We start from the raw sequence: 288,358 nt of genomic DNA on the forward strand, positions 1-288,358 counted from the left end.
GGGCTATGCGCCTATCATACAATAAATATAAACTTCAATAACAGAATACCGTACATAAACACAATAAAGAAAAAGTAACAAAATACGCCGTATTTTATTTAAAATGATAACCTCTTAACATTTTGTACAATGTTTTTTTCTAGGAACTTCCTGGAATTCTGGATACTTCGTACGAAAATCGTTCACGCAGGCTGTGACATTGTATTGATATTGTCCTTGCACCAGGACCAAATTTCGGAAGTAGCATTCCACTATACAAATCAAATGCTCCGTGTCCATGTTGACCGTCGAAGTTAATGTCAACAACTACGTAAGTAATCGTCTTGACCCTCTCTCCAAATTCCGACAGTAAGAAAAAAACTCACCTCAGTACGTGTTTCCAAACAGTTCACATTCCTGCCACTACTGGCGTTACCGTACGTATCGGTAAGTACTCTTCAGAATGAACGCCGTACTTGCTAGGCAATTTTTCTGGCACATGGGTAATACGCATCTGCGGAAGTGTAGGAAGATTGAATTCTCTAGGCTCATCGGCTAGCCTCATGACGACATACAGCGAGCCATGACGCACTTTGAACTAAACACCCAGTATAAGATATAATAACATGCACATCATCGCTCGGTAAAGAGGAACTGAGAGCATTACAAATGTTATCTTTTGCTGTGCTCTTTCCAAAGATTGTGATACTAAGTCAAAATAAAATCCTTATGATTCAGACAAATCAGAGAACCTTATGCCTTGTAGTTGTTCGACTTCGGTACTGAAGTCCACCATATTGTCAGGACAGCTGCCACCTCTCTCATTCTTCTTAGTGAGTTTCATATGAAATTCAAAATAGCGGTGTGATGGGTAAAATCGACAATTTAAGCATACATCCATTCAGGTATTACTGTTTTATAAATAGATTTTTGTTTGAGTTGTAAATATGCCCCTTACATTTATTCTATTATTCTTAGATTTTATTAGCTCGCTGTTATTTAAGCTCCTAACCGAGTTTCCCCAGGTCGATATCTAGCTAAATGGCCTTGTCGATTTCGAAAAGGATAGATTCGCCCTATTTAATCAAAAGAGGACGTGTTGGGAACCGAAATACAGAGCGCCTGAGAGGAAGATCAGCAGAGTGGTATCACGACGGTAAATAGACTCTACCATCTACACAAACAGTATGGTGTTCGTAGATTAGAAAATATCAATAGAAATCATCTCAGCTGACATTCCCACTTTTTATGATGTAACTGAAAAGAGTAATTTCGTATTTTATAAAGTACATAAAATAACAGATGTAAATCTATTCCATTTATTCGAATATTATAAATGCAAACATATATGTCTATTTGAGGGGAAAGGGAACAAACTACACCACCCCATTGTCTCCTGGCTTACTTGCCTTATTCGTGTCACTTTTATGGTTCCAACGTGTCTTCAGACAGATGGCTAAACAGCAATATAAATCTGTTTAAAAGCAAAATATAGCACCAAAACACAAATTAACTACATACATGGACAAAATCATAAGAAACAACACACAATTCGAAAAACAGGCATGAATAAAAAACAATATAGACCAAGTGAATAAAATAAAATACAAAAATATCTCACACAATACAACATTAGCAACCTTTGACATAACCAACCTATACACTACAGATAATAGAACAGATGTTCAAAAATAACAACACATAACAAGAACACAATGAAGAAATCATTCACATTACAGACAACATCACAAAACAAACTACTTCACATATAACAATAAATATTACAGTCAAAGCAAAGATTTACCCATGGGATCACCCATTTCCAGCAAACTAGCAGAAATGTCCTTACACAACATTGAACAGACATGCATACTAAAGGAAGAAAACAACAAATACGCAGACAACATATATTGGCATACCTACACCCACCGGAGTGGCTCAGTCAGTTAAAGCGCATGCATGCCGGTCTAAAGTTGCGCTCGGGCGCGGGTTCGGCTCCCGCTTGGGCTGATTACCTGGTTAGGTTTTTCCGAGGTTTTCCCCAACCGTAAGGTGAATGTCAGGTGATATGGTGAATCCTCGGCCTCATCTCGCCAAATATAATTTCGCTATCACCAATCTCATCGACGCTAAATAACCTAGTAGTTGATATAGCGTCGTTAAATAACCAACTAAAAATGCTATATTGGCACAGATGCGTAGATGACATACTAATACTATACAAAAGAAACAAAAGACAGATTCAAAACCTACATCAACACAAACAAAATAATCTGAAAGCTACATTCCACATTATATATTGAAAGCAAAAAAACATAAAATTCCTAGACATTACAATAACAAAAATTGACAAGATATACACATTCAAAATCTACAGAAATCTAACAACAACAACAACAACAGACATACACAACACATCCAATCACCCAAAACAACACAAACAAGCTGCATTCCGAGCAATGGTATACAGACTACTCAGCATACCAATGTGCCAACAAGACTACAAAGAAGAGTTAAACACAATCAAATACATGGCACAAGAAAACAGAGACAACCCCAACATAATAGGCAACGAAATAAAAAAGGCAAAACATAATTACAAAAAACATGGGAATACAACACAAGAAAAAAAAAATACGTCACACTAATATAAGAAAACGAAAATACATATACAAGATTGCAACCTCATTCAAGAAATTAAATTACAAAATTGCATAAAGACCATACAAAAGCATATAAAAAACAACACAAACAAGTACAACCACACAGGTGTATACAAACTCAAATACAATACATCCAAAAACTTCTACATAGGACAGATACATAAATCACTTAGAACACGTTCAATGAACACATTACAGCAATAACCAAATCACAAAATTCTTCTACATACGCAGAACACATCAAAAATACCAACCACATCGACAGCAAAATAAGAAGAAATGTAAATTCCATATATTCAAGCGAAAAATGAGAAACTAAACACACTAGAACAACATGAAATATACAGGCACAAAAGAACACACTCCCATCAAATCCTCAACACAACTCAATTTCAGAACACACACCCTTTTTGACTCCACATTACACTACAAAACACAACGCCACAGTAAACGCAATCAGAAGACGCGAAGTTCTGATGATGGCCCACTGCCTGAAATTAATCAACGAGGTAACATAGTTAATCAACACTTGAAAACATATATACTGAGCGTTTCAAACCTCCTGTATCAGGCTGTTTTCTCGAAAACTCTATGGTACTGTTGTTCATAAAAAATGTTGATAACCAAAGCATATATAAAGAATCGATTGATGGTAGTACCATCGTAACACACCGGAAATAGGGGTACCTATAATCAACTTAGAAATTTTAAATGAGAACACGAGTCATTGAAGGTACCATTGGAAGCTACTTTTAAGAGGAAACAACTTTTATTCAAACTTTATTTTCTAACTTTTATTGTTTACTCACAAAGCAACAAAAATTGTATCTTCTCAGAAATGCTGTATGATGTTTACGTACATACTATAACGGTAGTAGGTACAACTTACGTAATTGTAACACTGCAGGTCTTGAAACCAAGCCACTTTCCACTGCCTTCTACAGGGACATCATTTTATTTTTACTTCAATTTTTATTGTACCTGCGTTTCTAAATGTACTTAACTCCCACCCCTTTCACTAATGTCCTTGCTAACGTCAGTCACACAAACTTACGGCCGATGTTGCTAGCAGTGAAATAAACAGTACAGACTGCAGTGTGTTTCAGAAATATGTTGCATTTTCTATAGAAGAAAAAACTTATATTATTGAAGTTTATTTTCACACAGGTATGGTGGGTAGCATAACTGAATTTATCTGTGTGGACTGAGCACAAGTGAAGATTAGAGTTACCGAAAGTACGGTACTCTATAATATGGTACGGTACTTAACAGCATTATTTAAACAAGAGTTTTGTTTTACTGTTTGTAGGTATGAAGGACGATGATGGAAACTGGAATTACAATATAACCGAATGTGAACAACATTTTTTTTCACAATTTCCTGATTATACCATTATGTAATATTTTCGTAGAAATGTCATTAATCTGGTAGATAAATGTAGAGCAACAGAGTGTACAGAAAGGAAGAAAAGTGTAAGATGGCCAACAAAGGTGACAGAAGATGCTGTAGAAGATGCTAGAGAAAGGATGCAGCGAGGTCGTAATAAGTCGGTCAAGAAGTTAGCTGTAGAAATTGTGGTTTCTTACGGAAGTGCTCACAAAATTCTCAGGAATAAATTAGGTTAGTAATATGCTGAATATAGTAGACATTATATAATGTATATAAACGCCTGAAGACTTGAGTTTGTGAAAAAAAATTGTTACTATTCTACTGTTTTTTTTATAAAATACTGTAAAGTAATGACCAAACTGAAAATCGTAATACTATATTTCCCTGTAACATAAATGGATACACTACTTTTTACTCCTCCTATAGCTAGTAAAATGATTTATTTACATATTGCACTAGCAACTCCAAACTCCTGTAATGGAAGGGGAGTAACAGTGCTTCCGAGTACAGCCAGGTTAATGTTAAAAATGTTAGTAAAAATAAAGTGATGTCCCTGTATATTGTATAGCAAAAGTGAATTTTGTTTATTCGTCCATATCACGACGTCTCCTTGTGAGTTTGCTATTTGGAAAAAGCAATTCTAAAATGAAAAAGCATTCGACATGTTGATAATACTTGGAGAATACCATCGGAATAGCAGAGAAGCAACACATGTTTACGCAGAGAGATATTCATTATGCGCCCATCATTTTCAGCGTCTTGCAAAGCGTGTACGTACTCGTACAAACGAGGTGGTGCAATCGAAACACAAGAAGGGTGAGCGTATCAGACGACATGTGAGGGGTGAGAAAGAAGTTGCCGATGTTCTCATTGCGGTGATAGTTAATCCTCACGACTCCACAAGAAGGATTGCCCGTGAATCAGAATTGCGCCATAATATAGTGTTTAGAATTCTCAAAGACAACAAATTTCATCCATACCATATTCATCTACATCAGGAATTTGGGGGACAAGACTTCTAGATTCGCGTTGATTTCTGAAACTAGTTTCTAGACACGGACCGTGATTTCGAGCTCAGAATTCTGTGGGCAGTTGAGGCAATTTTCAAAAGTAATTGTCAGGTGAATCTCTAGAATGCCCATTACTGATGTCCGGTTAAGCCACACTATCCACATGAGCGTCAACACATGGTGTGGTCTCCTCGGACTCCCATTCATAGGACCATACTTTTTTTTTTTTTAGGAAAACTTGAGTGGTAGAACGTATGCACGCTTTCTCTGAAACAATTTGCACCAGTTGATTTATGATGTTCCCCTTGCGCTTCGGTTAATGATGTGCCTTCAGCAGGACGGCCGTCCTCTCACTATTCACGTAGGGGTCGGCGAGTTATTAACCAGTTATTTCCCCTACGGTGGTTTGGATGAGGAGAACGAGTAGCTTGGCTGGCCCGATCTCCTGACTTCGTTCCAAATGATTTCTCCTTGTGGGGGAGGATTAAAACATGGTCTATCATGTGCGTCCAACAACTACAGAAGACATAAAACAAAGAATCGGAGAAGACTGTGGGTCTCTCAGTTGTGCTGAAGTGCTCCGTATAATCACGGATGTTAGGAGGAGATCAAAAGTTGGTTAGCACAGGCTGACAGACATTTTGAACAATTACTATGAAGAGTGCCCGGACATTAACAACATATATCTGTTCTCGGAAGATACCATTTTTGTTGCTTTGTGAGTAGTCAATGAAAGTTAGAAAAAAAGTTTCAGTAAATATTGTTTGTTTTCAAAAGTAATCTCCAATCGCATATTCAAAGACCCAGGTTCACATTTTAAATTTAGAAGTTAACTTCCGGTGTGTTACGATGGTACTACCATCAATCGATTCTTGATATAGGCTTTGGTTATCAAAAATTTTTTGAACAACCAGTATCATATAATTTTCGAGAAAAAAAGGCGATATAGGTGGTCTGAAACACCCGCTATACTATATATATTTTAAGTCACACATATTTTCAGTATTTAGATATACTTCTGTTATTTTATACGTTAGAAAATACGTAGGAATAACTTATTTCAAAGTATTATGTCCGCTAAGACGACACCTATGTACAACAATAATTGTATTTTATAAACTCGAACGCTTTATAGGTGACGTAAAGCTATAATAGATTTGAGTGAAAATATTGTGAAATATTAGGTATTTGAAGGCACTTAATAGGGGAATAACGTCTTGTATTTACAATGGCAAGAAAAACAAATCTTGAATGAGAATAAAATGTAGTCCAGTACTCATTTAATGACCCACAGATGTCGCAACATATGAAGTCGATAGATTTTTTTTTTTGACAATGGGGATAGAATCCGTTATGCGCACTGTACTGTCGTCAACAGAATTTTTTTCATATATTTCAGCGTATTGTATAAAAACTACTTGTCCTAGTATGTGTCACGTGGTAGTGCTGTTACATTATTTGCAGTTTATTTCGTCTGCGTAGTAGCACTATTTTATTCAGCGACTCTTTGCATAGCTTATTCAATGTCGAAATTGAATGTGGTAGAGGAACAGTAGACAAATTTTGAAAATTTCTCCTAAAAGAAACAGAATTAATGTGCCGTAAATATACGACACGGAACCGACAGCCAGAACAAGAACCGCAGTAGTACCGAGGAAGATTACTTCGTCTAATATAAGTAATACAAGTGATTTATCCTTCTTAAGAAATTAAAAACACCCACTCGAATGGAAGATGTAAGGTACTTACACAAAATTGAAAATATCCTGTATCGAACATATTTTATTGAGACCGACGTAATTTGAATTCCAACGGCTAGTACTTCATATACATATTCGTGGCATATTATAGGCCAAGTCAATCTAGTTGAATAAATCTAATTGTGTAATGTACTTGTATTTTCACCTAACTAGTCTAACCTCGTATAACGATTTATTTTTAAATTATACTTGGCAAAAACGGCAATTTGAAGTACTGAAACTCACGAGAAAGTTCTTGTATAACACAAATCAGTTCAATTAAAAACCCAATTATGTATTCCAACGTTGTTATAACTAAAAAAAAAAGTTTAAAGTCGTATAACGACTGTTGTATGAAATTGTGAGACTTACGAGAAAATTTTGTTATAAAACCAACGAGCCTAATTAAAGCTCTAACATTATCCTAACCAACTTGTTTATAATCTAAAGTAGTTTAAAGTCGTATAACTACTGATTATGGAATTGTGTGATTTACGAGAAAATTCTGTTACAACACAAACCAGTCTAATTAAAGAAACCCAATTATGTGTTATAACTTTTTTATAACATAAGCTAGTTTTATGTCGTATAACGACTGATTTATGGAAGCGTGCGACTTAACGACAAAATTCTATTATAAAACTAACGAGTCTGATTTAAAAAATTATGTATTTTATAACATTGTCAAAACCAAAATTTTCATAATGCAAACTATTTAAGGTCGTATAACGACTGATTTATTGAATTGTGCGATTTACTAGAAACTTATGTTATAAAACAAACCTGTATAATTACTAACAATCAATTATGTGTTCTAACTTTGTTATAATCTAGACTGGTTTAAAGTCTCATAACCAGGCTTCCAGAATTCAGACCCGATACAATAAGTTTACTATGCATGTACTATAGGTTGTTGACTCGCTGCAGGTAGTGAAAGGTAGAGATGTGTTGAGGTAACAACGTTGCTATTTAGAATAGAGTACGGTAGTATGGGGAAAAACACTCATATGTATGTTCTGACAGTAAATATACATTACACAATGACAATGTCAAAAGAATGTGAAAAACATTTATTCTCCTGTCTTTTATAAGCATTTTCATTTAATTATACACAGTGTTAATGGTGGAAATAAACATGTAACAATTTTAATTTCTTCATTTAGCCTATTGGTCGTCTTTAGGAAGTGCAGTTTCAGTACCGAATTGCAATGTACTACAAGATACATTCTCAGTGTCTCAAACGTAAATCTTTTTCGGTTATCTGCCAAACACAGTTTGTACTGTGAAAAGCTGCGCTCTACGTCGCATTACGTGATAGGAGCAAAACGAAAAAACCTAACATCACTGCAGTCTCTAAGAGACAGTCATTTATTCTCGGGTGACTCTATGTCCACTAATTTGCTGTTTATATTACACAATGTTCCATATCCTTCATTTTTACATAAAATTGATTTTCACTTCTGTTTTGCACGTTCATTAACCGGTGTACTTGGTGTCTCATTTAATTCTCTGTGTTTCCCCAACTAATTTGAGGGCTTCCGGCATCTCTTGCTCTGACTTTCTAACCGTGAAATACAGTAGTTTCAGACACAGTTAAGAATGGGTTTGTATAAAAACCAAATTATTCGACAGAATCTTTAAATCCAGAGCGTTTTCCTTTGCGTATGTTGGCATTCACTTTGCAGTACCTCCACCCACTGTACGCTTTACCACTATACTCAATACGCTGTTATGCGGATTTCCCACTGAACTGCTCTATTGGGTCCGAAGTCTCGAAGCCTGCTCATAACGATTGATTTATGGAATTGTGCGATTTATAAAAAAATTCTGTTAAAAGAAAAGAGTCTAATTAAAGAAAATTATATATAATATAGCAATGTCATAACCAATTTGTTTCTAACCTAAACTAGTTTAAAGTCGTATAACGAATGATTTATGGAATTGTGTAATTTACGAGGAAATTCTGTTATAACATAAACCAGTCTAATTAAAGAAATTCAACAATATAATCTAATATCGTATTGGCCCGAGTGTAAGCCGCGCCCGAGTATAGGCTGCATCCTTAATTTTAGGGGGAAAGGAGAAAAAAAAAAAAGAAAAATTGAGTGCAGAATGAGAAAAAAAGGAAAATTGAGTGCAGTGAAATTTACCTGTCACATTGTCCAGTTACAAAACTGTTTACACTATTTAAACACTTTTTCTTCAATTACGGTATTACGTGGGTAAATCACCAAAAATGCCGGTACAACTAATCACCGTCTTCTCCAATGTCACTGCTGACTTCACTACTACCGGTACCGGTATTTGTTTCATCACTGTCACTTTGTTCATCACTCTCCGCCCAAAGTACGTCGTCCTCACTGCCATCCAGAGCATTAGACACGCAGCATTTCTTGAAGCCTTTGATGATTGAATCTGGTGATATCGTGTGCCATGAAGAGAGAATCCACTCACACATAAGGCTGACAGATGGCTTCTTGATCTTCCCAGATGGAGTGAATGCATGGCCCCCTTCTAGAAGCCAATCCGAATACTGTTTTCAGAGATGGTCTTTAAAAGGCTTGTTCACGACAACATCAAGCACCTGCAATTTTGATGCCATACCTCCAGGTATGACGACTAGGTCTGCCTTCAATGCAGTAATTTTCTTCTTTACTTTGGGTGTGAGGTGACCTTTAAAGGCATCCAATACTAACATAGCCCTCTTACAGAGCAGCGCACCTGGTCTGCGATTCCAAACCGTAGCTAGCCAGTCCACCATTAGTTCGGTTGTCATCCATCCTTTCTCTTGGCAACGAATCACTAATCCCTTAGGTAAATTCTCCTTGGGCATAGTTTTACGCTTCAGAATAACGTACGGAGGCAGTTTTCCTCCATCTGCCGTAACCGCCAGCAATACAGTGATTCTTTGTTTTTCATTTCCAGTTGTTCCCAATGATATGCTTTTCGCCCCTTTATTGTCAACTGTCATATTGCTCGGCATGTCCCAAAATACGGGCGTCTCGTCGGCATTGCCGATCTGGTGTAATGGGTAACAGTGGCGCTGACGCAATTCAATGACGTGCCTTTGGAATTTGATGAGATTCTCAGTAAAATCCTCTGGCAGTCTCTGTGCTAATGAAGTGCTTCGTCGGAGAACAAGGCCACTTCTACTCATAAACCCGCGGCACCAACCTATACTCCCATGGAATTCTGTCTGTGGAATGTTTAGGGTCTTCGCTATTTCCAACGATTTTACCTGGAATACTTGTCGAGAGATAGGCATCCCTTCTTTCCTTTTTTCTTGTACAAAGGAAAGGACCCTACGTTCTAGTTCAGGGTATTTCCCAGCCTTGGGTCCTCTGAAAGATTTTCTGGTTGTATTGGCATTTTTCAGTTTATCCTCCGAGGCGATCCAGCGCCGCACATTAGACTCATCCACACTAAACTTTTTGCCGGCTTCTCTATTAGACGTACTCCTAGCATGACGAATAACTGCAAGTTTGAAACTAGCGTCATAACTGCGCCGAATTCCCAAGCTTGTTGAAGCTTTTCTTTCTACGTTTCCGCTCATGGCTGAACCCGTAGCTACGTACAAACTGTTTTAATCTGTCCTATCATACAAAAGAGTACGATCACTGTAATATGAAGACTGGTACATTGTTGCGTCATATACCATACGACTGCTGACAATTTCAAACACGAGCGCGTGGCATTGTTGCTCCATTTCAAAATGATAAAATTACCGGTAGCAACATGTGCCACATTTCAAGTTTAAATTTATCGGCCGCGCAAATAAGCCGCACCCCAACTTTTCGAGTTTGAAATTTGAATAAAAAGTGCGGCTTATATTCGGACCAATACGGTATTTGTTACAAACTAATCTAACTAGTTCAATCTCGTATTACGACTGATTCGTGGATTTGTAAGAGGTGAAAAGGTCAAATGAATGAATTGCAGCTTGCCAAGAAATTCTAACTGCCGTTCAATATTACCTTAAAATTATTGATTACAATAAATATATTAAGTTGCACAATAGGAAAAGATGTACGGAACAGATGCTGTATGTATGTTATAGACGTATATTCTTTTCTCTTTTTAAGACCTACCACTACAGTCAGAAAAGAGCGTGGACTTGAATACAAGCTAAGTGAATAAATAAACTTCACACGTCAGTACATCCATTTGTTCACAATATGTGGATAATTGCGGTTTCGTTCTTTGTTGTTTGCATTGCTGCCGTAATTTATGTCACATTGAGAAATAATCGTAAGATTCATCTGATATCTACGTTACCTGGACCATCTTTATTTTCCGCTCTAAAAATCGCTTCCATCATTGGATTCTGTGACTACAGCCAAGTTTTTAAAATCGTTAAAGACTTATTTGATACCTACGGATCCATTGTAAGTGGATGGTATGGACCGATACCGCTGATACTACTCAAAGATCCTCAACGTATTGAAAAGTTATGCAAACGAGATAAAAACTGGAGGAGATTACCAGACATAATAGAGAAAAAAGTCTTTGAACCAATATTCAAGAGCGGAGTACTAGCAATTGAAGGTGAAGAATGGAAAAGGCACAGGCGTATTCTCAACAGTGCATTCCACAAAAACATTCTGGAGAAATTTGTAAATAACTTGGATAAAAACAGCAATATCCTGGCGAATAGAATAAGAGAGTATGCGAATGGTAGTTTTCATGCACTACATGTTCTTTTTACTCAGTGTACAACTGACGTTGTTGAAAATGTATTTGGATATACGCTTGATATTCAAAAGAGGAATTATATTACATTGGTAGAAAACGTGGAAGGATCATTAGAGATATTTGCAAGAAAATTATTTAAGCCGTGGATGTTCGTTGAAATAATGTTCAACATGTCAGAATTGAGTCGGGTACAAGCATATATTGCCTCCTTCCTTCATGGTGTGGTGAACAAAGGAATTGACTACTTTTTAACTCCGTTTGAAGCAATGACACAGAATGGAGAAGACATCGAGGAATACGTGAAGACAAATGGAAGATTGATCGATATTCTCTTAAATACTTCAGTACTGAGTAGGGATGATATTATTGGAGAAATAACTTCAGTTACAGGTGCAGGAGCGGAGACCAGTTCAACTACGTGTTGTTTTGCATTGGCACTACTTTCTGAAAATCAAGATATCCAAGAAAGAGTTGTGAAAGAACAAATAAAAATATTTAATAAAAATATGCACGGTCCAATTGAAAATGAACATCTCATTCAAATGACATATCTCGAACAGGTACGTTCATATAGAATGTAAGTATCTTGTATGTGCATGTATTTATCTTGTACTGGGAGTAAATTTGTTTTATGATTGTTGAAAATTAAACAGGCCTGCCATGATTTTTCGGCACGGAATATGTTACATCATAATGGTGAAAATGTATAAACTGATTTCGAAAATAATAATAGTTTTGGCGTGTCACGTACAGATTTTGCATTATTCTGTATTTAACACAAAATTGAAAGTTCGCCATTCTAGTGTTACAATCTCTGCATATCCGACTTACAGCATGGTTAATTAAAATGTGTATACTTGCTAAATCATTTGACAGCATGTCTAATCTCTGTCAATCTCTCTTTATAGGGCAATTTTTTTTAAAATTGAAAATAGGTTCTTCAGTCGAATCTATCTCATATCTGTTTCGGGCACTAGGGATGCCTTATTCCAACCAATAAAGATAATGCAAAGGCCATAACAAGGATTTTCTAATACAACAACAGGAACCTATCTCACAAATCCTCAGTACAGTTTAAACTTCTTCTCAGTGTGTCTGTTTTAAATGTGTGTTGTGTTGCGAATTTTATGTTTGGAAAAGATGGCAAGTTCGAGTGGTACATCTAGAAAAGGATGTGTGAACAATCCGAACAATTATTGTTATGTATGTGGGTGTTTTGTAATAAAGCAGGAGAAAAGTCGCATTTGACGAATTTATCATGAGTTTGTATCTGGCCTATTTTAAAATTAAACTAGGAGATCAAGACAAGAGTTTCGCTCCACATATTATGTGTATATAGTGTGTAGAAAATCGAAAACAGTGGCACAAAGGAATTCGTTCATCTATGCCCTTTGATGTCCCTGTGGTGTGGCGTGAGCAACAAAATCATTACGGTAAGTGTTAATTTTGTCTGTGTGTAATATCTGGATTCAATAAGAAAATCAAGGCGGCCATTATATATATCCACACTTGCCATCAGCAATGAGGCCTGTGCCACATGGACCTGATGATCCAATTCCATCACCACGTACGGTATTACCAAAGAGTAGTACTACTACCTCATACACTTCAAGTGCAGAATATGATTTAAATTTGTCCCCAGACTCAGAAAATGACAATCCACATCCTTTGATTTGGTCAAAATTGAATAATCTGGTACATGATTTGGGTCTTACCAAAGGAAAGAGTGAACCTTTAAGTTGAAGGCTGAAAGAGAACAATCTTTTAGAACCTAGAACAACTTTCTACTGGTAGTGAAGAATAGTGCAAAAAAAATTTGTAAAGGAAGGGGAATAGTATATTGTTGTGATATTCCTAACTTGATTGGTCGAATAGGAACAGTTTACAAATTAAAGAAATTGGCGTCTATTTATTGATTCAAGCAAGAGAAGTCTGAAAGGTGCACAATGGAAATATTTTTGCTTCAGTTTAGCTCAGTCTACATCCTTTAAAGAAACATAGCAGAATTTGTATACTCTTCTAGAAAAAATTTAATATAATGAACACAAATGGTACGTGTGGTGTGGTCTTAAAGTGTGCGGTATTTTATTGGGGCAATAAGCAGGGTACACGAAATTCCTATGATTTTTGTGTGAATGTGACCCTAGAGCCAAATAAAGACACTCGGCTGTTACTGATTGACCGAAAAGAAAACATTTAGTGCCAGGGACAAAAAAAACGTCATAAATCACGCGCTGATTGTCTCACGAAGTGTTTTGGTATCCCCTTTGCATATCAAATTAGGGATAATGAAGCAATTTTTCAAAGATTTTGGAGAAAAGTGGTTCATGTTTCCAATATCTTATTAAAAAATTGCCAATGTTATCCGAATCAAAAGTGAAAGAGGGCATTTTTGACAGTCCACAGATTCACCAACTCTTTCCGAAGGTCCATTTAGATATATCATGACTTGCTTAGAGCTTCAGACGAGGGACTCATTCAAGGATGTTATAAATATGTTTTTGGGTGATGTTAAAGATGACCAATATGAGCATATTGTGAAAACCATGCTCGAAACGTTAAAGGCACTCGGATACAATATGAGCTTGAAGTTATATGTTCTGTATTCGCATATTCAATATTTCCCGGAAAACTTGGGTACACTAAGTGAAGAACAGGGAGGGCGATTCCACCAAGACATATAGGAGATGGAAACGAGGTACCAGGGTCGATGGGACGTCTCCATGATGGCAGACTACTGTTGGTGTTTTGTAAGAGCTAACCCTCGTAAGGACTAAAAACTTTAGTCAACTCAGCATTCGTTTTCAACAAAACTGGGGAGAAAATAATTTTCATAAGGTACGTTTGAAGTTACGTAGTTCATTAAAACTGTTTCATCTGTAGAATTGAGATTTTATCATGGTTTGCATGTTTTCACGCATTTTAAATTGCACTTAATAATTAGAAATGGCTTAAATATTAAATATTTGTTTTCTGCATGGAAACAAAACGGTATGTGATACGAGAAAATGGAAAGGAGATTTGAATTCAGCATACCAAAATTAGGTTTAGAGACCTGTTTAACCGCGTGCCCTAAAAAAAAATTAAATTCGCAGGCCCGTGTTATCTTTCAAGACGAATGTTTTCGAATTCGAATACTGCGAACTACGATTATATTTTTTTGCAAATAAACTTTGTTGGCGTGACTACTAGAAATTGAGTCGCAACATTATATGTAGTCTTAAACAAAAAAAATGATCGACTGCCATACGCTAAGTACCCTTTGAAAGACTTGGGTTGTTTCCATGATAGCTTAGGTATACACGTTAACGAATTTCTTATGCTCTTTTCTTTTCTGTCTGTTTGCAGATCAAATGTTACAAATAATTCATAACAAAGATATATGGACTTAGACAAATTCATGTTGCAGGACATCGGTCATTTTTGTGTCTAAGGCTGTAAATAACTGCACGGAAAATCCAGCAACCTAACACCTCACAAAGAGGCATTGGTGACTCGTCAGTTCCTTCTTCTCCATCCGATTCTCCTTCAGACTTTCTCCTACCATCATTGACTGCACGGTTACCACGTCTTCCTGTCACACAACTTGTTACTAAATTTCAATGACATTAGGCCTACAGCCAAATTTCCAATTTTACATGCAACAAACCAATAAGGTACATATGTGTTGATACATTCCCTACAAAATCACCGAACATCACCTCTTCAACGTCTCCTCTTTTCCTGGAATACCATTCGAAAACACAACTAAAGATGCTACTTTTCTCAAACCCCATTCAAAGAAGACCATTAAAATATTAGAATTTTAATTTTTAACTCATTCAACTTTCAAAAGGACCCAATTTAGTCCCCTTTCATGCTGCATAAACAACGTAAGAGTCATCTTGGTGGTTGAGCGCAGATTATTTTATTTCTGTACTTGCAAATACTTTGAAGAGGATTCTTTCACCTGTACTATTATATTGTTTCTGCATTTACTTTTTTCAGGTAGTGAAAGAAACTCTGAGACTCTATCCGATTATTCCACATGTATATAAGAATACAGTGGATGAAGTCGACCTCGGAAGTGGAGAAATTATTCCGGAAGGAAGCCTCGTGCTTATCAGCGCTTACTTCACCCATCGCCACAAGGATTACTTTCCCAATCCTGATAAATTTGATCCTGATAGGTTTACACCTGAGAATTCCGTGGGCAGACATGTTTATTCATACATACCCTTCGGATTAGGTCGTAGAATGTGCGTAGGGCATAAATTTGCTATGATGGAAATAAAGACAATCCTGTCTACAGTCATCACAAGATATCACTTTATAGCAGTGGAAGGTGGTATGGAGAGAATCGACGAAAGCTTGCAGTTTGGAATTGTAATGAAACCACTAAGTGATTTCAAATTTAAATTTGTACCCAGGAAATTGTTTAATGTTGAATAGGAGATGTGTTACTTGGTATTTTGAAATGTGATGTAAAATATTGGTCGAATTTACGGAAAGCATTAGTTATTCTTGTATATGTTAAACAATGGGAAATTAAAAACAATCTCTCCTCGATTATGTTTAAATGTAAATTTGGCGATGATTTCGTCTGAATATATTTGATTTTAATCTGTTATTTAGCGACATTGTGTAGCGTTGATGAATTGGTGCTTTCAAGGTAATGTCTTTACGAGTTGGATTCGGGGACTTTGCATGTAATTAGCCTACATTAATGTTACAGTTATGGAATAACTGCTACACGTACCATGTTACATGATCGCTGAGCGCTGATGTCGCCACTGTCGTTGAATAAAAGACATCTTAGGCCAGGGCCGGGCATGAGAGCGGCTCCATTTAGTCGGCCAGAGCTGCTCTCGCTCCAAAAGGCACTTCGATTCCAAGCCAGAGCAGAACGCTCACGCAGTGGCGGACTCGCATTACAGCTACCTTCCCTGAATTAATATAACAAGAGCCACGGTTGTTCTAGTCATTCAGTCTGTCAGTACATAATAGTTTATAAGAATATTACATCAATCCATTGTACAGTACAAACTTTATAACACTCTTATTAATTTAATGGAATAAACTTCGCTCTATGTACACACACATCATTAGGCTTATTTACATAACTCATACGCACAAACCGCAATCTCCTCACCACGGTTTTACGAGACAGGCGTATGGCTTCCACCTCCCCTACTTGCTGTGCAAAGAGTTCATCTACCAATATAATTAAACATCGCTTGATGAATTCACCTTCGTTGAATGTTTTCAATTCCTTTGCAATTTCGTGGCAAATTTTGTAGCTAATTCTCATAGCCGATTCATTAAGTGCATTATTGTCATCCTGTTAATATATAATATAATATAATATAATATAATATAATATAATATAATATAATATAATATAATATAATATAATTTATGATATGATATGATATGATATGATATGATATGATATGATATGATATGATATGATATGATATGATATGATATGATATGATATGATATGATATGATATGATATGATATATGATATGATATGACCATAAATTAATACAACTTAAAGAAAATGTTTCTCAGGTACATTATATTAGAGTATTTATTCGATATTTATATTGCATTATAAGTTATAGTACATTTAGTAATATATAATTTTAAGTTATACAAATATTATGATATATCATAATACTTGTATAATTTAAAATTATATATTACTAAATGTATAATAACTTATAATGCAATATAAATATGAAATAGTTATTCTAAAATAATGTACCTGAGAAACATTTTCTTTGAGATTTTGTATTAATTTATGGCGTTTATTACCAACATATTTGCCATATTCAGTAACATGTTGTAAAGAATAATGTCGATGGATATTGAACTTCTTAATCAGTTGGAGTGTTTTATGCCAAATTAAACACTTTGCTAATCCACTGCTGTCTACCAAAAAGAACTCCTCCTCCCATGATACATTAAAAGCATTGGGAATAGCGGGACACTTTTGTGTATGAACGGAAGCTCCGTCTTCAAAGTTCGCCATAACACTGCAGAGTCACCACTGCACCGACACTGAATGACGTACAGTATGCATACGTCACAGCGCTCGCAAGACACGCTCTTTAAAGCACACAGCGCTCATTTCTCAGAATCACGTAATGTGCCCAGCCCTGACTTGCGATTAAGGAACGCGGAACATTGAGGGGATCAAAGCATTCGTGGAGAGGGTGGTTGCACACTCTGCTAGTTCGTGGAAACAACACCAACATTTTTACAAGGGACGGATAGTAGTAAATGAATAAGAAACAGATAATGAATACAAGCGGAGAATGGTACTCACGCCTGAGTGCAGTCTATAATTCTAGGTTTACACGGCGACAGTTTAGAGCCAGAGAAGGTCTAAAGTATCAGGAGAGCTATCTAGCCGGGAATTTCCATCATGAAAGAATATAGCTTCTCTAAACCCATTAGAGACCTCTCATTAGAATTATATAATTCTCAAATCTAATGTTCCTCTACGGACTGTTTACATGGTGTAGACAGTTTAGAGTGAGAGTGAGCATTTAGAGAAGAACTGTGAGTTCGGACAGACTCCCTACTTAAATGATATTTCCCGGTCCTTTAAATATATATCATGTCATAGCTCCTACGGTAGTCAATCAATCGCGCTGTAATATTTTGAATTGATAGCTCTATGTCTAAGGAAAGCATAGAAAAGAAAATCGAAATGAAAATCGTTTTTGAAAACTGAGAAAAAATATTAACTTCGACATGATTAATCTGTTTAGAATAGACAATTTACACCTTCAATTTTGCTAATCGACAAACTTTTTTGTTTTTCACGTTAGATGAGGGTCAAAGCGAGAGAAATATTGAGACAATATAAATTAGTTTTAAAAGTGATTGCCACTCAAACTATTTACTGGTTCTCGAATAAAACCAAAGGAGTTATTGGCGAAGGACTCAAGACTCAAACGTTTGTTCCGTAAAATTTGTATAGAATCCTCCAACACATTAAAACCCGTTATTGCATCGATGGTATTAAGTGGTATTTTAATATAGTTTAAAATGAGGCTGTACAGGCCAAGTTGGTTTACACCTTACAATAATTAGACTATCTTTTATAGCAACTAAATAAGAAAGAGCTTGTAAGAGAGTGATACGAAACATAAAAATATGAACTATAGTGAAGTACACTTTGTATTAGTGTGTAAGTTATAAATTGTTACAGTACAATCCTTATTGTATTGTAGCCATGTTACAATATAAAATCATAGGACTATAACGATTTACAATAATTTGGCTATATTTTTTAGAAAAGAGAATAAATTAAGAATTAATAAAGTTTCTAATACGATATACTTAATGATACAATAAAATAATAATGAATAATAACCATCATAATAATCATAATGATAATGATAACAGTAATAGGCCTACTACTAATAATGATTATAATGATAATAATGATAAAATGATAATAATAATAATAGTAATAATAATAATACTCGACCATTGTGGGGTAACGCTTAATATGCTTGAGTATGAAACGAGCGAGTCCTTGGTTCGAATCCTGGTTGGGTCATGTTATATGGTTGAGGTTTTTTCCGGGCTTTTCCCTCAACCCATTGAGAGGCTGTTTGCCCGCCTCTGGCATTTACAACCATATCAGAAACATAATGTATTGCGGCAGCTGTAATTATTGCAATTCTTCTGAAGAGAAGAAGGTAGAAACGAAATAGAACTGTCTGGGGGAAAAACCTTGGATATCACATTGGAACACGCATAGAGTTTACGCGTGCCTTGTCAATGATTTATGGATGGAAGATCCAATTCAATTAAGAAACTTTCTTAGGAAGTCATCATCAGAAATCGAGGACACACTAACTGTGATCGGACCTGAAATTGGCAAAAAAGACACAAATATGAGGATTGCCATTAGTTGGGTACAGGAAACACTTTTGCTCACATTACGTGTCCTAGCAAAATGTTTCTACCCTAAAGGCATTATTTTATTATTCTTAATGCAAGAAAATTAAAAAAAAACACATACATACATATATAGCGCTCTGCCAAATGGCAGATCTTTCATTGCAAACGCAGCATTTTGAAATCTTTCCTATTTTCTGCCTTCTTCTTTGTCTCCGCATATGACTCATATATATTATATTATATTATTATATTATATTATATTAGGTATAATAATAATAATAATAATAATAATAATAATAATAATGGTAATAACAATAATAATAAGCAATTGATGCAAAACGTAGTATATTACATAGGCGTGATAAATATGTCATGGTTTTTATCGTATTATTCCATTGCGCGATCTCTCCACTGCTCGTTATTATTGTATTATTATTATTATTATTATTATTATTATTATTATTATTATTATTATTATTATTATTATTATTGCAAAATATAGGACAAATTGGAGAAAGCTAGGTTTGCAGTGAAAGACTTACCCATGAGTAGAACACGTATGTATGTATGTATGTATGTATGTATGTATGTATGTATGTATGTATGTATGTATGTATGTATTATTATTATTATTATTATTATTATTATTATTATTATTATTGCAAAATATAGGACAAATTGGAGAAAGCTAGGTTTGCAGTGAAAGACTTACCCATGAGTAGAACACGTATGTATGTATGTATGTATGTATGTATGTATGTATGTATGTATGTATGTATGTATGTATGTATGTATTATTATTATTATTATTATTATTATTATTATTATTATTATTATTATTATTATTATTATTATTATTGCAAAATATAGGACAAATTGGAGAAAGCTAGGTTTGCAGTGAAAGACTTACCCATGAGTAGAACACGTATGTATGTATGTATGTATGTATGTATGTATGTATGTATGTATGTATGTATGTATGTATGTATGTATGTATGTATGTATGTATGTATGTATGTATGTATGTATGTATGTATGTATTTATTATTATTATTATTATTATTATTATTATTATTATTATTATTATTATTATTATTATTCGTTCTTTCTTTACAATCTTCTATATAGAATTCCACTATAAGAATATAGCATTGAACATATGGAGGCTGTTCCAGCAACTCTTTATAAGTATTTTTCTTGAGAACTGGGAATTAATTAGTTTCGTTGAATTCATAGAACATAATTTCATTGAGAACTAGATCGATTCCGTATGCTAAAATTGTATTACACCTCTAAAATTACCATATATTTACGAATAACGGGGTAACAGCTAAATTGATGGAATAGTCTTCCGCTCTCTTGCCAAATATCTCCACTGGAAAACATAACGGACAAGTAGGGGTGGTACAGTTAAGGCTAAGATTTCACACTGTTAAAACACGCTTATTTGAAAAACTACACAAAATTTAACTGTCAGCAAAAGAACAAAGGCATTAGGTATGTATCTTAGGTTTTTTGTTTGATTATACAGTAGTGTGATGTTAATAATGGAAAAAGTGTGCTGTACATAATCCTAAATTTGTACAAAGCACTTTTTAACATTTTCAATAACGGAAAACGTGTGCTGTACATAATCTTAATTTCGTATTATAAGCGCCCCGTAACATTTAATAACGGGACATGTGTGGTGCAAATAATCTGAAATTTGTATTATAAGCGCTTCTTAACATTTTTAATAACGGAAAAATTGCGCTCCATATAATCTTAATTTGGTATTATAAGCGCCCCGTAACTTTTAGTAACGGAAAATGTGTGCTGCAAATATTCTTAAATTTGTAGTATAAGAGCTTCTTAACATTTAATAAAGGTAAACGTGTGCTGCACATAATATTAAGTCTGTATTATAAGCACTTCGTAACCCTATAAAATAACAGTTTTATTATTATTATTATTATTATTATTATTATTATCATTATTATCATCATCATCATCATCATTCCAATACTTGGGATGTACTATAAGCAGTAACATGAGCTGCTGTCAAGAAGTCAAAAGGAGAATAGCAATGACAAAGGACGCTTTTAATAGAAAAAGGACTTCTGGAGAAAGAATTAAGGAAGAGACTAGTGAAGTGCTTTGTGTGGAGTGTAGGATTGTATGGGGGCAGAAACATGGACATTATGACGAAATGAAGAGAAGCGAATAGAAGCATTTGAAATGTGGATATGGACAGACAGAGTAAGAAAGGAAGCTGTGTTGGGAAAAGTGCATGAAGAAAGAATGATGCTGAAACTGATCAGAAAGAGGAAAAGAAATTGGCTGGGTCACTGGTCGAGAAGAAAGTTCCTTCTGAAAGATGCGCTGCAAGGAATGGTGAACTGGAGAAGACTTCGGGACAGAAGAAGGTATCAGATGATAGACGACATTAAGATATATGGATCATATGTGGAGACAAAGAGGAAGGCAGAAAATAAAGGGTGCGGCAAAACATCCTCCCTAATTTAAAGTTTAATTAAAAAAAAAACAAATTGATCAAAATAAGGAAATTGTATTAATATGAATAGTATCTAAACACTGGGAAATTTAGGTTTACATACGTTGCCATAGCGATATCAAATGACATGCGCAAAACAACAGAATTGAATAGGACATTGAATACACGAAATTGACATTCAATTAGTGCAAGTTGTAATCAGTAACAAATTCCAACTATGCCGTGGACAGGTGAAGAACGTGCTTACGCTGTGGTATCGTTTCTGGTAAGTGGTAATTTCGTTGCTGCTGCGGTACACTTTTATGATCAACAAATTTTTGGCACCAAGACTCAATGCGCTACAGATTGACCAGGTATGGTTTCAGCAGGACGGAGCCACATCTCACAAAGCTCAGATTTCCCTCCAAGACCTGAGACATGTTTCCCGGACGCTTAATTCCTTCACGTGGCGACGTCCCCTGGCCAGCACGATCACCAGACCTTGCACCCTGCGATTTTTTTCTATGGGGCTATCTTAAGGCTGAGGTGTTCAAACATCGGCCGAGGACTTTGCCAGACCTAAGAAATGCAATACAGGAAGAAATTGGTCTTATTCCTCAAGAAATGCTAGTTAGAGCGATGCAGAATTTCCTAAGTCGCATTCAACAATGCATTGATAGTGAAGATCACCACTTGAGAGACACGTTATTCAAAAAATGAAAAATTCCCACTGTTAAGAAACCATTCATCTTAATTCCTTATTTCGATCCATCTGCTTTTTATTTAAACTTTAAGGATGTTTTGCCGCACCCTTTAGAAGGCTGGTGAATGCTGGGTTTGCAGTGAAATACTTGCCCTTGGGCAGAACACTATAAATGAATTATTATTATTATTATTATTATTATTATTATTATTATTATTATTAGTAGTAGTAGTAGTAGTAGTAGTAGTAGTAGTAGTAGTAGTAGTAGTAGCAGTAGTAGTAGCAGTAGTAGTAGTAGTAGTAGTAGTTTTTGTAATTGCAGTGACGTTTTAGGTCCCTAAAACTGTATTTTAACGCGTACTTTCGATCATTATGGAGCCTAGTTGAAGTATGTGCTATCTCAACCAGATTATACCAACTGAAGAAAAGAGACATCGTCATAATTTAACAGACTCCCCTGCCTGTAAAAGTGTGGGTGGTTAGACGCACTGAAACATCGTGTCACAAATTGTGGTGCTGCGAAAACCATATGGGAAGGAGCAAAAGCTTTCCTAGTCAAAATTAGGCCAGATTCGTAACTACATGATTGTTTCCAAACATTACTGGTATTAGACTCACCAGCAAAACAAAACAAATTTGTAACTGTTTGGCTTGCTTCAGGATTCCTGCACTACCAGTTGACAAAGCCCCTACACAAAATGGAAGAATTCTTACATATGTTGAAAGAAGAGGCTGCCAGACTGGAAACGAAGAACGATAAGTCATCCCAGATCCTAACAGAACTCAAACTATTACAATTGAATAGATAATAAGTGGAAAGGAAATTCATTTGTATAATTAGCAAATATCATGTCCTACAATTAGAGTGCTTTGGTTGTATTAACTCTTAATTTTCTATACAGCATAACATTTTTAACAACTGTGACAGGAGACTGGTTTAATGGACTGTGCACTACTCAATTTCATATAGGAGCATCTCTCTTTCATTTAGCTTATTATAATGTAAATATTGTGAAAATATAGGGATAATCATGTGTATTAAGAGAGTCTTAAAAAATGATACAATTGAATGTGGTGTAATTAGGTGCATATGAGGTTATGTGATATATTTTTGTTAATATGATGTGACAGGAAATATAGAAGGTGATAAATGTGATATATTAGGATATAGTGAGGTGAGATATTGTAAAATATTAATAATAATAGATATTGGCAATTTTTGTGCTAGTATTTAAGATTATGTGCTGTACTTAGTTCAATATGATATGAATTATGGTGTATATTTAGTATTTAGATTAATAGAAGTTGACTTGATTTGTAGGCTATGACTTAATGTACGGCAAGTAGAGTTGAAATAGGATAAGAGTGATTGTGTTATATTAATAGCATGTTGTGTGATCAGAAAGAGGATCAACCATAGTAAAACTGGAGGGATGATTGTGATGTCATTAGGGTAATGATGATGACTAAGTGTCATGTAAAGAATTTGTTTAATGAGATGTTATAAGATAATAATTTATAATTAATTAAGTTCTCTCTATTTCGATGTAACATAATGTGAGGTTCTTTTAGTTTTAACATTCTGTAATGAAGTGAGAGGCAGCTAAAATAATGAGAATGAGATAGTATGGCTGCATTTAGATTTATATGAGATATTGCACTTAAAAATATTTAGATTAATATTGTGTTGTTAAATATTGTGTCCGATTGAGATAATGCATTGTGAGTGTAATGTTATGTGTATATGTTAACGCAGTAGACTAATGATGAATTGTGATGTATTATTTACCAAGCTAAGTGTGCGGTAATTCGAGGTAATTAGGTGAAGTGAAATACTGCAGTGCATATAAGTCAGCATGAAGTGATTTACGAATTATATAAGCTATATATATGGTATGATACAAGGTGCTACATCACGTAATGTTACATTTTATATTCATGTTTTCTGTTCATATGGTTTCTTGTTATGTGTTGATTTACTTTCATGTTCATATGGTATGATGTTCTAGGAGGTGGAATAGAGTTATATTAATATATTTTATATAAATATGTAGTGTACAAATGTAAAGCAGTACATGATTGTGTAATTTAAAAAAATGGAAAAAGGAGCATCTCCTGAGAAAAATATATTGTGAGAACAGAAAAAAATGTATGAAAGTTGGTTAATGACCTAAATATCCGAAGTCTAGTTATAATGTATATAAAATATAATGTATGGTTTTGCAGGCATCATTGTGGCATTAAGAGGTTTTTTATCTTTTCAAAGGAGTCAACGTATCTATGTTGTGCGATAAACATGCTTGAACACTGTACTTATTAGGAAGAGAGTGAGATAGATATACTATACCTCACTCGTTCTACTAACGGAGGTATCTTGCGGCAACAGTGTACTAGCCAAGACCCGTAAGACCAATGCTTTTTTCTTAAGTTGGAATATTCTATAGAGCTATTTGAATCGTATGCATACCAAGAATATATTAATATTACAATTCATTTGGTAAAAAGGAACGGCAAATGATTTAATGATTACATTTACTAATTATTTACATTCTATCAATAAATTTAAACAATTCAGTGCGCTTTTCCGCTCTGTTAAGATGATGAGTATTTTCTATCTTCATATTCACCCTTGAATCCTTTCTGCGTTCGTCCTTCACTTGCCTCTGTACATACAATTTCTAGCAGTTTCGATCCATATAGTAGATGGCAGCACAATCCCCAATTCATACTGCTGCCATCTAACATGGGATTATAATATCATTTCAACTGAGCGCAACACTGAACTTTATTGGGGACACGGGTTTGATGTCTAATCCCCTACAAATGGCGCAAATTAGCAAATTAGGCATACACGGGAATAAATCAAATCAATTACTCCACTTAACTTCACCCACACACCTACCGGCACTGATGCCGGAAATATTTTCATATGAGTGTAAGACTTAGCATGAGCAATGTGTTATAACTGGAACTTGGAAAATTCAGGTGGTCCAAATGTTGATTATGGGTCTGTACAATGACTGGACAGGGCGTCCTGCATATGTAATGGCGTCTGGATCAAAATCGGAAATGTCACTAAGTAACAATAACAACAACAACGCATCATTATATGTGGAATGTTCCGTTATAGGTTCACTGAAGAATCCATGAATTTCTTATAGCTACAGAGTTATGGTAATTACTGGTATTAATTTTTACAGTTTATTGTGATTTTAGTGTTACTATTTTTGTTGAGTTTTTATGTATTAAATCATAATCAATTTTAAAGTAGGTTTAACAGATTTTCAGTCTAACTAATTTAAGTTTAATCCTTAATCAATCATCCTATGAATGATTCAAGGAAGTACAAAATGAAAAATTAAATAATAGACTAAATTAAGAACCATTCCCAAATGCCTCCCATAGTTCGCTATGTACTTGTTACAGACTACGTATTAAATCACGCAAGGGATCCAAGTACCAATTCCGAAAGTGACTTCATCCTACCTAAGATGCAGTCTTACAACAATTGAGGCGGTTGCCGGAAAAGGGACCCATATCTCTATAGGCCTTTTCCGGGAGAATAGTTAATTTGATTCTCCGTTTTAAAATCTACTTGCCTATGTAGTTTCGTTTCAGTATATTGTAAACAGAGGGTAGGGTAGCTAATTGAATGAACCAATGCACCCTTTCGTAGTTGTGGAACACAGCATACATCAACACAGTGAGCTTGAGGCAGACACTGCAAGCTGTATAATTGTGTCGTGTGTAGCAGTCGTGATCTGTGTGCGATCTGATTTGTTTCAGAATCGAAACAAATGAATGTACACGAAAAAAAGACCATAGAAATGAACTTAAAACGAGGAGACAGATAAATGAAAATACAATGTGGTATTACGTATGTAACTTGGAAAGGTGCTATTTTTGAATGTAAGACTTTCGGACTCGTTACCTCCTGTTGCAGAAGAAATGTTTGTCCAATTACAATCCTGATGAACAGGAAGATCTCTACGAAATATTTTGCAGTGGACAAACAAAGTTACTGCAGGATGCTACAGTGGCAGGCTGGTTATCAGGAAAAAATTCTACCAGTCGTAAAGTAACAGAAACTCCAAAAGTATGTAGTGAAGATATATGGACATATTCTCTGCGGCGAAGTGGTGTTCAGAAAGTGGTGTGTCGTCAAATGATTTTCGAACTGTTCATAATTTCTGCCAAAGACTGAGAATATTTTTATTTGTTATTTAACGACACTGTGTCAACTACGAGGTTATTTAGGGTCGATGAGTGTGGTGATAGCGAGTTGGTACTTGGTGGGATGATGCCGAGGATTCGACATAGATAACCTGGGATTCTCCTTACGTTTGGGGAAAGCTTCGGAAAAAAACCCAATCAGGAATCAGCCCAAGCGGGGACCGAAACCTCGCCAAGACTGAGAATAATAGAAACGAAAATATTACAAGGTGAAGCATTTGAAAAAAAGGGGAGGGTTCTCATGAAAACAGACCAAATAAACTGAACAACAATATATGGGATTTAATGCAGTCACACCTACAATCGATTTATCATAGCAAGAATCACTACTGCCGACATGAGTCTAATTTTCAATATTTTGATAACCCAGACCTAAATATCAAGATTCTCTTAGAGTTATTCTGTGATTATTACAAAGAAAAGACTGGTAATAAACTGAACATGAAGTACAAAACATATTTCAAATATTTAGAAACAGAACTGCAATTTCCATTCTCCATTATCATAAACCTACAACCGATGTCTGTGATTTTTGCACGTCTTGTGATCAGAAAATGGCAGAAAATCCTAATGATCCTTGCCAAGTATTTTGCTCTGAAAGTTAAAATTATTACAAAGTTAAAATCAGTTCCATTCAGTGGCAGTGCGTCAATAAGAGCACAAGAGCACGTGAACACCTTGTTTCCATTAATGCACGACTAGTTTTATTATTTAATACCGTACTGGCGTAGTGGGGATGTATAATATCAGGATCGAGTATTTTAAACTTCCCGCATCTTGCATAAACCTCTTATGTAAACTTGGCAACATCCGTTCACGTACAAGCCGTGCTCTTTTCAAGAAGGTTACAGAAATTTCACGCATGCGCGGGAGAAAATTGTCTTTCGCTGGCCGCTTATGACTCTTCAAGAGCACAAAGCATTAAGTGAACAGTGAATCTATCCTACAGATGGCAGGTGCATCGATGCCTATCGTTTACGTGCTATATATCGAGGAGAAAAGTCTGTATTTTAGCCTGCAGGTGTCAGCATCTTACTGTCGGAACGTTTACTTTATGTCGATGTGTGTACAGTGCTGCTACGAGAGTGTAATTTGTGAATTACTATACTTCAGTTTCGGAATATAGCATAGTTTGGCTTTCAAACACGCGCTGGCTGAATGTGATGGTTGTATGAATTTAAATATCTGTATGGTGATGTATATTATTTAAGAATAATATTTACTGGCATGTATTTATAGTAATCAATCTATGCGAATGGGATTACAGTACTGGTATAGGCTATAGTGTGTCAGTGTGTTGTGAATCAAAATACAATATATTACTGAACACACGCTTTTGTAAATTGTTTTATGTATTAATTTTTAACAGACGTAAACAATGAACTCTGTTCAAGTAATTTTGAAGAGTAAATAACTGGGTAAACTGGCTTTCCAGGAAAAATTGGAAATAAAAAGACTAGGTTTCATTATTATTATTATTATTATTATTATTATTATTATTATTATTATTATTATTATTATTATTATTATTATTATTATTATATGTTGCTTTGAATTTATATACGGTTTTTTCGACAGTGAAACATTGGAATCATGACATTTCATATTAGGCTAAAAACGTACGATTTCAAATTCTCTTCGATTTTGGAACACAAAATTGTGAACACACATAATATTTTATCACGAGCCGCCACTAGTTCCATTATGAATTGTTATCGAATTTTATTATGTGCAGAATTTTCCTATTACTTCTATAAGCGCTTTCTATGATTTTTCGTGTTTAACATCGATATATATAATGATGGGTCATCATTTTTTTGTGGTTTCATGGAGACTCAAGCAAAGAAAGATCCGAATTCTGTAGCATCCTTGTTCACAACTGCGTCCTAAAGAATGTTGTTTTGTTCTCCGATACTTATGGAGGGAAAAACAAAAATATGGTTATAATTTTCTTTTGTATGTGGTTAGAACAAGTAATACATGTTGACATCCGGCACATATTTCCAGTTCCTGGCCACTCATTCGCCAGTGTGACCACAATTTGGGACTTATTATCAACCCAGATATACCTACTGTCCTATTACAAGGACAGTGGTCAATGTTTCAATTACCTCTCTACAGTTAACGCATTTGCTTTTTCACAGATGTTAGTCTCGACGCTGTTATTTCCGGCGTGACTCCGCCTCTTTGCTTACGTCTTAGAAAGTGAAGGCTCTATAAAGTCTAGGTAGGTAGTATCGTTCGCCATTTTTGTTCTTACGTTGCCGAGCTACCATACGAGGAATCTATTTGCCACACCGTTAAGCATTATCATGTCGTAGATCCTATGATAATAAATCAAACGCAGTGTAATTCAGCAAATAATTGAGCGGCAAATAACGTCTTCGTGTGCTTTCTGCGAACCCCAACGAAAGAGCTAAAATGGCGGGCGATTATATTAAGTATTTATCGAGCCTTAAGAAATGAATCAGCGAATCACAAGACGCACACGTTTAAATGTAGCCGACCTGCAACGCGATTGGCTGCCGGAAATTAGAGCGACGGGACTTTACTGGTCTTAATTAGAGGCTTGCTAGGTGTGGTAAGACTGGTAATGAGAGTTCTAGTCACCGTTGAGTTTGAGATGTGGACGTGAGAATTGTTCGTTTATTTCAGCTATGGCATCCGAGACGCAAATCAGATTTGAAAGTTAAATATTGTTTCAGTACGAAATTATTTTACATTTTGTTGTAGATCAAATGACTTCTAATAAACACAAATTTTACGTGAAACCACAATGCGTTCGAAATATCTATTCATTGCGACATTACAATGACGAGAACTTGTGTGTCCTTTTAGAAGGACAGTAGGCATATTCCCATATATTTTGAAATTGTTTCGCTTTTTCAAGTTTTAGTGCACTAAAGAGTAAACTGCACTCTGAAGTTAAACTTTGAAGTGAGTGTGAATCCATTCTACATTAATACTAATAACCTGAAATCTGTATTGTGTACCCAACACATATTCTTTATTTTCACGTATATTGTACAATTTATGACGTAACTATGATATATATGTAAGAAATATAATTTCACTGAAATGATTATGAACTTACAAACTTCTGTCATGTGCGCTGTTCAATGCTGATGTTTAATTTCAACTAAAATATAATCATATTGAAAGTATTTTGATAACATAAACTTGTTCTATTGAAAAAAGGACCTATAAAATTCTTCACTAATTATATTTTTATTAACACTATTAAAGACGGAATGCATTATTTAACAAAACCTTGTAGCCAAATATTATTGTCACAGTGTGAAAATTATTATTGTGTTATAAGTGCATTCAAAGCGCAATGACATACAAGTACATATTTTAATCATTGTTTTCTCGAAACATGGCTTTTGCTTATGGGCCCTTTTTCCGGTTACCGCCTGAATTTAAGAAAGAATTGCGAAGTTTATCTGTCTGTAAAGTCATGATTTTCAGTACAAAAGATGTAAAATTCCTAACATTTAATGGTTTCTACCATAATGTAGAAACACTCCAAGATCAGTGACGTTAGCGTTAGCGAGTGATTTGTCCGAAGGCAGGTATGTCCCTTAATCACAATTCACACAAAGAAGACGCGGCTCGGTCATCAGGCGGAGACATGATTTTTCGGGTCTCTCCCATGTGAGCAAATGTAATAATGCATACAGAAATGACGGAGTGAGGGCACGCCACTCCGAAGCCAGCGCCGCTTCTCTTTCCAGTCTCGAGTGGCCCTACAAAGCAACACGTGGCGTCTGACTATAAAAGAATACGCGACGATTTTGAATTTAATATTCAATTTTGTGAAGGGGTTTGTAATATGGTAAAGAAACATTGGTGGGTCTTTCTCTTACATTCTGGAAATGGTTCGGATACATGTTCAGTTCCTTTCATCACATCGAATATCACATAATTTCTTCCCATTTTCAACCACAAAGTGTGCACCCAAAATCTTCTCTGTTTTTCAATATTAGCGAGTTGTGCGAAAGCCAGGACATCCTCATTGTCTGAAGACATTGTGAAAGCTGTGCGACGAAGAAGTGTGCTTTGCTCATGTCATGTCCGCGTCATGTCTCAGCCCGACGTCTGACCCATATCCTGTCTACTTCTTCTCTGAATGAATTGCACCTTAGGCTAGGTCGTGTATATGCGAACCACGACCATCTCCAAGGTGACTTTACGGTGTATTGCCTATTGCTTTAATCACAGGAGTAGTCAACAATTAAAATCTAACCACCAAACTCCATTCTCCCAAGTAAAGAGAGGTTTTATAGAATTGGTACACTTGAAATGTGAATCTTTGGTATAGTACAGAATTTAGAGACAATCCAGCACCTAGCCTATAGGGAAGAGACCTACAAATTTTCATGAAGTATTAACATTTTATATAAAATCTAAGGGTCGTATTCATAGATATTTTTAGCGCGGGCTTTCGGTGGATTATCAGCATTTTTCGTATTCATAAACCAGTGTTAGCGATAGGATATGATTTGAATTCTGTACAAGTAACCAGTGGATAGCCGGGGCTAGCTTAGTACGCTCGTAGCGCGTGCTGCGAAATGTCTATGAATAGCACCCTTAGAGTCTTGCAATATATTATGAGCTGTGATAATGATAACTTAAATGAGACTACTATATTAACTACAATTGTTTTCAGAATTTCTTTAATTTGCAGTAATTTTTAAAATATTTATGAATTTTCTTTGTGAGATATTTCACTCATGTGAAAATTACTTTGAGTTCTGATTGTTCGCTTTTATTTCCCTTTCTGCTTTATTACTCCTATTCCGAACTTATTTTCGTGAACTTCGTTTGTTTTTAATTCATTAGGTCCCTCATTTTTCCGGACGTGTCTCAACCTTAGACATACTGTGCTACCTATGTTGCTTTAATATCATTTTATTCACCCTGTTTCTTTATATTAATGTATAAAGTCTAGTAAACTTTATTTAATATTGATAGGTATTTAGCGTTGCCATATTTACCGAAAACTTACGAATATCCCTGATATTAGTGATAGAAGAAATATCTGTCTGATTGGGTAACAATTCCAGATCCGAATGTTTTAATGTTAAATAGTTACAAAAAAAAACATAGAATTTTTCAAAAATTGCATTTTCAAAAAAATATATTTTATGCTCGACCATGCCAAATGTAGTAATTATGCACATGGTAGCAGTCCTTTAATGCATGTCATTAAAGTACACCTACTCATTAAAATACAGGTCTTCAGCCAATGACAACTCAGCTTACAGATGTTCAGCCAATGACAAGTCAGCTTTGTACCGTTATAAAACCGCAAGTATCGATTTTTCTCGGATATGCAATCGAAAGAGAATTTGCGAAAAGTCACGGAGGCTGAAAATCCAATACTGTCGCAGAAGGTTATGTTCTGTTACTATAATAATTACCGTTAATTGTAAATAATATTCAAATAAATTCAATTTTTCATCTCGTTTTTCAATGTCGAACTCAATAATCAAGGTTATATCAAGTTTAACGGGATTACATCAAGGTCAATGACATTATTGTTCCTCGGAAAAAATCAATACTTTCGCGTCTGCGCACATCTCACAATTCACGACCTAGAACAAGGTCACTTCCGATCTTGTCAGATACAAATAAAATGTATACATCTGAATAATTTCAAGTTAGAAATATGGTCGAGCATAAAAAGTCGTATGAAACTTGCCTATAATGGTAATTAACACGCTCGTATGAATATTATGAAACTCGCTTGCGCTCGTTTCATAAATAACCATACTTGCGTCTTAATTACTATCATTATAGGCTCGTTTCATAATGTACTATTAAACTTCTCCATTTAATCCAATTTATTTTTCATTTCCAGATCATAATTTCTGCAACGAGTATTTATTATAGTTAGTGAATACCTAGTGGATTATAATAGTATGTTATGAAACACGTTTATAATGTTTTACTTCATGGCATGAGACAATTTTTAGGGAACGAGAGAAGCGAGTTTCCTAATTTTGAAGATTGGAATAACTATATAACATAATAAATGTGTTTCATACGTTATTTTTATACGAAGGCATTATAAAGCAACTAATAAAGAAAAAAATATCAGAATTTATAATGCCGGGTAGTTTGATATCATGGTCTATGAAGAAAGAAGTTGCTATGATGTATTAAATGTTATAGCATGACAAATCGTGCATAATTTTAACTTCATTGCACAAGTTATGCCGTGATAATAGAAGTCATGACGTTGTAGTTGGCATGATAATATTTTACGACTCTGAAGCAATGTTGTGTAATATTATGCTGGATTTTCACTAAGGATAAAGAGTATTTATAATACTGGTGTACAAAAATATTAATAAACTCTGGTATGTATCAGTACAATTCTTGACATAGAAATTAATATTGTATTCACTAAGTAACTTTCCAAGAATTCATAAAAAAAAAGAATTAAGTGAAAGTAGGCAAAGAGCGTGTGAATGTCAGACAGATTATGTTCCAAAATAAAGTTGATATTTTGTAGTTGTAGTGTACATTTTAACTGTAGTAATGTATTTCCATGGCTTGTAGATGAGGCAATACAATTCGGTCATATTTGGACTTCGTCCTGATTCTGTGGAAATGCTTCTAGATGAGCCAACACAAGTCAATCATATTTGGACTTCGTCCTGATCTCTGGAGAGCTTGAATTTGAACCTGTCACGGAGCACATCTTATTCGTTGTTAATTTTTATGTAGGCCTTTAGAAGGAAACCGATCTAATATTTTAAATTCAGCTGCAATTAATCTACATGCTCGTATATATATTGTTAAACAAATATTTAAGGAAAGTGTAAAATTAAAGACATAAAAAAATGGTTCCTAGGTAATTTATTTATTTATTTATCTATCTATTTATGTCCATAACAGGGCAAAGCCCTAATTATAATAGACAGTACAGATAAAAAAAAAACATATTGCATACAACACGAAAAAAGAGGTAAAACAGATACAAGTGTAATTACAAATTAAAAATGGAAAAGGGAAGGAAAAAAAAAAAGCAAATAGATACCACCTAAATAAAAAAGACAGGTACAGATATAAATGAAAAACATCAAATAAAAACAAATCAAAAAGAGCCAAGTACAGACATCACAGCCAAAAATGTAAAATGTAGGCGTAGCTATAATTGGCAAACTGCAGAGCAAATACAACACCATGTTAATAAATTCAATATACAGCACTACACAGCAGGCCCAAAAGGCTCAATTCATTTATTAAAAAAACTCACCAACACAGAACATGTGTTTCAAGTAATGTTTTACATATCTTTTTCTTGTACATATTGTACGATAACGAAAAATCTAAATCCTGTTTATTTGATAGATGGTTGTAAGTTCGAAGCATTAATAAAAGTGGAGACATTTTATGAGATAGTGTTTTTGTTGTCTGTAAATAAAAGAGAGATCGCGTTTTCAAATTTGATTTACCAACATTGAAACTAATTTGCTGTAGAAGATCAGGGTTGTCTATTAAGCCATTTATGGTTTTGAACAAATACATTTGTTGTGCTCTTATCCTGCGACTACTGAGAGATGGTACATTAAATTCAACCAGCATGGATTCATAAGATTGGAATATGTTGTAACATGAATGTTTTTTCATATATAGCAGTTTTAGGATGTTATTCTGTACTCTCTCTAGAATGACCGAGTGCGAGTGATAGTGAGGGTTCAAAACTATAGATGCGTACTCTAATTTACTTTGTATTAAACTATTATATATTTTAAGACAGTTTCAACATTCCTGAAATCTTTTGAGTTCCTGTAGATGAAACCTACCAGTTTGAAGGCTCTATTCGCAATTGCTTTTATATGTGTTAAAAAGGATAGGTCATGAGAGATTACCACTCCTAAATCATTTACTGAAGTGACCCTTTCTAATTTTGTGTTATTTATGCTATACGTGTAATCCAGAGAGTTAGTATTACGAGTGAAGGTAATGTGTGAGCATTTTTTAATATTAAAGTTGAGTTTGTTAACAATGTTCCACCTAAAAATACTATTAATATCTTTTGTAGCTCAGCTGAGTCAGATTGATTTGTAATTTCTTTAAATAATTTAACATCATCTGCGTATAATAAGCAATTAGAATGTTGTATATGTTTTGGTAGATCATTGATGAATAGTAAGAAGAAGAGAGGACCTAAATTAGACCCCTGTGGGACACCCTAGTTTACATTAAATTGTTTTGAATTGACCTGTCCGAATGAAACATATTGTTCTCTGTTTGATAGGTATAAACAGGTAAGTTTTAGCAGATGGTTAGAGAAGCCAAATTCTGATAGTTTATCCAGTAATATGTCATGATCTAGATTGTCGAAAGCTTTTGAAAAGTCTATATAGATTGCATCAACTTGAGTTCTGCTATCCAGGCTGTTTGAAATCAACTGCACAAAATTAAGTAGATTTGTTGTAGTCAACCTATTCGGTATAAATCCATGTTGGAGATTAGATAAATAACTTTTAACAAGATTGAAGATTTTAACGTACACTATTTGCTCGAAAATTTTAGCGGGAGCTGATACTACTGCTACAGGCCTGTAGTTTTCGATTTTTTAATGTCACCAGATTTAAAAATAGAACATATTTTGGTTACTTTCCAGAATTTAGGGAATTCACCAGTTTTAATGATAAGATTATATAATATTTTTAGTAGATATTTTAGTGCTTCATAAGAAACTTTTATTATATATGCAGGTATCCCATCCGGACCACTGCTCTTTTTTTTGGTTTTAGGTGTCTAATGGCTTTCGTTACTTTCTCCTCTGAAATTTATCAAAGTATAGTGTGGAGGAGGTAATACAATTTACAGTTTCAGGAATCGCATAAGATGATGGCATATCAGAATAAACACACTTAAAATATTTAGCAAAACTTTCAGCAATTGCACTTTCATTATTTATAATAATGTCATTTAGGCTTAATATATTATTTTTTGATTTTAGACTATTTTTCTTACATCTAATAAAATTCCAAAAAGTTTTTGGATTTTCGTTTATTGCATCTTCTGAATTGGCAATATATATTATAGGCTTTGGTGATTAATTCCTTTGTACGTTTTCGTAATTCTTTGAATGTAATCTCATATTCATTCGAAAAAGATTTTCTTTTATGAAAATATGATTTTAATTTTAAATTGTTAATAATTTCATTCGTGAACCATAACGGGTAATTGTTATTCTTTTTTATTACTTTACTAGGTACCGTATCCATTATGACTTCGTTCACGTGAGAGTAAAAGTATTCCAAAGCATGGCTAATGTCTGAATTATTACTCAAAATATCCCAATCTATATTATTAAGTTTTCTGTACATTGCTTCGAAATTAGCTTTTCTGAAATTAGGGACGATGAGTTTTTTTTTTTTTTTTTTTTTTTTTTTTTTTTTTTTTTTTTTTTTTTACAAGGAAAAGATTTGGCCTCAATAGAAATGTGAATGTTTAAAGCTGGATGATGCTTATCCTCTTTGACAAGAGGATAGTGCTCTCTGGAGGTTGTGCATGAGTTAGGTGTATTTGTTAAAATTAAATCTAGTGTTCTATTACTGTGATTTAATGTGTTATTGATTGAATATAAATGAAGCAAAGCTAAAAAATTCCTCAAGGCTACATCGGAAGGGCTTCCTGATAGAAGATCATAATCTGGAGTAAGATTCGGTAAATTAAAATCCCCAACTATCAAAATATTACTATTATAAATATTTTTTCAAACTGGATATCCATTCGAAAAAGAAAGATATGATTCTAGTTTACTACTGGGTGGCATATATATGTTAACCATAATGTATTTCCTATTTTGATATATGATTGATACAGCTAGAATCTGAAACACGGCATTCTCAATATCACATTTAATTACGTCACTCTTAATGTCATTGCTTGTTGCAATTATCACACCACCTCCTTTTTTTACCGATTCTATCATTTCTGTAAACTGTATAGTTATCACTAAATAGCACGGAATCATAAACAGAGTCCGTGAGCCAAGTTTCTGTCAACAATATGATAAGTATGATAACTTTCACTTATAGTATTACAATAAAATTTTGTACATTTTGAGTTTAGTCCTCTAACATTTTGATAATATATTCTTAGTGTAGATTTACATATTTTTATATCATTATTGAGATTATTTTCATTCTTATCACCTCTGAGATTTTGAGATTGACCCGACTCATGCCTCTGTATATAATCGGTTAAGCCATTTAGTTTCCCTGCCATGAAAGTGCAATTGGTACCTGACTGGTCTGGATGTTGACTTCTCTACTAATAACTTCACTAATTAAGTTGCTTAATCTAATTTTTCCTCTGTTATTTAAATGAAACCCGTGCTTCGTGTACAGTTGTCTATCAAAGCTATTGACATCAATCACTTTTACATTTTTGAAATGTTTACAAATACTGGCAATTCTTTTGTTCACTCTGTTAACCTCATTGTTGACACAAGACCAATGTTGCAAATCATGCCTGTGTAGAATATTAGTTATGAAAATTTTAGAGGCAAGTTTACGTTTAAGTTCCGTCTCTACTCTGTTCCCATTATTGTTGGCTACATTATTGGCACCCCCGATTATTACCACATAGTCACTCTCTACCGATTCTGGGCTACATCCTTGTAACTAGAGATGGGTAAAAAATAACACAACAGTTATTTTGGAACTGTTCCGGTCTCGGAACTGTTGCAAAAATGAACAGTAGGTCGGAACCTCCTGTTCCGAAATAACAGTGTTCCGACTCCGAGCTGCTCACTTGCCAACTGTTGCGGGCTCGCAGTACCGCGTGGCACAAGGTATGTTCCGACTCCCTCGGAACTGTTGCAAAAATGAACAGTAGGTCGGAACCTCCTGTTCCGAAATAACAGTGTTCCGACTCCGAGCTGCTCACTTGCCCAGCTGTTGCGGGCTCGCAGTACCGCGTTGCATAAGGTATGTTCCGACTCCGAGATAACAGTCGGAACGTCGGTGCTTGTTCCGATGAACCAACGACAGCTGCAGTTACACTGTACTTGAAACTCTCACGTGGTCGGAGGGGGGCGCATGGACATTGAAATCCTTGCGGTGGCGCGAACTTTAATATCAACATTTGTAAGACTGGCCAATCATCTGTAATGTTATAGTAAGTATTCAATAATCTGTAATATTGATTCCCGCTTTATGGTTTATTTCACCATTAGTTGACTAATTCTGTTTTATAAACATTCTACAAAGTCATAAAGTACGCATACTATTATTAATTCATTGATCAGCTGATTCTATACAAAGGTTAAAGTCGTAAATGGTAATGAGTGGTTTAGTTACAATGTCTGTATGTCGTTTGTTGAGGTTAAGTCTGACAAGCACAAGTTTTTGTGCTATCTTCTCTGTTATCAAAGAACGACAAAAATGTTGTAGCATTATTTGTTGGAAACAACCCACATAAGTACTGATTTGGAGAGCGAGGTTTAATGCGAAGTTTAAATTACACTTTGGTAAAGATGCGATTCCAACATTTTACTAACCCACTGCGGGGTTTCCAGGTTTCAGTACTGCCAATATATATCTGTTTTATTTATGAAATTGTAATATTTATTATTATTATTATTATTATTATTATTATTATTATTATTATTATTATTATTATTATTATTATTATTATTATTATAACTGTGCATTAAGAAAAGTAAAAATAAAAATTAATGATTTGTTTTTTTTTTTATTATGTAATAGAGAGAACAGAAATTACATACCATATGTTTTAAATGTTATGTTATTTTTTTTTAGTTGGCTACCATGTCTTTATAACTTTATGTACGAAAACAAAGTGTTGTATTCTGTCCTTGTAGTCAACAGCTGTGTAATTACTAACATTAAGCTTTTGAGTTCTGTCCGCATGCACAGCAATTTTCCAAAATCGATTCGAATGTGCATTGCAGTGCCATCTCTAGATAAGAATGTGTACTATGTCATGCCTATGAGTGCTCCAGTATGAGCTGCATGGTGTTATTTGTCTATGGTGAAGAGGGAAGGTACTGTACCGTTCGTTTGAACGACTCAACGACTCCGACTCTTCACCACTGGTGACTGTTATTTCGGAACTGTTATTTGGAACATAGTATTTTTTCGGAACCGGAACCGTCGGAACTGTTCCGGGAAAAGAACAACTTCGCCCATCACTACTTGTAACACTGATTCAATCTGTGCTCCAGGTTTTACTATACCACAGACTTCTACATCGCTGAGAGACGAGTTGATGTTTGCTGACATCTGTCGACCATGACTGTCACTAAACAGATGTATTCTCAACCGTTTCTTTTTTGAAACGGAAGGCGGAGTTACTTTATGTTCAAATTGTTCTGTTCCTTTATTATTTTCAATATCACTTTCATTAGCCTCCAAATTGACCAGTACATTAAATCTGTTTTTTGATTCAAATAAACGCATGTCTGAAGATGCGGCCAACTTGCTTTTGCGGATGTTATTTCCATTCCTAACCACTGTTGACCATTGATTTTTTGAATCGCACCACTATTATTATTATTTCCATCTGTGATTTGAGGCTGATGATTAATTATGTTTTGAAGACTGATCTTCAAATGTTCGTTTTCACATTTTAAAGATTCCAAGTCCCGCTGCAACACACTTATAATTTATTGTCATTAGGCTATTCACGTCCGTTACATCTTCACGTGACGGTTCCTCAAGGACATTCTTCCGAGCTCCATACTACCTACAACCGACACATAACCAAGAATCACAATTCGGGGAATCTTTATCATTCACTGACCCACCACCACAACGAATATGAAATCATCTATCACACAAGTCACACAAGTTTCCATTCTTCACAACCTTATTACATTTACCACAGCTAACGTTGCACATAGTTCGAACTTGTGCTGAGAGTGTCGAGCTGCTATGAAAAGTATAAGTAAAATCAATTATCTGGATGTTGTACTAGATTCACAGGGTAAACTACGTAAGTCAACCTAAAATGATGGACATGCATTGTTAGCAATAAAATATGTACATAACTAAAACATCAAACATCAGGATAAAAACTCTTAGTAACATCTAGTTCATCGATACAATTAAGAATGTTCTATGACATGAAGATATGGGGATAATTATATTGCCCTTAGAGTACTTAATTAGTTGAAATGATACTTACCAAGTCGTAAGAAAACTGCATTTCGTTATTAATGCCTTCCTCTCTTCGCCGATAATATGAGCGTGGTTATGAGAATGTTTAACTTCAAAGTGACACTTAATGTTGTATCTTTTTGCCCTTACATTGGTATTGCATATTAAACATTGGACATTGTTATCGTCAGATTAGACAAGACACAAGGCTTCCCTAGAGCGGTTAAATCCTGAACCGAGTGTTTACGCACTTCTCTTCATTCTTATTCAAAACAGTTAAGCACAAACGATAGTACACTATATGAATGAATGAATTACTTATGGGACGCATAATCCAGCAATGCCTGCAGAATATCATCGAACAGACGAGAAGCATGCATTCGTACACCACCACAGCCGCAGCGACAGAGAGGAGTGGGGGTCCGCCCAGGGCAGACACAGGGCAGCGTCCGGGCGCCTTGCCCTCAAACGCTGTGTTGGAATGGTGTGGTCTAAGGCATCCTGCTTAGGACTCGCGTTACGGAATGCGCGTTGGTTCGAGCCCTCATGGAAGAAGAAATTTTCTCATAAAAATTTCGGCCAGTGTATGGGACCGGTGCCCACCCAACATCGTGATGCACTTGGGGAGCTACGATAGATAGCGAAAATCCGGTTTCGAAAAACCAGATATAACGGCTGGAGGGATCATAGTGCTAACAACACGATACCTCCATTCTTGTTGGATGATCGTCCACCTCTGCTTCGGCATGTGGAGGTGAGGCCAGCAGGCGGCTGCGGTCTTGGCCCTTCATGGGCTATAGTGCTACGTATTTACTTTACTTGCTTTACGAATCTCTATATTACAACGAGTAACTGTAAGTATTTTAAGTTTTTCAAAAGGAAAATTTCTCCTTTCTGGCAAAATACGTTTTCTTATTTCCTAATGAAATGCTCGCTACCAAATTCTTCTGTTGGAGCTTTGTTTTGATTTGACATAGGCTACATAGTTCGCTAAACATCAGACCTGAAGTGAGTACGCTGCGCTATCCTCTGTACATCTTACATATCGTGCGTTGCTCGGAGGGTTAAGGTAACCAAATGCAGGACTCTGCTAATGACTAATAATTTTCAACACAAAAGTAACCTTTACCATCGTAATAACACTAATGTCTTCATTGTCTTCATCTTAACCGTTACCGTCACAACTACTACCATTCTCGTCGTGGCAACAAAATCTTCGTTACAATGATCACTCCCTTAACGCTTTTACAACCACCATATTATTGTGACCATAAGGTTAAGCTTACCCGTATTATCATATTATCGCCAAGGTTACTAATTTCATTCATAGCTAAACTGGTTGACTTGTGAAAAAAAAATCTTCTGGAAGCCATAACCTAAAATCCCTAACTTCTTAATATAATCAAAACAATATTGTCCTACATTCTTCCCACGAAATTTACAAATGTTGGGTAAATTGTGCAATGTGTTCATTAAGTATGGAATGACACTCCTAAATATTTAATAAATTAGTTTCATTACAGGGTTCTTAAAAAATATTGGTTCAGATATACGGGTGTGACAAAAATCTTTCTTATTTGGCACCCTGTAATAATTTTTACATATTTAAAATTTTCATTCATTATTACATACAGATACTTGAAAACTTCAGTAACGCCATTGAAAATTGTGTCTTATATACTCTTAGTACTGTCATTATTATTGCCATTGTTATTATTATCATTATTTTTTTTCAAAGACAGGTTTGTGTATTCAAGTAGAACATAAAATTAATAAGACTCTGACATAAATAAACAATTATTCCTGAGTTGAAAATCGTTCATTATTGCATTGCTTGGAATGGAATGGAATTTTCGAGAGGGTGGACACTGTGACCTAGCACTGCGACCTTTCATACAGGTATCCCACTACCCTTCAGGCTATGCGCATTCCCAAACCCACACGACTGACTACACTAAAGTTCACTGCGTACCCAGGTTTCGAGCAAGCCACCACATTCGTCTCTAGGCCAGCCTTCTCCGTCCGAAGAATGCTATGAAATAATGACGAAATGGAGAAATATTAACGAAATAATATCAGGAGAACCCGAGAAGAATCCTAACTGAGGAACAAAGTTCACTATGAATTTTTCGGTGAAAAACCCAAGGTTTCGACAAGACTCGAATCCGGACCGTCTAAGGTCTGATCACGCAACCATCACAGGGGTACGGTAATGCTTACAGAGAAAAAGTATATAAATCCTAATGATGGTTAGTCATGGCAGTAGAAAGGGAAATGAACATGAGGTATGTAATTTCTTTAATGTGGTAGGCTATATATTTTCTTTGGTTGCACTAGAAGGAACGGTGAACGGGAGAAGAGTTCAGGACAGAAGAAGATGTCAGATGATAGGCGACATTAAGATATATGGATCATACGTGGAGATTAAATGGAAGGCAGAAAATAACGGGAGATGAGTTCAGGGCAGAAGAAGATATCAGATGATAGGCGACATTAAGATATAGCCTATGGATCATACGTGGAGAGTAAAAGGAAGGCAGAAAATATGAAATATTGGAGAATGCTAGGTTTGCAGCGATAGACCTGTCATTTGGCAGAACACTGTATGTATGTATGTATGTATGTATGTATGTATGTATGTATGTACGTATGTGCGTATATATGCATGTATGTATGTATGTTTATTTTCGTTTTCAGTAAGCAATCCATCAATGAAAGACTTACAGCTCTGGAGTGAAAAGGAGTCACTGTTGAAGTAGCACAATAGGTCTATATGGTGGCCTAAAAGTGCGCAGATTTTTCCTCATCCTCCAAACTGTGGAATTCAGTCCAATATAATATATCAATCATAATTATCACCAGTTTTACACTACCTCAACATTAACATGGTATCATCTCTACCACCATTGTTAACACCACTGAAATGTCCACAATATTCATAAGCGTTATATTCATCACGGTGACCTCTATGTAATTGCAGCATAACCGTTAATGCTTTAGAACAGGACTGCAATTCTCACGTCACTAATATCACTTATATAGTCTATCACCATTATAATTGTCGTATCATTGTCATTACTGCAACGTTAACGAATATGTTTCCAAATTTTTTTTCTGCTATGTACACTGCTCAATAAATGAAAAAAAAAAAATGAAGTTAATGTTGGAATATAGCTACGTTGTTTCGTTAGAAACGAGAAACAGTGCACTGCAGGCTAAGGAAGTAGTATGCAAATTACAATAATGCATTCATCTCACACGTTGCCGTTGCAATTACTTGTTATCTTCTGCGTGCATATGCATGCTGCTGTTATATGCATATTTGTGAAGAAGAATGCATTTGCATAAATGCATCGTTAATAGAGTGCAACACGTTGATATTATAAATAAATGCATAACAATTACTTTAATTACAACTATTTCTGTTACATTATATTGACAACAATCCAATATTAAAAAAAGTAGTAATTAAATTATCCGCTACTATGGAACAGAGGATAGTGCATGAACATCCCTATTAATCGGTCCTTGGTTCGATTCCCGATATGAGCAGAGTTTTATCTCCATTTCACAGGACTGAACGTTGATCTCTAATTTACTACTGTGATGTATCTGCTGTGGCCCTATATCGTGCTGACCACACGGTCAATGAGGTAGTGTAGTAATGGTAAAATACATATTTCATCTACACCGCATATGAGTGTAAATCTGTGAAATAGTAGGAGGTTAAAAATGGTTAAGAAAGAGAAGAAAGGATAACATATTAACGAAGAAATATGTGTAGTTACGTGTGTTTCCATTTTTTTAAAAAATACCTAACTTCGTATTTCTGGAACTTATCAAAATAATAATTAAAAAAAAAACTACTAGCCCCAGTGACATATATTAAATACTCGTATCTAGCTGAGATTCATACCGAAAATACTTTCCACATTTTAATCATGGATTTTCCCGCCTCCTTCACGCGCACAGTTTCTAATTTTAATAAGCAGTACTAGGGATTACACAACGTACTTGAGTAGGGAGGCTGTGGAAATTTGTTGTATTGGAGATTTTTTGCAAAGCCTATTACAGTCTCTGAAAGAAATGTAAACAGTAACTTATGTCATTTAATTTAGGAGGTTATTCTTTGAGATATTTCAAAGAAAAAAGTTTAATACAATTATGCTCCATTTTACTTCATTTTCGAGATTAAAAAAATGTTTACACTGAAAAAAGCAAACGAAAATTCTCACATTGGCTGCGTTCAGCTCCGGTTAGAATATAACACAAGGAAGTTTTCTATATTTTCTAGCACAACATTACATGCTTTGGTAGTGAATATTATTTTATACTATAAAAGGAAACCATTAAGTGCTAAGAGAGCAGAAATTAAGTAGATAGGAAAATTAACGGTTGAAATTCTTATATTAATATCATGTCCATGTCATTAACGTCCATACACATTTATGTTCACCTTGATTTTTATGCACATTTATTTATATCAATATTGTGACCTATGTCCAGAGCAATTTATGTCTATGTTTATTTATGCCCATTTTCGTTTAGGTCCATTTTTGTTTATGTCTACTTTTCATATTATGTCCACTTTGTGTATATGAACTCTCGCAGAATGTGAAATGCATGCGTGTGTATTTACTTATTTAGGAAGGCAAAAGTGCACAATGTAGTGTCTAGAGCATTACTACAATTACTCTTAGAAATATTGACAGAGAGAAAAAGTCCTGCAAAGTAGGAAAAATGTATAAAGATTCTTATGAAAAATAGAAGTTTTATCAAAATTGTATGAATTATCACTGTAATTTCGGTGTCAATTGCATTTTACGAGTACATATCGCGAAACTTGAAAATCCTTGTTTCCGTATTGTCGTGCAACAGGGAGAGATAGAGAGCATACTCGCTAGCAGCTATGGAATGCACCTTATTGCACTGCGTTTTCCGCGGGTAACAGAGACTAGCCCCAGCGTGCTCTGTGCTGACGACCCCTGGTTTAGAATATGAAATTTCATATTTTGCCTATCACTACTGATAAGTTCCTTTTTAAAACTATTTTGACATTCGTTGCATGGAAAATTCTGCTCTACCCTAAAGATATCAGTCCATTAGGAATTAAAAATGAGTTTTTGAATAAGAGGATCTATTTGTATATACAAATTTTGGTTATACGGACTAAAGGAGGAAAATACTTGTATGTTTATATGTTTCTGAACGCTTTTGATAACATTTGAACAACCTTTTCTTAAGGTACCTCCAAGTTCTAGGATTAGGTAACACAGACCTAATAATTGTTCACAATTTATATTGATATAAAACTGCAGATCTACACGGATGCAAATTAGTGTTTCTGTCTTGGGAACGTGTCGTTCAACTAACGATTGACCTTTGTGTCTTAACTAAGCAGGAAACGGAGCCATTTTATTTCCTGTGATTGCAATGTAAACTCTTAGGAGGAAAAATAGCCGATTGATTATATTTTAATTTATAAATTACAATATAAACACTCCTGTAAGCTGTATCTAAGAATGATAATTTTTCGATAATAGTCTAACTGTTGAGCAGTGTTGGATAGATTGCGAAGAAGGAAACGTAAGTAAGAACAGAGTAGCAGGAAGGCCGACCATCGTCGGTAAATTGGGACTAAAAGCATAAACATTTTCTATTTTGTCATGCTAGTTGCAATGATTGTGATAGTAAGTCAAACTCATAAAGATTATTAATGCAAGACTAATCAGACACAAAATAATTAGTAATCAACATCGGAACAAAGATGAGTGATCACATTTTTTCTTCATTAGGCCTATAGTAAGAACTTGTGATACAATTTATTTTTAATTTTCTGAATATAAGAAAAAAACCTAATGATGATAAATAATAAAATGCATATCATCCATCGGTAAAGCGGAACTCAGAGCATTACAAATGTTATATCTTGCTGTGCTATTTCCAAAGATTGTGACACTAATTCAGTATAAAATCTATAAGATTCCGACGAATCAAGAACATTATGCCTTGTAGTTGTTCGGCTTCGGTACTGAAGTCCACCATATTGTAGGACAGCTGCCACCTCTCTCATTCTTCATAGTGAGTTTCATATAAAATTAAAATAGCGGTGTGATGGGTACAATCGACAATTTAAGCATACATTCATTCAGTTATTACTGCTTTATTAGTAGCATTTTGTCTGCCTCTTAGATTTATTTTATCACTAGCCGTACCCGTGCGCTCCGCTGCATCCGTTTGAAATAAATATAAAGTAATTATATAATTAAAATAGAACGTTTGATCCAGGGAACATTCGTGTTTGATAGAAAGATAAATCGTTTAATATGTTACTTAATTTAAATTGCATTCAAATAATTAAAATGCGATCATTTTGGTCCAGAGACACTCATTTGGTGCAATGACAATTGCTTTAACCTGTTTCTTAATTTTTATTACATGCAACCATAGTTTAATGAAGATTGACATCATTTAGATTTAATGTGTATATTTTATTTTACTTGTTATAGGTTTCCATTGAATTATGGTAATAACTCAATTTTAACCCTTGTTTTCTACGTATTCAGTAAATGGCGCTTGGCCCACTATGGTTGTGAACCCTTCAAATAACTTAAATTTTATTATATTATATTATATTATATTATATTATATTATATTATATTATATTACATTATATCATATCAGAAGTTACTGCAATAACATTATAGCATTATGTCCATCTAGAGAAACTACACTTTGCAATGAAATAAAAATTAATTATACAAATCGGTTAATTTAGCTTCCGTTATAACTTCATACAAACACAGAAACATTCCCTGTAGGCTATCTTTCATAGTTTTCGATTGTTATTGTCCAAGGCCCCTTATAGACGAAGTAATTTATTTTTTTAATTCATTACACGGCCTTAGATGGCAGTTATTTTAATTTTAAAACTCATTTATCTCATTAAATATCAGTCCTATCAAAATTTTTCACGGAGTAAAACTTATCGGAAATGATGTTTGAAGAAACGTTTGTTATGTAACATTTTTCACAAAAATCAATAATAAGCGAGATATTTCGATTTATTTAATACAGATCCCCTTATAACCCCCCTTTTAAATAATGTATTTTGAATGTCATATAGCCTAAAATCTAAGTTACAACGAACTTAATTTATATTCCAATTTTCATGGAAATCCTTTCAGCCATTATCGCGTGAAAAGGTAACAAACATACAGGCAGACAGACAGACAGACAGACAGACATAAAAACAAAAATTTCAAAAAAGCGATTTTCGGTTTCAGGGTGGTTAATTATACAGTATATGTTAGGACCAATTATTTTTGGAAAATCGAAAATTACCAGAAAAATTTCGGCTACAGATTTATTATTAGTATAGATTCGTAGATTATTAGTTCGCAGTTGTTTAAGCTCCTAAACGAGTTTTCCCAGATCGATATCTAGCTAAATCCCATTGTCGCATTCCAAAAAGATAGATTCGCCCCATTTAATCTAAAGACGAGGAGGTGGTAACCGAAATCCAGAGCGCCTGAGAGGAAGACCAGCAGATTGGTATCGCGACGGCTACAGCAAGCATGTCAACTGATGCCCAATCGGGCAAGCGTGCGCTCTAGAGTTCAGGAGAGTTTGAGCACTTTACAGCGGAAAGGGAAGAGACACAAGAGGGAGTTAGTATATGCCACTTGGTCGAGCTATATACAGGGATGGCCAGCATTGATTCAATGAATAAAGGGAAGAGAACTTATTAAAACTATATCCATGTTAATTTGTAGATTTGTCTGAAGAGTATATGTGCATTAAAGAATTTGTTTGAATTTCAATGCTAATTTTTGACGATTTACCTTTTTATTTAAAAGCAGTATTTTCTAAACTTTTTATAAAAGGTGACATTTTCAGATATTTATGTTTATTTAGTAGCCTTACAGGTACTGAAACAATGTTTTCGTAAATCAAATATATCGTAAATAATATGTTGTCCTTTTGTCTTGTTAAATAAGTATGTATATCTTTATTAAACTGAAATATAATATTACTATTTATGTATTACTAATGATACGCATTGAAAATTTTTGAAAATATTCGCATGGAAAATATTTGTAAGAAAATGAATTAACAAGAAACTACTGTTACATCATAAACAACGATACGTGACCATGTAGGCTATTATAAAAATGTCAGCTCTATAGTTTCAGCAGATTTCGAGAAAATTATTAAATATTCTGATGATAGAAAGTTGCGCACCAATATCACCTTAAAAGCATAATGCGATTAGAGTTTTTTTTATGTAATATTAGTTACAGTTAAAACATATACCTAGGTAACATTGCTTTGTACTGTAATATTGCTTTGATTACTTTATTGATTACATTTGTAAGGCTAAAGATACCATCAATATCAATTCCAACTTATCATGTCATACTTAATCTCTTTCTTTTGGATATGACTTTCTTTATGAATGATGTTTCATTCACTTAGTATAGTATAATTTTACTCTTATGAAATTTATGTGAATATTTCTTCTTACTCTTTATTATGTTATTAAATACAATATTAAGAAACTGGTGTTAACAGTTTTACAGACAATATAGATAATATCAAACAGGAAATAGCCATATAAAAAAACGACATAAAATTTCACGTTCTGTTTGAAGTTTTTGTACACCACTGTTTTTTTAATACAATAGGCTCCTTATTCATATACACAATTCTTCCTTCCATACCTAGCGCTTGATACCCGCGCACGACGTCGAGGGCAGAAAAATGCGCTTGTTTTGACATCACCGGCATACAGCCTCTACCATCTACACATACAGTATGGCATTCTAAGATTATAAAATACTAATAGGCATCTTCTCAGCTAATATCCCCTGTTTATAATATTACTGAAAGAAGTAATTTACGTATTTTATAATGTAGGCCTATATAAAATAACAGATGTAAATCTATTCCATTTATTCGATTATTAGAAATACAAATAAACATCCTGGCTTACTTGCCTTAGTGGTGTCACTTTAGTGGTTTCAACCTGCCTTCGGTCAGATGACTAAACAACAACATAAATCTATTTATAAACAATATAAAGCACAAACACACAAAGTAGCAACATACCTACATGGACAAAAATCATAAGAAACAACATAAAATTCGATACAGGGACAACAATAAAAAGTAACGGACCAAATGAATAAAATAAAATACAAACATATCCCACACAATACAACATTAGCAAATTTTTGACATTACAAACCTAGGCCTATACAAAAACATACTCATAAAGGATACGCTACAGATACTAGAACAGATGTTCAAAAGCAACTACACATCACAAGAACACATTGAAGATATCATTCACATTACAGACATCATCACAAAACAAACTACTTCACATACAACAACAAATATTACACTCACACCGAAGGCTTACCCATGGGATCGCCCATTTCCAGAAATGTCCTATCACAACATAGAAGATACATTTATACTAAAGAAAGACAACAACAATGCGCAGAAAACATATGTTGGCACAGATGCTTAGACGACATACTAATACTGTACAAAGGAAAGAAAAGACAGATTCAAAATCTACATAAATAAAATACGCCCAAAAGTACATTACACATTAGATATTGAAAGCAATTCCTGGACATTAAAGCAACAAAAGTTGACAACATACACACATTCAAAATCTACAGAAAACCACCACCACCACCACCACCACCACCACCACCACCACCACCACCAACGCATCCAATCAGCCAACACAATACAAACAAGCTGCATTCCGAGCAATGGTACACAGACTACTCAACATACCAATGTGCTAACAACAAGACTACAAAGAAGAGTTAAAGACAATCAAATAAATAGCACAAGAAAACAGATACAACACTAAAATAATAGACAACATAATAAAAAAGACAAAACAGAATTATAAAAAGTATAGGAATACAACACAAGAACACAAAAAATACATCACACTAACATACGAAAACGAAAACACACACAAGATTGCAACCTCATTCAAGAAATTATATTACAAAATGGCATTCAGACCACAAAACACTCCACAACACCATCTCAAAAACAAACAAAACAAACAAGTACACTACAAAACACACCTCTACAGGAAAGGCAGTCGGATGGCGCGAATGTCTGATGATGGCCCACTGAGTGAAATTAAGCAACAAGGTAAGATAGTTAATCAACACATGAAGGCATATATACGGCATGTTTCAGGACACCTGTATCAGGCTTTTTTCTTGAAAACTATCTGGTATTGGTTATTCATAAAAAATTTTGATAACCAAAACCTATGTAAAGAGTCGATTGGTGGTAGTACCATTCCCCGTAACAAACCGGAAGTAGAGGTACCTGTGATCAACTTAGAAATTTCAAATGAGAACATGTGTCATTGAAGGTACTATTGGAAACTACATTTAAAAAGAAACAACTTTTACTTGAACTTTTTTTTAACTTTTATTGCTTACTCACAAAGCAACAAAAATTTGTATCTTTTGAGAAATACTTTGTGTTGTTTACGTACGTATTGTAGCGGTAGTAGGTACAGCATAATTGTAACACTGCAGGTCTTGAAACCAAGTCACTTTCCACTGTCTTTTATTTTGCATACCGAAGTGAATTTTGTTTATTCGTTCATATCACGACATCTCACTGTGGGCTTGCGTCCATCTTTCGTACAATGTTTTCCAGCGTCTTGCAAAGCGTGTGCGCACAAACGATGTGGTGCAATCGAAACACAACAAGGGTGAGCGTATCAGATGTACTGTGAGGGATGAGAAACAAGCTGCTGATGTCCTCGATGCGGTGATAGTTAATTCTCATGACTCCACAAGAAGGATTGCCCGTGACTCAGGATTTCACCCTAGTATAGTGTTTAGCATTCTCAGAGACAGCAAATTTCATCTATAACGTATTAATCTCTATCAGGAATTTGGGGTGACATGACTTCCAGGCTTGCGTTTATTTCAGAAACTGGTTTGAAAACACGGAATGTGACTTGAGCTCAGAATTCTGAGGGCTGATGAGGGAATTTTCAAAAGTAATTGGCAGGTGAATCTCTACAGTGCCCAATACTGGTCTCCGGTTAGTCCACACTAGCTACGTGAAGTGGATTACCAGCACTTATGGAGCCTCCACACATAGTGTGGCCTCCTCGGACACCGAGCAATAGAATCATACATTTTTTTTCGGAAAACTTGAGTGGTAGAACTTGCACTCGCTTTCTCCGGAAGATTTTGCACCAGTTGATTTATGATGTTCCCCTTGCGCTTCTGTTAATGATGTGGTTTCACCAGGACGGATTTCTGGCTCACTTTTCACGTAGCGCTCTGCGAGTTATTATGGTGGATTGGACGAGGAGGACGTATAGCTTGGCTGGCCCGATCTCCAGACTTCGTGCCAAATTTCTTCTCCCTGTGGGTGAGAATTAAAGACATGGTCTATCAGGTGCGTCCAACAAGTTGAGAAGATATGAAACAAAGAATTGGAGAAGCCTGTGGTTCTCTCAGGTGTGCTGAAATCCTCCGTATAATCACGGATGTTAGGAGGAGATCAGAACGTTGTTTAGCACAGGCTGACGGACATTTTGAAGAATTACTATGAAGAATGCCCGTACAGTAACAACATTATATATTTTCTCAGAAGATTTTTGTTGCTTTGTGAGTAAACAATAAAAGTTAGAAAAAAAAGTTGTAGTATAAAATTGTACTTTTTGAAAGTAGTTTTCAATCGCACCTTCAATGACAATGTTGACATATGATATTTAGAAGTTGACCACACGTACCCCTACTTCTGTGTTGATACGATGGTACTACTGGTTGAGTGTCAGAGAAGGCCGTATGGCCTTAACTCTGCCAGATTAAATAAATCATTATGATTATTATTATTACCATCAATCGATTCTTAAATAAGTTTGGTTATCAATTTTTTTATGAACAACCAGTATCATATAGTTTTCGAGAAAAAAGGCTGATACGGGTGGTCTGAAACGCCCGGCATACTTTATATTTCGAACCAATATCAAACGTTTATACATTTTAAGCAACACATATTTTCAATATTCACATTTACTTCTGTTATTTTATACGTTAGAAAATACGTAGGAATAACTTATTTCAAAGTATTACAAGAAGGAGGAATGTCCGATAATACGAAACCTATGTACACAATTGCGTTTTCTAAACTCTATCGCTTTATAGGTGACGTAAGACAATAACAGATTTGAGATGAAATTATGTAAAAAAGGTATGTATTTGCAGTCACTTAATTGGGGAATAACGTGTTATATTCACAATTGCAATAAAAATCTATTTTGAATGAGAAAAAATGTAGTCCAGTACTCATTAAATGACCCACAGATGTCGCAACATATGAAGTCGATAGATTTTTTGGACAATAGGGATAGAATCCGTCATGCGCACTGTACTGTCGTCAACAGAATTTGTTTCATAAACTTCGACGTATTGTATAAAAAGAACGTCTTCTGGTATGTGTCACGTGGTAGCTCTGTTACATCATCTGCAGTTTATTTCGTCTACGTAGTAGCACTATTTTATTCAGCGACTCTTTGCATAGCTTATTCTATGTAGAAATTCAATGTGGTAGAAGAACGGTACACAAATTTTCAAAATATTCTCCTAAAAGAAACAGAATTATTTCATGGGCTGTAACCCACAGCCAGAACAGAAACCGCAGTAGTACCGAGGAAGAATAGTTCGTCTAACGTAAGTAATACAAGTGATTTATCCTGATTAAGAAATTCAAAACACCCACCCGAATGGAAGACGTAAGGTACTTACTAACACTAAAAATGAAAATATCCTGTAACGAACACATTTTATTGAGACCAACGCAATTTAAGTTCCAACGGCTAGTACTTCATAGGCATATTCCTGGCATAATATAGTCCAAATCAATCTAGTTGAATAAATCTGATTGTGTAATGTAATTGTATTTTGACCTAACTAGCCTAACCTGTATAACGATATATTTTTAAATCATAATTGGCAAAAACGGCAAGTTGATGGTCTGAAGCTCACGAGAAAGTTCTTGTATAACAGAAAACAGTTCAATTTAAAACCCAATTATGCATTCCAACGTTTTTATAATCCAAACTAGTTTAAAGTCGTATAACCACTGTTTTATGAAATTTGAGGCTTACGGGAAAATTCTGTTATAAAACCAACGAGCCTAATTAAAGAAAATTATTTATTACATAACATTATCCTAACCAACTTGTTTATAACCTAAACTACTTTAAAGTCGTATATCGACTAATTATGGAAGCGAGTAATTTACGAGAAAATTCTGTTACAACAAAAACTAGGTTAATTAAAAAACAATTATGTATTCCAACTATTTTATAACATAATCTAGTTTAATGCTATATAACGGCTGATTTATGAAGGCGTGCGACTTAACGACAAAATTCTGTTCTGAAACAAACGAGTCTAATGAAAGAAAATTATGTAGGGTAAACATTGGTAATTTCGTGGCAGTGGTTATTTCGTGATACTTTTTCTTTGCTCTTTTGTGAACTAACCAATGGAGTTACGAGATCCAAATTTCCGCCAAGGGATTGCATATGTTGTCCAGTTTCCAGAAACATACAGCTAAGCTTTGTGTGAGCTTTTATGTTTGGAGAGAGCAAGTTTGCGTCGACTTCTCAGGCATACAAATTTTGTGGATGTTTGTAATTACATTACAGGCTTATAACTAAAGGTAAGCATATGATATTTGGTACAAAGATTTATTGTATCTTCATGAAATTTTAGGAAATGTTTTTGGAATTTTAGATACATCTGTAGTCGCCATATAGGCTTAGCTTTACTGATAGAAATCTTAGCTGTTTGAGGCGAAATTTTTTTGAGCATTAAGTCTTACAATTTTTAAAATTAGTATAACATGTATTACAATACGAATTTTAGAAATCTGAAGACAAGATGTGATAACAAAAAAGAAAACGGAGACGCAATGGGTTCAGTGTAGCTTCTGTTTGATTTGTTATTATCAGGGAAAGGATTTATATGTAAATACATATTTACTTATAAAGCTAATATAATTTATATTTTGCATTATCTTTATGTTTCACAATGTGTAGGGTTGAAAAATCCTACTTTTATTTTCCATATTTTTCCATATTTTAGAGTTTAGTACATATTTTCGTTAATTTCCATATATTTTCCATATTTCATATAAAACAGTCCATATTATATTAGGTTTAACAATAAAACAAAACAAAATTCCATTAACTTTTAAAAATACATTTCAACAATAGAGATTTAAACACATGTTCAGTAATCCCTTTAACATCAGAGTTATTTGAAAATTAGCAGTCCTATCAACAATGGGAAAGTAAGTTACAAAACTGTATTAATTTAATTTAAAATTTTTAACAGACTTCAGTTGTGCAGCTCAACAGTTAAATGCCAGTCAGAGTACACATAGGTTCAGTTTTGTAAATCATACTATAAAGACGGTAAATATGCCAAAAGTACGTCATTCAGTCAATTTAAAATCAAAACTAACAAGTTACATTTCAGAATTTAAAGAAGATGGTTTATCAACTGACAATAAAATATTATTGTGTAATTTGTGTCAGTGTGCAGTATCATCTACACAAAAGTTCCTGGTGCAACAACACATTACAACTAGTAAACATCAGGCCAACAAACAACTAAATTCCAAGCAGAGACAATTGTTTTTAACACAACCAACAACATCGAATGTAAGATCTGAGTTTAACATCGACCTGTGCCGTTCTCTCATCTCTGCTGATATTCCTCTCTACAAACTAAAGAATAAGGTCTTCAGGGAATTCCTTGAAAAATATACTCAACATACAATCCCGGATGAGTCAACACTTAGGAAGACGTATGCTCCATCCATCTACGATGAGACAATACAGAAGATAAGAGATGAAATTAAAGATAGTTCAATTTGGGTTTCCATTGATGAGACTCCCGACAAAGAAGGTAGACTTGTTGGTAATGTAGTTATCGGTTTGTTAAGTGAACAATATTCTGAACGAATTCTTTTACATTGTGATGTTCTAGAAAAGTGCAATAACAAAACTATAGTTAAACTGTTCAACGAAGCTATGGGTATCCTGTGGCCAAAGGGTATTATGTACGATAATGTGTTATTCTTTATTAGCGATGCTGCCCCTTATATGGTCAAAGCTGGACAAGCATTATCTGTTGTATATCCTAAATTGACTCATTTTACTTGTGTGGCGCATGCATTTCATCGTGTGGCAGAAGTGATCAGAGACAATTTCCCTAAAGTAGATTTGTTGATTTCATCAGTGAAAAAAGTATTTCTCAAAGCTCCCAGTAGAGTTAACGTGTTGAAAGAAATGTACCCTGAAATTCCATTGCCACCAAAGCCAATTTTAACTAGATGGGGTACATGGCTAGAAGCAGTTGAATATTATGCCGAACATATAGACTCTATTAACAATGTTCTCCTTGCATTGGACTCTGAAGATGCAGTCTCAATTGATACTGCGAAAACAGTTACCTGTGACATAAGTGTGAAGAATGACTTAGCTCACATTCAGCATACATTTTCATGCATCATAAAAACGCTCAAAAGTCTCCAAAATAGGCACCTTTCACTATCTGAAAGTTTTGAAATTATAAATAGTACTGTGGAACAACTGAATCGTGGTAGAGGTAAAGTTGCAGATGCAGTAAGAGCTAAGGTGGACACTGTACTTTCAAAAAACCCTGGATATGAAGAACTACAAAAGGTTGTTGCTGTGATGAGTGGTGAATCAACAGTGAAGATTAACTTGGACTTATCCCCAGCAGACATTGTGAAATTGAATTATGTACCAGTTACTTCTTGTGACGTCGAACGCTCTTTTAGTCAGTATAAATCTATCCTCAGAGACAATAGAAGAAGATTCACTTTTCAGCACTTGAAAGAAATGTTTGTAACCTATTGTTATGGTAACAGACAATAAAAATTGTGTTTTGTTGAAACTACATTGGAAGATAAGGTACGTCCATTATATTTTTTGTTTAGTTTGATTAAAATGTACCAATATTTAACGTACATAGTCATTTTTTTATAATTTTAAGTCCATATTTAATTCCATATTTTGGTAAAAATCCATATTTAATTCCATATTTTGGTAAAAATAACTACATATATATTTACATATTTCATATATTTTTAGTCCATATAAATCCGTTCCCTGGTTATTATGCTAAGTGTCAATGATAAGTGCTAGATGACTTGCAAGAATTGTGACAGAAGATGGAACATGGCTCCAGCATTTTGGACCGGAGACAGAGGCAGACAATGAAGTGGCATCATGCAAATTCACCAAAGAAATAGAAATTCAAAAGTACACCTTCGGCAGGAAACGTTATGGCTACTGTGTTCTTCGATTCAGAAGAACTCTTGCTTGTGGACATCATGCCACACGGAGCCAACATTAATTCTGACGGGTATGTTGCAACTCTCAAGAAACTTCAAGTTCGACTGAGTCGTGTTCGACGACATCGGGAGAAGCAGGATGTTCTGCTATTGCACGACAACGCACAGCCATATGTCAGTCACAAGACCACAGACGAGATCATAAAATTCGGATAGACAACACTGAAACACCCGCCTTACAGTCCTGAACTGGCACCGTGCGATTACCATCTCTTTGGTAAACTGAACGATCCCTTCGCGGAACGAGGTTAGAAGATGACTCCCTTGTGCACGCTGCTAAAGAGTGGCTCAGACGTGTTGGTCCAGACTTTTACCGTGCTGGTCTACAGGCCCTCGTTCCTAGGTTACGTAAGGCAGTTGAAAGGGACAGGGATTATGTGGAAAGTGAAATTTTGTTCCTTAAGGATGCATCTACATTCTGTGAAAATAGCAAAGCTGTAGGATAACAATATAATTTTTAAACAAACGTTATGCATTACTTTTGGAGTTACCCTAGTAATATAGGCTATAGTAAAGTCCGTAATAATAGTGTTCACCCTTTCAGGACAAAGAAGATCCCTTTTCAATTTCAATTTTTACTTTGATTTCATTCTTATTATGTGTTGATATGTATTTCTATATTTTCTTGCTATGAATATTAGAAGGAATTACTATGTTTGAAGTCTTGTAACAATAAATGGAATTTCGTTTGATTTTAATGAATTTTTCCACAATTCTTCTACCTCTCACGAAATTATCAATGCAATATCACGAAATTACCAAGGTTATCACGAAATAACCAACTTTTCAGCTTAAATTGTAAAAGTGGTTTTTGGCACATATTCAAGAAAGTATCCAATCTTTTACGTGTCAAGATTTGTACAGCAAGTTATCGCCTTTTAAATGAAAACATCGGAATAAGGATATATTTACACATTTGCATTTTAAATTAGTTTTCATGGAATTATCACGAAATTACCAATGTTTACCCTACTTTATAACACTGTCAAAACCAAAATTTTCATAATGTAAACTATTTTAAGGTCGCATAACAACTGATTTATTGTATTGTGCGATTTACTAGAAAATTATGATATAAAACAAACCTGTATAATTATTGACAGTCAATAATGTGTTCTAACTTTGTTACAATCTAAAGTGGATTTAAGTCTCATAACAATTGATTTATGGATTTGTGCGATTTACCAAAAAATTATGTTAAAATGAATCTAATTAAAGAAAATTACATACAATATAACATTGTCATAACCAATTTTTTTTTCTAACCAAACCTAGTTTAAAGTCTTATAACGAATGATTTATGGAAGTGTGTAATTTACGAGAAAATTCTGTTATAACATAAACCAATCTAATTAAACAAATTTAACTATATAATCTATTATTTGTTACAATCGAATCTAACTAGTTTCATCTCGTGGATTTGTAAGAGGTGAAAAGGTCAAATGAATGAATTGCTGCTTGCCAAAAAATTCTAACTGCATTACAAAATTACCTTAAAATTATTGGTTATAACAGATATATAAAGTTGCACAATAGGAGAGGATGTACGGACCAATGCTCTATGTATGTTATGGACGGATATTGTTTTCTATTTTTCAGACCTACCACTACAGTCAGAAAAGAGCGTGGACTTGAATACAAGCTAGGTGACTAAATAAAATTCACACTTCAGTACATCCATTTGATCACAATATGTGGATAATTGCTGTTTCGTTCTTTGTCGTTTGCATTGCTGCTGTCATTTATATCACTTTGAGAAATAATCGTAAGATTCATTTGATATCTACGTTACCTGGACCATCTTTATTTTCCGCTCTAAAAATCGCTTTCATCATTGGATTTTGTGACTACAGTCAAGTTTTTAAAATCGTTAAAGACTTATTTCACACGTATGGATCCATCGTGAGTGGATGGTATGGACCGATACCGCTGATACTACTCAAAGATCCTCAACGTATTGAAAAGTTATGTAAACAAGATAAAGTTTGGAGGAGATTTCCAGACATAATAGATAAAAAAGTTATGGAACCAATATTCAAGGGCGGAATACTAGCAATTGAAGGTGAAGAATGGAAAAGACATAGACGTATTCTGAACAATGCATTCCACAACAACATTCTAGGGAAATTTGTAAATAACTTGGATAAAAACAGCAATATCCTGGCGAATAGAATAGAAGAGTATGCGAATGGCAGTTTTCAAGCACTACAAGTTCTTTTTACTCAGTGTACAATTGACATTGTTGTTGAAAATCTATTTGGATATACGCTGGATACTCAAAAGAGGAATGATGTTGCATTAGTAGAAAACCTTGAAGGTGCAGTAGATATATTTTCAAGAAAAATATTTAAGCCCTGGATGTTCATTCAAATAATGTTCAACATGTCAGAAGCAAGTCGGAAGCAAGCATCTATTGTCTCCTTCCTTCACGGTATGATCAAAAATGTAATTGACTACTTTTTGACTCAGTATGAAACAATGACACAGAATGGAGAAAACATCGAGGAATACATGAAGACAAAGGGAAGATTGATGGATTTCCTATTAAATTCTTCAGAACTCAGTAGGGACGATGTTATTGGAGAAATAACTTCCGTTACAGGTGCAGGAGCGGAGACCAGTTCAACTGCGTGTTGTTTTGCATTGGCATTACTTTGTGAAAACCAAGATATCCAAGAAAGAGTTATGAAAGAACAAATAAATATATTTAATAAAAATATGCACTGTCCAGTTGCAAATGAACATCTCATTCAAATGACATATCTCGAACAGGTAAGTTCATATAACTTGTATCTTGTATGTGCATGCATTTACCTTGTAGTCGCAGTAAATGTGTTGCATGGTTATTGTAAATTATCTTTCAAGCCCTATATTCTCGAATTCGAATACGGAAAACTAGGTTTTATTTTTTACAAAAAAAAACGTGGTTAACGTAACTTCATTCATCCATATATTATAGATAAACAGTGAAGGAAAGACACTGTGTTTGAATGGAAAGCTATCTAGGAGGAAGTCATGAAATCTAACATAAATTTGACTTTATGAATTAATTTGAAGTGAAAGATTTATGATCATGTGTAATATCTGAAAAGGTTTACCAGCACTTATAATTATAAAGGCAACGGTAACAATCTGGTAACCATCAATTTTTAAGGTGTTAGTTGGACAAATTAATGGTGAAGCACAATAGTCTAGTTTTTCTGAACCATTAATACACTACAATGGATGAAATTTGAGAGATATAGTTTCAATTCCAAATGTTTCGGAATATGTAAAGAGTAAATTCTGAATATTCTAATGTCAAGTGTCAATTTTAGTAATGATAGTTGTTTATTTTGTTATAGTATTGCTTAATTACTTAAAATAATAGTGTTTGATTTAATATTACTAGCTACTGATGCGTGTGCCTCAAAACGTTCTTCAAGCATAGACACAGTTCAACTGGGTGATTCTCCTGAAAATTAATCCGGTTGTACTGGTTTGGAACGTTACACAAGTGAATACAATTTGCATAAATTGGTTGATTGGATGGAAACTGTGTGTAGTTATGAAAATACTAATAATTTTGGGAATATATTCTGTAAACATTACTTTGGTGCCCAGTAACAAACAAAAGAAGATCAAGAAAACAATATTTATGCATCTATCTAAAAAGGCATTGAAAACTCTGCTTGCTGAGATGTTAGGTTGATTCATCTTGGAAGTAAAAACGATGAATGCTACAAACAAGAATTACTTGTTCATTACCTAATCTCAATTCACCTCTTTCTAATATGCAAATGAGTAAGCGTATTTGCATAACCTGAAATACAGAAATAGTACAGAATATGACGTGTTACGTCAATATTCCCAATTGAAAGAGATTAAAACCCTTAGCTACCATAGTTTGGAGCAGTGGTCCTCAACTCAGAGCACTGTGTCGTTATTAAGCCTTGCCCGCTCGCTCGCTGGGCTAGGGAAAGTCGTAACAGGGCAGGTAAGACGTTCAGCGTTGGGACCACAATATGAATTTACTGCATAGGTTTATGATTGTTTTCTGATGATAAAAGATACGGGCTAAATAGAAATAACTAAACTATCTTAAGCAATTAAAAAAAAAAAACATTGTAGCCTATTTTCAACAAAGTTTGAAGTTAATAAATTTATAATTACTTTCAGAAATGTAATACACATTCCATGTTAATTATTCGGGCAATACATGCCAATTACTGTAAATGTATAAACTGCTTCTCTTAAAGAAAATGTTGAACAAAACATATATAAACCCTAGGAATAGTAATGTAGAAATTAACTCCATTCAGTTCACTCAACACTGGCATTAGCATTCATTTTTCAGGATTTGTTTCATTCTCTTTTCCCTCAGCAATTTCTCAACGTTTGGAACTATTGTTTGTATAGTGCATAATGTGACAGCACACTTTAAGTTGTGATCCGATACTTGGCTTGTGTATCTTTATCATAAGAAATAATTACTGTTCGCACAGATATGTGAATCCAAAAATGCATGTCTGTATAATCGGGAAATCTAATACATGGAAAGTTCATATAAAAGTCAGGTAACTTCTTTTATTTCGATATTTGCCCTTCAATTCACTATCGTAAAGTAAATCAATAAGTTTCAATTACAAATAATAATCGAAAATCAAATTGAAAATTTTCCTAGTCCTTCAATCGCATGATGTGTAATATATTCTTCGAAATCCAAAGTCTTAAGAAACTAGTATGCCTATAACGTTGTTAATTTTGAAAAAAATGTGCTGTAACTTATCCTTTTAATTAAGTTAACATTCCACAATTAGATGTTATTTCATATTAAACGCCTTCACTCCGTCATATAACTGTATAATAATCTTGTTCTTACTTTGTCGAAAACAATTTAAAGCATTCAGATAATTCCATTAAGAAGGCAAATTCACAAATCCATTTTTTCATTTTTCACTTATGATACAGGCTTTCCTTTTTTCTCTGTGAACAATGCCAAGTTGCCAAGGATATAAGTTTATTCCAAGGAAGTCCAAAATAATTTCTACAACCTCTACATGAAAGAGCGGAACCAGTAGTAGTATCCTTTATGAGAACAATATGTAAGAGCTCTCCTTAATCTTAAGGATTTCAATAATGTCTCTTACAAAAATCACCAGTTGGGGATTATCGCTTACATAAGTATTTTCATCTACTATCAAAGAATAACAAATGAAAGACTGACAAATAATTACTAGTTGCACCTGAACATCCTCGGCTAGACCTCGGATGGGACGCATCACGGTGGAAGGAGACAAGCTGATAGATTCAATCTCCTACACTTGTTGTGAGAAGTTCTTTAGTTGTAATTAAACATTCTTCAAATTTTCAATCTTCAAAAGGTTTCTAATATCTTACTATTACAAGCGAAATTTTATAACTGAGTCGCATAGCCGATTCACTAGTATTATTTATTATCTTAAACAACTTCTAGCTCATTTTCCTTCAATTGTTGAATTAATGCTGCATGCTCTTCACCTTCGTATCTGCCATATTCGTTAATGTGAGTTGTATAATGTATCTGTAAGTTGTATTCCTTCAGTGTGGCCTACGTTTTGAAGTGTTTTCTGCTCCTCACATCTCTTGTTTGAATGGATGGCAAGAACCGCCTCTGTTCACTACGACACAACATCACAAATCGGTCCTCTGCCCGGTACAGTAAGCAAGCGTCAGCCAAGCATTGCCCGCGTCCATTCAAACGCGAGTTGATGATCACTGGTTTAGAAGAACCTTCTAAAGGCCTCCCCACACCTATGCGAAATATTCGCAGTGGGGTGGCGAATGTTTCGCTTCGAAAAGTTGCCACTGTCTCAGTGTACATTGCGGTATATGAGTGTGCCCACACCGACGCGAATGTATCGCCGGACGTCCGCGAATCTGCAGCGTTGAAATTTAGATTCGCCGCCTGCGCGGTTTTTTTCGCTACCGCCGCGAATTTTATGATGGCGCTCTGTGAGAAATTGTAAGGAAACATCCAGTATTATACGATTTATTTTAGAGAACTACAAGTAAGTAAGGAAAAAGGGCAATATGAGATGCAATCCAATTGGAATTTAATGAAAGTGGTAAGTTATTCACATCTTTAACATATATTAAGAGAAAAATTCTAGCCACATACGGCCTGTCTATAAGGAATAATTTATATTCGCATCTTTGTTGACTTTTATCAGTCCTTCAGTATATCATAGCGTTGCTTAGTACAGAAATATATTTCTAGAGAACCTACCTATATGAACTTTGCGTCATTTAACTCTTACTAAGGATTAATAGTTCAAAGTTAATAATTTTCTTAGTTCAGGAAAGGTTTCATTCTTAAAAGCAAACATATAAGCCTATATTAAATAGCAATTTTTGTCAAAAATAATCTCATTCATATTTTATTCCTATGAAATACTCTAGGAACTTTTGTATTAGCTAGTACAGAAGAGTTGTTTCAATAAACATAAATAGGAATAATAATTGTTTTCATTAAACCTTACGGATTCGCACTGTATCGCCTAACATTAGTACTCGCGTTTGGTATCATTACAGCTCAATCAATCAATCAATAATAATAATAATAATAATAATAATAATAATAATAATAATAATAATAATAATAATAATCAATGTTTTGGACTTAAGCTAATATTTTTATTTTATTATGCGATATTTGTCTACATAATGTTAAAATAACCGACTTGCAATTAATTTTTAAATATTAAATACAATATTATAGGATTGTTGTTTAGTCAAATTTCCGAAGAAAAGTCTGAACCTCACAAATGATACCAAGAAGACACCACTTATGAGGAAACTAGGCTAGAAGATAATGGATCGCCGAAAAAATTAGAAAAAATCTACACCTAGCAGATATTGCTTCACACTTACACTTACACATAAACAGGATAATTTTATTAATTCTACGCGAATATCACTACTTGTGGGACAAATCCCTCCCAGATTTTAGTTTTGGCATCATTTCTTGTCTTCCTTCTCTTAAAGGACGCATTATAACAGAATCAAAGAAAAGTAGAAAAGACGAGACGAAGTAGAGTCTCTTCTGTTTTCGAGATTTTGTTACGCACTTAACACACGTGTATTGTAAACTATTTTTGCACGATCATATATTTAGAACAGCAGATTCTGTTTGAATTTTATGATACCTTCTGCGTTGAGCGCGCATTTTAGTGAATGTAGACATTGTACATTCAAGGGAGTATTAGTTTGCTAAAAAGTTTAATCAAAGTCAGTATGGTTTTCTTTTTATATCTAATGATGAAAAAAAAAAACATAAAAAATATGTTATTGAGGGGGTTAAACGTATTATATTACATTATAATAGAAACGCGGACAATTAAAGTATAATAATTGTTTCCAAATGTGAACGTATTGATTTCACGGCACTAAAGTGATTTATATCGTGCTACGAGGTTGTTGAACGTACTCTCATCAATTTCTAGAAAATTGCTAAACGATCGAGAATCTTCCAATGTCATCTCTCTGAGTAGAAATAAAAAAATATATTACCAATAAAGGATCTTTTATTTCATTTCACTATTTTCAATTATTTATATTTCCTGGGATGGTAATTCATGTTATGAGGGATTCTCTGAATATTAGTTTCATAGGTAATTTATCTTTTCAGATTTCTTTAACTTCTTGTTTCTGGTGCACTTCTGATTTTTCTACGTGGAATTCACTTTCTCACCCGCACTCCCTTTTTTTCTATGTGTTCTCTCCTCGAGAGCTTTAAGTTCTTTGACAACGTTGCAACCGCAAGCACAACACCTAAGACTGAATACTAGGTATCATCGTTCGCCATTTTGATTCTTTTCTTTTAATAATTTAATTAAATTTATTCTAATATTTCAGTTACATTTATTTTAATATTGCAACTACATTTATTTTAATATTGTGATAACATTTTAATTGCATTATTTATATTCTAATTACATTTATTTTAATATTTATTATTACATTCCAAAACGTATGCGAGGAATTAAAACAATTTAAGCGATGGAAGTATTCTCTAAGCAGATTTGAAAACATAGCAAAGATTTCTGTATTAGCAGACAAGAGGTTGTCTTGAGTTGTTCGCCAAGTAAAAAATACTCTTTTCTTTAACTCGCCGTAACTTGAAAACCAGTAAAGATTTTGAATAGCGGCAACTTTTAAAAGTAATTTCCATTCTTTCTCAACATTTCATTCGCTTTGACCCCCCATCTAAAGTGAAAAATAAAAAAGTTTACCGCTAACCACTTCTGAAGGGTAAATGTCTATTTTAAACATCACTTTCAAATCAGTATCTCCCCCCCACGCGTTTTAAAAACAATTTTGATTTCAAGATTTGTTCCATGCTTTCCTTAGACATTGACCTGCCAATCATAAAAATAACAGTGCCATTGATTGACTATCATAGGAGCTTCGACATGATATTCCTCTGTATACGCGAAATTTGGTCATCGTCAGCGCTGCGAATATTTCGCGTCGGTGTGGGGTAAAGTGCGAATTTCGTTGTGCTGTATATGCGAAATATTCGTCGCCGCCACGGCTGTGAATATTTCGCCTTGATGTGGGGAGGACTTAATGCTTCTACCCTTCAAAAGGAAAAAAAAATCCACCTCTCTGTTTAGAGAACATTAAGAACTCTTACTGCAAAGCATACAGAATGATGTACAATCAGAATTCCTTACACAGTTGAAATTGTTCAATCATAAAAGTATAGGCATCAACATCCCAAGATTTTAGATCAGTTACTACTTACTTTGTTTTAATTCGTCAGCAATATTATAACTTAGTTACAAAAATCTGACTGAAAATAAATTTTCTACTGTTATTCGAAATGTACCATACTCTTTTGTTGATCAATAGAGAAAAGTCGGTCTTGAAGAAATTAACTATCCAGTTCATAAAGTAACGACACTCGTAGGAAAGAATACATAGCCTACTCCTCTTTGCGCAATAAAACTAGGCAACAACGACGAAGGTAAATCAATCTTACTCGCTGACTGGAGAGTGTAATTAAAATCAATGTCAGACGCCAATTCAATGATATTCTCAGTGTAAAACGTGCCAAAATGTTGGACATACAAAGAATCACTGTAAACTCGAAACACAGTGTTTACGATTTCTAGAGGCTCATCATTCCTCTCAACGCACTAATCATAAAACGACACCGCGTAAATGCGTGAACTTTCAAAAACATCCAGCTAGTCCAGCTATGAATACTATTTGCAGTTAAAGGAAAAATTCTCACATGGTGTTCAGTTAAGTCAAGGACAACGGACTGATATTCCCGAATCTTCGCAGTTATTATTTCAACCGAAAGTAGATTCTCAACATAAAGTAAATCCGTTAATGTCTCTAGCATTTACTTCAATATTTTACGCAAATTCTCAATCTGGCAAGTACGCAAATGTAGTGAAAGGATTCTTTGATCAGATTCACCGCCTCCCTGTAAATAAATATGATCCATAGCTTTCCTCTTCTTCACTCTAACTGATCTACTCTCTAAGGTTATCTCTCACATTGTCACTCTTTCGACTTCATTCTTGTCAAAAATTGAAGATTACATTATCTCTTCTCTATGACCATACTTTCAGAACGGCAGTAAATAGTCAAATTTATATCCATCAGCTCATTATAATCAATTGTAATACTGATGTTATTAGAATGAAACGATTTTCTTTGATTATCATTTTATCAACACATGATTTTGCCATAGCATGTATCAAAGAAACTGACATTCTGCCAAATGAACTCTTCACTCTTCCAGGATATGAAATATATAGAAATGATAGGAATGCTACATCTGGATCTGGTGGTGTTTTCATTTTAATTGAACGTAATATTGCACATCATTTTATTCTTCTTCCTTATACGTGTAATATAGAAATAGTCGGAATCAAAATGTATTATGTGTCAAAGTAGCAATCATTTTGTGCTTAAGCTCCCAATATATTTGCTAAGTACTACATTCCTTGCTCTTTTATTTTCCTCAGTCGGTTCAACACTTCTTGTAGGTGATCTAAACTCAAGCCACAGATCATGGGCCTGCAGGGTAACGAATCCAAATGGTCGTCGTGTTTACGACTGTATTAACAACTTTGGTCTGCATATTCCCTCACCGACTGAAGCAACATGCTATCTATCCATATAATCAAGCTAAGCTCCCTGATATTCTGGATGTTGGAATTCAAAAGAATATTCATTTAGAAACTTAATAACAGCACTTGAAACAGATCATTGCCCAGTGTTGATTTCTTTCCACTTGTCAGCATCTCATGTGCAACCCCTTACTAATGGTTTTGTTGACTGGGATAAATGAAATGTCACTGAACCAAGACACGATATTAATCACAGCCTATCACCCACTAACAGTAACATATATTGATAATATTTAAAATGTTACGGACACAATATGTTCATGTGTAAAATATTGTGCAATGTGCTCCAAGATGCCATTGACACGCTACTACCTACCATCTTCCATACTCCAATTAATTAATAGAAAACATCAAATTCGTAGATAATGACAACAAGAGAGGCAACTATAGGAGCGGAAGAAGCGGAATTATCCCTTACGACTAGTGAAGACAAATCTTGAACAGCATCGTCTGCAGTCACATTAGTCTTCCTTGTTATCTCTATCTGATGATAATAATAGGGCCTACTCTTTGGTACGCTACAAAGCCTATCCTGCACGAGTCGACAGCCATCCCGACGCTTCGTGTTGTTTCTCAAATAGCAACAGACAGAGAATCGAAATGTAATTTTCTTGCATCTCATTATCAACATGTATTCACTCCAAACGAGAGTGTAAATGAACAGACTACATCTGAAATTGAAAAAAATAAGTTAAGAAAATATTAATAAACCGGATGTGCCAGAGAGAATATAATATTCTACTCCACAAGAACTGTCTCATTTTATTCAAAGGCTATCAAATAAAAAATTCCTAGGTTATGGTCTTATACCCAACACTGTATTAAAGAAGCTTACCAAAAAACCTGTGATATATTTGAAGTGATTTTCAATGTTGCTCTCTTAGTTGAGTATTTTCCTAGAAGTTGGAGCCTTGCTGAAATCGTTGTTTGTTACAGAAAGTTATTTATCATTGCATTTGCAAATTTACGTTCCAAAACAAGATTAGATATGATATTCAGTTTGGCTTTCGGCCAAAAGTTTCTACCATACATCAATTTGCAAAGAGTCACTGAATGGATTATAAAAGGCTTTGAAAGAAAACAGTATTACTGCCGCCGTGTTTCTGGAAATTGTCCAAGCATTTGATGCTGATAGACATGATGTTTTAATACTAAAATTTTATAGATTTGGTAATCCTGACTATCTCACACGCATAATGAAAAAGCTTTTTTTTATCTGAGCGTCCGTTCCCACGTATAGATGGAATTAAATCAAAGCTATGTCCAATATTAACCACCAGTACCAAAAGAATCTATGCTGTCACCATTTATCTTCAATCTCTTTATATATTATGATATTCCATATAAATACAATCGTCATACATAGCTATGTATGCTGATGATAGAGTTCGCTTTTATTCTCACTGTAACGTAAGTACTGAATTTAGTACTCTTGAAACATCCTAACATGCGCTGTCTAACTGGTTCTTTGATTGGCGATTACTACTTAACATTACCAAGACAGAAGCCAAAGTTTTCTCTTTAAGATCTATTCATAATCCATCTCCTTTAGTTCTTCTCTAAATCAACAAGTTACACGGCTCTCTAATGAAGAAGCTGTAAAATATCTGGGCATACGAAACTTACATGGAATGCCCATATACTGTAACTCGCATTGTTAGGCTAGCCTCTTCTAGAATGCGAAAATTATGCCTTTTGGTTAATAAACGTTCTGAAATTGGATTGAATTGTTCAATGTTACTCTACATCTCGCCTGTAGGATCTCTTTTATGCAGCGCAAATATGGAGGACAAAATAAGACTCACATCCATCGCCTACAAGATCTTCAAAAAAAGTCCCTGCGAACAGCAATAAATGCCCTGTGGTTTGTGAGATATCAGCAGCTGTATCAAAATATGGGAATTATTCCAATACAACAGTACATTCATTCAATATCAATATCTTCCTCCAACATAATTGTTGGCGTTCCTGGAACTGTAACTTGTAACATTGGAGCAAGATCTTATCAGCCGACTACATTTGAAAGGAAACTACCTGATGACATCTTTCTCGGAGAGACAGATGATTCTTCAATAATTTCAATGACGACAGCACAGAAACTTCAGTATCACATTTTGATCAGATATGTATTCCTCAGATTTCACATCAATTACTTTTAATTAATTATTTTAAAATAAATGTAATTAGAGGAGCCTTTACATCCAACCTCATCATGCTTCTGTATATGAGATATGACATAACAATGGTTTGTAGGGCCTATAGCAGTTTGCTAGGCGACTAATAAATAAATTTTGATATATATTCCGTGAGTTTGAAAACGGAAGGTTATCAGAATGTAATGCTGCCTTTCTTTCCAAATTTTCTATCTCTGTTTCACAAAGCGTAATAACTAATAATTAAGACTGTATTAAACCTAGAGATGGCTTTATGGACTAGAGTACCTGACAGTCACGCATATGGCACGTGGTCATAATTGGACAAGGTCGGATTTAGGATTTCTCTCGGGGTACACATCAAATAAGTTATAATTTCTTAACTCTAGCAATACCAACCCATGATATGTAACGTGCCATGCTAAAGGGACGGGGGGCTCTCAGGTCCAGAAACAATTTTTTTTTTCAAATAATGCTATTTTGTTTTTATATCCATTAATTAAGACTTTAAATGTTATTTATTTGCTATAATTCAAGAAACATTACATACAAGATTATAATAAAATTATGAGGACTATGAATGTAATACTTGGGAAAGAGCTCATTAGGTTTGGAAATAATTTCCTTAGTGGTGCAAACTTGTCATTCTGGTGGCGCAATTACCTTATGTTCTTGTGGTTAAATCTAAGAATTCTTGTTAGTTCAAAGAACCGAATTCGAGTCATTACTCCGCAATAGATTTATCGAACTTGCAGGAAAGATCACAGATCTTGGATTGGTACAGCCGTGTCGTTGTTTGCGCCCATTATCAGCAACAAACTAATGTAACAAAACTTCATCAGTGTGTGCTATAGGTAGACAAGAAGAGTGGACTTTTATCTGGTTCATGAGATGTGGTATAAGGAAAAGGTGTACTGCTTCCGTCACAGAATTTACTTTCCTCTGTTTACGAAGTTCACGCACAATAGTCTGCACAGGTTGGCGTGAGGATTGTGTTGATGATTGTGTAACATGCACAAGTCCAGATTTTGATGTATAGATTTCTCCACTAACTGACACATTCTCAGAATCAGACAATCCAACTCCTACAAAGTTGTCCTGAATTTCACTTGTTTCTGTATCTGATTCGTCTAAAACATCATTTACTACCCTCTCCGTGAAGGTTTCACGAAATGCACACGCCGACATAAGTAGCTATCTGACTATTTATTTATTTGTATATATATATATATATATATATTTATTATGTGTGTAAATAATAATGAAAGATTTGTGGATTTTACACCTCAAGTAATAGCAGAAAAACCTTTAATTAAAAAGAATAACTGTATGTAAGTAATAAGGTGTTACTCTCTCTTTCAATTATTGCAATATGATATACAAAAGCATATAAAATATCATTCTTAACTCAGCATTTTGTAACTCGAAATATGTTATAAAGTTTGTAATATTGTTCCATTTCACCTTGTCTGATTAGTTCATCAATAAATGTATTACAGATCCTTTATTTATTTGTTTGTTTGTTTGTCTGTTTGTCTGTTTGTATATTATATTATATTATATTATATTATATTATATTATATTATATTATATTATATTATATTATATTATATTATATTACATCATTTTAAAAGTGTGTTGATAACGAATGTACTCCGAAAATGAAATTTTAAGTTTGAGGACTTGAAAAGTCTAATTTATTGTTTAATTATTGTTATTTTTTATCACACAGTAATGCAGCATTATAAAGCAAATATGTGACAAAATATTATTTTGATTTTATGAATTACAACAATGCAAAACTGCAAACAGACTAGTTCGCCATCTTTCATAAACGGGAAGAACGAACAATGTAACAATTTCATTGATTATTTGTTGGGAATAGAATCAGGCATATTATTTTCAAACAAAGTAGTACGTTTGAATGATTTCAAGGAAAAATTGTTCCGGAGCCGGGTATCGATCCCGGGACTCTTCGCTAGCGCACGAATGCTCTACCGACTCGGCTCCGGAACAATTTGTCCTTGAAATTATTCAAACTTGCTTTACAGGGAGCTACTACCTGAAAGCCAGATTTTCATAATGTAGCACATTTTTACTTTCCTGTAGCGTATTCCTGTTAAAAGTTATAAATATTGTTGACCCATCATAAATATTGTTACGTATTGCACAATCAAGCGACTGGTTCGGGCCGGGTTTTTCTCGCCCAAATTTAAATCTCCTTTTCCCTATCAACAATTTCTTCCGGTCGTTGTTGACTCCGATTGTAAAATGTTGGAATATCGCTGCCCATGTCACGGACCAGCTCTCAGGCAGCGAAGAATAACCGTGCACAGGGTACTATCTTACCTGAAATCTTTTTTCCTACAAACGTTGAACGTCACGCGAGTTGCATTTCGTCTTTCAAGAAATTGAAATCATGTCCAGATATTCTGAATTAGAAAATCTCGGAATTTTTGCCCTACACTAAGTTGAATGGCAGTACAAATTTCACTTAAGATCGCAAGATTCAAACATTCACTTCCGCTGAATATTCAAGTGATATTAGCACAAGCCTACCTTGACTGTCAACATTTATCCCCTACCTCTATCGAAAGAAAGTTTAGAACAGCTGATCAGTGTTGCTACGCCTAGTCTTGTTAGTCGGCAACAAATTTGCAATACTTCTTATTCAACTTACAGGCCAGTTACTTTATGGTGACAGCTCTGGCCTGGCGACACAGTGGTTTGGGCGAGTTCACTGTTTGTTCGAAGGGGTGTTCCTTTTTGTCTTCCCCTGGCTGCATTAGCGGTCACATCTCGGGAACGTTAGTGTGGCCGTACAGTCGCGCTAAGGACGTACTACACCACCACTGTCTTATATATTGCAATTTAGTGTGTTCGTTACGTGCATTTGATTTAGTTACTTAAATAGTTGTAGTGCTTCTGTTTTGAATTGTTTAGTATGTAGTATTTATTGTCTAGATTCACTACTGTTTTCTGTTTGTGAAAATGCTGTCTGTTACAAGCAAACTGAAAGGTCGGGTATTGCATTCGCAGTCGCGAGAAGTCGTGAGCAACGTGTAGCACTTTATGAACATAGCGTCGGGAGAAAAAACGTAACAAATGTTGGAAAACTTGTAGCAGAGTTTACCGCTGTGTCTGAGAGCTGTGTTAGCCAAATAATAAGGGAGACTAAAGACATTGATAATCGGCGCCAAAATCAACTGTGGAAAACTTTAATGAAGCTGTCATAAGACGAACTAAAACACGAGTTCTATATTTCACAGAAATAGCAGCCCACACTAAAAAAATATATATTATTGAAATTGAAAGACTATCGACATTCAGGGAGATATCTCGTCTTTGAGGAAAGTTATTTTAAAATTAGGATTTCATTAGAAAAAAAACACAAAATAATCGCCAAATTCTAATGGATCATCACAGCATTAGGGCCAAAAGTTTGCAGTATTTGAGGAAAATAAAGAAGTAGAGAGAAGAAGGCCGCTCCATCATTTACATGGATGATGATGATGATGATGATGATGATGATGATGATGATGATGATGATGGGAAAGGTAACAGTGAATTACTGATGAACATTACCGGTATTTCCGCATGAGTACAGGTCATTGTTAATTAGTGATTAACTGTTAAGTATAGTGATTCGATTGCTGCTCATTGTATTTCCACATTAGTTTACTTATTTAGTGTTTATTATTGTTCCGAACTCCTGCTCATTACTTTTCCATTAGTTTAGTACTTTAGTGTTTATTAGTGACTATTGTTCCGAACTGTAGCTCATTGTATTTCCATGTTAGTTTACTTCTTTGGTGTTTATTATTCGTTCCGAACTCCTGCTCATTATTTTTCCATTAGTTTACTACTTTAGTGTTTATTAGTGACTATTGTTCCGGAGTATGAAGTGAACAAAGTGACAGGAGCTCAAAATTATGCAGACGCCGCATTGTGCGGGAGAGCAACGTGAGACTTCATTTCTAAAATGACTGTATTTCCCTCCCTCCATTCGCTTCGTCTCGGATCGGTCTTCCTCCCACAGTCGAACCTTCTCCTCTCTCGCGTCGACGAGCTGTCACCATAAAGTAACTGGGCTGTACACGAAAACCGTCCATTCTATTGAACTACGACAAAGGAAAAAAATTATTCTTTATTACATTCTCCATTAGCTTTGACAGAAATGAAGATCCTATGCATAATGATTATCCACAACAACGACGTTAATATTTTCGAAAAAAAAAAGTTATCTTTTCTAAAACTGCAAACTTCCCACTGATATGGCATTAGACCTTTTTTATACTCAATATGACCAATTTGTTCTGCAAATCTGCAGGGTTATTTCACTTCACGCTGGATATAAACGGGAAGGAAGGGAACTGGATACGTTCCTTTTGAGAGCTGAATCAGGCAGGGGAGTTAATGATAAGAATCTAATGTCATTGGGTCGTTTGTGAACAGATTTCGAGATACTCGTACAAATTAATAAAAGCTAGCAGATGGCAGCATTGCATTACGTGACAGTAGCAGTTCAGTCGCAAAATTATGTACAGTCTTAAATAAAACAAACGACCGGCTGCCATACATTAAGTCCCCTTCGGAACATTTCGGTTGATTCCGTGAGGCCTTAGGTTTACAGTTTGACGTATTTTTCATGCTCTTTTTTTGTCTGTTACAGATCAAATGTTATAAATAATCCATAACAATGATATATTCAAGGGCTAAATTGGTTGCAAAAATATCCTTTCATTAGTCGTGTGAACCAGACGCTGCCCGAAGTGGATTTAGACAAATAGATCGGTCTTTTTTGTGTCAAAGGCTGTACATAACTCCACGGGAAATCTAGCAACCTAACGCCTCACAAAGAGGTATTGTTGACTCTGCAGTTCCTCCTTCTCGATCCGATTCTCCTTCCGACTTTCTCCTACCATTATTGACTGCACGGTTCCTTATCTTCCTTTTACACATTTTGGCCGTAGGCCTAATTTCATTGAAAGTCAGTAACAAACTACCAATGTTACGCGAAACAAATCAATAAGGTACACATTTGTTGGTACTTTCACTGCAAAATCACCCAACATCACCTCTCCAACATCTCCCCATTTCCTGGAATAAGCATTAGAAAATCCTAGTAAAAAATGCTACTTTTCTCAAACCCCTTTCAAAGAAGACCGTAAAAATATTAGACTTGTATATTTAACTCACTGTCCTGATTCTTCTTTCAAATGGACCCAATTTAGTCTTCTTTAATGCTGTGAAAACAGAGTAAGGGTCATCTTGGTGGTAGAGCGCAGTGGTATTTAATATCTGTACTTGCGGCTCTTTTGAAGAGGTTCCTTAGACCTGTATTATTATATTATTTTTTAATTTACTTTTTTCAGGTAGTGAAAGAAACTCTGAGACTCTATCCGACTCTTCCACATATATATAAGAATACAGTGGATGAAGTCGACCTCGGAAATGGAGAAATAATACCGGAAGGAAGCCTCGTGGTTATCAGCGCTTACGTTATCCATCGCGACAAGGACTACTTTCCCAATCCTGATAAATTTGATCCTGATAGGTTTACACCTGAGAACTCTGTGGGCAGACATCTTTATTCATACATACCCTTCGGATTAGGTCGCAGAATGTGCGTAGGGCATAAATTCGCTATGATGGAAATAAAGACCATCCTGTCTACAGTCATCAGAAGATATCACTTTATAGCAGTAGACGGTGGTATGGAGAGAATCAACGAAAGCTTGCAGTTAGGAATTGTAATGAAACCCCCGAGTGATTTTAAATTTAAATTTGTACCCAGGAAATTGTATAATGTTGAATAGGGAGTATGTTATTTGATATTTTGAAATGTGATGTAAAATATTGGTCGAATTTACGGAAAACATTATTATTGTTGTAATATTTTAAACAAAGGGAAAGTAAAGAAAAACCTGTCCTCATTTATATTTAATTGTGACAATAAATTTTGTGACGATTTCGTTTGAATAAATTTTATTTTAACCCATTATTTAACGACAATGTATAGTGTTGATGAATTGGTGATATCGAGATAACGTCTTTACGAGACGATTTCAGAGACTTGCCATGTAATTCACCGACATTAATGTTACAGTTATAGAATAACTGCTACATGTACCATGTTACGTGACTGCTGAGCGCTGATGTCGCCACTTTCTTTGCATACAAGACATCTTATTGTTAGGAGATTACAGAGCACGGGACATTGAGGGGATCAAAGCATTCGTGGAGAGACGCAATCAGGTAGTTCGTGGAATCAACACCGATCAATTTACAAGGAACGGGTAGTAGTAAATGAATAAGAAACAGGTGATCAACACAAGCGGGGAACGGCACTCACGCCTCAGCGGAGTCAATAAGAGTATGCTTACTACACCAAGACCACACCGCTAGCGTCAATGAAACACTATTGCAACGCTCGAAGGAACCAATGGGTGAACGTATTGCTTCCAGAAACAACATTATCACTGATACTGCTGTGGGCTCGTGATTGCGTCTTCCCTCCCGAAACTAGCGGGCCGGGGTTTGATTTCCCGCTTGGGATGGGTTGCCTGGGTGAGGTTTTTTTCGGGAATTTTCCCTCACTCCTATGGATGAATATCATGTAACTCTATCAGGCGTATGGAACCCCACTCATTCTCGCCACTTCCTTTCCTCGCTCACCATCCTTTCCTTATCATTCTGGTGTTTTACTTGGTTTTCAGATCGCGCATGCGACGGCCCTCCGAAGCCGCTGACTCTCGGCCGGCCTCCATGGATATGTCAAGCTATGGTAACTGGGGCGCTGGTTCGAGTCCTCATGGGGGAAGAAATTTTATCATGAAATTTCGGCCAGTGTATGGGACCGGTGTCCACCCAGCATCGTGATGCTCTTGGGATGCTATGATAGGTAGCGAAATACGGTTGCGAATACCAGCTATAACGGCTGGGAGGATCATCGTGCTAACCACACGATAACTCCATTCTGGTTGGATGATCGTCCACCTCTGCTTCAGCATGTGGGCGTGAGGCCAGCAGCCGACTGGTCGGTCTAGGCCCTTCGCAGGCTGTAGCGCCACGGATTATTATATTATTATGGTAACTGGTGGCCAGCAGAGGAACGCACTCCCCTCCCGACGGGAGTGGCGGCTTACACCTCAGGCCGTTTGAGGGAAGAATATGGGGGGGGAACTGTTGACGTGAAATGGTACACGGATTTGGAAGGATGGATGGCGGGAAATGTCGTCAGTGTGTTAGCGGTTAGCTCGGTTCGGCATAGTGCAGTCGGTGGGCTTACAACTTATCCCAGGGTCTCACAATAGAATGTTATGTTTTATTTAACGACGCTCGCAACTGCAGAGGTTATATCAGTGTCGCCGGATGTGCCGGAATTTTGTCCTCCAGGAGTTCTTTTACATGCCAGTAAATATACTGACATGAGCCTGTCGCATTTAAGCACACTTAAATGCATCAACCTGGCCCGGGAACGAACCCGCACCTTGGGCATAGAAGGCCAGCGCTATACCAACTCGCCAACCAGCTCGACCTCACAATAGATATTAGGTCGCTGTGCGCAGGAATGTTCCCCCCCCCCCGACTTATAGAGAGAAAAAAAATCATTGATACTTTCTTCTACAGGGCATTATAAATGACAGTGAATGCAATTCATCATTAAAATTATAATGCGGAAACAATAGGTATTTTACTCCGAGAGGTGAAAGTTGCCATATAAACCTTAAGAAAAGAAAAACGAAACTAAAAGTAATTGCTGGAAATATCTGCCAAGATCTAGTTTCCAAGGATCAGAATACTGCAGGGGGATTTACTGATGTAGGTACTCCCTTTTAACTCCTTCATTCTATTAACATTCTTCACTTTCCCTCATTTCGACTATCATCTGCAAGTAGTAGTGGCTGTGGTTTTGGTTGTTGCACTCTTCACTCTATCAATTAAGAAAAAAATATGTTTTCCTCTTTTTCCGAATGTTTTTAGCTACCATCTCATGGTTGTGAAACTTAGACTCTCACTTAGAGAGAGAAACAGAGATTAAGGGTCTTTAAGAATAATGCTCTTAGGAAAATATTTGGGGCTAAGAGGGACGAAGTTACAGGAGAATGCAGAAAGTTACATAATGCAGAACTCCACGTATTGTATTCTTCACCTGACATAATTAGGAACATTAAATCCAGACGTTTGAGATGGACAGGGCATGTATCACGTATGGGCGAACTCAGAAATGCATATAGAATGTTAGTTGGGAGACCGGAGGGAAAAAGACCTTTGGGGAGACAGAGACGTATATGTGAGGATAATATTAAGATGGATTTGAGGGAGGTAGGATATTATGATAGAGACTGGATTAATCTTGCACATGATAGGGGCTATTGACGGGCTTATGTGAGGGCGGCAATGAACCCGGGGGTTCCTTAAAAGCTATTTGTAAGTAAGTAAGTAAGTAAGGCTGTATCATCTCAATCTTTTTTTTTCGACTCTCGCAATTATTATATCGGCCTCAGCCCTACTGTTTAGTTCCTCATTCGGCACTGACCTTTATTGTTAGAACATAACTTTGCCAGTGATCCATTCCCATGTTATCAATTTCTTTGCATTCGTCTCCGTTATTTTCCACAATTCAGAACCATACTCGTATACGGTGATGTCGCAATACATAACCGTCATAGAACCAACAATCGTAGTGGGGGCTTCCATAACCGATTCCAAGTGTTTGTTGGAAAAGGACACTCGACTTTCTATTACGCCATACAAGAACTGCAGAAGGAGCAAGGAGACACGGAAACCATGGTTAGGGAGTTCCAAGTGGGGCGGCCTGTGTGAACTTAACCAAAGAAGAAGTGGCTTCGCCTACATAAATCCACTCGGAACATCGTCCTACAATATCCCAGTTACAAGGAAGAAGTTCGCCTCTTGGAATATCTGCGACCTTTAGGGCATCAGTTTAATCTATGAATTACTTGTTAGAATATAGCATCATAATGAAATGTACTATTATAACAATTTCGGAAAAATAAGTCCTTCGGAATCTTTGTTTTCGAAAATACTGCTATTTCTGAAACAACGCATTCGGAATGAAGATCATTTAGAATAGTCTGATTTCGGAAATAAGACAGTTCGAAAGGATGGTTTCGAAAACACGTCCGGGAATGAGTCACACCATAACTTTCGTCTATCTATCTATCTATCTATCTATCTATCTATCTATCTATCTATCTATCTATCTATCTATCTATCTATCTATCTATCTATCTATCTATCTATCTATCTATCTATCTATCTATCTATCTATCTATCTATCTATCTATCTATCTATCTATCTATCTATCTATCTATCTATCTATCTATCTATCTATCTATCTATCTATCTATCTATCTATCTATCTATCTATCTATCTATCTATCTATCTATCTATCTATCTATCTATCTATCTATCTATCTATCTATCTATCTATCTATCTATCTATCTATCTATCTATCTATCTATCTATCTATCTATCTATCTATCTATCTATCTATCTATCTATCTATCTATCTATCTATCTATCTATCTATCTATCTATCTATCTATCTATCTATCTATCTATCTATCTATCTATCTATCTATCTATCTATCTATCTATCTATCTATCTATCTATCTATCTATCTATCTATCTATCTATCTATCTATCTATCTATCTATCTATCTATCTATCTATCTATCTATCTATCTATCTATCTATCTATCTATCTATCTATCTATCTATCTATCTATCTATCTATCTATCTATCTATCTATCTATCTATCTATCTATCTATCTATCTATCTATCTATCTATCTATCTATCTATCTATCTATCTATCTATCTATCTATCTATCTATCTATCTATCTATCTATCTATCTATCTATCTATCTATCTATCTATCTATCTATCTATCTATCTATCTATCTATCTATCTATCTATCTATCTATCTATCTATCTATCTATCTATCTATCTATCTATCTATCTATCTATCTATCTATCTATCTATCTATCTATCTATCTATCTATCTATCTATCTATCTATCTATCTATCTATCTATCTATCTATCTATCTATCTATCTATCTATCTATCTATCTATCTATCTATCTATCTATCTATCTATCTATCTATCTATCTATCTATCTATCTATCTATCTATCTATCTATCTATCTATCTATCTATCTATCTATCTATCTATCTATCTATCTATCTATCTATCTATCTATCTATCTATCTATCTATCTATCTATCTATCTATCTATCTATCTATCTATCTATCTATCTATCTATCTATCTATCTATCTATCTATCTATCTATCTATCTATCTATCTATCTATCTATCTATCTATCTATCTATCTATCTATCTATCTATCTATCTATCTATCTATCTATCTATCTATCTATCTATCTATCTATCTATCTATCTATCTATCTATCTATCTATCTATCTATCTATCTATCTATCTATCTATCTATCTATCTATCTATCTATCTATCTATCTATCTATCTATCTATCTATCTATCTATCTATCTATCTATCTATCTATCTATCTATCTATCTATCTATCTATCTATCTATCTATCTATCTATCTATCTATCTATCTATCTATCTATCTATCTATCTATCTATCTATCTATCTATCTATCTATCTATCTATCTATCTATCTATCTATCTATCTATCTATCTATCTATCTATCTATCTATCTATCTATCTATCTATCTATCTACCTACCTACCTACCTACCTACCTACCTACCTACCTACCTACCTACCTACCTACCTACCTACCTACCTACCTACCTACCTACCTACCTACCTACCTACCTACCTACCTACCTACCTACCTACCTATCTACCTATCTATCTATCTATCTATCTATCTATCTATCTATCTATCTATCTATCTATCTATCTATCTATCTATCTATCTATCTGTCTCTCTGTCTCTCTGTCTGTCTGTCTGTCTATCTATCTCTGTCTGTCTGTCTGTCTGTCTGTCTGTCCGTCCGTCCGTCCGTCCGTATGTCTGTCTGTCTGTCTGTCCGTACGTCCGTACATCTCTATCTATCTACCTACCTACCTACCTACCTATTTATTTATTTATTTATTTATTTATTTATTTATTTATTTATTTATTTATTTATTTATTTATGTCTACAAAAGTGAAAATCCCCTATTACAGTAGACAGTACAGATATTTGTTTAAAACATAGAATTGCAGATAACATGAAAAAGGGATAAACAGATACAAAATCAAGATAAAAGTGTAAATACAAATTAAAAATAAAAAATGAAGAAAAAACTAGACAAATAAATACTACCTAAATGAAAGACACAGATATAGATATAAATTAAAAATACAAAATAAACATAAATGAAAAATAGGCAAGTATAGGTATCATAGCCAAAAATGTAAAATGTAGCTATAATTGGCAAATTACAGAGTAACAAACAGATAGCAATATTATTTAAAATCATCTACCTTCAGAATATTAATAAGAAAATATTTATATTTCATGTAAGAAATGCTGAAATCTAGATGCCAATTTTTTTCATATTTCATTGAAATTTGAATACATCTTTAACACTGGTGAATTTTTATGTGCTGAAGTTTTTGTTTTTTATAATGTAACAAGTGACGACTTCTTAAATGTGATGTTCAAGCGTTAACCTGGATTTGTGACAATTTTTCGCTATTATACAGTAGACCATTGAATATTTTATAGAATAAAAGTTGGTCAGCAAGTAATCTACGACTTCTAAGATACATTAAATTAAATTCATTAAGTAGATTGTTGTACGAAATTTTGTTATGGAGGGCCGAATAGTGATATTTTCTAAAATACAGATATCTTGAGAATCGTTTTTTAATTCTTTTCAGTTTGATTACTATATGATTTGAAAGTGGGTGACCAAATTACTGAGGCGTATTCCAATTTAGCGCGAATACGACAATTAAAAAGGAGTGTCAAAGTCGGACTGTTTTGTAAAGTTTTTTAATTTCTAATAATAAAACCCAGATTTTTAAAAGCATTATTTGTTATATTAAATATGTGATTATGAAAATTCAAATTATAATTAATAGTTACAAGAGATCTTTTACACAATATATTCGTTGTAATGGTTCATCATTCATTGTATAATTACCTCTTAAATAAGATGTAGTGCTTGTATAAATCATATAACAACATTTTTTTGTACACCCAGATAAACCTACTGACCTATATGTAGGACAGCATATATTTTCTCAATTTAAATCTATCTTTAACTCACACATGTAAGGTCAATTAAACAGTGTTCATGGGTTAGATAATAAACATACAATATATATATATATATATATATATATATATATATATATAACATAGTTGTATGAACACTTTACAAATAATGATAATTAAGATTGGTAAATTTCAGACATGTTTCGGAGGGTGCCCCTCCATCTTCAGAGACATTACCACGACGCTGGTACAGGTGTTCGACCGCGATGTATCGTGGCTTAAAGCGTTTATAATAGGCTAAACTGAAGCGACCTATATGTATGACGGTAGGATGTTCCGCGTACATTTCTGTTAAAATAATTTTGTCTTTTTAATATTTAAAATTCTGTAATCCATCAATATATATGTTACATAGTGAATAAAAGAGCAGATTTTCAAGAGCACCATGGCTGCAAACAATTTATCAAGAATAAACCCATCACCCTGATGCAGCCTATCACTTTTTCTTCGACAACTTTTTCACCAGTATTCCTCTATTTGTGGAGCTAGGAAAGCGAAAAATCAGAGCTACTGCTACAATTCGAGACAACAGGAAGTCAAACTGCCCCTTGGTGACTACTCTTGAGATGAAGAAAAGATAGAGAGGATCTTATGACTTCCAAACAGCTGAAGCAAAAGTTGTCGTTTGCAAGTGGAACGATAATAGTGTCATTACTGTAGCATAAAATACCGTGCCTGTGAACCCACTGCAAAGTGTCTCTAGATATTCAAGACTTGAGAAAAAGAAAATTCAAATTTCTCAGCCCAGAAATATATCTATCTACAACAAACACATGGGTGGAGTTGATTGTGCAAATCAGAATATATCATTGTATAGAACTGTCATTCGTGGTAAAAAATGGTACTTTCCCATAATCATGCAATGTATTGATATGGCTGAGCAAAATGCATGGCTTCTCCACAAAAATAATGACGGAAAGCTGGATCATCTGGCATTAAGACGACAAATAAGCGCTCAACAAAAAGAGGCCCAGGCAAGGCATCGCGAATTGAACTTGCAGGTTCGAGGTACGACAGGCTCGAACATTTGGTGATCTAACAGAACTGTTAAACCAGGTGCAGAGTGTGTCATCAGAAGACTTCCTGTAGGAAGGAAGTGTGGCATTGGCTTAAGTGTCAAGTGTTTTCTTGTATATCATACTAATGTGTAGTAAATATTCAGAACTTCGCATGTATGTGACAGTTTATTTATGTCATCACTGCGATTAGTTAATTTTCATTTTCAAGTTACAATATTGCACAATTTACCGCTGAATTATATATGTGGATTTATTTTGAGGCAATTTACAGTAATGAACACTGAATGTTCATATTATTACTTTGCTCACGTCAGGAATATATAAGAGAAAACCATTTGTGTTTATAGTTTATAATATATTATCACAAGAATGAGCTAAATTATTCAGTATAAAATTACATTGTTACACTATATTATTGTAGTTTTGATTTACATTGAGATCACATCTCGTTTTATCTGCATTCGCTCCTACATTTCGGACAACTAATGCATATTGCCCATATGTTCTCCCTATATCCTACCGACCTATAGTAGGTTATTTTAGGACGCTTTATCAACAGCTTAGGTTATTTAGCGTCTGAATGAGATGAAGGTGATAATGCCGGTGAAATGACTCCGGGGTCCAACACCGAAAGTTACTCAGCATTTGCTCATATTGGGTTGAGGGAAAACCCCGGAAAAAACCTCAACCAGGTAACTTGCCCCGACCGGGAATCGAACCCGGGCCACCTGGTTTCGCGGCTAGACGTGCTAACCGTTACTCCACAGATGTGGACACCGACCTATATGTAGGACGCCACTTATTATAAAAAAAAACCAATGCCATGATTACACAGTAGTTGTTAAAAAAAAACTTTATAAACGAATATTTTAAGTACATTTTAGAAGGATATGATGAAATTCATAGTAAAAAAAAAGTTTCAGACTTACCTGGGTTAACCCATTATTTAAAAACCATTGATAAATATTCTTGATATCAATGTGTAGAAATTCTATGTCGGACATATTTTGTATTCATTTAAATTTATTTAGATCATCTGCATAAAGTAAACATTTTGAATATTTAATTACTTTAGGCAAATCATTAATATAAATCAAGAATAACAGTGGGCCAAGATTTGACACTTGAGGTACTCCGGAACTAACAATGTAAATATATGACTCGGATTGATGATATTTAAAATATTGCTGTCTATTTCTTAATTAAGATCTCATTAATTGTAACATTTGTTGTGAGAATCCAAGAAAATTGTGATTCATCTTGTCATATGCTTTAGTCAGGTCTGTATAAATAGTATCAAGTTGCAATTTACAATCGAAACTATTTGATAAAGACTGCACAAAGTTATGTTAATAGCTGATTATTTGTCCTTGTTAGCTATTAAGTTGACGCTCTATTGAGTTTTCTAGAATTTTTGTATTCTTGAATATTTTACATCATTTAGACATTGATAAAATGCACTTTTATCTAAATAACAATTTGCATACTGTTACAACAATATTTGACTACATTTTTTTGTTAAATAATGTATTCCGACTTTAATAGTGTTAATAAAAACATATTTTATAGGGCCTTTTTCAATAGAACAAGTTTATTTTATTAAAATACTTTCAATATGATTAAATGTTAGTAGAAATTAACATCAGTATTGAACAGCGCACATGACAGAGTTTTATAAATTCATAATCATTTTAGGGACATTATATTTCTTACATACATCTCATATTTACGTCATAAATTGTACAATATGCGTGAAAATAAAGAATATCTGTTGGGTACACAATACAGATTTTAGGTTATTAGTATTAATGTAGAATGGATTCACACTCACAACAGAGTGCAGTTTACACTTTAGTGGACATCCTGAATGGACTCACACTCACTTTGACGATCATCTTCAGTAATGTTGTCAAGCCAGCAGCAGCTTTCTGTGCCAATGTATTTGAAGAGGGCACGTACATAATTTTCTTTTTGTAGATTAAGAGGAGGCTTTGGGAAATTGCGAGGAGTAATGACCATGAAAACGCTGATATATGCGTATTTTCTTTGTTTCCAAATATTAAGTGATCTGAATATCTCTATGTAGTCAGGTGAGCAGAGTAATGACCCATTAGACTTGCACTTGAGTTCCAAGAACTTTTGTATCCTGAACACACTTCCTTTTGTGACGGGACATTTGAGAAAGTATGAGGTGAGTGCATCTTTTCAGTTTCCTATCATTGTGGAGTCCGTAACGATCTCAAATGGAGAAGAGTTCCTCCTGCACATGACCATTGTTTCTAGATAAAGTTCCGCTGTGGTTACAGTCTCCAGATTCCTAGTTTTGCTCTTAATAAGTTCTAAATTGGAAATATGTGCCGGATCTCAACATGAAATACATGTGCGAACCACATACAAAAGAAAATTATAATCATATTTTTGTTTTGCCCTACATAAGAACCGGAGAACAAAACGATATTTTATTGACCTGTAGTTGACCATGCACTTTCTTTAGGACGCAGTTGGGAACAAGGATGCAACATAATTCCATAATTGCTTGAGTCTCCATGAAACAATAAAGAAATGATGATCCGTATGGATGTTAAACACGAACAATCATAGAAAGCGCTTATAGAACTGAGCACACACTTTTAATTTTGGGACAGGACAGTTCTGGGTATAATAAAATTAAGCCACAAGTCATGATGTATCTGAATTTCACATTGTAATAATTTTGGATTTCAGTGCAAAATACTTGGCTACATTTTGTTTGTGCTGAGTATATCCCACTTGGCAAGGATCATTAGGATTTTCTGCAATTTTTTGATCACAAGATGTGCAAAAATCACAGACATCGGTTGTAGATTTACGAAAATGGAAAATGGAAATTGCAGTTCTGTTTCTAAATATTTGAAATATGTTTTGTACTTAATTTTCAGTTTATCACCAGTCTTTTCTTTGTAATAATCACAGAATAACTCAAATATAATCTTAATATTTCGGTCTAGGTTATCTAGAGTTTCAGATTTATACTCATGCCGGGGGTAGTGACTCTTGCTATGATTAATCGATTGTAGGTGTTGACTGCATTAAATCCCATATATTGTTGTTCAGTTTATTTGGTCTGTTTTCATGAGAACACCCCTTTTTTTCAAATGCTTCACCTTGTAATATTTTCCTTTGTATTATTCTCAGTCTTGGCGAGAAGGTATTCTATTATCATAATCATATTATTATCAAGAATCATTATAGTAATAGCAACAATGTTATCAAAAAAACAAATTGAAGACCGAGAAAAAAAGATCACCTTTTGAATGCGGGTTTGATCCCAAATCAAGAGCTCGATTCAGCACATCATGGTCTCCTAGAGAATAATTATAGTCAAGCACTACAAGGACTATTCTTCACAGTTCGATGCCCGCTTGGGCTGATTACCCAGTTGGGTTTTTCCCGAGGTTTTCCCCAAATGTAACGTGAATACAAGGTTATATATTGCGAATCTTCGGCATCATTTTACCAAGTGCCATCTTGCTGTCACTAATCTCATCGATCCTAAATATTCTCGTAGTTGACACAATGTCGTTAAATAACCAGTAAAAAATTCTCTGTCTTTGGCAGAAATTATGAACAAGTCCAAAATCATTTGACGATATACCATTTGCTGAACATCACTTCGACGCAAAGAATATGTCCATATATTTTCACTGGACTTTCTGTTGCTTTACGACTCGTAGATTTTATTCTTGATAACCAGCCTGGAACTGTAGCAACCTGCAGTAACTTTGTTAGTTCACTGCAATATATTTCGAAGAGATCTTCCTGTTGATCAGCACTGAACTTGGAGAAAGATTTCTTCTGGCAAAAGGAGGTAACGAGTCCAAAAGACTTGCATTCAACAATAGCAACTTTTCAAGTTACATACGTAATACCACATTGCATTTTCATTTTTCTTTCTCCTCGTTTTAAGTTGATTTTTATGGTCTGTTTCGTGTACATTCATGTGTTTCCATTCTGAAACAAATCAGATCGCACACAGACTACGACTGCTACACACAACACAATTATACAGCTTGCAGTGTCTGCCTCAAGCTCACTGTATTGATGTTTGCTGCGTTCCACAACTACACAAGTGTGTATGAGTTCATTTAATTAGCTACCCTACCCTCTGTTTACAAGATATTGATACGAAACTACGTAAGCAAGTAGATTTAAAACGGAGAATCGAATTAAATATTCTCGCAAAATAGGGCCTATAGATCTATGGGGCTCTTTTCTTGCTACCGCCTCAATTGTTGTAAGACTGCATCTTAGACAGGATGAAGTCACTTTCGGAATTGGCACTTGGATCTCTTCCATGTTTTAATACGTAGACTGTAACAAGTACATGGCGAACTGTTGGGGAGGCATTTGTGAATGGTTCTTGACTTATTATTTAATTTTCCATTTTCCACTTCCTTGACTCATTCATAAGGTGATTGATCAATGATTAAACTTAAATTACTTTGACTGAAAATCTGTTAAGCCTACTTTAAATTTGATTATGATTTAACACATAAAATCGCAACAAAAATTGCAACACTAAAATCGCAATAAACTGTAAAAATTAATATCAATACTTACCCTGAAGGTATATGAAATTCATGGATTTTTCAGTAAAGCTATAACGGAACATTCCACATTCAATGCTGCGTTGTTGTTGTTATTGTTACTTAGTGACATTTCTGGCTTTGAACCAGACGCCATTACACATGCAGGAAGCCCTGTCTAGCCATTGTACAGACCGAGAAACAACATTTTAGCTACCTGAATTTTCCAAGTTCCAATTAAAACACATTGCTCATGCTCAGTCTTACACTCATATGAAACTATTTCCGGCATCAGTGCCGGTAGGTATGTGGGTAAAGTTAAGTGGAGTTTTTAATTTGATTTATTTCTGTGTAGGCCTAATTTGCTAATTTGCTCTATTTGTAGGGGATTAGACATCAAACCCGTGTCCCCAGTAAAGTTCAGTGTTGCGGCTCAGTTGAAATGATATTATATTTCCATGTTAGATGGCAGCAGTATGAATTGGGAATTGTGCCGCCATCTACTATATGGATCGGAACTGCTAGAAACCGTATTCACAGAGGCAAGTGAAGGTCGATCGCGGAAAGGAATGACGGGTGAACATGAAGATAGAAAATACTCGTCATCCTAACACAGCGGAAAAGTGTACTGAATTGTTAGATGTATTGATAGAATGCAAATAAGTAGTAAATGTAATCATTAAATCATTTGCCGTTTTTTTTACCAATTTTATGGTAATAAATTCTTGGTATGCATAACATTCAAATAGCTCTAGAAGATTGTAAAGAAGGAACGCATGATGATAATGATGATGATGATAATAATAATAATAATAATAATAATAATAATAATAATAATAATAATAAAAATAAATACATACATACATACATACATACATACATACATACATACATACATACATACATACATACATACATACAGTCCACACCTGTGGAGTAACGGTCAGCGCGTCTGGCTGCGAAACCAGGTGGCCCGGGTTCGAATCCCGGTCGGGGCAAGTTACCCGGTTGAGGGTTTTTCCGGGGTTTTCCCTCAACCCAATACGAGCAAATGCTGGGTAACTTTCGGTGCTGGACCCCGGACTCATTTCACCAGCATTATCACCCTCATATCATTCAGACGCTAAATAACCTAGATGTTGATACAGCGTCGTAAAATAACGCAATAAAATAAAATAAAACATACATACATACATACATAAGAGATCTACCCAAGGGCAGGTCTGTCACTGCAAATCCAGCATTCTCCAATTTTTTTTCTTTTTTCTGCAATAATAATAATAATAATAATAATAATAATAATAATAATAATAATAATAATAATAATAATGAGCAGTGGAGAGATCGCACGCTGGAATAATACGATAAAACCTATTATTATCACGCCGATGTAATGCGGTCGTTTTGCATCAAGTGCTTATTATTATTGTTGTACGTCGTACAAACTTTTACTGGATGGATCCACAAACCACAGTGTTCTGTATCTTATTTTTCTTAAATTTTTGAACGAAGAATATCTAGATCTAGGCCAACAAGATGGTTATAATTCTGATAGACTACTTCATAAAAAAAACGAAAATATTTTGCACAGCTATTGCATTGATCATACACATGATATTAATATTTAACGACAACATTTTGAGCATTTCTACAAGAATAATTTAAGAAAATTACGAATCGCAATGGAAAACCTTTACTACTGTATAATTAACTCCAGTGAAGAACAATAGAACAATGACCAGAATAAAAAGTGGAGTTTTACCACATTCTGCACCATCATCGTTCCAAATTACTGTATATTCTGTATAATGATGTTCGCGGTAGAAATAATAGTAGTACTTAAATTCTTACAAGAAATTGATCGTTACTGATAATTATCACAGAAGTGATATAAGTTCAAATCATGAACTGGCAGTGGTTTAGACAAGGTTCACCAAATTATAGTAATTCTCGTAAAATTAATTACCATAATTTGCGGGTTGTTCTTCCGTTAACCTATAGATCTTGCATCATAATTATATCATATAACATAAAAACAATGTCGATTCTCGTCTCGTTCTTTATTCTACAAAGATATCCCTCTTGTAAAAATTTAATTTGTAAGCATACATCTGAACACAAACAATGAACAGAGACACTTGCTGCTGTGGGGATCAGCGTATGTGCTGTAGTGGTGATGACGTATATCCGCTTTGTTTAAAAACTATTGCAGGTGTACTGAATCAAATCTTTGGTCGGCGGGAAAAGGTACATAAGTGAAAAAAATAAATTTTCAAGAGAGAGAGTTTTTTTTAAATTTACTCTTAACTGAATATAAGTATAATAATGAAATTCATGTTTGTTGGTTAAAGTAAGACCCTATTCAATTTAAAATACGAGAAATTTTATTATTTCAAAAATTAGAAAAAATACTTATGTGTTTAGGTACAACAGAAAAATCGACTTTTTTTTTACTTATGTGCCTTTTCTTACCGACCAAAGGAATGCAAAGAAGTTACTTTAGCATTGTTGAGAATACTGTAAATAATTGAGAAAAAAAAAATAAATAAATGTGTAAATACATAATATGTAAAACCAGACGCACTTGAAAAGTTTGCACTATACCGACTGCGTAAGACTTTTCATAGCTATGAAGTGTTCCATTACAGGACATCCACTCGTTCTTGTGTGGAATATGTGATTATTCATCCTTACGGTATCCAGTGTAAAAATATACCTACGTATTTATAGAATTCAAACCCTGTCTTCATAGTAAACAATTCCCATATTAACAGGCAGTCCTATATGCCAAAACCCTTACAGCAACCAATAAAATACCTTTGGTACTGATTTCTGTTAGACACCGAGTAAACTCCAGGGTCATAGTGCTGCCAGAAGAACTAGATCAATGGAGAAAATGACGGCTCCTTCGGGAATCAAACCCGCGACCTTCTGGCGTTGCAGAGTTAAGCCTTAACCGTGAAGCTACCGCGAAACTCAAGATATTGCATTTCCTCCATATGTTTTTAAGAGACACATAAACATTGTGCTGTTTGCATAAGGTTCAAATTGTAATTTTATATCGAATGGCTTGTTTTGGATATATTAGGGCCTATATACAGGTACATTTAACTTTGTGCGAAATATTCACTTTAACAGCAGCAACAACAGCAATAATAATAATAATAATAATAATAATAATAATAATAATAATAATAATAATAATAATAATAAGCAGTCCACACCTGTGGAGTAACGGTCAGCGCATCTGGCCACGAAACCAGGTGGCCCGGGTTCGAATCCCGGTCGGGGCAATTTACCTGGTTGAGGTTTTTTTCCGGGGTTTTCCCTCAACCCAATACGAGCAAATGCTCGGTAACTTTCGGTGCTGGAACCCGGACTCATTTCACAGGCATTATCACCTTCATCTCATTCAGACGCTAAATAACCTAGATGTTGATATAGCGTCGTGAAATAACCCAATAAAATAATAAAAAAAATAATAAGCGCTTGATGCAAAACATAGTCTATTACATAGGCGTGATAAATATGTAATGAGTTTTTATAGTATTATTCTATCGCGCGATCCCTCAGCTGCTCGAAATTTTTGTATAATAATAATAATAATAATAATAATAATAATAATAATAATAATTATTATTATTATTATTATTATTATTATTATTATTATTATTATTATTATTATTATTATTATTATTATTATTATTATTGCAGAAAATAGGAAAAATTGGAGAATGCTGGGTTTGCAGTAAAAGACTAGCCAATAAGTAGAACACGTATGTATGTATGTATGTATTATTATTATTATTATTATTATTATTATTATTATTATTATTATTATTATTATTATTATTATTATTAATATCATTCGAATACTTGGGATGTACTATAAGCAGTAACATGAGCTGCTGTCAAGAATTCAAAAGGAGAATAGCAATGGCAAAGGACCCTTTTAATAGAAAAAAGGACCACTGGAGAAAGAACTAAGGAAGAGACTAATGAAGTGCTTTGTGTGGAGTGTAGCATTGTATGGGGCAGAAACATGGACATTATGACGAAGTGAAGAGAAGCGAATAGAAGCATTTGAAATGTGGATATGGATAAACCGAGTAAGAAAGGAAGCTGTGTTGGGAAAAGTGGATGAAGAAAGAATGTTGCTGAAATTGATCAGACAGAGGTAAAAGAAATTGGCTGGGCCACTGGTTGAGAAGCAAGTTCTTTGTGAAAGATGCACTGGAAGGAATGGTGAACGGACAAGAGTTCGGGGCAGAAGAAGATATCAGATGATAGACGACATTAAGATATATGGAGTCCACACCTGTGGAGTAACGGTCAGCGCGTCTGGCTGCGAAACCAGGTGGCCCGGGTTCGAATCCCGGTCGGGGCAAGTTACCTGGTTGAGGTTTTTTCCGGGATTTTCCCTCAACCCAATACGAGCAAATGCTGGGTAACTTTCGGTGCTGGACCCCGGACTCATTTCACCGGCATTATCACCTTCATATCATTCAGACGCTAAATAACCTAGATGTTGATACAGCGTCGTAAAATAACCCAATAAAATAAAAATAAAAAGATATATGGATGATTTGTGGAGAGAAAGAGGAAGGCAGAAAATAGCAGACTGGAGAATGCTGGGATTGCAGTGAAATACTTGCCCTTGGGCAGATCACTATGAATGAATTATTATTATTATTATTATTATTATTATTATTATTATTATTATTATTAGTAGTAGTAGTAGTAGTAGTAGTAGTAGTAGTAGTAGTAGTTTTTGTAATTGCAGTAACATTTTAGGTCCCTAAAACTGTAGTTTAACGCGTACTTTCGATCATTATGAAGCCTAGTTGAAGTGTCTGAAAGTTTGTTAATGACCTAAATATGCGAAGACTAGTAGTATATAAAATATAATGTATGGTTTTGCAGGCATCATTGTGGCATTAATAGGCTTTTTTTTATCATTTCAACGGAGTCAACGAACCTATCTTGTGCGACAAACTTGCTGGAAAGCTGTACGTATTACAAAGAGAGTGAAATAGAGATGCTATACCTCACTTGTTCTACTAACGGAGGCATCTTTAAGACCAATGCTTTTTCTTAAGGTGGAATATTCTACAGAGCTGTTTGAATGTTATGCATGCTAAGAATATATTGCAATAAAATTAGTAAAAGAAATGACAAATGATCACATTTACTACTTATTTACATTCAATTAACAGATATAAAATATTCAGTGCGCTTTTCCGCTGTTAACATGATGAGATTTTCTATCTTCATGTTCACCCGTAATCCTTCCGCGATCGTACATCACTTGCCTCTGTGCAACGATTTCTAGCAGTTCCGATCCATATAGCAGATGGCAGCACAAGCCCCAATTCATACTGCTGCCATCTAACATGGGAATATAATATCATTTCAACTGAGCCGCAACACTGAACATTACTGGGAACACGGGTTTAATGTCTAATCCCCTACAAATAGCGCAAATTACCAAATTAGGCATACATGGGAATAAATCAAGTCAATGGCTCCACTTTACTTCACCGACACATCTACCAGCAGTGATGAAGGAAATAGTTTCATATGAGTGAAAAGGCCTCCCCACACCAACGCGGAAATATTCGCAGCCGTGGCGGCGACGAATATTTCGCGTCTACAACGGCAACGAAATTCGCACTTTTCCCCACACCAACGCCAAATATTCGCAGCGTTGGCGGAGACCAAAATTTCGCGTATGGAGCGGAACATCATGTCGTAGCTCCTATGATAGTCAATCAATATCACTGTCATTTGTTTGATTGGCAGGTCAATGTTTGAGGAAAGCATAGAACAAATCTTTAAATCAGAATTGTTTTTAAAACGCGGGGGAAAGAAAAAATACTAACTTCGAAGTGATATGTTCAAAACAAACATTTGCAACTTCGGAAGTGGTTAGCAGCAAACTTGTTCATTTTTCACGTTAGATGGGGGTCAAAGCGAATGAAATGTTGAGAAAGAATGGAAACTACTTTCAAAAGTTGCCGCTATTCAAAATCTTTACTGGTTTTCAAGTAACGGCGAGTTAGAGAAAAGAGTATTTTCACTTGGCGAAAAACTCAAGACAACCTCTTGTTTGTTAATATAAAAATATTCACTCTGATTTGAAATCCGCCTAGAAAATACTTCTATCGTTTAAGTTGTTTTAATTATGTGTTTTGAAATATAATAAATATTAAAATCAATGTAATTAAAATATAAATAATGCAATTATATATTAAAATAAATATAATCACAATATTAAAATACATGTAACTGAAATATTAGAATACATTTAATTAAATTATTAAAAGAAAAGAATCAAAATGGCGAACGATGATACCTAGTATTTAGACAGCCTTAGATGTTGTGCTTGCGGTTGCAAACGTTGTCAAAGAACTTACAGCTCTGGAGGAGAGAACATATAGAAAAAACAAAGAAGTGCGAGTGAGAAAGTAAAGTCCACGTAGAAAAAAACATAAGTGCATCAGAAACAAAAAGTTAAAGAAATCTGAAAAGATAAATTACCTATGAAACGAATATTCAGAGAATTCCTCATAACATGAATTACAATTCCAGGACATATAAACAATTGAAAATAGTGAAAAGAAAATAAAAGATCCTTTATTGGTAATATACTGTATTTTTGTATTTCTACTCTGAGAGATAACATTGGAAGATTCTCGGTCATTTAGCAATTTTCTAGGAATTGATGCGAGTACGTTAACGAACTCCTAACACGAAGAAATCCTTTTAGTGACGTGAAATCAATACATTCACATTTGAAAACAATTATTTCACTTCAATTGTTCGTGTTTCTATTAAAATGCATTGTAATACATCTAAACCCCGTCAATAACATATTTTTCATGTTTTTTTCATCATTAGATACAAAAAGAAAACCATACTGACTTTAATTACACTTTTTAGCAAACTAATACTCTACTTCGTCTCGTCTTTTCTAACTTTTTTTTTCAATCTGTTACAATGCGTACTTCAAGAGAAGGAAGACAAGAGATAATGCCAAGTCTGAAATCTGGGAGTGGTTTGTCCCATAAATAGTGATATTTGCGTATAATTAATAAAATTATCCTGTTTATGTATAAGTGTATTCTCTAAGTGTGCATGGCAAACAAAGACGACTTGATGAAGCAGTATCTGCTAGGTGTAAATTTTTGCTAATTTTTTCGGCGATGTATGCAATGGAGGGGGAAAGGAACTGGCCACCCGACCCCATTATCTCCTGGCCTAGTTGCCTCGTAAGTGGTGCCTTCTTGGTATCATTAGTGAAGTTCAGACCTGTTTTCTGACAGTTGACTAAACAATAATCCTATAATTATATTATATTTAATATTTAAAAATTAATTGAAAGTCGGTTAATTTAACATTATGCAGACAAATATTGCATAATAAAATAAAAATATTAAGTCCAAAACATTGATTATTGATTTAGCTCTAGTGACACCAAACGCGAGTATTAATGTCAGAAAATACTGCGCGAATCCGTAATGGTTAATGAAAACAATTAATAGGCCTATTTATGTTTATTGAAACAACTCTTCTATACTAGCTAATATAAAAGTTACTACAGTATTTCATAGGAATAAAATATGAATGAGATTAGTTTTGACAAGAAATTGCTATTAAATATAGACTTATATATTAGCTTTTAAGAATGAAACCTTTCCTGAACTAAGAAAATTATTAACTTTGAACTATTAAATCTTAGTAAGATATTAAGTAACACAAAGTTCATATAGGTAGGTTCTCTAAAAACATTTCAGTACTAAGCAATGCTATGATATTCTGAAGGACTTATAAAAGGCAACAAAGATGCGAATATGAAATTATTCCTTATAGACAGCCGTACGTAGGCTAGAATTTTTCTCTCAAGATATGTTAAAGATGTGAATAACTTACCACTTTCATTAAATTCCAGTTGGATTGCAACTCATATTGCCCTTTTTCCTTACTTACTTGTAATCCTCTAGAATAAATCGTATAAAACTGAACGTTTCCTTACAATTTATCACAGAACCCATCATAAAAATTCGCGGCGGCAGCGAAAAAAACCGAGCAGCCAGCGAATCTAAATTTCAACGCTGCAGATTCGCAGACGTCCGGCGATACTTTCGCGTTGGTGTCATATACCGCAATGTACACTGAGACAGTGGCAAGTTTGCGAAGCGAAACATTCGCCAACGGTGCCAATATTTCGCGTCGGTGTGGGGAGGCCTTAAGACTGAGCATGAGCAATGTCTTATAACTGGAACTTGAAAAATTCAAGTGGCCCTAATGTTGTTTCTGGATCTGTACAATGGCTGGACAGTGCCTCCTGCATGTGTAATGGCGTCTGGTTCAAAACCTGAAATGTTACTAAGTAACAATAACAACAACAACAACAACAACAACGCATCATTGAATGTGGAATGTTCCGTTATAGGTTTACTGAAGAATCCATGAATTTCATATAGCAACAGATTTATGGTAAGTATTGACATTAATTTTTACGGTTTATTGTGATTTTAGTGTTACAATTTTTGTTGTGACTATGTGTTAAATCATAATCAATTTCAAAGTAGGCTTAACAGATTTTCAGTCAAAGTAATTTAAGCTTAATCATTGATCAATCAACTTATGAATGATTCAAGGAAGTAGAAAATAGAAAATTAAATAATAAGTCAAGAACCATTCCCAAATGCCTCCCCATCAGTTCGCCATGTACTTGTTATGCACTACCTATTAAATCACGCAAGAGATACAAGTACCAATTCCGAAAGTGACTTCTTCCTACCTAAGATGTAGTCTTAACTATTGAGGCAGTAGCCGGAGAAGAGTCCCATAGGTCTATAAGCTTTTTTTTTTTTTTTTTTTTTTTTTTTTTTGAGAATATAAGATTTGATTCTCCGTTTATAATCTACCTGCTTACGTAGTTTCGTTTCAATATCTTGTAAACAGAGAGTAGGGTAGCTAATTGAGTGATCTCATGCACCCTTGTGTAGTTGTGGAACGCAGCAAACATCAACACAGTGAGCTTGAGGCAGACACTGCAAGTTCTATAATTGTGTTGTGTGTAGCAGTCGTGATCTGTGTGCGATCTGATTTGTTTCAGAATGGTAACAAATGAATGTACACGGAAAAGACCATAAAAATCAACTTAAAAAGAGGAGACAGAAAAATGAAAATGCAATGTGGTATTACGATGTAACTTCAGAAGGTGCCATTTTTGAATGTAAGTCTTTCGGACTCTTTACCTCCTGTTGCCAGAAGAAATGTTTCTCCAAGTTCAGTACTGATGAACAGGAAGATCTCTTCGAAATATTTTGCAGTGAACTAACAAATTTAATGCAGGATGCTACAGTGGCAGGCTGGTTATCAAGAAAAAAATCTACTAGTCGTAAAGTAACAGAAAGTCCAGAAGTAAGTAGTGAAAATATATGGACCTATTCTCTGCTTCTAAGTGGTGTTCAGCAAGTCATGTATCGGCAAACGATTTTGGAACTGTTCATAATTTCTGCCAAAGACTGAGAATATTTGTATTTGTTATTTAACGACACTGTGTTAACTACGAGGTTATTTTAGGGTCGATGAGATTGGTGATAGCGAGATGGTATTTGGCGGGATTATGCCTAGGATTCGACATAGATTACCTGGTATTCTCCTTACGTTTGGGCAAAGCCTCGGGAAAAAAAAAACCAGTCAGGAATCAGCCCAAGTGTTGACCGAACCCTTGCCAAGACTAAGAATAATAGAAAGGAAAATATTACAAGGTGAAGAATTGAAAAAAGGAGGTGTTCTCATGAAACAGACCAAATAAACTGAACAACAATAAATGGGATTTAATGCAGTCACACCTACAATCGATTTATCATAGCAAGTCACTAACTGCCGGCATGAGTCTAATTTTCAATATTTTGATAACCCAGACCTAAATATCAAGATTCTCTTTCAGTTATTCTGCTATTATTACAAAGAAAAGACTGGTAATAAACTAAACATGAAGTACAAAACATATTTAAAATATTTAGAAACAGAACTGCAAATTGCATTTTCCATTTTCGTAAACCTACAACCGATGTCTGTGATTTTTGCAAGTCTTGTGATCAGAAAACTGCAGAAAATCCTAATGATCCTTGCCAAGTGTGATGCATTCAACACAAACAAAATTTAAACAAGTACCTATTTTGCGCTGAAAGCCAAAATTATTACAAAGTGAAAATCAGTTCCATCATGACTTGTTATCGAATTTGGTTAAGCGGAGAATTTTCCTATTAGTTCTACAAGCGCTTTCCATGATTTTTCGTATTTAACATCCATATACATAATGATTGCTCATCATTTCTTTATTGTTTCATGGAGACTCAAGCAAAGAAAGATCCGAATTCTGTTGCATCCTTGTTCACAACTGCGTCCTAAAGAATGTGCATGGTCAACTACAAGTTAATAAGAATGTTGTTTTGTTCTTCGATTCTTATGGAGGGCAAAACAAAAGTATGGTTGTAATTTTCTTTTGTATGTGGTTAGCACAAGTATTTCATGTTTACATCCGGCACATATTTCCAGTTGGACTTATTATTAAGAGCAAAACTAGGAATCTGGAGAGTGTAACCACAGCGAAAACTTACCTAGAAACAATGGTCATGTGCAGGAAGAACCCTTCTCCATTTGAGGTAGTTATGGATTCCACAATGATAAGAGACTGAAAAGAGGCACTCACCTCATTTTTTTTTCAAATGTCCCGTCACAAAAGGAAGTGTGTTCAGGATACGTGTAACTCAAACGCAAGACTGATGGGTCATTACTCTGCTCACCTGACTATACAGAGATATCCACATCATTTAATATTTGGAAACAAAGAACGACGCAGATATTAGCGTTTTGAAGGATATTACTCCTCACAATGCCCCAAAGTCTCCACTTAATCCACAAAAAAGAAAATTATGTACGTGCCCTCTTCAAATACAAAGACACAGAAAGCTGCTGCTGGCTTGACAACATTACTGAGAGAGCAAAGTTAGATTGGGAGAAGACATCAGTGAAGATGATCCTGAAATTGAGTGTGAGTCCATCCAGGATGTGCACTAGAGAGTAAACTGCACTCTGAAGTTAAACTTTGAAGTGAGTGTGAATCCATTCTACATTCTTTTTCTTCTTCAATTCAAGGGATAGGCATATGCCTGTTCCGGCTTCATAGTGTATCCGTCCAACGCTTCCTAGGTCTTCCCGGATTTCTTCTCCCTCTAGGTCTATAATTCATCATTCTTCTTGGGATTCTTTCTGGTACCATTCTATTGACATGTTCTGCCCACTGATTTCTATAATTCTTTATTTTTTCTTCTGGGAAAAGAGTATCAATCAATTCTTCTCTTATTTTATCATTTCTAATTTTATCCCATATAGTACACCCCTTGACTGACCTTAGAAACTTCATTTCTGGGACCTGTAATTTTTTGCTGTCAGTTGCAGTCATCGTCCAGGTTTCTGATCCAAATAGCAAAGATGGTACTGCTATTACTTTATAAAATTTGATTTGCCTTTCTTTTCTTGTTTTGTTTTTCAAATTTCTGTTTATTGTACCACAAAGCTGTTGAAATATGGGGAGTTTATACAGGGACATCATTTTATTTGTACTAACATTTTTAATATTAACCTGGCTATACCTTTAGAGAACCGGAAACACAGTTCGCTACCCCCTTCCACAACCGGAGTTCAATGATACTGGAGTAAAACACAAACAAATCACTTTACTAGGTATAGGAGGGAAGAAAAGTACTTCATCCATTTACGTCAACTAGGAAATATCGCGATTTTGAGTTCGATAATTTTCATTAGGTTTTTATTTAATCAAAATGCAGTACTGTATTAAGAATAAGTGTTTTTACTCACGAACGAGTTATCCATGCGAACGTGTTCATTATGCAGTGTATATTATACTGTCTACACCACATTAGCGTACACTATAGAGAATGAAGTTCAATTGAAAAATAATCATAATATGGATATTTAAACACATTTTTGAATATGGTAGCCGTTCATTCCGACAGCCTACAGGCTTCAATTCTTTTGTGCATATTACCGCACTATAGACTATTGCATCTAATTCCAATTACCAGTTTCGTCCTTCGTACTAGTAACTCATGTTGCAATAATACTGTACCTACTCTACAAAAGAGTACCTTATGTACTGTAAATTCAATCTTCACTTCTTCCCGACCCGCACAGATAAAATTATTCAGACATGCTGTCTACTGTCCGTCGAAGTGGCTATGCCGCATTATCGTAGAAAGAAGGGAAATCACGTGACAGTTAATTACTTAACGAGGCCCTTTTATTTAAGTTATTTTAAACAGTTCTATAATATTATGTAAACGTCCATTCCTAACAGAAATTAATGTTTTCAGAAAAGAGCTAAGACAGCCCTGCTTTTACAGAGAGGCGTACAGAAGCAGGTGGGGGAAATCGGGATGCGACGTAGGCAAACGGACAGTACCTGTGCGAAAATATGATTCAATATTAAAAGTTCTTTCGTCACTGGAAAACGCGAAGATATTTCTGGAACGTACTATACTCAGTAACTCAGTGCTGTTTACTATAAGCGGCCTTGATTCTGTCTGGAGAACAGTTGAAACTTGATTAGTAGAAGGAGTGGGAGTGAAGTACATTTAAAAACTCAGGTACAATAAAAATTGAAGTAAAAATAAAATGATGTCCCTGTATTTGCAGTCACTTTCATGTTTATACGTGAGCTGAGTACCTAGGTATTTAAAACTTGTTACTTGTTCTAAAGGAGTGTCATTTAAAACAATTTTTAAATGTCAGTAATACTAATAACCTGAAATCTGTATTGTGTACCCAAGAGAAATTCTTTATTTTCACGTATATTGTATAATTTATGACGTAACTATGATATATATATATATATATATATATATATATATATATATATATATATATATATATATATATATAAGAAATATAATTTCACTGCAATGTTTGTGAACTTCTAAACGTCTGTCATGTGCGCTGTTAAATGCTGATGTTTAATTTCTACTGAAAGATAATCATATTGAAAGTATTTTGATAAAATAAACTTGTTCTATTGAAAAAGGACTTATAAAATTCTTGCCTAAATATATAATTTTATTAACACTATTGAAGTTGGAATGCATTATTTAACAAAATCTTGTAGCCAAATATTATTGTAAAACTGTGCAAATTGTTATTTTGATAAAAGAAAATGCATTCAAATTGCAATGACATACAAATAAATATTTTAATAATTGTTTTCTCGAAACACGACTTTTGCTTATGGGCCCTTTTTCCGGTTACCACCTGAATTTAAGATAAGAATTGCGAAATGTATCTGTCTCTAAAGTCATGATTTTCAGTAAAACAGATGTAAAATTCCTAACATTTAATGGCTTCTACCACAATGCAGAAACACTCCAAGATCAATGACGTTGGCGTTAGCGAGTGATTTGTCCGAAGGCAGGTATGTCCCTTAATCACAATTCACACAAAGAAGACGTGGCTCGGACATCAGGCAGAGACATGATGACTTTTCTGGTCTCTCCCATGTGAGCAAATGTATTAATGCATACAGAATGACGGGGTCAGCGCACTCCACTCCGAAACCAGCGCTGCGTCTCTTTCCAGTCACGAGTGGCCCTACAAAGCAACACGTGGCGTCTGAATATAAAAGAAAATACGCGACGATATTGAATTTAATAAGCTTTATTCAATTTTATGAAGAGATTTGTAATATGGTGAAGAAATATTGGTGGGACTTTCTATATACATTTTGGAAATGGTTAGGATACAATCATGTTCAGTTCCTTTCATCACATCGAATATCACATAATTTATTCCCATTTTCAACCACAAAATATGCACCCAAAATCATCTCTGTTTTTCAATATTAGCGAGTTGTGCGAAGGCCAGGACATCCTAATCGTCTGAAGACATTGTGAAAGCTGTGCGAAGAAGAAGTGTGTTTTGCTGATGTCATGTCTCCGCCCGACGTCTGAGACATATCCTGTCTACGTCTTCTCTATACGAATTGCACCTTAGGCAAGGTCGTGTATATGTGAACCACGACTATCCCCAAGGTTACTTTGGGGTGTATTACAAAAAAAAATTGACTTCTTCACAGGAGTAGTGAAGGATTAAAATCTAACCACTAAACTCCATTCTCTCAAATAAAGAGAGATTTCATAGAATTGATACACTTGAAATGTGAATCTTTGGTATAGTACAGAATTTAGAGACATTGCAGCATTTAGCCTATAGGGAATAGACCTAGAAAATTTCATGAAGTATTAATATACTGCAATATATATATATATATATATATATATATATATATATATATATATATATATATATATATAGTCTTTTAATCTTGCAATATTTTATGAGCTATGATAATAATAACTTAAATGACACTACTATATTACCTTGTATTTTTTTTAATTTCTTTAATATTCAGTAATTTTTTAAAATTATTTTTTAAATTGTATTTGTGAGATATTTCATTCATGTGAAAATTACTTTGATTTCTGATTGTTCGTTTTTATTTCGCTTTCTGCTGTAATACTTCTATTCCGAACTTATGTTCGTGAACTTCGTTTGTTTTTTATTCTGTAGGTCCCTCATTTTTCCGGACGTGCCTCAGCCTTAGGCATATTGTGCTACCTATGTTGCTTTAATACCATTTCATTAACCCTGTGACCTTAATTAATATATAAAGTCTAGTAAACTTTTCTTTATATTGGTACGTATTTAGGGTTGCCATAGTTGCCGAAAACTTTAGAATATCCTGGATTTTATTGATAGGAGGAATATCTGTGTGATTGGGTAAACACTCCAGATCCAAATGTTTTAATGTTAACTAGTTACAAGAAAAATAATATTTTTAAAAAATTCCATTATGAAAAACAACTATTCTGAACTTCTCCAGATAGTCCATTTTATTTTTCATTTCCAGATCATAATTTCTACAACGAGTATTTATTATAGTTAGTGAATACCTAGCGGATTAAAATAGTATGTTATGAAACAACTTTATAATGTTTTACTTTATGGCATGAGTCAATTTTTTGGGAACGAGAGAAGCGAATTTCCTAATTTTGAAGATTGCAATAACTGTATAACATTATAAACGTGTTTCATAAGTTATTTTTATACAACAGGATTATAAATTAATTATTGAAGAAAAAAAATATCAGAATTTCTAATGACGGGTAGTTCGATATCATAGTCTATGAAGAAAGAGGTTGCTATGACAACAATGATGTATTCAATGTTATAGCATGACAAATCGTTTCATAATGTTAACTTCATTGCACAAGTTATGCCGTGATAATATAAGTCATGACGTTTTAGTTGGCATGGTAATACTTTACGACTCTGAAGCAATGTTGTGTATTAATATGCACGATTTTCACTATCGATAAAGAGCATTTATAATACTGATGTACAAAAAATATTAATAAACTCTGGTATGTATCAGTAGAAGTCTTTACATTGAAATTAATATTGTATTCAGTAAGTAACTTTCCAAGAATTCATAAAAAAAACCTTAAGTGTAAGTAGGCAAAGAGTGTGTGAATGTCAGACAGTTTATGTTGCAAAATAAAGTTGATATTTTGTAACTGTAGTTTTAGTTTACATTTTAACTGTAGTAAAGTATTTCCATGGCTTGTAGATGAGCCAATACAATTCGGTCATATTTGGACTTCGTCCTGATTCTGTGGAAATGCTTCTAGATGAGCCAACACAAGTCAATCATATTTGGACTTCGTCCTGATTCTGAAGAGATCATGAATTGGTAACTGTCACGGAGCATTTCTTATTCGTTGTTAATTTTTATGTAGGTCTGTAGAAGGAAACCGATGCAATATTTTTAATTCAGCTGCAATTAATCTACATGCTCGTATATGTATTGTTGAAGAAATATTTAAGGAAAGTTTAAAATTAAATAAATAAAAAATGGTTCCTAGGTAATACTGGTTTGAAAAGTATAAGTGAAATCAATTATCTGGATGTTATACTAGATTCACAGGGTAAATGGATTAAACTATGTAAATCAACCTAAAATGATGGACATGCATTGTTAGCAATAAAAATATGTACATAACTAAAACAACAAACAACATGATAAAAACTCTTAGTAACATCTAGTTCATCGATAGAATCCAGAATATTCTATGACATTAAGATATGGGGATAATTATATTGTCCTTAGAGTACTTAATTAGTTGAAACGATACTTATCTCCTCGTAAGAAAACTGCATTTCGACCTTTAGTTTCGTTATTAATGCCTTCCTCTCTTCGCCGATAATATGAGCGTAGGTATCAGAATGTTTAACTTCAAAGTGACAAAGTGCAGAATATCATCGAACAGACGAGAAGAGTTGATGATCGCATGCATTCGTACACCACCACAGCCGCAGCGACAGAGAGGAGTGGGGGTCCGCCCAGGGCAGACACAGGGCAGCGTCCGGGCGTCTTGCCCTCAAACGCTGTGTTGGAATGGTGTGGTCTAAGGCATCCTGCTTAGGACTCGCGTTACGGAATGCGCGTTGGTTCGAGCCCTCATGGAAGAAGAAATTTTCTAATGAAATTTCGGCCAGTGTATGGGACCGGTGCCCACCCAACATCGTGATGCACTTGGGGAGCTACGATAGGCAGCGAAAATCCGGTTTCGAAAGACCAGATATAGCGACTGGAAGGATCATAGTGCTAACAACACGATACCTCCATTCTGGTTGGATGATCATCCACCTCTGCTTCGGCATATGGACGTGAGTCCGGTAGTCGGCTGGTCGGTCTTGGCCCTTCATGGTCTGCAGCGCCACGAATGTCTATATATTACAACGAGTAAGTGTAAATATTTTAAGTTTTTCAAAAGGAACATTTCTCCTTTCTGACAAAATACGTTTCCTTATTTCCTAATGAAATGCTCGCTACCAAATTCTTCTATTGGAGCTCTTATTTTCAAACGTCTAGCTTTGTTTTGATTTGACATAGTTCGCTAAACATCAGACCTGAAGTGAGTACGCTGAGCTATCCTCTGTACATCTTACATATCGTGCGTTGCTCGGAGGGTTAAGGTAACCAAACGCAGGACTCTGCTAATGACTAATAATTTTCAACACAAACGTAACCATTACCATCGTAATAACACTAATGTCTTCGGCAAAAACGTATTACGGCGAACGCCAGTAGGGGAAGTTATCCCCACCCGCGCCGCTCGGCACCTCACTCGCATGCTCTCTCTCTCTACTGTCTCTCTCTACTATCTGTCCCGCTTCGATGGATCACTGCCTACCACATTGTAATACGCATTAGACAATACGCGTTAGACAACTGTCCACAACCACAATGCAATACGCATTAGACAATACGTATTAGACAACTGTCCACAACATGTACTGACACAACACAACACAATGTAATGTGGTTTGCCTACCACATTGTAATACGCATTAGACAACTGTCCACAACCACAATGCAATACGCATTAGACAACTGTCCACAACATGTACTGACACAACACAATGTAATGTGGTTTTCATTAAACAACGCTCACCTGTTAACTTTGCACATTCCTCGAAGTAACACAATAGTCTTTTTTTCCCCACAGGTTGGACACTCGTAATGACTAGCAAGTAGTCCATGCTCCTCACAGTACCTTACCGTATCCACCTTCAAATTCTCCCTGGACATTTTCAGGAAGAAGTACACATCTTCGGTACAGCTCGTCACAACACGTGGTTACGTCTGTACACGAAGTTGGACACGGACACAATGAAGCTCCGCGCGTTAACACTTATGCCACCCCCGTAGTCAACCCCTACCAAGCGACATTCACAAGCCCACCAGTTTCTACCCACGCTATTCGGTCATTGTCCCCTTCTACAATACCTTATGGCAGTTCCCTTAAACATAAATAGATTCATTTTCACTTCTACCTCTAACTCGCCTCGGTAGCCGAGAGGTCTAAAGCGTGCGTTTAGGTTTAGTTACGAACTTTCTCGGATCGAATCTCCCCTTCTGCGAAGTCGTAAGAAAAAAAAAGAGAGAGAGATACATGAAGCAAGGAACAGAGACGGAGAGGCTGGAGAGAAAGAGAGAGAGAGAGAGAGACAGGACGAAGTTCCTATTTTGCTTCATAGATGTCGTTACTCTTTTTGTTCCACTTTCCTACACTAGATGTCACCCCACCCTAAACCCCTATTTCCACTCTTTCCCGCTAGTGTGTGTGGTGAGTTTGTAGGGGAAAAGTGGAAAGGGGACGTGGGCGGAGCTTTGCGTTCGCCGTATTACGTTTTTCCCATGTCTTCATCGTCTTCATCATAACCGTTACTATCACAACTACTACCATTCTCGTCATGGCAACAAAATCTTCGTTACAATGATCACTCCCTTAACGCTTTTACATCTACCACCATTATTGTGACCATAAAGTGAGGCTTACCCGTATTATCATATTATCGCCAAGGTTACTTATTTCATTTACAGCTAACTGGAAGCCATAAGCTAAAATCCCTATCTTCTTGATTAAATTAACACAATATTGTCCTACATTCTTCGCACGAAATTTACAAAATGTCTCGTAAACTGTGCAATGTGTTAATTAAGTATGGAATAACACTCCTAAATTTTTATAAACTAGTTTCATTGCAGCTTTGTTACAAAAATATTGGTTCAGATATACGGGTGTGGCAAAAATCTTTCTTATTTGGCACCCTATAATAATTTTTACATATTTAAAATTTCATTCATTATTACACACAGATACTTGAAAACTTCACTAACGCCGTTGAATATTGTATCTTGTATACTCTTAGTACAGTCATTATTATTGTCATTGTTAATATTATCATTATTTTTTTCAAAGACAAAGTTTGTGTATTCAAGTAGAACATATTATAAGTAATGAGACTCTGGCATAAATAAACAATTATTTGTGAGTTGAAAATCGTTCATTATTGCAATGCTTGGATTGGAATGGAATTTTCGAGAGGGTGGACACTGTGACCTAGCAATGCGACCTTTAATACGGGTATCCCACTACCCTTCAAGCTATGCGCATTCCCAAACCCACACGACTGACTACAATAAAGTTCACTGCGTACCCAGGTTTCGATCAAGTCATCTCATTCGTCTCTAGGCCATTCTTCTCCGTTCGAAGAATGCTATGGAATAATGACGAAATGGAGAAATATTAACGAAATAATATCAGGAGAACCGGAGAAAAATCCTAACTGCGCAACAAATTTCACTATGAATTTTTCAGTGAAAAACCCAAGGTCTCGTCAAGACTCGAATCCGGACCATCTAAGGTCTGACCACCCAACCATCACAGGGGTACGGCAAAACTTACTTAGTGAAAGTATATACTGTAAATCCTAATGATGGTTACTCATGGCAGTAGAAAGGGAAATGAACATGAGGTATGTAATTTCTTTAATGTGGTAGGCTAGCCTATATATTTTCTTTGGTTGCACTAGAAGGAACGGTGAACGGGAGAAGAGTTCAGGAAAGAATAAATCGGATAATAGGCGACATTAAGATATATGGATCATACGTGGAGATTAAATGGAAGGCAGAATATCACGCGAGAAGGGTTCAGGGGAGAAAAAGATATCAGATAGGCGACATTAAGAAATATGGATGATACGTGAAGACTAAAAGGAAGGCAAAGAATAACAGAAGAGAAGTTCATATCAGAAGAAGATATCAGATGATAGGCGACATTAAGATACATAGATCATACGTGGAGACTAAAAGGAAGGCAGAAAATATCGGGAGAAGTGTTCAGGACAGAAGAAGATATCAGATGATAGGTGACACTAAGATATATGGCTCATACATGGAGATTAAAAGGACATAACGAGAGAAAAGTTCAGGGCAGAAGAAGATATCAAATGATAGGAGACATTACGATTTATGGATCATACGTGGAGAGTAAAAGGGAGGCAGAAAATATGAAATATTGGAGAATGCTGGGTTTGCAGCGATAGACCTGTCATTTGGCAGAACACTATGTATGTATGTATGTATGTATGTATGTATGTATGTATGTATGTATGTATGTATGTATGTATGTTTATTTTCTTTTTCAGTAAGCATTCCAGCAATGAACGATTTTCAGCTCTGGAGTGAAAAGGAGTCACTCTTGAATTAGCACAATAGGTCTATATGGTGGCCTAAAAGTGCGCAGATTTTTCCTCATCCTCCAAACTGTGCAATTCACGCCAATGCAATATATGAATCATAATTATCACCAGTTTTACATTAAATAAACATTAACATATCATCTCTACCACCATTGTTAACACCACTGAAATGTCCACAACATTCATACGTTTTATATTCATCACGGTGACCTCTATGTAATTGCAGCATAACCGTTAATGCTTTAGAACAGGACTGCAATTCTCACGTCACTAATGTCAGTTATATAGTCTATCACCATTATAATTGTCGTATCATTGTCATTACTGCAACGTTAACGAATATGTTTCGAACACTTTGTCTGCTATGTACACTGCTCAGTAAGTGAATAAAAAAATTCAAGTTAATGTTAGAATAAAGCTAAGTAGTTTCGTTAGAAACGAAACTAGTGCACTGCAAGCTAAGGAAGTAGTATGCAAATTACAATAATGCATTCATCTCACACGTTGCACAGTTACTTCTTACCTTCTGCGTGCATAAGCATGCTGTTGTATGCATATTTGTGAAGAAGAATGCATTTGCAGAAATGCATCGTTAATAGAGTGCAACACGTTGATATTGTAAATACAGGTATAATTATTATTTTTACTTATAAATATTTTCTGCTACATTATACTGACAACAATCCAATATTAAGAAAACTAGTAATTAAATTGTCCTCTACTAAGGAATAGTTGATAGTGCATAAACTTCCCTATCAATCGGACCTTGGTTCGATTCCCGATATGAGCAGAGTTTTATCTCCATTTCACGGTACTGAACGTTGATCTCTAATTTACTACTGTGACGCATTTGCTGTGGCCCTATATCGTGCTGACCACACGGCCAATGAGATAGTGTAATATTGGTAAAATACATATTTTAATCTACACCGCATAGGAGTGTAAATCGGTAAAATAGAAGGAGGTTAAAAATGGTAAAGAAAGAGAAGAAAGGATAATATATTAACCGAGAAATATGTGTACTTACGTGTGTTTGCATTTTGTCATGTCGTATTTCTGGAACTTGTCGAAATAATAAAAAAAAGTAGTAGTCGCAGTCACATACATTAAATACTCGTATCTAGCTGAGATTCATACTGAAAATACTTTCCACATTTTTGTCTTGGATTTCCCGCCTCCTTCACGCGCACAGTTCCTAGTTTTAATAAGCAGTACTAGGGATTACACAACGTACTTGAGTAGGCAGCCTGTAGAAATTTGTTGTATTGGAGAGATGTGTAAGCCTGTTACAGTCTCTGAAAAAAATGTGAACAGTAACTTATGTCATTTATTTCAGGGGGTTATTCTTTGAGATATTTCAAAGAAAAAGGTTTAATACAATTTTGCTCCTTTTTACTTCATTTTCGAGATAAAAAATTTTTACACTAAAAAAAAAATCAAACAAAAGTTCTCGCATTGGCTGCACTCAAACCGGTTAGAATATAACACAAAACATTACATGCCCTGGTAGTGAATATTATTTTATACTATGAAAGGAAACCATTAAGTGTTAAGAGAGCAGAAATTAAGTAGAGAGATAAATTAATGGTTCAAATGCTTCTATTAATATCATGTCCATGTTATTAACGTCCACACACATTTATGTTCACTTTGATTTTTATTCACATTTATTTATATCAGTATTGTGACTTATGTCCAGAGAAATTTATATCAATGTTTATTTATGTCCATTTACGTTTATGTCCATTTTTGTTTATATCTACTTTTCATATTATATCCACTTTTTGTATATGAACACTCGCACAGTGTGAAATGCATGGGTGTGTATTTACTGTATTTAGGAAGGCAGAATTGCACATTGTAGTGTCTAGATCATTATTACAAGTACTCTTAGTATTCTGTTTCTTTGTTTTTTGAGGCTGTTGATCGACAAGATCGGCGTAAATAATTTGAAATTGCGACAACTAATATTAAATCCTTTTGTACCATTGACAGATATTAGGGCTGTCTTTTACATTTTAGTCTTATAGATAATGTTGAGTCTCAAGTGGGAGATTTAATTTCATACCTAGAAATAACTTGCATAGGCTAAGAGGAATACATTTTCGAGAAAGGAGAAGAGCAATATCAGTGAGATTCCACTTGAAATATGGAACACTTGTAATCAAATTGAGACAGGACAACATAGAACAACTAAAGTAGTTGAAGGATAGCACAATCGATTCCAAAAACACATCGTCACACATCACGCTTCGATCCTGATATTCATGGTATTATTAACAAGGACAATAAGGTCAATTTCATGGTTATAATCCATTTCTTTGACGAGGATAGGAATTTGCGACATCCAATTAAACGATCGTATCTAGTAAATGTAATACAGCGAAACAGATTGATCAGAATTATCCCACTACCAGGAAGAGGTAACATCTCTACTTATCTTGTAGCTATTAACTTTTGAAGTTAAATGAATGTCAACAAACACAGGATGACGTGTAGCTATTTGGTTATGTGAAGTGGACGTAAACATTTGAGATGGACATAATATAACTTACTGGGCATTCATGCAATGGACGTCAAATAGTGCATATAAAATTTTGGTTTTTGACTAAAATAAATTGGACATATAATTAAACGGACATAATTATTTTTGTGGGTATAATTTAGTGGACTTTTATGTAATGGACATAAGGAATGGACATTATATTTTTCGTCATTAAGAACTGGACCTCGTGTCTGTGTTTAGGTTGAAACCCATTTTTGAAACATTAATTTACACTATGTAAATAGACTAGATGCGACAACACTGAAATACATTTTACTGCATTCGAAATAAAGAGGAAAGGTGGAATAGGAACCACGTATTATGTTTTGGGGTCTCGATGTCATCCACGTTACGAGTTCAATGACACTAAATGAGAATTTGGTGAATTATCTTGTCCTTTTGGACCACGAAATATTTATGGAAAGAACTGCTTGAGTTTTTCCAGTGTTCCCCTGGAAACTCATCATTGTCTCGTTATGTCTGAAAAACCCAGTTTCTTGGTAGTTATAGAAATATTGACAGAGAGGCAAATTCCTGCAAAATAGGAAAACTATACAAAGATTCTTATGGAAAATGGAAGTTTTATCAAAATCGTATAAAGTATCGCTATAATTTCGGCTTCAATTGGATTTTACGAGTACAAATTGCGAAACTTGAAAATCTTTGTTTCTGTACCGCTAGTAGGAATCGTTTAGAATATGAAATTTCATATTTTGCCCGTCACTACTGATAAGTTCCTTTTTAAAACTATTTTGACATTCGTTTTATGGAAAATTCTGTCCTACCCTAAAGATATCAGTCCATTAGGAATTAAAAATGAGTTTATGAAGAAGAGGATCTATTTGTAATATACAAATTTTGATTATAAGGACTAAAGGAAGAAAATATTTGTATGTTTTATACATTTATAAACGCTTTTGATAACATTGGAACAACCTTTCTTACGGTATCTCCAAGTTCTAGAATTAGATAACACAGACCCAATTTATATTGATATCCATCTGCAGATGTACACGGATGCAAATAAGTGTTTCTGTCTTGGGAACGTATCGTTCAACTAACGTTTGACCTTTGTGTTTTAACTAATCAGGAAACGGAACCATTTTATTTCCTGTGATTGCAAATGTAAACTCTTAGGAGGACAGTGACCGGTGCATATAGATTTGAATGTAGGAAATTACAACATAAACACTCCTGTAAGCCATATCTAAGAATGAACATTTATCGATAATACTCTAACTGGTGAGCAGTGTTGGATAGATTGCAAGCGTAAGTAAGAACAGAGTAGCAGGAAGGCGGACCATCGTAGGTAAATTGGGACTAAGAGCATGAACATTTTCTATTTTGCTATGCTATTTGCAATAATTGTGATAGTAAGTCAAAATCATTAAGATTAATAATCCAAGACGAATCAGGCACAAAATAATTAGTAATCAACATCGGAACAAAGATGAGTGATCATATTTTTTCTTCATTATAGTAACAACTGTTGATATAATTTATCTTTAATTTTCTGAATATGAGGAAAAAGCCGAATGATGATAAATAATAAAATGCATATCATCCCTCGGTAAAGCGGAACTGAGAACATTACAAATGTTATATTTTGCTGTGCTATTTTCAAAGATTGTGACACTAATTCAAAATAAATTCCTTAAGATTCCGACGAATCAAGGACCTTATGCCTTTAAGTGTTCGGCTTCGGTACTGAAGTCCACCATATTGTCACGACAGCTGCCACCTCTCTCATTCTTCATAGAGAGTTTCATATGAAATTCAAATTTAACAATTTAAGCATACATTCATTCAGTTATTACTGCTTCATTAATAGCATTTTGTCTGAGTTTTAAATATGCCTCTTAGATTTATTTTAACATTCGTAGATTATTAGTTCGCAGTTATTTAGGCTCCTAAACGAGATTTCCCAGGTCGATATTTAGCTAAATCGCCTTGTCGCATTAGAAAAAGATAGATTCGCCCCATTTAATCTAAAGACGAGGAGGTGGTAACCGAAATCCAGAGCGCCTGAGAGGAAGACCAGCAGATTGGTATCGCGACGGCATAAAGCAGGCATGTCAACTGATGCCCATACGGGCAAGCGCGCGCTTTAGATCTCAGGAGAGCCTGAGCGCTTTACAGCGGAAAGGAAAGAGACACACGGGAGAGTTAGTATCAACCGCTTGGTCGAGCTATACACAGGGATGGCCAGCATTGATTCAATGAATAAATGGAAGAGAACTTATTAAAACTATATCCATGTTAATATGTAGATTCGTCTTAGATGTAGGCCTATAAGTGCATTAAAGAATTTAACTTTAAATTTTAATGCTAATTTTTCACAATTTACCTTTTTATTTAAAAGCAGTATTTTCTAAACTTTTTACGAAAGGTGAAATTTTCAGATAATTATGTTTATTTAGTAGCCTTACAGGTACTGAACCATAGTTTTCGTAAAACTAATATATCGTAAATATGTATTACTGAAGATACGTATTGAATTTTTTTTAATATTCGCATGGAAAATGTTTGTAATAAAATGAATTAACAAGAAACTACTGTTACATCATAAAGAACAATACTTGGCCATGTATCATAAAAACGTCAGCTCTATGGCTTCAGCAGATTTCTAGAAAATAATTAAATATTCTGATGATAGAAAGTAGAGCATCAATATCACCCTAAAAGCATAATGCGATGAGGGTTTTGTTATGTCATATTAGTTACAGTGAAAACATATACATGGGTAACTCTGCTTTGTACTGTAATATTGTTTTGATTAGTTTATTTGATTACGTTTATAAGGCTAATGATATCATTAATATCAATTCCAACTTACCATGTCATACTTAATCTCTTTCTTAGGGATATCACTTTCTTTATTATTGATGTTTCATTCACTTAGTATAGTATAGATTTACTTGTATGAAATTTATGTGAATATTCCTTCTTACTCTTTATTATGTTATTAACTGCAATATTAAGAACCTGGTGTTAATATTTTGTTTTACAGACAATATAGATAATATCAAACAGCAAATAGCCATTTAAATAACGATATAAAATTTCACGTTCTATTTCAAGTTTCCACACCACTGTTTTCTTAATCAAATAGGCTCCTTACTACACAATATACACAATCCTTCTTCATTCCATACCTAGCGCTTGATGCCCGCGCACGACGTCAAGGGCAGAAAAATGCGTTTGCTTTGACATCACTGGCATACAGGCTCTACCATCTACACATACAGTATGGCGTTCTGAGATTATAAAATACTAATAGGCATCTTCTCAGCTAATATCCCCTCTTTATAATATTACTGAAAGAAGTAATTTACGTATTTTATAATGTAGGCCTATATAAAATAACAGATGTAAATCTATTCCATTTATTCGATTATTATAAATACAAATAAACTAATATATAAGTATATTTTAGGGGAAAAGCTACTAACTACCTAACCCTATTATCTCCTGGCTTACTCGCCTTATTGGTGTCACTTTTGTGGTTTCAACCTGCCTTCGGTCAGATGACTACATAACAACAAAAAATCTATTTATAAACAATATAAAGAACCAACACACAAACTAGCAACATACCTACATGGACAAAATCATAAGAAACAACATAAAATTCGAAACAGGGATAACAGTAAAAAGTAACAAAGACCAAATAATAAAATAAAAGACAAACATATCCCACACAATACAACATTACCAACTTTTGACATTACAAACCTAGGCCTATACTAAAACATACCCATAAAGATACACTACAGATACTAGAACAGATGTTTAAAAGCAACTACACACCACAAGAACACATTGAAGAAATCATTCACATTGCAGACATCATCACAAAACAAACTACTTCACATGCAACAAATATTACACTCACACCGAAGTTTTACCCATGGGATCGCCCATCTCAAGCATACTAGCAGAAATGTCCTTACACAACATAGAAGAGACATGTATACTAAACAAAGACAACAACAAATACGCAGACAACATATGTTGCCATAGATACTTAGACGACATACTAATACTGTACAAAGGAAACAAAAGACAGATTCAAAACCTACATAAACAAAATACACCCAAAGCTACATTACACATTAGATATTGAAAGCAATTCCTGGACATTAAAATAACAAAAGTCGACAATATACACACATTTAAAATCTACAGAAAGCCAACATCACCACCACCAACAACAACATCAACCACAACGCATACACAACACATCCAATCAGCCAACACAATAAAAACAAGCTGCATTCCGAGCACTGGTACACAAACTACTCAACATACCAATGTGCCAACAAGACTACAAAGAAGACTTAAAGACGATCAAATAAATACCACAAGAAAACAGATATAATCCTATAATAATAGGCAACATAATAAAAAAGACAAAACAGAATTATAAAAAATATAGGAATACAACACAAGAACACAAAAAATACGTCACACTAACATTCGAAAACGAAAACACACACAAGATTGCAACCTCATTCAAGAAATTAAATTACAAAATGGCTTACAGACCACAAAACACTCCACAAAACCATCTCAAAAAAGAAACAATTCAAACAAACAAGTACACTACAAAACACACCTTCACAAGAAACGCAGTCAGAAGGCGCGAATTTCTGATGATGGCCCACTGAGTCAAATTAGGCAACAGGGTAACCTAGTTGATCAACTAGTGAAAGCATATATACTGAATGTTTCAGGCCACCTGTATCAGGCGCTTTTCTCGAAAACTATCTGCTACTGGTTATTCATAAACAATTCTGCTAACCAAAACCTATGTAAAGAATTGATTGGTGGTACTACCATTCCACGTAACAAACCGGAAATAGAGGTACCTGTGATCAACTTAGAAATTTCACATAAGTACATGTGTCAGTGAAGGTACTATTGAAAACTACTTTTAAAAAGAAACAATTTCACTAAAACTTTTCTTTCTAACTTTTATTGTTTACTCACAAAGCAACAATAATTGTATCTTCTGAGAAATGCTGTATGTTGTTTACGTACGTATTGTACCGGTAGTAGGTACAGCATAATTGTAACACTGCAGGTCTTGAATCCAAGTCACTTTCCATTGCCTTTTATTTTGCATAGCAAAAGTGAATTTTGTTTATTCGTCCATATCACATCTGCCTGTGGGTTTGCTATTTAGAAAATTCCACTCTAAAATGAAGAAGCATACGACATGTTGATAATACGCGGAGAAATCCATCGAAATTGCAGAAAAACAAAACATGTTTACGCAGAGATATATCCATTGCGCGTCCATCATTCGTGCAGTGTTTTCCAGCGTCTTGCAAAGAGTTTGCGTACAAACGACGTGGTGCAATCGAAACACAACAGGGGTGAGCGTATCAGACGTCTTGTGAGGGATGAGAAACAAGCTACCGATGTCCTCGCAGAAGTGATAGTTAATCCTCATGACTCCACAACCAGGATTGCCCGTGACACAGGGCTTTGCCATAGTACAGTGTTTAGAATTTTCAAAGACAGCAAATTTCATCCATACCATATTCATCTGTATCAGGAAATTAGGGGGACATGACTTCCAGACTCGCGTGTATTTCAGGAACTGGTTTCAAAACATAGAGTGGATTACAGCTCTTGTGGAGCCTCAACACATAGTGTGATCTCCTCGGAACCCGAGTCATAGGATCATACTTTTTTTTAGGAAAACTTGAGTGGTTGGACTTGCAAAGGCTTCCTCCGAAACATTTTGCACCAATTGATTTATGATGTTCCCCTTGCGCTTCGGATAATGATGTGGATTCAGTAGGACGGCTTTCCGGCTCACTTTTCACGTAGCGCTCGGCGAGTTATTAACCGGTTATTTTCCCTGCGGTGGATTGGACGACGAGGACCAGTAGCTTGGCTGGCCCGATCCCCAGACTTCGTTCCGGATGACTTCTCTCTTTGGGGGAGATTTATAGACATGACCTATCAGGTGCGTCCAACAACTAGAGAAGACATGAAACAAAGAATTGGAGAAGCCTGTGGTTATCTCAGGTGTGCTGAAGCGCTCCGTATAATCATGAATGTTAGGAGGAGATCAGAACGTCGTTTAGCACAGGGTGACGGACATTTTGAACAATTACTATGAAGAATGCCCGTACATTAACAACGTATATATGTTCTCAGAAGATAACATTTTTGTTGCTATGTGAGTAAACAATAATAGTTAGAAAAAAAGTTATAGTAAAAATTGTACTTTTTAAAAGTAGTTTTCAATCGCATCTTCAATGACCCATATTCCCATTTGAAATTTAGAAGTTGACCACATGTATCACTACTTCTGGTTTGTTACGATGGCACTACCATCAATCGATTCTTTATATAAATTTTGGTTATCAAATTTTTATGACCGACCAGTATAATATAGTTTTCGAGAAAAAAGGCTGTTACGGATGGTCTAAAACGCCCGACATACTTTATATTCCCAATCAATATAAGCGTTTATATATTTTAAGCAGTACATATTTTCAATATTACATTTACTTCTGTTATTTTATACGTTAGAAAATACGTGTAGGAATAACCTTATTTGAAAGTATTACAAGAAGGAGGAATGTCCGCTAAGACGACACCTATGTACACAATTGTATTTTCTAAACTCGAACGCTTTATAGGTGACGTAAGGCAATAATAGATTTGAGTGAAATTATGTCAAAAAGTAGGTATTTGCAACCACTTAATTGAGGAATAACGTGTTATATTTACAATTGCAATAAAAACAAATCTTGAATGAGAAAAAATGTGGTGCAGTACTCATTTAATGACCCACAGATGTCGCAACATATGAAGTCGATAGATTTTTCGGACAATGGGGATAGAATCCGTCGTGCGCACTGTACTGTCGTCAACAGAATTTGTTTCATAAACTTCGGCGTACTGTATAAAAACTACGTGTCCTGGCATGTGTCACGTGGTAGCGCTGTTACATTATCTGCAGTTTATTTCGTCTACGTAGTAGCACTATTTTATTCAGCGACTCTTTGCATAGCTTATTCAATGACGAAATTCAATGTGGTAGAGGAACGGGAGACAAATTTTCAAAAATTTCTCCTAAAAGAAACAGAATTATTTCGTGGACCGTAAATGTACGACATGGAACCCAGAACCAGAAGGGGAACCGCAGTAGTACTGAGGAAGATTAGTTCGTGTAATATAAGTAATACAAATGATTTATCCTTATTAAGAAACTCAAAACACCCACTCGAATGGAAGACGTAAGGTACTTACTAACACAAGAAATGAAAATATTCTGTCTCGAACATATGTTTATTTAAATTCCAACGCCTAGTACTTCATAGAAATATTCCTGGCGTAATATAGACTAAATCAATCGAGTTGAATAAATCTAATTGTGTAACTAACTAGTCTAACCTCGTATAACGGTTCATTTTTAAATTATGCCATGCAAAAACGGCAAGCTGAAGGACTGAAGTTCATGAGAAAGTTCTGCTATAACACAAAACTGGTTAATTAAAAACCCAATTATGTATTCCATCTCTGTTATAGTCCAATCTAATTGAAAGTCCTGAAACGACTATTTAATGAAATTGTGACACTTACGAGAAAGTTCTGTTATAAACCCAACGAGCCTAATTAAAAAAATATTTATCATAAAAATTGTCATAACCAAATTGTTTATAACCCAAAATAGTTTAATGTCTTAAAACGACTGATTTATAGAATTGTGTGGTTTACGAGAAGATTCTGTTATAAAACAAACGAGTATAATTAAAGAAACACAATTATGTATTCCAAATTTTTTATTACCTAAACTAGTTTAAAGTCGTATAACGACTGATTATTGAATTGTGCGATCTACGAGAAATTCCGTTATAACACAAACCAGTCTAATTAAAGATATGTTCTAACTTTTTTATAACATAAACTAGTTTAAAGCCGTATTACGACTGATTGAAGAAATTGTGCGACTTAACGAGAAAATTCTGTTGTAAAACAAACGAGTCTAATTAAAGAAATAGGTATTAAAAAGGCTGCTTAAAGTATCCAATATTTCAGGAGGTGATATTATGCATCAAAACAAGAAAATAATGTCTAATAAACTTGGGTCCTACAACACATACTTCCTAAGATCTGAACACTTGTTCATAGGAGGTACTCAATGTAAAGTCCATTCATGGCAATGCATTTCGCTGCCCTACAATACAACAGACTACCAGGTAATCATACCGTAGTTGACACCCCTGGCATCTAATAATGATACGTCGCAAGGAAAAATGAAAACAAAAGTCTGGTTGCGGATATAAGCCGGGTTCAACAGAAATGGTGTTGTGAATTTTCATAACCAGCATGTGTAGGCTGATGAAAATCCCCAAGCAGTTGAAGAAACAAGATTCAGCACCCATTCTCAATCAACTTATGCTCAGGCGTTCTTGGTCATAGATTAATAGGACCATACGTGCTACCACAGAGATTAACTGGGAATCGTTTTCAGGACATTCTTATTGACGTATTGAAACAAATTTCAAAGAGTGCGTGATTCCTTACGCCGAGGGGCAGAGGAATGCATTGCCATGAATGGACGTCACATTGAGCACCTCCTATGAACAAGTGTTCAGATATCAAAAAGTATGTGTTGTAGGACCCATCTTTATGAGACATTATCTTCTTGTTTTGATTCATACTAGCACCTCCTAAAATATTGGGTACTTATTAAACACCCTGTATAAAATTGTCAAAAGCAAATTATTCATAATCTAAACTAGTTTAAAGTCGTATAGCGGCTAATATATTGAATTGTCCGCTTTACTAGAAAATTATGATATAAAACAAACCAGTGTAATTAGAGACACTCAATTATGTGTTCTAACTTTGTTAATACTTAAACTGGTTTAAAGTCTCATAACGACTGATTCATGAACTTGTGCGACTGACCAGAAAATTCTGTTATAGAAAAACGAGTGCAATTAAAGACAATTATGTATTATATAACATTGTCATGACCAATTTTTTCATACGTTAAACTAGTTTAAAGTCGTATAACGAATGATTTATGAAATTGTGTGATTTACGAGAAAATTCTGTTATAACATAATCCAGTCTAATTGAAGAAGTGCAACTATATAATCTAACATTTGTTACAATCTAATTTAACTGGTTTAATCTCGTATAACGACTGATGCGTGAATTTGTAACAGGTCAAAAGGTCAAAAGAATGGATTGGAACTTACCAAAAAATTCTAACTGCAGTGAAATATTATCTTCAAATTATTAATTATAATACATATATGAAGTTCCACCGTAGGAAAAGATGTACGAAACAAATTCTGTGTGTATGTAATGGACGGATATTCTTTTCTATTTTTCAGATCTACCACTACAGTGAGAAAGGAGCCTGGTCTTGAATTCAAGCTAAGTGAATAAATAAACTTCACACGTCAGTACATCCACTTGATCACAATATGTGGATTATTGCAGTTTCGTTCTTTGTCGTTTGCATTGTTGCCGTAATTTATATCACATGCAGAAATAATCGCAAGATTCAATTGATATCTACGTTACCTGGACCATCTTTATTTTCTGCTCTAAAAGTCGCTATCATCATTGGATTTTGTGACTACAGTCAAGTTTTTAAAATCGTTAAAGACTTATTTGATACCTACGGATCCATCGTGAGTGGATGGTATGGATCGATACCGCTGATACTACTCAAAGATCCTCAACGTATTGAAAAGTTATGCAAACAAGATAAAGTCTGGAGGAGATTACCAGACATAATAGATAAAAAAGTTATGGAACCAGTATTCAAGGGCGGAGTAATAGCAATTGAAGGTGAAGAATGGAAAAGGCACAGACGTATTCTCAACAGTGCATTCCACAACAACATTCTGGAGAAATTTGTAAATAACGTGGATAAAAATAGCAATATCCTGGCGAATAGAATAGAAGAGTATGCGAATGGTAGTTTTCAAGCATTACACCTTCTTTTTACTCAGTGTACAGTTGACATGGTTGTTGAAAATGTATTAGGATATACGCTTGATATTCAGAAGAGGAATGATATTGCATTTGTTGAAAACCTCGAAGAAGCATTAGAGATATTTTCTAGAAAATTATTTAAGCCGTGGATGTTCGTTGAAATAATATTCAACATGTTAGACGTGAGTCGAAAACAAGCATCTATTGTCTCCTTCATTCATGGTAACATCAACAAAGCAATTGACTACTTTTTAACTCAGTATGAAACAATGACACAGAATGGAGAAGACATCGAGGAATACGTGAAGACAAAGGGAAGATTGTTCGACATCCTATTAAATACTTCAGAAATGAGTAGGGATGATGTTATTGGAGAAATAGCTTCCGTTACAGGTGCAGGAGCGGAGACCAGTTCAACAGCGTGTTGTTTTGCATTGGCACTACTTTCTGAAAATCAAGGTATCCAAAAAAAAGTTATGAAAGAACAAATAAAAATATTTAATAAAAATATACACGCTCCAGTTGCAAATGAACATCTCATTAAAATGACGTATCTCGAACAGGTAAGTTCATATAAAATATATGTATCTTGTACAGTATGTGCATGCATTTTTCTTGTACTCGCAGTGAATTCGTTGTATGATTATTGTAAATTATCTTTCAAACCCTATATTCCCGAATTCGAATACGGCAAACTACGATTATATTTTTTTGCAAAGAAACGTTGTTAGCGTAACTTCATTTATCCATATATTATGAAAAAACACTAAAAAGAAGACATTTTAATTGAAACGAAATCTACCTAGCATTATGTCATAAAATATATTACATATATAATTTGTGACATAATGAAGTAATTTTAAGTATAAATTTATGAACAAATATAATATCTAAAAAGCTTTACCACCACTTATAATTGCAGAGGCAACAGTAATAATCTGTTAATCATTAATTTTTAAGATGTTGGACGACAAACTAATGGTGAAGCACGATAATCTACAATTTCTCCAGTTGTATTTCAGAAAATATCAATTGCATTTCAGATTTCTCATTTGTATTTTAGATTAGTCAATTCAATATCAGATAGTATCAATTGATTTCAGAAAACATCGTATTTCAAAAAACATCAATTGTATTTCAGATTTGTCAATTTAATTTCGGATAGTTTCGTTTGTATTTCAGATTATTCAATTCAATTTCAGATAGTATAATTGTATTTCAGAAAACATCAAATGTATTTCAGATTGGTTAATTGAATTTCAGAAACTATCATTTATATTTCAGAAGTTATGGTTGGCACCTTATTCTCCAATGTCAAAACTAATCGATATCATTTTTGTGTAAAGTGAAGACGTACATAAAAATCTATCTTGGAATTCCTGTTTCATAGCTCATGGTGTTGTAGGCTGATTTACCTACTGTGCATTAGAGAATAAAATTAATGAGGGAACACACATAATATTGTTGGTGGTGATTGTGCTCGTGCGGTACAACACAGTACAATTCATCAAGCTGCAGCTTCAGCTATGGTGAATATGCCTGTCGGACGCTAAAATGTAATAAAATTGAGAATTTTTATAAATCCAATTTCCATTTTTTAAATATATGTAAAAATCTCAAGTAGGCCTACATTTGTTTCTTTGTGAAATAAAACTGACTATGTAATCTTAAATGCATTGCTTATTTTCTGAAATACATTTGATACCATCTGAAATACAATTGACAAATCTAAAATACATTTGATACCAGCTCCACTCATGGGACTCGAAATGGCAACTGACAATATAATGTTTCGAAATACTTAATGAGTTAATAATGAAAAACTGAACTTGTGGAAATTAGAGGCTTCCTTTGGTATTGCTAGGGTCAATACCTCAATTTATAACATAATATTTTAAAGAAAAGTTTCCCGATTTGTTAAAAACAACAAAAATACCGAAATAATTTCCACAATTCAAATCAATATATCAACGCTGTCATTTCGAGTCCCATGAGTGGGGACCAACGGAAACCAGTAAATGACCTATCTGAAATGCGGAAGGCCCCTCCTCTAATGAAATTTGGAAAGATCTGCATTTATAGACCCAGTTCAGAGGAACTAAGTTCCACCGTTTATGTGTGTATGCGTGCATTCGTGCGTGCGTGTGACCCACATCAGCGTTAGAAATTATATATATATACAGCGTGGAAGCGATATAACCTTGTGCATTGAAAGGAGGCATAGTTTGCATGAAAATAAATCTATTTACGTTTTCAGATTAAGTGTGTAGTGAATTAAATAATTGCAACGAAAATTTAAACTCTCTGGCAACGTCTCAATGCACAAGATTCCACACGGATGCATTGAAATCATCTGACGTGAGATATAAACAACAGTTTACGTATTGCACATTGAAGCGACTGATACGGACCAGATTTTTCTCGACCAAATTTAAAATCTCCTTTTACTTATCAACAATTTGTTCCTGTCGTTGTCCACCCCGATTGTGAAATGTTGGAATTACGCTGCCGTGTCACGGACCAGCTAGCAGACAGCAATGCATTATATACTATCCTACCGGAAATCTTTTTGCATACAAGCGTTGAATGTCACGCGAGTTGCATTTCATCTTTCCAAAAGTCAAAATCATGTCCAGACATTCAGAATTAGAAAATCTCGGCATTGCTGTACACTAAATTGAATGGCAATACAAGCTTCACTTAAAATCGGAACACTCAGATACCAACTTTTACTGAATATTCACGTTACTGGCACAAAGCTACCTTGACTACCAAGAATGATCCTTTACCTCAATCGAAATAAAGTTTAGAACAGCTGATCAGTGTTCCCACCTCTAGTCTTGTTAGTCAAGAAACAAATTTGCAATACATTTTATTTAATTTACACGAAAACCGTCCATTCGATCGAAATACGAAAAAGGGAAGATATATTCTTTAATACATTCTCTATTAGCATCGGCAGAATTCAAGATCCTATGTATAGCATTTATTCACAACGACGACGTTAATATTTTCGGCAAAGACACTTTTCTCTTCTTCTTCTTTTTTTTTTTTTTTTTTTTTCGTAAGCTATAAACTTCTCACCAATATAGCATTAGACCTTTATACTCACAAGGGAAGTACCCCAGCTCGAACGGCTAAAACCGAGTGTAAATGCGTTTAAAATACAGAGTTGTGCTTGTTCTACCACCCATCAAGTTTATTTATATGTAAATCTCCGCAGTCGTATGCAATCAATGATTGAAGAATAACGAATCTAATGACTAGAGAAGAGCAAATCGCTGAAGAAACAACCCCGTGTAACAGAGAGTTATGACAAGGAAATCCACAAAATACATAAATGAGGTATTATGTGCCAATAAGCTACACATTTGCTTTAAATAATATACGAGTATAGGGTATTTAAAAAATCAAATCAAACATTAAACCGCTATAAATATTATAATATGAGATAGGGAAAAAATAAGAACATCACAGTGTTGGACAAACAACGGGGTTTACAAAACATTGGGAAGATGTGCGCCGTTCTCTTGTTCAAAGTACAGCTTTCTCTCTGCGACACCATGTAGCCTACAGCATTTTTCAGATAATATCTTGGAATATTGGCAATTTCTTGCGAAATGCCATCTTTCAGTTGCAGTAGGGTTGTTGGATGTATCAGGAAAACTCGTTCTTTAAGGTAACCCCACAACCAAGAGTCGGCCGGATTGAAATCTGGAGATCGCGGAGGTCACATTTTTGGAAAGTGCCTACTGATGACTTTGGTTGGAATATTTATAATATTTATAGCGATTTAATATCTGAACTGACTTTTGAAATATCCTATATATTAACATATACAGTGCGTACTTGTCCGTATATCTCGAACTAGAAGATGCTGTGTTGTGGTACGTTCTTCCCTTATTCGTCATAGAGTGCAAATCTGCAGTTTCAATGAAGTGATTAAAACACAACGGAATGGAACAGTGTGCACACTTGATAAGGGCAACATGTGAACATGATACATCATCTTCGGTATATCCGCAATGCAATAGTTCAATATCACAAGCCACAATGATCACACTATCAGATGATGCAACAGGAATATCAACTTCGTAACCGGATCTTCGCCACGAAATGTTAACATAGGTCTGTACCTCGGTGCAGAAAGTTGGTTGTAGATGACAGAGTGAAGGCGGATGATGAAATATCGATCATGTAACGTGACCTGCAGTTTGTCAATTTGTAACCGTACAAAATCAACAATTCTGCAATGCAGTTTGTACCGTCTGAAAAAATATATACACCCGGAGATTGACAATATTTGGTTGTCTTTTATGGCAGTATATGTAACGTAGTATCCTTGTTGGGGAAACATTCTCCTATCCGACTGTAATCTTTGTGTCCTGACCAGAAATCAGAAAGTAATAGACCTTTTTTCACAAACATGTTCACCGAGGACCGAATGTAAAAAGCTTTTCATGTGCCCTTTGATCATATTTTCATTTTTACTCGCTTCAACATGAATGTTCCGTGGACAAATTGCTACTACTTTCTTTGCAAACTGTGGACCAAACATCCCTGTGTTTCCTGCAAATGTAAAGCTTGCTCGCTAATCTATCATCCATGGACACTGCCACATCTATTATGTAACAGTGTGTGGAGCTATGAAAAGACTGTACCACACCAGCTGTTGATTTTTCACTTCTGTGTGATAGTGTTTAAGAAGATGATAGTTCATTAAAAAATTGGTTCCGATCATTATTCCACACGCGTTGCTTAACTATGTGGTTTTGTCTTTAATGAATATGTTCACATCTACCACAAATGTTTCTACTTTGTGCCTAATGTAGTGATATGCCTGGACGAAATGTTATATTCTTTTTTGAAGCCGCTGGCGAAATGCAAAGAAGCTTTAAATTGTCCAGAGCAACTACTGTAGCAGCTTCCAGAGCCCAAGCTTGAATGTGCCAGTAGTGGACTACTGATCATAGTCTCTGGCTCTGTCAAACTGTGCACTTACAGTCTCTTTTAAAGCCTTCAGATTTGATATTTTGTTTCCCTTGAAGTGGCACCGGTCTTACATTTTGCGCGTCACATAATCCAAAATTACCTTTCAGTTGGATTTCAAAAGAGTGCAGCTATAACTGTTCATTAGTTTCCTGTAAGAATTGTAACCGCGATTAAAATAATCATAAATATTGTCCAATGTTAGGTCATCAAACACTGGGTCGTGGTATTTTTGAGAGTGAAGGTAAGTATTCACTTTGACTTGCAGTTCCTTTATTTGCTGGAGAGGAAGTTTCAGAACTGTTGGATCTCTCATATCCCATGTGCTGTTTCTTTTCCGCCATCAGACTCAAAATCACTAATCCTATCCAATATGTCGATATCTACTTCTGATAATTCCCGGTAGTATTTTTGCATTATAATGTCACGTAATTTGCATGCAAACGACTCATTCTCACTCCAATTACAGCCTCATTATCCGGTATGTAAGTTCGACCTAACTTTGCGCGCAGCAGGTAAACAATGTTCACAGGATTAATTGACTTCAGCCTACACATGTCTGCCGTTAGTACGTGCACTTCACTATTGAACACCACAATTGTCTCGCTCGTACTCTCTGTACAGCTACGACGTTGTGAGGCTAGTACGCTAACTTTCAGATGGCGATAGCGGCCGCACACGTAGTTTTACAGATGAATGGCATTGATAGCTATTCGAACAGATACAACATTATATTTAAACGGGTTTCCAGTCGGTTTTAGCCGTTCGAGCTGGGGTACTTCCCTTGTCAGTATGACCAATTAGCTCTGCAAACCTGCCGGGTTATTACACTTCAATCTGTATGTAAACGGGAAGGGAGGGTACTAAATAGGGTCTTTTTGAGAGATGAATCAGGCAGGGAAGTTAATCAAAAGAATATGTCATTGTGGTCGTTTGTGAACGGTTTTCGAGACATTCGTACAAATTAATAAAAGCGAGCAGATGGAAACATTGCATTATGTGACAGTAGCAGTTGAGTCGCAATATTATGAACAGTCTTAAACAAAACAAATGATCGACTGCCATACGCTACGTCCCCTTCGAAACACTTGGGTTGATTCCATGAGAGCTTAGGTATACACGATAACGAATTTCTTACACTCTTTTCTTTTCTGTCTGTTTTCAGATCAAATGTTATAAATAATTCATAACAAAGATATATTCAAGGGCTAAATTGGTGGACTTAGAAAAATTAATGCTGCAGGAAATCGGTCAGTTTTGTATCTAAGTCTGTACATAACAGCACGGAAAATTCACCAACTTAGCGCCTCACAAAGAGGCATTGGTGACTCTGCAGTTACTTCTTCTCGATCCGATTCTCCTTCCGACTTTCTCCTATCATCACTGACTGCACGGTTACAACGTCTCCCTGTCACACACATTGTTACTGAACTTCAACGAAATGAGGCCTACGCCAAATTCCCAATTTTACACAACAAACCAATAAGGTGCACATTTGTTGGTGCTGTCTCTATAAAATCACCCAACATCACCTCTCCAACGTCTCCCCTTTTCCTGGAATACGCATTCGAAAACACATCTAAAAATGCTACTTTTCTCAAACCCCTTTCAAAGAAAACCATCAAAATATTAGACTTTGATATTTAACTCATTTATCTTTCAAAAGGACCCAATTTAGTCATATTTCATGCTGTGTAAACAGAGTAAGGGTCAGCTTGGTGGTTGAGCGCAGTGGTATTTAATGTCTGTACTTGCAACTCCTTTGAACAGGTTCCTTACACCTGTATTATTATATTGTTCCTTAATTTCCTTTTTTCAGGTAGTCAAAGAAACTCTGAGACTCTATCCGACTCTTCCACATATATATAAGAATCCAGTGGATGAAGTCGACCTCGGAAACGGAGAAATAATTCCGGAAGGAAGCCTCGTGCTTATCAGCGCTTACTTGATACATCGCCACAAGGATTACTTTCCCAATCCTGATAAATTTGATCCTGATAGATTTACACCTGAGAATTCTGTGGGCAGACATCTTTATTCATATATACCCTTCGGGCTAGGTCGCAGAATGTGCGTAGGGCATAAATTCGCTATGATGGAAATAAAGGCTATCCTGTCTACAGTCATCAGAAGATATCACTTTATAGCAGTAGAAGGTGGTATGGAGAGAATCAACGAAAGTTTGCAGTTTGGAATTGTAATGAAACCACTAAGTGATTTCAAATTAAAATTTGTACCAAGGAAATTATATAATGTTGAATAGGAAATGTGTACCTTATTAATATGGAATGTGGTGTAAAATATTTTTGAATTTACAGAAAGCATTAAATATTGTTGTACATTTTAAACAATGGAACAATAAAAAAAACCTCTCCTCTGTTATGTTTAAATGTGATGATAAATTTGGCGATGATTTCGTCGGAATATAAGAGACATCTTAGGCGATTACGAAGCGCGGGACATTGAGGGGATCAAAGCATTCGTGCAGAGGGATGACACAATCTGCTAGTTCGTGGAGTCAACACCGATGAATTTACAAGGGACCGGTTATAATGAATGAATAAGGAACAGATAATTAACTCAAGCGGAGATTGATACTCACGCCTCAACGCAGTCTATAAGCGTATGGCTCAGAGCCCTCAATAACGGCCTAGCCCATGGGCTGTTTCCGCGCTGCACAGCACTGGGTCCGCAGTGTCGCTCGTAACTAGCTCGTGACGTCACTTAGCATCAACGCACGGGCCGCAGCGAACTGCTTGCGGAACGGTTTCGCGCGATGGGCTTGTGTTAATGCGTGGACAAACTATCAAAATTCTTTGACAAATAATATGATAAAGTATTTGATCAAAGATTCTTTGATAAAGGATAGGATTTTTTGGTATATTACACTACATAAAATCTTTTATAGAAGATTTTGTCAAACGTAACCTAAAATTAGAAACAAAAGCTCTCTGAGTAATTATTGTTCCACAACAGTGAACACGTGTTCCGAGGATTTGATGATACTAATATTTACGCGTTAAATTTATGATTTGTTTATACTAATATTAACGCGTTATGTTTATAATACCATCAATGAAGAACAGCTATAATTAGTTCAATTATTACAATATGCATGTTACTGAAAAAAAAAATTGTGGGTTAAACCCCTGATCATAATACAAATATGCGATCAGGATCAAACCATGAATGGCAAGACGTGATAAGAGAGGTATACATCATAACCTGTTGAAAGAGGTAAAATGCGAGGACTTGAAACGTTATACAAATTATTATGATTTATTATTATTATTATTATTATTATTATTATTATTATTATTATTATTATATTACAAAAAATATTTAGTTACAACATTTCATTTCCTTCACATTCCGATATGTTATATTTGCGTTCCGCTATATTCGTTACAAGATATAGAAATCTTTTATCAAAGATAACAAGCTGAACTTACATTTTATGAAAGATCTTTTATGAAAGAAACAATTATAAAAGAAAACCCATTACACTGTCATATATTTTATAATATATATTTTATAAAAATCTTTGTTAAAGAACGTTTATAGTGTCATAGCAGCACGGAAATCTTTCATCACAGAAAGCATACATGCTAAAATACAGTCTCCCTAGAGAAAAGTAGTAAAGGAGAAAATCGCTGCTAGAAAGTTTAAAACAACAGGATCGGATGGAAATTAAAGAAGTACCATAAGGACAGTTTTTAAATCTGTGTTCGACAGCAGGGGAAAATAATTTAATTTTGTAATGTGTCCGGTATGGAAGTAACTGTATGCTCATGCCACACGCCAAGCGAAAGCACAACCAATGGGTGCAAGCGGAAAAGCAGCAGAATTCAATCCACTGGTGCAGTACTGAGCAGTGCTGCGGACTTGGACGTGGAAGCCCAGTGCAATAGGCTAGGAAGCGGCCGCGTGAAGCAGTGTTGGACTTGGGCGGGATGGGCTGCTGATGCATTAGCACTCGCAGTGCTGAGCTATAGGCCAACCTCCATAACACTGTTGTGACTGCGTTCAACTCGAACAGCGCTGAGGTGGCGCTGAAATAGCGACAACATTGAACGCCTTGCTGATCGACAGCGCTGAAATAGCGGCTGCCATTTTTCGTAGCATTTTTTTTCGCTGCAGGTCAGTTGCAAGCCAGCGAAAGTGGACAGGATAGGCAACACCAATGGTGTCTTATATTTCTGAGTAGACGGAACAATGGTGTCTTTCATTTATAAGCACAGCGGGCATTTTGCAATCAGGTCGTTCAAGAACTCACAGCTGCTGTAACTCAGTAAAAATGAATAGATGAATTAGAGCTGTCACGGCTGAACACAACCTATGAGTCCTGCTTACTACACCAAGACCACACCACTAGAGTCAATGAAACACTGTTGCAACGCACGAAGAAACCGATGGATGTAAGTATTGCTTCCAGATACAAAATTATCACCGATACTTTCTTCTACAAGGCACTATAAATCAGAATGATTGCAATTCACCATAAAGGCTTGAGTTTGGACAAGGATGGTGAAATTATAATGCGTAAACAATAGGCATTTTACTCCGAGAGGTAAGATTTGCTATAGAAACCTCAAGAATAGGAAGACGAAACAAAGCAATTGCCCAAAATATCTGCGGAAATCTAGTTTCCATGGCCCGGAATGTTGCAGGGGTATTTGCTGATGTAGATATTCCCTTTTCCCTTCTTCATTCCACTAACATTGTCCACTTCCCCTCATTTAGATTATAAACTGCAAGTGATAGTGGTTGTGGTTGTGGTTGTGGTGGCGGCCCCGGCGGTGATGGTGGTGGTAGTTAAGTTTGTAGTGATGGTTATGGTTGTTGCACCCTTCAGTCCATCATTTAAGAAATAACATATTTTCCTCTTTTTCCGAGTGTTTTTGGCTGCCATCTCTAAATTTTCTGAGGCCACCTCTCTTCGTTCATTTTCCTCAAGTGGCTCTACCATCTCAAATTTTTCTTCGACTCTCGCAATTATTATTATATCGGCCTCAGACCTAATGCTTAGTCTCTAATTCGACACTGACCTTTATTGTTAGGGCATAAGTTTTGCAGTAAATCCATTCTCTTATTATCAATTTATTTGTGTTCCTCTCCGTTATTTCCCACACTTCAAAACCATACTCGCATACGGTGATACTCTTGACAATAGTTTTATACAAAGGCTTTTTCACACTTCTTTCTATATTCTTGCTGCATATTAAGAAAGGAATTATTTTAACTGCAACTTTAGCCTTCATAAACCTATTTGTTAATTCATGTGTACCTCCATTTTTTTATATTTACGCACAGAGGTAGGTAAATTTATACATGGTTTAACTACTGTTTCATCTTCTTTTTTAGAATTTTAGTATGTTCTGCTACTGCCATGTACTCCGTCTTATAACATTTGATTCTGGACCCATTTAGACGGATTATCATGGAGTTATTGCAGCATATACTGTAAAGAATATCATGTTAATTTCAAACAAAGATAGCCTAATAATCCACGAATCTAAGTGAATAAAATATGTCTTCATCAGTCTTAATACCCATTTTTCACATGCCAGCCTCCAGATCCTGAATTCCTCAGTAAGTTAAATCTACATTAACCCTGTCGTATCCTTTATTACCAATTTTAAGTAAAGACATGCTGTGGTAAGTTTTGCATAGGTATGTGGATATAAAATGTGACTATAATTTTCATAACAAGTTTTTATGTCCCTCGATGACGTTGATAGCGTTAACAATACTGTTAACAATCATGTAAATGCTTGCAAAGTTAAAAAGAAATGATTGTGACGTCACAGGCTGAAGGGGTCAAGAGCTTTAGGCGGCGTGGCTAAAAGTGTGACGTCGTGGCTGGTCGTGGCAAATGACGTCTTAATTGGGCGTGGTTAAAGTGTGAAGTCATAATGGGGCATGGCTTAAGTGCGACGTCATAACTGGCATGATAAAAGTATGACGTCATAAAATGGAAGTTAAAGTGTGACATCATAAGAGGTGTGCTAAATTGTGACGTCATAGAGTTGGGGGTGTGAATTTGAAATGCGCAAGTGCAGGCATTTTTTGAATATGTAATTGAAGTTGTAAAGAGTGGGGGTTATAGGTTACGTAATAATTTGAAATACACACGTTCATACTTGAAATACACAATGCACAATTGCAGAAATATTTGTTTCGCTGGCATAATAATTTTTTTCAGCGCGGGGCTTACATATTTATCGTGGTTTGAAAAAGGAAAATGATATGGGAATGGAAAATTAATTGATAAATTATTTGGGCAATTGGATGTGAGGGGTTGAGAATTGGGGGTTAGAAATTCGCAAGTGCGTACATGTTAATTGAAATTGGAATGGGGGCATTATTGAAGGCGTAAATGTTTGTGCTTCAAGCCAATTGCAGAATAATTGGTATAAAAGTTAATCTTGCTAACTCATAAAGTAAACACATACATTATTCTTATTATTATTACTACTACTATTATTATTATCATTATTATTATTATCACTATTATTATTATCACTATTATTATTATTATTATTATTATTATTATTATTATTATTATATTATCATCATCATTAGGATTCGAATTTAATAAATTTTGAAGTAATATTTAGTAGATTGATTAGTGGATTTACTTTAACCATATATTATCACCAACATTAAATTCATTAGAATATGATTTCATTATTATTATTATTATTATTATTATTATTATTATTATTATTATTATTATTATTATTATTAGGATTCCAATTTAATACATTTTGAATTAACATTTAGTGGATTTATGTTAAGCCATACGTTATTATCTAAAGTACGATTTGGAGCAGTTCGTAATACCATAATATCTAAATCCCATATATAAACACCTGCTCATTGATGATGTAATTGTCGTGTAATGTGGTGTGCATGGGCGGTATCCGTAAATACAGACAAATTTCTTTACACGTTTTCAGAGCGCGGGGGGAGATATACATGTTTGGTAGCGCTGACATAATTAGATTTACAGAGCGGAAACTATGACAATCTTAAGAATTGAACATGTGAGTGATGACATAATTGCTGAGTCGTCTTTTCAATGTGTAATCATGCACCTCTGATTGTTGCAATCCTATGAACGGTTTCTTGCGAAGTTTGAAACATAATTTCATTAGATATTAAATAAAAAAATAAATATACAAATTATTAATCTATACTAATAATAAATCTGTAGCCAAAATTTTTCTGGTAATTTTCGCTTTTCCAAAAATAATTGTGTTAACATGTATAATTAACCATCCTGAAACCAAGAATTTTTTTTGAAATTTTTGTTTGTATGTCTGTATGTCTGTCTGTCTGTCTGTCTGTCTATAATGTTTTTACAGTTACTTTCTGAGTGAATCAAAGCCAGGTAGGATTAGAATAGTTTTTTGTGCACAGAAACCTTGATAGCCTATCAGTACATTCGTTTCCTGTATTTACTAAAATAATTTTTATGTACACATTCATTTTCATCTCAGATAATTAACGAACAACGAGAGTGTATTGATTTAGTATGCATTAATATTACGTTAGCTTAGCAATCCATTATTTTATAATTTAAATTTGAATCTTGTTAAAATACATAAAATATATATGCAATAAATGCAATGCAAAAAAAATAGGTAATGAGCCAAGCTGATTATGTTGCGCTGTTGTAAAAGTTGTTTCTCCTGAGATACAAGAGCCCCCACAACAAATTAAAAATTTACTTATTGGAGTATATCGTTATCAGCACACTTTTATATAATATAATATAATAATAAATCTCTAGCCAAATTTTTTCTGGTAATTTTCGATTTTCCAAAAATAATTGGTGTTAACATGTATAACTATTCATCATGAGAACGTAAAATACTTTTTTGAAATTTTTGTTTGTATGTCTGTCTGTGGAGAATGTTACACAACGCAGAATTGCAGGCATTGTGTTCTTCACCTGACATAATTAGGAACAATAAATCCAGACGTTTGAGATGGGCAAGACATGTAGCAAGTATGGGCGAATCCAGAAATGCATATAGAGTGTTAGTTGCGAGGCCGGAGGGAAAAAAACCTTTGGGGAGGCAGAGACGTATATGGGAAGATAATATTAAAATGGATTTGAGGGAGGTTGGATATGATGATAGAGATTGGATTGATCTTGCTCAGGATAGGGACCTATGGCGGTCTTATTTGAGGGCGGCAATGAACCTTCGTGTTCCTTAAAAGCCAGTAAGTAAGTAAAAAATTATGTCTATCTGTGTATCTGGATGTTTGTTACCTCTTCACGCAATAATAACTGAACGGATTTCGATGAAAATTGAAATTTAAATTAAGTTCGTTTTAACTTAGATTCTAGGCTATTTGGCATTCAAAATACTTTATTTGAAGGGGCCTGAATTGAATAAATCGAAATATCTCGCTTATTATTACTTTTTCTGAAAAATGTCACGTAACAAAAGTTTCTTTAAACATGATTTCCGATAAGTTTTATCCTAAGCAAAATTTTGATAGGACTGATATTTAAGGATATACAAGACATTTAGAATCACAATACAATACATTTTCACAGCCGCCTCAGATTATAACGTTGTTCCTGTAGTAAATCCTATGTGCAAAATATAAAATTTTTGAGTAGGAAGAGAAAATACATTTATTCATTCCATAGCAGTGGTTCAAAGGAGATCATGAATTCTTTCCTTTTCGAAAGAAAGAAATATAATTAGCCTACATATCACTATATATTATGCTATATCACTATTTCAGTTATTTGAAGGATTCAGAAACATAGTGGGCCAAGCGCAATTTCCTGAAGACGTAGAAAATAATGGTTAAAATTAAGTTATTACCATAATTCAATGCAAACATATAGCAAGTAATATCAAGCATACACATTAAAACTAAAAGACATGTCAATCTTCATTAAACTATGGTTGCATGTAATAACAATTAAGAAATATGTTAAAGGAATTGTCATTGGACCGAATGAGTGGTCTCTGGATCACAATGATCGCATTTTAACTTTTTAAATACAATTTAAATTAAGTAATATACTCGTATTTAACGATTTATTCCTCTATCAAACACGATGTTACCTTGATCAAATGTCCTATTTTAATTATGTAATTACTTTATATTTATTACTAACGGGTGCAGCGGAGCGCACGAGTACGGCTAGTACAAAATAAGTTTGTGTATTCATGTAAAATATGTAAGTAATAAGACTCTGAAATAAATCAACAATCATTCCTTACTTGAAAATCGTTCATTATTGCAATGCTTGGAATGGAAAGGGATTTTCGAGAGGGGGGAAATTATGACCTAGTACTGTGACATTTCATATATCCCACTGCCCTTCAAGCTATGCGCATTCCCAAACCCACACGACTGACTACACGAAGGTTCACTGCGTACCCAGGTTTCGAGCAAACCACCTCGTTCGTCTCTAGGCTAGCCTCCTCCGACCGTCGCCAGCCGGAGTTCGGAGAATGCTATGGAATAATGACGAAATTGAGAAATATTAACGAAATAATATAAGCGTAACCCGAGAAAAACCGTAACTGCGCAACAAATTTCACTAAGATTTTTTCAGTGAAAAATCCAGGACCTCGCCAAGACTCTCAGATCTGACCGCCCAACCACTATAGCGGTACGGCAGTGCTTACTGTGAGAAAGTATTTAATCCTAATGACGGTTAGTCATGTTGGTAGAAAGGCAAATCAATATAAGGTATGTAATTTATTGAATGTGGTAGTCTATATATATTTTTAGTAGCACTAGAAGGAATGGTGAACGGGAGAAGAGTTCAGGGCGGAAGAAGATATCAGATGTTAGACGACATTGAGGTACGAGTAGATGAATCATAAACGGAGACTAAAAGGAAGGTAGAAAATAGAAAACATAGGAGAATGCTGGGTTTGCCGTGAAAGATCTGGCATTTGGCAAAACAATATATATGTTTGTATATTATGTTATGTATGTATGTATGTATGTATGTATCTATGTATGTATGTATGTATGTATGTATATATGTATGTATGTATGTATGTATGTATGTATGTATGTATGTATGTATGTATGTATATTTTCTTTTTATGTAAGCATTCTCATAATGAACGATTTTCAGATCTGGAGTGAAAAGGAGTCACTGTTGAAGTAGCACAATAGGTCTATAAGATGGCCTAAAAGTGCGCAGAATTTTCCTCCTCCTCCAAACTGTGCAATTCAGTCCAATGCAACATATATTTATCATAAGTATCACCAGTTTTACACCATTTGCACATTATCTACCACCATTTCTAACTCCACTCACATGTCCACAACCTTCATAAGCGTTATATTCATCACGGTGACCTCTACCGCATGTAATTGTAGCATAACCGTTAATGTTTTACAACAGGACTCCAATTTTCACGTCACTAATATCAGTTATATGGTCTATCATCATTATAATTACCATATCATTGTCATTATTGCAAGATTAAACAATATGCTTCCAAAAGTTTATCTGATACGTACACAGCTCAACAAAGGAATAAACAAAATTCAAGTTAATGTTAGAATGTAGCTAAGTTGTTTCGTTAGAAACGAGAAACAGTGCACTGCAGGCTAAGGAAGTAGTATGCAAATTAGAATAATGCATTCATCTCACACGTTGCACAGTTACTTACTATTACCTTTGCGTGCATAATCATGCTGTTGTATGGATATTTGCGAAGAAGAATGCATTTGCATAAAGGAATCGTTAATAGAATGCAGCACGTTGACATAGTAAATACATGTATAACTATTACTTTTAAGTATAACTATTTCTTTTATATTATACTGACAACAATCCAATATTACGAAAACTAGTAATTAAATTATCCTCTACTAAGGAACAGTGGATAGTGCATGAACTTCCCTATCAATCGGTCCTTGGTTCGATTCCCGATATGAGCAGTGTTTTGTCTCCATTTCACGGAACTGAACGTTGATCTCTAATTTACTATTGTTACGTATCTGCTGTGGCCCTATATCGTGCTGACCACACGGTCAATGAGATAGTGTAGTAATGGTAAAATACATACATTCATCTACACCGCGTAGTAGTGTAAATCTGTAAAATAGGAGGAGTTTAAAATAGTAAAGAAAGAGAAGAAAGGATAATATATTAACCAAGAAATATTTTGTCAAAAATACTTAAGTTGGTATTTCTGGCAACTTACCAAAATATTAAAAATAAAAGTACTAGCCGCAGTTTCATACATTATATACTCGTATCTAGCTGAGATTCATACTGAAACTACTTTCCACATTTTTGTTATGGATTTTCCCGCTTCCTTCATGCGCACAGTTCCTAGTTTTAATACGCAGTACCAGGGATTACACAACGTATTTGAGTAGGCAGGCTGTGGAAATTTGTTATCTTGGAGAGATGTGTAAGCCTATTACAGTCTCTGAAAGAAAGGTGAACAGTAATATATGTCATTTATTTTAGGCGTTTATTCTTTGAGATGTTTCAAAGAAAAAAGTTTAATACAATTTTGCTCCATGTTATTTCATTTTAGAGGTAAACATTGTTTACACTGAAAAAAAAAAAAAAAAAAAACGAAAATTCTCACATTGGCTGCATTCAACTTCGGTTACAATATAACACAAGGAAGTTTTCTATATTTTCTAGCAAAACATTGCATTCTCTGGTAGTGAATATTATTTTATACTATGAAAGGAAACCATTAAGTGCTAAGAGAGCAGAAATTAATTATAGAAAAAAATTAATGGTTTAAATTATTCTATTAATATCATGTCCATGTAATTAACGTCCACACATATTTATGTTAACTTTGATTTTTATTCTCATTTATTTATATCAATATTGTGAACTATCTCCAGATCAATTTATGTTTACTTGTCCCCATTTTCATTTATATCCATTTTTTATGTCTTCTTTTCATATTATGTCCACTGCGTGGTATTTACTTATTTAGGAAGACAAAATTGCTCAATGTAGTGTCTAGAGCATTACTACAATTACTCTTACTAGTCTGTTTCATTGTTTTTTGAGGCTATTGATCGACAAGATCGGCGTAAATAATTTGAAGTTGCGACAACTAATATAAACACCTTTTGTGCCATTGACAGATATTAGGGCTGTTTTTTATAGTATAGTGTTATAGATAATGTTGAGTCTCAAGTGGTAGATTTAATTTCATACCTAGAAATAACTTGCATAGGCTAGCAGGAACACTTTTTCGAGAAAGGAAAAGTGCAATATCAGTGAGATTCCCACTTGAAATATAGAACACTTGTAATCAAATTGAGACAGGACAACATAGAACAACTAAAGTAGTTGAAGGATAGCACAATCGATTCCAAAAACACATCGTCACACATCACGCTTCGATCCGGATATTCATGGAATCGTTAACAAGTACAAAAGATAAATTAGATGGTTATAACCCATTTGCTTGACGAGGATAGGAATTTGCGACATCCAATTAACTGATCCTATCTGGTAAATGTAATATAGCGAAAGAGCTTGATCAGAATTACCCCACTACCAGGAAGAGGTAACATCACTACTTATCTTGAAGCTGTTAGTTTTCGTTTGAAGTTAATGAAGGTGAAGAAACACAGGATGACGTGTAGCTTCTTGGGTATGTGAAGAGACGTAAACATTTGAGATGCACGTAATATATTGGGAATTCATGCAATGGACGTCAAATATTGCACATAAAATTTTGGTTTTTGACTAAAATAAAGTGGACATATAATTAAACGGACATAATTGCATTTATCGCCATATTTTAGTGGACTTTTATGTCATGAACATAAGAAATTGACATTATATTTTTCGTCATTATAAACTGGACCTCGTGTCTGCGTTTCGGTTGAAACCCACTTTTGAAACATTAATTTACACTATATAAGTAGACTAGGTATTGTAACAACACTGAAATACATTTTAGTGCATTCGAAGTATTATGTTTTGAGATATCGATGTCATCTACGCTACGAGTTCAATGACACTAAATGAGAATTTTGTGAATTATCTTGTACTTTTGGACCACGAAATATTGATGGAAAGAACTGCTTGAGTTTTTCCAGTGTTCTCTGGGAAACTCCTTAATTGTCTTATTATGTCTGAAAAACCGAGTTTCATGGTACTTATAGAAATATTGACAGAGAAAAAGTTCTTCAAAATAGGAAAAATGTATAGTGATTCTTATGAAAAATACAAGTTTTACCAAAATGGTATGAAGTATCGCTATAATTTCGGCGTCAATTGCAATTTACTACTACGTATTGTGAAACTTGAAAATCCTTGATTCAGCATCGCTAGTAGGAATTGTTTAGAACAACGTTTCTCAAAGTGTGTTCTCCGGAACCCCGAGGTTCCGTAAGCAACTCCTAGGGTTTCCGCCAGTTCCTGATGTGAAATTATTTACTTTTTAATCTCTAAAATATACAGTTATAAAAACATGAAAATGAATAAGAACATAACTATAAATGTTTATTCAGCCATTCTATCGGCAATTATCAGGACTAGATTGGGTACCGTTTACGTCAATCCGATCACTAATGCACATTGTTGAAATAATAATAGGTGCGCTTAAAGTAACTTAAGTTCTGAAGCAAACACATTTTCCAACAATAATGCACAGATATAAATTGTATTATGGAATTAATTGAAAATTTGGTGAAGGATATTTTGCAGAGTTGTTTTGACGTTCCTTGAAGAAAGCACAGGGAACTTCTTCTGGAGAGGAAAGACCATTATTTTGAAGTTCAGGGAGAGATAAGTGTTAATTTTGTGTTTCAAAGTTTATTTAATAATATCAGAAAAAAGGTAGGGCCTAAAATATTTTAAAGAAAAATTGTGCGAGTTTTGTCATCCCTTCTTCAAAGTCGTGCGAATAGAGGGCGAGACTGATCTTTGCGAGCTACGTCATTCTATTTTTAATACAGAGTGATACCGATCCTATCTCTACTTTTTTAATACAGAGTGACACCGAATCATGGATCGGTGGCTTAAAACAGGATCATTGAAACAATCAACATCCAAGGGTGGCATTACAACTTCAACTATCCCTAAAAGTATCTGGGTCTAATGAAGGAGAAATGGAAACACCAGATTTACAAAGTAGCTGCTCATCATCTGAAAATATGAAAGAGCAAACATCCAAAACACAACATGAACCTGCAATTAAAAAAACGTAAATATGAGAATTACTTAGCCTTGGGTTTCATGAATGCTGCAAATTGCCCTGAATGTTTAATGTGGCAGACGTTTACCTAATACTTTGATGGCACCTTCAAAATGACGTCGCCATTTTGAAACAAACCATGCTCAGTTTCATGACAAGAATATTGATTTCTTTGATAGGAAATTCACAAAGGCACATTTTATTGTAAGCTACAGAGTGGCTCAGGCAGGTGAGTCCCACATAGTAGCCGAAAAATTAATAAAACCCTGCACGATTGACATGGTTAATTCTATGATCAATGAGAAGAAGACTAAACAGTCATCTTCCGTGTCGCTTTCAAATGACACAGTATCTCGTCGCATTCAAAACATTGCAGTTTACGTCAAGGAAGAATTGAACCGTCGGCTCAGACCATGTCAATTTACACTACAGATAGATGAGTCAAGTGATGTAGCAGATCTGGCAGTTGTACTAGTCTTCGTTCATTACCATTATGAAGATGCCATTGAAGATATTCTATTCTGTAAACCGCTGTCAGCTGCTGTCTGAAATTTTCAGACTTGTGAGTACTTGGAAGAAAATCATACACCCTGGTACAGTTGTGTTCATATCTGCAGGGATGGAGCAAAGGCAATGATTGGAAAAACAGTTGGTGCAGTATCGCGCATAAAGTCAGTTGCAAAAAATTCCAAAAGAAATCATTGTATTTTGCACAGTCAAGCTTTGGCCACATTAACAATGCCACTCACTTACTTACTTACTTACTGACTTTTAAGGAACCCGGAGGTTCATTGCCGCCCTCACATAAGCCCGCCATTGGTCCCTATCCTGAGCAAGATTAATCCATTCTCTATCATCATATCCCACCTCCCTCGAATCCATTTTAATATTATCTTCCCATTTACGTTTCGGCCTCCCTAAACGTCTTTTTCCTTCTGGCCTCCCAACTAACACTCTATTTGCATTTCTGGTTTCGCCCATACCTTGCTATATGCCCTGCCCATCTCAAACGTCTGGATTTAATGTTCCTAATTATGTCAGGTGAAGAATACAATGCGTGCAGTTCTGCGTTGTGTAACTTTCTCCATTCTCCTGTAATTTCATCCCTCTTAGCCCTTAATATTTTCCTAAGCGCCTTATTCTCAAACACCCTTAACCTATGTTCCTCTCTCAAAGTGAGAGTCCAATTTTCACAACCATAAAGAACAATCGGTAATATAACTATTTTATAAATTCTAACTTTCAGATTTTTTGACAGCAAACTGGATGATAAAAGCTTGTCACCGAATAATAACAGGCATTTCCCATATTTATTCTGTGTTTAATTTCCTCCCGAGTATCATTTATATCTATTACTGTTGCTGCAAGATATTTGAACTTCTCCACTTCTTCAAAATATAAATTTTCAATTGTTATATTTCCATTTCGTACAAGATTGTCGTCATGAGACATAATCATAATACTTTGTACTTTCGGGATTTACTTCGAAACCTATCTCTTTACTTGCTTCCAGTAAAATTCCCGTGTTTTCCCTAATCGTTTGTGGAGTTTCTCCTAACATATTAAAAAATAACACTGTCTCTCAAAAACGTTCTTAATGAAGCAGTAATAATCGTTAATTTTGTCAAGTCCAGACCACTAAATTCAAGACTCCTCAAAATAATTTATGAGGTCATGGGAAGCTTTCATAAATATATGCTTTTCCATACAGAAGTGAGATGGCTTTCTCACGGAAAAAACTTTAAATATACTCTTTGAACTTATGGCTGAGGTGATAGGTTTCTTCATTGATCACCATTTCTAGTTAGACGATTGATTGAGTGACAAACAATGGCTCTTGAGACTTGCCTGTTTAGCTGACATTTTTGTCAAAATGAACGAAGTAAATGTGTCATTGCAGGGGAAAAATTCTAATCTATTCACTGCAGCAGATAAAATCAGGGCTTTCAAGAGAAAATTGCAGTTCTGAATGAGACGTCCAGCCGACCGTGAATTTGAAAAATTTCCTCGAGGAGAACGAAGAAACTCTCGGAGAACTTGATGAAATCAATGAAGAATTTGTAAAGCATTTGGAGGATACGCACCACACTGTAGAGCAGTATTTTCCGGAACAGGAGGGTGAAAACAATTCTCAAAACGTGTGGGTCAAAAATCCATTTTGTCATCAAAGAAAAATTTTCTTCCCTCGCGTCTGAAAAATATGAAGCATTACTGGAATCGACGTCTGATTCATCTTTGCAATCTCAGTTTAAGAATCTCCCTGCGATGCATTTTTGGCACAGCCTGAGAAGAGAGAACCCAGTGTTATCAAAGAAAGCTATTACAATTCTGCTTCCTTTTGTAAGTACTTACATATGTGAAACGGGTTTTCTGTGTGCATATGTCTATCAAAACTAAATACCGAAACAGACTGAATGCAAGTCCAGACATGAGACTTCAGCTTTCCAACATTAAACCCGATAGTAAAGAAATATGCAGTCTTAAACAACAAAAACACTCGCTACTGGTCTATTACAAACAGGTTTTTTTTTTCTGAAAAAAAAAAATTAAGTACCTCAATTTTAGTGTGAATTACACAACAGTATTAACAATGCAAGTGGACTTAATTTCATTTCTGATTCTTGTACTGATCTTTGCAACAGTAGCAAATAGATTTCAGAAACATTTATAATTTTTAAATAGTAGTATGTATAATGTGTGAGTTCAAAAAACATGTTCAGTGTTAGCGGTAAAAGTAAGCCAGGATTACTAATCTTTCTAATAACAGTAAATACATTCCAACAACATTATTTATAATTTTTAAATATGTATAATATTGTGACATCAATAAAAATTTGTAATGATAGTGATAAAATACATTTGGTAATTTAATATTGGTCTGCAATATAGACACATCGCGAAATATTCAGTTAGGTTCCATTGTTCTATTTTGGGTTTAAAGGGGTTCCGTGGACAGAAAAGTTTGAGAAACGCTGGTTACAATATAGAATTACATATTTTGCCTGTCACTACTGATAAGTTCCCTTTCAAAACTAGGCCTATTTTTCTTTCGTTGCATGGAAAATTCTGTCCTACCCTGAAGATATCTGTCCATTAGGAATTAAAATGACTTTTTGAATAAGAGGATCTATTTTTAATATACAAATTTTGGTTATAAGGACTAAAGGAGGAAAATACTTGTATGTTTATATGTTTCTGAACGCTTTTGATAACATTGGAACAAATTTTCTTATAGTATGTTCAAGTTCCAGGATTAGGAAACACAGACCTAATAATTGTTTACAATTTATATTGACATCAAAATGCAGATCTACACCTCAAAAACGGCAGTAAAACAGAGGAAGGGGACTGGATGCAAATAAGTGTTTCTGTCTTAGGATCGTATCGTTTAACTAAGTTTTGACCTTTGTATCTTGACTAAGCAGGAAACGGAGCAGTTTTATTTCCTGTGATTGCAATGTAAATTCTTAGGAGGAAAAATAGCCGATTCATTACATTTGAATTTATAAATTACAATATATACACTCCTGGAAGCATTATATATGGATGATAATTTTTTGATAATAGTCTAACTGGTGAGCAGTGTTGGACAGATTGCGGAGAAGCAGACGTAAGTAAGAACAGAGTAGCAGGAAGGACGGCCATCGTCGGTAAAGTGGGACTAAGAGCATGAACATTTTCTATTTTGCCATGCTATTTGCAATGATTTTGATAATAAGTCAAAATGATAAAGATTATTAATGTAAGACGAATCTACACAAAAAAAAAATGTAATCAACATCGAAACAAAGATAAGTGACCACATTTTTTTTTCATTATAGTAAGGATTGGAGATTCGATTTATTTTTGATTTTCTGAATATACGGAAAAAGCCTAATGATGATATATAATAAAATGAATATCATCCCTCGGTAAAGGGGAACTTAGACCATTGCAAATGTTATATTTTGCTGTGCTATTTCCAAAGGTTGTGACACTAAGTCAAAATAAAATCCTTAAGATTTAGACGAATCAAGAACCTTATGCTTTGTAGTTGTTCGGCTTCGGTATTGAAGTCCACCATATTGTCAGGACAGCTGCCACCTCTCTCATTCTTCATAGTGAGTTTCATATGAAATTCAAAATAGCGGTGTGATGGGTACAATCGACAATTTAAGCATACTTTAATTCTGTTATTACTGCTTTATTAATAACATTTTGTGTGAGTTGTATGTATGACTCTTAGATCTATTTCATTATTCGTAGATTATTAGTCTGCAGTTATTTAAGCTCGTAACGAGTTTTCAAGGTCGATACCTAGCTAAATCGCCTTGCTGCATTTGAAAAAGATGGATTCGCCCCATTTAATCTAAAGACGAGGAGGTGGTAACTGAAATACAGGGCGCCTGAGAGGAAGACCAGCAGATTGGTATCGTGACGGCATATAGGCTGTACCACCAACACACAAATTATTGCTTTCTGTGTTTATAAAATACTAATAGACATCTTCTCAGCCGATATCCCCCCTCTTTGTAATATAACTGCAATAAGTAATTTACGTATTTTATAACGTAGGCTTAGATAAAGTAACAGATGTAAATCTATTCCATTTATTCGATTATTAGAAATACAAATAAACTAATATATAAGTACATTTGAGGAGTAAAGGAACTAACTACCCCACCCTATTACCTCCTGGCTTACTTGCTTTATTGGAGTCACTTTTGTGGTTTCAAACTGCCTTCGTTCAGATGACTAAACAACAACATAAATATATTTATAAACAATATAAGGCAACAAGACACAAAATAGCAACATACCTAAATGGACAAAATCATAAGAAACGACACAAAATTTGAAACAGGGACAACAATAAAAGGTAACATAGACCAAGTGAATAAAATAAAATACAAAATATCCCACACAATACATCATTAGCAACTTTTGACATTACAAACCTAGGCCTATACAATAACATATCCATAAAGGATACACTACAGATACTAGAACAAATGCTCAAAATCAAATACACACCACAAGAACACATTGAAGAAATCATTCACATTCCAGACATCATCACAAAAAAGCTACTTCACATAAAACAACAAATATTACACTAAAACCGAAGGCTTACCCATGGAATCACACAGCATTCTAGCAGAATTGACCTTACTCAACATAGAACAGACATGTATACTAAACAAAGACAACAACAAAGTCGGCGTGACAACATATGTTGGCACACAAGCTTAGACGACATACTAATACTATACAAAGGAAACAAAAGACAGATTCAAAACCTACATAAGCAAAATACGCAAATCTACATTACACATTAGTTATTGAGAGCAACACACCCATAAATTTCCTAGACATTAAAATAACAAAAGTTGACAACATACACACATTCAAAATCTACAGAAAACCAACAACAACAACAACAACACATACACAACACATCCAATCACCCAACACAACACAATCTGCATTTCGAGCAATAGTACAAAGACTAGTCAACATACCAATGTGCCAACAAGACTACAAAGAAGAGTTAAAGACAATCAAATAAATAGCTCAAGAAAACAGATACAACCCTAAAATAATAGACAACATAGTAAGAAAAACAAAACGGAATTATAAAAAAATATAGTAGGAATACAACACAAGAACACAAAAAAAAAAAACATCACACTAACATTCGAAAACGAAAACACACACAAGATTGCAATCTCATTCAAGAAATTAAATTACAAAATGGCATTCAGACCACAAAACACTCCACAAAAGCATCTCAAAAAATAAACAATACAAACAAACAAGTACACTACAAAACACACCTCCACAGGAAACGCAGTCAGAAGGGTGAATTTCTGATGATGGAGCATTGAGTGAAATTAGGCAACAATGTAACTTATTTAATCAACATGTGAAAGCATATATACTGGGTGTTTCAGGCCATATGTAACAGGCTTTTTTCTCGGAAACTATATAGTAGTGATTATTCATAAAAAATTTGATAACAAAAACTTATGTAAAGAATCGTTTGGTAGTAGTACCATTCCCCGCAACAAACCGGAAGTAGAGGTACATGTGATCAACTTAGAAATTTCAAATGAGAACATGTGTCATTGAAGGTACCATTGGAAACTACTTTTAAAAAGAAACAACTTTTACTCAGACTTTTTTTCTAACTTTTATTGTTTACTCCCAAAGCAACAATAATGGTATCTTCTGAGAACTGCTCTATGTTGTTTACGTACGTTCTGTAGCGGTAGTAGGTACAGCATAATTGTAACACTACAGGTTTTGAAACCAAGTCACTTTCCACTGCCTTTTATTTTGCATAGCAACAGTGAATTTTGTTTATTCGTCCATATCACGACATGTCCCTGTGGGTTTGCTATTTGGAAAATTCCATTCTAGAATGAAGAAGCATTCGACATGTTGATAATACTTGGAGAAATCCATAGAAATTGCAGAAAAACAAAACATGTTTACGCAGAGAGACATCCATTGAGCGTCCATCATTCGTACTATGTTTTGCAGCGTCTTGCAAAGCGTGTGCGTACAAACGATGTGGTGCAATCTTTTTTTTTCATCAATTATTCATAGATTTTAATTAGTATTTCTCACGAATATTACTCTCGCTTGAATAGTCTCATAATGACTATCATAACAATTCGTACAATAGTTTAAAATAAATTGCTGTTCACAAACAGAGAGATAAACAAATCAAGATTTCAGGTATAACTCCCTGTCAAGTTGATTTGAATAATTTCGAGGGAAAAATTGTTCCGGAGCCGGGACATTTGGTTTAACGGAAACCAAATGTCCCGGGTTCGATAGCCGGCTCCGGAACAATTTTTCCCTCGAAATTATTCAGAGAGATAAACAGGCAGTCAGGCTGACAACATAAGCCATGCTGAGAAAAAGTTTTCGAAACTAGGAATGCTGAAGTGGTGTTTTTTCATGAAAATCTCGACTTAATTGTAATACAGCATCAAAATACAATACTTCATCTTTATGCTTCGTATAGTGCAACCAAGCGTTTTTTTTAGTATGTTTTCGTACACAGTTCTAATGATTCTTGAACATAGTTCTATTGACTCATGAATGTAAACATATTTACACACACATATCAACAATGTAGTTTTGTACACAGTTCTAATGATTTATGCATATCAACAATAAACTTTTGAGCACAGTCCAATGACTCGTAAATATTAAACATACTTACATCAACAGTATGTTTTTGTACACAGTTCTAATGATTCGTGAACATAGTTCTGTTGACTCATGAATGTAAACATATTTACACACATATCAACAATATAGTTTTGTACACAGTTCTAATGATTTATGCATATCAACAATAAACGTTTGAGCATAGTCCAATGACTCGTAAATATCAAACATACTTACATCAAGAGTATGTTTTTGTACACAGTTCTAATGATTCGTGAACATAGTTCTATTGACTCATGAATGTAAACATATTTACACACATATCAACAATATAGTTTTGTACACAGTTCTGATGATTTATGCACATCAACAATAAACTTTTGATCACAGTCCAATGACTCGTAAATATCGAACATACTTACATCAACAGTATGTTTTTGTACACAGTTCTAATGATTCGTGAACTTAGTTCTGTTGACTCATGAATGTATACATATTTACACACACATATCAACAATATAGTTTTGTACACAGTTCTAATGATTTATGCACATCAACAATAAACTTTTGAGCACAGTCCAATGACTCGTAAATATCAAACATACTTACATCAACAGTATGTTTTTGTACACAGTTCTAATGGTTCTTGAACATAGTTCTAATGACTCTGGATGTAAACATATTTACTTCTACAATATATTTTTGTACACAGTTCTAATGATTCGTGTACATAGTTCTATTGACTCATGAATGTCAACATATTTACACACATATCAACAATATAATTTGTACACAGTTCTAATGATTCATGCACATCAACAACAAAAGTTTTGATCACAGTTCCAGTGGCTCGTGAATATCAACATATTTATATCAACAGTATGTTTTTATATGATTCGTGAATATCAGCATAACATATTTACATGATAAATACCTTTCTGTACGTAGTCTTGATGACTTTTTTTTTTCTATACTCAGAAGGAACTTTTATTTTATTAAGATATATTAAATAAAGACATGTATTTGAATATGCATACATTTTCGTATGGAAAGATTTTGTACTATCAAATTTTATTAATCTAATTGACTGAGATAATTCCCAAACAAAAGGTCCCATTTTCGATAGAGAATTCTGTTCCTTCTAGCCTGATTAATATAAGCTACATAATGTGTTTTAAAGCTATTCTCTTATTTCTGAATAAGGAAGGTGACTGTATGACCTATCAACCACAGTGCAGCATTTTGTCTTTGCTGTGGCTTGAGATTGAAGTCTGGTATTTGAAACATTGCAGGATGAAGAGTCTGAATACGTAAAAGAGCAACAGAAACAGTTGGTACTAATATATTGTAAATTGCCTTTGATAGACCAAAGTTTACTAGGAACTGAGAGGGATCTAGATAACTCCATTCTTGTATATAAGTCCAAAGGTACTTGAGATATCGTGGCACAACACGTAGATCAGGAGGATTTCGCAAATCACCTGCTGTCGTCCAAAACTGTAGCCAGAAAGCGGAAAAACACGATAGAGTATGCTGTATTTTCCGTCCGAGAGTTAAAAATAAAGCCATACACTTCAGACGAATATTTAGTAAACCTATCCCCCTTCAGTGGATTGGAGACTCAAAGTTGACACGAAAGGTGCTTCCTTTCCATAAAAACCGGCAAATTGCACTCGTTATTTGCCTTGCAGAGGTAATTGTTATTGGAAGCACCTGGGCCAGATACCAACATTTCGATAGTAGAAAGGTGTGCACTATCCAACTTCTCTGACGTAAAGTGAGATAAAGATAATAAAGCTGTTGAGCGGTAATTTTAATTGTTTGAGAGACAATTTTCCAATTTTGTTGTTGCATTTCAGTAATGGATGGTGAGAATAACATAGCTAGAATTTTTAAGGATGTAATTGTTCTGAAGGGAGCAACTTGAGGTTGAACATCCCAGGGCCCAAGAGGTATTATATGTGATTTGTGATAGTTTAGCGTCACCCCAGACATCGCAGAATATTGATGTAGAGATTCCGTCATGTGTTGAATATCCTCATCATTTGCAAGGACGACGTTCACATCATCAGCATACGCCGCCACAGACAGATGATAATTATTAAAGGATACACCAGTGATATTTCCATTTAACTTAGTAATAGAGGATGTAGAGCTAAGATAAATAATGTCATGGATGCTGGACAGCCCTGACGAACTGATTTAGAAACAGGAATCTCTGGTGTTTGAAAACCATTAATTTGAATGACTGAGACAATATTAGTATATAAGGTCTGTATATAAGATATAAACTTCACACTAAAACCATACCAAGACAAGCAGTGAAACAGGTATTCATGACTAATATTGTCAAATGCCCTATGGAAATCCAAGGAGGCTATAAGGTATTTGGTTCGGGAGTGATTGGCATGAGCGATGATATCTCTTAAAGAACATATGACATTAAATATATTACGTCCTATTATTCCACAATGTTGTGCTGACTGTAAGAGCTGGCTAAGAAGTGGTCGTATCCTGTTGGTTAGTACCTTCCCTAACAGTTTGTAGTCCTAATTAAGGAGAGTGATTGATCTATAATCATTCACATGATCGTGTCCGTTTTTCTTTTTAATTAGGACCACTATCCCACGTCTTTGAGATGTACATAGTCGCTGTCTAGTAATAATAATATTGAGAACTTCTGTAATATCGGTGACTATTAGGTCCCAAAATTTAAGGTAGAATTCATGTGGGATTCCATCACTGCCAGGTGTCTTCGATTTTTTCCCTTGCAAAAGAGCTTCATAAACTTCTTCCTTACTGATATGTTGCTCCAAGATTTTATTTTCCATTTCCGAGACTCGATATGGTGCAGGTCCAAAAAAATTGTCTAGTTTAATATGTTGAACTGTTTCGTTACTGAACAAATGACTATAGTGTTCGTAAAACACACGACTAATTGAGGATTGTGTAGTATATTCTTGTCCATCGTTATTGTAAATTTTCAGGATCATACTTTTAGTACGTCGTTAGTGGTCAGCCAATAGGTGATATAGACTTGTTTTTTCGTCTAATACATTTTGAGCCACACGAATGCGTATTTTGATTCCTTCAAGTCTCCTCCGGTATATACTTGTAATTTTAGCTTTGATACAACTCATATCAGATCGACTTAGCTGTAGGCACATAAAGCTTCTGTATGTCCGATAAACATCGGAAGTAAAATTTTAATTTATTTTCTTCTGCGTGATGTTTCTTATACGAATATTGTTTGAAAACGTATTTGATTTTGGATTTTACAAGTTTTTCCCACCATTCAGCTATATCAGAATATCGTGTTTTTTCTAAAGTCCACACTTCCGAAGATTGTTGTAAGAGATTTTTAAGTTCTATATCTTCCAAATAACTTATATTCATTTTCCAATATGTTCGACCCATAGGAATAAAGTAGACATTCAATGCTATACGAAGTATAACAGCTGCATGATCAGAGAAGGGAACGGCTGAGGTTTCTACACAACTAATTTTCATTTTAATGTCCTTCAATATATAAAATCGATCCAATCTTGCAGCAGAATTGTGTGAAAAATATGTATATTCCATATTGCGAGCTGTGTGTATCCATACGTCTCCCATGTGCAGTTGATTAATTAGATGTTGTAAAGCAACACTAGGCTGGTAAGCACCGGTACAGTCCTCGGGCCTGAGAAAACAATTGAAGTCCCCTCCAAGTATGTATGATGGGGGTAGGTCACGCAGCAAAATCATTCCTCGCTATCTTTTGTTACTCCCAGAACGTGCATAGATATTTATAAAGACGTCCCCGGTAAGTGCCACTGATACCCCTACCAGACGGGAGTTTTTCAATTTTCTCCAGATTTAGATAAGAACCCTGTACCCAAATGTTCCTATCCAATGTTGATATATGAATTATAATCATAAATTGAGCAAAAACTGTCACATACGACTTCTTGTAAAAAAACAATGTCTATGTCATTTACATTTAGAAAAGACTGTAACATTTTCATTTTTGTAGGTGATGAACTGCTATTAAAATTTACCGTTGCAATAGTCAAAGTCAGTGCCATAATAAAACTATAGATTAGAGGTGAAGCCATGAAGACAAATATTGATCTGCTTTCCGTAAGTGTAAGGTGCCTGACTTGCTTTCGTCAGACTTGTAGGGATGTACACGTTGTTTCGTAATCACTTTCGTTAGTTTTTTTTAACCATGCGTCTCAACTCGTGAATCAATCATGTCTACTTCACTTTCCAATGTCTTCCCTTCCAGTTCTATCTCGTCACTCCAATTATCACCTTCCACCCGCTTCCGAGACTCCTGTATACTGGTTGTTACATTAGACTGATTACTGCTCCCCTTTGTTAATTTAACATGATTTACATCATCTTTTATGTGGGAATCCAGTTGTGATGAGTTTCCACATATTTTGTTTTCTTCTATGTTCGTAGATTGAACATCATGTTTGATTGGATCAAGTTCAGGATTTTTCTTACGGCGTTTCTTCCCAGGCTCTTTAGCTTCAATATATGTTTTAGAAATTTGTCCATTACTTGTGCCACTTTCACCCTCATGAGCTGTTATAGTATCAGAATCTTCCATTTCAACAAGATTGGTCTCTATATCGTCTCGTATGGGGTCATGACCTAATAACATGGTCGGCCTGGTAGTAGTTTCAGTAGAAGTTTCATCTACTCTTGTGAAATCTTGTCCATCTTGTCCATCTTCTCTAGTATTCGGCTCAGTCTTACGCAATCTAGCACTGGTGGTTGCCTCCTCTGAGATCGGAAGAAAGGTCGAAAGATGATTTTCATCAGGCAAGTCTCGTATCGGTTTCAAAAGATCACTCATCTGAAAGTGTCTGTTATTGTTATTCCCAATTTGACGCGAATCTTTACCAGGACAATAACGGCGAATATGAGATGCACTGCCACAAAGCAAGCAAGTTTGTTCGTGACTGGGAGCGACAACATAAGCCTCATAGCCAGCAATATATACTGTAGAAGAAATTTGCTTGTTGATTTGCATATTCATTAATCTGATATTAGTATCCACCTGAAAACGATATTTTTGGACCACTTTTCATTTATTATCTCTTGCACTTTGCCGTAAGTTTGCAAAACATACATATTTCTGTTATTTGGAACTTCTGGTGGCACGTTTAAGATTCTAACTGTAGTCGTATCAAACTCACCTGCTGTTATGTTTACAGTTGTTGTTGCACCATTCATTAACTGGATTGTTGAAGTTCCGGTGTGTAGTTGAAGATATTTCTAGTAGCTAAGTTGATTATTGAACTTTATGTACACTGCATTCTGTTTACTCACTAGTTGTAATGTGTCCAATTCATCTTCTCGAACGTTGATATTTTCTTCTAACCGTTGGTGTATTTCATATGCAGTAGGACGTTGTTGATCTTTGTTAAAAACTGTTTTAATAGTATTCTTCCTACATATTTTACTTGCCATTGTTAGTCAAAGTAATTCAAACAAACCAAGAAAAAAGAAATCGCGAGCACACTAGTCGGAACACAGCAGCTCAACAAGACTGAGAGATGAGACGTCCGTCAACCGCAAGGTTTGGAACGTAACTCCTGCAAGGGTGAAAGTATCAGACGTCCTGTGAGGGATGGGAAACAAGCTGCCGATGTCCTCCCTGCTGTGATAGTTAATCCTCATGACTCCACAAGAAGGATTGCCCGTGACTCAGGATTTCACCATAGTATAGTGTTTAGAATTCTCAAAGACAGCAAATTTCATCCATACCATATTCATCTCTATCAGGAAATTGGGAGGACATGACTTCCAGTCTCGCCTTTACTTCAGAAACTGGTTTCAAAACACGGACTGCAATTTGAGCTCAGAATTCTGTGGCCTGATAAGGCAACTTTCAAAAGTAATGGTCAGGTGAATCTCTACAATGCCCATTACTGGTCTCCGGTTAATCCACACTAGCTACATGAAGTGGATTACCAGCATTTCTGGAGCCTCAACACATGTGGCCTCCTCCGACACCGAATCATAGAATCATACCTTTTTGAGGAAAGTTTGATTGGTAGAACTTGCACACTCTTCCTCCGAAATATTTTGCACCAGTTGATTTCTGATGTTCGCCTTGCGCTTCGCTTAATGATGTGGCTTCAGCAGGACGGCTTTCCGGCTCACTTTTCACGTAGCGCGCGGCGAGTTATTAATCGCTTATTTTCCATGGGGGGGATTGGAAGAGGAGGACCAGTAACTTGGTTGGCCCGATCTCCAGACTTTGTTCCAAATGACTTCTCCCAGTGGGGGAGAATTAAAGACGTGTTCTGTCAGGTGCGTCCAACAACTAGAGAAGACATGAAACAAAGAATTGGAGCAGCCTGTGGGTATCTCAGGTTTGCTGAAATGCTCCGTATAATCACGGATGTTATAAGGATATCAGAACGTTTTTTAGCACAGGGTGACGGAGATATTGAACGATTACTATGAAGAATGCCCATATATTAAAAACGCATATATTTTCTCAAAAGGTACCATTTTTGTTGCTTTGTGAGTAAACAGTAAAAGTTAGAAAAAAAGTTTTGTTAAAATTATACTTTTTAAAAGTAGTTTTCAATGGTACCTTCAATTACCCATGTTCTCATTTGAAATTTAGAAGTTGACCACACGTACCCCTACTTCTGGTTTGTTACGATGGCACTACCATCAATCGATTCTTTATATAAATTTTGGTTATCAAATTTTTATGAACAACCAGTATCGTATAGTTGTCGAGAAAAAAGGCTGTTATGGATGGTCTAAAACGCCCGGCATACTTTGTATTCCGAATCAATATAAGCGATTATTTATTTTAAGCAATACATATTTTCAATATTACATTTACTTATTTTATTTTATACGTTAGAAAATACGTAGGAATAACTTATTTCAAAGTAATATAAGAAGGAGGAATGTCCGCTAAGACGACACCTATGTACACAATTGTATTTTCTAAACTCGAACGCTTTATAGGTGACGTAAGGCAATAAAAGATTTGAGTGAAAATTATGTAAAAAAAGTATGTATTTGCAACCATTTAATTGGGGAATAACGTGTTATATATACAATTGCACTAAAAACAAATATTGAATGAGAAAAAATGTGGTGCAGTACTCATTTAATGACCCACATATGTAACATATGAAGTCGAAAAATATTTCGGACAATGAGGATAGAATCCGTCATCCGCACAGTTCTGTCGTCAACAGAATTTGTTTCATAAACTTCGGCGTATTGTTTAAAAACTACGTGTTTTGGTATGTGTCACGTGGTAGTGCGGTAACATCAAATGCAGGTTATTTCGTCTACGTAGTAGCACTATTTTATTCAGCGGCTATTTACATAGCATATTCAATCTAGTAGGGAAACGGTAAAAAAAATGTTGAAAAATCCATCCTGAAAGAAACAGAATTATTTCACGGGCCGTAAATGTACAACACGGAACCCACAACCAGAACAGGAACCGCAGTAGCACCGAGGAAGATTACTTCGTCTAAAATAAGTAAGACAAGTGATTTATTCTTATTAAGAAATTGAAAACACCCACTCGAATGGAAGACGTAAGGTATTTACTAACAGAACAAAAGAAAATATACTGTCAGGAACATATGGTTACTGAGACAAACGTAATTTATATTCCAATGGTTAGTACTTCATAGAAATATTCTTGGCATAATATAGGCTAAACTAAACTAGTTGAATAAACATAATTGTGTAATGTAATTGTATTTTGACCTAACTAGTCTAACTTCTTATAACAATTTATTTTTAAAATATACCAGGCAAAAACGGTAAGTCGAAGGACTGAAGGGAAAGTTCTTGTGTAACCCAAAAGAGTTTAATTAAAAACCCAATTATGTATTCCATCTTTGTTATAATCTAAACTAGTTTAAAGTCGTATAACGACTGTTTTATGAAATTGTGAAAGTTACGACAAAATTATGTTATAAAATGAACGAGCCTAATCAAAGATGATTATTTATTATATAACATTATAATAACCAAATTGTTTATAACCTAAACTAGATTAAAGTCTTATAACGACTGACTTATGGAATTGTGTAATTTACGAGAAAATTCTGTTATAAGATAAACCTATCTAACTAAAGAAATTCAAATATATAATCTAATATTTGTTACAATCTAATCTAACTAGTCCAATCTGGTTTACCGATTGATTCGTGTATTTTTAACAGGTGAAATGGTCAAATGAATGTATTGCAGGTTGCCAAAATGTTCTAACTGCAGTGCAATTTTACCTTAAAGTCATTGGTTCAGTAGATATATTAAGTTGCACCGTAGGAAATGAAGTACGGAAAAAATGCGGTATGTATGTTTTGGACGTATATTCTTTTATATTTTTCAGACCTACAACTACAGTCAGAAAAGAGCATGGACTTGAATACAAGCTAAGTGAATAAATAAACTTCACACTTCAGTACATCTACTTCATCACAAGATGTGGATAATTGCGGTATCGTTCTTTGTTGTTTGTAGTGTTGCTTTAATTTATATAACACTGAGAAATAATCGTAAGATTAATCTGATATCTACGTTACCTGGACCATCTTTATTTTCTGCTCTAAAAATCGCTTTCATCATTGGATTTTGTGACTACAGTCAAGTTTTTAAAATCGTTAAAGACTTATTTGATACCTACGGATCCATCTTGAGCGGATGGTATGGACCGATACCGGTGATACTACTCAAAGATCCTCAACGTATTGAAACGTTATGCAAACAAGATAAAGTCTGGAGGAGATTTCCAGACATAATGGATAAAAAAGTTTTGGAACCAATATTCAAGACCGGATTATTAGCAATTGAGGGTGAAGTATGGAAAAGACACAGACGTATTCTGAACAATGCATTCCACAACAACATTCTGGAAAAATTTGTGAATAACTTCGATAAAAACAGCAATATCCTAGCGAATAGAATAGAAGAGTATGCGAATGGCAATTTTCAAGCACTACAAGTTCTTTTTACTCAGTGTACAATTGACACTATTGTTGAATATCTATTTGGATATACGGTGGATACTCAAAAGAGGAATGATATTGCAATAGTAGAAAACCTCGAAGGTGCAGTAGAGATTATGTCAAGAAAATTATTGAAACCGTGGATGTTAATTGAAATAATATTCAACATGTCAGAAGCAAGTCGGAAACAAGCATCTATTGCCTCCTTCCTTCATGGTGTGGTCAACAAAGGAATTGACTACTTTTTAACTCAACATGAAACAATGACACAGAATGGAGAGAACAAAGAGGAAGACGTGAGGACAAAGGAAAGATTGACCGACATCCTAATAAGTTCTTCAGAACTGAGTAGGGACGATGTTATTGGAGAAATAACTTCCATTACAGGTGCAGGAGCGGAGACCAGTTCAACAGCGTGTTGTTTCGCATTGGCACTACTTTGTGAAAATCAAGATATCCAAGAAAGAGTTATGAAAGAACAAATAAAAATATTTAATAAAAATATGCATGCTCCAGTTGCAAATGAACATCTCATTCAAATGACATATCTCGAACAGGTAAGTCCATATAAAATGTAAGTATCATTTATGTGCATGCATTTATATTGTACTGGCAGTAAATTTGTTGCATGATTATTGTAAATTATTTTTAAAGTCCTATATTCTCGAATTCTAATACGGAAAACTACGGTTATGTTTTTTGCAAAGAGACATGGTTAGCGTAACATCATTTTCCCATATGTTATGAAGAATCTGTGAAAAGAAGGCACCGTTATTGAAATGAAAGCTACCTAGGAGGAGATCATAAAAAGTTACATATGATTTTGACATTAAGAAGTAATTTGAAGTGAAAGATTTATGAACATATCTAATATCTGAAAAATTTTACCAGCACTTTTAATTACAAAGATAACAGTAACAATCTGTTACCATCAATTTTTAAGATGTTAGGTGGACAAATTAATGGTGAAGCACGATAGTCTAGTATTTCTGAACCATTATTACACTACAGTGGATGATATTTGATTGATATATTCTCAGTTCCAAATGTTTCAGAATATGTAAAGAGTAAATTCTGAATATTTTAATGTGAAGTGTTAATTTTAGTATTGATACTTGTTTATTTTGTTATAGTGTTGCTTAATTACTTAAAATAATAATCTTTGATTTAAAATTATTATCTATTGATGCGCGTGTCTCAAAACGTTCTTCAAGCATGGACATAGTTCAACTAGGTGATTCTTCAGGAAATTAATCCGGTTGTGCCGGTTTGGAACCTTGCACAAATGAATACAATTTGCATAGAATAGTTAATTGGATGGAAACTGTGAGTAGAGATGTAAATACTAACAATATATGTTCTCTAAACATTTCTTTGGTGCCCAGTAACAAAAACAAGAAAATCAAGAAAACATAATCTATACAGGTATCTAAAAAAGCAGTGAAAATTCTGCTTGCTGAGATGTTATGTCGATTCATCTTGGAATAAAAACGTTAACTGCTACAAACAAGTATTCCGCGTTCAGTAGCTAATCTCAATTCACCTCTACCTAATATGCAAACCAATAAGCGTCTTTCCATAACCTTACATACAGAATATGATGTGTTAGGTCAATATTCTCAATTGAAAGACATTGCAACCCTTAGCTACTGTAGACAGTTTGGAGGAACTTTCTAACGCTTCTACCCTTCAAAAGGAAAAAAAAAAATCCACCTCTCTGTTTAAAGAACGTTGAGAACTCTTACTGCAAAGCATATAGAATCATGTACAATCAGAATTCCTTACACAGTTGAAATTGTTCAATCATAAAAGTATAGGCATCAACATCAAATGAATTTAGATCACTTACTATGAATACTTACTTTGTTTTAGTTCGTCAGCAATATTATAACTCAGTTATAAAAATCTGAATGAAAATAAATTTTCTACTTTTATTGGAAATGTACCATACTCTGTCATTGATCAATAGACAAAAGCCAGTCTTGAAGAACTTAACTCTCCAGTTCATAAAGTAACAATACTCTTAGGAAAGACCAAACAACCTACTCCGCTTTGCGCAATAAAGCTACACTGCACAACAAAGACCAAGGTAAATCAATGTCACTCGCCGACTGAACAGTGTAAATAAAGAGATTCCTCAGTGTAAAACGTGCCAAATTTTTGGACATAAAAAGAAATACTATCAACTCGAACCACAGTGTGTACGATGCCTAGAGGCCCATCTCTCAATGCCCTAATTCTAAAACGACACCGCTTAATTGCGTGAACTGTCGACAACATCCAACAGAATTTTTCCTTTAACAGAAAATAGTGTTCATAGCTGGATTACAGCTATGAACACTATTTTCAGTTAAAGGAAAAATTCTCAAACGGTGTTCAGTTAAAACAAGCAAATCTTACTGTTATTCCCGAATCTTCGCAACCATTATTTCAACCCAAAGTAGATTCTCAACATCAAGTAAATCTGGCAATGTCTGTAGCATTTACTTCATGATTTCAGGCAAATTCTCAATCTAGGTTGTACTCAAATGTAGTGAAAGGATTCTTTGTTCAGAGTCACCGCCTCCCTATAAGTCAACAAGATCCAGAGCCTTTCCCTTCTTCACTCTTAAGTGATCTACTCTCTAAGATTATCCCGCGCATTCTCACTCTTTTGACTTCATTCTTGTCAAAAATTATAGATTACATTATATCGTCTCTTTGACCATACTTTCAGAATGGCAATAAATAATCAAGTTTCTATTCATCAGCACACTATAATCAATTGTAATACTGATGATACTAGAATGAAACGATTTTCTTTGATTATCTTCTTGTCAACACATCATATTGCGATAGCATGTGTCACAGAATCTCACATTCTTCCGAACGAAGTCTTCACTGTTCCAGGATATGAAATACTGTATATAGAAATGATAGGAATGCTGCAACTGAATCTGATCGTGTTGTCATTTTAATTAACGTAATAATACACATCATTACGTACGTCTTCTTTATAAGTCTGATATAGAAATAGTCGGAATCAGAATGTATTATATGTCAAAGTAATAATCATTTTGTACTTATAAACTCTCAAAATATTTACTAAGTACAACATAACTTGCTCTTTTATTTCCGTCAGTAGGTTTAACACTTCTTGTAGGTGGTCTAAACTCAAACCAAACATCAAGGGGCTGCAGGGTAACGAATCCAAATGGTTGTCGTCTTTATGACTGTATTAATAACTGTGGTCTCCACATTCTAGCACCGACTGAACCAAAATACTATCTATCCATATAATCCAGCTAAGCTCCCACATATCCTGGATGTTTGAATTCAAAAGAATATTCATTTACCAAATTATTAAGGGGGGCAGGGGTGAATATTTCAAAATCAACAAAATTTATCCGATATGTTTAAAATTGATCATGGATACTAAGTATATCATTAGTAATTGACATACCAAGTTTCAACTTTCTAAGTACAATAGTTCTGTAAATATTAATAATTTTATAAAACTTTATATCGTTTGATATTAAATGCTCCATGCACCACATTGTAAGAAATTTTCAATATTCCTGTTTATTTATATGTTCAGAGAAGGTATATAAATAATGATAGGTATTAGTTTATTATGGCAATAACATAGTAATACAGTTATCCTGGTTTTAATTTCATACTCTTCAAGGGCACAAAATAAAAAACTAACATCGGAATATGAAAATAAAGATAATAAAAATGAAAAAAAAACCAAATGTTCATTTTTTTCTTCTGTTTTGTTCGAAAATTTCACCTCTGCCTCCCCTTAAGAGCACGCGATTCAGATCATTAACCAGTGATGATTTCTTTCCACTTGTCTCCTAATATAACTTCTCATGTGCAACGTTTTATTAATGGTTTTGTTGAGTGGGACAAATAGTATGTTAATTGACCCTAGACACGATGTTAATCACAGCATATCACCCAATAACAGTAACAGATATTGACTATGATATTTAAAATTTTACGGACATATTATGTTGAGATGTATAATATTCTGCTGTGTCCTCCAAGCTGTCACTCACACGCAACTACTTACCATCTTCCATACTGCAATTAATTAATGGAAAATATCGAATTCGTAGACAATGACAACGAGAGAGACAACTATAGCAGCGGAAGAAGCTGAATTATCCTATACGACTAGCGTAGACAAATCTTTAACAACATCGTCAACAGTCATATCAGTCTTCCTTGTTATCTCTATCTGAACTCTGCATTAGGGCCTACTCTTTGGTACGCTACAAAGCGTATCCTGCGCGAGTCAACAGACATCTCGACACTTCGTGTTGATTCTCAAATAGCCACAGACACAGAATCGAAATGTGGTTTTTCCTGCATCTCATTATAAACATGTATTCACTCCAAAGGAGAGTTTAAATGAACAGACTACGTCTGAAATTGAAAAAGAAGTTACTGACAATATTAATAAACCAAATGTGCGAGGAGAATGTCCTATACTACTCCACAAGAACTGTCTCACTTTATTCAAAGGCTACCAAATAAAAAAATTCCTTGGTTATGTTCTTATACCCAACACTGTTTTAAAGAAGCTTACCAGAAAAGCTGTGATATATTTGACGTGATTTTCAATGTTGCCCTCTTAATTGAGTATTTTCCTAGACCCTGGAAGCTTGCTGAAATCGTTGTTTGTTTGAGAAAGTTATTCATCATCGCATTTGCAAATTTACGTTCCAAAATGAGATTACATAAGATTTTGAGTTTGGCTCTCGGCCGAAACATCCCACCATACATCAATTACAAAGATTCACTGAAAGCATTACGAAAAGCTTTGAGAGAAAAAAAGTATACTGCCTCCGTGTTTCTGTAAATTATCCAAATTTTTTAATACTATTTGCCATGATAGTTTAATACTAAAATTATAGGGTAAACATTGGTAATTTCGTGATAATTTCATGAAAATTAATTTAAAATGCAAATGTGTAAATATATTCTTATTCCGATTTTTTCATCCAAAAGACGATAATGTGCTGTAAAAATCTGGACACATGAAAGATTGGACACGTTCTTGAACAAGTGCCAAAAACCACTTTTACAACTTAATCTGAAAGGTTGTTATTTCGTGATAACCTTGGTAATTTCGTGATATTACATTGATAATTTCGTGAGAGTTAGAAGAATTGTGTAAATAATTCATTAAAGTCAAATGAAATTCTCATTTATTGTTACAAGGCTTCAAACATAGTAATTCCTTCTAATATTCATAGCAAGAAAACATAGAAATACATATCAACACATAATAAGAATGAAATCAAAGTAAAATTTAAAACGCAGCTTCATTGCCCTGAAATGATGAACACTTCTATTACGGACTTTACTATAGCCTATATTACTAGGGTAACTCCAAAAGTAATGCATAACATTTGTTTAAAAATTATATTTCTATCCTACAGCTTTGCTATTTTCACAGAATATAGATACATCCTTCAGGAACAAAATGTCACTTTTTCATATAATCTCCGTTCCTTTCAAATGCCTTACATAACCTAGGAACGAGGGCCTGTAGACCAGCACTGTAAAGGTCTGGACCAACACGTCAGAGCCACTCTTTAGCAGCGTGCACAAGGGAGTCATCTTCTAACCTCGTTCCGCGAAGGGATCCTTCAGTTTACCAAAGAGATGGTAATCGCACGGTGCCAGTTCAGGACTGTAAGGCGGTTGTTTCAGTGTTGTCTATCCCAATTTTCTGATCTGGTCTGTAGTCTTGTGACTGTCATATGACTGTGCGTTGTTTTGCAATAGCAGACATCCTGCTTCTCCCGGTATCGTCGAACACGACTCAGTCGAGCTTGAAGTTCCTTGAGAGTTGCCACATACGCGACAGAATTAATGGTGATTCTCAATCGAAAAACGCAGTAGCCATAACTTTTCCTGCCGAAGGTACACTTTTGAATTTCTACTTCTTTGGTGAATTTGCATGATGCCACTTCATTGTCTGCCTCTGTCTCCGGTCCAAAATAGTTGAGCCATGTTTCATCTTCTGTCACAATTCTTGCAAGTAAGTCATCTAGCACTTATCATTGACACCTAGCATGATAACAAATCAAACAGAAGGTACATTGAACCCATTGCGTCCCCCTTTTCTTTTTGTTATCACATCTTATCTCCAGATTTCTAAAATTCGTATTGTAATACAATTTTTAAAATAGTATAAAATGTAACGCTTAATACTCGACAAAATTTCGCCTCGAGCAGCTAAGATTTCTATCAGTAAATCTAAGCCTATATGGCGACTACAGCTGTATCTAAAATTCCAAAGACATTTCATAAAATTTCATTAAGATATACTAAATCTTTCTACCAAATATCATATGCTTACCTTTAATAATAAGCCTGTAATGTAATTACAAATATCCACAAAATTTGTACGCCTGAAAAGTCGACGCTAACTTGCTCTTCCAAACATAAAAGCTCACTGAAGCAGCTATAATAGTCACACAAAGCGTAGCTGTATGTTTCTGGAAACTGGACAACATATGCAATCCCTTGGCGGAAATTTGAATCTCGTAACACCATTGGTTAGTTCACGAAAGAGCAAAGAAAAAGTATCACGAAATAACCACTGCCACGAAATTACCAATGTTTACCCTATAGAATTAGTTTTCCTGACTATCTCACACGCATTATGAAAAAGCATTTTTTTTTTCATCTGAAAGGCAGTTCTCACGTAAAGATGGAATTAAATCAACGCTTCGTCCAATTTTAACTACCACAAGAATCTATACTGTTACCATTTCTCTTCAATCTCTTTACATATGATCTTCCATATAATTACGATCATCATACATAGCTATGTATGCTGATGATAGAGTTCGTTTTTATCCTCACTGCAATGTAAATATTGCAATTAGTACTCATCGAACATCCTCACATGAGCTATCTAACTAGTTCTCTGACTGGCGATTACTACTTAACATTACCAAGCCAAAGTTTTCTCATTAAGACCTATTCATCATCCGCCTCCTTTGGTTCTTCTAAATGAACAAGTTACACGGCTCTCTAATCAAGAAGCTGTAAAACATCTGGGCATACGAAACTTACATGAAATACCCATATACTGTAACTCGCATTGTTATACTAGCCTATTCTAGAATTCTAAAATTATACCATTTGGTCAATAAACGTTCAAAAAGTGGATTGAATTATTCAATGTTACTCTACAGTTCGCTTGTAGGACATCTTTCAACTTATGCGGCGCAAGTACGGGGGATAAAATAAGTCTCACATGCATCGCCTACAAGATCTTCAAAAGAAGTCCCTGCGAACAGCAACAAATGCCCTGTGGTTTGTGAGAAATCACCATCTGCATCAAAACATGGGAATTATTAGAATACAACAGTATATCCATTTTATGTCAAAATCTTCCTTCGAGATAGCCTACTTGTTGGCGTTCCTGGAAGTATGACATGTAACACTGGAGCAAGGTCTTGACAGCAGACTACACTTGAAAGGAAACTACCTGATGACATCTTTCTCAGAGACACAGATGATTCTTCATAAATTTCAATGACGACGACACAGAAACTTCAGTATCATATTTTTATGAGACATATGTTCCTCAGATTTCACATACATAACTTTTAATTAATTATTTTAAAATATATTTTATTAGAAGAGCCTTTATAGCCAACCTCATCATGCTTCTGTATATGAGATATGACATAACTTAAAAATGGTTTGTAGGGCCTATAGCAGGTTACTAGTCGACTAATAAATAAATTGAAATAAATATTCGATGAGTTTGAAACGGAAGGTTATCAGAATGTAATGCTGCCTTTCTTTCCAAAGTTACTATCTCTGTTTCACAAAGCTTAATAATTAAGACTGTATTAAACCTAGACATGGTTTTGTGGACTAAAGTGCCTCACTGTCACGCACATGGCGCGGGGTCATATGTATTTATTATTTATTTATTTATTTATTTATTTATTTATTTATTTATTTATTTATTTATTCATTCATTCATTCATTCATTCATTCATTCATTCATTCATTCATTCATTCATTCATTCATTCATTCATTCATTCATTCATTCTGGTGTAGTTAAGGCCATCAGATCTTTTCTCCCACACCATCAGAAATACAAAGACTATAATAGAAATAAAAAGAAAAATCACATTATAAACAAATCAAAGCCACACAAGAATATACTCAGGCTGAAGTCACACAAACTTTAGATGAGTGATTAGGTATCATAATTAATTATATCCTAACTAATAACTAACATAAAGAAGAAACTTGCAATTTTAATCTAGAGTAAAAAACACAAATCAACACTTCTAGCAATATCTAAAAGATCATTAAATAAGACAAAATTTTCCAATTTAATTTTGAATTGTGATAAACAGACCTAGAAAGTTCGTACCAAAGCAGCAGATTTCAGTTGAGTTCAGAGAGGAGTATAGAAATCACCCGCGCGTCGCGCTGCTGCCACTCACTACAGATGATACACAGTAAGTTCACAAACAACGCATCGTATCATTGTGTAGAGCTGTATACAGTGATGAATAGTTTTAAGAATATTGTTAATTTATATTAATAGTTTAGATTCTGAACAATGTGAGCTACTCTGTAAATATTATGTTATTTACGTAATGTGAATATAATAATCTCATCCTGTTATTAAATAATTATGCACACAGTGGTGTTTAACATATTAGAAAAGCGCTTTCCTCTTTGAAGAATAATAAAGCAGCAGGCTGGAATGGCCTGCCATCAGAAATATTTAAGGCTGCTCTTGTCAATGAGAAATTTGTGCAAGGGGTACAAATTGTATTTAATGATTTATTTAAGTACGGGAAATACCGGAAATTTGGGCTACATCCATCATTCATCCAATTTATAAAAATAAGGGTTCGATTGGATCTCTAGACTCATATAGAGACGTGGCCGTACTACCTACTATGAGTAAAATCTATTGTAAAATCTTATATGACAGAATTAAGGGGTGGGTGTCTCGGCATGGCAAAATTTCAAATTTTCAAATGGTTTTTATGGAAAGTCGCAGCACAGTTAACAACACATTTATTTTGGATTCACTGAAACAGAAACACATGCGCTTTCGTGGATTTTCGAAAGGTCTTCGACACTATGGAGAGAGAAGCGCTTTGGTATAAATTATGGATGAAAGGAATGTCGTGTAATATGATTAGGGCGCTTCAGGGGATATATGATAAAGTGGAATTTTGTGTTAAGTACGACATGAACAAAGTGTCTGAAAGCTTTTCCAGTCTCAGAGGTGTGAATCAAGTTTGCATACTGTCTCCCTTACTTTTTAACCTGTTTATTGACGATATAACTGAGTTTATGTTACGAGAGGACATCATAGGAGTCGTGAATATTCCAGTACTGTTATATGCTGACGATTTGACCTTGTGTTCTACAAGCGTCAATGGATTGCAGGAAGGATTTGACAAGCTTCAAATATACTCTAGGACCGGGGATTGAAGGTAAATACTGAAAAGACGAAGACTATGACCTTTAAGAACGGATGTGTTTACAGTAAAACGGAGACTTGGACATACGAAGGCCGAGCACTGAACAACGTGAAAAGTTTTGTTTACTTAGGGGTAACAATGATGGTGAACGGAAAATTGAATAAACATATTGATACTACAAAACACAGGGCATTGATAAAAGCGTTGGAAGCGCTGAAAATACGTAACAAAATCCCGGAAGTCTCTCTAAGTTTATTAGATAAAGTATATAACGCGGCAGTTAGATTTATCATTACTTATGAAGCAGAAATTTGGGGTTGGGGACGAACGGAAAAACTTAACCAGGTAAAAAGTGACTTTTTAAAACGGTTAGCGGGGGTGGGGAGAGAAACAGCTAACAGCGGAATCCTAAGACAATTCGGGCGCCATAGAGGCTCAATAGAATGTAAGGTAAATGTTTTAAAGTACTGCCTGAGGATTGTGCATGGAGATCAGTCTTTTATTAGAGCAGTCTGTTATAGGGAGCAACTGGAGAGAAGAGACCAAGTAACCTGGGCAGGTAGATTACGCAGAGGGTTGGAGGAAATAGGTACATAGGGGAAGATTGCAGGAACAAGCGAAATGTCTGCGGAAAGTCAAGAAACGTCTGAAGGATATAGACAGGCAGGTAACAGAAGGGCAATGTAGGGATAAGGTTGCTCTGGAGATTCAATCGATGATCAAAACAAATTGGGGAACCGAGTTATACCTTTATGGAGGAAGCAGAGAAGGCAGACTGGGCTTAACCTGGTTTCGTCTAGGAGGTTGGAGGGCACTTAAAATCGTCAACGAAGAGGGAACGAGAATATGTCCTCTTTGCTGTAGAGGTGAGACATCACACCATATTTTATCGGAGTGTGAAGACACAGAAGCTCTGAGGAAACGATTTCTGCCAGAGTCCTTCATTACAGCTAGAAGGGGGCACTTGGCAACACACGATGTATTAAATAACGGTAAATTCTGTGAAAGTGTAGGAAAACTTACGGCAAAATTTCGACAGCTGAGGGTGGAACTGGCCGAGGGGGATGAGGCCGAGGAAATAAGGGGAAGAGTTATTTATTAGTGTTGTAATGAGTACTATTAACACTGAGCGAATGTCGTAATTAGGGTATAATGTTCTTTTTGTATTTATTGTGTTTTTTTCTAATTGTTTTTTTATATTGCGTGTGTACGAGTTTGTTTTATGCATTACCTTTATATTTATTACTTGGATTATTATTGCAGTTCCAATAAGGAATTAAATTGAATTTTATATATATATATATATATATATATATATATATATATATATATATGTTTTACTGTTTTTTTATATCTTACATTTATTTTATTTTTATCATTTTTGTGAAATTTGGTATGAAGTTAGATTAGATGTAATTGAAATAATTAATGATAACGGTAGTAATAATAATAATAATAATAATAATAATAATAATAATAACTGTTGTTTTACTGTTTTATTATTAGTAGTATTATTTTTCTTTTCTTTGAAGATTCAAACTGTGCATAGTTATAGCACGAATAGTCGTACGCACTCGTGCGAAGAATCTTGTGTACGTGAGTTTGTATAATTGTGTATCAAAAAATGCAATTCATTCATTTATATGTTTATTTTTTCCTGATTAATTCTTCGTTAAATGTTGACGTCTCGTGCTGCTATGCATTCAGTTGCGTTACAGTCCAAGTTCAACATCGGAATTACGATACGAACTTCCTAGCTGCCATTACAATAGAAACGAATTTTTTTTTTTTACAATTATGGATTTAATATTATGTCCCACATAACAGATACACTATTAGATTCAGAATGTAGGTGGTCACCTGATGATAGTAAGAAATACTGTATCATATTTCAGATTTTCCCCAGTAACGTCTAGTGTCGTAGAACGAATATATTCAGAGTACAAATATTGTTTTTTTTTTCTGAGCCTAAAATGAGTATTTATTTTGATAAAATGAAAATGTTCATTGTTATTTGTTACAATGAAGCTAGAATCATAATTGTATACTGTGTATGTTACATTTATATGTATGAGTAGATTAATTTGGATAGGGATCTACGAACTTTATAATTACAAATTATCCTTTTTTATATTATTTTCTTCTTCTAAGTTTGTGGACGATTGAAGCACATGCTTGGTTACCACCCGACTGGACATGTTAGTCGTTCTGCTTCACTGACACCGAGAGACGCTCTATTACTTTTCACTCGATAGAGATATAGTTCAAGCTCACACAACTTAACAGTTTTGGTACTAACTTCCTAGCTTTAGTGATAAAATCCGGCAGCCCCTGACGTCATAGGTAACGAATTCCAGAGGCGAGGTATTTTTACAGTCTGGGAGGATGAGTATAAAGACGTCCTGTGATGAGGGGTAGAAGGAAGTGCTTGATGCCGGTTTCGAATAGTTGTAAGAAACTGAAAGTGGGATAGAAGATAAGTTGGAGTAGAAATACGAATGATTCTAAATAGAAGAGACAGTGAGTGTATCGTTCTTAAAGAAGAATTCTCCGCCAAATATTCCACTTGCACAGATACACCAGAAACAACACAGTTTACACTACGACAAAAACGAAGCAACTTTTCACAGTTCTAAACAACATAAACAGGAAATACACACATTCGGCAGTTAATCGCCTATATACACAACATATTTTCGCAAATCCACCAGACACAAACAACAGAACAACACTGGAGAAAGTCCTCTACAACTACCACCAGCCCCAACCGCCAAACTCAAACACACAAACAAAACCGCAAAAACGTATTGGAAATTTGAGTACTGTCTGAGAGGACACAAGATAGCAACAGAGAGGCAGATCAATAAAGTAGCTCTACCCCATGAAAGTCTCCATAACCATTCAAACGCTTCTGCCAGCGGAAAGGGAAACTTAAAAATATTAACAAAGAATATCTAAGCGTGTGCATGTATCTTTTTTTATTATTTTATTGGGTTATTTTACGACGCTGTATCAACATCTAGGTTATTTAGCGTCGGAATGAAATGAAGGTGATAATGCTAATGAAATGAGTCCAGGGACCAGCACCGAAAGTTACCCAGCATTTGCTAGTATTGGGTTGAGGGAAAACCCCGGAAAAAACCTCAACCTGGTAACTTTCCCCAACAGGGATTCGAACCCGGGCCACCTGGTTTCACGGCCAGACGCGCTGACCTTTAGTCCACAGGTTTAAACGTATGTATGTATGTATGTATGTATGTATGTATGTATGTATGTATGTATGTATGTAATGTATGTATGTATGTACTTATGTATGTATCTATATATGTATGTATGTATTTATATACCTGCATAGTGTTCTGCCCAAGAGCAGGTCTTTTACTGCAAACCCAGCATTTTCCATCGTTTCAAATTTCTTGTTTCCCTCTTAATCTCCCCGTATGATACATATACCTCAACGTTTTCTGTCAGCTGATATATTTCCCCCGATCTCTAGCCTATGTATATTATATTCCTACTCACTAGTGTATACAAATATCGCAAATTAAACAATTAGGCCTACACCGAAATAAAAGGAATCAATCACTGCACTCACACATCTACTGGCAATTATGCCAGAAATAGTCTCTTATGTGTATCTGTATATTTTATTGTTATTTATGTACAATGGCTGGAGAGGGCGTGCTGCGCGTGTAAGACCCTAAAACGGCCTCTGGCTCAAAGCCAGAAATATCAATAAACTACTACTACTACTACTACTACTACTACTACTACTACTACTACTACTACTACTACTACTACTACTACTACTACTACTACTACTACTACTACTACTACCACCGTTCTTCGTTCCTTCAGACGCATCCATGAAAGTAACTGGAGGGAAGGGCTTATATGGTCAAATTTATTAGTATTGCAGATGAATCGTGTGCATACATTATGAACACGTTGTTGTCTCTCAGCTAAGAGTGAACTTAAATTAATTAGCAAGGAATCGCAATAAACAAATTCGGGCATTACAAGCGTTTGAGTAAGATTCTTTTTTAGAATAAGTGGTAGAAATTCTTTCATATGAAACAAGGAATGAAGTAGAGAAAATATCTTTTGCTAGTGTCTGTTACTTGAGTTTTGGAATTGAGATCGCTATCCATAAAAGTGCCAGTGACTATATATATGAACAGAAAATATGAGAAAGGCAAGTTCTCATAACAAGCAGGAAATTGTAATAAAAACCCAACAGCCTTTAATACCATTGTTAAAGAGAAATATCTATTTCAAAGTTCAAACAATAATAGAAAATAATATTTAAATTAAAAAAAACTCGAATTTTCCGCCCCTTTCTTATACCTTTCAAGACCCAGAACAAGATTATAATTTTTATAATTATTTTCATAAAAATTATTTTTAAATAATTCATAATTTTTCAGTTTACGATGCAACTGACAACTTTTTTTCAAATTTATTTCGAAGTATTGAATGAATTAGTACCGAAAAACTGAACCTGTAGGCATTAGACGTCCCCACCGTTGGTATTGCTAGGGTCAATACCTCAATTTATAAAATCATATTTTAAATAAATGTTGCCCGATTTCTTAAGGAGAACAAAAATACTGAAAAAAATTTCCATAATTCAATTCGAAACATCAGAACTGCCATCTCGAGTCCCATGAGTGGGACCAACGGAAAGCTGTTCATGACGCTATCTGAAAGGCGAAAGGCCTCTCCCCTAATGAAATTCGCAAAAATCAGCATTTATTGTTCCAGTTCAGAGAAACTAATTTCTACCGCTTAAGTGGGTCTCATACATATATATATATATATATATATATATATATATATATATATATATATATGCGTACAATCAGTATTTGTGCGTGCGTGCGTGTGTGTGTGTGTCCTACAAAAGCGTTATAATTTATATGCACATAGAGCGTGGAAGTGACATAAACCTGCACATTGAAAGGTGGGACAGATTGCATGGAAATAAACAAAAATTCTACTGTACGCTCTGAGATTAAGTGTATGGTTAATTAAACAGTTGCATCGAAATTTAAACTTGTTGGCAACGTCTCAATGTACAAGATTCTACACGGAGGTATTGAACTCAACAGACGTGAGATGTAAACAAGCGACTGATTCGGCCCGGGTTTTTCTCGAACAAATTTAAATCTCCTTTTCCCTATCCACAATTATTTGTTCCGGTCATTGTCGACCCCGATTGTAAACTTGAAATAACGCTGCCCGTGTCACGGACCAGCTATCAGACAGCGATGAATAACTCTGCACAGAAGTACTACCTTACCGGAAATCTTTTTGCATTCAACCTTTGAATGTCACGCGAATTGCATTTCGTCTTTCAAAAAATTAAAATCATGTCCAGATATTTCTAATTAGAAAATCTCGTCATTTTTTCCCTAGACTAAGTTGAATTGCAATAAAAATTTCACTTAAGATCGGAAGATTCAAACACCCACTTCTACTGAATATTCGAGTAATACTGGCACAAGACTACCTTCACCACCAATAAATTATTCCCTACCCCTATCGAAAAAAGTTTATAACAGCTGATCAGTGTTGCCACGTCTACACTTGCTAGCAACAAATTTGCAATACTTCTTAATTAATTTACACGAAAACCGTCCATTCTATTGCGCTACGACAAAGGAGAAAGGTATACTTTTTTGCATTCTCTATTAGCATTGACAGAAATGAAGATCCTATTCATAATGATTATCCACAACGACGACGTTAATATTTTCGGCAAAAGTTTTGTACTTTTTTCTAAAACTATAAACTTCCCACCGATATAGAATTAGACCTTTTTTACACTCAATATGACTAATTGGTTCTGCAAATCTGCAGGGTTATTTCACTTCACCCTGAATATAAACGGGAAGGAAGGGAACTGAATAGGTTCCTTTTGAGTGGTGAATCAGGCAGGAAAGTTAATCATAAGAATCTAATATGATTGTGGTCGTCTGTGAACTGTTTTCGAGATATTCGTACAAATTAATAAAAGCGAGCAGATGGCAACATTGCATTACGTGACAGTAGCAGTTCAGTCGCAAAATTATGTACAGTCTAAAATAAAACAAACGACCGGCTGCCATACGCTAAGTACCCTTCGGAAGACTTGGGTTGATTCGTGAGGCCTTAGATTTACGTTTTAACGATTTTTTTCTGTCTGCTTGCAGATCAAATGCTATAAATATGTAGTGCTCGGGAAAAGTGGCAAAAGTCAAAAATGTTAAATTTACAAAAGATGGAAAAAACTGTCCTAGGAATACAAAAAGGCTTATTTCTTTTATTTTTCTTTACTCTTTATTTTGATCATGATTGTACTTACATTATAATAATAATCAAAATCTGAAAAGTAATAATGTTAATGTCAAAATACATGACTTAAGTCATTTGGAGTGCAGACATATGCCTCTTTGACCAGTCCTAATAACATTACAGTAGTCTTCTTACTGGAGTTTACATTACTATCAATACAGAATTTTTAACAACTACGCAACAGAAACAATGTTACCGATCAAGAACTCAACATTTGATATAAGTATTTGATATAATAATATTAATATATGATGGAATTGAAATGTATACACTAGAGTCGTGCACAACCAGTTACGAAAAATAGAAATTATATATTGATATTGAACGCCAGGAGCTGTAGTCATCCAAAGCTCTTCCGTCTCAGGTTCGGTTTAACGAATATTCGAGTCGTTTCTTACTCTCTGTGGGTGGACGGGAAAGGCAGACCACTCTGAGCCATGCAGGAGTTCCAAGAGGCCTTGCAAGGACGCGATTATTATTGTGTACGCCTACCATTTAATTGACAATTCTTCTGATCTCACTACAAACAATCAATCATCCTTCGATCAATAAATTCATCCATCCATCTATCGACTGCTTGATTGATTCATCCATGGATTCATTGACTGATTCATTGATTTAGTGATTGGTTCATTAATTCATTAATATATTCATTCATTAGTTGATTAATTAATTAATTAATTAACTCTATGCCGATGATCAAGTCATAATTTCCAATTCAGAGGATAATTTACAAAGAGGATTGTATATATTAAATGAAATATTAAAAGATTTTGGGATGGAAATTTCAGCACAAAAATCAAAAGTAATGGCATTTTTAGGACAAGACCCAGTGAGAAGTAAGATAATACACAATAACCAATGCCTCGAACAAGTGCAAAATTTCAATTATCTGGGTTGTGAAATATCTTATCAAAATGAAAAAGATGTGAACAAGAAAATTACCAAATTTACACAAATTCTAGGAATAATAAACAATACATTAAAAGCTAAATTAGTACAAAAATCTACAAGAATAAAAATATATAATACACTAGCATTACCCACCCTTCTATACGGAAGCGAGATTTGGACATTAAAGAAAAAAGACATGAACAGAATCAAAGCAACGGAAATGAAATTTTTCAGGAGAACAGCAGGATATACTCTTTTAGACCGAAAAAGGAATGAAGAAATTTTAGAACAATTAGAAGTAGAGTCAGTAGAAGAAAAAATCAGCAGATACAAATTCAATTGGCTAGATCATGTAAGAAGAATGGAAAATTCAAGAATCCCAAAAATTATGATGCAATATAAACCTAGAGGACATCGTCGACCAGGAAGACCGTTAAGAAGACTGCTAGATGGGGCCGAAACAGGTCTACAGAGGCCTAATTCGAGAAGGATGATGATGATGATTAATTGATTGATTAATTAATTAATTAATTCATTCATTCATTCATTCATTCATTCATTCATTCATTCATTCATTCATTCATTCAGGTATTACATTTGGTATCGTCAAGAGCAAAACATATCTTCTTAAAAATGGTTTAGGCCTATTAATGAAATTATGCATCTGCTTAGAGTAATTAAAAGGCATTAATAACTTAGAGGTATGCATTTTGAATTTAAAGTGTAAGCGTTACAATAGAATGTATAAATTTACTTATTTTCTCTTCTATTTAGTAATTATAATTTCTTCGATTCTTGCATTTCTTCACACACCAGATTTCTTGTTATGCATTACACTTATTTCCTTTGTTCTTACTGGTGTCCATTTGTTCATCTGTTATGAAGAAAAGTCCATTCGCAATGAAAATTAAATATAAAGTAAACGTTAACTTAAGAATGTAAATGTTACTGTAGTGTCACATCATTCATGATGGGGACATAAACAAAACCGCAAAGGAAACTATGGAAACATAACGACGCCATTTCCTTATATTCTGTCGTATACTTCAGCGCTCCACGATTGTGTACTGTTTGCAAATCACGTAAGCATAAGCATGAAAATTTGGAGTTCGCAAACTTTCATGTTAACGTCTAACGGCAATGTTAATATCAGTGTTCATGTGAATCATTGTGAATGATCCAATTTGATAACCTGGTCGCAAACTTCTGTGTTTATGTTACGGTTATGTTTAATTTTCATTGTGAATGGGCCTTTAAGTTGAAAGGCCAATAAACCGTTAAAGACCAATAATTATTATACCGGGGTGTTATTCGTCAGGTGGATGGTGTATCGGATGATTGGGATATGCGCAGTGGAAGACTTACAAATAAATAGTGTGAATTTTTTGTAACAAATATAATTAACAAATAATGGATAACAATTACATGAATGATTGAATGAAAGTACCATCTAAGTATGAAGTTAAATGAAAAGAAAAGATATTGCAAATTAATCTCAAATATACAATAAACAAATCACTGAACCGTCGAGACTTCAAGCAAGCTGGGCCAATATACCTACAAATCATGATACAATCTATTTAATCAATTCCAAGTAGTAGGTTCCTGACCTATTAGAACATTTACGCGCTGGAACATTCTCAAAATATATATCCAACTACATGTGAGACTTTAATATGAATGCCCAGGCAGTATCATAACTCTTAACACGTGCCCCATTAGATTGCAATTACCATGAAAATGCAACTAACAATTCCAATATATATATATATATATATATATATATATATATATATATATATATATTGACTCAGTATACCATAAAGAAATAACCCAATATAACACTATCACACGGCTGATCAATGTACACATAACTAATTAAACATTAATCTTACATAGAATCTACACATAGTAATGATCTCTGTACTATACACCAAACCTAATGCCCAAAAGAGAGAGAGAGAGAGAGAGAGAGAGAGAAACTGTGAATAATATACAACCGACGATTGCTTCAAATACATTTACTCGTTTAAATACCAACGGAAACTCAATACAGTCGGATTCGTAAATACTGCCGCGCAGAAAATGATCAATTTGGAATAGTAAGTACTAGAATCATCACAAGACCCATACGATTCTAGTTACTTTACACCGCCTATTACGATGTAGGCAATAAAGATAGTTAATCACCGCGATTTCACCAGACTGTCTTGGAATTCCAATGTCAGGTAGCTCATCACAACTATATAACCTCACACAATCCCAAATACATAAACCAAGACCTATTATTAGCGAGTGATTTCCATACACGATCCACCAATATATCACAAACACATACAACCAAATATCAAAATAATTTCACAAGTTTAATTTAACTATTCCAATGATAAATGTAATAGAACCTCATCACACAGCACTGAATCCCAAGATAGATTCCAAACAACCTTTCATATCGCCCGTAGATTACTAAGTGTAGTTAATAATGCACAATTCTCGCAACAACCTTACACATCGATCTTAAGTTCCAAAATGTAGTTTACTATTTGAGCCCTGCTTCCTCAGTGTACTTATCTATACTAGCCCTGGTTCCTGAGTGAAGTCAAATATAACTGAGCATAAGCAGGAAACCTCGCGTCCCTCTCTCTTTTGTTTAACAAAAGCAACCGGCCAATGGGAAAATTAGATACAAAAATGAAAGGATAATTGGCGCTATTTATGATATGCTGTCGGAGTGAACTCTGTCGGGCGAGATGGTGTACTAGCTGGATGACTGACGCGTCGAGCTCGGCTCAAAGTGTAATAAAGTATGCAATCAATTTTAGGCCTATTTAAGAAATACATTTTTTAAATTACACGTGGTAAATTTTCTTCAATTGTTACTCCGTTTGTGTACTCATAAAATGTCAATGTTCTGTGTAGCCTGCAAAACATCCAGGGCAACCGGTTATAATTCCAACATTCGGTCGGATGCTCTACCTTGTCGGATGCTCTCTGACCGGTTGTAAGCACAATTCTGTAGCTCTCTAAAACACATACACTTTTCTTTCTAATCACCAGTCTATTCAAAAACAATCGAGAGACTGCTGGGTAATGACATAATGTCATTATGGAACACTCAGGTGAGCCAACTGAATCAAAAGAACCATGAGAAAAATGACTCAAGTAGACTTGAAATATTTTTCTCAAGCACTATTAGATGACACTGATTAATGTCAATTTTATTTTGTCCTGTATCCATTATTCTAATGAGAGAAATATTTATGTCTCTTTTCCCAAGCGTGCAGATTTTCCTTAAGTTGTCAATGAACAACTAAAAGAAATATTGTGGAAATTGACTTATGCGACTTTTCTAAAGCATTGCAGAAATAATCAATAACAACGATATATTCAAAGGCTAAATTGGGTGCAAAAATATCCTTTCTCTAGTCATTTGAACCAGGCGCTGCCCGAAGTGGATTTAGACATATAGATTGGTCATTTTTTGTGTCAAAGGCTGTACATAACTGAACGGAAAACCTAGCAACCTATCGCCTCACAAAGAGGTATTGGTGACTCTGCAGTTCCTCCTCCTCGATCCGATTCTCCTTCCGACTTTCTTCTACCATCATTGACTGCACGGTTACCATGTCTTCCTTTCACACATTTTGGCCATAGGCCTCATTTCATTGAAAGTCACTAACAAATTACCAATGTTAAGGGAAATACATCAATAACGTACATATTTCTTGGTATTTTTCCTACAAAATCACCTATCATCAGCTCTCCAACGTCTCCCCTTTTTCTGGAATACGCATTCGAAAAGACAACTAAAAATGTTACTTTTCTCAAACCCCTTTCAAAGAAGACGACAAAAATATTAGATTTTGATATTTAACTCACTGTCCGGATTTCTTTTAAAGGGACCTAATTTAGTCCTCTTTCATGCTGTGAAAACAAACTAAGGGTCATCTTCGTGGTTGAGCGCAGTAGTATTTAATGTCTGTACTTGCGGCTTCTTTGAACAGGTTTCTTCCATATGTATTATTATATTGTTTCTTCATTTATTTTTTTCAGGTAGTGAAAGAAACTCTGAGACTCTATCCGACTATTCCACATACATATAAGAATACAGTGGCTGAAGTCGACCTCGGAAATGGAGAAATAATTCCGGAAGGAAGCGTTGTGCTTATCAGCGCTTACCTTATCCATCGCGACAAGGACTACTTTCCCAATCCTGATAAATTTGATCCTGATAGGTTTACACCTGAGAATTCTGTGGGCAGAAATGTGTACTCATACATACCCTTCGGATTAGGTCGCAGAATATGCGTAGGACATAAATTTGCTATGATGGAGATGAAGACTATCCTGTCTACAGTCATCAGAAGATATCACTTCATAGCAGTAGAAGGTGGTATGGAGAGAATCAACGAAAGCTTGCAGTTCGGAATTGTAATGAAACCTCTAATTGAATTCAAATTTAAATTTGTACCCAGGAAATTGTATAATGCTGAATAGGAAATGTTTCTTTGATATGTGATGTAAAATATTTGTCGAATTTACAGAAAAGTTTAGGTATTGTTGTACATTCTAAACAATGGGAAAATAAAAAAATCTTCCGTCGATTATGTTTGAGTGTGATGATAAATTTGGCGATGATTTCGACTGAGTATATTTCATTTTAATTTGTTTTTAGCGACATTGTATAGCGTTGATGAATTGGTGATATCAAGGTTTATGACTTAGTGTCAGGGACTTGCATGTAATTCACCGACATTAGTGTTACAGTTATGGAATAACTGCTACATGTACCAAGTTACGTGACCGCTGAGCGCTGATGTCGCCTCTGTCGTTGCATACAAGACATCTAAGGCGATCACGAAGCGCGGAACATTGAGGGGATCAAAGCATTCGTGGAGTGGGATGACGCACTTTCCTACAGTTCCGTCGCTCTAATTTCCGGCAGCCAATCACGCTGCAGGTCGGCTACATTTAAACATGTGCGTCTTGTCATTCGCTGCTGATGACGTTATACACTTCCTAAGGTTCGATAAATACTTAATATAATCGTCCGCCATTTTGGTTCTTTTGTTGTTATTCGTAGAGAGCACACGAGGATGTTATTTGCCTCTCAATTATTTGCTCAAATACAGTGCGTTTGAAAATGTTTATATGTGCGGCAAATAGATTCCTCATCTGGTAGCTCGGGAACGAAAGAAGAAAAATGGCGAACGATACTACCTATCTAGACTTTGTAGAGACTTCACTTCCTAAGACGTAAACAAAAAGAAGGAGTCACGCCGGAAATCACAGCGAGCCAACTATAGTTTGTGGAATCAACACTGATCATTTTACAAGGGACGGGTAGTAGTAAATGAATAAGAAACAGATAGTCAACACAAGGGGACATTGGCACTCATGCCTCATCGCAGTACATAAGAGTATGGATGTGTTCAGCCGCTGAGGTAGCGCTGAAATAGCTGCAACATTGAAGTATTGAACGCCTTGTTGACCGATAGTGCTGAAATAGCAGCTGCCATTTTCCGTAGCAAATATTTTTCGCTGAATGTCTGCTGCAAACCAGCAAAAGTGGAAGGGTAGGCAACAACCAATGGTGTCTTATATTCCGGAGTAGACGGAATAATGGTGTATTTCATTTGCAAACACAGCGGGCATTTTGCAATCTGGTCTTCAACAACTCCCAGCTCCTTTAACTCAGTAAAAATGAATAGCCGAATTAGTGCTGTTCCGGCTGAACGCAACATATGAGTCCTGCTTACTACACCAAAACCACACCGCTAGCGTCAATGAAACACTGTTGCAACGCATGAAGAAACCAGTGGGTAAACGTATTGCTTCCAGATACAACATTATTACCGATGCTTGCTTCTACAAGGCACTATAAATCAGAATGATTGCAATTCACCATTAAGGCTTGGGTTAGGACAGGGATGGCGAAATTATAATGCTTATAAATAGGCATTTTACTCCGAGAGGTAAGAGCTACCATAGAAATCTTAAGAATAGTAAGACGAAACAAAGCAGTTGCCCAAAGTATCTGTGAAAATCTAGTTTCCAAGGCCCGGAATGTTGCAGGGGGATTTGCTGATTTAGATATTCACTTTTCCCTCCTTCATTCCACTAACATTGTCCACTTTCCCTCATTTCGACTATAATCTGCAAGTGATAGTGGTTGTGGTTGTGGTTGTGGTTCTGGCTGCGGCGCCGGCGGTGACTGTGGTGGTAGTTATGTTTGTAGTGGTGATTGTGGTTGTTGCACTCCTCAGTCCATCATTTAAGAAAAACCATATTTTCCTCTTTTTCCGAGTGTTTTTGGCTGCCGTCTCTAAATTTTCTGAGGCCACCTCTCTTCGTTCATTTTCCACAAGTGGCTCTACCATCTCAATTTTTTTTCTTCGACTCTTGCAATTATTATTATATCGGCCTCAGCCCTACTGCTCAGTTCCTCATTCGGCACTGACCTTTGTTGTTAGGCCATACATTTACCAGTAAATCCATTCCTATATTATCAATTTATTTGCGTTCCTCTCCGTTATTTCCCACACTTCAAAACCATACTCGCATATATTCTTGACAATTATTTTATACAAAGGCCTTTTCACTCTTCTTGCTGTATTCTTGCTGCATATTATAAATGGAATTATTTTATTGCAACTTTATCTTTCATAAACCTACTTGTTACCTCATGTGTACCTCCATTTTTTTGTATATACGCACACGGGTAAGTATATTTACACATGGTTTAACTAATGTTTCATCTACTGTTTTTAGAATTTTAGTATGTTCTGCTACTGCCATGTACTCCGTCTTATAACATTTGATATCTGGTTGCTATTTAGACGGTGTTTCCTGGAGTTTTTGCAGCATGTACTGTAGAGAATATCACCTTAATTTCAAACAAAGATAAACTAATAATTCACGAAGCTAAGTGAATAAAATATGTCTTCATCAATCTTAATACCCATTTTTCACATGCCAGTCTCCAGATCCTGAATTTCTCAGTAAGTCAAATTAAAATAGATTTGGCTCTATACATTAGGCCTGTCGTATCCTTTATTACCATGTATAAGTAAAGATATACTGTGGTAAGTTTTCCGTAGGTATATGGACATAAAACGCCACTATAATTTTATACAAGACTTTTATCTGTTACCTGCTTCATTATGAAGATGCAATCAACACAAGAGCGTCCAGATTTGATTTGTTCTTCAATGTTATCAGAGTCGTTTTCCATAAGAAATTTCTACAAAGTAAACCATAAGTCATCATCATCATCATCATCATCATCATCATCATCATCATCATCATCATCAACCACAGGGATTAGGCCTATTGGCCTGTTCCGTCTTCAAAGTTTATGTCGTCTATCCATCTTGTTCTTGGTCTACCAACATTTCTGTGTCCTCTTGGTTCATAGTTCAGTATTACTTTAGGTAACGGTCGTCATTCATTCTTCTTATATGTTGGTACCAATTATGTTTTTGTTGTTGTATTTTCTCAGTCAAATTAAAAATATTTAGTTGTTCTCGTATATTTTTGTTCTTTTGATGATCTAAAAGAGTGAGACCAGCAACACTTCGAAGGAATTTCATTTCGCTGGATTCAATTTTCTTTTTAGTTGCTCGGTTTATAGGCCAATTTTCTGAACCATAGATTAATAGTGGGACAGCTAACGTTGTATAAAATTTTAGTTGTGTTGAACGTTGTGTTTTATTTTTTAAGGTCCTTCGTATTGTTCCACACATCTGTTGAAATTTACTCATTTTATTTTTGACGTCTTGTTCTTTTACGTATGATATATTGCAGCCTAAATAGTTTAATGAGGATACCTGTTCTATGATTTCATGATTTAAAACTATTTTACATCTTCTGTGATCAACTCCTTCAAATGCCATTGTTTTTGTTTTATGATTAGAAATTTTAAGATTATATTTTTCCATTATTAATTGTAGTTGATAAGCTGCCACCTGTAAGTCATCCTCCGATTCTGCCATCAAGATCTGATCGTCAGCAAAAAGCATGGACTTCAATAATGTCGTGCCTATATTTATGCTGGTTGTTATTTTATTCTGCCATTCTTCTGTGGCTTTATCTATGTATATATTGAATAATGTTGGAGATAATGTAAACCGCAAGTAATGTCATTAATTTTAAGCTACTATTCTTTGAAATATTTCATAGAAAAAATTTAATGAAATTTCGCTCGATTTCGATTTCTTTTCGAGAAAAAAATACTCTATATGAAATATTGCATAGCGTATTTTGGAAAATCTATTGAATTAATTCCCAATATGGTCAGTAAATTTAAGAGACCAGTGTATTATGGCAATTCTTGATAGAAAGAATTTGAATTTTCTCTTTCAAATGTACAGAAATTTTACCTGTACAAATATAAGTTTTCGCTCTGCAAAGGAATTTTTAAACATAATACGTTGTGGCAACACTATAAAGGTCATTGCTGCTGGGAGAGGCAGATATACGTGTCGTAGGCTGCGTACACTGAAAAGCTGGCGTGCTCGAGACAACAGGTAAGAAAACGAGAATTGTGAACATGACGCACATGATTGATTTTAAAGACGTCTCGGGAAATTTGATTTCTTGTATGCAAATTTACTGGTTACCACTTTGAAAATGAAAGTGGGAGGGAACTGTTTCTAATTGCCTGAAGAAAATGCTTTCAGTACGGCAAATGGAGTGTTTTAAATTATTAAATTAATTTTTTTAACATAAAATACGGTTGTCTTATTACCTGTGTTCACTCAATGTTTAATTAAAATAAAAATCGAAATTGTTTAAAAATATAATTTTAGTTTTCTTCGTTTAATGTCTGTAGAGTTTTAATGCTTTAACATTTTTTTTTCACAACGTGAAATAAGCATTATTATTGTTTTCGTTCTCTAGAACATTCAATTGAAATGGGGGTGTATAAATATTTCTTAATCTTTTAAATTTATTTTGAGATAAGCGTACCTTATTATCTGTGATCACTGAACATTTAATTAAAATTAGATTCTAGTGTTTATTTTCATATTCCTAAGATTGTGTTTAACATGAAATTTTCAGTGTTCATTTTTCGTTCTCTAACACAGTTAAAACACAAAAATTGAACGATATATCATCTGTACTGTATTTTTATTCGTTTCAAAACAATGTACAATGAGGGACATTATAGCTCAGCGATTCGAGTTTTTTTCTAGTCAAAGAATGCCACACTACGCATATTACGAGCCGAAATTTTCAGTCATTTGGTGTGCAGGTATTCGCTTCGGTTTCGATTTTCTGTTTAAATGTTACATATATATGATGAGAAGAAATTATAACTATAGCTTCGTTTGAACCGCAATACAGATATTGAAACATTTTCGCTCCTTCATCAGTTTATGTCCCTCTGTGTTGATGACAATGACCTTGCACTCAATTATTCAGAGCAAGTCAGGTGAAGGGGTTGTTCAGAGGAATAATATCTTGGCGTGAACTCGCCCCTGGCTACAGTGTTGCACGTTGCTATAGTTTACATATTTTGAAATGTACGTTTTTCTTGAAACTATTCAAAATAGAACAAAATGATAATTGATTTTTATGTTGGTCTTTACTGAAGCATATGCCTACCATAATTATTATGGACATTACTTACGGTTCACTCTGTATATTTTCCCATGCAGTTAACCTACACTACTTGGGGCAGATCACCTTTATGTTTACAACAGTTCCTTCGATATCCTTCATTTTTTTCTTTTTCTTCTTTTAACATATTAGGCTACCAGATATATGATCCGGGGCACTTTAGCAACCAATATACGGACAACTTGACTGGAGTTTCTTGGACATAGTAGATAGACATACTGTGAATGTAAACAACGACGTCAATATGCTGCGTTACTTTTAATAGTAAAATCTAGTGACAGTGGACACATACCTTACAAGTTTTCTTGTCCCTCGACGACGTTGATGGCGATAGCATTACAGTGAACAATCATGTTTATACTTGCAAAGTTAATAAGAAATGATTGTGACGTCACAGGCTAAAGGGGCTCAAGAGCTTTAGGCGGCGTGGATTAAAGTGTGACATCATGGCTGGTCGTGATAAAATACGTCTTAATTGGGCGTGGCTAAAGTGTGACGTCATAATGAGGTGTGGCTTAAAGTGTGACGTCATAACTGGCATGAAAAAAGTATGACGTCATAAAGTGTAAGTTAAAGTGTGACATCATAAGATGTATGCTAAATTGTGACGTCATAGAGTTGGGGGTGTGAATTTGAAATGCACAAGTGCAGACATTTTTTGAATATGTAATTGAAGTTGTAAGGGGGTGGGGGTGATTGGTGACGTAATAATTTGAAATATACACGTTCATACTTCAAATACACGATGCACAAATGCAGAAATGTTTGTTTCGCTGGCATAATACTTTTTTTCCTCACTGGGCTTACATATTTATCGTGGTTTGAAAAAGGAAAATGATATGGGAATGGAAATTTAATTGATAAATAATTTGAGGAATGGGATGTGAGGGGATGAGAATTGGGGGTTAGAAATTCGCAAGTGCATACATGTCAATTGAAATTGGAATGGGGGCATTATTGAAGGCGTAAATGTTTGTGATTCAAGCCAATTGCTGAATAATTGGTATAAACGTTAATCTTGCTAACACATAATTTAAATACATACATTATTCTTCTTCTTCTTATTATTATTATTATTGCTATTATTATTATTATTATTATTATTATCATCATCACTATTATTATTATTATTATTACTATTATTATATTATTATTATCATCATCATTAGGATTCGAATTTAATACATTTAGAAGTAACATTTAGTAGACTGATTAGAGGATTTACTTTAACCATACATTATTACCAACATTATTATTATTATTATTATTATTATTATTATTATTATTATTATTATTATTATTATTATTATAATTCCAATTTCAAGATTTTGAAGTAACATTTAGTGGATTTATCTTAAGCCATACATTATTACCTAAAGTACGATTTGGAGCAGTTCGTAATACCATAATTGTAGCAGTTATAAATCCCATACATTAACACCTGCACATTGATGATGTAATTGTCGTGTAATGTGGTGTACGTGGGCGGTATCCGTAAATACAGACATATTTCTTTGCACGTTTTCAGAGCGCGGGGGGGGGGAGATATACATGTTTGGTTGCGCTGACACAACTATATTTACAGAGCAGAAACTATGACAATCTTAAGAATTGAACATCTATGTGAGTGATGACGTAATTGCGGAGTCGTCTTTTCAATGTGTAATCATGCATCTCTGATCGCTGCAATCCTGTGAACGGTTTCTTGCGAAGCTTGAAACATATAATTGCATTAGGTATTAAATAAAACAATAAATATACTAATTACACTAGTCTGCGATGAAATTCCTGCCTCCAAAGTTTGAATGTTTTTAGGGTATTTTTAGCATGCTGAAATCAAATTCAAGGTCAAAAAGTTCCTATCACGTACCATTTTTTTTTTTTGTTATTTTAAATGTCTTATAATATATTACGACAATTTATAGCGTAATTATTTAAACTGTAATACTTTAACATATATAGGTTTAGTATGTTAGGATATGAAAACCAAATGTATTCAACATATTTTTAAGATGTTTATATTGAAAACCAAGGACACTGGATGTTTCTTAGCAGATATGGGGTGCAAGCACATAAGGAAGTTAGGGCGAAATAACGTGCAGCCTTGTCATTATTTTTATTTGTGAAGGACAGAAATGTCAGCCACTCCTTGGTGAGAGACTGAACTCAACTCGTCTAGTTTCTCTCACATTGCATTAGTCTGCATTTCATCTGGAAACGAAGCGAAATCAGTTTGAAGCTTTATTGTGGAGTAGAATGTTAGTCCAGTAGGAAAGTATTTACCATGTTGCATCGAGGATGTCTAAATAATCCGGACCACTTTTGTTATATAACTTATGTAGGATATACATATTGCCTAAGCAGAGGTGTAATATTATAGATTTTGTGAAAAAGTCATACCATGCCTATTTTGGAATCAAACTTGGAGACCAAAGTAAAGCTTGGGCACTACACAAAGTATGTAGAGTATACACTGAAGAATTTCGTCATTTGATCAATTGGAGAAGACCGTTGCTATCTTTTGGAGTACCTATGGTTTGGAGAGAGCAGTCGAACCATAGTAAAGACTGCTACTTCTGTTCGTGTGATGTGAAGGGGTACGATTCTAAATATAAAAATCAAATCGTGTATTCAGTTGTTCGGTCAGCCATTTTACTTGTGCCTAATGTACCAATCCCTGTGCGACCAGAAAATCTTAAACAAACATCATTCTATTGGTACTGACAACGTGAAATAGGCTTTAAATACTTTTTCTCCGAAGATGATAATCTTGTATATTGCAGTAATGTGAAAGAATTTATGCTAAAACTTGGACTTCCAAACTATGATCTAAGTGAATGGAGACAGTTCATTGATGCTTCCAAGCGAAGTTTAATGGATTTCCTCCTTCATAACGAAAACATTTTTGGTTCAGTGCCCGTTGCCTATTCAGTGATCCTAAAAAAATCATACACAAATTTGCAACTGCTGTTGTTGCGACTAGACTATAAGAACACTAGTGGCAAATTTGTGATGATTACAAAGTTCTTACTATGTTCCTGGGTCAAAAATCTGGTTTTACTAAATTTTCATGCATTCTTTGCCTGTGGGATAGTAGGGCACGAGTTGATCACTGGACTATGACAGACTGGCCACCTCGACAAAATTTGGAAGTCGGTTGTAAGAATGTTGTGTGCCAAAGCCTTGTGAGTTCTTCTAAAGCTGTGCTGCCATCTCTCCACATCAAGCATGGCTTAATGAAACAGCTTGTAAAAGCTTTAAATGAGGAAGGAGGCTGTTTTAAGTACATGTCTGGTGCAGCATTTAAAAACAGTATGGACGAAAAGGAGAAATCAGCGTGGATTTTTTTTCTTTGTGAAGTTGTTTTAAAATTTCTTGGCAACAAGGATCCTAATTACCGAAACATTGTGGCTAACATCCTTGAAGCATACAAGGAATTTGGTTGTAACATGAGTATCAAAATTTTCTGTTTTCTCAGCTAGATTATTTTTTCAGCTAAGAGTAGGCCTAAGATGAAAGATTTCACAAGGATCTGCAGGAGTTCGAAAGAAGGTACCAGGGACGCGGGAGCATCAGTATGCTTGGTGATTATTGTTGGATGTTAAAGCGTGAAATACCTGAAGAGAAACATAAAAGAAAGAGGAACAGGAGGACTTTCTCAACTAAGAAGCAAGTGGTGTAATTTTTTGTGAGATACATTGTGCTAATTTATACATCCAATAGTGAAGTAAACAAGACAAAACAAAGCAAAAACACTCTAGTGACATGTATGAACAACCCTACATATAATTTCAGCAAGTTGTGTCTTTTAAATACTGTTTTTTAATTTGAAATAAAAAAGTGAAATGAAAAAGTTGGTGATGAAATTCACGTAATTATAAAATACATTTAAAGTGATTTTGCAAACAAACCTGACGCGATAGAAGCAAACGGATTGAAAATTCGGATTTAGCACATCGACATTATATAAAATCACATTACTTAGTTTAGGCAACAAACACAAAGTTTAAATTCGCTGGCTAGTGTTATTAATCTATACTAATGATAAATCTGTAGCCAAGATTTTTCTGGTAATTTTCGATTTTCCAAAAATAATTCTGTTAACATGTATAATTAGCCATCCTGAAACCGAAAATTGCTTTTTTGAAATTTTTGTTTGTATGTCTGTCTGTCTGTCTATAATGTTAATACAGTAACTTCTGAGTGAATCGAGGACAGATAAGATTAAAATAGCTTCTTATGCAAAGAATACTTGATAGGCTATCTGTACATTCGTTTCCTGTATTTCGTAAAATAATTTTTATGTACACTTTCATTTTCATCTCAGAGAATTAACGAACAGCAAGAGTGTATTGATTTAGTATGCATTAATTGTACGTTAGCTTAGCAATCCATTATTTTATAATTCAAATTTGAATCGTGTTAAAATACATAAAATACATATGCAATAAATGCAATGCAAAAAAATTGGGTAATGAGCCAAGCAGATTATGTTGCGCTGTTGTAAAAGTTGTTCCTCCTGAGATACGAGAGACCCCACAACAAATTAAAAATTTACTTATTGGAGTACATCCGTTATCAACACACGTTTAAATATAATATAATATAATATAATATAATATAATATAATATAATATAATATAATATAATATAATATAATATAATATAATAATAAATCTGTAGCCAAATTTTTTTCTGGAAATTTTCGCTTTTCCTAAAATAATTGGTGTTAACATCTATAATAATTATTCATCATGAGAACGTAAAACACTTTTTTTTAATTTTTGTTTGTATGTCTGTCTGTGGAGAAAGTTACACAACGCAGAACTGCATGCATTGTATTCTTCACCTTACATAATTAGTAACTTTAAATCCAAACGTTTGAGATGGCAGGACATGTAGCACGTATGAGCGAATCCTGAAATGCATATAGAGTGTTAGTTGCGAGGCCGGAGGGGGAAAAAAAACATTTGGGGAGGCCGAGACGTAGATGGGAAGATAATATTAAAATGGATTTGAGGGAGTGGTACATAGGAGATCATGAATTCTTACCTTTTCGAAAGAAAGAAATATAATTACATATCAATATATATATATATATATATATATATTGCTGTATCACTACTGTATTTAAGTTATTTGAAGGATTCAGAACCATAGTGGGCCAAGAGCCATTTACTGAAGACATAGAAAACAATGGTTTTTTAAATTAAGTTATTACCATAATTCAATGAAACATATAGCAAGTAATATAAAGTATACACATTAAAACTAAAAGATGTCTCAATCTTCATTAAGGGGAGGCAGAGGTGAAATTTTGAACAAAACTGAAGAATTTTTTTTTTATTATTCTTATACGCTATATTTTCATATTCCGATGTTAGTTTTTGATATTGTTCCCTTTAAAGTATGAAATTAAAACCAAGATAACTGTATTACTATATTATTCCCATAATAACCTAATACTTATCATTATTTATATACCTTCTCTGAACATATAAATAAAAAGAAATATTGAAAATATCTTACAATATGGTGCGTGGAGCATTTTATATCAAACGATACAAAGTTTTATAAAATTATTAATATTTACAGAACTATTGTACTTAGAACGTTGAAACTTGGTATGTCCATTACTAATAACATACTTAGTATCCATGATCAATTTCAAACAAATCCGATAAATTTTGTGGATTTTGAAACATTCAACTCTGCCTCTCCTTAAACTATGGTTGCATGTAATAACAATTAAGAAACATGTTAAAGGAATTGTCATTGCACCAAATGGGTGGTCTCTGGATCAAAATGATCGCATTTTAATTTTTTAAATACAATTTAAATTAAGTAACATATTAAACGATTTATCCTTCTATCAAACACGAATATTCCCTGGATCAAATGTCCTATTTTAATTACACTGGTCAACAATGATTTTGTTAAATAAATAATTTCGGTTGTTTCTTATGTATTGCCATCTGCTGATTCCAAAAATGAAGTCAGAAATTTTCCATCACCCTCCAATTTTTTTAATTTTGAGAATAAATTTGTTCCTGTTTATTAGCATTTATGGTATATAACATGCTGATTAGAAGACGTATTTTACATTTATATTTCATTACATTGTGTCAAAAATTGACTTGTAACGTTTGGTATTGTTGCCTGTGAATTCACGAATAACAACAATGATATTTCCCTCACAAAACTGTGATTGTAAGGTAAATTTTCCAGATGAATAGAAGCATTCTTTAAAGAAATGAGCTAATTCTGTGCTCTCCTCCGTTGTCAATTGAATTGTGATAGAAGTGTATAATACCGTACCTAATAGTGCATTGTAAGGAGTAGTGTGTAAGTGTATAATGTATAAGAAACATGTCTTGAAAGTGTCTTATTGATAGAAACTACTTCTGTTAAGTGTGTGGTGAGATCACTTCAAAAGCGCAGAGGCAAAATTTTCCTCCTCTAGTTAGAAGAGCTTATGACTTTATTTTAACAACAAAATAGACTAGAACAAGACATGGACCCTGGAAATCTCGATTTGTTCCCTGAAAACCTATGAGCGACGAACACGGGGAGCATTTCCACCAGGACATCGTGGAAATGGAAAGGCGCTACCAGGGTAAATGATGTCCAAATATGTTGGCAGACTATTGTTGGATACTGAAGAGAGATTTTCCTCAAGCAAAGTACAGACGAAAATATGCTTCACATACCTCCATTTTAGGTCAATAAATGTAATTTCAGCTAAGATATCGTAATACTATAATGTATAGATACGAAAAATGTTTCTCATGTGATTACTCTAAAACCCTGGGTAATGGAAATGTTCTGTAAAAAGATTTGAAATCAGCACAAAAAAGTCACTTAGGATCACCCATTGTTTCCCATTTAACAGACAAGAGTTTAAATTTTGTTGACCTGTGTTATATAATTACTTTATATTTATATCTAACGGGTGCAGCGGAGCGCACGGGTATGGCTAATACAAGATAAGTTTGTGTATTCATGTAAAATATGTAAGTAATAAGACTCTGACATAAATCAACATCATTCCTTAGTTGAAAATCGTTCATTAGTGCAACGCTAGGTATGGAATGGGATTTTCGAGAGGGGGGAAAACTATGACCTAGCACTGCGACTACTATCCCACTACCATTCAATCTATGCGCATTCCCAAACCCACACGACTGACTACAGAAAGTTCACTGCGTACCCAGATTACGAGCAAACTACCTCATTCGTCTCTAGGCCAGCCATCTCCGTCCGTCGCCAGCCTGCGTTCATAGAATGCTATGGAATAATGACGAAATTGAGAAATATTAACGAAATAATATAAGGAGAACCCGAGAAAAACCCTAACTGCGCAACAAATTTCACTATGAATTTTTCAGTGAAAAATCCAGGACCTCGCCAAGACTCTCAGATCTGACCACCCAACCACCATAGGGGTACGACAATGCTTACTGAGAGAAAGTATTTAATCCTAATGATGGTTAGTCATGTCGGTAGAAAGGTAAATCAATTTGAGGTAATGTAACTTATTGAATGTGGTAGGCTATATATTTTCTTTGGTTGCACTAGAAGGAATGGTGAACGGGAGAGGAGTTCAGGGCAGAAGAAGATAGCAGATGTTAAACGATATTAAGGTAGATGAATCATAAAAGGAGACTAAAAGGAAGGTAGAAAATAGAAAACATAGGAGAATGCTGGGTTTGCCGTGAAAGACCTGACATTTGGCAAAACACTGTATATGTATGTATTTAATGTTATGTTATGTTATGTTATGTTATGTTATGTTATGTTATGTTATGTTATGTTATGTTATGTTATGTTATGTTATGTTATATTATATTATATTATGTTATGTATGTATGTATGTATGTATGTATGTATGTATGTATGTATGTATGTATGTATGTATGTATGTATGTATGTATTTATATTTTCTTTTTCAGTAAGCATTCACATAATGAACGATTTTCAGCTCTGGAGTGAAAAGGAGTCACTGTTGAAGTAGCACAATAAGTTTATATGATGGCCTAAAAGTGCGCAGATTTTTCCTCATCCTCCAAACGGTGCAATTCAGTCCAATGCAACATATATTTATCATAAGTATCACCAGTTTTACACCATCTACACATTATCTACCACCCTTGTTAACACCACTCACATGTCCACAACCTTCATAAGCGTTATATTCATCACGGTAACCTCTATCGCATGTAATTGCAGTACAAACGTTAATGTTTTACAACAGGACTGCAATTCTCATACCACTATTATCAATTATGTAGTTTATCACCATTATAATTACCATATCATTGTCATTACTACAACATTAACCAATATGTTCCAAAAGTTTATCTGCTACGTACACAGCTCAACAAAGGAATAAACAAAATCCTAGTTAATTTAGAATGTAGCTAAGTTGTTTCATTAGAAACGAGAAACCGTACACTGCAGGCTAAGGAAGCAGTATGCAAATTACAGTAATACATTCATCTCACACGTTGCACAGTTACCTGTTACCTTCTGCGTGCATAAGGATGCTGTTGTATGCATATTTGTGAAGAAGAATGCATTTTCATAAATGCATCGTTAATGGAGTGCAACGCGTTGATATTGTAAATACATGTATAACTATTATTTTAATTACAACTATTCTGTTAAATTATACTGACAACAATCCAATTTTAAGAAAACTAGTAATTAAATTGTCCTCTACTAAGGAACAGTGGATAGTGCATGAACTTCCCCATAAATCGGTCCTTGGTTCGATTCCCGATATCAGCGGAGTTTTATCATCTTTTACACAGGACTGAACTTTGATCTCTAATTTACTACTGTGACGTATCTGCTGTGGCCTTATATCGTGCTGACCACACGGTCAATGAGATAGTGTAGTAAAGGTAAAATACGTACTTTCATCTACACTGCCTAGGCGTGTAAATCTATAAAATAGGAGGAGGTTAAGAATGGTAAAACAAAAAAGGAGACGAAAGGATAATATATTAACCAAGAAATATGTGTACTTACATGTGTTGCTATTTTGTCAAAAATACGTAAGTTTGTATTTCTGGAACTTTTCAAAATAATAAAAAAAGTACTAGTCGCAGTCACATACATTAAATACTCGTATCTAGCTGAGATTCGTACCGAAAATACTTTCCATATTTTTGTCATGGATTTTCCCGCCTACTTCACGCGCACAGATTTTAGTATTAATAAGCAGTACTAGGGATTACACAACGTACTTGAGTAGGCAGGCTGTGGAAATTTGTTGTATTGGAGAGATGTGTAAGCCTATTACAGTCTCTGAAAGAAAAGTGAACAGTAATATATGTCATTTATTTTAGGAGCTTATTCTTTGAGATATTTCAAAGAAAAAAGTTTAATACAATTTTGCTATATTTTACTTCATTTTCGAGATAAAAAAAATGTTTACACTGAAAAATACAAACGAAAATTCTCACATTGGCTGCGTTCAGCTCCGGTTAGGATATAAGACAAGGAAGTTTTCTATATTTTTCTAGCAAAACATTACATGCTCTGGTAGTGAATATTATTTTATAATATGAAAGGAAACCATTAAGTGCTAAGAGAGCAGAAATTAAGTAGAGAGAAAAATTAATGGTTGAAATTCTTCTATTAACATCATGTCCATGTAATTAATGTCCACACACATTTATGTTCACTTTGATTTTTATGCACATTTATTTATATCAATATTGTGAACTATCTCCAGAGCAATTTATATCTATGTTTATTTGTAACATATTCGTTTGTGTCCATTTTTTATGTCTACTTTTCATATTATGTCCACTTTGTTTATATGAACACTCGCAGAATGTGAAATACATGCGTGTGTATTTACTTATTTAGAAAGGCAAAATTGCACAATGTGGTGTCTAGAGCATTACTACAATTACTCTTACTATTCTGTTTCATAGTTTTTTGAGGCTCTTGATCGACAAGATCGGCGTAAATAATTTGAAATTGCGACAACTAAATAATATTAACTCCTTTTGTGCCATTGGCAGATATTAGGGCTGTTTTTTTATATTATAGTGTTATAGATAATGTTGAGTCTCAAGTTGTAGATTTAATTTCATACCTACAAATAACTTGCATAGGCTAGGAGAAGAGCAATATCAGTGAGATTCCCATTTGAAATATATAATACTTGTAATCAAATTGAGACAGGACAACATAGAACAACTAAAGTAGTTGAAGGATAGCACAATCGATTCCAAAAACACATTGTCACACAACACGCTTCGATCCGGATGTTCATGGAATTATTAACAAGGACAAAAAGATCAATTACATGGTTATAACCCATTTGCTTGACGAGGAAACGAATTTGTGAAATCCAATTAACCGATCGTATCTGGTAAATGTAATACAGCGAAAGAGCTTGATCAGAATTACCCCACTACCAGGAAGAGGTAACATCACTACTTATCTTGAAGCTGTTAGTTTTCGTTTGAAGTTAAATGGAGGTGAACAAACACAGAGTGACTTGTAGCTATTTGGGTATATGAAGTGGACGTAGAGATTTAAGATGGACATAATATATTTGGGAATTCATGCAATGGACGTCGAATAGTGCACATAAAAATGTTTGGTTTTTCACTAAAATAAAGTGGACATATAATTAAACGGACATAATTTTATTTATCGCCATATTCTAGTGGACTTTTATGTAATGAACATAAGAAATGGACATTATATTTTTTGTTATTAAGAACTGGACCTCGTGTCTGTGTTTCGGTTGAAACCCATTTGAAACATTAATTTACACTACATATGTAGACTAGATGTGACAACACTGAAATGCATTTTACTTCATTCGAAGTAAAGAGGAAAGGTGGAATAGGAACCACGTATTATGTTTTGGGGTCTCGAATGTCATCGATGCTACGAATTTAATGACACCAAATGAGAATTTGGTGAATTATCTTGTCTTTTTCTTTCACGAAATATTGATGGAGAAGCCTGCTTGTGTTTTTCCAGTGTCCCCTGGGAAACGCCTTCATTGTCTCATTATGTCTGAAAACCCCGGTTTCTTGGTAGTTATAGAAATATTGACAAAGAGGAAAAGTCATGCAAAATAGGAAAACTTTATTAAGATTCTTATGAAAAATGGAAGTTTTACGAAAATGTTATGATATGTCACTATAATTTTGGCGTCAATTGCATTCTACGACTACATATTGTGAAACTTGAAAATCCTTGTTTCAGCACCGTTAGTAGGAATCATTTAGAATATGAAACTTCATATTTTGCCTGTCACTATTGATAAGTTCCCTTTTAAAACTATTTTGACATTCGTTGCATGGAAAATTCTGCTCTTCCCTAAAGATATCAGTCCATTAGGAATTAAAAATGAGTTTTTGAATAACAGGATCTATTTGTAATATACAAATTTTGGTTATAAGGACTAAAGAAAGAAAATATTTTTGTATGTTTTATCGATTTGTAAACGCTTTTGATAAAATTGGAACAACACTTCTTACGGTATCTCCAAGTTCTAGGATTAGGTAACATAGACCTAATAATTCTTTACAATATATATTGATATCAAACTCCAGATCTTCACCTCAAAAACGCGAGTGAAACGAAGGACGGGGACTGAATGCAAATAAGTGTTTCTGCCTTAGGAACGTATCGTTTAACTAAGTTTTGACCTTTGTATCTTCACTAAGCAGGAAACGGTGCCATTTTATTTCCTGTGATTGCAATGTAAATTCTTAGGAGGAAAAATAGCCGATTCATTACATTTTAATTTATAAATTTCAAAATTACCACTCCTGTAAACTCTATCTATGAATGAGAATTTTTCGATAATAGACTAACTGGTGAGCAGTGTTGGATAGATTGCGAAGAAGGAAACGTAAGTAAGAACAGAGTAGCAGGAAGGCCGACCATCGTCGGTAAAGTGGGACTAAGAGCATAAACATTTTCTATTTTGCCAAGCTATTTGCAATGATTGTGATAATAAGCCAAGATCATAAAGATTATTAATGTAAGACGAGTCATACACAAAATAATTAATAACCATCGTCGAACCAAAGATGAGTGATAACATTTTTTTCACTATAGTAAGGACTGTTGATTCTATAATTATTTTTGATTTTCTGAATATATAAGGAAAAAGCCTATTTGTGATAAATAATAAAATGCATATCATCCCTCGGAAAAGGGGAACTGAGAGGATTACAAATGTTATAATTTGCTGTGCTATTTCCAAAGATTGTGACACTAATTCAAAATAAAATCCTTAAGATTTAGACGAATCAAGAACCTTATGCCTTGTAGTTGTTCGGCTTCGCTATTGAAGTCCACCATATTGTAGGACAGCTTCCACCTCTCTCATTCTTCATAGTGAGTTTCATATGAAATTCAAAATAGCGGTGTGATGGGTACAATCGACAATTTAAGCATACATTCATTCAGTTATTACTGCTTTATTAACAGCATTTTGTCTGAGTTGTAAATCTATCTCTTAGATTTATTTTATTATTCGTAGATAATTAGTTCGCAGTTATTTAAGCTCCTAACGAGTTATAAACGTAGATATCTAGCTAAATCGCCTTGCCGCATTGGAAAAAGATAGATTCGCCCCATTTAATCTAAAGTTGAGGAGGTGGTAACAGAAATACAGAGCGCCTTAGAGGCAGACCAGCAGATTGGTATCGCGACGGCATATAGGCTCTACCATCTACACACACATTATGGTTTTCTGAGTTTATAAAATACTAATAGACATCTTCTCAGTCGATATCCCCCCTGTTTATGATATAACTGCAATAAGTAATTTATGTATTTTGTAACGTAGGCCTATATAAAATAACTGATGTAAATCTATTACAATTAGTAGATTATTAGAAATACAAATAAACTAATATATAATTATATATGAGAGGAAAAGGAACTAACTTCCCCACCCTATTATCTCCTGGCTTACTTGATAAGGAGTCACTTTTGTGGTTTCAACCTGCCTTCGGTTAGATGACTAAACAACAACATAAATCTATTAGAAACAATATAAAGCAATAACACACAAAAATAGTAACATACCTAAATGGACAAAATCATAAGAAACAACACAAAATTTGAAACAGGAACAAGAAGAAAAGGTAACATAGACCAAGTGAATAAAATAAAAGACAAACATTCCACACAATGCAACATTAGCAAATTTTGACATTACAAACCTAGGCGTGTACAAAAACATACCCATTAAGAATACAGTACAGATTCTAGAACAGATGCTCAAAAACAACTACACACCACAATAACACATTATTTTAAGAAATCATTCACATTACAGACACCATTAAAAACAAGCTACTTCACATACACCAACAAATATTACACTCAAAACGAAGGCTTAACCATGGGATCACCCTTTTCCAGCATACTAGCAGAAATGTCCTTACTCAACATAGAACAGGTCTACACCTGTGGAGTAACGGTCAGCGCGTCTGGCTGCGAAACCAGGTGGCCCGGGTTCGAATCCCGGTCGGGGCAAGTTACCTGGTTGAGGTTTTTTCCGGGGTTTTCCCTCAACCCAATACGAGCAAATGCTGGGTAACTTTCGGTGCTGGACCCCGGACTCATTTCACCGGCATTATCACCTTAATATCATTCAGACGCTAAATAACCTAGATGTTGATACAGCGTCGTAAAATAACCCAATAAAATAAATAAACATAGAACAGACATATATACCAAACAAAGACAACAACAAATACGCAGACAACATATGATGGCACAGATGCTTAGACGACATACTAATACTATGCAAAGGAAACAAAAGACAGATTCAAAACCTACATAAACAAAACACAACCAAATCTACATTAGACATTAGATATTGAGAGCAACACACCCATAAATTTCATAGACATTAAAATAACAAAAGTTGACAACTTACACATTCAAAATCTACAGAAAACCAACAACAACAACACATATACAATACATCCAGTCAGCCAACACAATACAAACAAGCTGCATTCCTAGCAATATTACACAGACTACTCAACATACCAATGAACCAACATGATTACAAAGAAGAATTAAAGACAATCAAATAAACAGCACAAGAAAACAGATACAACCCTAAAATAATAGACAACATAATAAGAAATACAAAACATAATTACAAAAAATATAGGAGTACAACACAAGAACACAAAAAATACATCACACTAACATACGAAAACGAAAACATACACAATATTGCAACCTCATTCAAGAAATTAAATTACAAAATGACATACAGACCACAAAACACTCCACAAAAGCATTTCAAAAAACAAACATTACAAACAAACAAGTACACTACAAAACACACATCCACAGGAAACGCAGTCAAAAGGCGCGAAGTACTGATGATGGACCACTGAGTGAAATTAGGCAACAAGGTAAGATAATTAAGCAATACGTGAAATCATATATAGTGGGTGTTTCAGGCCACCTAAATCAGGCTTTTTTCTCGAAAACTATATGGTACTGGTTATTCATAAAAAATTTTGATAACCAAAACCTATGTAAAGAATCGATTAGTGGTAGTGCCAGTGCGCATAATAAACCGGAACTAGAGGTGCCTGTGATCAACTTAGCAATTTCAAATGAGAACATGTGTCATTGAAGGCACCATTGGAAACTAGTTTTAAAAGAAACAACTTTTACTCTAACTTTTTTTAACTTTCATTGTTTACTCACATAGCAACAAAAGTTGTATCTTCTGAGAAATGCTCCATGGTTTTTACGTACGTAATATAGGTACAGCATAATTGTAACTTTGCAGGACTTGAAACCAATTTTACTTTCCACTGGTATTTTATTTTGCATAGCAATAGTGAATTTTGTTTATTCGTCCATAACACGACATCTCCCTGTAGGATTGCTATTTGGAAAATTCCATTCTGAAATGAAGAAGCATTCGACATGTTGATAATTCCTGGAGAAATCCATCGAAATTGCAGAAAAATAAAACATGTTTACGCAGAGAGATATCCATTGCGCGTCCATCATTCGTACAATGTTTTCCAGCGTCTTGCAGAGCGTTTGCGTACAAACGATGTGGTGCAATCTTTTTTTTTTTTATTATTAAACAAATAAAACTAATACAATAGTATACAATTACTAATAATGATGCACATCTACATTTCAAGTTAAACAATAAGCTAATATAACAGTATGCAATACTGAAAACAATTTCGCATGTACACTTGAAGCTAAGCAAATTAAGTGATATTACCAGTATGCAGTACTGAAACCAATTCACACATACATTCCAAGCTGCACAAATAAACTGATATAATCAGTATGCAGTACTGAAAACAAATTCGCCTATACACGTCAAGCTAAACAATTAAACTGATATTAACAATATGCAGTACTGAAACCAAATCACATACACATTTCAAGCTGAACAAAGAAACTGATATAACCATTATGCAGTACTGAAAACAATTTCACATATACACTTCAATCGAATCAATAAACTGATAGAAAACGTATGCTGTAGTGACAACAATTCCATGCATACTTTTTCCGCCGTGTATATTTTAAATAATCATGTAAATATGTTTTAACCATTATAAAAAAAAATAAAATAAAAATCTGACTTGCACTATTAAACAAATTCCTTCACTCTATAAAAACAAAACAGTACATATTCATTCATCCAATAACAAGAAATCATTCACTCCGGGAGAAACCACCCACTCTATACTCAGAAGGAACTTTTATTTTATTAAGACAAGTTAATAAAGAGATGTATTTAAATATGCTTACATTTTCCTGTTTGAAAGTTTTTATACTATCAAATTAAATTAATCTAAGTGACAGAGATAATTCCCAAACAAAAGGTCCATTTTCGATGGAGAATTCTGTTCCTTCTAGTCTGATTAATATAAGCTACATAATCTGTTTTAAAGGTATTCTCTTGGTTTTGAATAAGGAAAGTTACTGTATGACCTATCAACCACAGTGCAGCATTTTGTCTTTGCTGTGGCTTGAGATTGAAGATTGGTAATTGAAACGTTGTAGGATGAAGAGTGTCCTTGCCAAATATATTATTGTCCTTCGCATACTTTCCAAATTGTTCTCATATGGATAGAATCCTTGTACAAGTATTAAGACGATGATGCAAGGAGTCTATTTGTTGACAATACTGACACACATTGTTGTTTACTCTGTTTATTTTTAATAAACGTTCTTTTGTTGCGATTATGTCATGAATTACTGTATACCACACAGAGCGCACTGTCACCGGTAGTACCCGAGAACTAATATTCTTCCAAAGTTGAGTGAACTTGGTATTCTCTGGTACAATACGCTGAATACGTAGAGGAGCAACAAAAACAGTTGGTACTAATGTATTTTAAATTGCCTTTGATAGTCCTTTGTTTACTAGGAACTGAGCGGGGTCTAAATAACTCCATTCTTGTATATAAATCCAAAGGTACTTGAGATACCGTGGCACAACACGTAAATCAGGAGGATTTCGCAAATCACCTGCTGTCATCCAAACCTGTAGCCAGAAAGCGGAAAAACACGATAGAGTATGCTGCATTTTCCGTCCACGACTTAAAAATAAAGCCATACACTTCAGACGAATATTTAGTAATCCTATCCCCCCTTCATTGGGTTGGAGACACAGAGTTGACAGGGCCACAAGAAAGGTGGTTCCTATCCATAAAAACCAACAAATTGCACTTATTTGCCTTGCAAAGGTAGTTGTTATTGGAAGTACCTGGGCAAGATACCAACATTTCGATAGTACTGTTCGCGCAACTTATCTGGGCAGCTAAAAGAGCGGGATAGCGGGGTGTAGCGAGGTTGCTTGTAGCGGTAGCGTGGCATGAGAGGGAAGGAGAGGGGTAGCGAGAGAGCACTAGGGAACCCAAGTGCCTAGATAAGTTGCGCGGACAATAGAAAAGTGTGCACTGTCCAACTTCTCTGATGTAAAGTGAGATCGCGATAATAAAGCTGTTGAGCGGTAATTTTAATTATCTGGGAGACAATTTTCCTATTTTGTTGTTGCATTTCAATAATGGATGGTGAGAATAGAATACCTAGAATTTTTAACGATGTAATTGTTCTGAAAGGAGCAACTTGAGGTTGAACATCCCAGGGACCAAGGGGTAATATATGTGATTTGTGATAGTTTAGCGTTAGTTCAGACATCACTGAATATTAATATAGAGATTACGTCATGTGCAGAATATCCTAGTCATTTGCAAGGACGACGTTCACATCATCAGCATACGCCACCACAGACAGATGATAATTATTAAAGGATACACCAGTGATATTTCCATTTAACTTCAGTAACAGTGGATGTATGTAGAGCTAAGATAAATAATGTCATGGATGCTGGACAGCCCTGACGAACTGATTTAGAAACAGGAATCTCTGATGTATGGGAACCATTAATTTGAATGACTGATACAATATGAGTATACAAGGTCTGTATATAAGATATAAACTTCACACTAAAACCATACCAAGACAAGCAGTGAAACAGGTATTCATGACTAATATTGTCAAATGCCCTATAAAAATCCAAGGAGACTACAAGGTATTTGGTTCGGGAGTGATTGGCATGAGCAATGACATCTCTTAAAGAACATATGACATTAAATATATTACGTCCTATTATTCCACAGTGTTGTGCTGAATGTAAAAGCTGGCTAAGAAGTGGTCGTATCCTGTTGGATAGAACCTATGCTAATAGTTTGTAGTCATAATTCAGGAGACTGATTGGTCTATAATCATTCACATAATCATGCCCGTTTTTTTTTAATTACGACCACTATCCCACGTTGTTGAGATGTACAAAGTCGCTGTCTAGTAATAATAACATTGAGAACTTCTGTGATATCGGTGCCTATTAGGTCCCAAAATTTAAGGTAAAATTCATGTGGGATTCCGTCACTGCCAGGTGTCTTAGATTTTTCCCTTGCAAAAGAGCTTCACAAACTTCTTCCTTACTGATATGTTGCTCCAAAATTTCGTTTTCCATATCCGAAATTCGACAAGGCGCAGGTCCAAAAAAATTGTCTAGATTAGTATGCCGAACTTTTTCGTTATTAAACAAATGACAATAATGTTCATAAAACACACGACTAATTGAAGGTTGTGTAGTATATTCTTGTCCATCGTCATTATAAATTTTCACGATCATACTTTTAGAACGACGTTTGTGATCTGCCAATAGGTGATACAGACTCGTTTTTTCATCTGACACAGTTAGGGCTACATGACTTCGTATTTTGATTCCTTCAAGTCTCCTCCGGTATATACTTGTAATTTTAGCTTTGATACGACTCATGACAGATGGACTTTTCGCTGTAGGCACATAAAGCTTCTGTATGTCCGATAAACATCGCAAGTAAAAGTTTAATTTATTTTCTTCTGCGTGATGTTTCTTATACGAATATTGTTTGAAAAGATATTTCATTTTGGGTGTTACAAGTTTTTCCCACCATTCAGCTATATCAGAGTATCGGGTTTTTTGTAAAGTCCACATATCCCAAGATTGCTGTAAGAGATTTTTAAGTTCTATATCATCCAAAAAAACTTATGTTCATTTTCCAATATGCTCGACCCATAGGAATAAAGTAGGCATTCAAAGCTATACGAAGTTTAACAGCTGCATGATCAGAAAAGGGGACGGCTGAAGTTTCTACACGACAAATTTTCTTTTTAATGTTCTTCAATATATAAAATCGATCCAATCTTGCAGCAGAATTGTGTGAAAAATATGTATATTCCATATTGCGAGCTGTGTGTATCTATGCGTCTTCCATTTGCAGTTGATCAATTAGGTGTTGTAAAGTAACACTAGGCTGGTAAGCACCGGTACAGTCCTCGGGCCTGAGAACACAATTGAAGTCCCCTCCAAGTATGTATGATGGGAGTAGGTCACGCAACAAATAAGGCACATCATTAAAAAAAAAAAACATTCCTCTCTATTCTTCTGTTACTCCCAGAAAGTGCATAAATATTTATAAAAACATGTCCCCGGTAAGTGCCACTGATACCCCTACCAGAGGGGAGTTTTTCAATTTTCTCCAAATTTAACCCAGATTTAGTTAAGAACCCTGTACCCAAATGTTCTGATCCAATGTTGATATATGAATTATAACCAAAAATTGAGCAAAAACTGTCACATACGACTTCTTGTAAAAAGACAATGTCTATGTCCTTTGCATTTAGAAAAAACTGTAACATTTTCATTTTTGTAGGTGATGAACTGCTATTAAAATTTACTGTTGCAATAGTCAAGGTCAGTGCCATAATAACATTATAAATTAAAGGGGAAGCCATGAAGACTAATATTGGTCTGCTTTCCGTAGGTGTAAAGTGCTTGACTTGCTTTCTTCAGACTCGTAGGGATGTACACGTTGTTTCGTAATCACTTTCGTTAGCTTTTTTGAACCATGCGCCTCAACTCGTGAATCAATCATGTCTACTTCACTTTCCAATGTCTTCCCTTCCAGTTCTATCTCGTCACTCCAGTTATCACCTTCCACTCGCGTCCGAGGCTCCCGTATACAAGTTGTTGCATTACACTGGTTACTGTTCCCCTTTGTTAATTTAACTTGATTTCCATCATCCTTTATATGGGAATCCAGTTGTGATGAGTTTCCAAATATTTTGTTTTTTTTTCTATGTACGTAGATTGACTATAATTTTTGACTTAGTCAAGTTCAGGATTTTTCTTACGGCGTTTCTTCCCAGGCTCTTTAGCTTGTATATATCGTTTAGAAATTTGTCCATTACTTGTGTCACTTTTGCCCTCATCACCCGTTATAGCATCAGAATCTTCCATTTCGACTAGATTGTTCTCTATATCGTCTCGTATGGGATCATATCCTAATAACATGGTCGGTCTGGTAGTAGTTTCAGTGGAAATTCCATCTTCGCTTGTGAAATCTTGACCACCTTGCCCATCTCCTCTAGTATTCGGCTCAGTCGTAGGCGAGCTATCTCTGGTGTTGACCTCCTCTGAGATCGGAAGAATGGTCGAAGGATGATTATCATCAGGCAAGTCTCGTATTGGTTTTAGAAGATCACTCATCAGAAGGGGTATGTTGTATTATTTCCAATTTGACGCGAATCTTTACCAGGACAATAACGGCGAATGTGAGATGCACTGCCACAAAGGAAACAAGTTTTTTCCTGACCGGGATAGACAACATAAGCCTCATAGCCAACAATATATAGTGCAGATGAAATTTGCTTGTTAATTTGCATATTCACTAGTCTAATACCAGTATCCACACGAAATCGATATTTATTGGACCACTTTTCATTTATTATTTCTTGCATTTTCCCATAAGTTTGCAAAACATGCATAATTTTGTCATTTGGCACTTCTGGTGGCACGTTTAAAATTCTAACTGTAGTCGTATCAAACTCACCTGCTGTTATGTTTACAGTTTTGTTGCACCATTCATTAACTGGATTGTTGAGGTTCCGGTGTGTAGTTGAAGATATTTCTCGTAGCAAAGTTGATTATTAATCTTTATGTACACTGCATTCTGTTTACTCACTAGTTGTAATGTGTCTAATTCATCTTCTCGAACTTTGATATTTTCTTCTAACCATTGGTGTATTTCATATGCAGTAGGACGTTGTTGATCTTTATTAGACACTGCTTTAATAGTATTCTTCCTGCAGATTTTACTTGCCTTTGCTAGACAAAAGTAATTCAAACAAACCAAGAAAAAACAAATCGCGAGCACACTAGTCGGAACACAGCAGCTCAACAAGACTGAGAGATGAGACCTGCAATCGAAACACAAAAAGGATGATCGTATCAGACGTCCTGTGAGGGATGAGAAACAAGCTGCCGATGTCCTCGTTGCGGTGATATTTAATCCTCATAACTCCACAAGAAGAATTGCCCGTGACTCAGGATTTTACCAAGGTATAGTGTTTAGAATTCTCAAAGACAGCAAATTTCATCCATACCATATTCATCTCTATCACGGAATTGGGGGGACATGACTTCCAGACTCGCGTTTATTTCAGAAACTGGTTTCAAAACTCGGAATGTGACTTGAGCTCAGAATTCTGTGGGCTGATGAGGCAACTTTCAAAATTAATGGTCAGGTGAATCTATACAATGCCCATTACTGGTCTCTGGTTAATCCACACTAGCTACGTGAAGTAGATTACCAGCACTTGTGGAGCCTCAACACATAGTGTGGCCTCCTCGTACACCGAGTCATAAGGATCATACTTTTTTGAGGAAAACTTGAGTGATAGAACTTGCACACGCTTCCTCCGAAACATTTTGTACCAATTGATTTCTGATGTTCGCCTTGCGCTTCGGTTAATGATGTGCCTTCAGCAGGACGTCTGTCCGGCTCACTTTTCACGTATCGCTCGGCGAGTTATTAACCGGTTATTTCCCCTGCGGTAGATTGGACGAGGGGGACGAGTAGCTTGGCTGTCCCGATCTCCAGACTTCTTTCCAAATGACTTCTCCCTGTGGGGGAGAATTAAAGACATTGTCTATCAGGTGCGTCCAACAACTAGAGAAGACATGAAACAAAGAATTGGAGAAGCCCGTTGGTCTCTCAGGTGTGCTGAAGTGCTCCGTATAATCACGGATGTTAGGAGGAGATCAGAACGTTTTTTAGCACAGGGTGACGGACATTTGAACAAATACTATGAAGAATGCCCGTACATTAACATAATATATTTTCTCAGAAGATAGCATTTTTTTACTTTGCAAGTAAATAATAACAGTTATAAAAAAGTTTTAGTAAAAATTGTACTTTTTAAAAGTAGTTTTCAATCGCACCTTCAATGACCCATGTTCTCATTTGAAATTTAGAAGTTGACCACACATACCCCTACTTCTGGTTTGTTACGATGGTACTACCATCAATCGATTCTTTATATAAGTTTTGGTTATCAAATTTTTTATGAACAACCAGTATCATATAGTTTTCGAGAAAAAAGGTCTGATACGGCTGGTATGAAACGCCCGGCATACTTTATATTCCGAATCAATATATAACGTTTATATATTTTAAGCAATACATACGAGGCCTGTCTAAAAAGTATCCGACCTTTAGCCAGAAAAAATATTTCAAATACCTGACGGGGTTGGGACCCTAATTCCCTTCAAAGTAGGCCCCTTGTGCTTGCACACACTTAGCCCACCGATCCTTCCACTGCCGGAAACACCTCTGGAAGTCTTCTTTTGGAATGGTGTTCAGCTCCGTCGTCGCGTTCCGCATTATCTCTTCTCTACTCTCAAAACGGGATCCTTTCAGTGGTGTCTTCAATTTTGGAAACAACCAGAAGTCGCAAGGAGCCAGGTCTGGAGAGTAGGGAGGTTGCCGAATGGTTGTAATTCCATGTTTGGCCAAGAAAGTGTGGATCAATTGGGATGAATGTGCGGGGGCGTTGTCGTGATGCAAGTGCCAGTTGTTCGCCGTCCACATGTCTGGTCTTTTGCGCCGAACTGCATCACGGAGTCGCCGGAGAACATCGTGATAGTACTCATCTGTCACCGTTTGTCCTTCCGGTGCATATTCGTGATGCACAATTCCACGGACATCAAAGAAAACAGTCAGCATCACCTTGATTTTGCTTCGCACCTACCGTGCTTTCTTCGGCCTTGGAGACTCGGGATTCTTCCATTGCGACGACTGTATTTTTGTTTCTGAGTCGTACCCGTACACCCATGACTCATCTCCAGTTATCACGGTGTTCAGAAACCCAGGATCAGTGTTGGCGGTGTCCAGAAGGTCCTGTGCAACGTCACGAAGGAGGTCTTTTTGTTCCGGGGACAACAACTTGGGCACGAATTTCGCAGCCACTCGGTTCATGTTCAAATCATCACGCAAAATTGCATGTGCAGAATCTTTACTCACTCCAACCTCTTCGGCAATCTCCCGCACGGTCAAACGACGATCTGCCATCACCAAATTTCGCACCCTCTCAACAACAGCTGCACTCTGAGCAATTTGGGGCCTGCCACATTGCTGCTTACTCTCCGCTGATGTGCGGCCATCTTTGAATCGGTTGAACCACTCCTTAATTTGTGTTACACCCATCGCATTTTCCCCAAACACTTGCTGAATCTTACGAATTGTTTGACTTTGAGAATCACCAAGCTTTTGACAAAATTTGATGCAGTATCTTTGCTCAATTCGTTCAGTCATCTTGCGAGAAAACTAAATCCGACAAACACTTAGAACAGCACCTTACTTGGCGACCACCAGCCAGTGACTGGCACAAGCGAATGCGGTGAAAAAATTCAAGCATGCGCATTACGGTTCCTCCTTCCACCGTGCACAGTGGCGCCGCATTAGAATCACTACTTTGCGCGGGAAAATTTAAGGTCGGATACTTTTTAGACAGGCCTCGTATTTTCAATATTTAGATTTACTTCTGTTATTGGATACGTTAGAAAATACGTAGGAATAACTTATTTCAAAGTATTGCAAGAAGGAAGAATGTCCGCTAAGACAACACATATGTACACAATTGTATTTTCTAAACTCGAACGCTTTATAGGTGACGTAGGGCAATAATAGATTTGAGTGAAAATTATGTGAAAAAGTAGATATTTGCAGCCACGTAATTTTGAAATAACGTGTTATATTTACAATTGTAGTAATATGAAATCTTGAATGAGAAAAAATGTAGTCCAGTACTCATTTAATGACGCAAAGATGTCGCAACATATGAAGTCGATAGATTTTTTGGACAATGGGAATAGAATCCGTCATGCGTACTGTACTGTCTTCAACGGAATTTGTTTCATAAACTTCGGCGCACGGTATAAAAACTACGTGTTCTGGTATGTGTCACGTGATAGTGCTGTTACATCATCTGCGGTTTATTTCGTCTACGTAGTAGCACTATTTCATTCAGTGACTCTTTGCATAGCTTTTTCTATGTCGAAATTCAATGTGGTATACGAACGGTAGGCAAATGTTCAAAATTGTCTCCTATAAAGAAACGGAATAATTTCAGGGGCTGTAAATGTACGACACGGAACCCACAGCCAGAACAGGAACCGCAGTAGTACCGAGGAAAATTAGTTCGTCTAATGTAAGTAATACAGTGATTTATCCTTATTAAGAAATTCAAAACACCCACTCGAATGGAAGACGTAAGGTACTTACTAACACTAATAATGACAATATCCTGTATCGAACACATTTTATTGAGACCAACGTAATTTAAATTCCAACGGCTAGTACTTCATATACATATTCCTCTCATAATATAGGCCAAATCAATCTACTGTAGTTGAATCTAATTGTGTAATATAATTGTATTTTGACCTAACAAGTCTAACCTCTTATAACGATTTATTTTTAAATTATACCAAGCAAAAACGGCGAGTTGAAGGTCTGAAGCTCACGAGAAAGTTCTTGTATAACGCAGAACAGTTCAATTTAAAACCCAATTATGCATTCAAACGTTTTTATAATCCAGATTAGTTTAAAGTCTTATAACGACTGTTTTATGAAATTGTTAGACTTACGAGAAAATTCTGTTACAAAACCAACGAGCCTAATTAAAGCCCTAACATTATCCTAACCAACTTCTTTATAACCTAAACTAGTTTAAAGTCGTATAACGACTGATTATGGAGTCGTGTGATTTACGAAAAAAATCTGTTATATCACAAACCAGTGTAATTAAATAAACCCAATTAAGTATTCTAACTTTTTCATAACCTAAACTTGTTTAATGTCTCATAACGACTGATTTATGAAATTGTGCGACTTACGAGAAAATTCTGTTATAAAACAAGCCAGTGTAATTAGTCAAACTCAATTATGTGTTGTAAATATGTTATAACCTAAACTAGTTTAAAGTCGTGTAACGACTGATCATGGAATTGTATGATTTACGAGAAAACTCTGTTACAACACTCTAATTAAAGAAACCCAATTATGTGTCCTAACTTATTTTATAACCTAAGCTAGTTTAATGCCGTATAAAGACTGATTCATGGAAGTGTGAAACGTAAAGACAAAATTCTGTTATAAAACAAACGAGTCTAAATAAAGAAAATTATGTATTTTATAACATTGTCAAAACCAAAATTTTCATAATGTAAATTAGTTTAAAGTCGTATAACGACTGATATTTTGATTTGTGCGATTTACTAGAAAATTCTGATATAAAACAAACCTGTATAATTATTGACACTCAATTATGTGTTCTAACTTTGTTATAGCCAGGGAAAGGGATTTGGAGTATTATAACGAATGGTGAAACGTAGTATAGATATTCGTAGCTCAGTGACTGTCAAGCGAGCTGCATGGACGAGTACAGTCCACTTCATACAAACTTACACGCAACGTGCTGTAAACGTATTTCAGAATAAACAATTGTTATACTAGTTTAATGACATATGGTTGCCTACATACATAGTCTGCATTTCATTTTGAACAACATGTGTTTTTCTTGGCAGCGCACAAGACACCAATAAACAACATTACAGATATACATAATTAAATATCAATTTCTGCGTCCTCGCGTGTGAATGGAAACATTGATTGCTGATAGACAGTTGTCTTCTGTATGGAACTCGCCTCTGAATATGTTTGTTTTTCTGTCAGGAGCGTGTTAAATTAAAACCTTTATTTACAATATAATGAAATATTATAATATGTATGCAACGTATATTACAGTATTTACAATATATGCAATATACTACAATGTTTACAACATAGCCTAATACAGTATCATTAAATGTTGAACTAAATGTAGAAGCAAACGAAACGGCATTTTCAATTAATGCTATGTTTTGTTGATAAAACAATTACTCCTGCTTTGCCTTGTTATGATAAATTGTAAATATCATTTTCAAATTTTCAAAATACAACTTTGCTCTGTTGCAAGGAAGGATATTTTTTAACATCTGCAGAGACAATTGGAGAGTACTTGAAACAAGATACGTCAATTAAATTCACATGTTGAATGACGTCATTGAGACACGTCTTTGTTAGTACATCTGAAATCCGACTAAGAATACTTACCCATCATTTTTAATCAAAATTATGTTCATTTTTTCACCAACACGTTTTCCTACTTCACCTTCTACTGCACTCAGTTTATTTGCAATAGTCCTCATAATATTTATTTGCTCAGCTAATTCTACTCCTGACTTCTCTAATCGAATAATGGCATCCCGTAAATATAAAAAATTTGACTTAATATCCACCACTTCTTTTTCGATTGTTCTATCCTTTAGCAGTTCCTGGCGTATTTGAATCGCAGCCGCGTCATCGGGATCGAAAGACTGGACCACTTTCTTCACAGATTTGAGGTGATGTGCGTAATAATTGCAAGCTTCCAACCATGACCCCCATCTCTTAAGAACTGGGCATGGGGGAAGTGACAATTTGGGGAATTGTTTCCTGAATTATGATACTCGATCTGGAGCTTTTACAAATATAGGCTAGTCTTTCAATTTTGTATTGTTAGTTGGTTTCACTTTCGGCATTGTACCTGCACTTCACTACTCTGAACTGCAAACCTGCATGTTCAAGTTCTTATGCGACAACTGTCCCGTTCACCTGTTGTTGACGTGCAGAGATCTGCGAATATGTCATGGAGGGGAGGACTTGGTATAAAGGGTTGTAAACAAATGGCTATGTAGATGCCAATACTAGCTTTTACTGCTCCAAATTCCGTTCCCTAGTTATAACCTAAACTGTAATAAGTCTGATAACTATTGATTTATGGAATTGTGCGACTTACCAGAAAATTCTGTTATTAAAAATTGTCTAATTAATCAAAATTATATATTATGTAGCATTGTCATAACCAATTTTTTTTCTAGCATAAACTAGTTTAAAGTCGTATAACGAATGATGTATGGAATTGTGTAATTTACGAGACAATTCTGTTATAACATAAACCATTCTAATTAAAGAAATTCAACTATATAATTTAATATTTGTTACAATCTAATCTAACTAGTTCAGTCTCGTATAACGACTGATTCATGGATTTGTAACAGGTGAAAAGGTCAAATAAATGAATTTCAGCTTGCCAAAAATTCTAACTGCAGTGCATTATTATCTTAAACTTATTGATTCAATAGATATATTAAGTTGCACCATAGGAAAAAATGTACGGAACAAATTCTGTATGTATGTTATTGACGGATATAATTTTATATTTTTCAGACCTACAACTACAGTCAGAAAAGTGCATGGACTTGAATACAAGCTAAGTGAATAAATAAACTTCAACTTCAGTACATCCATTTGATCACAATATGTGGATAACTGTTGTATCGTTCTTTGTCGTTTGCATTGCTGCTGTAATTTATGTAACACTGAAAAATAATCGTAAGATTCATCTGCTATCTACGTTACCTGGACCATCTTTATTTTCTGCTCTAAAAGTCGCTTTCATCATTGGATTTTGTGACTACAGTCAAGTTTTTAAAATCGTCAAAGACTTATTTGATACCTACGGATCCATAGTGAGCGGATGGTATGGACCGATACCGATGATACTACTCAAAGATCCTCAACGTATTGAAACGTTATGCAAACAAGATAAGGTCTTGAAGAGATTTCCAGACATAGTGCATAAAAAAATTTTGGAACCTATATTCAAAAGCGGAATAATAGCAATTGAGGGCGAAGAATGGAAAAGACACAGACGTATTCTCAACATTGCATTCCACAACAACATTCTGGAGAAATATGTAAATAACTTTGATAAAAATAGCAATATTCTCGCGAATAGAATAGAAGAGTATGCGGATGGTAGTTTTCAAGCACTATATGTTCTTTTTACTCAGTGTACAATTGACATTGTTGTTGAAAATATATTTGGACATACGCTGGATACTCAAAAGAGGAATGATATTGCAGTAGTAGAAAACCTCGAAGGTGCAGTAGAGATGATGTCAAGAAAAGTATTGAAACCGTGGTTGTGCATGGAAATAATATTCAACATGTCAGAAGCAAGTCGGAAACAAGCATCTATTGCCTCCTTCCTTCATGGTATGGTCAACAAAGAAATTGACTACAGTTTAACTCAGTATGAAACAATGACACAGAATGGAGAAAACATAGAGGAATACATGAAGACAAAGGGAAGATTGACCGACATCCTAACAAATTCTTCAGAACTGAGTAGGGACGATCTTATTGGAGAAATAACTTCCGTTACAGGTGCAGGAGGGGAGACCAGTTCAACTGTGTGCTGTTTTGCATTGGCACTACTTTGTGAAAATCAAGATATCCAAGAAAGAGTTATGAAAGAACAAATAAAAATATTTAATAAAAATATGCACGCTCCAGTTGCAAATGAACATCTCATTCAAATGACATATCTCGAACAGGTAAGTTCATATAAAATGTAAGTATTTTTATGTGCAAGCACCTATCTTGTACTCGCAGTAAATTTGTTGCATGATTATTGTAAATTATCTTTCAAGCCCTATATTCTCGAATTCGAATACGGAAAACTACGGTTATATTTTTTTTTTCCAAAGAAACGATGTTAGCATAGCTTAATTTATCCATATATTATGAAGAAAGAGTGAAAGGAAGACACTGTGATTGAAATAATAGCTACCTAGGAGGAGATCGTAAAAAAATAACATAATTTCGACATTATGAAGTAATTTGAAGTGAAAGATTTATGAACATGTCTAATATCTAAAATGTTTTACCAGCACTTATAATTTATTACAAAGGCAACGGTAACAATCTGTTAACCATCAATTTTTAGAATGTTAGGTGGACAAATTAATGGTGAAGCACGATAGTCTAGTATTTGTGAAACATTATTACACTAAAGTGGATGAAATTTGAGAGATATATTCTGAATTCCAAATGTTTCGGAATATGTAAAGAGTAAATTCTTAATATTGTAATGCGAAGTTCCAATTTTAGTATTGATTTTTGTTTATTTTATTACAGTATTGCTTCATTACTTAAAACAAATGTGTTTTATTTAAAATTATTACCTATTGGTGCGTGTGTCTCAAAATGATCTTCAAGCATGGACACAGTTCAACTAGGTGATTCTTCTGGAAATTAATCCTGTTGTGCTCGTTGGGAACCTTGCACAAATGAATACAATTTGCATAGAATGGTTGATTGGATGGAAACTGTGAGTAGTGATGTAAATACTAATAATTGTGGAAATATAAGTTCTGTAAACATTTCTTTGGTGCCCAGTACCAAAAACAAAAAGATCAAGAAAACATCTTTTATGCAGCTATCTAAAAAAGCATTGAAAATTATGCCTGCTGAGATGTTAAAATGATTCATCTTTGAAGTAAAAGCGTTGAATGCTACAAACAAGTATTACTTCTTCAGTATCTAATCTCAATTCACCTCTTTCTAATATGCAAATCAATAAGTATATTTGCATACCCTTAAATACAGAAATAGTTCAGAATATGACGTGTTACGTCAATATTCCCAATTGAAAGAGATTACAAACCTTATCTACCGTAGACATTTTGGAGGAACCTTCTAATGTTTTTACACTTCAAATGGAAAAAAAAATCCACCTCTCTGTTTAAAGAACATTGAGAACTCTTACTGCAAAGCATACAGAATCATGTACAATCAGAAATCCTTACACAGTTGAAATTGTTCAATCATAAAAGTATAGGCATCAATATCCCATGATTTTTATCACTTACTACTTTCTTTGTTTTAATTCGTGAGCAATATTAAAACTCAGCTATAAAAATCTGACTGGAAATAAATATTCTACTGTTATTCTACTCTCTCATTGGTCAATAGAGAAAAGTTGGTCTTGAAGAACTTAACTATCCAGTTGATAAAGTAACAAGACTCCTAGCAAAGATCAAACAACCTACTCCTCTTTGCGCAATAAAACTAGACAACAACGACCACGATAAATCAATCTCACTCGCCGAAGGAACAGTGTAATTGACGAGATCCCTCAGTGTAAAACGTGCCAAAATTTTGGACATACAAAGAATTACTATCAACTCGAATCACAGTGTGTGCGATGTCTAAAGGCCCATCATTTCTCTCAATGCCCTAATTGTAAAACAACACCGCTTAATTGCGCGAACAGTCAACAACATCCAGCTAATCCAACTGTGAACACTATTTGCAGTTAAAGGAAAAATTCTCAAGTGGTGTTGAGTTAAGACATGCGCAACGGAATAATATTCCCGAAATTTCGCAACCATTATTTCAACGCAAAGTAGATTCTCATCATCAAGTAAATCTGGCAATGTCTATAGCATTTACTTCAAAATTTCAGGCAAATTCTCAATCTAGCATGTATACAAATTTAGTGAATGGATTCTTTGATCAGAGTCAACGCCTCCGTATAGGTCAACATGATCCAGAGCCTTTCTCTTCCTCACTCTTAACTGATCAACTCTCTGAGATTATCCCGCACATTCTGACTTTTTGACTTGTTTCTTGTAAAAATTATAGATTACATTATCTAGTCTCTGTGACCATACTTTCAGAATGGCAGTAAATAATCAAGTTTCTATCCATCAGCTCACTATAATGAATAATACAATGAATAATACTTGTGTAAAATCAATACTGATGGTATTAGAACCAAACGATTTTCTTTGGTTATCTTGTTGTCAACACATGATATTGCGATAGCATGTATCACAGAAACTCACATTCTTCCAAACGAAGTCTTCCCTGTTCCAGGATATGAAACATGTAGAAATGATAGGAATGCTACTACTGCATCTGGTGGTGTTGTCATTTTAATTAACGTAAAATTACACATCATTACGTACTTCTTCCTTATAAGTCTGGTATAGAAATAGACGGAATCAAAATGTATTAAATATCAGAGTAATAATCATTTTGTGATTATAAGATCCCAAAATATTTACTAAGTTTTACATAACTTGCTCTTTTATTTCCCTCAGTCGGTTTAACACTTCTTGTAGGTGATCTAAACTCAAATCACACATCAAGGGGCTGCAGGATAACGAATCCAAATGGTCGTCGTCTTTATGACTGTATTAACAACTTTGGTCTGCACATTCTCGCACCGACTGAACCAACATACTATCTATCCATATAATCAAGCTAAGCTCCCAGATATCCTGGATGTTGGAATTCAAAAGAATATTCATGTAGCAACTTACTAACAGCACTTGATTCAGATCATTGCCCAGTGTTGATTACTTTTCATTTGTTTCCTAATATAACATCTCATGTGAAACGCCTTATTAATGGTTTTGTTGAGTGGGACAAATAAAATGTTAATTGACCCTAGACACGATATTAATCACAGCATATCATCCACTGACAGTAACGGATATTGACTATGATATTTAAAATTTTACGAACACAATATGTTCAGTTGTAAAATTTTCTGCACTGTCCTCCAAGCTGTCATTGACACGTACTACTTACCATCTTCCATACTGCAATTAATTAATGGAAAACATCGAATTCGCATACAATGCCAACAAGAGAGGCAACTATAGCAGCGGAAGAAGCTGAATTATCCTATATGACTAGAGAAGACACATCTTGAACAACATCTTCTGTAATCATATTACTCTTCGTTGTTATTTCTATCTGAAGCCGATAATATGTCCTACTCTTTGGTACGCTACAAAGCGTACATCCTGCGTGAGTCAACAGCCATCTCGACACTTCGTGTTGATTCTCCAATAGCCACAGACAGAAACAAAATTTGATTTTCTTGCATCTCATTATCAACATGTATTCACCCCAAGGGAGAGTTTAAATGAACAGACTACATCTGAAATTGAAAAAGAAGTTACTGAAAATATTAATAAACCGAATGTGCGAGGAGAATGTCCTATACTACTCCGCAAAAACTGCCTCACTTTATTCAAAGGCTACCAAATAAAAAATTCCTAGGTTATGTTCTTATACCCAACACTGTATTAAAGAAGCTTACCAGAAAAGCTGTGATATATTTGACGTGATTTTCAATGTTGCCCTCGTAATTGAGTATTTTCCTAGAAGTTGGAACCTTGCTGAAATCGTTGATTGATTGAGAAAGTTATTCATAATCGCGTTTGCAAATTTACTTTCTAAAACAAGATTACATAAGATTTTCAGTTTGACTCTCGGCCGAAACATTCTACCATACATCAATTGCAAAGATTCACTGAATACATTACAAAAGTCTTTGAGAGAAAATAGTATACTTCCGCCGAGTTTCTGGAAATTGTCCAACTATTTTATACTGTTTGCCATGATGGTTTAGTACTAAAATTATATAGAATTGGTATTCCTGACTAACTCACACACTTTATGACAAAGTATTTTTTTATCTGAGCGTCAGTTCTCACGTACAGATGGAATTAAATCAACTCTTCGTCCCATTTTAACCACCAGTACCAGAAGAATCTGTACTGTCACCATTTCTCTTCAATCTCTTTACATATAATAATCCACATAATTACGATCATCATACATAGCCATGTATGCTGACGACAGAGTTCGCTTTTATCCTACTGTAATGTAAATACTGCAATTAGTACTCTTCAAACATCCTCACATGCGCCATCTAACTTGTTCTCTGACTGGCAATTACTACTTAACATTACCAAGACAGAAGCCAAAGATTTCTCTTTAAGACCTATTCATAAACAGGAAATACACACATTCGGCAGTAAATTGAGTATATACACAACACATCTTCGCAAATCCACCGAACACAAGCAACAGAACAACACAGGAGAAAGTCTTCTACAACTATCACCAGCCCCAACCACCAAACTAAAACACACAAACAAAACCGCTAAAACGTGTTGGAAATTTGAATACTGTCTGAGAGGACACGACAGCAACAGAGAGGAAGCTCAATAAAATAGCTCTACCCCATGAAAGTCTCCATAACCAATCAGACACTTCTGCCAGCGGAAAGGGAGATTAAAAATATTGTGACTTTTATTTTAAAAAATAATGGAATTTTTATTCTCACATCAATAATCACTTTTTATAATTACATTTAAACGCTCAACAGTGGGATTTCCACTCCACACAGCAACACAGTTTTCGTTATTGCACTCCACAGATGACAATGACAATTCACTTGGATTATTGAGAACAACAATGTATTGCTAATCTTAACTAATGTTCACAAAGCACTATTTACAAAACAGAACAGTCAGTTCTCAGTTCACATTTCGTTGCCTTGGCTAGTTCTAGCTAATTCACTCAAGTTCACAGTATATCGAACCCAAGGCTTCTAGAGACAGTCCACTGCACTCGAACTCAGGACTTTCGGGGACAGTTCACTGCATTCGAACTCAAGTCTTCCAACTGCGTTGCTTCCGCCTCAACGCAGCTCAAGTTCACTCGCATGTCGAACCCTAGACTCCTGGGCGCTGCTGATTCACTCGCTGTCCAATACTAACTATTGCTCGCTCCTTCTTCGCGTCTCCTATTTATCATTAAACCACAGTTCTAAAAGTTACTACATCGAGTGCCTTCCACCTTTTATCACGGCTTCTGTTTCTGGATGATTCTGTTCGATAGGTTTCGTTTCCCCCTTCACCTCGCACAGCGAAGCACCCACAGCTTTGGTCCCTCTTTGCCTCGCACCGCAGTCCACCTCCCCTTGCACTCTCGGCATGCAGACGTTCCCCTTACGTCCGTCACCCGCGCGCCCTGTCGGACGCGCGTTCGAATCCCGACGCAGCTGTCACTATATTAACAAAGAATATATAAGCGTGTGTATGTATGTATGTATGTATCTATGTGTGTATGTGTATGTGTATATGTATGTGTGTAATGTATGTGTGTATGTGCGTGTATGTATGTGTATAGTGTTCTGCCCAAGAGCAGGTCTTTAACTGCAAACCCAGCATTTTCCATTCTTTCCAATTTCTTGCTTCCCTCTTAATCTTCCCGTATGATACATTATACCTCTACGTTGTCTATCAGCTGATATCTGTTCCCCCGAACTCTTATCCCGTTCACCATTCCTTATATGTAGCCTATGTATATTATACTCCTACTCACTAGTCCCCTACAAATATCGCAAATTAACAAATTAGGCCTATACCGAAATAAAAGTAATCAATCACTGCACTCACACATATACTGGCAATTATGCCAGTAATAGTCTCATATGTGTGTATGTATGTGTGTACGTAATGTATGGGTATGTATGTATGTATGTATGTATGTATGTATGTATGTATGTATGTATGTATGTATGTATATACGTATATACATGCACAGTGTTCTGCCCAAGAGCAGGTTTTTTACTGCAAACCCAGCATTTTCCATCCTTTCCAATTTCTTGCTTCCCTCTTAATCTCCCCATTTGATACATATACCTCAACGTTGTCTATCAGCTGATATCTTTTCCCCCGAACTCTAGCCTATGTATATTATATTCCTACTCACTAGTGTCTACAAATATCGCAAATTAACCAATCAGGCCTACACTGAAATAAAAGGAATCAATCACTGCACGCACACATCTACTGGCAATTATGCCAGGAATAGTCTCATGTGTGTGTGTGTATATATATATATATGTATATATATATATTTTATTGTTATTTATGTACAATGGCTGGAGATGGCGTCCTGCGTGTATAAGATCCTAAAACGGCCTCTAGCTCAAAGCCAGAAATGTCAATAAACTACTACTACACTACTACTACTACTACCACTACTACTACCACCAATACCACTACCACCATCACCATCACCACCACTGTTCTTCGTTCCTTCAGACGCACCCATGAAATTAACTGGAGGGAAGGCGTTATATGGTCAAATTTACTAGTATTGCAGATGAATCGTACACACACATTATGAACACGTTGTAATCTCTCAGCTAAGAGTGAACTTACCTTAGTTAGCAAGGAATCGCAATAATCAAAGTCGGGCATTACAAGCGTCTGAGTAAGATTCTTTTTTAGACTAAATGGTAGAAATTCTTTCATATGAAACAAGGAGTGAAGTAGACAAAATATTTTTTTGGAAGTGTGTGTTACTTGAGTTTTGGAATTTAGATCGCTATCCATATAAATTCCATAGCCTATGTATATGAACAGAAAGTATGAGAAAGACAAGTTCTCATAACAAGCAGGATATTGTAATAACGACCTAATTGCCGTTAATACCATTGTTAAAGAGAAATATCTATTTCAAAAGTTCAAAAAATAATGGAAAATAAAATCTATATTAAAAAAAAACTTGGATTCCCCCCCCCCCCTTTCTTAACCCTTCAAGACACACAACAAGTTTATAACTTTTTAAATACCTTTTGAGTTTATGGTCCAACTGACAACTTTTTTTTTTCTTCTTTTTGGAAATTTTTTTCGAAATACTGAATGTTAATGATGAAGAACTGAACCTGTGGGCATTAGATGTCCGCACCGTTGGTATTGCTAGGAATACTCCAATTTATAAAATAATATTTTAAATAAAAGTTGCCCGATTTGTTAAGGAGAACATAAATACCGAGAAAAATTTCCATAGGCTAATTAAAATTAAAATATGAGAGCTGCCATCTCGAGTCCCATGAGTGGGGACCAACAGAAAGCGTTCATGGCTCTATCTGAAAGGCGAAAGACCCTTCCTCTAATTAAATTTGCAAAAATCGGCATTTATTGATCCAGTTCAGAGAAACTAATTTCTACCGCTTATTTGGGTCATATATATAATCTGTATGTGTGCGTTAGTGCATGTGTGTCCTACAACAGCGTTAGAAATTATATGCACATAGAGCGTGGAAGCGATATAAACCTGTACATTGAAAGGTGGGACAGATTGCATGAAAATAAACAAAAATTCTATTGTACGCTTTGAGATTAAGTGTATGGTTAATTAAACAGTTGCATCAAATTTAAACTCTCTGCCAACGTCGCATTGGACAAGATTCTACACGGAGGTATTGAACTCAACAGACGTGAGATATAAACAAAAGGTTACGTTTTACACAATCAAGGGACTGATTCGGGACGGGTTTTTCTCGAACAAATTTAAATCTCCTTTTCCCTAACAACAATTTGTTCCGGTCGTTGTCGATTCCGATCGTGAAGTTGGAATAACGCTGCCCGTGTCACGGACCAGCTATCAGATAGCGATGAATAACTCTGGACAGGGGTATTACCTTACCGGAAATCTTTTTGGATTCAATCTTTGAACGTCACGCGAGTTGCATTTCGTCTTTCAAAAAATTAAAATCATGTCCATATATTCCGAATTAGAAAATCTCTGCATTTTTGCCCTACGCTAAGTTGAATGACAATAAAAATTTCACTTAATATCGGAAGATTCAAACACACACTTCCACTGAATATTCAATTAATACTGGCACAAGACTAACTTCATTACTAATAATTATTCCCTTCCCCTATCAAAAGAAAGTTTAGAACAGTTGATCAGTGTTGCCACGTCTAGTCTTGTTAGTCAGCAACAAATTTGCAATACTGTTTATTTTATTTACACGAAAACCGTCCATTCTATTGAACTACGACACAGGAAAAAAGTATTCTTTATTACATTCTCTATTAGCATTGACAGAAATGAAGATCCTATGCAGAATGACTATCCACAACGACGGCGTTAATATTTTCGGTTAATAAATTTTTGTTCTTTTATCTAAACCTATTAACTTCCCACTGATATAGCATTAGACCTTTTTTATACTCAATATGACCAATTGGTTCTCCAAATCTGCAGGGTTATTTCACTTCACCCTGGATATAAACGGGAAGGAAGGGAACTGAATAAGTTCCTTTTGAGTGGTGAATCAGGCAGGGGAGTTAATGATAAGAATCTAATGTCATTGTGATCGTTTGTGAACAGTTTTCGAGATATTCGTACAAATTAATAAAAGCTAGCAGATGACAACATTGCATTACGTGACAGTAGCAGTTCAGTCGCAAAATTATGCACAGTCTAAAATAAAACAAAAGACCGGCTACCATACACTAAGATTTCGGTTGATTCCTTGAGGCCTTAGGTTTACACTTTAACGAATTTTTCATGCTCTTTTTTTGTCTGTTTACAGATCAAATGTTATAAATAATCCATAACAAAGATATATTCGAGGGCTAAATTGGGTGCTAAAATATCCTTTCCCTAATCGTGTAAACCAGACGCTGCCCGAAGTGGACTTAGACAAATAGATCGGTCATTTTTTGTGTCAAAGGCTGTACAGTTGTCAAAAGAAAAAGTGGCCGCTCTCTAGACACAAAGTTCCCTTCGGGTATCTCCACTACAATTCGGAGACAGGCGATGTTACATATTGTTGGACCACGTGGCCTGATATCTACAGTCAGAATGAATGTTTTTGCGTGTTAATCTGTAGCGTAATGGTAGCGTTTCGGGCAATTGTTTTTAAGGTCGTGCGTTCGAACACAACCTAATGATTTTTGTTTTTTTTTTTTTTTTTTTTTTAGGAGAGTGACAAAATATAATTGCTCCTGTTTCTTTTATGACTGTTTTAGTAATTAGTATCAGGTTCATGAGTGTATTATGCCATGACTTCGTCATTATTTATTATGACATTCATTGTTTTAATATCAGTTACTATCGGATCTATTGGAGGATTAAATCAAATTTTAATCCGAAAAATCTTAACATATTCTTATGGCTGCAAATGGAAAGAAAGATTATATTCTTAACAAAAAATATCTTTCGTGGCATAAACAAAACAAACTTACTGGCTCTGCCTTGAAAAGTTAAAAAAATTAAAATTAAAAAAAAAAAACAAAAAGCCACGATTCAATATGTAATCCATCTTCCTCCCATCTCGATCACATCTTGCAATGGAGTGGGCATTGAATCGACTAGCATTTTCAAATACCGACTGTTCTCAGTCACGGCATCCCAGGGACCATGGACGAGCTTCCACAAATCATCAGGGCGTCTTGGAGGGGGATTGGTCCAATTTTTTCCAATATGCTTCTTTACATGTGCCCATATATTCTCTAAAGTGTTCAAGTCCGGAGAGCGACGAGGCCATTCTATCAATTCAATATCCTGTCTCCTCGCAAACCAGTCCCGAATCAATTGAGATGTGTGGACTGGATGGTTATCCTGCTGGAATTGAAGAATTCCAACAGGATACAGATACTCTATCACTGCGAGCACGCATGGCAGCGTATCTGTGGTCGAATCGGGTACCAGGAGGACGATATACAAGAGTGGGTCCTTCCTTTGTAGTAGAAAAGGTGACTTCATTAGAAAAGATTACTCTTTTCCAATCCCGATCACCAATTCCCAATGCAAAGACTAAACGCGCCTCTATATGCTCTTCCTTATGAACGTCCCTAGGAATGGCACGTCGAGATCTCAAATTGGCGGTCCTTAAACGATTTCTCACGGTCTGGTCGTGGCCAGGGAAATTAACAACTGCCTTCAAAGTAGCAGCGGTATGAAAGGGATTCCTTTCAACCCCTTCCACTAATCTGGCGTCCTGTTGTGGAGTTGAAATTTTCCTTCTACCACTCCCAGCTTTTCGGCCAAAAATTGCCGAGCGTTGATAATTCTGCACCCATCTCCTGGCTGTCCTTTCTGAAACGTTGAAACGCCTACCTGCCTCGGATGCCGAAAAACCAAGATGAACCACAGCCCGTATTATACTTTCATTCGTTCCTGCACCCCTCTGTGGAGCCATGTCAGCCAAAGTCGCAGGCAGAAATGGCTTCGTGGTTTCCTCAGAGAATTAGCCTCTACCTAGGTCTTAAAATAACATCAAAACATTCATTATACTAAAAATATATATTCTTCAATAAGGAAATAATAATATAAATACTTATTAGAGTCTTATTAATAACTATATCATTTTCAAACATAAAGTCCACAGAGTTAAGAAGAATAATAATTATTTTATAATCTCGACCTCAGTGTCGGAATTTGTTTTCGAAAAAATTGTTGAACTCTATCCACGCAATACGTCCTTAATCATTGCTTCTGTTAACAGTGCTGCTGTTGCAGTTGGTATTAAAACTACAAATATTATTGTCATAAACGTAACCTTTTTATATCATTATTAAATATTCAGAATATAATTCAAATGAATGTTCAGTTGTAGTGTTTCTGACAATGCGCTGAATTACGTTAATACAAGGTAAATGACATAGGTCAGTCGGAAGAACGTAGGAACGTCGGACGTCGCGAAATTCGGAATTGAAATGTCAAAGTATCAGGTTCAAATCCTTGTGACACCTTTCCAATTCATTATGTTACAGGATTGTATAATGTAATAATATAACAGTATAAGAAGAAAAACTAACACTCGTATTAGGCAGCTGTATTGTTCTAAACCTAACATTAAATTTATATTACTTACATCGCTGACGAACGATAACAGAATACAAATGATAATTTGAATATTATTTATATCGCTAATGAACGATAACAGAATGCAAATGATAATTTGAATATTATTCACGTCGCTAAAGAACGATAACAGAATACAAATGATAATTTGAATATTATTTATATCTCTAATGAACGATAACAGAATACAAATGATAATTTGAATATTATTCACGTCGCTAAAGAACGATAACAGAATACAAATGATAATTTGAATATTATTTATATCGCTAATGAACGATAACAGAATACAAATGATAATTTGAATATTATTCACGTCGCTAAAGAACGATAACAGAATACAAATGATAATTTGAATACTAATCATACCAATAAAGAACGATAACAGAATACAAATGATAATTTGAATATTATTTATATCGCTAATGATCGATAACAGAATACAAATGTTAATCTGAATATTATTCACGTCGCTAAAGAACGATAACAGAATATAACAAATTATAACTTAAATATAATATATATCGCTAAAGGAACGATAAAATATAAATAACTTCAATATTATTCATATCGATAAAGAACGATAACAGAACATAAATTATAATTTCAATAATTCAGTATTTATATCTCTAAAGAGCGATTAAGAAATAAAATGAAAACTTGAACAAAGCCCGAACTCACAACCTTCAAATCATTAAGTGAGCACTCTACCGCTGGTCTACGAGGCGCAGATATGGAATGATTCCATAGTTCTGGAACTGCTTCTAAAAGCACATGCATCGTGTAACATCGCCGTGACCCGAAGTGGACTTAAAAAATATTTGCTGTTCACGAGTGCGGCCACTTTTTTTTTTTTTTTTTTTTTTTTTTGGCAACTGTACATAACTGCACGGGAAATCTAGCAACCTAACGCCTCACGAAGAGGTATTGGTGACTCTGCAGTTCCTCCTCCTCGATTCGATTCTCCTTCAGACTTTCTCCTACCATCATTGACTGCACGGTTACCATGTCCATCTTCCACACATTTTGGCCGTAGGCCTAAATTCATTGAAGGTCAGTAACAAATTACCAATGTTACGCGAAACACACCAATAAGGTACACATTTGTTGGTACTTTCCCTACAAAATCACTCAACATAACCTCTCCGACGTACCCCCTTTTCCTGGAATACGCATTCGAAAAGACAACTAAAAATGCTACTTTTCTCCAACCCCTTCAAAGAAGACCATAAAAATATTAGGCTTTGATATTTAACTCAGTGTCCTGATTCATCTTTCAAAAGGACCCAATTTAGTCCTCTTTTATGCTGGATCATCTTGATGGTTGAGCGCAGTGGTAATTAAAGTCTATACTTGCAGCTTCTTTGAACAGGTTCCTTCCACATGCATTATTATATTGTTTCTTCATTTAATTTTTTCAGGTAGTGAAAGAAACTCTGAGACTCTATCCGGCTGTTCCTCATGTATATAGGAATACAGTGGATGAAGTCGACCTCGGAAATGGAGAAATAATTCCGGAAGGAAGCCTCGTGGTTATCAGCGCTTACGTTATCCATCGCGACAAGGACTACTTTCCCAATCCTGATAAATTTGATCCTGATAGATTTACACCTGAGAACTCTGTGGGCAGACATCTTTATTCATACATACCCTTCGGATTTGGACGCAGAATGTGCGTGGGGTATAAATTCGCTATGATGGAAATGAAGACCATCCTGTCTACAGTCATCAGAAGATATCACTTCATAGCAGTAGAAGGTGGTATGGACAGAATCAACGAAAGCTTGCAGTTGGGAATTGTAATGAAACCACTAACTGATTTCAAATTTAAATTTGTACCCAGGAAATTATATAATGTTGAATAGGAAATGTGTTCCTTGATATGTGTTGTAAAATGTTGGCCGAATTTACGGAAAACATTAGGTATTGTTGTATATTTTAAACAAAGGGGAAATAAAAAAAATCTTCTCTCGATTATGTTTGAATGTGATGATAAATTTGGCGATGATTTCGTCTGAGTATATTTCATTTTAATCTGTTATTTAGCGACATTGTATAGCGTTGATGAATTGGGAATATCAAGGTGAGCTCTTTACGAGTTGGTTTCAGGGACTTTTCATGGAAATCAACGACATTAAGGTTACAGTTATGGAATAACTGCTACATGTACCATGTTATTTGACCGCTGAGTGCTGATGTCGCCACTGTCGAATACTATACATCTTAGGCGATAAAGGAGCGCGGGACATTGAGGGGATCAAAGCATTCCCGGAGGGGGATGACGCACTGTCCTATAGCTCCGTCGCTCTTATTTCCGGCAGCCTATCACGTTACAAGTCGGTGACATTGAAACGTGTGCGTCTTGTCATTCGCTGCCGATAACGTTATACACTTCCTAAGACTCGATAAATACTTAATATAATCGCCTGCCGTTTTGTTTCTTTCGTTGGTATTCGCAGAAAGCACACGAGAATGTTATTTTCCGCTCAATTATTTGCTCAATTACAGTGCGTTTGATAATGTTTATCTGTGCGGCAAACAGATTCCTCGTCTGGTACCTCGGCAACGAAAGAACAAAAATGGCGAACGATTCTGCCTATCTAGACTTTATAGAGACTTCACTTCCTAAGACGTAAGCAAAGAGGAGGAGTCACGCCGGAAATAACAGCGACACGACTATAGTTAATGGAATCAACACCGATCAATTTGTTGGTCTTCTATGCCCAAGGTTGCGGGTTCGATCCCAGGCAGGTCGATGCCATTTAAGTGTGCTTAAATGCAACAGGCTCATGTTAGTAGATTTACTGGCATGTAAAACAACTCCTGCGGGACAAAATTCCGGCACATCCGGCGACGCTGATATAACCTCTGCAGTTGCGAGCGTCGTTAAATAAAACAAAACAGAACATAACCGATCAATGTAGTAGTAAATGAATAAGAAACAGATAGTCAACACAAGCGGACATTGGCACTCACACCTCAGAGCAGTCTGTAAGACTATGGCTGTGTTCAGCTGCTGAAGTACCGCTGAAATAGCTGCAACATTGAACGCCTTGCTGACCGACAGTGCTGAAATAGCGGCTGCCATTTATCACAGCATTTTTTTTTTCGCTGCAAGTCTGCTGCAAGCCAGCGAAAGTGGAGGGGGTAGGCAACAACCAATGATGTCATATTCCGGAGTAAATGCAATAATGGTGTCTTTCATTTGCAAACACAGCGGGCATTTTGCAATCTGGTTACTCGAAAAGTCACAGCTGCTGTAACTCAGTAAAAATGAATAGTTGAATTAGTGCTGTCCCGGCAGAACGCAGCATATGAGTCCTGCTTACTACACCAAAACCACACCGCTAGCGTCAATGAAACACTGTTGCAACGCATGAAGAAACCAGTGGATGAACGTACAGCTTCCAGAAACAACATAATCACTAATACTTTCTTCTACAAGGCACTATAAATCAGAATGATTGCATTTCACCATTAAGACTTGGGTTAGGAGAAGGACGGCGAAATTATAATGCGGAAACAATAGGCATTTTACTCCGAGAGGTAAGAGTTGCTATAGAAACCTCAAGAATAGGAAGAAGAAACAAAGCAATGACCCAAAATATCTGCGAAAATCTAGTTTCCAAGGCCCGGAATGTTGCAGGGGGATTTGCTGATGTAGATATTCCCTTTCCCTCCTTCTTTCCACTAACATGCCCACTTTTCCTCATTTCGACCATCATCTACAAGTGATAGTGGTTGTGGTTGTGGTATTGGTTGTGGTTGTTGCACCCTTCATTCCATCATTTAAAAAATATATATTTTTTCCTCTTTTTCCGAGTGTTTTTGGCTGCCATCCCTAAATTATCTGGGGCCACCTCTCAGCGTTCATTTCCCCAAGTGGCTATACCATCGTATTTTTTTTTCTTCGACTCTCGCAATTATTATTATATCGGCCTCAGCCCTACTGCATAGTTCCTTATTCGGCACTGACCTTTATTGTTAGGCCATAACTTTACCAGTAAGGCCATTCCTCTGTTATAAATTTATTTGCGTACTTTTCCGTTATTTCCCACTCTTCAAAACCATACTCGCATACGGTGATATTCTCCACAATAGTTTTATACAAAGACCTTCTAACACTTCTTGCTACACTCTTGCTGCATATTACTGAATGCAATTATTTTATTGGAACTTCACGTTTCATAAACCCATTTCTTACCTCATGTGTACCTCCATTTCTTATATTTATGCACACAGGTAAGCCAACCTCCAGATCTTTAATGCCTCAGTAAGAGAAATTTAAAGTAGAGTTAGCTCTATACATTAGCTCTGTCGTATTCTTTATTACCAGGTTTAAGTAAAGGCATGCTGTGGTAAGTTTTTGTTGGGTATATGAACATAAAACGTGATTTTTAAGTTACCTACTTCATAATGAAGATGCAATCAACACAAGTGCCCAGATTTGAACTCACATTGTTTTTAAATGTTATCAGAGTCGTTTTCCGTAAGAAATTTCTACAAAGTAAACCGTAATTAATGTCATTAATTTTAAGCGGTTATTTATTGAGATATTTCATAGAAAAATGTTTAATGCAATTTTGCTCGATTGCGATTCCCATTCGAGAAAAAAATTATTTTATATGAAACATTACATAGCGTATTTTGGGAAAGGTATTGAATTAATTCCCGATATGGTCAGTAAATTTAAGAGACCAGTGTATTATGACAATACCTGATTGAAAGAATTTCAATTTTCTCCTTTAAATGTACAGAAATTTGACCTGAAGAAATGTAGGTTTTCGTCGTGCAAAGGAATTTTTAAACGTAATATGTTGTCGCAACTCTGTAAAGATTATTGCTGCTGGGAGAGGCTTATATACGTGTCGCAGGCCAGGTACACTGTACAGCTGGAGTGCTCAAGACGAAGGTGAGAAACCGAGACCTGTAAACATGACACACGTGATTGATTTTAAAGACGTCTCGGGAAATTTGATTTCTTGTATGCAAGTTTACTGGTTACAGCTTTGAAAATGAAAGTGGAAGGGAACTGTTTCTAATTGCCTGAAGAAAATGCTTTCAGTACGGCAAATAGAGTTATTTTAAATTATTAAATTGGTTTGTTATAACATAAAATAAACTTTTCTTATTGTCTGTGTTCACTCAATGTTTAATTAAAATTAAATCGAAAGAGTTTAAAAATATAAATTTTAATTTTCTTCGTTTAACGTAAATAACATGCCGTATTTTTATTTTTGTCTGTAGAGTTTTTAAATGCTTTAAAATTGTATTTTATTACAACGTGAAATAAGCATTATTATTGTTTTTGTTCTCCAGAACATTCAATTGATATGGGGGTGTAGAAATATTTCTTAATCTTTAAATTTATTTTGAAATAAGCATATCTTATCTGTGTTCTCTGCACATTTAATTAAAATTAGGTTGTAGAGTTTATTTTTAAATTTCCAAGAGCTTGTTTATCATGTAATCATGAGTGTTCATTTTTCGTTCTCTAACACAATTAAAACACAAAAATTGAACGGTATATTATCTGTACTGCATTTTTACGCGTTTGAAAACAATGTACAATGAGGGACATTCTAGCTGAGCGATTTGAGATTTTTTTTCTAGTCAAAGTATGCCACACTATGCATACTACGAGCCGAAACTTTTCAGTCATATGTGTGCAGGTATTCGCTTCGATTTCGATTTTCTGTTTAAATACTGTACGTATCTATGATGAGAAAAAATTATAACTATAGCTTCTTATGAACCGCGACAGTTTATATCCCTCCCTGTTCATGGCAATGACCTTGCACTCACCTATTCAGAGCACGTCAGGTGAAGGGGTTGTTCAGTGCAACAAAATTCTGACATGCACTCACCCCTGGCTACAGTGTTGCACGATGTCATAATTTACATATTTTAAACTGTACGTTTTCTGGAAAACTATTCAAAATATAGCAAAATGATATTTGACATCTTTTTTAGTCTTTACTGAAGGAAGTATGTACCAGAATTATCGACATTATAGTGAGGGTCACATAGGAACAGTTCCTTAACAGCAAATATTGCGGCCTTGTCAGTGTTGCCAACTGTTACCAGATGTCACACGATCCTTCGTACTAAATGACTTATTTACTTACCGTACTTTATGTTGGAAGGTTATTCTAAATAATTCAATAATTTGTAACATATTTTGGTAGGCAAACTATACGAGAAAGTGATCAACATGTCAAGTATTTTGTCTGGCAATACGAAATTCATTGGTTTGACTAAACAATTGACTCACGAGACCTAACCAAAAAATGTGTTTTGTTTGAACACATAAAATTATTAGTACTAACCCCGAAAACTTACCTGACTATAGTCTCGAATTATAACCACAACGCAACACACAAAATAACTATTATGTATTAATATTAATACTGATATTAATTAATTATTAGTATGTTCAAATTTCATTAGCTTCCAGCTTGAAACCTTGTTGAGTGGAAGAGAAGGCCTTATGGCCTTAAATCTGCCAGGAAAAATAAAACTACCACTACTACTAACAGGCTCAGAAATCTAGTACAATTTTAATTTCATGGAACTCCAGTACCGACAAATATTGTCGATATTTGTTTCAGCTGCCAACATACTAGTTACAAAATCACTACTTTTTGTAGTATTTGTCAGTATCGAAATTCGAAACGAAGTTGGCAAAAGAAAATTCAACCTGCAAACTAGAAAATCACCACAATCCACTAGCATATGTAGTAATGGGAGGGAAATGGTTAGGTTTCACCCTTAGGGTATGAAGTAAGCTGACCCGGACTATACTTACGGAGTACTCTGTATATTTTCCCATGCAGTTAAGCAACACTGCTTGGGGCAGTTATACCTTTATATTTATAACAGTTCCTTCGATATCCCTATTTTTCTTCTTTTTCTACATATTACGAGACTTAGAATCCGGGACACTTTAGCAACCAATGTACACACAACTTGACTATAGAGTTCCTTGAACATAGTAGACAGACATACTGTGAATGTAAACAACGACGTCAATGTGCTACGTTATATTCTACTGTTAATAATACAATCTAGTGACGGTGGACGTTTACCAGCCAAGTTTTCATGTCTCTCGACGACGTTGAAGACGCTAGCATTATAGTGAACAACCATGTACATATTTACAACTAGTTCGAAAAAAATGTTCACCATGAATTGAAAATGTCTGATGGCCTGAGTTCGTTTCGTTGGGAGAGACGGAAGAATACTGTACCCCAAGGCATAGGTAAACAAAAATCAACGCGCCACTTCAGTCCATCTGTACAGTACGATTATTTAGTCCTGACAGTCGCCTGCGATCTGCGCCTGGATGAGGCGAGTCCATTTAGTTACGCCAAGGGGTGTTTGGGTTTCACTCGCTTCCCTTCGCAGCGATCGGATGTCATGCGTGCGGTATAGCGGTATGTTTCCAGTGCTGTACTGCATTCCTTTGCCGACTGCTTGTCCTTAGCTCTACTCCGGAGCTCTCCCCACTACTTTTATTACTTCCCCTCTTTCGCGTCGCTGAGCTGTCAGTACTAAATAATCGGTCTGTACTCCGTTGCACTGTAACTTCGCTTCATTCTTAAGTTGTCTCGGATCGTAAGCCTGCATATTACTAATATATCCCTTCCTATATCTCTTATTTTTATTGTGTAATAATGTAAATCGTGTTCATTTATCACTTAACGCCAATATATATGCCACTGTGTTGTTTTTTTTAATTATTAATCCTTTTTTGTGTATATTTTATTCAATTGTCTTTTTCTGGTTTATCTAATTATGTAAATCCTACTTAATTGTAATCTAATACTAATATGTATACTAATGTGTTTATTTTTATTTTTACTGTGTACATTTTTTTATTGAATTATCGGCTTCTGTTTTATGTGATTCGTATTTGTTCCTAACAACACTAATATGTATTCCTCTATGTTTATTTTTATTTTAAGAGGTAAATTTTTATGTAACTACCTCATTTGATCTCATTATGTACCTAAATTGTATCAGTATGTAATTACTTAATTCCGATCCAGTTTTATGTTCAACTTTGTAAGCAAATTTTAATCCTGGTTGAGTGTGAAAGGAGGCCTTAGGGCCTTAACTCTGCCAGGTTAAATAAAGCCATTATTATTATTACTATTATTATTATTATTATTATTATTATTATTGTTATAAACACCAGGCAATTCTTCTCCTTACAAACATATTTTATAGAGCTCAGTCAGTAAATTAAATATTAGACTGTGGTGAAGTCCCCGGGATAATACGGGTTTCGAATGCTGATCTAGGATTTAAGACTTGGGATTCAAAGCCCAGGATTTTATTTTCTACTCGCCTGAATCTGGTTCTTTCAGGTTGAATCAGGATATCCTTTCTATGAATATCAAATTCAAGAAGTCCACTGAGGTCTAGCGTCGGATTTGGACAATATCACATAGTCTATAGCAGGCCTGCACAAATGGGCTCATTGAGTGCGGCCGCTCCTTCGGAGCGGGAGAGCTGTCTAACAGCTAGCCGGTAAGGTACGTCGGAATGACGTAGGCCTGATATAGGTAGAGTATAGTCCACGCAGCTATCTGGTGTAATGTATCATCAGTAGCTATTTCATTTTGCTTATCTACGGCTACATAATGGAGGTATCTAAAATACTGAAAAGTGATCATCAGGCAAACTCTTTCAATGTTGCATGGCAAAATGTTTATTTATTCACAGCAGCTGTAGTCAATACTTATCTGCCACAAAAGTTTGAAAGAAAGAGGAAAACAGTATAATGCGTCATTACTAGTCCACACATACAGATACGATGGTTTTGTTGGTGAAGATCGCAGTAAAAAGGTTCAAGAGTTGAAAGTTGAATTATTACATGAGGTAGGATACGTTAGAATTTATTAATCTTCAACAATTTAAATATCTCTCTTCAGGGAAAAGCCAGCTCATTGTTGATATGTTGAATACATTACGGGATTTCATTCTTAAACTTAACACTTTTCGTAAGTCAGTTTCGGGAAGGTAATATGACTCATTGTCCAACGATAGAAACTGCTCGTGATGAAGTCATGTTACACGATTATGTGCAAATATTAGTTGAAATTCGAAATGAACTTAATTCTAGGTTCCAAGATATTGTCTTAATTGGAAAGAAGTTTAAAGTTATCTATAGTAATGTCACAAGAGGTCTGAAATTTACAGTATTTGGGAAATTTCAGACGTGGAGTGACATTTATTAGGACTTTTGCGTGAACAAAACAAAAATGTAAATAATATAGCCCTAAAATTAGCTCACAAAATGTTAATAATTTTATATTTATGAATACTTTACCTATTTTGACATTGTGAAGTCGAAATAGACGAATAACAATTACTGCAGTAAAAAAAAATTGAATGTTATTCAGTAATACCAATTGAGAAAAGCGAAATACAGGTTTAAATATGTTAATTACATATACTGCGCTTTTTTCTTGTTATTATAAGAGAAATACGTTTTCATTATCTGCTGAAATCATAATTTAATTTAAACATTTTATAGTATAATTACAAATAACCTGATTAATACATTAATTAAATGAACAATTGTTATGAAGAATTGTCATTTTTTTTAAATACAATGGATACGGAATTAAATGAAGATGTAGATGTGGAAGTAGAATTTCGCAATTCTATATTTAGTACAATGCACTCATGCTTATCGATCTATGTGAAAACAGTTGGTGACACCGACTAACAAAAGAACGACCATGCGATAAATTGATAGTGATAAATCGAACTGCAGAAATTATCGTGATGTATAACTGTGATTGGTTGTAATTCAAATGTTGATTATACCTCATTGGCCGAAAATGGAATGGCGTCATTATAAACGAAATAGTCATAATAAATTCCTTCAAAATCAGTTGAAGCAATATCATACGATTTACAGCTTGAACTTACTGATCGTCAATGTGGCCTAAAGGCTAAATACTGTTTGAATAATACCACCAGTCTGGTTACGTTTTAGCAATAATATCCATGTCTACACAAACTGGCTGTGAAATTGATTCCTATGTTTGATTCAAGAATTATATTTGTGAGCAACTATTTTCTATTATCAACTTTAATAAAGGCAGGCATCGAACATCTGTAACTGATGTTTCATTACGATCAGTACTGTTTCTTTCAGCTGCCAACAGATAAAATCCCGTTTTGATGCACTGATAAATAAAAATATAACAAAATTATATTGTATATTATTTAAATAGCTATAGAGCTTGTAGTATTTCTGTAAATAAATATTTCTTTATTAATTAGTGCCTAATAATAGTCGAAGATAGTTTTGTAAGCACTGAACGGGAATTCATTTCATGAACACTTATACTAGTACTTTTGTGTACATTTTATACGAGATCACCCTTCTTCCAGTTCACCCTTATACAGAGCGCAGCCAATATCTGCATTCCGCTCTCGAGCTGTGAGCCGACTCGGAGAGCGAAAATCTTGTGAAGGCCTGGTCTATAGGCTTATGAAGCTAGAAGGGAAAGTATTACATTCAAGAAATAACAAATGAATGACTTAAATAATTGAATTAATTAATAAGTGAAAGCGTGAATTTAATGAATTAATGTATGAATGAATGAGTGTCAATGTCCCAATTTAAATCTTGGTACAGAGGTAGAATATTTAGTACTAATTATTGGCCAAAAATGAGACAAAATCATTACCTATTTATTTCTGTAATAGATTATGAAATTATATTAACAAGTTCATTATTCATCGTTCTTATATTTTGTCAGTCAATGTATTGCGTTCTCTTTATTTAGCTTTGAGAAAATCTGTAATTCATTATGAAATAATTGGTTGAGGAGGCATTACGAAGTCTGAGCTCACTATAGTAAGATCTGCTTAAAGAAAGCTACGGATTATCAACTCAACGTGTTTACTTTCAGATTTAAATATATTGGAACTTATGCAATTATATAAAAGAAATTTACTCTTCCTGTTTCACAAACCAGTTTAGTATTTACGAGTATAAGGCTTATCCTCAGCCTTATAGCACAAGGCGAAATGCGTGTTTCCTTTACATGAAAGAAGGTGTTACATAATAAGTGTTAAAACATAGTTTTTATGGTATATGAATGAATAATATATTATTGCAAAGGATCTCTGAAATTTGTTAACTCAATATACATAGATTTTAGAAAGATATAATATATACTTCTAGAACAGTTTTCTAGTCTATATTAATTCTTTTGTTTTTGTTTTTTATTAATTATAATAAATAGTTTGCATTTTGCATTTTTGTGCAGTAATGCGCATAATATATTAGCGGATGGAACATTCTACGTTTCACCAAAACACTTCCATCATGTTTGTACTATACATACATATAATACATTGGAGTACGTCCAAGTTGCTTTTTTGTTTACTCTTATCGAAAACGAATCCATGTGGAAACGTAGTCGTGATTTGTGTAGTGATGATTTTAATCCTGAAACCATAATTTAGGTTATGAAGTTGCTGCTCATAATGCAGTCAAAGAAGTGTTTCCTAACTAACCATTTATGCCAGATATTGTACAGGAAGATACTTGACCCGTGACTTCGCTCTGAATATACCAGTCCTAATTTCGAAGTAGGAAAGTTCTTGAAATATATGTTTGGTTTAAAATATGTACCTCCATGCACCGTGGGGTTTGCGTTTGTTGAATTGCATAGCATTGCTCCTAATCATAATCAGTTAACGAGATTCCTGACTATGTACTTGAAAACTATATAAGTGAAGATGCTAAATTCTCTCCTAAATTGTGGGCCAGTGTACCAATAGATGAAATCAGAACAAATGGGGCGCAATTGATCCATCGTTATTTGAAATGACAATTTTACAAACCTCATCGCTCTATCCATAAATTTACGGAAGTGTTAAAGCAAATGCAGAGTAAAACATATCTTTCTTTCAACACAGAGCGTTATAACATAAAAACAAACAGACGTGACCAAGATAGTCATCGTGTTGGGACTGAAATATGGGGGAAATATCAAAGTGATGAATTATCGTCATTACTGGAGTATGTTAAAAAAATTCCACTTCGGTTCCAGCCCATCGTACTGAAGACAAACGGCATTCCGGGAAAATCACTGGACATTGTGCTTTAAAAGAAAGTTGTACATGTATTAATTTTATTTGAGAAGCTATTAATTTAGGGTGTTGAAATATTTTGTGCATTTGCAATCCGTCGTTTTGCGGGAAAGAAAATATGGAATTTTGCTTATTAGCAGTATCTATATGCTTAAAAGCAAGCCGCCGGAATCAAAAGAAATATAGTCGACATTCAACAAAGAAAATACACTTTTTTTTACAAATTAGGTATTAATGTAATTTTATTTTAGAGTTTATTTTCCATCCTCATAATTTAAATAACAATAGCAACACATGTGTACAAAAACATCTTATAATTATTCAATTTTCTCTGGGTACAAATTTAAATGCAAATCCTATTTTTGGTATCGTGCCAATTCCAACTTGTAAGCTTTCTCTTAATCCATTCACGCCTCCTTCCACCTCCAGAAAGCGGCATCTTCTCACCACTGTAGACAGTATAGTCTTCATTTCCAGAATGGCGTAATAGTAACCCACACATTTCCTGCGTCCGATTCCGAAAGGTAGATATGCGTAGGGATGTCTTCCGATGGTGTTCTCCGGAGAAAACCTGTCTGGATCGAAGCGATATGGATCCGGATAATAATCTGGATTCCAGTGGATAGCAGAGGCCAATATGAATATTAAAGTTCCGGTCGGTATTATTTGTCCATTTCCGAGGTCTACTTCGTCCACCGTTGTTCTAAACATTATTGAAGCTGGTGAAAACAGACGTAATGTCTCCTTTATCACCTGTGCATTGGAGAAAAATTGTTGTTATTAAAGAAGCACACGGTTTCTCTTATCTTCCACGTGTTTCGTACCATTTGAATTATTTATCACGTTACAAAAGTGTTATTGTTTGTAGATTATTTTCTTGATCTATCATTCAAAACATATACATAAATTGAATTTTGTTTAATAACATATTACGGTAGGACGTCAGATATTTGATAAATAAATATATAAGTAAACTGCACCATCAGCTCTTAAATTTAGTATAAACCTCATATAATTAAATGAACATTCAACAAAATAACTTCAGTGCATTGGTTCCCAATTATAAACGATTCTATCTGACTCTTTGGCACATCGATGGTGTTTTGGTAAAGAGAAATGTGTCCTAGAAATGACTTTTGGGATAAATGAAAATTCAGCTTTGAAACTTATTGTAAATAATTTTCTATACAAATGAAACACATCAGCTAGTAGGCCTATTATCATTTTTTTTTTCTAGCCAACTTGTAGAATTAAAATTTTGTGTTCATCTGAGGAAGAAAACAAGACAAAGTCGGGGTGAGCTCTGAAAGAAATGGGCCATGGACCTATTTTCCATTCCCCATAAATTTTCTGATAGTTTCCAAAAATAAATTGTTGACATAAATGCCGTGGCATAGCTTTCACACAATTCCCTGTTACATGAACGAGTTTACACGACTTCACCTTGCACTGCGAAAGGACACTTTACCTTTCAATGCACATACTTACAACTCTCAGCGCTTCTTCCGGCGGTCTTGACTTTCCCTTCGAACATTAGCGAGTTTACTCGACTCCACTTGCAATTTCAATGTGTAGACTTACAACTTCCGCGTTTCTTTTTCCGATCCTACAGTTCGGAGTTGCCCGATTCCCTCCCAAATGCCTAACCTCATTCCTTCCTGAAAAAGATACAGGTCTATTCCCTCCCATTTGAAATCAACTTCACGGAGGTTATGGGTCAATCCCCTCCCTCCCGTCTGAAATGGACACACACCTTCCCGTCCCACTTACAAACAGCTCAATAAGTTCAAATTAATATCACTTTTACTTATATTAACTTTCACTTATGGTGTGTTTAAAAATTATGTTTCCATTGTTTGTAAAATTAAAAAAAAAAAAAAAAGAAATAGCATTAACTTGCAGAAGTTAACTTCTTGATGTTAATAAGGTAAGGTAACATGAAAAACATGTTTATATATTATTCAAATAAATACATTTGGCATATTGCGACAGACAACTGCAGATACATACCCCTGAATAGGCAGTTCACCTTTATCAAAACTATTGATGAGGACTGAAGTTTGTTAATCTTGTTAATATTAAAAATCTTAGCCTTTGCGGGCTGTTTCATAGCAGAATTTATTTTTATCTTTGTGTCTATTTGCATTTCTGGCGTGAAAGCTTTCACAGGCATTAGTAGTTAGTTCCGTAGAAGCACATTATTTCATCCATATAACTGATGGAAATATTGAATATTCAGATATATAATTGTCACATAAGTAATCACAAAATGTAAGTAGTTTCTAAGAAGTTGGCATGTTAGGTATAAAATGTTCTACGAAACAGTCGCCTATCAAATTTGGGTCAAGCATGCTTAGCCCAAAGACACATCTTAAAAATTTTCCACCTTTGAACACTGTTCTTCAATGTCTTCTGAAAACTGCATTTAAATCCATTATATGCCACATAGTGGATTAGCGGACGAGGAAGTGGAAGAAAGCTATGACAAGATAGAAGAGATAGTTGAGAAGGAGAAGAAAGGAGCATGCGTAATCTTAATGGGCGACTAGAACGCATTTGTAGGAAAAGGACAATATGGAAGAACAGTTGGAAAATATGGATTGGGAAAAAGAAATGACAGAGGAGAATCTTTGTTAAGTTTCTGTAAAAGAAATGTAATGATTATTGGAAAAACGTTATTTCAACAACATAAATGAAGAAAATACGCATGGCCATCCCAAGGTACAAAAGGAGATACCAACAGACTTCTACTGGTACCCTACAGAAAAGATTCCGAAATTGCTTAAAAATGCAAAGACTCTACCAGGAGCGGATATTAACTTAGAAAGAGGAAGACAGATGACGAAGAAAATCTAAAGAACGAAGAGGACAGAAGAAAATTTGAAACAAATTTTCAAGAGAAAGCGGTTACATTAGAATCCACGTTTGAGAATAGTAATGAGTACTGGAATCATTTAAAAAGTTGTATACAGACAACATCAAAAGAAACAATAGGATACAGAGAAGGTGTGAGAATTAAGAAACCTTGGTTCACAGGAAAAATGTTGGAGAAGATGGAGATGAGAAAATGGAAAAATATCAACAAAGAAGAAGGTAGAAGAAACTACAGAACGAATTAAGAAGAGAAACTGATAAAGCAAAACAATACTGGATGAAAGAGAAATGTGAAGAAATAGAAGATCTAGAGAGAAAAGAAAGATATGATTTGAGGTGTGTAGTTGCAAGATCAGATACATCACTTTTTTTTTTATTTTCGAAAATGAGTTACTGCCCGTGTCTCACGTCCTGAACCGAGAGTTCCCTAGTGCTTATAACCACGCCTCTTAGGTCTGCTCGGAACGTCACGGGAGGTGCAATGTGGCGGCACGGCAGCATATTACATGTTCTGAAAACATTATCCTACGCCATCGCAGGGATCTTTACTGGTTATAATATTGGATACTCTAATCGTGGTTACCACTATCGCTATTATCTCTGATGGCGATTTCCTAAAATGTAAGTACACACTAGGCCACTCTTCGTTCAGTCTGGACAACTGCTGAATTACCATAGGGCAGCATTTCTCAAAGTATGTTCTGCGGTTCCGTGAGCCTTATGTGATTTTACTTGGTTATTTAACGACATTGTATCAACTACTAGGTTATTTTGCATCGATGGGATTGATGATAGCGAAATGGTATTTGGCGAGATGAAGTCGGGGATTCGCCAAAGATTACCTGACATTCGCCTTACGGTTGGGGAAAACCCAACCAGGTACTCAGCCCAAGCGGGAATCGGACCCGCGCCCGAGTGCAACTCTGGATCGATAGGCAAACGCCTTAGCCGACTGGACTGCTCCGGTGGCTATTTTATACTTAGTGGATATTATAAAAATATATAAATATTACGGAAGTATGAATCAATAATAACATGAAACCACCGATAATAATAATAATAATAATAATAATAATAATAATAATAATAATAATAATAATAATAATAGTCTAATAATAATAATAATAATCCAAGAATATGCATAATAATAATAATAATAATAATAATAATAATAATAATAATAATATGTTTAATGAACATCTAAAACGGAAAATACCCATAATATTTATCACTTTCATCACTGGATCCTCTGCGCATCTGTTCACTAAAACAAAATATCGAAAAGACAAAATGCAGAAGTACAATAGAAATGAGACTACAACTTTCCACCATAAAACCAGATTGCAGGCTTAAAAAGCAAATACATTCATCCCACTGAACAGAATTATTGAGATACTAGCTTTCACTTGTCTGTTAATTTAAACACTAATAAAATATTACAGGGATTCCGCAGTTACACTTTAGATTAAAAGGGGTTTCGCGGTGGAAAAAGTTTGAGAAACACTGCCATTGAGGAAAGAGTTTACGGATGTGTACACGTGATAACCGTAATCGCGATTAGGTCTATAATGTCTTGTAGAGACTGTAGTCTACAACTGGTATTAGTGTTTAGTTACAGGAATTGATGGGGCCATAATCTGTTTCGTGAGGGGACAGCCTATACATTCGCTTGTTAATGGCTGATCTTGCTCCATAGCTGACGAAAGGAATCCTGAAAAGGCCGATGTGTTGAACGTAGGGTAGTAGGCACATGCGGTACGCAGCTCCTCCTACCCTGTCCCTCTGCGTCTTGCCCCGCAAAGAAACAGCTCAGGAAGTGAGGCACGGGCAGTAATGTTATATTTCATATCTTCATATGATTCTACAACTGCTATAGCACTGTTATGCTCCAAAGCCACATACATCACATAGATTTGTATTATGAAATAACAATATTGGTTGCAAATCCTTGATTCTTTGCAAACGTTTTTTCTTCATACTGGAAAATGATGTTTTAGTGATGTATCAGATTTTGCAACTAAACCCCTCATTTAATGTAAAGCGACGTAAAATATTTGGACTTCACAAATAGCCTAAGAATAGGAAATCCATGTCGTTGATAAAGAACAACATCGGAAATGAAATAACAGACAAACAAGTAATACTAAACAGATGTACGAAATATGTAGCAGAGTTATATGAGACAAGGAATCGTCCAGATGACTTAGCTATAGAAGACGAAGAAGCCGTATCAAAAGACGAAAAAGAATGTTGTATTTTAAGCGAAGAAGTTGCACTAGGACTTAAGAAAATGGAAAATGGGAAAGCAAAAGGAGTTGATGGAAACCCCATAGAATTAATGAAATGCTTGCGTGAAGACAAGAAGGAAATTCTATGATTATGCAACGAAATTTATGAGAAAGGCGAATTGCCTGAAGATTTTACGGAGACAATGTTGGTTCCAATACCGAAGAAAAATAATGCCAATAAAAGTAAGGAGTTCAGGACTATCAATCTAATATCGCACTCGGCGAAGATTCTCTTGCGAATACTGAATCGACGTTTACATTCTAAGATGGAAGAACAGTTGGAAGAAGAGCAGTTTAGCTTCAGGAAGGGAAAAGGTACGAGAGATGCAAATGGACTGTTACAAACAATCGGCGAAAAATACCTAAAGAAGTGTATGTAGTATTTGTGGACATAGAAAAGGCTTTTGACAGAGTGGATTGGAATAAACTGACGGGTATCCTAAAGAAAATTGGTATGAATTGGAAAGAGAGAAGACTGTTCAGTAATCTTTATATGAAACAACGAGTAAAAGTCAAGAAAGGAGAAGATATGTCAGAAGGAAGTGAAATTGGGAGAGGAGTACGTCAAGGGTGTCCTTTATCACCTACCCTATTCAACATCTACTTGCAGGATATAGTAAAGAACTGCTTTCAGAATATGGAAGGAGTGATGGTAGGAGGCAGAAGAATAAAGTGCATAAGATTTGCTGATGATATGGCTTTGTTAGCAGAAGAGGAAATGGTACTAAAGGATATGCTACTGGAGCTACTGTAAATGACAGCTGTGAGCAGTATGGGATGAAGATAAATGCAAATAAGACGAAGACCATGTTCATGGGGAGAAAAGTACAGAAGATAAACTTACTAATTCTAAATAAGGGATTAGAGTAAGTGGACAGCTTCAAATATTTAGGGTGTATTATAAGCAGTAACATGAGCTGCTGCCAGGAAGTCAAAAGGAGGATAGCAATGGCGAAGGAAGTGTTAATAGATAAAGGAGCATCTTCTGCGGACCTCTGGAATAAGAACTAAGGACGAGACTAGTGAAGTGCTTTGTATGGAGTGTGGCATTGTATGGGCCAGAAACATGTTCATTACGACGAAGTGAAGGGAAGCTACTAGAAGCATTTGAAATGTGGATATGGAGAAGAATAGAATGTGTGAAGTGGACAGACAGAATAAGAAATGAAGCTGTGTTTAAAATAGTGGATGAAGAAAGAATGATGCTGAAACTGATCAGGAAGAGGAAAAGGAATTGGTTGGGTCACTGGTTGAGACGAAACTGCCTACTGAAGGATGCACTGGAAGGAATGGTGAACGGTAGAAGAGTTCGTGGTAGAAGAATATATCTGATGATAGACGATATTAAAATGCGGTATACGGATCATATGAGGAAAAGAAGAGGAAGGCAGAAGATAGGAAAGATTGGAGAAATCTGGGTTTGCAGTGAAAGAGCTGCCCTTGGGCAGAACACTAAATGAATGAATGCATGAATGAATGAATGAATATAAAATGAAGCCCTTTCCCTTCTCACTTAAAATTTTCGTTACCTCAGTCATAGTAGTAATACAGTCACGAAGCTTGAGTTGTGTGGGTGCTAGGAACAATAGACTGTGCAGGTACTATTTCGCATTGTCTGTAATGAGGCGATATTAGCGATCCTAGTGGTTAGCAACTATCTATGGATGCATATTTACTACGTATTGAGATTCGTGACTATATATACTAGACTGTGGTAGTACCCTAACTAACCCCATGCAACCACATAACAACTGTTACACTACATGTGAATACCGCTACAAAGCACGCACATAGGCCTAACTAATGTGCTAGAAGTGAACAGCGCATACAGAAACAAAATAAATCACAGTGCGTTCTCAAAATAATATTACTGCGTGTACACTAATCAGGAAGGAAGAGGGCTACTTGTTTTTCTAAATAAAATTTAGCCGGGAGGGAATGGGATATGATTATCTTAGGATTTTAATCAATCGGGAAGGAATTGGACTGTCGAAATTGACCGCGGAAGGTAACTCACCCATAGCCGTGCAGTCAGTTACTCCACCAACTCTCCCTCCCCCCTTTATGTGGTAACTATTAGGTTACATCCATTTTTGGCATTTTCCTCTTCAAAATTATCTGGAGCTCCTTCAATGGAGCAGCGAAACTCAGAATGAGACAAGTGAACCTCACATATTCAGTTTTTTCAGCTCCGAATTCCCTTGCAATGACTTCGTACTCTTGAAGTTTCTCCTCCCATTTACTCCCCTCTAATTCATTCATTCATTCATTCATTCATTCATTCATTCATTCAGCCACCCGCGTGGCTCAGTCGGCTAAGGCGCTTGCCTGCCAGAAAGTTACGCTCGGGCGCGGGTTCGATCGGGCTGATTACCTGCTTTGGTTTTTCCGAGGTTTTCCCCAACCGTAATGTGAATGCAAGATGATCTATGGCGAATCCCCGGCCTCATCTCGCCAAATATCATCTCGCTATCACCAATCTCATCGACGCTAAATAACATAGTAGTTGATACAGCGTCGTTAAATAACGAACTAAAATAGAAATAAATTCATTCATTCATTCAGAACAAAACTCTATTTGCACAAATTTGACTTAATCACCTTTACCCGAACACCATCGATATATCCCTGTAAAACGTTACCATAAAATTCTTTACTATTTTCCGAATTACCAAAAAGGTGACTCATCAACTTCCTCATATCATTAGCTTTCTTTTTTCTCACATGATTAACTCATAGAAGTTAGAGTGCTTATGTTATTACAGGAGCACTAGTCTTTTCCGGTTTAAGCACGTCAGCTTCAATGGAGAAGCATAGATTGTATTTTGTATGTAAAACTTGACATGATTCTTAGACGTCTTTATATTCCTGTATAATAGTTATTGCTGTGAATATTATATCAAAGCTTTTGGGAAACATTGGAAAACATATGATATAATATTGTCCTACAATTTCTTAATATTTTAATGGCAGAATATCAGATTCGTGTTTCCTCAGTTCTTGCTTCTCCGTAACAAATACACGATCCGGAGGCATATATATGACAACGAATAAGGAAAAAGAATGTCATATTTCAAACTGTAGAAACTTCTAGATAACCAGTAAGTATAGCCAGCACTCAAATATTTTCATTTTGAGAGCCACATGAATCTGAAAACCACCTGAGAGTAACAGAGAGAAATGAAAATGTTCAGTTCTGTGACAAATTTAGACATTTAGACCCTCGTTTGAACAACAAATACTGATATTTTCATAATGATGATAGTATTTGACCGATAAGCAGAAATAACTATAAGTATGAGTATATATGGACCGTCTATTTGCTTATCAAATACAGGGACATCATTTTATTTTTACTTGCATTTTTATTGTACCTGCATTTCTGAATGTACTTCACTCCCACCCCTTCACTAATGTCCTTGCTCCCGTCAGACACACAAACTTACGGCCGCTGTTGCGTTCGAAGTCTTCAAGCAGTGAAGTAAACACTGCAGTGTATAGTGTGTTTCAGAAATATGGTTGCGTTTTCTATAGAAGAAAGAACCTATATTAATAATATCGTACTAAAAAATTATATTGAAGAAACGATAAATTCAATTTCAGAGAATATACTTCAAAATGTTTTTAATAATATGCGTAAAGAATTGAAGCCTGCATTGTAATGAACAGCAACCAATTTCAGCAACTTGTTTAAAAATTCAGATTAGCTTATTTTGAATTGAGGTGGCTAGAAGCAAAGGAATGCTAGTGACATTTGTAATAACATGAGTTAAGTGCATCCGGTGTAAGCTAAAGTATCTAAAATTTTAGTGGCAAAGGGATATTTTAATCGCATCACAGATTAAAATTTAAATAAAAATTTCACCGGTTTTACGAAAGCTTAAATATTTAAACCCCATTTTCTCAAAAGTAACTTAAGTGCACTTACAGCCCTTTACTTATGACCCCCTCAATTTAAATTCTCTATATTGTATGTTAACATCAATAATTAATATGCTAAATAAAGTAGACATTACATAACGAACATAGCCGCCTGAAAAGTTGAGTTTTTAGAAAAAAATGTTACTACTCTACTGTATTTTGATAAATTCCGTAAAAGTGATGATAAAACTGAAAATCGTAATATCGTATTTCCCTACAACATAAATGGATGCACTACTTTTCTCTCCTCCTATACCTAGTAAAATGATTGGTTTACATATTGCACTAGTTACATCAAACTCCTGTAATGGAAGGGGGCAACAGTGTTTCCGAGTATAGCCAGGTTAATGTTAAAAATGTTGGTAAAAATAAAGTGATGTCCCTGTAGTAATATAGTGTTAATTACTATATAACATTTTTATTATGATTAATGTTTTCAGCATTAAATCCCATCATCAGATCATTCATTTCACTCATTGGAACATGCTTAATACATGGAACAACATATAGTAGGAAAAATTATACAGTGTAGACACAATCATTATGAATTATTCAATGTATGGCTGTAATTATTACTGTTAATTGTGTTGAACACATCATGTGAGGCTGTTTAAGATAAACCATTTTCCATCGAAACCTGCAAATCTAAAAATTTGGCAATTGTTGAGTTTTGTTAAACAGTCCTATTGGAAATCAAGAAATCATAATTAACAAACCTGATCTAGATAAGTCATATGTAGAAGGTCCTCATTGGTTACAGGACGCAAAAAGTCCTCTCCAAACACACTTTTCTGCTCATCCACAACTTTCTCTTGTATATCCTGATGTTCACAAAACAGAGATAATGCAGAACAACACGCAGTTGCAGTGGTTTCCGTTCCAGCAGCAATAGCTGAAGCGAGTTCACCAATTATATCATCTGTATTGAATTCGGGATTCCGTAGAAGAGAATCTATAAGTCTTCCATTCTGTCTCAGGTAGCTCTCGACATCTACCCCAGCTGTGAACATCTTGTCGTAAAAGACTCTCCTTTCATATATTACCTTCTTGATTATATTATGGGCGTTATTTATGGCAACCTCATGTTTTCGTCCTATTTCTGATCTTTTAAATATGAAGTCTGCTAACAACCATGGTTTTCTTATTCTTTTCACCTGTGTATCTAGTATAAAATTTAAATACTCAAAAAACAATTTTTCATCATTTTTCTGGAACTCTGAGTTAAATGAGCAGCTTGTTTCAAATAATGTATCACCAGTGCATTGAAGAAAATAGTTCTGTATGTCTTGAAACGACCCATCGGCTAGTTGGTGTAATCTATTTGATAAAATTTCAGCATTTTTAGAAAAAACATTTACGAAAGAAACCACGAAGTTAGTATGAAATTCGGTGTTTAAAGTTTTTCTGTGTTTCTTCCACTGTTCTCCATCGATTGCTAGGAGCCCGGTTCTGAAAGCAGGCTCAAATACTTTTCTCGTCAGGCGGTTAGGATATCTATGGCACAATGGGTCGTGTTTTACAATTTTCCGGATATGTTCGGCATTTGATGTCATAACTAAAGGTTGTAATAGAATCCAGGTGGCCACAAGAGAACCGTACTTGTCAAATTGTGCGTTCAACAATCGGAAAATATCGCAGTTATTGCTAGAAACACCAACAAGGTACAGTTTCATGAGTGAGAATAGAGATGGACCTGGTAGTTTTGACATCAAGAACAATTCTCGTCTTTTACTCCAAAGGAGTTTACCTATTATTAAAGCAAATATGAGATATAAGAAAATCAATCCGGTTTCCATTGTAGTTCAACAGCGAAGGTACAACTAATATATGTCACTCCAGTACCTAAAAGAGAGAAACGGTTTATAGTGAGAGGAATAGATACACAACATTTTATGAAGACATGGGTGATATAATAATTTTATATGACAACTAAATATGTAAGCCCATTTAAAAATATGACTGTAATAAGTGATGCATCGACAAAAAGGAAAAAGAATAACAAAAAATGAAATGGTTTTCTGAATTAAAATGAATAAATTAAATGTCATATTTTAAGCAAGTAAATGTGAACGAATCTGGAAATTTTCGTCATGAAGACAAAACAAAAAAAATTATGTAGTGTTAAAATATTCAGCTCGCAAAGGCAAACATTTCTGAACTACAGTGAAAATCTTTTAAAACTGACGGTTCTGAAGTCTGCCGCTTACCAGCGAGACCCCCTCGCAACCACCGGCATCTGCCTCCGTGAACCCACCGCACTTCAGAGGCAATCCTTCATATACAGAGCGTTCGCCTACGGGTGGGGCCAGGAAAGCGGCATGTGCTGTACGCCGCTTTGTGCACGCAGTTGTTGAGACACGCTCGACAATCAAGGTCGACAAGTTATCAGTTGTGAGCCAGCTGTTGCAGTGTTTTTACGTAGTTTCTTGACACAGTTGCTTAAAATTTGTTAACAATGCAAAACGCAAAATTCACGCTTGAACATAGAGTTTTTATGTATGATGCATAAGTGAAAACAGAGTCATGTAGAGAGGTGCGTAGGCAATTTGAAGTGCCCCAATTCCGGGTAGAGAAACTGTTAGACGTCTTGTTAACAAATTAAGGACAACAGGGTCGCTAAATGCTACAATTCCTAAGCTAAAACGAAGATTATTGACGGAAGAAAAAATTAATGGAATCAGTGCATCAATTACACACTTTCCTAACAAATCTCTAAGACGTGTTTCACAGGAAGTGAATGTTTCAAAAACATCAGTCTTTACTACTGCTGAATTTTAAAATTAAAACCCTACAGAGTAGGGGAGGCTAGGGCAAAGTGGAATGGATTTTGATATCATCTAATGCTGTCTTCGTGTTTAGTTGTATCACAAAGTTGTTATACACAAACTAAACGTTATACATCTGTCAACATTTAAACACAAAATAATCTTATAATGAATGAAGACAACAAAGTAATTAGAAAAAAATAAGAGCACCCTTTAATTTTCCACTTTACCCTCACCAAGAGGGCATAGTGGAAACTCGGAGAGGGCAAAGTGGAAATTAATAACACACTATATAAATGAATATATTGTTTAAGATACGTAAAACATAAAATAATTGTCCAAATTTAAAACATTTTCAAGCACTGCAGTTGTCACATAGGCTAGCCTACATAGTCTGGAGATTAATATCAGCACAAAGTTAATGAGTCCAGTCTTTGCATTTACAACACATGATCTAGTCTTCCAATGGTGGGTCAGAATATTGCTCTCCACAGCCCAATCAGAAAACATCTTGCTAACTAGGCATGTGGTTTAGTGTACTGGCGGCATCGTCTTACCGGCCTTCGTTTTCACTCCTTTGCCGCCAGGTTTCCCATCTGCTTCTCGCGGACTGCCTTCTTAAATGGAAATGTCAGTATTTCAGTTTTCTGACAACGTCGTTTTCGGCTTGTTTCACCAGTCTGAAACAGTACGCCTAGACTTACTTTGGGGAGTGGAGCAATATCTTCTGGTGTCACATGAGGCTGCACATTCGATGTTCCACACTTTACTGGGTTGAAGGGCATCTATCTGTGTATTCTCCTGCTTTATTGGGAGACCTATCTTCTCAAAGAATAGCTTATCAATGGAACTACTAGGTTGTACTGGCAATAATGGACAGAAGATGGAGCAAAATCATCTTCTGTGAATATGTTGCGTCCATGTGGAAAAATTTCAGTCCTTGAGAATCCGATAGTGATTTTCGGAAGCACGAACGATTTGTCAAAGTCTTCACGGATCAGACCTGGCACATCTTATTCACCGATGTGTCTTCCTGGATAGTTCTTCTGGAATTTGTCTACTGCAACTTCAAAATGCGTCTTGAATGGCTTGTGAGCTGCAACATCGACAGGATGCAGCTTGTGTGTTGTGTGTCAAGGAACCGACAAGATTATGATCCCAATTTCTGAAGCGAATTCAAGAGCTTGCAATGACTGGTGAGAAGTATGATCGTCAAGAACCAACAACACTGGCTTTTCTTTGTTAGGTCTGACAATTTCTGCAAAAGTTTCAGCCAGTGCAAAAAATTATCTGCATTGATCCAGCCAGACTCAGAGCACCACTTGAAGCAGGATTGCTGGGTAACTTTCGGCGTTGGACCTCACACTCGTTTCTCCATCATTAATTTACATATCAATGATATCATCATTATTGATACCATATCCCGGGTTCAGTTCATGGTGCAGTGTGCTGTACTTGTACAATACGGCCGTTCGGCAACCCAATCATTCACGGAATAGGAGTGGTAAGCACAATAAGCCTCAGGCTGCAGTGTAAGCCTTCGGGTCCCTCCTACGTAGAACAGGAAAAAAACGTAAACTATAAGCCAGATGCATTAACTATCTTGCAATTGCATATTAGGAGGAAATCCAGAATCTATGAGTGAATTTCAAACTACATGGGCAAAGTGGAAAGTTCACTCTTTCAGTTTCCACTTTGCCCTCCACGTGAGTTGCAGGTCAGATGTGGTTGTATCTTGCCACATAAATTTTTAGAAAAAAATTAGCCATCACAACTTCTTCCCAACTCTTGTAACTGTGCTTTAAACATTAATAATAAAATCAAATGTTATATATATATGGCGATGCCTACAAATTACTTACCATAAACAAATAATTTCTTGCAGCTCGTTTTATTGTAATCACAATTCCACCATGTACAGCGATACTAGCGCTGTGCGGTCAAGTAGAAACATACATACTACCATAAGCTTTGAATATTATACTGAATAGTGCTGCTCTCTGTTGTTGTAAGAGCATAACAACGATTTTCCACTTTGCCCTTGGCTCCCCTAAGTATCGTGCATGAATTACGGCCTAGAGACGATTAAAAAACGAGTTCAGTTTTGTAACTGAATTTTACAAAGCATTGTGGACGGTATGGTGGATACACAATTAATAATTTTGTTCTGATGAGACGTGGTTTCATTTACGAGGTCATGTTGCTTCACAGAACAATAGGTATTGGAGTACAGAGAATCCCCATTTAATTCATGAGGTTCCATTGCATGACGAAAAGATTGGCGTTTGGTGTGCTGTTACAGGGAAGCAAATATATTGCGTCCATTTTCTTTCAGGATACAGTAAATGCACAAAGATATCGCACTCTAGTACTCGCGCCATTTTTCCACATTTTATCAGATGATGAGAAACTCAATGGATATTTCCAACAAGATTCAGCAACAGCCCATACAGCTCATGAATCCATGAACGATATAAGTGACGTTTTTGGACTTATGGCCACCACGTTCCTCCGACCTTACAGTGTGCGATTTTTATTTGTGGGAAACTCTAAAAAATAATGTAGCCTATATAGAAATAATTCTCACAGCATAGAAGAATTGAAGGCGAATATAACAAGAGAGGTTAGAAAAATTACCGAAGACGAATTTATTCGTGTGAATGCTAATTTTATTAAAAGATGCCAGAAATGTGTGGATTTAGATGGGCATCACTTCCAACATCGCCTATAACAAGGTTAGTACTACGTACAAAAATTCTCGTGTGCATACTATTAGTATAAAAAGTGGAAGCTTATGGATAGACGATTCCCCCAAGCGACACCGCAGGCAGGCCGCTTTCCTGGCCCCACCCGTAGGCGAACGCTCTGTATATCTCTGTATATCTCGAGCTGTCTCGAATAGTGGGCAGAGCACTCGTGAGTCATGCATCATTCGAGGCAGTGCAGTAGTGTGTTGTATTGTGCAATGGTTAGATATCCACTGCGTCATTGTATATATATTTTGCAGACGAGCTTGAAGTGCAAGAAATTGTGCGGTAGAAATAGGCAAAACTTAAGGCAAACAGCAAACTTCCTAACATCTCATTTCCATCACGAAGAACAATATTAGATTAAATCCTAGTGAATACGATTGGCGAAACACATTCTGTGACTGATCGCTGAAAGGAATAAACACGCCATGTGCTGACAGAAGAAAAACTCGATGAGACAGGAGCATTAAAGCAGCGCAATTGGTGCTTCATAAGAAGATGTACATTGTGCATCACACAAAATAGCCAACACTGTCAGTATTTTTTTTTGAGAAGGATGAATACCGAATAAATAAATAAATAAATAAATAAATAAATAAATAAATAAATAAATAAATAAATAAATACTAATAATAAATCTGTAGCCGAAATTTTTCTGGTAATTTTCGATTTTCCAAAAATAATTGGTCCTAACATATATATAATTAACCACCCTGAAACCGAAAATCGCTTTTTTGAAAATTTTGTTTGTATGTCTGTCTGTATGTTTGTTACCTTTTCACGCGATAATAGTTGAACCGATTTATATGAAAATTGGAATATAAATTACGTTCGTTCTAATTTAGATTTTAGGCTATATGGCATTCAAAATACTTTATTTAAAAAGGGGGTTATAAGAGGGCCTGAATTAAATAAATCGAAATATCTCGCTTATTATTGATTTTTGTGAAAATTGTTACACAACAAACGTTTCTTTAAACATTATTTCCGATAAGTTTTAGTCTTTACAAAAATTTGATAGGACTGATATTTAATGAGATAAATGAGTTTTAAAATTAAACTAACCCCATTTAAGACGGTGAAATGAAATAACAAATGACTTCGTCTATAAGGGGGCTTGGACAACAACAATCGAAAAAGGGGCCTAGGACAGCAACAATCGAAAGCTATTAAACTTAGCCTACAGACAATGTTTCTGTGTTTGTATGAAGTAATATCGGAAGCTAAATTAACCGATTTGTATAATTAATTATTATTTCACCATTGGAAAGTGTAGTTTCTCTAGATGGACATACTGCTATAATGTTATTACAATAACTTCTTAGTAAATCGAGGACAGGTAAGATTAAAATAGCTTCCTATGCACAGAAAATCTGATATACTTTTTTTGTACATTAGTTTTCTGTATTTCTTAAAATAATAACTATGCTCAATCGAATCGTGCTAAAATACATAAAATAGACTATATATGCAATAAATTCAATGCAAAAAAATTGGGTAATGAGCCAAGCAGATTATGTTGCGCTGTTGTAAAAGTTGTTGCTTCTGAGATTCAAGAGCCCCCACAACAAATTAGAAACTTTCTTATCGGAGTACATCCGTTATCAACGCACTTTTTATGTACTGTAATATAATATAATATAATATAATATAATATAATATAATATAATATAATATAATATAATATAATATAATATAATATAATACAAATATAATATATACTAATAATAAATATGTAGCCGAAAATTTTCTGGTAATTTTCGCTTTTCCAAAAATAATTGGTGTTAACATGTATAATTATTCATCCTGAGACCGAAAATCGCTTTTTTGACATTCTTGTTTGTATGTCTGTCTGTCTGTCTGGATATTTGTTACCTTTTCACGCGATAATGGCTGAACGGATTTCGATGAAAATTGAAATATAAATTAAGTTAGTTGTAATTTAGATTTTAGGCTATATGGCATTCAAATTACTTCATTTAACGGGGCCTAAATTAAATCGAAATATCTCGCTTATTTTTGCTTTTTTGTGAAAAATGTTACATAACAAAAGTTTCTTTAAAAATGATTTCCGATAAGTTTTATTCTATGCAAAATTTGGTAGGTCTGATAGACTTTTAAAATAACAATACCATACGTTTTCACCGCCGCCTCAGATTGTAGCGTTGTTGTTCCTGCAGTAATTCCCATGTGCAAAATATAAAATTTTTGAGTAGGAAGAAAAAACGCATTTATTCATTCCATGGCAATGGTACATAGGAGATCGTGAATTCTTACATTTTCGAAAGAAGGAAATATAATTACATATCACTGTTTATGCTGTATCACTATTTTATTTGAAAGTTTCAGAACCATAGTGGGCCAAGCGCCCTCTCTGGACCAAAATGATCGCAATTTAATTATTTAAATAAAATTTCAATTAAGTAACATATTAAACGATTTATCCTTCTAACAAGCATGAATGTTCCCTGGATCAAACGTCCTATTTTAATTATGTAATTACTTTATATTTATTTCTAACAGGTGCAGCGGAGCGCACGGGTACGGCTAGTAAATAAATAAATGAGTGAGTGAGTGAGTGAGTGAGTGAGTGAGTGAGTGAGTGAGTGAGTGAGTGAGTGAGTGAGTGAGTGAGTGAGTGAGTGAGTGAGTGAGTGAGTGAGTGAGTGAGTGAGTGAGTAAAGAATGAATAAGCTGCTGACTTCCGAACCAAAAATTTTAAAAGATTCTCAAAGTATAAATTCACGATGTTCAAAAATGTGTCGCTATTGGTGACGACGACGATAATAAAATTATGATGATGAGTTATAATTATAATGTTGTTCTTAATATTACTAAGCTGATTCGAGTGCAGTAGTTTTAACAAAGATTATAGAGGTGATGATAATGATGATGATGATGATTATTATTATTATTATTATTATTATTATTATTATTATTATTATTATTATTATTATTAAAGTAGAAAAAAGGTTTCAATTAACTAAGGAATGCAGAACCTTGTTTTAAAAAAACAAACAACTGTGACCTTGCTTCAGAAAATGTTAATAGGCCTATCTGTATATTAATTATAATTAATTAGATAATTATCTATGCGAAGCATAGCCTGTTTTTGCTCTGAACATACTCATCTATATCTGGTTCAATATTTTGTACTCTCCGTCTGAAATCTGTATCAGTATCGTGGCGATTTCTACGCTTGTTCTCCATATAACTAGATTTCGAAGTGTCTTTCCATAAAGATATCGACAGTCCATTTCAAAAGGGGAAATAAGTCAAAATTTAAATTTTTGAAAAACATGAATTTTGAAGTTTCATGTTGATATGAAAAATCCAATTAACGCACTCTAATTTGAAACTTATAGTACATATAAAACATCATTAACAGAATTTGGAGTAATTTCAAAGATTCCTTGATTTTTCACAGAAACATAAAGCTTTGAAAATGCAGGTTTCTCAAAATTTTAAATTTTGAGTTGTTTCCCTTTTGAACTGGGCCGTCGATATGTGGAATAAAACTGAACTACATACCGGTAACTTATTTTAATTTTGTTTTACATAAATTCTTATAATCATTCAGAATTGTTCCAATTTACAATAGTCTACGTCATTTTTAACCCTCCGCTGGTACCATGGATAGTATGGATAGTATAGCATTCATTGGTAACAGGGGTTGCATACCACCATGTAACATGCAAATGAACAAATACTGTAGATATAGTTATTTAATTAAACCATTTTTACTATTAAGTTATGCTTTTCCTATATACAAAAATAACGTATCTATAATGAAAACACATAATGATATAGTTTTAAGGTACCGAAAAACAGTGTATAGAAATATTATTATTTTGCTTTGAACTACCTGTCTTCACTTTTATGTTCTTTTCTCGAGGGCAAAAATAACATTTAGACTACCTATTTAGCTTGATGGGTTTGAGATTCCTGCCTCATTTCATCCCTACCATCATGATACGTTCGCAAAGAGCTCACGGACAAATTCTTGTCTAAATATCGTTTCAGGTGAGGAGATACAAGTAAGAAAGCCATGTTCTTAAAAAAAATTTCCTTCCTTTCATGTTTCGTTGTTCTTAGACCTTGAAAGTTAGAATTCCCATACAGAAACTTGTTGCTAGGGAAACCATTCTTCATAACATAAAACCAAAGTCTAGTATATACAGTCACGAAGCTTAATACGTAGTAAATATGCATCCATAGATAGTTGCTAATCACTAGGATCGCTAATATAGTCTACTAGTGGCTTGTGCAGCAAATTCTGCAAACTAAGTTCATTAGACGTTCAAATAAACATTTCTCAGATTTATTTTCAATGAAGAATACCAGACATTCTGAAAGTTATTTGCTTCCATAATAATGAAAGATACTCTCCCTCGAGCCAATACTGAAGGGAACCACGCATATAAATATCTACACCACACCGCCGTTAAATATATGAAAAAGTCCCAACCCCACTTGATTAATACTGTAACTATAAAAATATTTGATTTTTAATAATATTATTATCTTACGTGCGTTTTATAGCTTTCAGTAATATATACTATATAGCTGCCACTCAGTAAAATATAGACATCAAAATCTAATATAAGTTATTCTCTACATTTACTTATATAACCCCAAAACGTTTCACTTTCATATCATCAATATAGCATTAATATGTATAATTAATGAAAAGTAGTCGCATCATGGCATTAACTACAATAATATTTCATTTCTAATGGTAATAATGTCATCAAACCACCTCACGTTTTGTAGTTTTTAATGTCCAATACACAGCTGTGCCCAAAAAATTACACACCACAGAATCGAACCTGTAAATTATTTTAATATGTTAAGTTTTTAATAACCAATTTAATTTGAGCTCTAAATATATCAGCATTCTTGCAGATCATGGCCTTCGTGTAATATTGTTTACTGTAGTGTGTGTTTTGTTTTATTCTGAAATGCAATTAGCTAGTTCTCAAGACTGACGACAGATGGATTTTGGAAAATAGGAAAATGATGTTGAAAAATTGACATTTCACTGCAAACTATCATTTTTCTGAAAAACTTTGAGTTCCAAGCTTCAAAATGAGGGGTCATTTATTAAAATCCGTTCAGCCGTTTTCCCGTAATTTTCATTACCAGTTCAAATTATATAGATTTACAGACAACGCGAAATAGTATCGGCACAGTCTATTGTTTCTAGCACTCTCACAACTCAACCTTCGTGACTGTTTATACTAGACTGTGATAAAACTATACTGAAATTTGCTCATAACAACTCACTTATTCTTACTTAGTTACTATTACATTGCAGTTCTGCGAAGTCTTTGGAATAATATTGCTCTAAATTTTCATTGCAAAATATGTTATATTTGAAATTGTACAAATATGATCTTGCAAAGGAATGCTGTACAATACACGTTTGAGAAGTGGATTACAAAAGCTCTGCTCGTTTTTTCAAACTTTTCCTCGATTTTAAAAAAAGCACTTCCCAATCTTGTATCGTAATATACTGTATCTAATGTTATTTGTTTAAATTTTAGAGGAATATAATTACATCGTGTTACTTACGTACAGTTTCTATATGCAGGATAAATTACAGTTTATTTCCTTTGTCTTATATGATTCGTGCAGTTTTTATGGAGTAATTGCTTCAGAAAAAAGACACTTGCATAAGTATGCAGTTTATATAGTGAGTGCAATGTGACTAATGCACTCTGGATAAGTGTGCATTCCTAGACAATGAATATTAATGAGGGAAATTATATACGGAACTGAAATATTTAAACTAAGAGGTTAATAATCTGTATGTTGCTGGTATAAGCAGTTGATCAGCTCGGCTGTTCTTTTCTGAGTGTTGGTTATCTGTTAATTTGAGTTTCCTTATACATTGATAATCCGTATTCCATGACTTGTGTGTTTCAGTCCTTTTGTAATTCTTCTCGTTTTCGGAACTCATTTTCCTTTCATTCATAATTAATCACTGCTTCTATTTTTACCATCCGATCAGTTTTCTCCTTGATAGTTCCTGCTATTTTCATATCCTTTTATACCCTATAAAATTTTTATACCCCACACTCCACCGAAAGAATTAAATTTATAAATTCAAGAAGGTTCTTCATTATTACTAAAGCACTGAAGAAATTAAGACGGATTCTGTGTAGTAGCGTCTACACTTTTTCATTCATAACAGGTACCATTGAAGGATCATCAATACAGTTATAACAGAATGTTTGAATTCTTGTTGTGATCCATTGCCAATACTGTTAAAAAACTTTCTTGCAATTAGAACAGAAACCACCAATGTTTTCTCGGGAAACATCTATGGGAGTCTCTGCATAGCTTAGTGTGTAGACCTATGGGGGAAAAGGAAAAAATTGGGGTGTGACTATGTCGGGGCGCGGCCGTGGATTTTACGTAAATACCGTGCCTTAAATAGACAGATCTAGCTGAAATCTTTCGTTTGACACCAAAATCTACGCGCTAGTACATTGGAGTCGCGAGATACACTGCCCGAAAATTTTCGCCTACGCTCAGAATGGATGCCAGTCTTCACGGGCCCCACCCGCGCCAACTCAAGGTCATACTTGCATCGTAGTTGTATACCCTATTGAATGAGATCACATTTATTTTAGTCATGTAATTAGTCACGAAGCTACATTGTGGGAATTGAACATTCCTGCAAACGTTACTTCGCATTTTCCATCCTGGTATTCCATTTGGCGGTCTGATTTTAAAGACGCATTCACGTTAAAGCGAAGAATTAAATAAGACGGTTTGTGGTTGCTACACGTGTAATGGAGCAAAGGATTACACACAGACACACGTAGTGTTGTCAACTGAAGTGTACGAAAAGTCACGAAGGAGTAGTTCAAAAGTCTCTTTATTATCAGTAGAGAAATTTTTATTTCTGTCGCCAAGAGATGGTAAAAAACTCGCAATATTCATATTTAAGTAAAAGAAATGTTAAAAGATATTGTTGCCGAAAAATAGTTAAAAGTCGTCGGGTAACAACTGGATAATACGCACGATAGACCAGCGTCGATTAGTTCGCTGGCCGAGCCGTGTCAAACAAAAGACAATCGAAATGGTGGTAGTAAAATTTGCGACTTTAGTCATGTGCAAGGTTTATGCAGTACAACGGCAGCTGTAAGCACCAAAAGAAAATGCAGATGTAGTAATATCTTAAAGTCGGTTATTATAACGAAATAATGAGGGAAAAAGGTGTGTTTCAGGGAACATCATTCAAATGAAGGAAAGTAAATTTCAGGTTGATGTTCATCAAAGCATTACGTACGTAATTATAACCGTGTTGTCGTTTTATTTGTGGTCTAGAGAAAATACCTCGTATTTTACGATAAAAACTTTTAGCAGCCATGAAATTATTCACTGCTTTCATTGTATTATTGTTTATTAATATTACGAAAAAAAACTATCATAACGGCCATCACCGACAGGATCATCTTGGCTGTCTGCGTATGGGCGGACTTGGTTAATAAAAACCTAAACTAACCAAACCTAACCTTCGTTTAATATGCGAGATGTGTAACCTCTTCTTGATTTTATCTACAATGTATACACGAAAATAAATTAAAATATGGATCGTGCTGCCACTGGATGAGAGGTTCGCTCATGCGCTACAGCAAAACTGCTCCTGTCGCGAACCCTTCAACTGACAAGCAAACGTTCTGATAGGGGCAGATAAAAAAGTTAAATTTTTTTCTTCTACCATATTAATAATGTCAAAAGAAGTGCTTATACAAATTTTGGCCACTCGATCGCAATTACGAGGGCCGTAAAAAGTAAGTTCGCCAGGGGCCGCTAACAGAAAAAGGAAACACAATTTCATTGCAAAAATTTATTGGAACAGACACAGCAATTGTTGAGCTATTTTTCAACATATTTTCCACCAAAATTGAAACATTTCACATATCATGGGATCGACAGAGAAAGGTGCAGACGCAGTCAAACGCTGGTTCCGATCTGAGCCGGTTGACTTCTACGACACAAAAATTGATCCTATGGTATGACAAATGTCTCAATTCCAGTGGGGGATATGTTGACAAATAGCGCAACAATTGCTGTATCTGTTTCAATAAATACTTCCATGCAATTTTGCTTTTTCTATAAACGGCCCCAGGGAAAATCACTTTCTGGACGGCCTCGTAATTGCGGTCGAGTGGCCAAAATTTGTATAAGCACTTCTTTTGACATTATTAACATTGTGCAAGAAAAAAATTTAACTTTTTTATCTGCCCCCATAAGAACGTTTGCTTGTGAGCCACGTAATTTACTCGAAATATTTACGCAAATACATCTTGTCGCTAACAGTGGTGCTATCTCTCAGTAATGTTCAGAACGAAGGAGGTATAAAGAAAGAGAGAGAGAAAAAAGAAATTTCTCCTCTTAACGACGCCAGAGACCAACGGGCTCTCTTACCAGGAAATCAGAGACTTCTATCGAAATTTTAAAAATCTGTTCTTCCCTGCAGTAGTTGTAAATAAGACTGAAATTCTGTTTAGTGCAACTGTGAAAAATCTGGGTGTTCATATCGATGAACACTTAAATTGTGCCACACAGACTAAACATGCATGTAATGTATTATTTTCTTTACTGGACTCACCTCGACGAATAAAATATTTTCTTCCTTTTAAATTAAAATAAATCTCAGTCCAGACACATCATGCCGCAGTTCGACTACTGCGAAGTTCTATTAAGTTATCTCAGCCATGATCTGACTCAAAAATTTGAGCGTGTCCATAATGCCTTTTCGGTTTCTATGTAATATCCGTCTCTACGATCGTATCTCACCGTCTTTCAATGAATTGTCTTGCCTCCGGCTGGCTCACAGACGCAGTTTGCATTGCCTTTCTCTTTTCTATCAGATTTTGCACACATCAATACCTTGCATCACAATTTCATAATCTATCCAAACATTATAATCTGTATACCCGGTCACGACACGACACTCTATTGCCAGTCCCTCCGCACAGAACTTCCGCGTATTCTTCGTCTCTTACAATAGACACTATCCGTTCTTGGAATTCATTAACCACAGATGTTAGGGGCTGTCCGACCTTAAATGCTTTCGAGTCCAAAGTGAAACATTTTATTTTAGAACGCACAGTATCCCAGGATATATATATTAAAATTCACAATTGTAACTAGTTTACAAAGTAATCATACAGTAAACAATAGAGCATCGTTTATCTGAAACAGTTGGGGACGGGGAGTGTTCGGATAATTGATTTTTCAGATAATCGACCATTTACGAAAATAAATTGTACCGGTGTCATAGGAGCAGTATGAAACAAAGAAACACTAATATTAAATACAAAACTGTACATATATATTTTCTGTCACATGTCTTACAAATAAAGCAGAAAACTGACTAGCCTAATTTGACAAGTTCAAAATGGCCATTAAAGTAGGCCTACAGTTTAGGAAAGGAAGTCCAATCTTTATTTATTTATTTATTTATTTTTTTGCTTCAGAGCTAAGACTTTTTTTTTTGCAGTCCAATCTCGCAAAAAGCGCTAGCGAAGCTTCTCTATATGGCGCACGCCCAAATTTGAATTTGCCGATTAGAACTCATTCGGTTGATCAGTATTCGGATAATCGATGCTCTACTGTATAATTTAATTTGTCATCTAGTTTAAGTAGGTATTTATATTCGATAATCCTGTGGATTATGTATAATTTTTCTGTTTAGATCTTGTCTTAGGTATACCTTTAACTTTCTGTTGTACTAACACTATATTGTTATGTATTTCCTTTTTATCCTCCGGTTGAGTGGAAGAGAAGGCCTCACGGCCTTAAGTCTGTCAGAAAAAATAAAGCATTAATATTATTATTATTATTGTTATTATTATTATTATTATTATTATTAAGAAAATATAACCATTATTTTTCAACTTCATAATTATGATGTGGTTTAAGTCAAAAATCCATTCGATAGGTCTTCGATTGCCTATAGAAAAATAGAGGTCTTTATCTCTTAACAGCCTAGTATGTAACTCTTTGCTTTGGCTACTGTGTGATAACGGTACTTACTGTATCTACTAGCTTTACAGAAAAGTACGGTTCTTTCTGTCTGAAGCTCACCTCTCTTGCTCTTTCGTATGTGACAGAAATATCCTTTCCCTATTACTTAATCAACAATTTAAGTTAAATTATTATTTATTTGAAAGAGTACTTGTAAATTCATTCTCTTTACATCTGGTAAACTCCGGATTTTTATAATACAATATTTTATATCCTAATGTCAATTGAATGGAGTTACGCAATAAGAGACCAAGCGCCAAAAACCTGTTTCGAAATATTTTATGCAAGAAGTATCATAACATTCATATTGTATTCCTTTGTATTCCTCATCTTTCACTGTTGCTACCTCTCGCCACTGGAACTCTCTGCCGCCTGAAGTCAAGGGCTGCCGAACATTGAAATCTTTCAAATCCAAGTTAGAAAATTATCTTATGACGAGTTGCCAAACTAACTTACTATTATGACAAGTGTTGTATTGCATGTTTCCACATATTCACATTTTTTTTATGTTCTAGTGATATTTAACTTATTTTATATTTTTGTTTTCATATTTTCCGATAATGGTATATCTATAATGTGATAACTTGAGCTATATATAATCATAATTTTCCTTACTGTGTGCACCTAAAAATATTGTATTCATTGTATGCTTTGTACTGCACTATTTTATTACTACTATTAGTATTATTATTACTACTAATTCTTATTTTTATCATTATTATTATTATTATTATTATCAATAATTGTCTTATTTTTTTATATTTTGTATGTCTCGTTTATTTTGAACTGGTGTTCACATTTTATTACGCTTTTTCCTTTCTTTATGTTATGTATTATGTCTGATTTATACTTACTTGTTGTTTACATTTTATTATTATTATTATTATTATTATTATTATTATTATTATTATTATTATTATTATTATCTTATTCAGTTTTGTGTGTAAAATCGTAATGTACTTTGTAAATTTGTAGTGTTCTTTGTAACGCAGTTTTACTCCTGGTTGAGTGTTAGAGAAGGCCGTATGGCCTTAACTGTGCCAGGTTAAATAAATCATTATTATTATTATTATTATTATTATTATTATTATTATTATTATTATTATTATTATTATTATTATTATACTGTTGCAAAGAAACACAAATAATACCAAAAAAGGTTAACCGATTTTTAATAACAGACCAGCAGGTTAATTAATATTTCAAAACAAAATAAATAAATTAATTTTATGCAATAAACGAATTTTTGATCATAAATAGCAGCAAAATTCAGATATCGCATTCTTGACTTTTCCGAGTTAAATTAGCCTGCCATCAACCGATTTGTGCAAATATCTCATTTTTTCAAATTGTCGGTTGGTCTGTTATTGCGTAACTCTGTCCAATTGTTTGTCGTGATAGCTAGGTGCAAAATTGCTATTATTAGACAATGTTGCACGCCTCTCATTCGCTGCAGTTGTTAACCCTTTGAAGATCATTTATGTAGAAGGTATGCGATCGAAGATAATATTACTGCCACCACTACTATTACAACCACAATATTACCATGACTACTACCACTAGGCCTACTAATACCATTCTTCATTAATACCACTATTTCAATTGCAATTAAATAATTCCAGAACTCAAACTGTCCACACCTGTGGAGTAACGGTTAGTGCGTCTAGCCACGAAACCAGGTAGCCCATGTTCGATTCCCGGTCGGGGCAAGTTACCTGGTTGAGGGTTTTTCCGGGGTTTTCCCTCAACCCAATTTGAGCAAATGTTGGGTAACTTTCGGTGCTGGGCCCCTGGCTCATTTCACCAGCATTATCACCTTCATCTCATTTAGACGCTAAATAACCTAAGATGTTGACACAGCGTCGTAAAATAACCTACTTAAATAAATAAAAATAAAAAGAACTCAAATTCCTGCTGTACTAATGCTGCTATTCCTATTATTTCTGCTACTGCCACTATTACTGCAAGTAGCCCTACCAACACTTATTACTACTGCTGTTTCACCGCACAGAAGGTATTTATTAATTTTAGGCTCGTGACTAGACTGATCTTAACAAATAGCAGTACACACTTCAAAGTAGCTTCTCATTATACTTTAGATATTTAAGACTTTCAAACCACCAGTGTAATCTTCATTCCATACAAGGTGACTACGCATATCAACAAACTTAAGACAAAATCCTTCCGCGCTCCGACTATTGCACTGATTGGGTTCTATGTCCTCATGTCCTGTGTTTGGGTTACGTTGTGAGTGACGATTCAGCTGCAAGTTATCATGCCTCACTGCAACAGCGGTCCCTCCTCGCCTCGCCTCGCCTACAAATTACATCCTTTCTTCAAAGACTTAGTAATTAGTTTTTCACCTTCTTTATAATTTTTTTACAGACATTGTTGTTTTCAGATATGTTACCAATGAATCAATAATACTAGAAAACTTTTCAGTTAATACTTATCATTTAAAACAATGAATTGTATCATTGAGTATAAAAATATATATTTTATTTTATTTTACGACGAGCGAGGTCTTACGGCATCATTAGGTTTTATCCGTTCATAACAAAAACACATTATAAAATATCTGGTTGAAAACCTACAATTTGCATGAATTGAGCCATTATAACAAAACTAGAAAATTAAATGAGTTTTAGGAGCATGTTAACGACTCAATTCATGCATATTGTAAGTTTTCAACCAGATATTGTATAATGTATTCTTGTTATGTACGGATGAGACCTGATGATGCCGTAAGGTGAAAGCGCTCGTCGTAAAATAAAAGAAATATATATTTGTATACTCAATTAAATAATTCATTGTTTTAAAGGATAAGTATTGACTGAAAAGTATCCTAATATTATTGATCTTTTATACATATCTTCTTTTCGTGTTAGCTATTAGTAAGTCCCCGAAAATGTATAACAGGTTCCGTTTTCAGACTAGGTATTAATTAGCATATCGTTCTAGGTGCCATAAAGAAGCTCTTTCACCTGCAGACAATAGTATGGGATTCAGACATGTGTATTTGTACATGCGGAGTCACCTTGTACGGAATGAAGATTAGCTCGTGCTGATTGCATGTTCGGTTTTTTTTATAAACTTTTCCCCAACTATAAGGCGAATGTCGAAATATCCCATGGCGAATCTTCGGTCTTATCTTGCCAAATATCATCTCGCTGTCACCAATTCCGCCGATGCTACATAACTTAGTAGTTAATACAGCGTCGTTAAATAACCCACTAAAATGTGAGAAGAAAAAATAATAAAACTTTACGATTTTCAATGTGATTGGTCTTGATTTTAATTTTCTGCCGTGCCACAGATGTAGAAAAACACAGTAAGCACTTCGGGGCTTCAGGAAATACTAGAGAAGAGGAACCTGTTGGATCCCCTACCAAGAGGTGTCCACCAGGAATGGATCTGTCCAGTCTCTCGGAAACGGATACAATATATCTCCTGTTTGATTATTTAACCCATTAATGCCCAGATAAAAAAGGAATTCATAATCATATAATTTTATAATATTATAATTGTTACACCTTACTGTGTACAAATACACAAAAATTACAATTTTGTCTCCTCCGGTATAGTAGATATGACCTGTATGATATAACATACGCTGGGCAGTTACAGTATCAGTTTCATACAAATACAGTATTTAATAGGCCCCTTCAATGTAAAAAAATAATTTTGAACTAATATTTGAACAATGTGTCCATGTGTAATGACTTTAATTAGTATTTCAGATACTTCAACAACTTTTTTTTTCGGTTTTCTTCATTTTATATGATATTTTAGAAAACAAGTATCAGGATGAAGATCAACATTGTACTTGACGCAATAAAATTTAGCACATTTCCCACGGTAAGCACATCTGTGCTGAGTCCTTTGCCAGACAACTAGGTGATCGAGTCTATAATAACGTATTTCATTGAGTACTTGGTTTCTCCCTTTACTTATTACAGCCTTAGAAATGCCCATTTGTGGTGTTGCAAGCAACGACGTTGCAATTTGTCTTGTGAATTCCAGCAAAGATATTGACTACTGATATTGTCTGTACGGCATCCACAAGTTGATTACCAATAATGATCCGTTGATACAGAATCTGATAAGTGGTCAGTACCACTTCTTGAACCGTATTCAAAGTCGATAGAGTCTCCTCAATTTGTCAAACAGGTCCACACCACCCATAAACGCATTATACATTTTATAACTTTCGGTTGTTGAACAATGATTTTTCTCTTATCCTTAGTACACCACCTTGAGCACGAGCCTAAAAAAACTACATTGGTGTTGTTGCGTTTGTTGCTATAGTGACCTGAGCATTGTCATTCCATCGTCAGATTACTAGATGTGTCTCTGATGGCATGATAAGTATCTCTAGCGGACTTTTTCAGATCCTTTGGAGGTGCCTTTTCAATTCTATCAACTGTTATAGTTCCAAAGCACGTGATATCTACGGCTGAAAATTTTTACAGTAACCCAAAGGAAGTGAAATAATTGTCTATAAACACTCTGCTGTCATCAGATAGCAATCCAACACAAAGCATCTGTGTAACAGCATTTCTTAGAGTCACCCCTGGTGCTCGTTCGACTCTATCTGTGTACGGTTCGAACTTTATAAGGTGCCGGTACCCTGCAGGCGTCGTCAAGCACGAAGGGTTATACTCAAATCTGATTGTTTTTCCTCGTATAAATTGTTTGATACTGTGATGACCAAAATATGATTCCATTTCTCAGTCAACTGAATATGAATTTGAAGCAATGTCAACCATATTCTGGAACATTTCATTTAGACGATTGAAGAGGGGCCTATGTTTATATTTTATCATTATTGTCAATTGTGTTATTGTCATTGAAATGAAGGAAACGATGAATTGTTTCAAATTTGTTTCTGGTCATACAGTTTGCAACTAGAATGTTATGGCTATCAGGATGAATCTCCCAGTACACTCTTCGGGAAGGCAATTAGAGATATCCAGACAAAAATAATGTCAAGGTAATTGATATACTGTATGTCTTCCATAGGTACTATGATATCCGGATAATCTTTCATTACGGCATATTTTACAGTTTCTCGAATTGTGTGAGTAACAAACTACAGTAAGCCAAATGCCACCACTGTCTCGTGTAGCCTAATCACTCACCCTGCGCGGAAGGAGTAATACGTTATTATTCCTTAGTATACCCCTTTCTACTCTTTCCAGGGGTTGGAGTTAAAATTCCACTTTCGAACACCTCTGCTCTAGACTTAAAGTTTTTTAGGTTTTTTGCCGTCCATCTCACACAGCTCGAAGGATAATTCATCTAACAAAATATACATAAATTGATAACGTTACTGCTCAGCGGTATGATATATCATACCATATGTAGAAACTGAGATTAAAATGCTTCTATACAAAGATACATGTAGCCTACGCCAAATGGCCTGAATTATTCACGAATATCTAACAAGTAATATTAGCAATAGTTCATAATTCATAATATAGTTTATATCGAAAATAATTACCTTAATTCCAATCAATGTTTTCTTTTCTTTAAAATCCAAACTAGCCACCGGCGTGGCTCAGTCGGTTAAGGCGCTTGCCTGCCGGTCTGAAGTTGCGTTCGGGAGCGGGTTCGATCCCCGCTTGGGCTGATTAGCTGGTTGGATTTTTTCCGAGGTTTTCCCCAACCGTAATGTGAATGCAAGGTAACCTATGGCGAATCCTCGGCCTCATCTCGCCAAATATCATCTCGCTATTAGCAATCTCATCGACGCTAAATAACCTAGTAGTTGATACAGCGTCGTTAAATAACAAACTAAAAAAAATATCCAAACTCGAAACCTCGTACAAACAAGAGAAACGAAAATAGAGCACACTACAATGCCTGAATCTTAAACCACATCCATGTACTGCCTACATGAAAAAAATGGTTAACTTGAATTCAAAGAGAAAAGCATGAAAAAATATTACTCACCGCGTATTTTTAATCATACGCTGAGCATTAATGGGTAACATAGCAGTACTGTATTGCATTTCATTGTAATCAAGGTTGGATATTCAATTATTCTAATAGCATGCACAATATGCATAGACATAAACTGACCTTCACAATTCTCAGACTGCATAGTTACCAATCACTGTTTTTGCATATAATGACGTAACTTTGTCCCACGATGACAATGAATAATAAATAAATTATCGTTGCACCACACGATAGCTTTCTACATAATATACACATTCTGAAGAGTCAGATTTTTTCAAAGAAACAAAAATTTGATCCACTGTTGTTTGTTTTATTCGATTTTGTTTTGATTCAAATTCAAATTTATTCACAATTTGCATTTTAAATGATACATATGAATATATACCCGAAATGAGCATATGTTCGTGCTCGGGTACAGTCCAGTAGTGTACATAAATTTTAAAGAGATCATTAATAAAGTTGATGTTAGAAATAATAGTAACAATAATAACAATAACAATAATAATAGTAATAATAATAATAATAATAATAATAATAATAATAATAATAATAATAATAATAATAATAATAATAGAATATCCGTGACGGAGATGATACAAAGATAGTAATACAAATTAATGCATTAATAATAATAATAATAATAATAATAATAATAATAATAATAATAATAATAATAATAACAATAATAATAATAAAACAAAAATATTTACAATAATAAAATAAATGAAGAGTTCGCGGGAAAAACGATTAATGTCACAGTTTTCTTAAGGTTGATGTCATTATATAATTCAATGGATCACTGCGAAATTTAATGTTGTTCTTATGAAAAATGGTAAAAAGGAGAATTATCACCACGAATACAGTAATCCTTTCCTTTATTTTCTACAGAAACAGCATTACGTTTTGCAGTTATAGACTCAATTAGATCATTATCTAATCCTTAACAGAAATGTGACCTTCATCGTTTTTCCCGCGAACTCTTCAAATACTAAGACGGATAAAATAAAATATAAAACCACTAGCGAGAGTTAACACAACTTATATAAGCATATAATAACCAGAAAAAAAATGACGAACTCGAAAATCAACAGAAAAGTTCGATGTATCGCAGAAGACAGCAACCCCGTATTGACAATGTGCTATGCATTATTGGTAGTAGGGGTGGGCCGAAGGTCTACGTAACTGTCGTTCTTTTCGAATCTTCTCATACAATCATGGGAAGTTAATGCTGAAAAACAAAATGTCTACGAGTTAAACTGTTCATTATTACCAGGATAAATACAAATAGTATTGAAATATATTAATCAAGTTTCAGTTATATATCTCCCCTTTTGTGCAAGAGGTATCATATCAAAATATTTTATGAATGGCGGGGAAAATATAAATTTCAATAACTCTCTAGTGAGAGAGATAGTGACAAGTACAATCAAGTGTATCTGTGGCGATGCTAAGAAATCATTTATTGGAGATATACACTGTTATTAATTAAGAAAATGATCTATATATATTTATTACAATGTTTTATCTTATAGGTTACATGCATCAGATAAATACAATAAACATTACTAACATATAATGCTAGTAACACTTAAAATAATAATAAAATTTATCAAATATCATACAAACATTTTCACTTTATTTTTAAACTTAAGAATGTGTAAATAGCTTAGGTCTGGATTATTTTTCAATACTGAATTGTATAGTCTTGGTCCATAATTCCTACTGTGTCTTAATCCAGCTGTAGTGTGGCATTTAGGTACAGCCAAAAGAGTTGGGACATTTCTTCTGGTGTTATGTATATGTTTTTCAGTTATAAAAGTCATTCGATTTTTGTGAAAATAAATTAGTACTCTATGTTTATATATTTGCTCAATTTTTAGTACTTGGAATTCAGAATAAATAAATTGTGTCGGATAATCAAGTGGTTTATGCAGACAAATTTTGATGATACGTTTTTGTAGTAATATTAATGGAGTTAGGGTAGTCTTTGTCATTCCACCCCATCATATTATTCCGTATTGAATGACTGATTGAAACAAGGCTAGATAAACAACACGAAGAACATAGATAGGCGTATATGCGCGAAGGGTTACAAAGTTGTGATTGGGTTTGTGCTTTGCCCTGTTTTAATAGTTTATCTAATTTTCTTAAATTGTTCGGATAATTTATTTGCTTAATAAGTTGGCTTTCATTGTTTAATAGATTACACTTAATGAATTGGATATAGTTATTTGGTTACTCGCTTTTTTAGGCCATTTGTTTGCTTCCTTATTTGACATTCTTTTTTAGCCTACTTTGGCTAGCTTATTTCATCTGGTTTTTAAGTGCTAGTTTTTCTGTTTTAGAAGTGTAAAAGGGCTTAGTTGGGTTTGCTAAATAGTTTCTTTGCTTGGATTTTCAGTTGAATTTAATTCATGCTTGATTAGCGGTTTAGTTAGACTAGCATACCTCATTTCTCTCTCTGGCTAGCTTACTCGATGATAGTTGATTTGGTTTAATTAGTTGGTTTTTACGTAGTTGCATGTTGACTTTCTCCCGTTTCATTAATTTGATTTGTTCGGTTATTTGGTTTCGTTAGCTTCGCTAGCTAACTACTGGAATATACTAATATGGTAGATGCATAACTACAGAAAAGTACCTTCACATTTAAGTATATTAAAAAAATATATATTTAGCATACCCCTGAAGGAGCAAGTTCGTGTTCAGGGGTGTTGAGCAGCTCACGAAAATCATGGAATAGAAAAAATTTACGTTCTTATTTTTAACATACAGAGTCGCCCTAAAGTGACTACCCATTTTTCCATCTGCAAGTTACTTAATTCATGATTATTTATTTATATAAACTCTTTTTTTTTCAAATTGTTTTCTTTCTACGTCGACACATCTTTCAAGACGAGCTTGGACACTTAAGCATACTTTATCGCACAGTTGTGGATCGGACTCAAAGTCGTGTAAAGTAGTATTAATGGGTGATGTCAAGTCCTCTACTGCGGTTGATTTTGAAGCGTAGACCATATCATTAACCAATCCCCAATATGAAAAATTCATTGGAGTGAGGTCTTGTATCTGAGTGGTATTTCTATTGTCCCTTGTCATCCAATAACTCTTCCAACAAACACTTCAGCAACGTAGTTGCATTCAACTACAGCGTATTTGGTGGAGCATCATCAATCTGAGAGTAAAGTGAGTTGTAATGTTCCGATAGTTTGAAACAGTTGGAAAAGTTTTAAAACAGTTTGGAAACTTTGAAAACAGTTGAAAAAGATTGGAAGCAGTTTCAAAATTTTGAAAAAAGTATGTAAAAATTTGAAAACAGTTGGAGAAGTTTGAAAACATTTTTACAAGTTTGAAAACAGTTTGAAAGGCTTGAAAACAGTTTCAATAGTTTGAAAAGAATTGAAAACGTTTGAAAAAAATTGGAAAAACTTCTAAAACAATTTGAAAAATTTTTTTAAAGTTGGCAAAATGTAAAAAAAAATTGCAATGTTTGAAAACAGTTTGAAAAGTTTGAGAACAGTTGGAAAATTTGAAAACAGTTTGATAAGTTTCAAAACAGTGTAATAAGTATGAAAACAGTTTGATAAGTTTGAATACTGTTAGCTAAGTTTGAAAGCAGTTTGATAAGTTTGAAAATAAGTTGATAAGTTTGAAAACAGTTTGATAAGTTTGAAAACAGTTTGAAAAGTTTGAAAACAGTGAAAAGTTTGAAAACAGTTGGAAAAATTGAAAAGAGTTTCAAAAAACTGTAAAGTTTGAAAACAGTTTGATAAGTTTGGAAAGAGTTTTAAAAGTTTGTTAACAGTTTACAACGCTTCAAAACAGTAGAGATAGTTGAAAATAGTTTGAAAACAGTTTGGAAATTTTTAAAACTGTTTCAAACAGTTGGATAATTTTGAAAACAGTAAAAATGTTTTAAAACAATGTGAAAACATTGAAAACCGTTTGACAAGTTTGAAAACAGTTGCAAAAGTTTGGAAACAATTTGAAAATATTTAAAAGAGTTTGAAAAATTTGAAAGCAATAATTGGACAAATGTGCAGATAGTTTCCAAAGTTCGAAAACAGTTTAAAAGTTAAGAAGGAGTTGGAAAAAGTTTGAAAACAGTTTGAAGAATTTGATAACAATGAATATGTTTATATGAACCATATTTTAATATAAGTTATTATTGGAGCTATTGGTGCATTAAATCAAATTTCGATCCGAAAGATTCAGGTTAGTTTTATTGATATTTTGCAGCTTTTTAGAGATGCAATTAAGCTTTTTAGTTGGAAAAATTTGAAAACAGTTGAAAAAGTTTGAAAACAGTTTGAAAAGTTTGACAACAATTTGAAAAATTTGAAAAGAGTTAGAAATGTTTGAAAACAGTTGGAAGAGTTTGTTGAAGTGCTTGCACATTTTTCCACACATGCAATGAGAAAACTATTCGAATTAATATAAAAATACATTTACTGAAACATGATAAGCAATATTAAATATCTATGCAATAGCTAACACACGCTCTATGCTCTCCACTGAAGCTATGTATTGACAATATCTTGAGATACGGAACAGCTGTAACAATATTAGTCTAAAGAGCACATTCTTCCCCAAATCGCTTTTGTTAAGATTATGTATTAGTCGTAATTACATAAAAGAAATCAAAGTCTTAAAAAATGTTGAACTCAATTAACAATTGAAGCGTCACATAAAAATATTTAGTCGCCATGGTTACCTGGCGCCCGGAATTTGTCTACCATTCATTTTTACAATAAGTAAAACGCATCTAGATACTCTAGATGTAAATAAAGGTTGGAATATTAAATGAAAAAACATCAATTTCAATACAAACTTAAACTAAAATAAATTATCACTACATGCATTACTAGTCTCAACACATTATAGTCAATGACTGTAAATACTCGTATTTTAAGAGTTTCAAATAAAAAATTCTCTTTCTTTCTGATAAAATAAGGTTTCTTCTTTCCCAATGAAGTGCTCGCTACCAAATTCTTCTATTAGAGAACTAATCTCCAAGCACGTAGCTTTGTTTTATTTTCGCATGTTCACTGAACAGCAGACCTAATAATAGGGTCGAGTGCCGCCGATCTACACTCGGTACATATTGTAGAAACTGTTGATGTGGTTTTTTTAATGAAATGTATGAATTCTATGCGCCTCACAGTATATATAGTCCTACTGTGCACTCTTGTATCAAATTTAGAAACAACGTGAATTCGATTAGAATTTAAAATTGCACATTGAAAAGGTGTATTTAATAAACATTTCAGTATAACTTCCACAAAAGACAAGTCAAGAAGAATACATGGAAAGGGGCTATAAAAAGAGGCATACAGGAACGAAAAATGAATACGGATGTTGAGAACCGGATGATGAAGATGATGATGATGATGATGATGATGATGATGATGATATTCTTCGTGCCTTCTTCTTCGTAATAAAATCATAAGCATACTATTTTCACATCCCAATGGTATAAATGTTACCTCATATGAAACTGCTTGAGTACTATCTGTTACCATTCTTCTTCTTGTAATGATGGTTTCTTGAATTAATCTGAACCAAGTTCAGTTAAAAGTCCATATTGTATAATTTCACAATATTCTTCCTAATCAATGTCCTCATTAATGGATCACAAGACCACTAAATACTGAAATTTAAAATTGATACCATCTTCTTCCTATACCAGTGTTAAAATGAAACAAACAAAAAATAAGAATGCAAATTAAGCTTTCAGGAATAACTCCCTTTAAAGTTAATGTGAATAATTTCGAGGGAAAAATTGTTCCGGGGCAGGGTATCGAACCCGGCACCTTTGGTTAAACGTACCAACTCTCTCCCAATGAGCTACCCGGGAACTCTACCCGACACCGATCCAATTTTTTCCCTCGAAATTATTCAAATTAACTTTACAGGGAGTTATTCCTGAAAGCTTAATTTGCATAATACACGTAACAGAAAACCACAACTTAAAGTCACACAGAGTTAGTGTGCACTAAAATGTTGGTTGCTTGACGGTTGTCAGCCCACTTTGAGGTCTGTGGATATAGAAGGAAAAATTGGATCGGTGTCGGGTAGAGTTCCCGGGTAGCTCAGTGGGAGAGCGTTGGTACGTTTAACCAAAGGTCCCGGGTTCGATACCCGGCCCCGGAACAATTTTTCCCTAGAAATTATTAAAAAAAATAAGAATCATTAATACATTTAACTTCCTTCCTACAGTTTACTTGACGACTTACTATTTAAATACGCTGACAGAAAGAACAAATTGAAAACGTCGGCATCCAACTTATCGATAGAACATCGTTACCACCTGCACAATGACTTGCGTCTAGAGCCCAACCATCAAAAGCTTCCACTTGAGTAAGTAGTTAGAATTTCACTCACCAGGTGGCAGTGGTGTTACAGTTTTCGTATTTATAGAATCTTTTGGCGCTAGATGGCGGCAACACTAAAGCCGAAAATTGTGACTTTGTTAACAATTTCAAAGTGTTATAAATTAAAGGAGGAGTCAAAAGCAAGTCAGCTTGATCTCCGGTCATATAAACTTTCAGTGAAACAAGATGTTGGTTGGTTGGTTGTGACTTTGTTTTTGTTCAAGTATTCGTGTTAAAATGGGGTGTTAACAGTTAAATAATGGGGAAAAAATTTGTTTCCAAGCTGTGCGACAGGGAGTATGATTATTATTATAATAACCTTAGGAAGCGTGTAAATAGATCTCATCCTGGGCTGCCATATGCTGCAGATTTTGCAGACCGTCCATAATTTTATAGTGTAAAAAGAAAGTCTGGGCCAAAAAGATGATGTCCACAATTTTGAATTAAGTTAGACAGAAATCTGGAAAATTATTGTTCAAATGATACTCAAGCGGATCCAAGATAATACATCTTACGAATTGAATGAGAACTTTCTCTTTGACTAATGATAATATTTAATTTTTTTCTATCGCACAACAAAGAGAAAATTTCTGAAGATATGATTTCACACAAAATCTCGATAAATTTTTTTCCACAGCTATGGAGCAGTACTCAGAACTGTTGAAAATTGTAGAATTTTATTTCTCTCTACCTGGATATAATGCCAGCGTTCAAAGAACATTTTCTTTGATGGATGCTCAATGGACAGAAGAAAGGAACAGATTATCACATAAGTTACTAAATGCATTTCTACAGATTAGAGTATAATATGATAAATGTAAATTGCAGTTAATTTCACAAAGTCATCCACAAACTAACAAAGTTTCTTTCTTTGTCCACAGTTCTGAGAAGAATGAGTGGTTCTGTGCTAGTAATATACAGACCTGAATGGTGTGGTGTTAAAATAATTGGTACGGTAATAATGTAAATACCATACCAAATAAGAAGATAAGATAAAATGTGTTATTGAAGTGGCCATACCATCCATATTAATAAATAAGTGATATTCATATATGGTGGAATGAAATTTAACTGAGGGAGGCACGGATGGCCCAGCACTGCGACCTATTGAGATCTATTGCGCTAACCCTCGATATTGAAAAAGTTGCATGCCACAGATCCCCTATGTGCACCGCCCTAACCACATGACTCCCTTAACGACTGGTCCCTACAGCCGACAATCCATATACCATTCCTGCTTCAGCAAATTCCCCCAAGGCCCCCCTGTCAGTCCGAGGCGAAACTCCTCCCCCGAGTAGGTCCGCCTTAGTTCATTATTTTCATTTAAAACTCCACCTGGCATTCCATTCAATGATATTTAGAGTGCAAGTTCCCTTTGAGTTTGAATTTTCCAAGGTAGTAATTTATCCTAATATATAATTAAATACCAATCCTAGAGGGATCACATTTCAGTAATGGCATAATTATATCCCTTAATTGTTGTATTTTTTTTATAAAATCATTCATTAGCTGCTTCTTTCCAGAATTCATCATAATGTTGAAGGGTCAATTTTCCACAAGGGGATCCTAATTTTACACAAGTAGAAATTAATTTGTGAAATTTATATCTTGTTCCTCTCCGATGAAGTCTTGCTATGCCACTGTATTGTATCGTGTAAGTACTGGAAACATTACTTTTCGGCGTGTTATTATTGCCTTGTGTGAAATTCTTCTGATTTTATCGTCTATCGGAGGTAGATGACATTTTGTTTTGAAGTATTTGAAAATATGTTTAAGAATCTACATTTTATACCCGATGTTTGGCCTCATAAAATGGTACCGGTATATTATGTTCAGTTATAATATTCCAGGAAATCAGGATATATTTTGTCATCAGAATAATGGTTTTTATTTTTGTTTGCAATTACTACGTTTAGGTCCTGATGATCAGGAATTTAGATTAGTACAATAATCATACTGTCGCACAGCTTGCGAATTAATTATTGCCAATTAACATTTAACGCATTTACTGAATGTTTATTAATACAATAACACAGTATTTCAACACGGAAGTTTCGTATTTGTAGTTTATTTCTCGGCTCTTGCTGCCATCTAGCGTCAAGAGTTTCTATTAATACGAAAACAGTAACACCACTGCCACCTGGTGAATGCAATTCTAACTACTTACTCAAGTGGAAGCTTTTGATGGGCTCTAGACGCAATTTGCACAATGCACATTATACAAATATATTCTCAAAAGATGGCAGCATAAAGAAATCCTGTTCCCCGAATTGTTCTTCCGTTCCCCACTAGAGGCCAGCATGCGCCTTACAATTGACGTCTGCACTCTAGTGTACAGTTTATGAACCACGTGGATTTAATTATTATTGTAGCCCAGATAATGATTTATTTAATGATCGTAAGTTTCCTTAATTTTTTCATTCCAACAGAAATTGTGAATGCAGAAGAAGTAGTCTAACTTCTATGCATGCACAATAATAATTTTCACAAATCTCTTCTATCCTAAGTTACTGTCTGTTAGGGTCTAAATGGGTCAAATCGCATGGTTAGATATCGTCGGTCTACTTCTAAAACCTCGTAAATGCAATTCTTCCGGAATGTTGACATCCGTGTTTATTTGCAAAGTGCCTCTGCTGATAACACCTAGTAAGTTTATAACTGTTTCTATAGTTTACAAATAGCACATATATTTAACAGTAGTAAATTGGGGTATAAAAAGAATAAGACGGTATTTTGCTCTCTTGTACAATTGCTCCAAACCTAGTTAGAAGCAAACCAACGATACTGTATCAACTGTATATCATTACGAATTGAAAATCCACTTTATTTATAGACGTGATAATGAATTTAAAATCAAAACTAGACAAGAGAGAACAGATGTCAGTTAATTTTCATTTCTAAATAAAACTAAAAGAAATGTGGAGCTTAAAATATCATGAAAATTAGCTAAGTTCATTTCTCACTAATTAATTTCACACATAACTAATCAGTGTGATTTTAATTAGGATATGTGATTAAATTAAAATTAATTTAGTGTGTAATTAAGTTTATATGTAATTAATTCAGTTGGTATGTAATTAAGTTGACGTATAATTAATTATGTTGATGTGTAATTAATTCATATTTTAAATATTCAAATTTGTTTATTTAGTACATAGGTTTCAGCTAATTAAGTTGTTGTTTGTTTACTTTACTGTTCGAAGACAGGTTTGAACGTCATAAGTAATACGAATAAGGTATCACTCATAAGGTAACTAAGCGAGAAGATAATGGGGAATGTCGCCAGTTCCTTTCCCCCTCCACTGTATACATCGCTGACTAGTAACATATTACACTAATTAGACTTCAGATCTATACAAACAATTGTCCTTCCTCTAACACATATCTCTAAGTGAGATGTACTGTCTGATAATATATATCTACATATCAGCCAGAACCTCAATCAGAGGCAGTTAATAAAATAATGTGTAGGCCTATTAATAGGCCTACGTTCACATGTAAATAATTAAGTTGACATGTACAACTTAATAAAGTTGACAAATTTGGTACTCATTAAAATACTGCTTCCATTATTTAGGATGCTTACTTCATTTAGGTTGTTACTTTTGATTTCATAATCGATTATTGTTATTGTTATTATTATTGTTATTATAATTTTATTATTATTATTATTAATCATCATCATCATCCTTCACGAATTAGGCCTCTGTAGATCTTTTTCGGCCCCTATTATTATTATTATTATTATTATTATTATTATTATTATTATTATTATTTTTATTAATGGGAATTATTATTATATTCAGAAAATAATTTGTTATTACTGCCACCGAGCGTTTAACCAACCAATTGCAATTTGAATAAATACATACATACATACACATACATACATACATACATACATACATACATACATACATACATACATACATACATACATACATACATACATACATACATACATACATACATACATACATACATACATACATACATACATACATACATACATTAAATGTTAATCACAACTTGTTAGGATTAGTCAGTGTTATAAATGTAAATAGGAATCACATCTTGTTAGGATGAGTAACGAACAATTATAATTTAAGTAAGTGCAAATAAGAATCATAACTTGTTAGGCTAAGTCAATGTTATAATCAATGAACAATATATATTTCAATGAAATGTAAATAGGAATAATAACTAGATAGCTCAGGATTAGTGAGTATATAACGTTAAATGTAAGCAAGGAAGTATTCATCACATGTTAATATTGTATATAGATATATTCGTATTGTCAAATGTAAACCAAGGAATGTAGTACTGCAGGAACTAGTGGTGGAGCATGCTGTTGTATATAGACTTCATGTACATACATATACATACTTACATACATACAAACATACATACATACATACATACATACATACATACATACATACATACATACATACACCTACAACCATAGCGTTGTACACTCCACCCTTTGCTTTTACTTGTGGTCAGCGATTGGATAATGGTAGAATAGAATAGAATAGAATAGAATAGAATAGAATAGAATAGAATAGAATAGAATGTGTTATTTTCGCTGGCAGAGTTAAGACCATAAGACCGTCTCTTCCATTCAACCAGTTTTAATCAATACAATAGTTACATATATATTTAAATTATGAACATTTACAATACACTTAAAAGATTATCCTTCAATATTCTTCAGTTAAGTTTCAACGACTAGTAGGCCTACATGTTTATTTAAATTGAGATAAAACCTATAAGAAAATGTAATAGCTTAATTTATGAGCTAATGTAATTGAATTCAGTCTATATGCAATATGTAAAGAATTACATTTAAGTTGAGATGGCTAATTGGTTAAAATGATGAGAATTAATTTATTAGAAGTTTACTGGAACTATGGTATAAGGAGAAAAATTTAAATAAAAAATTATATATTGATATAATGAGAATATTAATGTAATGAAATTTTACCATTTGTATGTTATGTATTCTATTTATAGAAATTAATGGTAATAATAAGAATGGACAGATGTTAGTTTCATTATAAATAATTTTGACCTAAATGAAGTTTGTCCAACAACCCCTTACATCACTCGGAAGTGAGTTCCAGTTTCTATCAACTGAAACTGTATAGAATGAAGAATATAAAGATGTCTTGTGGTAAGGTATAATGAGTAAATTGTTATGATGAGACCTGGTACTTCGCTGATGATATGCGGATAAATTTTGAAAACGAGAAGCCAAATAGATTGGGGTAGCGGTGCGCAGAATTTGAAATAAGAGAATGCAGGGCTTGTCGATCGCTTAGCCTTAACCAAGACAGACTTTGGAAAGACGGGGAAACATGATCATACTTAACGAATATTGCAAATGTAACGGACGCACGCATTATGCACACGTTGTAGCCTGCTGCTCAAATTTGCGTTTAGGATACTTAATATAATATCGCAGTAGTCGAAGTGTGGTAAAACAAGTGTTTATACAAGGATTAATTTTAGTTTATCGGGAAGAAAGTGCTTCAGTCGCTTTAATGAGTGAATAATCAAAAATATATATTTTTAAAGTGTGATTCACTTGTTCATTCCATTCCAGGTGACAATCCATATAAATGCCAAGGTTCTTCATAGTCGAGCTGTATGCAACAGTACGATTCTGTTAACAATAACAAAGACTTTTTTCTGTTCCACTATTTGCCCATTGCTGTGAAGTTCAAGAATACTATTTGAAATCTTGGAATAATTAATAGCCGAGGTTATTACTAAATGCTTTCGGACTTTCTCTAGAATTGCATATTGTACATTATTTTCGTTGAAATCAATGAAATCCTGGCTTCTACGTGTCCATAAAGGAACTTTCCCACTCGTCCTACAGCTAGCAAACCATGTGTTGGGCGAAGCGACTGCGTGTACGTGATAGAGTAATGTCCTGGCATGGCGCATGCGCTAGCGGAACTTCCCGAATGCTCTCAGTAGCTTCGTTGCATTGTTGATGATGGACGTTTCTATTCCAGCTCCCTCCGAGTGTGAAGTGCGGTCAGTGATAAAGTTTTTGAATGCAGAGGGCATAGCTTCGGTTGAAATTGATCGTAAGCTGTGCCAGGTCTATGGGCCTAACGTCATGAGCAAGCAGATGGTGCGTTGCTCCACAAGGTCGTCTGTGATGATGGTTGGCCTCCCACTGCACTCCTCGTCATGCACATTTTGGCGTCCCGCTGAAAATTGTCTGCAGCAGCAACGCACCATCTGATTTCCCATAGAGCAAGCTACTGAGAGCACTCAAGAAGTTCCGCTAGCGCATACGCCATGCCAGGACATTACTCTATCACGTACACGCAGTCGCTTCGCGCAAAATATGGTTTGCTAGCTGTGGGACGAGTGGGAAAGTTACTTTATGGACGCGCCTCGTAATAAATTATCAAGTTGCAAGCTTAAAAAATGCAACTTAAATTTTAATTTTTAATATGGATTTAAATAAAAATTTCAATGGGAATGAATATTTATTTCAGTATTGTCTATATATATATGAAGATTAATTTTTATATTTATTATATTATTAATTTATTTTCTCTTCATTAATTAAACAGTTTAAACAAATTCCACTGAAAATAAACCTCATTCTCTTATGAACAAAACTGTACTATTATTTATCTAGAAACTTACTTTTTAACTAAGTTACGGGACCTTCGAATCTTTCCTTACCTTCCTTTCTTCTCTACACAAACAGCTCTCTAAATTCCATTTTTCGGCAACCAGCGTAATCACGGAGTAAAAAGGGTGACTCGTGACCGAGGTTGCGCTTGGATATGAATACTTGAAACTCACAGACTGATTAACTATTCGGTTTTTCTGGAGTTTTCCCCAACTGTAAGGGAATGTCATATAATCCCATAGCGACATCGGACTTATTTCACCGAAAATCATTTTGCTATCGTCAGTTCCATCAACGCTAAATAACCGCATATTTGATAGAACGCCATTAAATATCACCATTTCTTCTCTGATACTGATTTGTTCACTAAATATCTTAAAGTAAACGGTTGTTTAGAAAACATTGAACCACTTGAAGAATTTAATAATAATTTTAAAATTTTCATTATGAAAATGAAGAGTGTATAACTAAGAAACAGCTCAGACTCAGTAGCTGCTCTACCGTAAGATCACATGATCAAGTGTCCTCCCAGTTGTAAATGAAATTTACCAGATTTTGTTTATTTTTTTCATTCGCGCTCTATTTCTTTTACTCTTGCTTCAGTACTGGCACTTGTAGCAATGTGGTTACATTGGGCTAGTCACTTTTCCACGGCGGACTGTTTTACAATGTATACTGCTTTGTTGGTAGGTGGGGAGCAAGGAGGGATATTTCCTACTTAATGGACAATATTACGCTGGGTCAAAATAAATTGTTCAAAATAGTTACTCCAGTATGAAAAGCCTCCGGCAGACTGCATATTAACAGCGGGAGTACTTCAATAAAATATTTGTATTGTGGTTCAAAATGAAGTAAAATATTTACAAAGTAAAGCTTTATGCTATGCGGACAGGCTTTTAGCAAAGGAATTATGCCCCCAAAACCAGAAGTTGTAGGTGAGTTTATATCTCCTAATTATTACACCTTTTAAAAGATTTTCCCTTTTGTGCCCCACCTGGTCCTAAGATCAAAAGCCGCCACTGCTCAAGCACTTACTCTGTTTATAAACTGTGATTATGATTTCTGTTTGTGGCACGACATTCAGTATATCAAATTGATATTTCTGTTTATTTATTAGTGCAGTCACTATGAGAGACCTCGCAGCTTTAACAGCTGACCATATTCTATGTCTTCAAGAGATTTCTGCAAAGGGATGTAGGCCTAAAGAATGGCCTTGATTATTACCAAAGGTTTTGAAATCTTAGTACCTGGTAGACAAGATAAGGACCCTATTTTTCAATTCATCCACATTCAATGCAAACATCGAAGCTCCAGAGTAGTAATGCTGTCTGTGTAATCCGAACTCATTTCAGAATAATCTTCAGTCAATTTTATTGTAGCGTCATTTATTGCTGTAACATACTGTATCTACAGGGACATCATTTCATTTTTACTTCAATTTTTGTTGTACCTACGTTTCTGAATGTACTTGACTCCCACCCCTTTCACTAATGTCCTTGCTAACGTCAGTCACACAAACTTACGGCCGCTGTTTCTAGCAGTGAAATAAACAGTACAAAGTACTGTACAGTGTGTTTCAGAAATATGTTGCGTTTTCTATAGAAGAAAGAGCTTATATTATTGAAGTTTATTTTCACACAGGTATGGTGTGTAGCATAACTGAATTTATCTGTGTGGACTTAGCACAAGTGAAGATTAGAGTTACCCAAAGTACGGTACCCTATAATATGGTACGGTACTTAACAACATTATTTAAACAAGAGTTTTGTTTTACTATTTGTAGGTATGAAGGACGATGATGGAAACAGGAATTACAATGTAACCGAATGTGAACAACAGTTTTTCTTGTTTTCTCTTTTCACAATTTCCTGATTATATCATTACAGAATATTTTCGTAGAAATGTCATTAATCTGGTAGATAAATTTAGAGCAACAGAGTGTACGGAAAGGAAGAAAAGTGTAAGATGGCCAACAAAGGTGAGAGAAGATGCTGTAGAATATGCTAGAGAAAGGATGCAGCGAGGTCGTAATAAGTCGGTCAAGAAGTTAGCTGTAGAAATTGGGGTTTATTACGGGAGTGCTCACAAAATTCTCAGGAATAAATTATGTTAGTAATATGCTGAATAAAGTAGACATTACATAATGTATATAACCGCCTGAAGACTTGAGTTTGTGAAAAAAAATTGTTACTATTCTACTTTTTTTGATAAAATACTGTAAAGTAATGACCAAACTGAAAATCGTAATACTATATTTCCCTGTCACATAAATGGATACACTACTTTTCTCTCCTCCTATAGCTAGTAAAATGATTTGTTTACATATTGCACTAGCAACTCCGAACTCCTGTAATTGAAGGGGGGTAACAGTGTTTCCGAGTATAGCCAGGTTAATGTTAAAAATGTTGGTAAAAATAAAGTGATGTCCCGGTAGAAACAAAGCGTTTTTGAACGTTTATCTGCAATAAAATTCAAAATCCATTTTTGCGTTGGATAGGATACTGTACACATTAATCTCAGGATTATTCCTAATTTGAACGTACCTATATGAGAGCTGGTATACGTCAATAATTTGTTGTGTATGCGGAGCTGGGCAGTGGACGAGATCTCAAAAATCAAAGACAGAAATATATTATATTACTTGCTCTTTCCCTCACCATATGTGGACATTTTACTTGTTAACATGTCCACTAAGGTGAAAGATACATTTGTTACCGAACACGAGTGTCGATTCGATGCTTATGTTACTAATAAACTGTTAATTTATTGGACATTTATAGTCAGCGTTAAAATTTGAAATGATTTCTTCTTCTTTTTCTTCTTCTTCAATTCAAGGGATAGGCATATGCCTGTTCCCGCTTCATAGTGTATCCGTCCAACGCTTCCTAGGTCTTCCCGGATGTCTTCTTCCTCTAGGTCTATAATTCATCATTCTTCTTGGGATTTTTTCTGGTATCATTCTATTGACATGTTCTGTCCACTGATTTCTATAATTCTTAATTTGTTCTTCTAGAGAGAAGAATTTGAAATGTTATTTAATAAATTCATCGTTTTATTCAGTAAGTTGTAGAAGGAACTTAAATGTGGAGAGCTAACAAATTTAATGAATTCAATACGTTCCTCTAAATGTACAATTTGCTTTAAGTTAGGTTACTTTCGTTAACCACCAACAGAGCAATATATACTGGAGCGCAGATAATTTCCGATTAATAATAAAGGTGTGTTGCATGATGAAAAAATTAGTGTATTTAATGTTGTAATTGCAAGCACATTTTGAAAGATGCAATAAATTCAGTTATGTAGGTACCGCAAGCAAATATTCACACTGATTCTTTTATTCATGTTAGATAATAAGAGACGAAATAAATAGTCCAGAATGATTCTGCCACAGTACACACTGCTAGGGATTCTTTACAATTAATAAGGGAGGTTTTTGATAACGGTATAATTTCTGGAGAGTTATAGCACGCACGTTCTTTAGACCTTAACGCTTGCGATTATTATTTGTGGTTGATGTTGATGTTTATTGACATTTCTGGCTTTGAGCCAGAGGCCGTTTTAGGGTCTTATACGCGCAGGATGCCCTCTCCAGCCATTGTACATAAATAACAATATATATATATATATATTTACATATATATATATATATATATATATATATATATATATATATATATATTTACATACTTATACACTATTTCTGGCTTAAGTGCCAGTAGGTGTGTGAGTGCGGTGATTGGCTTTTTATTTATTTTATTTTATTTTATTTTTTACTTTATTTTTTTTTTGTTTTAATTATTTTGGTGTAGGCCTAATTTGTTAATTTGGAATGCTTAAGGAATGGTGAACGGGACAAGAGTTCGGGGTAAAAGATATCAGTTGATAGACAGCATTAAAGTATTATATGGGGAGATTAAGAGGAAAGCAAGAAAGGGAAATGCTGGGTTTGCAGTTAAAGACCTGCTCTTGGGCAGAACACTGTGCATACATACATATATTTTGAGTTTCCCCTTCCGGTGGCAGAAGCGTCTGAATCGTTATGGAGACTTTCATGGTGTGGTGTTATTTTATTCATCTGCCTCTCTGTTGCTGTCGTGTGTTCTCTCAGACAGTATTCAAATTTCCAACACGTGTTTGTGGTTTTGTTTGTGTGTTTTAGTTTGGTGGTGGGGGCTGGTGGTAGTTGTAGAGGAGTTTCTCCAGTGTTGTTCTGTTGTTTGTGTTCGGGGGATTTGCGAATATGTGTTGTGTATATACGCGATTTACTGCCGAATGTGTGTATTTCCTGTTTATGTTGTTTAGGTGTGTGAAGAGTGGCTTTGTTTTTGTGGTAGTGTAAACTGTGTTATTTCTGGTGCGTCTGTGCAGGTGGAAGATTTGGCGGAGAATTCTTCTTTCGCGTGCTTCAAATTTCAATTGGGTCGTTGGAGGGGCTTGTGCGAGGAAAATGGAGGGATATATGCATAGGGATCTAACCAATGCTTTGTATAGGTGGAGGAGTGTTTCGGTTATACAACCGGGTCGATTGATGCCACTTAGGTAGCTTATTGCTCTGGTGGCTGCATTATATTTCCTCCAGGTTTCTTTAGCTACTTCGGTCCAGGAGAGTTTGGAGGTGAGGGGTATTCCTAGATATGTGAGATTCCGCTGGAGTGGAAGTTGAGTGTTGGCTATTGTGATTGGGTTTTTCTGGAGGACCCGAGTCCGGAGTTTTGGGCGGAAGACGCATATCTGTGTTTTGTCTGTGTTGACTGTGATCCGCCACGTGTTGGTCCAATTTAGATACTGCCTGAGTGTTGCGTTTAGTAACTTCCTAGCGGAGGGGAGTCGGGGGTGTGTTGCCCAATATGCGACGTCGTCTGCATATTGTGCCAGTCCTACTAGCGGGTTATTAGGTAGGGGAATATCTGCCACATAGATGTTATACAGAGTGGGAGATATGACACTGCCTTGGGGGACCCCAGCTTCTATTCGGAAGGTCCGAGAAAGTTCGTTCCTTCCGAGTCTCACCTGTCCTGTTCGGTTCGATATGAAGCTGGAGAGCCAACGTGTGATTTCGTGTGGCAGGTTTAAGGATGTGAGTTTATATTTTAGGGCGTCTATCCAAACTGTGTCAAAGGCTCTCTTGGCGTCTAAGGCAATAAGGATGCTGTAGTGTCTGCGTGTATAAGCCTCTTCAATGGGAGTGAGCACTCGTATCAGCTGGTCGTGTAGCTGCGCTCCCGGTCGGAATCCGGCTTGAGTGGTCGGGAGTAGATTGCGGTTGCGCATATAGACGTGTAATCGTGACACGAGAACTTTCTCCATTAATTTGGCTAATGTTGATGTCAAACTGATCGGTCGGTAGTTTTGTGGGTCAGACGCGTCTTTGCCTGGTTTAGGAAAGAGAAGAATGTGAGAGTGTTTCCAGCGCTTTGGTGTGTGTCCTAGTCTGAGTGATCCTGTGTAAAGTTCTGCAAGATAATTTAGTGCTTTGGGAGGCAGTTGGCGTAGTATGTTGTAAGTGATTTGGTCTGGTCCGGGGGAAGAGTTTTTTATGTATCTTAGTTCCAATGATATGTCTAGCGGAGTGATTTTGTCAATGAGTGGATCGTCGGTCGATCGAGGAAGTGGCGCTGGAAGCGGCTCGTAGAGATCAGGATTCTGTGTGATGTGATGTGTAATGTATGCTAGATGTTGGGGGTCGAAAGATGGGTGATTAGGTGTGGTGTGTATATTTTCTAGTGTGCGGCTGAGAAGATGTAGTTTACCAGGCGTGTCGTATACTATGTGTTGTCCGTCGCGTATTGGGTGGTTTGAGTTTGCGTGTTTTCCTCGTATCCGTTTGATCACGTCCCAGAAAAGTTTGGGATTGTGAGTTCTATTGTGGTCAAGTCTGTCTATAAATCTTTTCCATCTGTGCGCCTCAAAACGTTGTATGGTATCTCGTACATCCTGTTGAAGGGAACGGTACAGTCGTCTGTCTTCGTCTGCGTGTGTCCGTGTGAATAGTCTGTGCGCTGCTCTCTTTGTCTTTATTAGTTTGATTATGTTTGGTGGTAGTCGCCTGCGTGTATCCGTGGTGCGTTTTCTTGTCGGTATGGATATATTCATTGCAGCTTCAAGCACCTGTACGAACGTTTCGTCGGCGTGGTCTATGTCTTCTGGTTTTGATATGTCGATGTCGGGTAGTGTCAGTGTAATGTGCGTCTTGAATTGGATCCAGTCTGCGTTGCGAAAATCTCTCGTAAGTATGGTCTCCTTGTCAGGAGTTGGGCGGTAGGTGGTGGTGGCCAGTTTGAAGATGATTGGTGAATGGTCTGTATTGAGTGGGGCAAGAACTTTGATGTCAGTTATACGGTGTTGTAGGCGGTGGGAAGTGAATATTTTATCAGGTGTGGTGAAGTTTTGATTGAGGTAGGGTGTTCTTGTGGGGGCTGGTAGTGGTATTTGGATGTAGGATAGGTTTGGAAGTAGGGTGGCTAATTGTGTACCCTTGGGGTTTCTGCGGTTGTCATGGAGGAGTTCATGGTGAGCATTGATGTCTGTTGTTATAACTATGTTTGGGAGAGTGTTCAGATATTGCAGTAGGAGTATGGGCAGGCGGCTTGTTGGAGGGGAGTACAGTGAAGCCACATGCACATGGGTATTTCCGTCGTCTGAATCCTAAAATATCACATGGAAGAGGACTAAATAGGGTTCTTTTGGGAGAAGAATCAGGGTTAAGAGTTTAATATAAATCTGATATCATTGTGGTCGTTTGTGAAATATTCATAAAATTGATATATTTATTCGTTTTGAGATATTCATAAAATAAAAGCGAACAAATGACAACATCGCGTCACAGAGAGACATTGGTGGCTGTGTATTTTCTCCTTCCCAATCGTCTAGCTTCCGACTTGCTTCTACGTCACTGAATGCACGGTTGCACAAGTAACTTCCGGTTCTACAATGAAATTTTACAATATTATATTTATTGGAATCAAATTTCTGGACATTTAAAGAACAAAATTAAAATAAATTCTTTCAATCATTTATTATCATAATACATTGCTCTCTTAAACTGACTGAGCATATTGAAAATTAAATCAATGGCTTTCTCAAAACACGCTGTAAATTGTTTTATATAAAACAATTTTTATCTGGAAAAGGAAGCAAAAACGAGCAGAATTGTATTAAACTTTTTTGTTTGAAATATCTCAAAGAATAACTCCCTGATAATGATATTACTTAGGACTACTGTTCACCCTGTATACACTTAACAGTTCAGGGCACAAGATGGTGTCAGGTGATAAGATATAGGCCTATGGATCGCATGCTGAGATTAAGAAGAAGAAGAAGAAACAGGGAAAATTGAAGATTGCTGGTTTTGCAGAGAAGGACATGCCCTTGTGCAGAAAACTATGAATGAATGGATTAATTAATATACTGAACACGAACACAATTCATGAAATAGCCAAGGAAAATGTTCTTTACAAATGCAGCAAAGACGGACCTACCACGCCCAGAACCAGTTTTTGATTATCAGGGTAGGAAATATCGTCGTTGATTTTATAAAACTTCCTTTTTAACAGTAAATAACATAATTTTCAGGAGAAAGAAATAATAATTAAAAATCAATGGACCTACATGAGAATATGAAATAATTCGGTACAGAATGTTGGTGAATATGATGAACATAAATAACATCATCGTGGATAAGTATAGGCCGATTGATATTTAATTCAATTTTTCTTCCACCTGAAAAATTATTTTCTGTTCTGTCACATAGCACGTTTCATCAAATCAACGACGATATGTAGCTTATGGCATTTCCGTGAATATCCAGAAATCGATTTTTGGTGCATCGTATGATGATAAAGTAAATATTACTCGACCGAGGCGAGTGGAGCCGCGGGCGTAATGTGAACTATATCGATGATGCTATACGAATGCAGGAACAGTACAAGTGGTGCTGCGGGCTGCAGGACTCCACTGGCCTCAGTCGAGTAATATCATCATCATATTCGCTTACAAACTACTACTACTACTACTACTACTACTACTACTACTACTACTACTACTACTACTACTACTACTACTACTACTGCTACTGCTACTGCTACTGCTACTACCACCACCACCAATACTACTAATCATTTTGTCACATATTGTTTGCTATTATTCGTTATACGATATATGTTCGAAATGTATATTTCCGCCTCAAAACTGGGGGCGGTTTGTAATGAACGTTGGGGCACTGCAGTTATAAATATTGTCCATAAAACACGTGTACGTACATACCGTATTAGATGAGACGTCTGTGACGAGGTAAATATTGCAGCAGGTGCTTTGTTTCCGAGACAAGGCGCAGGTGTTGAAATAAATTTATTCTTGTTGCAAGTTACGCTGCTAGGAAACCGTTCAAGTTCTTTTAAAAATTCAAGACGAACCTCTTCACTTCCGCCTCTTAACGGATGTACTTATATGTAACACTATGAACGAACGTTATTTTATGATGACGGGGATATTTTGTTCGCCAACAACTATTTTATGTAAAAACGTTGTCAATTTTGAGGATGTGCCCAACTTTGTATCGGTATGAATTTTTGGTAATGTTTCCGAAAGACAGTGCCATAATTTAAGGTTCAGAGCCATAGTGGGCCAAGCGCCATTTATTAAAAACGGAGAAAGCAAGGGTTAAAGTTAAGTGAGTACCATAGTTTAATGAAGATTAACATATCATTTAGTTTTAATGTATATACTTTCTATTACTTGCTATATTTTTCCATTGAATTATGGTAATAACTTTATCTTAACCCATGTTTTCTACGGTTTTAGTAAATGGCGCTTGGTCCACTATGGTTCTGAACCCTTCAATTGTAACAGTGAAATTGACATTGAGTCGAGTGAATAATACAATTTATACATTTATTGTTCATATTTATAAGTAGGCAATGCAATGTGTCTACAAAAACTTACTTACTTACTTACTTGCAAATGGCTTTTAAGGAACACACAGGTTCATTGCTGTCCTCACATAAGCCCGTCATCGATCCCTATCCTGTGCAAGATTAATCCAATCTCTAATCATTCATATCCCACCCCCCTCAAATCAATTTTAATATTATCCTCCCATCTACGTCTCGGCTTCCCCAAAGATCTTATTCCTCCAGCCTCCCAACTAACACTTTATACTGGTTTCACCCATTCGTCCTACATGCCCTGCCCATCTCAAACGTCTGGATTTAATGTTCCTAATTACGTCAGGTGAAAAATCCAAAGTGTGTAGTTCTGCGTTGTGTAACTTCCTCCATTCTCCTGTAACTTCATCCCTCTTAGCCCCAAATATTTTCCTAAAAACCTTATTCTGAAACACCCTTAATCTCATTTCCTCTCTCAAAGTGAGAGTCCTAGTTTCACAACCATACAGAACAACCGGTATTATAACTGTTTAATAACTTATTTCAGATTTTTTGACAGCAGCCTAGATGACAAAAGCTTCTCTACATAATTACAAACAGGCATAATTTTGTAACGATGTATATTATGAGCTTCATACTACTAACATACGAAACAACGACTCAAATAATTCCTGTTTTAAATATTGCAGTATGTCTAATTGGCGACAGACACAATAGATGGCAGCAAAAGTTAATAGAAGGTGTTAATATTGGTTTCGTTCGTTCGGATTTGCTAGTCTTTTGTTATTTTTGATTTGTAGCATTCTAGCAAATGGTGTGAATGTTCATTTCAACTCGTTTCAGAATTCTGCAGCAATTTTGTGCCATATCGAAACGGAAAGTCTATGGTCCATATTTCTTCCAGGAGAATATGAAGGGTTCAGAGCCATAGTGGGCCAAGCGCCAGTTATTAAAAACGGAAAAAAGCAATGGTTAAAGTTAAGTGAATACCATATTTTAATGAAGATTGACATATCATTTGGTTTGAATGTGTATACTTTATATTACTTGCTATATGTTTCCATTGAATTATGGTGATAACTTCATTTTAACCCTTGTTTTCTACCGTTTTAGTAAATGGCGCTTGGCCCACTATGGTTCTGCATCTTTCATATCTTCACTGGTGATATCTTGACATGCTGATTCTGTAGCTGTTATGACAACATGAAGAAGAAAGCAATGAATTTCTTTTCCAGAAAGATAGAGCACTACCCAACTGGATTCTCAATGTTCCTGTTCACCTTTTATTTTATTGTGATATCTCTAGCACCAAAGGGGAGACCTATAACTGAAATCTGATTAATATATTTTAATATTATTATTGTATTTATCCTGAAAATAACGAATAGTTTGACTCATAGATATTTTGTTTTTTCTGCATTAACTTCCTCTGGTTGAATGTTAGAAGATTCGAAGAGGATGTTCGGATGTATATTTTCGGCGTCACCGATAACGCATAACATAATATCAACACGGTGGTTGCTGTCGTCGTTGATACAACGAACGTTTTAGTGGACTTCGGGTTCTTCTTTTTTATGGTTACTGTATGCTTACAAATTGTGTTACTTCTCGCTAAGTGGTTTTTATATTTATTTTATCAATCTTATTGGTATTATTATTACTATTAATATTAATATTAATATTATTATTATTATTATTATTATTATTATTATTATTATCATTAATACATTCGTTCGTTCGTTCGTTCGTTCATTCATTCATTCATTGTGTTAAGTCCAAGGGCAGGTCTTTCACTGCAAACCTAGCTTTCTTAAATATTTCCTATTTTCTGGCTTCCTCTTTGTCTCCTGATATGATCCATATACCTTTATATCATCTATCATCTGATATCTTCTTCTGCCCGAACTCTTCTTCCGTTCACCATTCCTTCCAGTGCATCCTTCTGTAAGCAGTTTCTTCTCAGCCAGTGACCCAATCAATACAATCGTTTGAGCTACATATTTCTAGTATTACTGAATATTAAACCACTTATTGCTTACATTTCACATTAAGTTACTACATTTATTTACAAGATGTACAATTCAGTGTGTTACAGCATTATAATAAACATATTTATAATCAATTCATATGTTAAACACATATAGAAAATGTATTTTGTCTTATTTTGCACTACTTTCACCTCCTTCATGGCTGCATTTGTTGCCATGAACAACAATATATTTTATCAGGGATTGACAGGTGAACCTTTTACGATATTCAGTTAGGCAGTGTTTATACTGCGAAAAACTCTCTACAACGCATGATGTGGCAGGGGAAAATTTAAAATATGATATCTACCGATACATCATTATTTTAGTCAATTTCGCAACGTAATATCCAATATGAATTCTTAAAATTATGGAACAAAAAAGTAGACAATTAAGGAAACTAGGCTTATGGGTAGCTACGTATAATACAAGTATTCTCCTCTGGCTAAAACTGTCCGTAGAGGAGTGCTTAAAGTCCGAACTCTTCAACAAGTAACTGCAGCTTCAAATGCCGAGAATTATTTACTTTCAGCATATCTCACCGATGTAGATATAAAAATAGATAAATGCAACGGAATTATGAGTACGGAAGAATAAGAATTGCGATGGGAAGTAAAGAATTGCTGTACGTAGTACAGATGTATTAATAAAGAAGTGAAGATGTGTGGATGAATGTGAAGAACTAAGAGAGTAAGTTAAGAAATGTGTCAGAAAATGTATAGATACGGGAGTAAGCAAAGAACTGTCGAAGAATAGTAAATAAATCATTGTTTGTTATGTTCACGTTAACACTTGCTTAAAACTTTCCTGAAGATGACACCACACGGAGTTGAAAGAGGACTCGTCTGTCGTAAGGTACATTACCACTTTAAATCATAACACTTTTAACGTTTTAACTAAGAAAGTTTTAATGTAAATAAATGCTACGAAATCACGTCCACTAACAGTGAGTTGTGAATGTAAAGTCAGTGTACCTAAGAGGTACCAGAGCAGTGTATATTGGAGAGTACCGCATTCTTTTGATCCGACAAATGCCGACGCGGCGGCCATATTTACTCCTGCGGGGAGGCTGCACTACGCAAGACTTGCGTAGGAACAGAGGTTTCTAGTGTGATATTTCATAGTTATCTTGAAGAATGCCGTGTTGTTGTGCAGTTAATCAATGTGTAATCAATTGTCGATGTACAAAATTAGCATTAAGTCACAAACAAGAGGAGGAATATACTTCAATGATTAATTTCTCAACGACATATTTTCACTGCGGGCTAAAGCAAGGAGATGCACTATCACCTTTACATTTTACCTTCGCTCTAGAATATGCCATTAGAAAAGTCTAGGATAACAGA

The 288,358-nt window shown here is 35.0% G+C and overlaps 5 protein-coding genes across 6 annotated transcripts; 4 read left to right on the top strand and 1 right to left on the bottom strand.

The window, feature by feature from the left end:
* Nucleotides 1-52,635: 52,635 nt before the first annotated feature.
* Nucleotides 52,636-176,044, top strand: LOC138694622 (cytochrome P450 4c3-like). Of its 2 annotated transcripts, none has more exons than XM_069818540.1 (3): nt 52,636-52,692; nt 154,082-155,254; nt 175,458-176,044. In XM_069818540.1, exons 2-3 carry the CDS (start codon nt 154,175-154,177, stop codon nt 175,899-175,901), a joined length of 1,524 nt encoding a protein of 507 aa, XP_069674641.1. In that variant the 5' UTR covers nt 52,636-52,692; nt 154,082-154,174; the 3' UTR covers nt 175,902-176,044. The 2 variants fall into 2 exon arrangements, with proteins under 2 accessions (XP_069674641.1, XP_069674640.1); XM_069818539.1 differs by lacking the exon at nt 52,636-52,692 and adding an exon at nt 142,087-142,144.
* Nucleotides 58,022-74,696, top strand: LOC138695189 (cytochrome P450 4C1-like). The gene is made up of 2 exons (XM_069819648.1): nt 58,022-59,188; nt 74,114-74,696. The coding sequence occupies exons 1-2, from the start codon at nt 58,109-58,111 to the stop codon at nt 74,555-74,557; spliced, it is 1,524 nt and encodes a 507-aa protein (XP_069675749.1). The 5' UTR covers nt 58,022-58,108; the 3' UTR covers nt 74,558-74,696.
* LOC138695190 (cytochrome P450 4C1-like) lies at nt 118,765-126,605 on the top strand. The gene is made up of 2 exons (XM_069819649.1): nt 118,765-119,916; nt 126,162-126,605. Exons 1-2 carry the CDS (start codon nt 118,837-118,839, stop codon nt 126,603-126,605), a joined length of 1,524 nt encoding a protein of 507 aa, XP_069675750.1. The 5' UTR covers nt 118,765-118,836.
* A 28,905-nt stretch (nt 176,045-204,949) lies between the features above and the next one.
* LOC138694623 (cytochrome P450 4C1-like) lies at nt 204,950-222,307 on the top strand. The gene is made up of 3 exons (XM_069818541.1): nt 204,950-205,133; nt 208,235-209,406; nt 221,755-222,307. The coding sequence occupies exons 2-3, from the start codon at nt 208,327-208,329 to the stop codon at nt 222,196-222,198; spliced, it is 1,524 nt and encodes a 507-aa protein (XP_069674642.1). The 5' UTR covers nt 204,950-205,133; nt 208,235-208,326; the 3' UTR covers nt 222,199-222,307.
* Nucleotides 222,308-232,683: 10,376 nt separating this feature from the next.
* Nucleotides 232,684-252,710, bottom strand: LOC138694625 (cytochrome P450 4C1-like). The gene is made up of 3 exons (XM_069818542.1): nt 252,636-252,710; nt 242,259-243,384; nt 232,684-233,212 (listed from the first exon to the last, which is right to left on the bottom strand). The coding sequence occupies exons 2-3, from the start codon at nt 243,336-243,338 to the stop codon at nt 232,781-232,783; spliced, it is 1,512 nt and encodes a 503-aa protein (XP_069674643.1). The 5' UTR covers nt 243,339-243,384; nt 252,636-252,710; the 3' UTR covers nt 232,684-232,780.
* Between the last annotated feature and the right edge of the window lie 35,648 nt (nt 252,711-288,358).

This window comes from Periplaneta americana, chromosome 2 (assembly GCF_040183065.1).
Source record: "Periplaneta americana isolate PAMFEO1 chromosome 2, P.americana_PAMFEO1_priV1, whole genome shotgun sequence".
Lineage (NCBI taxonomy): Eukaryota > Metazoa > Arthropoda > Insecta > Blattodea > Blattidae > Periplaneta > Periplaneta americana.

Bases quoted from the DNA above. Each gene is read 5' to 3' on its own strand.
- LOC138695189 (XM_069819648.1), top strand. From the start codon at position 58,109: ATGTGGATAATTGCTGTTTCGTTCTTTGTCGTTTGCATTGCTGCTGTC. The intron at 59,189-74,113 runs GTAAGTTCATAT...TACTTTTTTCAG, and splicing joins AAATGACATATCTCGAACAG to GTAGTGAAAGAAACTCTGAG.
- LOC138695190 (XM_069819649.1), top strand. From the start codon at position 118,837: ATGTGGATTATTGCAGTTTCGTTCTTTGTCGTTTGCATTGTTGCCGTA. The intron at 119,917-126,161 runs GTAAGTTCATAT...TCCTTTTTTCAG, and splicing joins AAATGACGTATCTCGAACAG to GTAGTCAAAGAAACTCTGAG.
- LOC138694622 (XM_069818540.1), top strand. From the start codon at position 154,175: ATGTGGATAATTGCGGTATCGTTCTTTGTTGTTTGTAGTGTTGCTTTA. The intron at 155,255-175,457 runs GTAAGTCCATAT...TATTTTTTTCAG, and splicing joins AAATGACATATCTCGAACAG to GTAGTGAAAGAAACTCTGAG.
- LOC138694623 (XM_069818541.1), top strand. From the start codon at position 208,327: ATGTGGATAACTGTTGTATCGTTCTTTGTCGTTTGCATTGCTGCTGTA. The intron at 209,407-221,754 runs GTAAGTTCATAT...TAATTTTTTCAG, and splicing joins AAATGACATATCTCGAACAG to GTAGTGAAAGAAACTCTGAG.
- LOC138694625 (XM_069818542.1), bottom strand. From the start codon at position 243,338: ATGGAAACCGGATTGATTTTCTTATATCTCATATTTGCTTTAATAATA. The intron at 233,213-242,258 runs GTTTGTTAATTA...TCCAATGCACAG, and splicing joins ATATGACTTATCTAGATCAG to GTGATAAAGGAGACATTACG.